Source organism: Lytechinus pictus, chromosome 2, assembly GCF_037042905.1.
Source record: "Lytechinus pictus isolate F3 Inbred chromosome 2, Lp3.0, whole genome shotgun sequence".
NCBI lineage: Eukaryota > Metazoa > Echinodermata > Echinoidea > Temnopleuroida > Toxopneustidae > Lytechinus > Lytechinus pictus.
The window spans coordinates 40156409-40444766 of NC_087246.1; the positions used below are offsets into that span (position 1 = coordinate 40156409).

At 37.1% G+C, this 288358-nt stretch overlaps 3 protein-coding genes and 1 long non-coding RNA gene across 4 annotated transcripts in view; all 4 read right to left on the bottom strand.

Annotated features, from left to right (window-relative positions):
* Window positions 1-12200: 12200 nt before the first annotated feature.
* Window positions 12201-60899, bottom strand: LOC129254230 (phospholipid-transporting ATPase ABCA3-like). Its single transcript, XM_054892680.2, has 10 exons — window positions 60894-60899; window positions 50229-50316; window positions 49292-49395; window positions 47584-47613; window positions 45116-45273; window positions 39914-39980; window positions 39113-39216; window positions 32085-32177; window positions 25900-26014; window positions 12201-16568 (listed from the first exon to the last, which is right to left on the bottom strand). The coding sequence occupies exons 1-10, from the start codon at window positions 60897-60899 to the stop codon at window positions 16386-16388; spliced, it is 948 nt and encodes a 315-aa protein (XP_054748655.2). The 3' UTR covers window positions 12201-16385.
* LOC129279713 (phospholipid-transporting ATPase ABCA3-like) lies at window positions 58464-125529 on the bottom strand. Its single transcript, XM_064095639.1, has 15 exons — window positions 125459-125529; window positions 124417-124601; window positions 122417-122674; window positions 101939-102213; window positions 98042-98215; window positions 88951-89039; window positions 83496-83679; window positions 82804-82926; window positions 80123-80239; window positions 77737-77910; window positions 74738-74848; window positions 66462-66625; window positions 63388-63526; window positions 61618-61677; window positions 58464-61092 (listed from the first exon to the last, which is right to left on the bottom strand). Exons 1-15 carry the CDS (start codon window positions 125527-125529, stop codon window positions 60952-60954), a joined length of 2265 nt encoding a protein of 754 aa, XP_063951709.1. The 3' UTR covers window positions 58464-60951.
* Window positions 125530-138367: 12838 nt separating this feature from the next.
* LOC129254229 (phospholipid-transporting ATPase ABCA3-like) lies at window positions 138368-228538 on the bottom strand. The gene is made up of 16 exons (XM_054892679.2): window positions 228510-228538; window positions 224957-225085; window positions 196430-196549; window positions 195735-195885; window positions 181639-181768; window positions 177335-177445; window positions 172786-172929; window positions 172265-172461; window positions 158730-158930; window positions 152721-152853; window positions 152033-152131; window positions 142395-142676; window positions 141608-141726; window positions 140318-140464; window positions 139453-139542; window positions 138368-138413 (listed from the first exon to the last, which is right to left on the bottom strand). The coding sequence occupies exons 3-16, from the start codon at window positions 196536-196538 to the stop codon at window positions 138368-138370; spliced, it is 1959 nt and encodes a 652-aa protein (XP_054748654.2). The 5' UTR covers window positions 196539-196549; window positions 224957-225085; window positions 228510-228538.
* A 47378-nt stretch (window positions 228539-275916) lies between these two features.
* The window catches only part of LOC129271740 (uncharacterized), an 18331-nt gene continuing 5889 nt past the window's right edge, over window positions 275917-288358 (bottom strand). Inside the window, exons 2-3 of the long non-coding RNA XR_008585710.2 lie at window positions 284341-284604; window positions 275917-280527 (exon numbers count right to left, since the gene is read on the bottom strand). This is a non-coding gene — a long non-coding RNA (uncharacterized LOC129271740). The remainder of the gene's footprint in view (window positions 280528-284340; window positions 284605-288358) is intronic.

Below are 288358 nucleotides of genomic sequence, written 5' to 3' on the forward strand. Positions count from 1 at the left end.
GAGGTGTTCTCTTTATGAGAGGACAAGTACAGAGGTTTCACAACATTATATCATTGATGAATCGTTTGTCATATGATTAGAATGAGCAAAAAGAGATGTTTTGGGGTATATTTTCAGTGTCTAAAAGGGGAGAGTTGTTCATCTGTGACATCATAGATCTTGGTCGCATTGCCAATAGGAGGATCTCCATATCATTAGTGATCTCGACATTCAAATACTCATAACTCTTCTATTGCTAGTCCTATTTTACTCAAAATTTTGTTGATCTTATTCTTTGATTTTTCTGCTTTCACAAAAGCTAACTTGCTCCAAGAGTTTCATTCTCCTTTAAAGGCAGAGGAGGCAAATAAGGCCTCACCCGAATGAATGTCCTGTAAGTAAAGGAAGTGAAGGAATTAGGAGAGCGCCAAAAGGCAGCCCTCAAGATGTCGTCTATGACTACTCCATTGAAAAGAGCCCAAGAAGTAGCGATACTTTTATAATCGTGGGCCCTCGGCCTAGAGTCAGTAAGGAGAACATCATCACCAGCTGACTTGATCGTTTCAACAATCCAGCGTGATATTATGTCCCGAGAAGCTGCCGCAAACGGCTCGCGCGACAATACAAAAGACTGGTCGGAGTTGGGAATTGTCTGAAGATCGGCAAACAAAGACAAGGGTTGAAACAGGAAACCCACATTGTTTGATTGAAAACCGTTTCAAGGACCCGGACACCATATCATATTACCAGAAGTTAAGGACGTTCCACAGTTAAAGTGAAATCCATGTCATTTTCACCAAACTTTGCACATAGATACTTTAGAACCTTAATATTCGAAATATGCAAAAATTAACATAGGTCCATGTGCTTGATTTTTTGCTATAGAACTTCAAAGTTCACCCAAATTGATGTTCTTAAGAATTGCGCATTCAAAAGAATTTGGAATTTTTAGACCGCCCAAGATTACTACAATGAGTTTAAACCTCTATTACTCAGTCAAAATACATGAAAAAGTCATCAAATTTCGCAAGAGAGTTAATAATTGTATCGTTAGAATGGAGAATATATTTATAGTGCTATTTGTTTGCAATTTTAAGTTTAACAGCACTGTCAGTTCTTAAAAATGGCGTAAAAGATAACAAAAATCCCAATCTAAAAAATGTGAAATTTCAGTAAAAAACTACAAAAGTACAATAAATGCTGCACTTTATTCAAAATCCATGTCATTTTCACCAAAATTTGTAGAGTTGTAGAGGAAGGTATACCTAAGAGGGACAAACATTAAAAAATAGGGGTTCATGTGCTTGTTTTTAAACTATCAGTATTTTTATTAGAGCAAATGTGCTTTTTAAAACACCAAAAATGCGCCGAATGCTTTGTATCTATGTGAAGAAAAAATAAAAACCACTCTACCATTTATTCAAACTCGGGGTAATATTCGTGATTCTTGGCAGCACTGCAGAGTAAAGTATTTTGAAATTGTAGAGAATCTTTTATTGAATGGTCCATGGAATAATTCAATGTTTTAGCTTCATGAAATAACGCATCGGATCTGCAGTTAAAGTGCAGAAGATGAAAAAAAATCAGCACATACCCGCAGCTAATTAATCACCTGTTCATCCATTGTGACGTCAGCGCGCAGAGTGTAAACTATGCGCAGATCATAATGCGTACAAACATAACTGTGGAACGTCCTTAAGGGATCTGGAGGGAGTTAAGAAACTCCATTGGACAAGTGCGAGCGACTGGTTTTCGATAACAAGGCGTGGAAGTCACGCGTAATCTACGCCAATCCCGTCAAATGTCTGGGAGCGATGCAAGTATGCAAAGCTACGTACTGTATATGGTTACAGATAAACGGATACAAGGAGGGATCTCGACTGATAAACAGACGAAAGAGGCCATAATTACCGACACAAGAGGGAGATAGTCAAGCGTCAAGAACTACCGACAGGCACCATGACGGACTAAACCATACAAGCTCAACGTTTGAGAAGAAAACTCAAGAGTCTTAAGATTCGGATTGGGGGTATTTATCATCCGGAACCGGTGGGATGATAATCGCCGATGATCAACAAACGATCCGACTTTGTTGAAAAATTTGACAAGAATCGTGATCGGAAGGACTGAACCTTGTACGGTTCAGTAAATGATCCTTAAATCAATCCGAGAAGGCAAAGATTGGGCTAATAAAAGCCCAAGTCGAGTCACCAGCTTAAGAATAAAAAATAAGCCAAGCCGTATCAACGCAAACGTAAGTGATGCAAGATATCTCATATGCCTCCCATGGGGGAAAGTGCCCAGAGGTCGATCTCTGTCTCATATGCGTGAGGACAGACCGTCTGCGGATTCTGATAGAGAGCTGTGACAGGCCGTTTCCAGCGGCCCGATAAGGACATGGAACGACAGAGAGTAAAGGTTGAAGTAAACCACTCGTCAGGCAGTCAATGTGTCGTGAAAAACGACAGAGTGCCATCCTGCTAATATAAGAAAACTGCTACGGACCTGCTGTCTCAACTGGACGTGTCGGAAAATAAACACGGCTTGCATCACGACATAAACATGTGTGATAGAGCGAGCGGTCGAGAGAGGACCCCGGATCCTATCTCTCCCGTACTAAGATAGCACCCGCCCGAGGGTGCAGCGCCCGCGGCGGATTAGGTGGCTTGACCCAAGCCACCATCGGCGTGAGGGCCCATAAGGCTAGGCTGCGATGGATGTCCGCTGGATGGGGGAATCCCTAGCCGCAGCTGATGGCCTGTCGGCGGATAGTTTGGTGTGAACTCGCCGACCCGGCAGGGTGGGTACGCCCAAGCCTGAACGCACGTACACAAGACGACAATCTTATGAGATATGCGGCCGTTACTTTCCTCCGAGGTGATGCTTACCCGACCGGGAAAGACTCGGGGAACAAGCTGTGAATGTCAATGGGAGGGGTATCTAGCATTTAAATAGCCGATTCCCTCCGGGTGTTCGGTGCGGATGCAGACAAGCAGGTTAATCATAACCATAACGCACCGGGCATTGAAGGCATAGCGATTACTCGTATATGAGAACTATTAATCGCCGTGACATTCAGCTCTAATATTTGTGCTAAGCTCGGCAGAGCTACGAGAGAAGGAGCCATACCACTGAGCGGTAATGGTGCTAATATCGGAGTTGCCCTCTCTATAGCGGCGGTCACTGGAGAACGGGTGTCTATAGTAGCCCTGACTCTAACCTTACATGGGAGAGTAGGAATTACAAGTAAAGAGAGGGCACCCTAACTTTCATATAGAAAGTGAGGTTCAAGCCAAAATATGACGGTCCCGTCGCCTGGGCGGACGGTCCGCTGGCGTGATAGCTTGCCCTCTAGTAAACAGCCCAAAATTCTCACGAGAGAAGGATGTCATGCGGTATGTAAGAAATTCTTACCTCCAATCTACCGGCCCGCCCGGGGGTAGATTAGAGAGAGTTACCGCTGAAAGGGCTGTCGCCGTAAACGATGCCTGGTCAAACTCTAAAGCTCGACGTAGAGGGCGTATTCCGAAAATCGGGAGTACCTGCATATTAATGGGGGATACAGGGGATGCAGGTGAAAGGGTAGGAAATTCAGAAAACTTGCCGACGGCTCCCCAGAGTGAGGGCTGGCAGGAGAAATCTTAATCCGCTCAATGTTCAACACCAGCAATTAGAACGACAGAAAGCAGCAAAAGCGGCTGCAGCGTCCAACCAGTGAAATTCGGGGGCTTGCCGACTTGCTGGGGATGAGACCCATATGTCGGCAGCACCTGTACATATCGAGATATCACCCGTGCAGGTGAAAGGGCCAGCAATTTCAAAGAAAAGGCCGGCGGCTGGTGTGAGACTGCTGATACGGCTGGCCGTCATGTAGTGGCGGTCTAAATTAACGGAGAACATGAGGATGAGAACCCGTCATGCTCGGGGACGTATTGATGCATCCTGTAAGGATGCAACGCCCAGCCATTGGTTACCGAGAGCTTGCAGACATGTTGGAGCATGAGAGCTGTATGTTGGAAGCACCTGCATAGAAACGGGCGTCACCGTGTAGGTGAGCGGGCCAGCGATTCAATAAAGGCCCGGCGCGAGATGGCAGATGACCCGCACTGTTCGTGGGCGTGTGAGGCAACATGAGAGTTGCGACGCCTGACCGACAATTATCGGAGGTGTGGCGACATAATGGGGGCGACGCCTGTATGTCGGTAACACCTGCGTATTAGCGGGGATTTCCCTTGCAGGTGCGTGAGCCGGCGAATCATAAAATTGCCGGCGACTCTCCGAGGTGTGAGATGGCGAGTGTCTGCTTGACCTGCCCGGTGCTTGACACGGCAGTTTTAGCTGACGGGGAGCATGAGGATAGAAATCTGTGATGCTCGAGGGTGTTCTGGTGTTAACATGTAAGTTACGACGCCTGGCCATCGGCACAAGAAACAGAAAGAAAGGTCTGCCCACGAAGCGGGGTTAGCGACCTAGAACTTCTTCTTTTTCCTCTTCTATGCGGGCCACGCCGGAGGGCAGAAGAGGGCACAAGGGGGGACGTGATATCTCGCATGAAAAAAGTAACCCGAATCTGATCAAGCCGTTCCGGCACATGGACGCAATTCCAAGGTTCCACCTTCTTGGGCACGTGGACGCGATTCCACGGTTCCACCCTGATCAGATAATTGTGAGTTTGACAGGGTCGAGCTCACGTGTCTCTAGCGACTGGGGCTGGTAGCCCTTTGCTGATGCTCCCTGACGGAGACTGACAAGGCATCGAGCCTAGTCTGTGCCGGGAAAAGAGTCCCACGCTCTTAACCCAGACTTGTTGGACCCGATAGCCGGTGGGTCAAGCAGGCCTGGAGGAGTTGAGGTTTTCTCTACTAGTACAACACTCCCCAAAATAAGTTCAGGTCCTGACGAAGGAGCCTTGGCTATCACCTTTCAGGCACATCGCCGCAGCGCCACGGTTCCACCTTAAAACGCTCGGGCATGTGGGCGCGGTTCCACCCTCTTGGGCACGTGGACGCGACTCCACGGTTCCACTCTTCTTTTTCCAGGGCACGTGGACGCAAACCACGGTTCCACCCTTTACAGAGCCCTACGCAAAGGGTCTCACTCTCCGCATACATTCGTAATTCCGAAGGTTCGGATGTTCCAAAGGTTCATTATTCCGATGGTTCGTATTTCTGAAGGTTCATTAGTCCGAGAACGAAATAAGGTTTGTAATTCCGAAGACGAAATGAGGTTCGTTAATCCGAAAACAAAAATGAGGTTCGTAATTCCGAAGGTTCATTAGTCGTACACAAAATGAGGTTCGTAATTCCGAAGGTTCGTTCATCCAAAAACGAAATGAGGTTCGTAATTCCGAAGGTTCGTTAGTCCGAAAACTAAATGATTAACTAACCTTATTTCGTTTTCGGACTAACGAACCTTCGGAATAACGCCACAAATGTTCGGATTAACTAACCCTTTTACGTTTTCGGATTAACGAACCTTCGGAATTAAGAACCTTCGGAATTACGAAGTGTAACCATAATAATAGCAGAGCCCACTGCGAGAACAGTTTTCGGAACTGAAGTGGCTTCCCTTGGTAAATAATACCAATATTATTATTCTTATTATTATTATGTCTTATTAAGGCCTACATGAAATTTCCAAAAGTTTGAGCTCGTGATTCGCTTGCAACATCTCACAAGGATGCCCTTTTAAAAGTAATTAGGTCCATAATTGACCAAAAAGCGAGTTTTACAACTTCAGATTTGATTTTTTTTCCAAACCGCTTGCTCGCGAAAAATAAAACCTAAATATATATCTTATCAATCAGAAATAAATTCAAATAACTTTGCTCAACTTAATTACTACAAAACACACAACTTCTTTACACAGATGATAATCTCATGGTGAAAATATCTGTTTGCATGACGAAAACCTTTCATTTGAGAACACTATACCCGAGTTTCCCTCAATCAATTCTCTTCTCCAAGTACGACAAACCATAACTGCCCCAAGCAAGCAATTTAAGTATCAAAACACCTGGGCCCGTATTCCATAAACAAGATAAGCATGCTTAAGTAAAAAATCTAAGCATTTTGTCTTATTTTCTGTCTAACACTAAATTCTTAGCCAAAACGCGTATTCCATAAAGAATTGGCTGAGAATTGTGTCTTAGAATTTGGCTAAGGTGAGGTGAGGTTAAGAGGAGGTTTAGTTAAACCAGGGTTAACGTTATAGTGTTAAATCAAGCCTGCTATCAGAATACGGGCCATAGTTTATACTTTTTACCGCGGAGCAGTTGCGTGACGTCACATTTTCTCATGACGTCATAGAAATTGAGATTTTGGCTTTTTTTAGCCATATCGTCTGACTTGAGACAAATGTCTTAAAGTTTATAGAATATTGTTAGGGAAGATTTCTTAGACAAGCAAAATGCTAAGACAAATTGCTAAGACTAACGCAAAAAGCTTATCTCGTTTATGGAATACGGGCCCTGTTTCTTGACCTCGGTCCGAAGATAACACAACAGCCCGAGCAAAGCATGCCGTCATTTAAATTCACTTACTTTCCTTATTTCGAGGTCGATTTTCTTCATTCGAAATTGAAAATGGACTAACATTGGATTTCTGAATACAATATGCCTTTGAAAACGTGATTAAATATCGAATACAATAATTTCATTCCGAAGGTCCTACTACAGGCAGAGAAGTCTTACGTAATAGCACAGCTGTTGTTTATAATTTCGTCCTTGGCTCAACGCTCATAATCTGGCCTGTGGAGGTAAAATTGAGACAGCAGGGATTACCTGGCCTAGCGGGGTTGATCAGGCGGGTGTTTCATAAAGCTGTTCGTAAATAAAGAGAGACTGGTGATCCTGTCTTGTGGTAAATAGTACACACCATTGGCGATGATTTAGTGCGCGAGAAAGGATCACCAGTCGTTCTTAAAGTCGCTCTTAACTTACGAGCAGCTTTATGAAACGGCCCCTGGGCTTGGAAATGATTTTGGGATTTACAAACGCAAAATGGGGTATAGAACCACAGTTTGCAATCTGAACTGCGGTCTTTCTGCGGTGTTTGACGTAATGTGCACCAAAATGCGCGTTTTGGCATATAAGTGCACCTTTTTTGGCTTTGCCCCCCCCCCAAAAGGAAAATACGTTCCACCGCCCCTGGTTGAAACATGTATCGTCTTCATGGCGAACTGCAAAAATTCTTTAACATGTCCCTTTTAGATCAGGTCAGAGCTTATATTTAAAATTTCTGCTCGCGCTTCTTGCTTGCATGTTCTCTAGTTACATAGGCATCTTGTTTTGAAGATCACAAACATATTGCCCATCATATTTCAAAAAAGAAAATTATAGCTCGCGCTTCGCGCTCGCATTATTTAAAAAGGGCTTATGATATTATTACATATTTACTTTATTTTATAAGAATAAAGCTAATTATTGACTGTTAAGACTACCCTTTCAAAGAAACAAAAATCAACTTTGAGCTGCTGATCGGGGAAATTATGGGTGAAAATTTTCGCCTACCCCCCTATATTGGCGAAAGTTGGATCCGCCGGGGGGGGGGGGGGGGCAGGGGGCACTTCCCCCCCCCCAAATAAATAACAGGGAAATTCCCTTTTTTAAAAATAAATACTCTTTTTGAAGTATACATTGGCAGGCTGGAATAATGCACTCGTCATTATTCGATTGGTGAAATATAATTTCTTAAAGAGGTCACTAAATGCAGTCCGTAACAGGTTCCTTTTCTGGTCAGTTAAGCATGCGCTTTGCGCTCGTGTTAATTCTTTAGTTAGATCATGGACCCTAGGGTCCATGGTTAGATGCACATCTTTTTAATGAAAGCAGAATGCTCTGAATTTTTTATTTTCATTTCTTATTGAAATGCCCTAGAGTTTGAGCTTGTGATTCGCGCTCGCAACACCTCGCAATAATGCCATTTTAACAGTAATTGACCGCAAAAACGAGTTTTACAACTTCAGCTTTGAATTTTTTCCAAACCACTTGCTCATTATACTCTCTCGCGAAACATAAAGCCTAAATATACATCTTTCCATAATCAGAAGTCACTCCAAAGAGGCTTTTCTCTACTTAATTACTATAAAACACACAATGACTTCACGAAGATGATAATCTCATGGTGAAATTATCACCAAACTGCCCATTTTGACGTACGAGTGTCATTTTCGGCTTTGCCCCCCAAACAAAAATTCGTTCAGCCGCCCTTGCATTCCCATGGTCATAACAATTGAACATCAATGGTGTCCCCCCCCCCCCCCACCACACTTGCCCTTCCTCTGCTTTCGCGGTTTTCATTTTTCGGACTAACAAACCTTCGGAATAACGAATCTTATTTCGTTTTCGGATTAACAAACCTTCGGAACAACAAACCTTATTTCGTTTTCAGATTAACGAACCTTCGGAACAACGAACCTTATTTCGTTTTCGGATTATCGAATCTTCGGAACGAACGTTATTTCGTTTTCGGATTAACGAACCTTATTTCGTTATCGGAACAACAAACCTTAATTTGTTTTCGGATTAACAAACCTTAGTTCGTTTTCGGATTAACAAACATGGAGGTATGGGCAATTTACGTGTTTTGGAATTACGAAGTGTAAACCTCACTCTCTTAACCTCATACTCACCGCCGCTGATCGCAGGAACAAAAATACCATGTCTGGTTCTTTCCCAGCGGCAGGCTTGGAGTCATCAAGAGATGAGTCGAAAGAGCTCATCTACCTGGTAAGTTCTTAACCTCAAAGAACAAAAGGAGGGGCGAAAACAGAGAGGGGGCGGAGGGGTGGGTGGGCAAGAAAGGTGACAAAACAAGGTCCCTTTCAGAAATTATTAATAATAATATTAATAACTCAGGTAATTAACAAACAGGACCAACTTCTTAAACATGAGTCCGAAGACAAAATTAAGAAGCTCCAGTGAGAAAAAAATCCCAAATTTTTTTTTTTTTACTTTTAAAAAATTAATTACACGAGACAGGACGTTAAATAAAAAAACAGAAAACGTCGAAGTCCAAGAAGAAAAGCAGGATCAGCTAAGAAAAAAAAAAAAAAAAACAATTTTTTTTTTCGACAAGAAGTCGAAAAAGAAACAATAGGCGCTGATCTGAAAGGAAGAAGTAAAAACCTTACTTTCCTTAAACTGGAAAGCCGAATAATAATTAGCGAAAACAAAGAACGCTAATTAAAAGAACAGGAAAGCTTCCCAAAAAATTTAAGAGAAAAAATGTTTTAAGGACGTTCCACAGTTAAAATGAAGTCCTTGTCATTTTCACCAAATTTTGCAGAGTTACTTTGGTTTCTATGCATTATAAAAATGCCAAAAGTAATATAGGTTCATGTGCTTATTTTTTTTCTACGGGACTTCAAAGTCGCCGTATTTGAATGATCTGAAATGTTGCGCAATCATGAGAATTATGCCTCTCTTAGACCTCACGAATTCACCAAATGAGTTTAAATCATCTTTACTCTCTCGATATTGCGTCAAACTTCATCAAACTTTCAGAATGTGTAACTTAGTAGATACCAAAGTAGTAGAAAGTCTTTTAATTGGTAAAACTATATCTATTTGGAGTCAGCAGCGCCCTCATGTGGCAAGAATGTGCAAAAACTCGGAAAAAAAAACAAATCTTCAAAGACGTGAAACTACTCAAAAATTAAAGAAGTATAGTTTAAGCTGCACTTCATTCAAAATCCATGTCATTTTCATCGAATTCGGCTTAAATGTAGAGAAATGTATATGGAAGATGTAGGGAAGTTAAAAATATAGGGTCCATGTGCTCGTTTTTTAACTGTAAGTGTCCAAAGTGTTGCGAGTTGGCTTGAAAATCGCCTAAAATGCGCCGAAAACATGCAATGTCTAATAACACCGTCTAAAATGGGAATGGTTCCGTAGTTTTGCTCCCAAACATTCAAAATCCATGTCATTTTTATCATACTCTCTAGATTTGTAGAGGAATATATTCTGAAGCCATTAAAATATTAAAAATATGGGGTCCATGTGCTTGTTTTTAAACTATCAGGGTCCAAAGTGTTGCGAGACGGCTTGAAAATATTGAAATCCTCCTAAAGTGCGCAGAAAACGTGCAAAAGTCCAATAATACCGTCTAAAATGCAAATGGTTCCCGTATTTCGCTCCCAAACATTCAAAATCCATGTCATTTTCATCATACTCTCTAGATTTGTAGAGGAATATATTCTGAAGCCGTTCAAATATTAAAATTATGGGGTCTATGTGCTCGTTTTTTAGTTATCAGTGTCCAAATTAAGTGTTGCGAGTTGGCTTGAAAATCGCCTAAATGCGCCGAAATCATGCAAAAGTCTAATAATACCGCCTAATATGCGAATGGTTCCCGCATTTCGCTCCCAAACATTCAAAATCCATGTCATTTTCATCATACTCTCTAGATTTGTAGAGGAATATATTCTGAAGAAGTTAGGACATTTAAACTATGGGGTCCATGTGCTCGTTTTCAAATTATCCGTGTCCAAGTTGTTGCAAGTTGGCTTGAAACAGCCCAAAATGCGCCGAAAACAAGCAAAAGTCTGTTAATACCGTGTAAAATGCGAATGGTTCCGTAGTCTTGTTCCCAAACATTGAAAATCCATGTCATTTTCATCATACTTTGCACATAGACACTTTAGCACCTAAATATTCCAAATATGCACAATTCAACATAGGTCCATGTGCTTGATTTTTTGCTGTAGAGCTTCAAAGTTAACCCAAATAGATGTTCTTAAGAATTACGCATTCAAAAGAATTTGACATTTCTAGACCTCACGAGATCACAACAATGAGTTTAAAGCTCTATTACTCAGTCAAAATCCATGAAAACTTTATCAAATTTTGCAATATGATTAATAATTGTATCCTTAAAATGGATAATCTATTCATATTGCTTTCAATTGTTTGCTCATTTAAGTCTAACAGCACTATCAGTTCTTAGAAATTGCGGGAACAATAACAAAATAATACTCAACCTCAAAAATTTCAAATTTCAATAAAAAACTTGAGAAGTAAAAGAAATGCAGCACTTTATTCAAAACCCATGTCATTTTCACCAAAATTTGCAAAGTTGTAGAGGAAGGTATACATAAGAGGTGTAAACATTAAAAAATGTGGGTTCATGTGCTTGTTTTCAAACTATCATCCCTCTTATTAGAGCAAATGTGCTTCTTAAAACACCCCAAAAACACGCCAAAAGCTTTGTATCTGTGAGGAAAAATTCCGAAGCACTCTACCATTTATTTTATTCAAACTCGGGGTCATATTCATCATACTTTGCAGCACTACAGAGAAAAGTATTTTGAAATTGTAGAGGAATAAAAAGAATGGCACATGGAATAATTCCAGTTTCTTAGCTTCATAAAATAACACATTGGATCTGCAGTTAGTGCAGATAAGGAGAAAAATCAGCTCACATACCTACAGCTGATTAATCACCAGTTCATCCATTGTGACGTCAGCGCGCGGAGTGTAAAATATGCGCAGATCATGATGCGCACAAACATAACTGTGGAACGTCCTTAAGACAATAAGTCTAAAAAAAAATTTCAATACAAAATAATTCATTAAAATTAATTAATCAATTAATTAAAAGAACAAAAGATTGATTGAAAAACAAAGGGAACAATCAACCAACTCAAAACAAGAACAAAGTTGAAAACAAGTTTGAGAACAAACAACGGACGACGCTCCCACCTGTCCAACGTAGCCTAAGCTGTGGAGAGGGGAATAAAATAAATTCAATTCAAGACGAGCCAAAAGGAGCAAGTAAAGAATTATAAAGAATAAAGGAAGCGTCGGACCAATGCCCGCGGCACGCAGGAGAGCGCGGAGCTGCGGGGAGGGGAAGCAGAGGCAACCGTCTTTGAGAAAACAAATCTAAAGTCAATAGGCGGCTTTGCTTTGCCATAATGGACCTTCATGCCACATTTCAAGATGATTGGAGAAGAAATGCAGCTGGTAGAGCACTCACAAGGACATCTCTGCTATTTTCAAGAGAATTATATCTCACAGTTGTCATATGCTATTAGTTGAGATACAACTCACAAAAGAATCTATTGCATCACATAACTGTTTGTAGGAGCTCAACATCTACATTGTAACATCCAGCACAGTAAAAAAAAAAAAGCCTATTGATTGTCACATCACAGGTTCAATGTGAAATAACAGAATCCAGGCATTCAAGCATGTAAACATGACAAACATTTCGCACATCTTGGCTTTACAGGATTTTTGTTGTTATATACAACAATCATGAAGTTTTGTAAAGAAATAATAAACTCATATCATTTTGACAAACACAATCCATTCCTTCACAAAGATTACCATAATTCATTACTTTATTGTAATGAATTATTTTAGCATTAAATGTGATATTAAACTGACACTATCAACTGCCCCTTAAAAAATAACAAACAGTTGCTCTTTCATATGAAACTGTACAATCAAGTCTTCCATTCATTCCTATGCTTTGGTTAACACGCTACTGGTACAAAATGCTTTAATCTTTTAAGAATGATATATTTGACATAAAACAAAGCAGAATTAGAAATTACAAATTATTAAAATATTAAAGAGATAAAAGACCAAAATAAGAGTTAGAGATATAAAAAACAGCACATATCTGTATAGTGTAGATCATATTGTTAACATTAGTGTGGTTATAGCCCTTAATAATTGCTTTTAATCCTTCTCAAAAAAGGATTCTTGTTATAACAAGGCAATGGTGACAATGAGTCACACAAAAATTGTTAATCTCAGTTCTCAACGAATTATTATATGATGCCTTTTTATGATGTAAAATTGTGAAAACTCAGATAAATATTCAACATAATTTGTTGTAGGAATTGTTCCTTAATATGCAAGAGATAGTTCACAGAGATCTTTGGTGACAAAATAAGCTGGATGGAATATTTGAATACAGTATATAAATAGAACTCTTCCTAAAGTGTTTGGTCTGAAATAGTGGAACAGGAAACTTCAACAAATGATGAATATAAATTTATAAATCAAAACTCTTGTAAAATATATTACATCAATTTGCCATATACATATAGAAATGTGAAAAAACGTGAAATATTAAATAGAATAAATATATTTTGATGTCTTAGAAGTATTCAGTATATATGATAGGAAATTGTTAGACTATTTCAAAGTGTAAACTTACATTCGTTCAGCAAATATGTGCAGCAATGAAAAAGAGTACAACGATTATAAATAAACACATGACAGAGTACTGCAAGACATTACACCAATATTCCATGTAATGAGTGACATGTAGAAATGTTCAGCCACAGATATGAATCATTTACACAACATAATACAATCTGAATGAAAAGTAAATAAAGTTGAATGAAGAGTGGAATATTGTGCAATTTTTTGTGCAGCCTTGAGAAAGATTGAAACACACACAAGAGAGAATTAAATGAATGTCTTCTACAAGAAAAACACATTAAGAGTTTAAAATGCACACATACAAATAATTCTTTCCTCTTGAGCCTCTTTTGAAGTTTCAATAAGAATTAACTTTGTAATTCATACATTATCATACATCTAAATAATATTGATAATAAAAACTATTTCCAAGTGGTTCTATAATAAAACAAGTCAATGTATGTGATTATACAACATCATAAATTTAGAAAGACTTTGATATTGCAAATGAAAGTATTGAATTAAATACATGAATACATCAAGGTATATGCAAGATATTCAGGCATGGTATAGCATGCACTTACTTTATTATTATTTATATATTGCTTCTTCCTGTACACTACTTGTATGAATTTATATTGATCCATTATATGATGTTGAAAACTACATGGAATAAGAGGCATTGCACGTGACAAAGGCAGTATGGTGCTTTGAGGTACAAACTTGAATATTCCCAAGCTTTCGCTGTGCACCGCAGACAGATTTTGGAAGAGACTTTTGGGCCCGTCGTAAAACACTGTCCTGCAATGCAAGTTGTGTGACATGAGAATTTTTTTTGTTTCCCATGACTTTTATACCTCACGCATCTAAGTCATACTTTAATCTTTGTGAAACACCCCCTGGATCTCAAAATTAAGAACCTGCCTTTTTATAGATTGCAGGAATATTATATCATGTTCAGTTCATTCCTAACAATCCACTAAATATTCCTATTAAAATTGAAACCAATCAGAGGATCCTAAAACCTACTTCTACTGTTCTGCTCTTTCCACAATAGATCATAACAAACAGTACGGAGACCCATTTACAAATCATGCGTTAGAGGCATTTATTTTAATTCTTGTGAATATGGGTTTTGAACCAAAATCAAGGAATATTAGATATGAAATAAAAATGGTGAGTACAGTATAACAGCACTTGAGGAAGAGTGATTTTTCAAATTTTTATGTCATATAATCTGTTATGAGGACTTGACATTGAAGATTTCATATCAGGACTGAAAGATTTTTATAATCAAAACTGGCAATAATACCTGTACTTCTAGTACTTATTTTGATATATACAGCATAGAAATATAAACAACCGATATGCCTCTAACAAACCAACTCGTGTGACATTGTACTATCTTTTATATCACTTATATACAAATTAAGTCTATAAAATATTCACAAACTATCAAATACTTATATAATTACAAAAGTGCCAAATGGGAGTTTCACAAGGCAGTTCTTAAGTTGCGGACAACTTCTGTACAACCAGTAGTACGTTTTGGGGTGCTAATTCAAATTACAAATCTCGTCTATTCTTGCGAGCTTAAGTTACAATTCAATCTTTGTAGATTAAAATCTTTATTTCTAACAAATGCAAAGTTCATGTTTTGAGTTCAGAGTTTGAATAACAACCCAGTTTCATGTGTGGGGGAAACACCAGTAAAAATTAGAGCAAGAGCAGCACTGGGCAGCAACCATGCATAATAACCTGTGTAGGTAACTGTTTTATGCAACACCACCAAGTAGTGTAATAGACTTACTCATTGAGTGAGAATGTACCTCCACATCACTATTCTAAGACTATTAGTAGTACTGTAATCAAAATTCAATGTCTACTACAACACTTCACAAAGAAATTCAAATAAAAAATAAAACAAGACATTTAAGAGATATATTACAATACCACATCTCTACTAAATTGATTCACATTTGAAAAATGATTAAAAAGCAGACAGAAGAAATAAAATCTTCCATGCTGGGTTCATAAACAACAAATATTATATCACACAATGTCCAAACTTCCCATGCACAATAAATGAATGCTTATATTCTATCACATTGATATATAAATACAAATCAATAAATAAAAACAAACACTGTAAAGGAGGCAATCTGTGAATCAGAGGTTTGAAGATGGAATCACACACCACACCAATTATTTGATAAAAATATTTGCACATCTTAATATATCACACAGTTTTAATCACCAAAAAGTTAAAACTTATAATACAATTTGTTCATTGGAAATTTTTATGTATTCCATAAGTGCATATATTTTTCATAAATCACTTTTTATAAAGTTCATGCATTCTGATAACACATTCTTTACACTTGTCTAAATGCTATATAAGTACATATAAGTCCATCTTAATAGACAATCTTTCATGTATTTGCAAACGTATCACATGTCTTGAAAACAAAAATACAGAAGTGCCTCACTAGGGGCCTTTTCACACATGAATCTGCAATTCGTCTTTAGAATCATCGGACCTTTCACACGCTTACTCAAAACTGGATTTGAATCTGAATTCCCGAGCAAAGGCGGTATGTGTTCTTGGTGACTTGTCAATCAAAGCACTGCATCAATACGATGAGTGCATGACAATTGTATTATATACGGAAGTGCTTGAAAGGACACTTAAGCTCCGCCTCCCCAAAAAATGTTTTGGAGGACAAGCATTTCACACATAAAATTCGTACTGTAATTTGAGTGACACTACTGGAATTCACCTCTGGAGTAGAATTTCAATTCGTGATTGTGATAAGCATTTGTGATTCTAGTTTGGTTTCAAACGTGCTAAAAATTTGTTATTAGCCTTATTTTTCACTGGAATCATCATTCAAATTACAATTTTTTACAGTGTGTAAGGGCGGTAAGTAACAGAGAAAATGTGGCACTATATTTTATTTCCTTTACATTAATACAGACTTCATAAAGTTAAACACTAAACAATTAAAAGTTTTTTAAGGTTAAGTCTTTGTATCTGGTCTATCCTCTCATGAATCTAACTTAATGTGCAGATAATAAGAAATACATGTACATGGTACTGTGTAGTCTTTTTACTCAGACTGTGTTTCCGTTTATACACTAATGAATTGTGAGAACAACAGGAACTCTGTGTAGACTATTTATCAACACTAAATTCATACACTGATGATCTGTCGAACAGGCAACAAACTGTTGAGGTGTAGTCTTCTTATTCAGACTTGACACGTGGATCAATGTGTTGATGCTTTGCAAAGTTGATAAAGACCTGTTCTAATGTGGTCTGACTGACGCTGTAGTCTACGATACCTAGCCTTTCTTTATTCTCTTCCAAGAGACCAAAAATAAAGGCCCAGTTGGTATTTCCATTGTCCACTTGGTAATGCACCATTTGCTGTAGGAAAGATAATGATATTGAAAATTAAGTATACTAGGTAACACTTCCATTGGAATAATTATTTTATGAAAAAATGGTCATAGATGTGCTAAAAAGGGTAAACACTGTGAACTTGATGAACAGAGAAATATTTAAATCAAGACTTATTTGCAATATATCTTTGGTCAATGTGTGAGAACATTGAGTAGACTAGGGAACACATCGGTGAAAGTCAGCCCTTTTCTAAATCTAAATTGATAATAATTTCTCAGATGATAATTCTGCAAATCATATAAGAATGATTATTAAACAGATAAAAAAGACTTTGGAAAATGTTCTTGAAATATTGCAATAAACTACACACAAAGACAAATTAAGTATAAACCTATCTTTAAGACATACAGGACATTGATTTCTGCATACATTGTGTTCATAACTGCCAATTTTGTGATTGATTGCAAAACCTTTATTTTGCAACAACACAACAACAAGAATAAAATCAATAAAATATGCAATATGATCTTTTGACCCCTAGATGACCTTTGACCTTATCATCATCATGAACACACATGTGGTAATACCCAAAGATCATTTGTTCCATGTATGAACATAATTGATGTAGAAATAAAGAAATGAGACCAAATTGAACAAAAACTTGACCTTTTGACACCTAGATGACCTTTAACCCCACCTACCTCCCCCCCAAAAAAAATAATGGGGTACATGTATTACCCAAGGATCATATTACCAAGTGTGAAAAAATTGATGAAGAAATAAAGAAGTGAGAGCAAGTTGAACAAAAACTCGAAAAAAAGCATGGACATGACCTCATATCATTTGACCCCTAGATGACCTTTGACCCCATTATCCTCATGGACACAGATGTGGTATTACCCAAGGACCATGTGTACCAAGTGTGAACATAATTGATGTAGAAATTAAAGAAATTAGATCAAATTGAACAAAAACTTGACCTTTTGACCCCTAGATGACCTTTGACCCCATTATCCTCATGGACACAGATGTGGTATTACCCAAGGACCATGTGTACCAAGTGTGAACATAATTGATGTAGAAATTAAAGAAATTAGATCAAATTGAACAAAAACTTGACCTTTTGACCCCTAGATGACCTTTGACCCCACCTTCCTCTACAAAAATCATGGGGTACTACCAGGCCTGGGTACTACCCAAGGATCATATTACCAAGTGTGAACAAAATTGATGAAGAAATTAAGAAATGAAAGCAAGTTGAACAAAAACTTGAAAAAAAAGCATGGACATGACCTCGTATCATTTGATCTTTTGACCCCTAGATGACCGTTGACCCCATTATTCTCATGGACACAGATGAGGTTTTACCCAAAGATCATTTATTTCATGTATAAACATAATTGATGTAGAAATAAAGAAATGAGACCAAATTGAATAACAAGTGGAATGCCTCTGGCCGTCTCACCTGCATCACGCGATTCAATATAGCAGCAGTGCTGATTTTGAAAACTACTATAACTCGCACAAGATGTTCAGTGATACTTGGTTACTCTTATTTCCACGTTTTATGAACTAGACCAATACACTTATAGAGATATGATGGCAATTCAACAAATACCCCCAACGTGGCCAAAGTTCTTTGACCTTACGTGACCTTTGACCTTGATCATGTGACCTGAAACTCGCACAGGATGTTCAGTGATACTTGATTACTATTATGTCCAAGTTTTATGAACTAGACCAACACACTTTCAAATTTATGGCTGTAATTCAACAAATACCCCAATTTGGCCAAAGTTCATTGACCCTAAATGACCTTTGACCTTGATCATGTGACCTGAAACTTGCACAGGATGTTCAGTAATACTTGATTACTATTATGTCCAAGTTTCATGAATCAGATCCATAAACTTTCAAAGTTATGATGGTAATTCAACAGATACCCCCAATTCGGCCAAAGTTCATTGACCCTAAATGACCTTTGACCTTGGTCATGTGACGTGAAACTCATGCAGGATGTTCAGTGATACTTGATTAACCTTATGTAAAAGTTTCATGAACTAGGTCCATATATTTTCTAAGTTATGATCACATTTCAAAAACTTAACCTTAGGTTAAGATTTTGATGTTGATTCCCCCAACATGGTCTAAGTTCATTGACCCTAAATGACCTTTGACCTTGGTCATGTGACATGAAACTCAGGCAGGATGTTCAGTAATACTTGATTAACCTTATGGCCAAGTTTCATGAACTAGGTCCATATACTTTCTAAGTTATGCTGTCATTTCAAAAACTTAACCTCAGGTTAAGATTTGGTGTTGACGCCGCCGCCGCCGTCGCCGTCGGAAAAGCGGCGCCTATAGTCTCACTCTGCTATGCAGGTGAGACAAAAACTTGACCTTTTGACACCTAGATGACCTTTAACCACACCTACCTCCCCCCAAAAAAATAATGGGGTATTACCCAAGGATCATATTACCAAGTGTGAAAAAAGTGATGAAGAAATAAAGAAGTGAGAGCAAGTTGAACAAAAACTAGAAAAAAAGCATGGACATGACCTCATATCATTTGACCCCTAGATGACCTTTGACCCCATTATCCTCATGGACACAGATGTGGTATTACCCAATGACCATGTGTACCAAGTGTGAACATAATTGATGTAGAAATTAAAGAAATTAGATCAAATTGAACAAAAACTTGACCTTTTGACCCCGAGATGACCTTTGACCCCACCTTCCTCTACAAAAATCATGGGGTACTACCAGGCCTGGGTACTACCCAAGGATCATATTACCAAGTGTGAACAAAATTGATGAAGAAATTAACAAATGAAAGCAAGTTGAACAAAAACTTGAAAAAAAAGCATGGACATGACCTCGTATCATTTGATCTTTTGACCCCTAGATGACCGTTGACCCCATTATTTTCATGGACACAGATGAGGTTTTACCCAAAGATCATTTGTTCCATGTATGAACATAATTGATGTAGAAATAAAGAAATGAGACCAAATTGAACAAAAACTTGACCTTTTGACACCTAGATGACCTTTAACCCCAACTACCTCCCCCCAAAAAAATAATGGGGTATTACCCAAGGATCATATTACCAAGTGTGAAAAAATTGATGAAGAAATAAAGAAGTGAGAGCAAGTTGAACAAAAACTAGAAAAAAAGCATGGACATGACCTCATATCATTTGACCCCTAGATGACCTTTGATCCCATTATCCTCATGGACACAGATGTGGTATTACCCAAGGACCATGTGTACCAAGTGTGAACATACTTGATGTAGAAATTAAAGAAATTAGATCAAATTGAACAAAAACTTGACCTTTTGACCCCTAGATGACCTTTGACCCCACCTTCCTCTACAAAAATCATGGGGTACTACCAGGCCTGGGTACTACCCAAGGATCATATTACCAAGTGTGAACAAAATTGAAGAAATTAAGAAATGAAAGCAAGTTGAACAAAAACTTGAAAAAAAAAGCATGGACATGACCTCGTATCATTTGATCTTTTGACCCCTAGATGACCGTTGACCCCATTATTCTCATGGACACAGATGAGGTTTTACCCAAGGACCATGTGTACCAAGTGTGAACATAATTGATGTAGAAATTAAAGAAATAAGATCAAATTGAACAAAAACTTGACCTTTTTGACCCCTAGATGACCTTTGACCCAACCTTCCTCTACAAAAATCATGGGGTATTACCAAAGGATCATATTACCAAGTGTGAAAAAAAATTGATGAAGAAATAAAGAAATGAGAGCAAGTTGAACAAAAACTTCAAATAAGTGGAGCGCCTCTGACAGTCTTGCCTGCATGACGCGATTCAATATAGCAGCAGTGCTGACTTTGAAAACTACAATGAGACACAAAACACATCATTTATATAATGATACAACTACATTCATTGACGCTAAATGATATTTGCCCTTGATCATGTGACCTAAGACTTGTCAGTGATATTTGATTACCATTATGTCCACATTTCATAAATATTATCCATAAACTTATAAAGTTATGATGGCAATTCAACAATTACCCCCAACATGGCCAGTTCATGGACCTTAAATGACCTTTGACTTTAATCATGTGACCTAAAACTTGCACAGGATGTTCAATGATACTTGATTACTCTTATGACCAAATGTTATGAAATAGATCCATAAACTTGTAAAGTTATGATGGTAATTCAACAAATACCCCCAACTTGGCCAAAGTTCATTGACCTTAAATGACCTTTGACCTTGGTCATGTGACCTGAAACTCAAGCAGGATATTCAGTAATACTTCATTACCCTTATGTCTAAGTTTTATGAATTAGGTTCATATATTTTCCAAGTTATGACATTTCTAAAACTTAACCTTAGGTTAAGATTTTGATGTTGATTCCCCAACATGGTCTAAGTTCATTGACCCTAAATGACCTTTAACCTTGGTCATGTGACCTGGAACTTAAAGAGAATGTTCAGTAATACTTGATTAACCTTATGTTCAAGTTTCATGAACTAGGTCCATATACTTTATATGTTATGTCATTTAAAAAACCGAACCTTCGGTTAAGATTTAAAGGGGAATCCAACCCAAATGAAAACTTGTTTTTATAAGGAAAAGAAAAATCGGACAATTTGATAGGTGAAAGTTTGAACAATATTGGACAAACAACAAGAAAGTTATGAATTTTTAAAAGTTGTAAATATTGGTAATCACTATACCCATGGAGACTTCAAATTGGCCCCATATGGGATGTCATAGTGATGCAAGGACTACTCTTTCATGTACTCCAATACATATTATGGGTAAAATGTCATTTTTCCTAAAAATTTTATTTCAAATTATATTTTTCTTTCATGAGGACATAAAACAATATACTACATGTACCTGGGTTATATTTAGATTACTGCCCCAGGGGAATGGGTACTTAGGAGAAAACCACAAATCCCTGATAATAAAGTACATGGCCTATGGGAAAGTTGTCCTTGCCCCTTGTCATAATTTACTTCCCCAGTTGCCAATTTGAAATCTACATAGTATTAGTGATCTCAATTTTAAAACAGCTATAACTTTCTTATTGCTTGTCTGATTTCTTTCAAACTTTCACCATTCTGTTTAATTCATTTTTCTTCTTCCCAACACAAATTTTATGGCCAAGGCTGGATTCTCCTTTAATGTTGACGTCGCCGTTGGAAAAGCGGCGCCTATAGTCTTGCTCGATCTGCTATGTAGGCAAGACAAAAGATTAACATGACCTTGTATCATTTGACCCTTTGACCCCCTAGATGTCTTTGACCCCATTATTTTTATGGGGTCACATGTGGTATTCAGGGATGCCACTACATGTAGGTGTCCTCCAAAAATACTGAAACTTATCGCGGGCCGGGATAGTGTCCAAGAAATTTTTTTTTTAGGGGGGGGGGGTCCACCTTTAATTTTGGGATGGACACATGTCACAGGTAAAAAATTGGACAAGCAAAAAAAAAAAAAAAAAAAAAAAAAATTAGGAGGGGGGGGGTCCGCCCCCACCTCAAATTTAGGGGAGGGGGGGGGGGGGGAGGACCAATTGGTTTCTTACCTTGTTGTGATCGATGACTATGAAGTCAATTAGGTTTGAAAAACTGACGGTAGTTAGTTAGTTGTGTGTCTCTCATAGAACGCTAGACCAAAAGCTTCAGTCTGTGTATTTTGGTTGTTCAGCTGAACCGCGTTGGCTCCGCTCACCAATACATAGACTGAAGAGTTGTTGGCCCGTACATAAAGACAACGTATCAGCTAACCCTAGCTGATACGTAACCCAAGGAGCTCCGGGCCGGAGCTCCCTGGGTTCCGTATCAGCATGCAGCAGTAACGTTAGATCTAACATTCGGCGGAAACCCGATTTTCGGATCGTTTTTGGTACATAAAATGTCACATTATAAAAAAATAATTACATCCAAACTTACGAGAAAATATATAAAATTCAGAAACATCGTACCTTAGACCGCAGTTACCGCTAATTCCTATCAAATGATGATCAAAACTTAGTCATCCTCGATTCCTTCGTTGGTCATCGTAAGTTGCCATCTTGGATGACGTCATCATCTGTACAGACGTATTTACCAGTCGCTATTATACCGCGATTCGTGCCGCTACTTTGCGCTTGTCTATGTGCGTGCGTTTGGAACTTGTCGCTCGCATTGATTGGCCAGGATATCGATAATTCTAATCAGAAAGCCTTGATAAAAGCATAACTCAATGAACAATTTATATACTGTTATAAAAGCAAATATCTCTCACTCGGTCGATCGACATGCATCGCAATCGGAAGAAATAGGGGGAAAAAAAGGAGGACTTACCGGTTTTTTTAATACACAGAAAACAGGAAAAGTCGGAAATACGGAAATAAGACAGATAGCGGGAAAAAAGCCGGAATTCCGTATAAATACGGAAAAGTGGCATCCCTGGGTATTACCCAAGGATCATTTGTACCAAGTATGAAAACATAATTGATGCAAAGATAAAGAAATGAGTGCAAGTTGAACAAAACTAACATTTTCGAACAGGCTAAACAGACCAACAGGAAGAGTGATTACTACATGTAGGTCTATGCTGAACTTTGTTGAGGCAAGACAAAAAGTATATATTTGTTTTACAATCATTGCTAAGTTTATGTGTAACAGAGTGCATGTCATCATTTTGATGAAGGTACTGCAGGCAGTATGGTCTTCACATCATTTACGAGTGCACATGATTAGCATAAAATAAAGTAAACAAATTTAGAATCCCAAATCTCAGTTATGATTGTAATTGATGGCTTGAAATTTAACAAAATCAACAAACGTAGAGGGCAGCAACCACACGGCAGTGTTGCTATTAGGAAGGTCCACTCGATATGCGCATACAATTAAAGTGCGCAAACAATTTGGTAGCCATGCCAACGAAACCAAGAACCAATACAATACACTCACAGAATAATAGCAAAATAGAGGTAAACTAATAGATTATGCCACTTATAGATTCAAATAATAGAAAAAAAAATATATAAACCATGAAATCTTAATCTACCACATTTTAAGAATACAATTATTTCTCAATTATTGTCTTAACGTTTTTGTAAATCTTCAATAAAACAGGATTAAATTCTGTCATAAATAAACCAGTCTGCTAATTTCACACAGATTTAGGCAAGTTCATTTTGTGACCACCGAAATCCTCTTAGAGCACTTTTTTAGTAGATTGTCGAGTTGATTTATTTTCATTTCCTCTTCACAATTATTTTTGCTTGAAAAGTTTTCACATCAAATATCATGCATAAATATAGAATATTTTTCCTTAAATATTACGTGGTGGTGATACATGTAAGTTTTATGACTTTGCACATCAATATGATAACAAGGAAACGTGAGGTTGATAAATACTTCATTTATATTTATTATTGCGCCTACACAATCCAGCAGCACCTCGATCTTGAGTATACAAGCGCCGTGGCTGGCATAACCGCAGCGGCGCCTTGGCCCGGTCGGTGCTGAGGTAGGGTACGGTTCTGCATGCATATGCTAATTAACACAAAATTTTTGAAAAATTATGGAATGAAAAGAGTAAATGTGACATAGACCTTCGCCCCTTGATAGTTCTTAAGTCAAGACCTGTCGGAATATACATAGCTCGATACTTAATCAGATAATTTCGGTGGAATATTAGGTCTACGTTAGGTCTAGGACTTGGCTTTGCAGCTAGCGTAGTGGCCGTATTCAATCTTGCCTGATGTATTGCAAAAAGCTGGGTTGGATTTGTGGATAATTATTTCAGATTTTCAGACTACAATCTACGCTGTAAGTGGAAATTAAAATCCTAACCTTGAATATTTATCATTGCTCATCCGCCTTAATGCCACGTCAATGACAGACCAAGTCTATATCTTTCAAGTCCATATCTAGCCAAGCCGAGTCGCGTTGAGGTTATCCTGCCAGTGCAGTGCGGCCATCATATCATTCGCGCAGCACGTGCACCGGAGGTGACCGGGGAAGTTTCGGCGCGGCAAGGCGAGAACATCACGTTCTTGGCTCTGGCGTTAGCTTGTGTAGATTTGGTAGGGGCAGCGAAATGAAGCAGAAGAACGGTAACACAAATGTCATCAGTCTATGTATTTTTATTGCTATGCAAACTACAAGAATCATGATTAGCTTTTGTCTTATATTTTTTTAATAAAAGTAATTAATATTATTCAACATATTTCCTTGGAAGTTTTATTATCTATAAAAAATAGTAAAATTGAACAAACGAAAAAAAATCAACTCTACAATCTTCCAAAAAAGTACTCTGGGAGAAAATGGTCACAAAATTTGAGCGAAGTGGACCTTCCTAAAAGCAACACTGCCGTGTGTTGCTGCCCTCTACATTTGTTGAACAAAATGAAGAAAGTAAGAAATTTTTAAACCGTACACTAGTCCAATTTTGTACAAATCAGCTTAAAAATTTGAATATTTAGGGAGGACATTATGTCTGAAAATAAAGAATCAGAGTAACAAAATTCAAATAAAATTCACTTTTTTCCTTTACCAGCTACAAAATGAATGCTATGAATATATACAAAAAAATATCATTTGTATATCCATGTAAATTTTATGCAATATGATTGTGCGCAATGTCAATGTTCAAAATAATCATGACGCATCCAAACTATTGCATCCTAGTCCCACATGTTCGTATTTGAGTGTGTTGCGCTGTGTGGAATTGCGACTCCACACAGCGCAAAATTTGAAATGAACATTACATCTCGCATGGCAAGGGATAGTTTTTGCCGATCAGTTTGTTCATCACAACAACCTTGCACAACACATGAACAGCTGAGCTAGCGAAATCAGCTTCCTGCTGTCATGTCATATGATGTAATTTCTCAAGGTTTTGATGAGTGTAATTTTCTTTGTTAAGGCTTGTACAAAATCATGATTTTCTATCTTCATATAAGACCGGCCCAGAGAAAAATCATACCATATAAGGAATGAAGCCTCATAAACATTTACCTATACTTTTCACACGTGTAGCATTTGTGCAAGGTTGTTTCCCCAAATAGGCAGCCTGTTTTTTCGGCAAGTCTCGTTTGAAAACATGATAAAATCTTAGTTTTATACCATAGAATCAAATATTTTTTTCATATACATCAAGTTCATGAAAATGTTAGTTAATGTGGAAAATTTTAGCACATGAAATGCCGTCAAAAAGACACAATAAGAGACACAAGATTTTGACTTTCATTGGCCACGTTTTTGATCACCCATAAAGTCTGTTGCAAATTCGAAATAGAAGGGTTATTAATCAGATGCAAATTGGGGTCTCCCGCTGCGCCCGACTGAATACTAACCTGATGTTGTTCAAGTAAGACTGCACCCTGGAAACCTTGGGCTATAAATGCTTTGGTGGTTTCAATTAATGCTGGGGTACTTGTTTTTATGATCAGGGTATAACCAGTACCAAATCTGTTTGAGAGAAAAGGATAGTACATAATGATAATAGCAATTACCACAGTCAACTTTCTACTGTTTTAAGGATGCGGTTGTATCAAAGATCACAATATACCACTCCTTGATTGATCACACCACTGCTATTTTCAATTTGTGGTTTCAATAAGGAGGGTGTAATAAGAACATAGTGTGCTGATGAAAAGTGTTTATTCCATGGGTAAGATATTATTTCTTAAATGTTAATAACACTATTAATCACTCCATTCAAGCTTAAATGAAATGCAAACAATTACAAGTGACAATCTAGCATTAGTCTAAAGTTCATTTTGATAATAATGGATTGATTTACTTTTACTATCAATGCCTCCATTTATCCATTCATCTATCCATCTGTACATTTTTTTCACATTTTTATCCATCTATCCACCACTCATCTAACCATTAATCTTTTTATCAATTTATATATATCATCTATCCACACATTTACCTGATCATCTTACTCATTTAACATCCATCAATGTATCAATCCATACATCACTCCATCAATCCTTTCCATAATCCATCTATCTACCCACCCATCCATCACTCCATCAATGTTTTCATCAGTCCATCAATCCTTTCACCCATCCATCCATTTGCATTGACTTTGTACACAAAATCACTTTTTAAAAACAATTTTTTGTCTGACATGCACTTACAAAATGTTGCGAAATTTTTAACCGCGTACCTGGGCATCGCAAAATTGGTTTCAAAAGATGCACAAGACTTAAGAGTAAAAAGTCCGTGAGCGGCGCGGTAAAAAAAATTCGCGCAGCAAATATATTGCAAGAATTGAAGTGGGGGGCAAGGCCCCCCCCCCGGCCTAGAAAGGGTTACCGTAAACTGGTTTATAAGTGTTCTTTTAAAGTTCAATTAATAATAGGCCTTAAGTTTTCTTTGATTTTGACAAGGCTCTTTCTTGATCCTTGCATGGTCCTTTCGACGCTAAGTAACTTGGAGGTTGGACTTCTTATCGCAGACTTCTGATTCTGTCAGTGCTCTGACATGAATTGCTTAAATGTGTGCGCAGTTCTTGCTGTCTTCTACTCAGCCTTGATGTAACCACCTGTGGCTTCGTACTGGAACGACCAAAGTTGTCGACCCCATACTGGTATATTGCCTCCATCATAGAAGAGAGTTTCTCTTCAGCATTTCCCTTCATATATTTGACCAGTATCTTGTCAAGCTGTTCATCCATGGCTTCCCAAATGTCTTTACTCTTTGAATTAGGCCACTTCACTATGTTTGCTCATGCTACTTGGGTTGTGGGATGTAGCGTCGGAATTTATGGCACTGTGGTTGTCATCCTGGCCACTATTTCCATGCGCCTCACATGATTTATCACTCCTTTGCTCAGCCCACTGCTCACTCCTAGGCTGCTTAGATGTCGCTCTCCTAGTGCAGCCTACCTTCGCCTGGTTGATTCTTAGACCCTTGGTGGTGTTGAAATGTCTATTGCATGGTACACAGGGTACCTGGTTGGGCGCAATCGTAGTCCTGGGGTGAAATCTAGTCCTTATATCAGTATCATCTGACCGTGTGAGTGATTCTTCCGCTCCCCCTCTCGGATCACTCTGGGAGTATTCTTGTCTATCAGAAATTGTAACAATATAGTGGGTGCCACAAACGGCTGAGTTAGGGGCAGTCAACCCCCTCCTCCCCGCTGGGGCTGCCGGCTAAGTCATGCAAGTCTCTGCTTGCTGTCACCAGCCTGTTCCGGGTTTGTCACCAAGGCCTATTCCCATGTGGTCACTGGGAGTCCAGTACCGCAAGATAATCAAAACACACCTTGTGCAAAGAAATGTCCTCCAGAATAGCTGGATCCTCAGTCGAGGATCCTCGATATTGCTATGAGGCAGGAGGCGGGCAAGCAGCATTAAGACGAGATGCCACCTCCAGCTGCTCGTTTGGTAAGTTGGCTTTATATCTGTTCCAAATCCAGGCTGAGGACCATGTAGCAATCTCCATTAAGTCCAAAGCCAGCTTCCTTCTGTTGGTTATTCCCATCCTTGAGAGGAAGAAATGGAGAGACTTTGTCGCATATCCTCTGCAGTCGATCTCCACTGGGAAGTAGTCTACCTTCCATCCCCTCTGCTGATATTCTGAGATAATTCTGGCATATTTTGAAGTCTTCTACTCATGGGCTGTCTCAATGTTCTCCTCCTATGGCACAGTCGGTTCATACAGGATGACCGACTTGGACTGCTTCGATCAGACTACCATACATGCATCTGGTCACATGTTGGTAGTCGCGATCTCACTTGGAAAGGTCATCTGCTCATCCAAGTCTGAGACCAACGGCCAGTGTCTTGCTAGTCAAAGGAGCCTACTTGCGTGTAGTCTAGCTTTCCTGTTGGCTCTAATACTTGTTCCAGCCTTCACATTTTTGTCTGGTTTGCTTTGTCTGGTTTTGTCTGGTTTGCTTTCTCAATTGTGATTTTTAGGGCATTGCTCAGTACTTTCAAGATCTCATTGTGCCTCCATGTATACAAGCCTTCTATCAGACACATAGAAGCTTATATTTGTTGTGCATGGAGTGATGCCAAGCCACTTCCGGATGTGCACGGAGATTTTTTGCTCCATCCTCTCAACATGCGTCATTGCAATCTCTTACATCATCAATGACCACATGATCATTGGGAAGAGACCAAACTTTAGGCACCACAACTTGAGTTTATTTAGGAGGGTACATCTATCGATACGATTTAGTCTATCCTCGACCATCGTTCGGACCTCCTTTATCTGGTTCTTGTCAGATAGCTCCTTCGTGAACCAGCGCCCTAAGCTCTAAACAGAGTCATCTGATATTGATGGAATGACCTCACCACCGTTACAGTGTGTCCTGTCATCTACCTTTCCTTTCTTCATGGTCAAACTCCTTGACTTCCTAGGTTTGAACTTCATCCTGCACCAATTTATCAATTGATCTAGCCGCTTCACAGCCTTTTGTGCATCAGCTGTGCATGGATTGAGTAAGGTAAGGTCGTCCATGAAAGCTCGTATTGGTGGCAGCTTGAGTCCAGGTTCGATCTTAACACCTCAACAACTGGAACATGCAGCTCTAGTTATGACTTCCATTGCCATGACAAATAGAATTGGCAAAATGGCACACCCCATCGAGATGCCTAACTCGAGGGGCTGGTAAGCTGTTGTATATTCTTTGTAGAAAATCTCATCTTAAAATCCTGGAATTAACACTTTAGGAAATCACCAAGTTTCTCTGGAATGTAGAAGAAATCCAAGGTAAATCATATCATTGGGTGTGGTAATGAACCGTATGAATTGGCCAAGTCCAGCCATAGAACTGATAGATCCATCTTCCTTCTCTTTGCCTCTTGAATTGTGTGCCATATCATTGCAGAGTGTTCAACACAGCCAGAAAACACTGGAACTCCTGCCTTCTGAACTGTGTCAACAAATCCATTAACAAGTAGGTACTTGAAAACATGCCCAGCAAGGATTCCCATCATGATCTTCCTGTCAATATTAAGGAGAGATATTGGACAGAATGATTCTATCCTCTAAGCATTCTCTTCTCTAGGTATGTACACACACCTTCACACCTTCATTCCATTCCTTTGGCACCACGTTATTTCTCCACAATAGCCTCCTAATCATGGTACAGTAACTAAATACTTTAAATGGCACACGATTAGGTCCTGGAGATGAGACAGCCATTGCCTTCTTGACAAACCTTTTTTACCTCATCAGATAGGTGTCAAGAGTCTATGTCAATGTTTTCACCTGGAGAAGTTGGTTGTACCAAGTTTTTCATTCGAGGCAGGGGTAGGTCCCTCATATTGTCAGAGAAGGTGTTTCTCAGGGGGTCTTGTAACTCCTCTCTTGCAGCAATACACAACATTCCCGCTGGTGGAGAGGATGTTCAAATGCAAACTGTCCCAGTGGCGTAGCAACTTTGGAGGCTTTGATGAACTGGATAAGCAGGCGTGGTCCGTTAAATCATTAATGTTTGATCCTTGTGCAGTTTATCACATCAAATAATCTATTTTAACAATCCAAAGAAGTGACAAAAATTCTAATCCACGGTACATGAAAAGTTAAAACAAGTGGAGCACCTGTGGCAGTCATGCATGCATCACGTGATTCAATATAGGAGCAATGCTGACTTTGAAAACGACTATAGATTAATAATTCACAAAAACACTATCCATATGATAATAATATACTATTTGACCTAGATCGTGTGACCGAAGACTTGTGCAAGACAATCAGTGATACTTGATTACCCTTATGTCCACATTTCATGAACTAGATCCATAAAGTTTTAAAGTTATGATGGCAATTCAACAAATACCCCATACACAGCCAAAGTTCATTGCCCTTGGTCATGTGACCTGAAACTCATGCAGGATGTTCACTGATGCTTAATTACTCTTATGACCAAGTTTCATGGACAAGATCCATATACTTTCCGAGTTATGATGGAAATCAACAAATACCCCAACATGGCCAAAGTTCATTGACCACAAATAACCTTTGACCTTGGTCATGTGACCGGAAACTCAGGCAGGATGTTTAGGAATTATGCACGCAGTGGCAGTATTTGCCGCCTTCAGATGAGTTTGCCACTGCACAATGTATAATCTGCGTATTAAAACTTTGTATATAGCTATTGGCACTGAAAAAGGTCAGCATAGTGGTGTAATTTGATGTGAAATGCATAGAACTTATGCTTTTTTCCTAATGGTTGGCAGCTCTGCATCCATCCATCCATTCATGCATCCACCCACCCATTCATCCACTACTCCATCCATCCCTTCATCCATCCATCCATCACTCCATCCATCACTCCATCCATCACTCCATCCAATGGATATTCAATAATCCTTTCATCCATTCTTCTATCACTTACCCCCCCCCCCCCCGGGGGGGAGGGGGGCATGTCTATTGATGAGTGGATACCACACGCGACCAAAGAAACACGTAAAAAGGATCTCTTTTTCAAATTTGGACACGTTAGTAGACCTGCCAACCTCTGGGAATTAAAAATTGTATTCAGTCATAAAAATTTTTATTTTCCCCCAAAAAACTGTATTTCATAATAAAATGCGTGGCGCGCGCGCTCATCACTGCACTCAAGCTGTATGCCAGCTAAAATGTGCACTGCTCTTGCAGATGAAAAAACAAACAAACATTGAAACATGTGCATATCTCACCCTGGTTTTAACAAAATGATTGGAAAAAAAAACAAGTTACCTGAAATTGCATTGATCCAATAACCATATTTGTGAAAGTTTTATGAAATAGAGACATATAGGGATGATATTTCTCAATAAATTATGATTTTGTTTAAAAAAAAAGTTTTTAAACATCGAAACATGTGTATATCTCACCCTGGTTTTAACAAAATGATTGAAAAAAAAAGTTACCTGAAATTACATTGATCCAAAATATATGTGAAAGTTTTATAAAATAGAGACATACTGTATAGGGATGATTTTTCTCAATAAATTACAATTTTGTTAAATTTTTTTTTTTTTTTACAAAATCATATTTTTTAAAGAAAAAATGTACTGTCGTATTTTGGATGGAAAAACGTACTGGTTGGTAGCTCTGCGTTACGTACATAACATAATAAAGGTGCCAAAAATACTGAAAAAGAGGTATATATTTTGCTAAGAATACTATGTGTTTACGGTCCAATTTGCAAGGGTATAAACAAGACTAAAATGCTTTATAAGGGATGTTCTTTTTGCCCCAACACTATGTGTTTAGAGTATGATTTGAGTGAGGTGTGGGAGGTGGGGCGGTACTAAACCCAATGTAACAGTAAAGCCGATGTCCGTTATCACGTCCGTGACATAACAATTAAAATATCGCTGCACTTGTTTAGGGGGTCAATTCATGGAATACTTGGCCGTTTTGTTTTCAATACTTATTAAGGGTAGGGTTTCACACGCCAATACTTGTAAAGAGGTGCATTTTCAGAACACGAAAAATACTTATTTAGGGTGCTTTTCAAAACCCCATGTTCACGCGTGCTATCCACTCGTCAATGGAAGTGCCCCCCCCCCCCGGCACTTACCTGGACTTAAGATGCTGTGTACTTCCAAGGCATTTGAACTGTCCATTGACCATTATAGCCAGTCTAGTACAAAGAGCTTCACACTCTTCCATACTGTATTACAGACAAAATGATTTGAGGAAATGTTATTCTGCATTGAATCCAAAGCTTATATTGAATATCCTTGTGTTCATGAAATACAACATTTATTCACACTACTGTGTGAGTCAAATAAAACTTGACACCTATAAATCCCCAATTTAAGAAAAATATGTCATGAACGCATAATCATTATAAATGGCTGGAAAAAGTACCATGTCCCAAATAATTTGATACCATATTTATATGTTAACGCTTGGGTGATCAGGAGGTATTCTTTGCAGTGATGTAAATTTTGATTTGTGCCAAACTAAGGCATGACTGCAATGAATCCAGATGCTAATAATGTCATAATCCTACATAAGTTAGTAAGCATATTTGCAAATCCCTTTTCAATGAAGAATTGATAGTAAAAATTGGTACTATTGATAACATTTTTACAATTATAATGTAAATTACTAGAAACATGAAACTACCTACCTGATTTTCTTATTTAAGAAATAACCGGATACATCTACTTAATTTACCCTAGTTAATGCTAATTAACTTGCACACCGAAACAATAGACACAAAACTTCTTGCATAATAGCACCATCTCCCTGTGCGTCTTACTAGAGAGATCGCCAGGTTGCGATTTATGTAAGCTGCAACAGACCTGTTGGCGACCTGTTGTGCGGATTAACAGACCTGTTGTGCAGATTAACACAGTCCAGCCAACAAGCTTGTGCTTGGAGTGTCGGGGGGAGAGCTCATATCTCCAGTACATTCATATGCGGCAGGGTGTGCAGTTGGGATCAGACCCCCGACCCCATCTCCCCCGCATAGTGACCGCCCCAGCCCAAGAGCGAGGCGTCTGTGGCCATCGAGGCAGACAGGAGAGAAGTGGGAAGTGGCTAGCCCTGAGCCACAAGCGACGTGCGGGTCCATGGGGCTAGGCTGCGTCAGATATACGCCGGGAGTGGGGATCCTTAAATACAGCGAGTCTACACCAGGCTTGTAATGGCAAAGAAGATGCCTCTGGGATGAGCTCATGTCTAGGCGACAATCTGATAAAATGTTGACTAGACTGGCCAAGTAACCCAACAGTCGTAGCCAGACACGGGCCCTCAAGTGGCGAGCAAGGGATGTGATCGACCATACCCTGTCGGAACTAGGTCGAGCGATCTGGCTCAGAATGTCTATCTCTAAGTAAAAGTGAGAGGGAAGTAAGCGGGGAGTAAGCTCTGATTTCTCCCAGTTGACGACAAACCGTCACACCTGAGTTACCAGAAGGAGTTGGGCGAGATGAGAGGGAAGCTTCACGTCAGAGTCTGCGACAAGTAGCCAGTCGTTTAGATAAACAAACAGCCGCAGGGCTCGGCTTTTTGAGGTTGCCACAGCGGTGATCACTTTGGTGAACACCCTGGGCAATGGTCGCAGACCGAACAGGAAGGCCCGCTATCAATACCTCGTATCCCATGACTGAAAATCCCAGTAGATCACGCGAGGCAGATGAATGGGGATGTGAAAGTATACATCCCGTAATTCGAGCAGGATGTGACGCCTCAAGCGACGGGAGGATGGAGGCCAATGAATCCCATGTGTCGGTAGCACCTGTGTATTAGCAGGGGTTTCCCGTGCAGGAGAGTGGGCCGGCGATTTAGACGAATCGCTGGAGGCTCCCCAGGATGTGAGATGGCGGGCATCTGTTTGATCCGCTCGGTGCTCGGGGACACCAGCGGCTGAAGATGACGTGGAGCATGGGGGTATAAACCCGCACTGCTCAAAGGCGTTCTGGAGCAACCTAAAGTGTTGCGACACCTGGCCATCGGCACAAGAATTATAAAGAGAGGTCTGCCTGGCTATGCGGGGCTTACGACCTTGTTGTCTGGCATCCCAGGAGATTTATTCAACCGAAAGCCAGACAGGCAAATGACCCCATAGCTAGATGGCATGGACCCTGAATATCACAAAAATGCATTGCTGCGGGGTATTATCCATGGTCTTCCCGCCAAAATGACGAAATATATGATGTCACTACATTATGGCCTTATTTCACAATTTTTTAGACATTCTACACATAGCATGAAGTCAAGGGAGAATATCTCAACCAAACCATGATTCTTTTAATGAAACTTTCAAAACATACTGTTCAAGTAGTGTTCAATAGACATGCAAAATTTCAGGAACAATTGAAATAAAAAATATAGTATTGTTTACATATGCTAATTAGGTCATGAAATTTGCATATCATTAGTTTGGGTGATTTCTGGTTAAAAAATTGTTGAAAATCGATTAAGAAATTTATTTTCTTTTTAGTGTACTTTCTTTGATATATTTCCTGTCAAGCATAATATTGTTCCCTTCATCTATATCTATACTTTGTGAAAAAATATGTCTGTAATTTGAAATGACATTACAGACTGTGGTTTCAGGCCCCTTTTCAATATGGTGCATACATAGAAATCATGTGTTTTTGGCCTGTTTTTCACCATTTAACTGAGGTGTGTGAATGATACGTTTTCTTTATTGATGTTCCCTGCATTTTGCATGATACTAAATCTTCCAAACAATTTATTTTCATCTTCATTATGTCTCTGCTAATAATTTCGGCTAAGATTAATTGCTCACTGGGCAATTAGGCTACTTTTTCAGCCTAGTTTTCAACAACAAACTAATACCATGTATGACTGCATTAGTCAAGTAAAAAGAGGGGGTTCCATTGCACCATCATAATATATTTTTTAATTAACTTTTTTGTATTGCTTGAAGTGTATAGTTCATGAATCTTGATGTTCCCTTTGCCAAATTGTGTTCAAAATTGACAATTTTGGCGGCTCCCTTAGATTTTTCATGAAAATCAATTATTTTCATATTTTTTGCAGAGTCTGACAATAGGACAATTTTAAATGTATATGCATAATGTTTTGAAATTAATTTTAATGAAACTCTTGCAGGATTGTGACATCATTGACATCTGAATTAATTCATTGCAGTCATGCCTTACTTTGCAGAGAATACCTCCTGATCATCCAAACATATTAAACCGCATATTCAAATTATTTGGGAGCCCATACTTTTTCAAGCCATATATAGTACTTGTGTGTTAATGACATATTCTTCCTTAAAGGACAAGTCCACCCCAACAGAAAGTTGATTTGAATTAAAAGATAAAAATCCAACAAGCATGACACTGAAAATTTCATCATAATCGGATGTAAAATAAGAAAGTTATGACATTTTACAGTTTCGCTTAATTTCACAAAACAGTTATATGCACATCCTGGTCGGTATGCAAATGAGGAGACTGATGACGTCATCCTCTCACCATTTCTTTTGTTTTTTATTTCATGAAATATTCTAATTTTCTCCTCATTGTCATGTGAAACAATGGTTATTTCCTCCATGAACGTGTGGAATTAGCATTGTTTAATACTATATGGTTCAGTCAAGTTGGTCCTTATTGTCCAATTTGTAAAAAATGAAATATTGTATAATTCAAACAATAGAAAACAAAAGAAATAGTGAGTGATGGACATCATTGACCGACTCATCTGCATGTCACTGAGTTGTGCATATCACTGTTTTGTGAAAAATGAGGGAAACTTTAAAATGCCATAACTTTCTTATTCTACATCCGATTTTGATGAAATTTTCAGCGTTCTGATAGTTTGATTTTCCTCTATTTATTCAATCAACATTTTTCTGGGGTGGACTTGACCTTTAACTTGGGGATTTATGAGGTGTCAAGTTTTTGTTTACTCACACGGTATGTTCTCCTGAAATAAAATAGATAACACTGCCATGAAATACACACATTCAAAAGAAAGCACCTAACATTGAAAAAACATGAGTGTCGCTGGGGCGAGCACATAATACGCCCGTCTGTAACAAAGAAAAAGGAGTTATTGGTCAAGCAAGAAAACTGTAAGGTGGTAACTTGACCTTTGACCGCCCGACCTCAAAATCTATAGGATTCGTGGGATCCATGCTAGTATCATACACACCAAATTACATATGAACCTAGGTTAAGTTAAACTGAAGTTATCGCGTTTACAATGACTATAGCCTCTTTTACCAGATTCTCAACTTCTGAAATTGCAGAGGTTGCAAAATGCAGCTGCACGTTATAGTATTGTAACTCTATCTAGCAAGCGCAGCCACATCACCCCTATACTGACAACTCTTCACTAGTTGCCCCTGAAGGAACGCATAGTCTTTTCTTTTGATTTTTCATATAGTCAATGGAACTTCCCCAGTTACAATAGGTCTTTGATGCATAATTACTGACCCTTAAAAACCTTACGATCCTCATCATCTAATCTCTTAAGAATCATGAAAATACTTACTGATGTTCTTACTTACGAAATAACTGGATACAGCCTTTTAATCTACAGTATTGCTATTCATCCACATGAATGGCTACACCGAAGACAATAACACACAAAATTCCTTGCGCGGTATTCATCTCCAACCGAGCGTCATGACCAGTCACTCATGCACAGAGCCTCCATCTTCCTCTTACGAGCATGAACACTGAGACATGTTGCCATGCAAGGTGAGGGGCAGGTGGGAGGGTTCAAATGATTATATCCAGTTATTTCGTAAATAAGAAAATCATGGTAAGTATTTTCATAATTTACTGTCAATAACTGGGATATATTCATTTGATTTGCTAGACCAACACGGATTCAACGTGAAGGGAGGCATGTCTAGAAAAATAAGTGCGCAAAAATTTAGGGAGATTAAGACACTTTCTTATTATTTGTCCCATTTTTCTCAAACTTTCTTTGATCTTATTCTTTGATTTTTCTCTTTCAACACAAGCCCACTTGTTCCAAGGGTTTCATTCTTCTTTAAGATGCACACAATGGTGCATGCAATGGCAGTATTTGCCGCCCTCGGATGAGTTCGCCACTGCGCAATGTACTATCTCTACATAAAAATTTTGTACATAGCTATTGGCGCTGAAAAGCGTGGTAACAGATGTCAAAAGCGTACTGGCGTAATTTGGTGTGAAAATAATTTGGCTTTTTACCTAATGGTCGGCAGCTCTGAGCAATGTATAGAGTTGCGACGCCTGGCCATTGGCACAAAAATTAGAAAGAAAAGTCTGCCCGGATTAACGGGGCTAATGACCTAGGTTTTCTTCCTCTTCTTTAATGGGCTCTACCAAGGGAGCAGAAGAAGGCACAAGAGGCTGGAGGGGGACGTGATATCTCACATGAGAAACGTCTCCCGAATCTGATCATGTCGCTCAGGCAAGCGGGCACGGTTCAACCCTCTTGGGCACGTGGACGCGACTCCACGGTTCCACCCTTCCTTTTTACAGGCACGTGGACGCGATTCCACAGTTCCACTCTTTTCTTAGCCCTAGGCAAATGATCTCACTCTGTTTTTAATTAAGAAGAGATAATATTGCTAATTAATCAATTGATTAATTAATTTCTTAGAAAAAATTTCTAGGACGGGAGTAAACAATTAATCAATCACACAAATTATTTAAGTAAAGTAATTAATTTGATAACAAAGGGCAGTTAATAAACAATACAACAAGATTGAATAACACCCTACCAAAGAAACAAGATAGTAACTCTTTATAAGAGACCGGCCGTTTCAAAACAAAATAAAATTTCAATTAATGGCGATGCCAAAACAACTCCACCTGCATAAGGGGGAGAAGGCAGAACGAGAATTAATTCAAGAAAAGGCGAGAATAAAAAATTCAATACACAGCAAGAAAAATTGTAGACCAGCGTCACACACAACACTACCAACACAAGATAAAAGGAGCGTGAGGGATACTACGGAGGAGCTATTGAGCTCTCCGCCCATGCGAGTGATGTGTAAAGGAAAACAAAAGCTCAAAACGAGACGTCCAAAAGAATCTTAATTTTAACGAAATACTCGCGCGAGTGTAATAAAGGTAAACTCAGTTTGATATAAAACCAAAAAGTGTCAAATAGGAATAAAAAACGTCTGCTGTAAGAGCAACCAAACATTAAATTTTAAAGTTGATTAGAAGCACTTATCTGAAGACGTCCAAACTCGTTGAGCACGAAGTGAAAAGAGGAAGATGGAGGCTCTTTGCATGAGTAACTGGAAGTGAAGCCAGGGGGAAGATGAATTCCGCACAAGAAATTTTGTGTGCTATTGTCTTTGGTGTAGCCATTCATGTGGATGAATAGCAATAGATTATACAAGGATGTATCCCAGTTATTGATGGTAAATTTCAGTTGCTAAGAAATCATGCGGGGAACGGGCCTTTGCTCATGCAGGGCCCAACCTGTGGAATTCTCTTCCACAGAGTTTGAAAACCCAGACTTCAGTGACCACCTTCAAGGGCAACCTGAAAACATACCCGTTTCAGAGTGCTTTTTGATAGACATTGAATTATTGTTCAGACATGAATTATATGTAAATAGCATTTGTTATTGTTCTGCTCTAAAGCGCCTTGAGCTTCTAATCAAGATGCAAAGTGCCCTATACAAATCTCATGTATCATTATTATTATTACAGAAGGGCAAGATGAAAACATGTCACTGTGACCTTTGACCTTCTGACCTCAAAATTGATATGCTTCCTGGAACCCATGCTAGTGTCATACACACCAAATTATCGTATATGAGCCTAGGTTAAGTTAAACTAAAGTTATCATGTTTGCAAATAAAAGTTAACGGACAAATGGACAGATGGACGGACACCGAGCATGATACCTTAATACATCCCATAGGCCGGGTGTATAAAAAACATAAGGCTTCAATATACAAACAGAACTAAAATACCAGAGAAGAATGTAAGTACAAGTATTCTATTAAAATATTATGCTATTATTGACCTTTAAATGAGCTTTGATCTTGGCCATGTTCCTGAAATGCAACAGGGTATTCAGGGATACACTGCTGCTCTTAATTTAGACTTAAAATGAAATAATAAACCCTAACAGGATGGTAAAATAGAAAGTTTGTTACCTATGTGATGTGAGGATGATAGAGCGTCCTCCTTCCATGATGGATGTCAGTGAATCCCAGAGATAACGACGAGCTTTAGGATCCATACCAGATGTTGGCTCATCCTATACATACCAAGGGGAAAAATATCAGAAATGTTTGTCTCTGGCTTTTCTACTCAATTATATTCAGTCAAGTCAAATCACACTTTGCACTGGACCCAAGGACAATTTACAGGGCTGTTTTGCAAACTAACAATGGCCTTTTATAACTGGGGAGGCAAATTGCCAATGGTCAACGTTTTGTAATACACAAGACATACATGTACAACAAATTTACCAATGAAGTAAGAAGAGACAAAGTTAATACTAATTTGTTTAAACTAAAATGTAAATAGTTCGCACAGTGTATGCTTACCATTGAAGGCAAATGAAGGCAAACTTACTATGAAACCCACTTCAAAGAGCTCTTATAATCATACTATTCTTGACATATAATTTTGTTATGGTTCGAACTCTGGAACAACTAGATCCTCTGAATAAATACATGAATCTTTTCACGGCTGAGGTCCTACTAGAACTGAATTCCACTGAACAGCTTTTGAAAATGCATAGAAGGGACAATTCTGGTTCAAACAATCTTTCTCCCTTCACTTTGTCGAATATTCAACACTGAAGTCTCCATGTTATATTAAATGTTAAGAAATGATTTATGACACATACACTGTGCATGTACATGTAGATTACAGAGATTAAAACAAACCAAATGCTGCTACATCATATATAATAAAATATAAAAATGAAAGAGAAATGATGTGCTTACAAGAAGAACAATGGGCGGGTTGCCAACCAGAGCTACTGCGGTGCTCAATTTTCTCTTATTTCCACCACTAAGAGAAAAAAGTGAAATAAAATAATTAGCAAAATAAATAACACTGCATTATCAGCTAAGCTCACATACAATATTTAAAAGGAACCATGACAAGGATATGCTATTTCAATGAATAAAACAAAAATGTAATAAATTGTTTGTACATTCAAGGAATAATATAGCACATGAATATACCAGTTCAATATACAATAGGTTTTCAGAGTTGATCTCCCAATCAGGCTGATCAAGAATATTCCAAAAGAAAAACATTGAAATAACTCTCTAAATTTACAGTTTCAATTCTTTTTATTTCATTTCCATTCAAAACATAATGCAAAGTAATATAAAGTAATACAAATCAAGTACAATTTTACAGAAGGGCATTCTTACTTCGTAAAAAAAACACAGAAAAAACCAGTATAATATAGAGCATAAATGGAAATGAGGGGGATCCACTAAAAAGCAAAGCTTGTAAAGCTTGTAAAGTGTGGATCCCCCTTGGAAATGAAAAAAGTATAGTAGACTTATTCTGATATGCGTACATATATGTATTACAGGAAAGAAAAAGAGAACAAAAGAAATCATACGGATGCAATTATAATTACTGAACTAATGCAAAGCTTTTCACACAAAGAGGTCTTCGTAGTAAAGGATGTGCTGCGCAAGACAGAAGAAAGGAAAGAAAAAAAAAAGAAAAAAAAAACAGAAAGAGAGAGAGGGGATGACAAGACATAGAAGACAAGACAAAACAAAAGACAGGACAGTACAAGACAAGATAACTACTTTATAAAAGGAGGAAAACTAAGAATGGTAAAGGGCTGACCACGAACCAGCTTGATCTGGTGAAATGACAAAAGATGATATAACTGGACAATATCAGATGAAAAAAGATAAAACAATAAGAGTGAAAAATGTAATGATTAAAATCAAGATAATGAAGTGTTAGTTCTGTTGCGAAGAATTATAGGAATTAAGCAGGATAAGTTTGAGTTTATGTTTGAATGAATTTAAGGAGACACTCTCTTTAATATTATTAGCTAGTGAGTTCCAGAATTTAGGACCGTTGAAAAGGAATGTATTTTTGGCCAGTAAAGTTCTGTAAAGTGGAATGTGAAGTTCGTCAGAGTGTCTCGTGGGGTAGTTACATGTATGATAAAATTGATTTTTAGGGAACATGGCATCAAAAATATGGGGAAGTGCATTATTATTTGACATCATAACGGTCTGATAAATTTTGAAGTCTCAGAAAGTAAATGATAAATAGAATAATAATAGATGGGATGTGTAATGCTGTAAATTCACTCTGCAGAGTAGTGTCCAAAGCACAGTGAAAGAATGAAGAGATAATGCACTATACAATGATAAATAAAAAGAAATGACAACTAAGAGTAGGAAGCATTCAATATAGTTTTCTAGACGCATCTTTAGGTAATGTTTAAATGTGTCAATGGAAGTGCATTCACCAGGGGAAGATCATTTCAAAGAACAGGGTTAGATCACCATGAGCAAAAGCTAGTACCCCCATGCCTTGTAGATTTGGGAACAACTCGGCCGTCAGATGGTTTTCAGATTCAGATTCAGATTCAGATTTATTTCCAACAGAAATAACATAAATATTGATACAAATCATTTTCATACATTGTAACAAATATTTGCGATACAAATCATTGTCTTTATAATCATAGTAAAAAACATTCATGATAATTAACATATAAAGATATATACAAAATGTGGTGCATTTCGTAGACAAATTATTAAATATAATTCAAATAGAAAAAAAAGGTATCTGTGGAAATAGGAGATTCACTCAAAAGCAAAGCTTGTATAATGTGAACCTCCCTCAAAGAAGAGAAAAGAGGAGAGAGAGAAAGAAAGAGGGGGGGGGGAGAGACGCAATGGTTGCTATTTGCCTACGGAGACTTACTGAATAGATTAAAAAGAACAAGATAACACACAAAACAAGACAAAACTAATAAAGAGTAAAATACCACGAAGAAAAAAAAAAAACAAGAACAAGAACAGGACGACAAAAGGAGAAGTAAACTTAAATAGAAACAGGACGAATTGCGACCGAAATTAGAGAATAAAACAAGATGATAAAGACTAATAAAAATAACTAGATGTCTGAGAGGGGGTGGTAACGAGCGGGAATTAGTAATGAAGACCTCGGTAGGATTTAAGTAAGAAGTTTTTCAGTTTTCTTTTAAAAGAATGTATGGAAGGGCTGTTTTTTATGTTATTGTCGAGGGAGTTCCAAAAACTAGGGCCATCGAACATAAATGTACTCTTTGCCAATAAAGTTCTAAAACGGGGTAAATGAAATTCGTTAGATTGCCTCGTAGGGTAATTATGAAAAGACCGATTAAGAGGAAACATAGAATCAAATACACGTTGAAGGATATTTTTGTTAAATTTAAACATAAATTGCCCTAAATGAAATAAGTATAGGTCGCTTATCTTCAGCAATTTGCTGTCAAAAAATAGTGGGTCAGTGTGTGAACGAAAAGCTGAATTATGAATAATACGAAGGGACTTCTTTTGCAGTAACAACAGTCTATCTAAAATGGTTTGGTGTGTGCTGCCCCAGGCAAGTATCCCATAATTCAAGTAAGGTAGGATCAAAGAAGAATATAGCATTAAAAGTGACGACGATGAAAAATGATATTTCAATTTATTGATAATGCCAATATTTCGCGAAATAATCTTACAAGTACAATCTATGTGGTATTTCCAGGAAAGCTTATTATCAACGGTAACACCGAGAAATTTTATGAATGTGACACTTTCTAAATTAGTGTCATCTAAAACAATGTCCATCGGAAGTGTATCAATGGAATTGCTAAATAGCATATATTTAGTTTTAAGTAGATTAAGAGACAATTTGTTGGATCTTATCCATTCTGTGACTTTTAAAAGTTCATTATTAATAGTATTTACTAAGGTATATGGATTTTTATGGGAATAAAATATATTGGAATCGTCTGCAAAGAGTATAAACGAAAGGACATCAGATGATTTACAAAAGTCATTAATATAGATGATAAATAATAACGGGCCTAACAAACTGCCTTGCGGGACTCCACAATTAATAGATTGCATGTTGGATGCATGACCATTCAAAGATACAAATTGGCGTCTATCAGACAAGTAGCTTCTGAACCACTCCAAGGCCTTCCCGCGCACCCCATAATGAGAAAGTTTATGTAATAAAATATCATGGTTAATGGTGTCGAAGGCCTTGGAGAAGTCCAGAAAAATACCGACTAGATGTGAGCAATTATCAAAAGCGTGGGCCACTTTATATGGTAAAATGGTCTAACTCGAAAATTTGACTTTTTGAGGTAAATTCACATTCCTTGTAATGTGAGGGCGCTCTTTCCAATGGTGCTATCGAGAAAATCCCATCATGTCTTGATTTAAAGATAATTTCCGCTATCTTGGTACTTTTTTGTATTTCTCATTCAGATTTGATGGTAAAATGGTCTATCTTTGAGTTATCCCATTGTCGGTAATATCGTTTGAAGGTAAAACAAGCTATCTCTTATATAAACCATTTATCCTTCTTAATTGAGATTTTTGAATTATCGCTGTCAGATGGTAAAATGATCTATCTTCAAGTAAGACCAGTTTACCGCCACGTCACACGGCCGTCAGATGGTAAATTGGTCTATCTCGAAAATCGCTGAAGAATGTTGTGCATTGGGGTAAGATGGTAAAATGGTCTATCAAGAAGATTGATCATTTTACCATCTTATGATGTGTAGTATGAGTGTATACATGTGCTGTGGTTAAACAGTCTATCTACACAAAAATCTCATTTATTTCATAATTAAAACCCCATATAAGCTAAATATTCTTCAGTTATTAGTGTTTATTGTGCTTCTCCTTTTCCCCTTGCTAAAAATGCATTATTTCCATCTCATAAAAAAGCTCAAACCTCTAAACTTTAAAATAATTTTTCTCAGAACAGCGATTTTCGAGATAGACCATCTGACGGCTGAACTAGGGAACCAGAGTGGAATAAACACAGGGACCTGACAAGAGTTTTTATTTACTTATTTGTCTTCTTTATCCCTTGCTTAAGCTTAAAATTCAATTGGTATGGTAGTAGAACGTATTACCAAACATTTTTCATAAATTCAATCATATCATACTCAATATTTTCTTAAAATGCATCAAACTTCCACCAAAAATACACAAATACCAACAAATAATAAAGATGTAAATTTTTTTGACAAGATCAGTTGCCCTTTTTTTATGTCAGCTTCCAATCGCACCCCTCTTTCCATGTGGAATACTCTAGTCACCTGAAAATGGTATTGTATTACCGAACGTGTGTTTTCTATGGGAAAAGTTGGAAAATTTATAGAATAACTGACACAGGACTGATCAGCTATTTTGACCATATTTTGTTGTTTTGAGAAAATAAAGACTTTGAAAATGTGTTTTGATCATTCTTCATAATTTTTCTATTCAACTTCCCGACAACTTTCGTTTAGAAGGATGTTGCAAAATTTTAAGCTTCTGGAAATTATTTTCTAATGCATAAATGCGTGCATTCCGTAATACAAGAACGGTCCCTAATACAATCACTCACCACACTTGTATATCTAAGAAGCCTTTTCACTGATTAAACTTTGGGTATAAATCTTGATTATCTGATTTTCTTATTATTTGTTGCATACGTACTCTTGTTTTTTTTGTTATACTTGCACATGAACATGATCAACGTCATAACCAATTGACCTACCGCTTTTTTCTGATTTGAAAAACTGGTTTGATCTTACTAGCATTCTTTATTGTTTTGATACAATCACTAAGTTTTTATTTTGTTTCTCTTCATATTACAATGAAGGTTAATTTATTCAGAAGTTTGATTATAATTACATGTTATTTCTATTTTATGTTATTCTATGTAGGCACCAGCCAATGTGGAGGACCTCTCAACAGAATTTTTAAATTCTTTTAGGTGATCCCAAGGCACTGGCTGGTGCTCAATCTTATATTTCTCTTGTAATGTTTAATTTGAATCTGGAAATAAAATAAACAAATAAATATATGAGAGAAAATTCAATAATGAAAAAAAAAAACCCAAGGAGATGTTTCCTGAGACACTTGATGAATGACAAAAATATACTGTGTATCATGAATTACCTGTAAGTGCCACATAGTTTATCCTGCCACTTGTTTAGGTTCAGATGATCAATAGTATGATCTACAATAGACATCAGTTGACTACTGGGGATTCCCCTCAGACGAGCAAACAACATGAGGACTTCACGACCGGTCAGTAGTTCTACTAGAGCATCAAACTAATGAGGCAAACACGGGTAAAAGGAAAAATAATGACATTTCTATCAAAGTAATATAATTTCAGAATCATATCTCCTGACATATTTCTTGAATTTTTTTTATTATGGAATCATTAATAAAATTCTTCAACTTCTCAGAAGGCAACGAATCCTTTATGCATAATATTTTTATTCAAGTACCGTAAGTATCGGACTATAAACTGCACTTGTAAATTAACAGCATCCCCATATTCGGAAGAATCACACAAAAAAATGTCATCAAACTGACTTTCTATCCCTTATATGCATATTTAAGAAATTAAGGAAAAAAGAACCAAAAATGATGGGAAATCAGCGCTTCATCAATTCATCTGCAACTGATCATGAAAGACAGTTTCCGACATTATTGGCTACTTATACACTCACCTCACACACACACAACACTACCGCTGTACGTTGCAAGTAAGGTACATATCAATACATCATGATACCGATACCAGCATCAACATTGGTAGGCGTGACAGAGAACATCAAAATAATAATACAGGTAATCATGAAATGTATGAAATTGAAATTATGACATGAAGTTCATGAAACTTAAACTTTATTTTGTGTACCTTACTACTCGATGGCACAAAATTTTCAAATAAGACCCATTGTCAAACGGAATAACTGCGACGGTAAGCTGAATAGTGCCAGCTTACATGTACGTTGACGTTGCAATAAACATGCAGGTCTTATTCAGCTGCCCTGTGCTGTTGATTGGCATCTGTCTGAACTTTGCCGCTTTGAATCAATGACAACAAAGTCACACTATTCATAAAGTCAATTTAAGTTTCATGAAGGTAGGTGCGTTTGTTACCGTAATCAAACTTTGATTGATATTTATCGATTAAGATACCCGTAGTCATAGTTCCCTTCCATTTTTACCCCAAGCTCATACCCCTCTAAAAGACATTGCCCCCTAGGGGTTACGCTGGGCCACCCAACGAGTTGTAAACTGGTAGTGGTCTTGGTTTATTTTCAGGCTGAGTTTGGTTTGGCTCAGACCTACATGTAGCTCTGTGGATTAACCACACCCAGACTTTTGGCTCTTGCTCACCGAGGAAAAGGTACGGTTTATAGTCCAATACTTATGGTATGCGTAGGTCAGAGTCATTGTATGAAATGAACAACAAAATTTAGTTCAGTTCATCTTTATACAATTCCAATATCAAAAACATTTTATAACACATTGGATAAAAAACATGCAATTCAAGATAAAATAAAGTAATTAAATAGTATGTACATGCATATTGTTATAGAAAAAGTATTGAAATTAGGTATACTGTAGCTGTAAAAAAAAACATAAAGGTCTTGTCAAGACAGCTCCCTTAATAACATAAGATTTGATCAATTAATAAAAGCAGAGAACAAATTTAGTAAATATTCAGTAAATAAAAATGAATTGCATCTTGCACCAAGACAAACCCAGAACAAACATACATGTAAAGGGTAGGAGAGAATGAAAAGCAGAGGGGGGGATTGAGAGTAGAAAGAAGACAAAAATCATTTAAAATTCAACGAGAGTCACATTTGATCAAATTTAGCTTTACATTGTGCTTAAATCTGTTATAAAATAAAATTGAGGTTATACATGTAGGGAGTGAATTTCAGATTGTAGGAGCATGATGCCTACATGAATAAAAAGCAAATTCTGTATTCACATTCCATCTGTGGTATTGATTCCTGTTTCTAATATTATAAGTATGAGTTAAACTGTTCTTTACAAACATATCAGATATGTACATGTATTTAGGAAGTTCAGAGTTTACATGTTTAAATATGAGAATTGCACACATACAGTCATTTAACTGGTATACATCTAATATATTGAGTTGTTTAAATAGTGGGCTAGAATGGGCTTGATAATGAGAATGTGTAATTATTCGACAACCCTCTTTTGCAGGAGATAAACATTTGAGTTTGGTTGGATGAGTATTTGCCCATTACAATGGCTTTCATTGTACTCAAGATACATATAAATTATCTACATCAAATAACAATTTCAATTAATCGCACCCCGACTTTTGGCTCTTGCTCGCCGAGGAAAAGGTGCGGTTTATAGTCAGATACTTATGGTATGCGTAGGTCAGAGTCATTGTATGTAATGAACAACAAAATTACAATGGCTTTCATTTTATTCAAGATACATATAAATTATCTACATCAAATAATAATTTCAACTATTTCCAACACGTCTGAATAAGTTTTGATATAGTAAAATGGCAATGGAATGGTAATGAAATGAAGCCATAAAAAAAAAAACAGAAAAGTGATATTTATTTTTACCTGGGGACAATATCCTATTCGCTGTTGCACCTAAGGAAAAATGAAAACAAGTATTTAATAAAAACAAAACAAATATATATTTACTGAATGGATACAGGATTACTTGTAAAATATATGCATTGAGCATTCGATAAGTTACTAGGTCATATTGTCTTATATGAAAGTACTTACCTGATTCACTTATTTTACGAGATAACAGGATGCATCTCTTTGATTTGCTACTTATTGTCTAACAAGTGGACCGCCTCTGGCAGTCTCGCCTACATTACGCAATTCGATATAGCAGCAGTGCTGACTTTGAAAACAGCTATTGAATAATTATTCACAAAAGAAAACATTAATAAGATAATAAAATACTATGTCCATTGACCAAAAATGACCTTTGACCATGATCATGTGACCTAAGATGTGTGCAAAACAATCATTTGTAATTGATTAACCTTATGTCTATGTTTCATGAACTAGATCCATAAACTTTCTAACTTATGATGCCAATTCAACAAATACCCCCAACACGGCAAGAGTTTAAATGACCTTTGATCTTGGTCATGTTCCAGAAACTCACAGGATATTCAGGGATACATGGTTGCTCTTATGTCCAAGTTTCATGAAATAGATCAATAAACTTTTAAAGTTATGACAATCCCACAAATACCCGCAACATTACCGAAGTTCGTTGACCCTAAATGACCTTTGACCTTGGTCATGTGACCTGAAACTCGCATAGGATATTCAGGGATACATGGTTGCTCTTATGTCCAAGTTTCATGAACTAGATCCATAAACTTTTAAGTTATGATGACAATTTCACAAATACCCCCAACATGGTTAAAGTTTGTTGACCCTACATGTAAGTGACATTTGACCTTGGTCATGTGACCTGAAACTCGGGCATGATTTTCAATGATACATGGTTGCTCTTATGTCCAAGTTTCATGAACTAGATCCATAAAATTTTTAAGTTATGACAATTTCACTAATAACACCAACATGGTCAAAGTTTGTTGACCCTAAGTGACCTTTGACCTTGGTCATGTGACCTGAAACTCAGGCAGGATCTACAATGATACACCATTACCCTTATGTCCAAGTTTCACGAACTAGGTCCATATACTTTCTAGGTTATGATGACATTTCAAAAACTGAAACTTGGTTAAGATTTCAATGTTGACGACGCCGACGCCGTCGGAATAGCAGCGCCTACAGTCTCGCTCTGCTATGCAGGCGAGACAATAAATCGCTCCCGAATAATTAGTATACAAATTTGATGAGCAATAGAGCCATCTCCTGGTGAGCCATGGACATGGACTTCTGCCTGTTAACCCCATGAGAACAAAGGTCATGCTATATGCTTCCTCTTTTCACCCTCGGGCTGATAAGATGCGTCTGCTGAAAGCAGCTAAGTACACTTTTCTAAATTTGCGTTTTGCACATTTTCACTCATTCTTCTTGCTACCAAAATTATTGCTGAAATTTATTACTGCGTCTCTGATGGTTTGGTTACTTCCAAATACCCAGAGTGCAGAAAATTAAGTGACTTTTATTTGCTTCATTTCTTGTTTGAGTTATTGAAGTAAATTAGCATTTACAGCATATAAGTTAACATGCTCATCATTATTTAATATACTCTACTGCACTTAAAATTGAGATTATCCATTTAATGTAAGTCAACATAAAAAAAGGCTTTCATATGAAGTGCAACTTGTACTTTTCTCCTTTGTGTCTGTATATCACATCCTCCCATGTAAGCTGTACCGGCTGACATCCTTACATCACCAGTTAACATGCCAAAGGTAGTTGTCTTTCCAGCACCTGATAACAGAATAACAACAACAAAAACATATATAAAATTCAGAGAAATAGAATTAGCAAAATACTCTTCACTATACAATTACACAGTAATGAATTTGACATGAAACAAAGCCACATGACTATGGGCAATTGTAACAAAGTGTGCATGAAATGATGGGTGAGTTCTAATTTGTCCTCAACCCTATAAAACATTGTCCATGTTACAGAGCTACCAACCTAATTGGGCAAAAAAAATCCTACTACTTTCTCTGAAAAATCCTATTTTCAACACAAAAATCCCATATTTCCCAAACGTACATCACTAGCAAAATTTCAGCACAGAATCTAGCACACCAGCGATAAAAATAACAAGTAACTTTACAGTTTAATTACATGTGCATTACCTGTATTAGCTTCTTGTCTAGTGTCCTTGCTATTATGTACCATTGACTTTTGATGCAATTCCTTTTGCTATTTTATTATATCATATTAACAATCTCAATTAGATGGTCTGCTAACAAAAATGACAGTTTGTGTTTTACTAAAAAGCACACATGCAAGCAATCAAACCAACAGTGTTTTACACATGTATAATATAGCACACAACACACATAGTCAGAATTCAGAAAAATCCTATTTTACTGAGATAAATTCTACTGTCCTATTCTCTTGCAAAAATCCTACAAAATATGTTAAATCCTACTGGTTGGCAGCTCTGCATGTTATCATGACAAATCAATATGAGCAATGTTTCTAAACAAGAGAAGTTCAAATGAAATATTCAAATCTATAAATCTGGCTTATTTCGACTTGACAATTTTTGTTATGAGGGAGCTAAGAAGAAATGAACTTACCATTAACTCCAAGCAATCCAAAACACTCTCCTTTAGGAATGGCAAGAGAGAGCGTGTCTACAGCTGGTGTGCGTTTTCCACGGTAAACCTAAGAAAGAAGAAAGAGACTTTTATGTGCATCACCTACTGAATATGCAACTTCAATGGGAAAACATGAACTGAAGTAGACATTCTTGTGGACATTCAAGAGTTCATGGCCGTGATCATCTAACATTTTGTCAAGTAATACACTTTTAGGTTCTCAGAAAATTTCAATTTTTTTAAAGCACAGTCAAACTTTTATTAGGAGCAAAAACACAGATATCAAAAATAATCAAGAGGTGAAAACAGCTGATACAACCCCTAAATTCCCCTTTATAATAATTTGATTTCTAGCATGTTTCCATCAAGGGAAGGTTGCAGAAATGGTTGCATTCAAACACATCCAGAAAATCAAGTCCTGATTGGTTGAAAAATCGAGTTGCATTCGAGTCCCAGAGTTGGGTTTGATTGCAACTCTTTCTGCAATAGGCCCCCTGGTGATGCTTGTGCATCTCTCTCCTCATCCTTGAATTATGCCAAATGATAATAAAAATAAATGCAATTTATTAGGCGCCATATCTCATTAGGGATGCTCAAGGCGCACAAGTGAAGGCGGGGGGGGGGACGACAAAATAACAAAGGAACACAGAAATCATTGATAAAAAGGAGTTATAGCTCTTGCTGAGCATATTTAACGATGGCTGACTTGTCCCAGTCGCTGCGTCTGTGGTGGGTCTTGTGTTCCTCAGGTCGGGTGTCTAAATCGCACCTGGTTTCACCTATCTAGACTTTGCCGCAGTCGCAGGGGATCTTGTAGACTCCTGGTTGTTTGTTGGGTTGGTGTTTGTCCTTGTGAGAGTGGAGAATGGAGTGAAGCTTGTGGGTGGATGTTAGCTAAGCAGAGGACGCATTGTAGTCGCCAAGTAGGGGAGTACGATGGTCGCCGTAGGTTTGGTATTGGATTGGGTTCCGGTTGTGTCGATGTTGGTCTGGCAGTGGGAAGCCTAAGTGTTGTTGTTCCATCTGGGGTACTGGATGATGAAAGTGAGTGAGTGGGTGACGCATTTGAGTTCCTGTTGGAGATGTGCCTTATCACTAAGTTAGTAAGCTCGTCTGATGAGTTGGAGACTGATTGGTGGTGGTGAGAGCGATAGTTGAGGTAGCAGTTGGTGTGGGTTGGTTTTCGGTATACATGTACTTGGCAAGATGGAATCCAGATGGTGTCTTGGTAATGAGTTCGTCTAGGAAAGGGATTGAGTTGTCGCGTTTGGTTTCCATGGTGAATTTGATGCTGGAGTGCTGGTTGAGGAAATGGTGGAGGTCGGGTGTGCTGTGTGGCCAGATGACAAAGGTCTCATTAACGTATCGGAGGGTGATTTGTCGGCGGTCTTGAGTGCTTGGTGCTCGAGATGTTCCATAAAGTTATAAGCGATGATTGGTGACAGTGGAGATCCCATGTCCACTCCTTGGAGTTGCTTGTAGAATTGTGAAATTCTCTTAGCATTGAATAGAAAGAGAATTGCTATCTCATTTGAGGGGGAATGCTGATTTGCATGTGATTACGCAACATGTTATTGTTGCTACATGTATGTTAGGTGGAAGGGAGAATTCGGGTTAGCTTTCAGTCGCGGTCATCACATCATACAGGACAGTAGCATTTTTTCCCCCCCAAGACTTCTTTAATTACGGAGATTTATAAAAAAATATATTTAGCAGGTCAAAAAATTTATTTCCGTTCAAATGACGGAAATGGTTAATAAAAATGTACATGTAGGTTGACCTTGGAGCTAATTTCTTTGTCTGCTTGATAGCCTTAATGGGGTCGGATAGGAATTTCAGAGAATTTTTCCTTATTAGGTTTAGCTCTGTTTTCGCCTATCTCAAGGTCCATGATTTTGCTTGTTTAGGCAAGCAAAATCTTTGTACAGTTATCAAGTTGAATGATAACTCAATTTCTAAAATTTGATAATTCAATATTCTGATTATCGTTTCATAATTCTAACTATAAAGGAAATTCACACGTAATCGGTCAATGTAATTGGCATGCAACCAAGATCTCAAATATTGATGTTTCATGAATTTGCAAGCATTATATATACATGTTTTACATGAGAGAAACTTCAGAATATGTAATTTGACGATTACTAGTATAGTCTTAGTAATTCTAATCGGCATGCAAGCTGTGTTAGACGCCAGTTGTTGCATTATGTTTTTGAAGTGTCATTATTTTGAGAAATGATCGTGTTATTTGTTTTTGAGGTGTCGATGACCGCACTCTCCCAAGTGTAAAACAATCATTAAACAAATTGATTACAAGTATAACAAACAATTTTGTTTGTATGGAGAAAGGAGACTGAAATGAGATTGGTTGAGCCATTGTGAGAATTAGAGTGAAGGCAGGAGAGAGGGAGGTCATGGATCTGGTTGGGTATGAGTTTGGTTCTGGAATCAAGGTCTGGGTTAGAGATGGATTCATATACTTCTTTGGTCGGAGATTGGTCCATATACTTCCTTGGTTAGGATTTCAATGTTGACCACGTGACATCGTCAGAATAACGGAGCCTATAGTCTTTGCTCTGCTATCCAGGCAAAACAAAATTAGATCGCGATGCAATGATTTCCGATCGTTCAAAATATAAGGGCTTTTGAATCCGCATTGAGAATCAGATCATAATCATTAAGGAAACAGTCATATTCAACTTAAAATTTTAAGTTACAAATGATATCAGTAAATATTTTTCTTCATTTATTTGTTTGCTTTAATTTTCTTATGCATGTTCATATTTTGAGTGTTCATGTAAGTTATGACATTTTTAGTCTTATTATTTCCATGTATTATTGTCTTTAGTTGTTTGTAACTTCTAAAGACTTTCAAGGTAGAAAATTTTCGTAATTATATTCTTGGCCAATATCTTCCAAAAAAATGAGTATCTCTTGTATTTTTATCTGATCCACCATAAAATGAAAGTGTAAAATCAGGGAATATTACTTTAATAATAATATTGTGTAATCAACAACAGGTGTGATATGGGTAAATTTGTTATGAAGAGTCACTATACGAGCAGCAGAATTCTGTACTTTTTGTTAATAAGTAATTTGGGACTGGGGTAAATAAAACAAGAGTGTATTGACGATATCAAGACGAGATGAGATCAATGATTGAACAATTTTCTCTGTTGCAATGTGAGTCAAATATTTGACACAGTACAGATTTACAGATGTATTGGATATGAGTACCCATCCTCATGTTCGAGTCGAGAAACACACCAGGAATACGGCATGTGTCAGACTCCAATGATGTGGTTGGCAATAGTAATTGATGTAATTTGTACTTTAGACAGATTGGAGTATCAGCCATACAACACAACTTCACATTTAGAAAAATTCAATTTTAGAGAATGTGAGCACAACCATTGGTGAGCATCTTTTATGCAATCCTCAAGATTTCGGATAGCAGCAGCGGCGGTGTCTGAATCCAGTTTGAAGAGGTGCCGAAAAATGATTTTCAGTACGATCAGATACATGTACAAGAACAGGATAGGCCCACCCACAGAGCCTTGTTGAAACCCGCAGGTAAGCGGTAGGAAATCGGAAGAACAGACATTTATCAAAACAGCTTGTGGGTGACATGACAGGAATAATGTGAACCAATCTAGAGCTTTACCCATAATACAAAGAGACATTAGAATGTATCACCATGGACCAATGAAGAGATGGACATTCATCGCTTAGATAATGAATTCACGAGTTGGTGACTGTTATTGTCATCTGAATAACATTCTCTTCATACTTGTCAACTTTGGTCCTATGATCGTTACCATGAGAAGGGCCTGAAGCAGTTCGTGATTGGGACTTAATAGTTCACAGATTGTATGCGCAGTTGATAACAAATCACTTAAATCATGGAAAATCGATGTGCAGTTCTTGTTTACCAGTTCCATGTGTTGTATTTGGGAAAATGTCTGCATATTATAATATAGAGGCAAATTTGTCACTGATTGTCCACCACAGGAAAGTGTTGATTTGAATAAATAGAGAAAAATCAAACCACCATAATGCTGAAAATTTAATCAAAATCGGATGTAAAATAAGAAAGTTATGACATTTTATAGCTTATTTTTAACAAAACAGTGATATGCACAACTGAGTGACACGCAAATGAGACGGTTGATGTCTCTCACTCTCTATTTCTCTTGTTTTCTATTGTTTGAATTACATGTATATAATATTTCATTTTTTCACAGATTTGACAATAAAGACCAACTTGACTGAACCATCTAATATCAAACAATGCTAATTCCACATGTTCATGGAGGAATTCATTGACAATGAGGAGAAAATATTTCATATTTCATGTAACAAAATACAAAAGAAATAGTGAGTGAATGACATCATCAGTCTCCTCATTTGAATACCGACCAGGCTGTGCATATAACTGTTTTGTGAAATTAAGTGAAACTTTAAAATGTCATAACTTCCTTATTTCACACCCGATTTTGATGAAATTTTCAGTCATATACATGTACTTGTTGGATTTTTCTCTTTTTATTCAATTCAACTCTGAAATTAGAAGGAATATGGGCCTGACTTAATTTGATGATTTGGGGAAATGATAGGAGCAACTGACGAAGAGCAATCCTTGATGATTAGCCCTAATCAGACTGGGCTATTTCGATGCCTAAGAACACTGGGGCAGGGGGGAGGGCCTGATTCAGCCTCCCGCTCTTATAATCTCAGCCGTCGATTGCGCCAAAAATTGGCACGCGCGTTACCCATGGCATAATCTACAAAACTATATGATACATTTATGACAATTATGGAACACAAGCATGTACAATGCAGTAGACTATTCTGGAAGCGACAGAAGTATTTACCCAATCATCTGTTCTTAGCTCCCTGGTTCTAGTTCACTTTTATTCATGTGACTAGAACCAGGGAGCTACCCCTGCAATTCTAATTCCATACATGTACCTTAATATGCTGTCATTGCACCATAAGCACCAAGCTTCACCGGGATCGTATGGTAGTGGATCGTATTACCAAACACTTTTCATGAATTCAATCATATCAAAAACATTATTCTCATAAAATTCACCAAACTTTAACCATAAATACACAATTACCTACAAAATATATATATGAAAAAATTTGACGAAATCGTTTTTCCTTTTGACGATATTAGCTTCCAATCGGACCCCTCTCCGCATGTGAAATATTTTGGTCACTTGAAAAAGGTATCGTATTACCGAACGTGTGTTTTCTATAGGAAAAGTTGAGAAAACAACAAAATCACTGATGAGCTATTTTGACCATATTTTATTATTTTTGGAATATTAAGACTTTGAAAATGTGTTTTTGACCATTTTTCATCATCTTTCTATTCAAGTTCCCTTTGGAAGGATGTTGCAAAGAATTGAGCGTATGAAATTATTTTCTGACGCGTACGATGCACACGTTCGGTAATACAAGGCCGGTCGGTAATACAATCACTCACTATACAGCTTACGAAAACAATCCCCGGCCAAATGTTGATCAGAAGTGCCTTCCAAAATTATATGGTCACACCACGCCCAGTTCCATCTATTTTTGACGGATTTATCTATCTCTTTCGGGTCCGCTTCTCCCCCATTGCGATCACGAACTTCGGTGTGGATGCCGCCATTTTGATACTAGAGACTGAATTAAAGCCACCGCACAATTTTTGCTCGCATACCGTATTCATGTCAGTATAACGTTTTTTTTTATGACTTCGGGGTCTAAATGTAGATGATCAATAAATTTACCTTGCCAAGTGCTAAAGAATATTCTTGCATTGATTTCAATGTTCATTTCATGGCCTGCCGACATCGGAGTCGAGCGTAACAGCGCTCGTTTCGTACCCCTTCCGCCGTTTCAGTATTCGGACAGTACCTTTCAATTTTCGGACAGTTGGCAAAATATGCGCGCGCGTTCATTATCGATACTATTGTTTTATTTTTTTTATGAAGTGCGACGATCGATGGAGGGGTCTTCTTTGTTTTTAATTTAAATAAAGGGGTGGGTGAACTTATTAATTGTTTGCTTTTATTTAAATTATGATCCTATTGATTCAAATTATTAAGGGGGCTTCATTGTTGTTTGTTTTTATTTCTTTTCTTTTTGAATAAATTATTCATAGTGATTGAAATAATAAGGGGGGGGGGCCTCTTTTTTATTTATTATAATTTTTATTCTCAGTGATTAATGTTAAAAGGGGAAACATGGCTTGTTAATTCCGTATTTTTAAAAATTCTTTGTTGCTTTTTATCTTAATTTTCATTTTGTGATTGGAATGATAAAAGGATGAGGCGGGGCATCTTGGTTGCTTGTTTTTTGATTTATTTTTATTTTAGTGATTAAAATGGTAAGGGGGGGGTAGGTTGCCTCAACTTTTTTGGAAAAAAATATGAAAATATACGGAAGTTTAATTATACATTTTATTTTTCCTGCTCAGTGGAAATGAAATAAATTAATTTGAAAATAGTGACAAAGCTAGGCCTATATCCATCCCGCTTTTTGATGATAGCAGCTACATGTAGGATATTTTTTTCGAATATTAACCTAGATCTTTTGTTATTATTTTCTTGTATCATGTAAATTAGCAGTATTATATTCATCGTTCAATTATTGTCAATCATATATAATCCTTTTATTTTTCGGGGGGGGGGGGGGCATGCATGCAATTTTGATTTTTTTTTTACTCCCCAATGACACCCTTCTGATAGGCTTACACCCGGAAAAAATCACTCACTTGGCATTTTCTCGTTTTGTTTTGTGCTTGTCAGGATATTTCTTCTTCTCATGATGGAATTCCTCTCTTGACAAATGTAAAAGTTCTAACTTTGGCTCTAACTTAGGCTCTTTGCTTTCAGTTAAATGTAGGCCTAATATCACATCATGTAACTATGTAATGATTTTCTAATATGATTTATGATTTTCTTGGTTACAAGATAAAATTGAAGAAAAATTGATATTGATTACAAAGGGGCCGCCTATTCTCTTTTTCTTTTTTAATGTGCTCTTGATCATCATCATCACTGATCGCCGTAATTAACGTCACATCATCATGATTATATAAAATAAGTAGGTTGCGGGGCAAAGTAAAATGTGTTTTTTTAACAATATCTTTTGGGATGGGGTTTTGTGTGTGCCTTAATTTTTTAGTGATATTTTTAAATATACTATTGATGATCTTTGTTCCATTTGTTTTCCCAGGTAAAACAACGGAGAATAGAAGAATTTTCAAGAAGCACAGGGTCTATACAGGATGCTATTAAACCAAGTAGAATAGTGAAAGTAAATTTAGTGACGCTCGCAGGCCGGGTGACGAGTCCCCTTTATCAGAATTTGATGATGAAAAAATGATAAGAAAACCTTGATAGTGATAATTTTCATGTTTTCTCTTCTTGGTATTTAAAAGGGAGTAAAAAATTATACAAATGGAAGAAATGGAAAAGAAACGAGTAGAGTAGGCTTATATACGGAAATGCAATGGAGGCTGAATATTAAAAGAAAAGAGAGAAGGGAGATTAATTGAAAGATGAAAAGGGAATACTGCATGAAGGAGGGAAATGCAAGGAGTGGACATGCATATCAAAATAAAAGAGGGGATGAGGTCGAAGAGAAATTGAGAAGAAAAATAAACTGATAAAAAACGGAAGTGAGATAAAAACTGGAGAAGAGGAAAAGAATAAGAAAGTGAAAAAGAAAGAGAATTAGGTAACGAGTAGGGGAGACAGAATTAAAAAAATAAAAGAGTGGGAAAGGCAGGGGGGGGGGGGTTGGAAGATGAAAATTTCTTATACCAATATTTTTAATGTGCAGAATCCTGATAGGTGAAAATATTTAAAATGGAGATTGATGTAAAAAAAAACATGTTGGACTTGTTGGTAGTAATTTTTATACTTTGAAAACAAACAGAACAACTCTTTCTTAGAACAATATAAATGAAAGACACGCTTATTGTGGATTATAACCTGCGTAACATTATTATGTATTTCCAATTTTTAATGACTTTTGACAAACCCAAGTATCAGCACAATGACATAACAAAACAATATTCTTGACTCAATATACCATGTAGGTGACCCACGATCCCGCATCCTAGATTTTGATATTGTTCTATATTCTCCTGGCTCTTCCACCGCTTCTTCTTCTTTTTTTATCTGTTTCTTCATCTTCTTGTTTTTTAATGGAGGTCCCAGTTTTATTTCCTTTTCTTCTGCTTTTTTGTGCTTCTGACTTCTTCTTTTTTTTTTCTTTTCTTTCTTCTTCGCCTTCTTCTTTTTCTTCTTCAATCCTTTTCTTCTTCTTTATTATTATTATTTTATTTGGCATTTCAACAACAAAAAAGTTCACAATTAATCAGTTTACATGAGAATATAGGGCCTACAATGACAAAATGAACAGGGATGTTTACAGTACATGTCCAAGTTGTCTGGGAAAGAAATTACTATAGCCCCAGCAGGCTTTCCTCCCCGACCTGGACTTACATGTAGTCCTATAAGGTAACATCCACAAGAATAAAACATATAATATAAACTTTTTATCAAACAATCATTTTAAACAATATTCTTCTTAGAGAGGGATCTGTTGCTACAAAATATATGAATAATAAATCAAAGTGTGTCCAATGACATTTTTTAAAACGAGATTAAATATGATATAAACGAGATTAAATATGATAGAAACAACTGATCAACTGAAAAAAGCAGATGCACATGTATTAAATACAGTTTTAGTGGGGATGGGCATAATCCAAACCCTGAATGCCCCCACCCCCACAAAAAACACAAGATATAAATTTATCAGCCTGATGGACATTTTTGTTCCATAACAGTATTGTAAATAATTAATTCACTATATCATACATTAAAAATAGTGGTAGTATATTAATATTTTGGCTTCATAACTTTAATATAAAGAATTAGTTTAATAAATTTATTTTTACTCACTAAGAATTAACATTAAAATAAATAAAACAGTAAAAATGAACACATGTCTACCATCCCTTATACAAATCATTTTAATCACTAAAATAAAAACATTATTAACCATTTTGATCACTAAAAATAAAAATATAAAAAAACAAAAATCTTTATATTACATTTCTTATGAAAGTTTGAATTCCCCCCAACATTATCATTTCAAAATTCAGGCCCATGTTGATAAAAATGGCCTCATTCTAGAATACTGTACTCATTGATTGCACAAATTCAAATAAAATATCTAGCTCTTCTCAATTTAAAAACAATTGATAAAACTGAAAATAAATTGCCTAGATTTGAGACTTCTTATTATTATTCTTTAGTAAATCTGGCGACAAAAATATTTTAGAATCAGGCAGACTGGTATAATAAACATGCCATTTTCCCATGAAAAGTTCGTGTCAACATATCCCTACAGCTACATGTAGGTCCAATAATCGTAGTTGATTTTACTATTATATAGTTATAACTGAGAATGAAAAAAATAATAAATAATTCTAGAATCTAGATTAACGCATGCTACGCGCATGAGCTTAGTTATCGATTCCAGCTGTCCGAAAACTTAAACGAAAATCCGAAATCGATCAGCTGGCGGAAAAGGTGACGTAATTTACGTCAGGAATGTCATTGCAATGGCAGCGGCGAAACGAAGGTACAGTAGGCCGTCATCTCGTCTTTCCAATAATACTTCAAAAATGCAGTTATGATCAGCAAGAAGTGTGAAAATGTGAATTTTCGACGACGGTTAATTTTAGCCATCAGCGCTAATCCAGGAGCAAAGGGAAAAAAGGTCAGTGAATTGAACATTTTAGTGTAAAATTTCGAATTTTGCCGGGGAGTTCCAAACAGGACGAGCTGGCATACTGTGCGCAAAATACTACGTTCCAGCTTAGCGCGCATTTGTGTATGTGTAATTGACTAACGCGCTCATTCTCTATCGATTAGAAGCGAGATGTCAAAATCAGCCCGCTGTCCGAATACCAGCATGAATACGGTATATCGTTCATGTCAGTGGTGCGACCGAAGAAGTGCGCGGTGCAGTCTCGCGCTCCGTGCGTGTTGCTGCTTGAGCTAGTGTAGCTACATGTAGCAACGGATCGATCAGTGCGTTCCCCGCCGGCGCGGCCCGGTAAGGATTCAGCCTCGTGGTGACTCGCTACCCCCCAGACCCTACCCCCCCCCAAATATTATATCAAATTCACATCGAACTCGGCGACCACAGATTTTGATGAAATAAAATCGGAATTCCGATAAAAATCGGACAATTCTCATGCCTGTTGGTGGATTTCTCTCTTTTTATTCAAATCAACTCTTTGTTGGGGTGGACTTGTCCTTTAAAGTATGTATCGGATCATGTCGACAAGACTTTGCAAGTTTACAAAGTTCACAAAGTGTGTAAACTTCGTCACCAGTGGTAGGCCAAATAAACTACATCGACAGAGCTGTAATTAAATCAGCCACTGACTCATCAGGAGTTAAAGATTCACAAAAAGAGTGAACCTTAGAGTTCTTCCGGTTGAGAAATTGATTTGCCATAAACAGTTTCCTAGTCTCGTTTCTACAGTAACTGATAAGGCCAGTGTAGTAAGAATGGATAGTGAGTGTCCCAATGACTGGATGAAGCTGAAATACTACTCACATGCATTCTTACCTTTGTTAGATTGGTGATAATGACAGCAAACTTGCTATCATGTGGATTACATGTACGATTGGATGAAACTAAAACTATTATGCCCATGCATACCTACCTTTGCTAGATTCTTAATAATGACAGCATACTTGCTATCATGTGGATCAGTATTCTCAACCAGAGTCCTCTCCTCTAATACATCTTGATCCTAATCATACATGACAATAGGAAAAACCATAAATACATATAAAACTCATCGCACAGTTGGCTTCGAATAGTTACATGTATATAATATTGAATGGCCTTGAGAGGAACATCAAATATGTTGCCCAACAGAATCATATTGGCCTGAGACTTTAGATGAGGGAAATATTTTTCTTTTATAGGACAAATATAATGATTATGAATGTAGTCTTATGATATATCAATGGAAAGGTATTGATGTGGGGATTATCATTATGTCATTTGAAAAAAATGAAAAAGAATAAAAAACACAAGGTGGAAATCACCAATTAATAAGTTAGCAAGACCACTGCTTTACCAGATGTGATATCATTCCCCTTCAGGTATATATAAATCATTGAGCATTGTAACAATATATTCAATCATTCAATATAAAGATGCTTATTTGTGAACAGTTTACTCATAAAATCTTTCTAGTGCATCTTAAATTTTCAAACAAATATCAACTATAATAATAATGTAAAATCTGGTTTAAAGTGTTTGTATTTACCTCAGGTTTTCTAGAATCTTTAAAGTAGCTTGATACACAGCAGGAATATCCAAATCCAAGCTAAAAAAATATCAAGGTGAATTATAATTGTTTAATTTCCAAAAGCTAAGCTGACTGGATGAAAAAAAAGCGCTACCGGTACCATGTTTGCTAGTAATATATATATTTTTTTAGAACAAATGCAATCTTGATTTTTAAGTGTATTATGCCTTTCAAGGTAAACACACTCTCTGAAGTAAAAGTGTCTTGTGGCATCTGTAAACCAAATTTTTTTAAAACAAATACAAAAAACAAATTTGCACAGCTTCATGATTAAGAACAAGTGTATGACAAGTGAAGCGCCTCTGGCAGTCTCACCTGCATTGCGCGATTCAATATAGGAGCAGTGCTGACTTTAAAAACTACTATGAAATAATTATTCACAAAAAAACACCATTCATATAATGATACAATACTACGTTCATTGACAATAAATGATATTTGACCTTGGATCATGCGACCTAAGACTTGTCAGTGAGACTCGATTACCCCTATATCCACATTTTATAAATTATATCTATAAACTTTAAAAGTTATGACAGCAATCTAATAATTACCCCCAACTTGGCCAAAGTTTGTTGACCTTAAATGACCTTGGACTTTGGTCATGTGAACTTAAACTTGAATGAGATGTTCAGTGATACTTGATTACTCTTATGTCCAAGTTTCATGAATCAGATCCATAAACATTCAAAGTTATGATGGTAATTCAACATATACCCCCAACATGGCCAAAGTTCATTGACCTTTAACCTTGGTCATGTGACCTGAAATTGGCACAGGATGTGCAGTGATACTCGATTACTCTTATGTCCAAGTTTAATGAACTAGACCAATAAACTTTCAAAGTTATGATGGTAATTTAACAAATACCCCCAACTTGGCCAAAGTTCATTGACCTTAAATGACCTTTGATCATGGTCATGTGACCCGAAACTCGCGAAGGATGTTCAGTAATACTTGATTACTCTTATGTCCAAGTTTCATGAATCAGATCCATAAACTTTTAATGTTATGATGGTAATTCAACAGATACCCCCAACTTGGCCAAAGTTCATTGACCCTAAATGACCTTTGACCTTGGTCATGTGACCTGAAACTCAGGCAGGATGTTTAGTAATGGCCAACTGTCATGAACTAGGTCCATATACATGTACTTTCCGAGTTATGCTGTCATTTCAAAAACTTAACCTTCGGTTAAGATTTGGTGTTGATGCCGCTGCCTATAGTTTTACTCTGCTTCGCAGGTGAGACAAAAATAGAGAATGTACATCATTAGACAAGAAATTATATTTTATTTTTTATTAAAATAATATTCATATCATTTAATAACAACTTCAAAAAACCCACATGACTGAAGAACTAAATGCATATATTGATTACCAAACTTCATTTATTTTACTTTCTTAGCAACTGGGAAAGTTTAGATTTCCCATTCATGATGCAGTCTTCTGATTTGGTAAATTAGCCTTACTGTGCATGATTTACATGCAAAAGGAGAGTGTAGAGACAATTCTGCATGATGTGCTACCAGTAGTTTGTGAAATCTAGAGCTCCTCATTTCAAGCAAATTCAGAAAATCCCTTAACCTACATCTGGAATTCAGTGACGAGTTGGACATCATTTATTCAGATTCATTACATTCTGAGATCCTATTTTCATTGACATTTATATCAAAGTTCTCATGCATAAGGATTAAGATGGTTTAGTAACCCTCTAACATACATGTACCTCTAGTATAATAGTGAGCAGTAGATAGATAACAGCTTCACAGGCCAAGTAAGTGCAGTTGATTCCGATGCCAGGCTGTTCCCAGTCCAAGTTATTTAATGCATAGGATACATTACTCTTAGCACACTGATCTCGAGCCCTGAAACAGCAAAAATAGGTCCACAATAATATGCAAAGTTTAAGTTGATATGATATGGATGAGATTTATAATAATAACAATAATAATTGTAACATTTGTAAGGTGTTTATTGATGTTTCTAAGTGCCAAATTACATGTACATGAATAAGATTAACTACCCGAATAAAAAAAATAAAGGTGTAGTCAATAATGAATATATTTCTCATTATCAGAATCAGAAAAACAAAACTTAGAAGAAAAAAATGTGCACTGCCATATAGACCAACCAACAACTGATATACATAGTGGGGAAAATCTAAGCATTAAAACTAAGTTGCTCTCATAATTTTCTAGGACCGAATAAGTGCAACAAACCTGGCAGTCTCACCTGCATTACTAGATTCAATATAGCAGCAGTGCTGACTTTGAAAACAACAATAGAATAATCATTTACAAAAACACCATTTATATGATGAAAAAATATTATGTTCATTGACCATAAATGACATTTGACCTTGATCATGAAACTGAAGACTTAAATTGCAAGACGATCAGTGATACAGTGTACTTGATTACATTTTATGAACTAGATCCTTAAACTTTCAAAGTTATGGCAATTCAACAAATATCCCCAACACAGCCAAAGTTCATTGACCTTGGTCATGTGACCTGAAACTCATGCAGATGTTCACTGATGGTTGATTACTCTTATGTCCAAGTTTCATGAGCTAGATCCATATACTTTCAGAGTTATGACATCTAAATACTTCATCTTAGTTAAAGATTTTGTTTTGATTCACCTAATAAATATATTCATGACGATGTGCAAGTTCATTGACCTTAAATGGCCTTTGACCTTGGTCATGTTATCTGAAACTCGCACAGGATGTTCAGTGATACTTGATTAGTCTTATGTCCAAGTTTCATGAATCAGATCCATAAACTTTCAAAGTTATGATGGTAATTCAACAGATACCCCAAACACAGCCAAAGTTCATTGACTTTTGACCGTGGTCATGTGACCTGAAATTCGCACAGGATGTGCAGTGATACTCGATTACTTTTATGTCCAAGTTTAATGAACTAGACCAATAAACTTTCAAAGTTATGATGGTAATCAACAAATACCCCGAACTTGGCCAAAGTTTATTGACCCTAAATGACCTTTGACTTGAAACTCAGGCAGGATGTTAAGTAATACTTGATTAATCTTATGTCTAATTTTCATGAACTAGGTCCATATATTTTTTAAGTTATGATGACATTTCAAAAACTTAACCTTAGGTTAAGATTTTGATGTTGATTCCCCAACATGGTCTAAGCTAATTGACCCTAAATGACCTTTGACCTTGGTCATGTGACCTGAAACTCAGGCAGGATGTTAAGTAATACTTGGTTAATCTTATGTATGTCTAAGTTTTATGAACTAGGTCTATATATTTTTTAAGTTATGACATTTCAAAAACTTAACCTCAGGTTAAGATTTTGATATTGATTCCCCCAACATGGTCAAAGTTCATTGACACTAAATGACCTTTGACCTTGGTCGTGTGACCTGAAACTCAGACAGGATGTTTAGTAATACTTGATGATTAATCTTATGTCTAAGTTTCATGAACTAGGTCCATATATCTTTTAAGATATGATGACATTTCAAAAACTTAACCTTAGGTTAAGATTTAGATGTTGATTCCCCCAACATGGTCTAAGTTCATTGACCCTAAATGACCTTTGACCTTGGTCATGTGACCTGAAACACGGGCAAGATGTCCAGTAATACTTTATTAACCTTATAACCCAGTTTCATGAACTAGGTCCATATACTTTCTAAGTTTTGCTGTAATTTTAAAAACTTAACCTTCGGTTAAGATTTCGTGTTGACGATGTCGCCGCTGCCGCCACTGCCACCGGAAAAGCGGCGCCAATAGTCTCACTCTGCGATGCAGGTGAGACAATAAACTTTAAAATTCAATAACTTTGTTATTTGTTATTCGATTTTGATGAAATTATCAGCATTTTGCTTTGTGAATTTTACTCTTTATTTATGCTAAATATTGTTAGCCCGGACCATCCCTTTAAGTTGTGTGCTTGACAGGACAATGTTACTTCTAACAGAAGGATTCATGTCTTTGAAAGGCACCATAGCCTTTGCAGCACATAATAAAGAATATTTAATTAAAAAACAAGCTCTCCTATTAATAATGTGAATCCCCTTACTAAAGTCGATTTTTTTTTTAGCTTTTACTAATGAAAAAAAAATTCAATGCTGAAAGATACCATATTAAAAAAATTTACAACAGAACAATTCAAGTAAATGAATAGATTTCAAAATGAATGGAATTACAAAATTTGGGCAAAGATAACGAAAATATTAAAAGGAGGTTTGCTGATTAGATTCAGATTTATTTCCAACAAAACATAAAGAATAATGAATTAGTAAGAAGTCTGATGAACAATATTTTATGCCATTTGGCGCAAGCCTTTTTTGAACAACTGACAAAAAAGTTTTGTGTTCACTCAAGCATGAACGAAACTCTTTTTTTAAAATGGCATTTGAAAGATAAGACATTGGAGCATCTTTTAACATAAAAATATAGACATCATAACTTGAAACAAAATTTTGATAGACTTTTCAAAACTGTCCCGTTTGTTTTTAACGCACTGTATATAGTCTTGCTCTGCTATGCAGGCGAGACAAAAATGGAGTTGTCTGGACAGGTTTTATCTAGATGAGTAGGCCGATTGTTCCTCTCAACATGAAAGCAGGCAGACCCATGATATTTTACCTGATATATGCACTATACATATACCCATAGCTGTAACTGTTTACAATGTATGTTATCAACCTAAAGACTGTCGCTATTATTATCACAATAACCATTATTATCACAATAACCATTATTATCATTACCAGTCAATCTGAACACATGTACTAATCAATCATGTAATCACTCACAGGTTGGAGCTTTCACAGCTGGTTCTGATGGCATCATTAGTAGCAATAAACATGATAGATCTGGCTAGTGCATGGGTTGGCAGTAGGTTAAAGATGTAATCTGTGTAGTCTGCTGCTTTATCTTCATCAAGGATTTCCAGAATGAAAACTGCTATCAGAGAGCCCTATATTGAGAAAACAAGGCATGAAAATACTCACCTGATTTTCTTAATTACGAGATAATCTAATGTATCTATCTACTTTTGCTACTTTTGTTTCATCAACTGCCCTCGAACATAGTACACAAATTAAAAAGTGCAACATTACCATCGAAATAGTTTACTAGATAGATGGCGCAAAATAAATGTTGTGTTTATCATCTCCCGCTGAACTGTAGCCATGCTTTTCGAAATGTATCAACCCTATATAGCAGTAGTGACATGTTGCCATGCAAGGTGAAGTGACTGCGGGACGGATAGTAGATTGATACATCTCATAAATAAGAAAATCAGGTATTTTCATGATTTACTTCAATAATCGTAATGTATCTTCTTTGCTAGATTAGCATGGATAAAACCGTGGGAGGCATGTCACAAACAAGGAAGTAATCAAGTTCAAGGGAGATGCAGAAGCAGAGGCCACTGCATTCAAGGTTGAGGGTGCAAACTCTATACCAGGAGTGGTCCTCAAAAAAGTTGTCAATTACACCTTGAAAAAGAGTGCCCAAGACGAACTGATACTTCTAGTATCATGAGCATCCAGCCTCGCATCAAATAGCAACGCACCGAGCCCACTGCTGGATCGCCCCGTACGCGAAGAATACCAAAGTGTGACGTCAGTTGCCATAGTGTCATGGCGAGCTGGTTCTAAACAGAGTCGCACCTGACGATCGTCTGTACACATTTTGGCTTGTCTGAAAAATAGGTTGCAAGCGATCATTCCGTTAACAGCCATTTCCTCCTATGAGAAACACTTTTATTCTGGGTTCGTTAACCAGGCCGCCATGACACCATGGCAACTGACGTCATCGTTTCGGTACTCTATAGCGGAAAGTAGCATAAAAAATTTGCACAAGACAAAGAATTATTCCAATTTGTGAACATTCTTTGTCTTGTCAAGATACCACTTGAGGGCCAGGACAGAAACAGAGCCGGAAGAAATTGTGTGATTCTTGGCTAAGAAAGGAGGCGTTGGAATCAGGTGGATTTTAAACCTCTCCCTTCTGAATATCCTGGCATAAAAAATAAGCATGTAACAAGCTTCGTTTCAGGCCAGAAGCGATGCGATTAAGAAGACTGTCTTGATAGAAAGAATCGTGAAGGGACGAGCTTAACACAGGCTCAAACAGAGTAAGCTAAGGCGTCAAGGACCTTAGACTCCAACAGGCGCAAGCTTCCTACTTGGAGAATGCTTGGCACAAACAACCTCAACAATGACGAATAGATGGGAGTTCAAAATAGAGGAGCCAACAGGAAAGCAGCAGAAAGCGCCGATAGCCGAACAGTACCCTGTAGATTGGCAAGGACCTTCCTCCCGCCGAGAGGGAGGCGTCTATGCTCGCGGGCGCAGAAAGCAGCGGCAAGCAGAGAGCATTGCCTCGAACCACAAAGCTCTACGAGCCCACGGGAAAGGCAGAGTCTGGTTGTCACTGGCAGCGGAAACCAAGCCTGAAGTGAGCTCATACAGCCGCGCCTGAAAAGACACGTGTCTCTGCAAGGGCCTCATGTGGAGACGGCAGTCGGGTAAAAACAAATCCAGACTGGCCATGTACTGCCAACAGAAGCCAGACCCTGGCCCTCAAACTCAGACCCAAACGGAGAGAGTAAGGGATTTGAACTGCAGGAAAACTTTATTACTGCGTCAAAGTATGTAGATAAGCAGGAAGGCATGAGCTCAGACCCAGCAAACTCCCCCTAAAAGGAGGGGAGGCTTGGCCTCTGATAGGTGGAGAACTAGAAGGATACAAGGTATCCTAGCATTATGTCCCCACCCTAGAGCAGAGGACCGAGCTTGAGTCTGAGGCAACCGCGTCATCCAACAACAAGCCACAGGTACCCTTCCCCTGGCAAAGCACTAAGTGCCTATGGGAATGTATAACACTGTGGTGTGAAAACACCTGAAAGTGTAACTCAACAAGAGGCTTGCAGCCCAGGGATACTCAGGTCCAGTTATTATTAAAAGCCCAGAGACCTGAACACAAGCCTCCCAGATAACACACCCCAACGAAGCAAGACTCTGGTGTGCTCCGACCTGGTGGGTCTGGTGGGTAAAAAACAACTGACAGACTCCTGAAAGAGACAAAAACTACAAAGAGTTAAATCCACTTGGGAGGTGATAATAAGACAACTGCTGGGCCACAGTTTTTCAGACCTGCCAGGTGGGAAGGCACTACCCCTAAGGTTAGGGGAGGTATGCCTTGTTCCTCTCTTCCATCGCACCCTAGCAAGGGTGGCGAAAATAGGAGAGATTTCAGGCTCCTTGCCCCTAAGAGGGGACTTGATTAGGAGTGTTACATAGCCCGTCAAATCTGTCCAGGGACCAAGGCCACCGGGAAACAGGGTACAGAGGGGATGTGGACGAACTCATGACCATCCCATGGAGGAGTCGCCTGAATTTACAAAGAGCTTTACCTCGGATTTCTCATACTTTGATTTGCACCCAAAGGGTGGCAAAGTTAGAGTAAGGACGCCCTGAAACTCCAACTAGCTGGATGTAGTTAGGGAGCTAAAGGCAGCACCCCCGAATGGGCGCCCACAGAAAGTGCGACAGAAAGGGGTTATGCACCCCAGCAGGTAGCGGTAGTAGTGGAATAGTAATTCCATTCTAACCGCGTAAGGTGATGACCATTCGCCTTCTATCCATCCGCGATTCAAGGGGATAAGAGAGGCATGGAACTGGTGGGTAAAAGAACACAGAGCTTGAGAGCATGTATCAACTTAAATAAAACTTATGAGATTGCTCCGTCAGTACAGAAACATTTACAATTACTCTGTCGGTACAGAGTGCCCGTAAACACCCGGCTTACGTCGTGATGTTTCTCGCTCCTCATCCACTCCATCAGGAATCTAGCAGACCCTGAAAGGGGGGGGGGGGGGGGGTATGATGACAGAACTACCGTTGAAGGAGCGCTCTTGGTCGCAACTACACAGGTTTGGTTGGGGAGCCAATAAGGCAGCTGAATCAGTACCAAAAAACGTGGTACATCTCCAAGCAGAGTACCAAGAGCTGACAGGGTGTGGAGCTAATGCTCTGCGGCCTGGGTGTGAGTGCCTTCTCGCAGAGAAAAGGCTAGGGCTATTTTCAACAGCCTCCCCATGGAAGGTATTGTCGGGCGGGAGGCTTAGAGGTCTATCATGACCTCGTCTGCCTGCTTGCGGTCTTCAATCTCCTCCCGAGCAGATAATGGTTCCACCGGATCTAAGATCAGCTGAGGTTCCCCAGTGTACGGAATGGCGGTTGTACAGTCGATTGACTCAGTAAGCATACTAGACAGGCATAGAGCTGGTCAGGATAAACCTGCACTGCTCAAGAAATTATTAAGTAGCACAAGAGGCTATGAACATCAGGCTGTCCACAAAAAGGAGTTAAGACTGCCCTTATTACAAGGCATAAGCAAGTTTGTGTCTCACCCACTTATGATAAAACCAAAAATATCGTGATTTGCGAGGGCACGCAACAGAATCATATCAAAACTTAATTGTGAAATAACTGGGATGGAATAACATTTGTCATAAGAGTCTTGCGTGTAAACTTAGATGACCTTTGACCTTGCCATGTGATCTCCAACTGCAGCATAACATGCAGGTCCCCTAAGTACATCTACCATCCAAGTTTGATTGAAAAGTGACTTACGGATGCAGATTTATGTGCCATAAGAGAGTCTTGCATGTAAACTTTAACATTGACCTGAAAATGACTGGACTTCGTCTGCGGGGGCATAAAAATAATAAAGCCTCCAAAAGAGAAGCAAAACCAAGCTAAAACCTATAAAAGGGAGCTAAATATAAGAATCCTGTAAGGAGAGCAGAGGTAAGAATGTACGTTTTGAACCTAAGAGAACAAAAGCGACACACGAAAATCCGGCTGTGAAGCTGAGGAGAAAATAATCATGTTACAAAAGACAAGAATAAATCAAGTCAGGGCATCGAAAAGTGCTATCAAGCAAGAGAGAGTACGAGGAAGCTATGCAAGGAAGCTATGGGAGGATAAAGACTTCACATGGGCACCGTGTCCAAGGGTTGGCAATTAATTTGGTGCAAAGGAAGCATGAAAATAAGGCCTAATAAACATATTTTGGAAGTGTACTTAGCTCTTTCAAGAAGAGACTTCTTGGTGATGTCTTCACTCCGTGGGGGCGAAAAAACAAAGAGGAAGTTCAGCACACTTACTAGCATGGGGAAGGTATGAACCGAAGTGCATGCTTATAGTTCATCTGGACATGGCACTATTGCGAGGAAATTTGTGTACTATATTCAAGGGCAGTTGATGAAGCATAAACCAGCAAAAGTAAATGGATACATGATGATTATTGAAGCAAATCTTAATATTTATCAGCTCCTAAATTTTCCTTGTAATAAATCATACCATCCTCATAATTTCCATTACTATTCTTGTTATTTTTGGTTCTCCTTATTTCCATTCTTCTTATTACTGTCATCATTATGACCATTACACATATGTCAATGCAATAAGCAAACCGAATATCTATACCATGGAGGTGGGACCACTACACCAGGGATTCCCCTATTATAGAAAGTGTACGATAGATCCATGACTAACATGCAGAGGTGGTAACTATTTAGCATCCTATCACAAGAACAGTGCAGTAATTCTGTAATGTACCCCATAGATGTCAGCTTTCAGCCTGGGAGGGACACAAACCCATAATATTATGTAAGACAGGAAGGTACATATACATCGCAAAAAAAAAAAAATATTCCATACAGTGAGGATTGTTCCATCATTTGTGGAGCATTGTGGCCAAGTAGATTAGTCTTCTGAATTTGAAACAGAGGGTCGTGGGTTCCAATGCCAGCCATGGCGTAATTTCCTTTAGCAAGAAATTTATCCACATTGTGTTGCACTCAAAAAATGAATAGGTACCTGGCAGGAATTTATTCCTTGGAATGCCTCCACGATGTAGAAGGCTGTGGGGCTAAAGCCAGGGTAACACTGTAGAAATGAAAATTTTCGCAAATTTCGCTAGCGCAAATTTAAAAAGACGCAAATTTATGAGCAGCTATTTTAATTCAAGTTCTGAACCGCGGTTCAATTGCATGTATCGTTTTGGCAAAGAGACTGCATAATTTGACCTAATGAGGGCGAAATTTAAGCAAGCCAGATTGAGGTCCAAAATGATTTGCATTGCAAGAATTTGTTCCAATGCGATCATTTATTTAAGTTGCAGATCGGTATTTGAATTATGATTTTGCTTGAAATATAAGTTGTTTTTGCTGTTTGATTGGTGTTTAGATCTGTTTAGTTTTCAAGAAGAAGTCTCGTCGATTGCCCATGTTTGTTGATTGATCCCATACACTTTGAATAGCGGTAATCCCCCCAGTCCTTACCTGGTGCTCGGCCGTCTATACCAGGCCAGCAAAGCCTCCGTTTTACCTTCCCTGATGTCCGCCCCACAAAGAAAAGTTGCGCTTAATGCATACCTGCCAACCTTTGAAGACTAAAAATAGTAATCTTTTTTTACGTGGACTATGAGGGAGCGTAGCGACCGAACTGAGGTAGCGAAGCGACCGAGCGAGGTAGGGAGCTCTTGGTACTTTCAACATGGAAGAATGCCCTTTTCCTTCACTTTAAACTCATTTCAACACTTATGCACCCCCTCCCCCACTAAAAATAAACCAAAACAAAGACTTAAAAGCTAATTTTGTGTCTCGCCCACTTATGAAAATAGCCAGAAATATCGTGAATTGTATCAAAACTTCATTGTGAAATGACTGGGATGGAATAACACTTGTCATAAGAGCCTTGCACGTAAACTTTAATGTTGACCTGAAAATGACCTTTGACCTTACCATGTGACCTCTGACTGCAGCATAACATGCAGGTCGCCTAAGTAAATCTAGCATCCAAGTTTTGTTGAAAAGTGACTTACAGCTGCAGAGTTAGATGTCATAAGAGAGTCTTGCATGTAAACTTTAACGTTGACCTGAAAATGACCTTTGACCTTACCATGTGACCTCCGACTGCAGCATTAAAATCAGGTCCCCCAAGTCCATCTACCATCCAAGTTTGGTTGAAAAGTGACTTACGGTTGCGGAGTTAGGTCTCAGAAGAGAGTCTTAATTGCATGTAAACTTTAACGTTGACCTGAAAATGACCTTTGACCTTACCATGTCATCTCCGACTGCAGCCTTACATGCAGGTCCCCAAGTCCATCTACCATCCAAGTTTGGTTGAAAAGCGACCTACCGTTGCGGAGTTAGGTGTCATAAGAGAGTTTTGCATGTAAACTTTAACGTTGACCTGAAAATGACCTTTGACCTTACCATGTGATCTCCGACTGCAGCCTAACATGCAGGTCCCCCAAGTCCATCTACCATCCAAGTTTGGTTGAAAAGCGACTTACGGTTGAGGAGTTGGGTGTCATAAGAGAGTCTTGCATGTAAACTTTAACGTTGACTTGAAAATGACCTTTGACCTTATCATGTGACCTCCGACTGCAGCATAACATGCAGGTCCCCCAAGTCCATCTACCATCCAAGTTTAGTTGAAAAGCGACTTACAGTTGTGGAGTTATGTGTCATTAGGTTTGTGACGGACGGACGAAGGACGACAGACGGACGGACGACATTTGGATCCCTAAGTCTCGCCTTCACCTCTGGTGGGCGAGACAAAAATGAATTCATATATAATTACACTTAATGCTCTCAGATTTTCCACCTCACCTTTACTGATCGCACAAAGTCTACCCAGCAGGCCTTCAAGCCCTAAGGCATGAGGACGTTGCCTGTTTCGCTTTTTTGAGTAGCTCCTTGGAGTGCACAGTAGAATGGCATGGCTTGATTATTACAGTGGTCAGCAACACTGAGTGGCAAACTATGTTCAACAATGAATTCGGTCATCAAAATCTCTGCATTAATTACACACTCATGTCCGAATCTACCATAAGGTAACTATTTAATGACCTTCCACTGGTTGGCTCACTAGTGGCTTGATGCTTTTTTGTCTTGATAATTTTTTCTCGATGTCATAGAGTCCACTGTGACTGATGCAGAAATCGCTGGAAAAGCATTAGCAAAATGCAAAGTGAACTCCCAGTTTGGAGCTTGTCAATACAGGAAATATTGAAAGCATCACAGCCTGACAGCTAACGTCACCATGTCAACCATTTCTCAAGCTAGGCTACGCTAGCGCAGCTCAGCCACTGAACATAGCACAGCTCACAGTCAATCATCACCGCAACTCAGGCGGGTATGAAACTGCATTAGCGCCAATACATGTATACACTCGGGCACTGACCGTTACTCACCAAAAATCCACACAGAAAATCCTTATTTCGGTCTGAAAATTGCGGGATCTGTGCCAAATTTCCAGAGCACCAAGTGGCTTAGTTCAGATTTGAGAAGTGGAGTCTCCGAAAACTACTCTAAAATGAAAAATCTGTGATTTTCTTCAGAGCTCACGATCTTATTTTCTTGCAAATTTAGGATGGTATCTTATAGAATTATCCAATAGAAAAGGAAATTTTTTGCCATGAAAGTTACGGCGAGACCTAGTGCCACGCAGCTCTTTAAAAAATAGTACAAGGGATATCTAGAGTTTGAAACTCGATACGCATTTTTCTGAAGCGCCGTGCCCGTGATTCTGAAAATCTACTCAGTTACACATCAGAATGCGACGATGTGCTAAAAAAACGTTGGAATTACGATTCGGCTGCGCTGTTAGACTTGAAGTCCAGTCGTCGTAGACATTTTATTTTTAATAGTCAGAATATCAGAAAATCGTAATTTTGTGACATACGATTCGTAAGGCGTAATCTAAAACAAAAAATCGTAATAATTACGCCAAAATCGTAGTAGTTGGCAGGTATGTTCATGTCACAAAAGCTCATGATTGGATCAAAATTGAATTACGCTGCTTTAGAAGTAGAATTATGATCAGAAAATACAATTTCTTTGCTGAAATGTTAATTAAAACCATTCACAGATGGGGAAGAAGTGACTTTGTGATTATGGAGTGTGCAGCGCGAATTTAAGAACCCTCGAATAAGTCCATAGGGACGTTTTGACATAATGTTATTATCCATAACTTTGAATTTGCCCAAAACTACTCACACTTACCATACCAATGAGTGACAGAGCAAATGCAGTCAAGGCATAGGCAATCACAGAGGAGTTGAAGAGAAGGGAGAAGAGATAGACAAATGATATTGCTGCTAATCCAAACAGGAGCTGCAAAGAGAAAGAAAATAGCAACAGTAGAAATAAAATGAAAATGTCATAATGTAACAAATATGACTTTCCATTGCTAAACAAAGTTGGAAAGAACAAATTTCTGTATAATACTGTAGCATGAATGTATTTCCATTACTGAGAGTGGTCTAGAATCGTAACTTCCTCTTCATTTAGAGTTTCAATATTATTCCTCACATACAATTTTCTTTCAAATTATGGCTAACTGAAAAAAAAATCAACTGGTTATCTTTTAATTCATACACAAGAAGACTATTGAAAAACAAGGTGGTTCACACACCACAAGTCTTGCCTGATATCGCGATCGCTAAAATATGCAATATGAACACATGTATGGTATTACCCAACGGTTATTACAGTAGGCCTACACCTGTATCGTGGAAAATGGAGTTACTGGTCAAGCAAGAAAAGTGAAAGGTGGCTTCTTGACCTTTGAACTTTTGACCTACATTTTACAATCGATAGGCTTCCTGGGAACCATGCTAGTATCATACACACCAAATTATATGAGCCTAGGTTAAGTTAAACTGAAGTTATCACGTTTACAAGGATTACAGAAAGGCAAGATGAAAACATGTCACTGGGACCTTGACCGTTTGACCTAAAAACCAAAAGGCTTCCTGGGATCCATGCTAGTATCATACACATCAAATTATATGAGTGTAGGTTAACTCAAACTGAAGTTATCACGTTAACAAGGACAAGTTAACTGACAGACAGACAGACACAGAGCATAATACCATAATACGTCCTGTCTAGGATGGGTGTATAACAAACATTTGACCTTTAAAACCATATATTTGACCTTTGACCTCATCACCCTCATGGACACACATGAGGTAACACCCAAGGATCATATGAACTAAGTGTCAATATAATTGATGCAGAAATAAAGAAATGAGAGCAAGTAGAACAAATACTTGACCTTTTAACCCCGTGGTGACTTTTAACCTTATCACCCTCAAGGGCATACATGTATTACCCAAGGATCATATGAACCAAGTGTCATTATAATTGATGCAGAAATAAAGAAATAAGAGCAAGTTGAACAAAAACTTTAGCATTATCAATTGACCCTTGACCCCTATATGACCTTTGATCCCATCACCGTCATAGACACACATGTGGTTTTACCCTAGGATCACACATACCAAGTGTCAACATAATTGATGCAGAAAAGAAAGAAATGAAAGCAAGTTGAACAACAAGTGGAATGCCTCTGGCCGTCTCACCTGCATCACGCGATTCAATATAGCAGCAGTGCTGATTTTGAAAACTACTATAACTCGCACAAGATGTTCAGTGATACTTGGTTACTCTTATTTCCACGTTTTATGAACTAGACCAATACACTTATAGAGATATGATGGCAATTCAACAAATACCCCCAACGTGGCCAAAGTTCTTTGACCTTACATGACCTTTGACCTTGATCATGTGACCTGAAACTCGCACAGGATGTTCAGTGATACTTGATTACTATTATGTCCAAGTTTTATGAACTAGACCAACACACTTTCAAATTTATGGCTGTAATTCAACAAATACCCCAATTTGGCCAAAGTTCATTGACCCTAAATGACCTTTGACCTTGATCATGTGACCTGAAACTTGCACAGGATGTTCAGTAATACTTGATTACTATTATGTCCAAGTTTCATGAATCAGATCCATAAACTTTCAAAGTTATGATGGTAATTCAACAGATACCCCCAATTCGGCCAAAGTTCATTGACCCTAAATGACCTTTGACCTTGGTCATGTGATGTGAAACTCATGCAGGATGTTCAGTGATACTTGATTAACCTTATGTATAAGTTTCATGAACTAGGTCCATATATTTTCTAAGTTATGATGACATTTCAAAAACTTAACCTTAGGTTAAGATTTTGATGTTGATTCCCCCAACATGGTCTAAGTTCATTGACCCTAAATGACCTTTGACCTTGGTCATGTGACATGAAACTCAGGCAGGATGTTCAGTAATACTTGATTAACCTTATGGCCAAGTTTCATGAACTAGGTCCATATACTTTCTAAGTTATGCTGTCATTTCAAAAACTTAACCTCAGGTTAAGATTTGGTGTTGACGCCGCCGCCGTCGCCGTCGGAAAAGCGGCGCCTATAGTCTCACTCTGCTATGCAGGTGAGACAAAAACTAACATTTTTGGAAAAGATATGACCTCATATCATTTGACCTTTGTCCTATCACCCTCATGAACACCCATGTGGTATTACCCAAGGATCAAATGTACCACGTAGACACTTAACTGATTATGAAACAAAACTTAAAATTTTCAAACAGACTAATGGACTAACAGGACAAGTGATTACTAAGTCTCTACCACGGGTCGTGTGGTCCAGTGGTTTGAACATTGGACTCATAATCGCAAGGTTGTGTGTTCGAATCCCCAGTCTGCCATTATCTCCACTTTGATAAAAAGTAATATCTGTCGTCTCTAAAGTCAGTCACTGTGACTGATTAACCTAGACATAAAATGTTTCCTTGGTAATTGATTATAAACCAGCTTGGCGTTTATCAGCAAAAAGCTGTCCTGCCGAGTTCCTACGGGAATTACCACAAAGAGAAACAAAAACGTTGTTCAGGTGAGACAATGATGACCTAAGGTCCTTTCAAAACAGGGTCATCGTGAAATGACCATTGCACAAAAGTTACTATTATAGTTACTTTGCAATCCAATAGTAACTACCATGGTAACAATGCTAATCAGCCAATCAGAATCACGGATTTCAGAGAAGATACCACTGGATGGCAAAGTTACCATACTGGTAACTTTTATGCAACAGGGCCTAGAAGTATGAAAAGATAAAAATGGATTGCACACCAGAGGCCTGGGGACACTTACCAGGACAACTACAAAGCTATCAAGATTTTCTCCTGTAAAGGCTTCTACCTGACAAGCTGCAACCAAGACGATAATGATGATCCAGATGACCAAATAGTTGATGACGTCCCAACAGTAGTTAGACAGCCAATAGGTAATGGTGTCTAAGCCACTTACAAACTGCAGGTGCTTAGACTGATAAGGTTAGGAGAAAATGCATATATCACAAATAATAGATGTGAGATTTATAAGTACTATCAAACTAGATACTTTTTTTGAGCAATACTGAGAGCTAAAACAGAATACACCAATTCATAGATATAGAACAAATTTATTAGGTGGGAGGTCTAATAATATTCTCCATTAATAAGTTAAATTTCTTGCAGATTCTATGAATTGGATGTGTTAATCCCCAGCATGTAATTTTTCAAAGAGAGAGAGACATATTAAATCTAAGTTAATACACCAATACCAGACTGAGCTAAGCACCAACTTCACTCAATATTGGATATGATCTTCGGTAAGCTGTCAAATAAAATCAAACAATGAATACAACAGACAAGAGAAAATCAAAGTGATCTTACAAAAGGAAATATCTCTCCTTTCTTTTTCTTCTTCTATTATTAAACAAACTGAGATTGCTAACTGAATAATTCCCTTTGCTTTGTTATGCTTCTCTTCTTTTTTTTATTTTGTTGTTGTTTTATGTAATTTTCATCAAAAAGGTATATCCATACTGTAAATTCTATATTGTACATGTAGAAATGATTATGAATGAATGTATTTCTGTATGTATGAGATGATTATACCAAATAAAAACTAATTCAACAAAAATTTATAATAATTCCCTAAATCACCTAAATCACTCGATAAATTCACTGATAATCAACATATGGATCATTCTCAAACGTAACATTCTCAATGTGAAGTGCAATGATTCAAATGTAAATAGTGTTTCTTAAATACTATTATAGTCCGCATAATAAGAATCTTGCTATAGAATTGGTCAGCCGGTCATGTGATAAAGGGTAGTTTCCCCATCAATCATCACTCGCAATGATGAACCTTTTTTGTTTCGCCGATCTTTTTCAGCCCATAGAGTCATAACGTGTTATGACTTCAGTTTGAGAAATGAAGAAGTCATCCACTCGATTTTTTTTACTACCTTTCTCCAATGCTATTCATACACACAAATGCCTAACCAAAGACAACACACACAAAAATTCCTTACAACGGTCTTACAGGAAAATGGTCTTTCAGCAGTCTTTCAGGGGTCTTTCGATGAAATTTCAAAGGTCTTCATGGTCTTTCAATGATCTTTCGGCAGTCTCTCAAGATTTTTGCGGAGATCACTTTAAGACTTACGAGAGATCATTGAAAGACCATTGAAAGACCAGGCAAAGTCCATGGAAAGAATTCTGAAAGATCGCTTTTTGCATAACATAAAAGATCTCTGAAAGACCATTGAAAGATCTCTATGGGACTAGTCTAAGACCTGGAGACAAGAAATATCCATCAGTCTTTCAGAATTCTTTGAGGGGTCTTTCTGAGCCATTCCACAGAGATGACAAATTTCAATGATCTTGAAGACCGCTGTAAGACCTCACCAATTTTAAGGGCAGTTAAAACAATATGATAGTATTAACACCCTAGCAAGAAACCAGTCACTTTTAAGAAGAGAGACTGAAAGTTTCTAACAACAATAATAAAAATGGTGACGCAAGACAACTGTATGCGGAGGAGAAGTCAGAATGACAATTAATGCAAGAAAAAAGTCCAGCGCCGCTCAAAGCATTATCAACGCAAGGTAATAGGCATGCCAGAGGTACAGGGGAGAAGCTCTATCGAGCTCTCCATCCATATGAGCTACGTGTGAAGGCAAAACTAGCTCAAATGTAAAAGACCAAAAGGGTCTAAAATTACATGAAAACTCGCGCTAGTGTGCTAAACCTAGACTCAGATTGATATAACAACAAAATGAGCCATATAAAAAACAAGAATGCCAATAAAGAAAGTCTCCAAGCATTAAAATTCTGATGTTGGAGAATTAGCTTTGAACGTCTTTACTCGGTTAAGACACGAAGTGAAAAGAGGACGTGATGAGGCCGTGATTGATTAAGTGTGCATAGTGCTAGGGTCAGGGAGATGGGTCACCGCGCAAGAATTTGTGTGTTATTGTCTTTGGTTAGGCATTCATGTGGATGAATAGCAATAGTTAAAGGGACGTATCCCAGTTATTGAAATAAATCAAGCTTTAAAATGATCTAATGCACTTCTATTCACAAGTTAACTTTAAATATTTCTCCATACAGTAAAGAGAAGCTAACAAATAAACAGGGTAAACTAGAATAAAGACACCATATTCTATGCAAAATTTAACTCCTACATTTGTACCGAATTCCCTTACCTTGGTTTGTTTTTCATTGACAATAAATAGAATGAAACTAGCAGTGAGAAAGGCCAGACCAAACAGAACAAGAAGAGCAAAATAAAACACCTCTGTAGATGCAACTGCTGCATCCTCCTGCAGACAAACAAGGTAATTAAGGGGGGGGGGGATATTGACAAACATAATATTAAGTGTCTGATAAATTTGTTACAGTACATGTTGTCTGAAAAAGTTACACACAAAAAATGTCCAATTAAAACAATATATTCATCCATATCGAATCAGACATTAACCAACTGACCTAATATAGACTTTTCTTTACACCTTAGAATGTCAGACATATCAGCAGTGTCTCTTCTAGTGTGAGTGCTGCATCAATGTGATTTTCAGGTGCTGAAGATAAATGCACTGATAGTGTGAGTCTATTACACAATATTTGTACAAGTCTTCAGATGTTTAGCAATATTACCTGGTTCTAGATATTGAGTCCACACAAAAGAAATTCAAAGTAATTTAAAATTCAAATGACGTATGGGACCCTATAAATAGGTTCACATCAGTGTGGTCTATTAGTACAGTGAAATGATTAGCATAGCAGCGCTTTTTTTCTTAAAAACGTCAAGTCCACCCCAAAAATATGTTGATTTAAATAAATAAAGAAGAATCAAACAATCATTATGCTGAAAATTTCATCAAAATCGGATGTAAAATAAGAAAGTTAAGCACAACTCAGTGACGTGCAAATGAGGCAGTCGATGATGTCTATCACTCACTATTTCTTTTGTTTTTTATTGTTTGATTTATATAATATTTCATTTTTTACAGATTTGGCAATAAGGACCAACTTGATTGAACCATATAGTATCAAACAATGCTAATTGCATATGTTCAGGGAGGAATTAATCGTTGTTTCACACGACAACAGGGAGAAAATTTAAATATTTCATATTTCATATAATAAAATACAAAAGAAATACATGTAGTGAGTGAGTGATGTCATCAGTCTCCTCATTTGCATACCGACAAGGATGTGAATAAAACTGTTTTCTGAAATTAAGCGAAACTTTAAAATGTCATAACTTTCTTATTTTACATCCGATTTTGATGAAATTTTCAGTGTTATGCTTGGTGGATTTTTCTGTTTTTATTATTTCAAATATACAAAGAAAATCCTTAAAAGATTGCAACTGTACGAGGGAGCATAGCATCCGAGTGAGGGCATCATATCATTTGACCTTTTGAGCCCTACATGACCTTTGACCTCATCATCCACATCAACGCACATGTGGCATTAACTAAGGATCATTTGTACCAAGTGTGAACACAATTGATGCAGAAATAAAGAAATGAGAGCAAGTTAAACAAAAAATTTAACATTTTTGTAACAGACTAAAAGACACAAACAGACAGGTCAATATACAACCAAAAATACCCTTACCTGGAACAAATTACAACAAATGATTTTCAACAGTTTTTGGTACTATTTGACCTCTGGAATAACATACTAAAAATCTACCAAAATCCGCATCCGGGAAAGTAGTTATTTTCAAGATGGCGTCATTGGACGCCATTTACTGAAAACGGATACAACTCACTCATTATCCACCCTAGAATCCTATTTGGGTTCATATTCCATGGTCTAGGGGAAAAACAAATTATTGATACTGGCAAATCCAAGATAGTGCCAAAAATGGCTGCCGTTGGTTAAAAATTTACAATTTATTTATCACTTATTTAAGTTGCTTTAATTCGGAAAAGCGACGCCTATAGTCTCGGTCTGCTATGTAGGCAAGACAATAACAATTATAATAATTATGTTAAATAGATTTTTTTTTAATCATCTGATTCTCGCTGCTAAATACAGCTGTGCTCAAAAGTTACTGAACCCCACCACAAAATGCACTCATTCGTGCTGAGTATTTAATGTAGACAACAACACTACAATGTTTGGCGAGCTCAGAAAAACAAACTTCATTGAATGTTGTATTTTATCACTTCGCAATTAAATATCGAAAACATGGCAGAACTTGAACATTTTGAACATGTTCATTTTCTGGCAGGGTTCACTAACTTTTTTCGAGCACCACTGAATATCCATAATCAAGTTGGTCATGTTTAGGGAACTTTTTCCTTTTGATATGTTCTTTCTTAACAGATCTGTGATTTTTTTTAAAATTACTATTGATGATGATCCCTATAATCACAGAGCAACTTACAGTTACAGGTATCAATATGTGGCTTTTCCATGTCTGGTTGATAGTCATGTTGACATGTGGATCAATGCACCTGGATAAACAGTTTCTTGAACATAATTTCATCAATTTTTGTTTGAAACTAGATTTTCAAACACACTGGGGTTTCCTCTTTTGGCTGGCCAATTTACCATTTGGAAAAATGACTGGTACTGCAGTCTATTTATAAGGTACCATACCTAATTTGAATGTAACATTACATTGATTTTTTTGTGTGTGGTCTCACTGCCTAGCACCAGGAAATATGCTAACCTTCTTCAACTTGTACTTCGTTGTTATTAAAATTCTAATTATACTTCATGTTATTTGTATAATTTAAGAAGTATACTGTGGAGACTTTCACATGTACTAATCCTGCTGACATATGTATTAAGATTACAGCACACACTTTAATGGATTGTAATTGGGTTTTATTTAGGATCATTTAATGAAAGCATTACATCTCACCTGACTTTGTGCATTCCTAGGAAGAGGATAATTGATGGTTTCTATGGTATAACTCTCATTGGTAAAGTATTGAAGCAGGATGTTAGCAGCACCATTCAGTGCTTCAGCTGGTATATGTAATCCCTAATTGCAAGAGAAAGAAATCATGCCATCAATTAAGTTTTGTCAATCAGTCATTAGATCGGTCACGTCCACAATACCATCATTTCATGCACTACTGTAACAGAGTTTTCATCCATGGCCCCATTGCACAAAACCTTCAATGATAGTTATGTGCCTTTCAAGGTATCTTCAAATAAAACCTTGGTTGTGATTGGCTGTTGTATTCAGTTACCATGATATTTACCATTGATTGAAAATTAGACAATGGATCCCAGCCGATACCCTATTTTTCCTCAGTGCTTCCACTTTTCATATCCTGAAAGGAACACTAAAATGTCCTGAAATATGCGAAGATTTCTTTTCCTGTCTCTTTTTAATGAAAAAATGAGATTAATTATTCATTCTAATTTTCAACGCTAACCGTTTTTAATATCGCAAGTGAGCGAGCAAACAAATAAAGGCATGAAGAATCTTGATCAGTTTTACTAAAATTTATCTTAAGTTTTCTTTATTTTTGGACTTTTTTTGACGTAAACCTGGCAAAACTACTGGAAATTCCTGAGAAGTAAAGCACTGAACACACTTCATACCTGATTGCTGTATCCAATGGTGAGCTTGGTCTTTCCTGCTGGGGTTGTAGATAGTACATAGGAGGCTACATTGTCATAGAAGAAGTTCTGAGTATCAGCGATTCCAAGGATGTAGTTGGAGAGATAGACAGTATCCACGGCAACAGAAGAAGAATTAGCTCCAACTGAACAGTCTATGTCCTCACTGAAAATTATTAAGAACAAAGATTTACAGACAATAAGGAGAGCATGATAAAGGTGCTTGGAGTAAAAAACAAGAGTGTCGCTAAGGCAAGCACATAATATGCCCGCCTGTAAAGCAGAAAATTGAGATATTGGTCAAGCAAGAAAAGTGGAAGGTGGCGACTTCACCTTTGACCTTATGGCCTCAAAATCAAAAGAATTGCTAGGATCTATGCTAGTATCATACACACCAAAATATATGAGCCTAGGTTAATTCAAACTGAAGTTATCACATTTACAAGGACTGCAGAAGGGTAAGATGAAAACATGTCACTGTGATCTTCTGACCTCAAAATCAATAGGCTTCCAGGAATCCATGCTAGTATCATACACACCAAATTATATGATCCTTGGTAAAATTAAACTGACGTTATCGCGTTTACAAGGACTACAGCAGGGTAAGGTGAAAACATGTCAATGTGACCTTGACCTTTAACCTTTTGACCTCAAAATTCATAGGCTTCCTGGGATCTATGCTAGTATCAAACACACCAAATTATTTGAGCCTAGGTTAAGTTAAACTGAATTTCTCGTGTTTACAAGGAAAAGTTAACGGACGGACAGACAGACGGACTAACACCGAGCGTGATACCATAATACGTCCCGTCGAGATGGGCGTATAAAAAAGAAAAGACAAAGTTTGCAGGAAAGACATAGAAGAGTCATCAATAGACTTTAATTTAATTAAAATATGATTTGGCAGACTTCATCCATGCCAAAACAGAGATGCCAACTCTACAGGATGGTTGTCAGGAACATTTACCACACTTGTCAGTAACAAATGAAGTATTTTCAGGAACACAGTCATAGTGACGCAACATATTACTTGCTGCAGATATGGCCCAAACTACACACAAACACTTAATCAGAACGCCATTACAAGTGGAACACCTCTGATAGTCTTGTCTTCATTATGCAATTTAAAATAGCAGCAGTCATGACTTTGAAAATAATTTCTAAAAATTATAAAAATACTATTAAATAACCTTTGACCTTAATCAGGTGACCTGAAAATTGTGCAAAATCATCAGTGATACTTGATTACTCTTATATCCGAGTTTCAAGAAATAGATCCATGTATTTTTAAATTTATGATATTTCAAAGACACAACATTTGTTATTAAACATTTCAAGGTTGATACCCCCAACAATGTCAAAGTTCACTGATCCTTTAATAACCTTTGACCTTTTCATGTGACCTAAAATTCACACAAGATGATCAGTGATACTTGATACAGGGTTGGCTGATTCAAATCATGTTGATTTCAAACGTGATTTAAATCATTATGACCTTTTTTTTTTAAATCATTGATTTATTCACTTCCATTGAAACATGTACAAATGATTGACAATTTTTTTGTTGAGGGACTCTTATTTATTTGACTCAAAAGATTTTATGAACTTTATATCATCAATACATGAATAAATCCTTCATATTTAATCAGAGCAACTGAAATCAAGTTAATAAAATCAGGTTAATCTTGCAAAACCAAAGATGTACATGCAGCCTTCAAATTGATTGATATGTACATGTATGTTCCATCTGAAACTAAATCAAAGCCTGTGAAACCCATTTCCATGGTTCAATGAGTCTATTTTCGTAGCTTGGAATGCAAGTCTGATCGGAAACTTTACATCAAAGCAAATAATCATGTAACAGATGTTGTTCAGTCTGCCAAAGGATACTATAAAGAAAATTTAAGCACTAGTTCAGTTAAATATGTTTTTACATTTATCCAGTTTCTTTTAAATAGGAAGGTGCCTCATCTTCCTGTTCATGACTCAGCACAATTACTTAGCTCCCAATTTTCCTCTTTCTTTTGTGGAAAAAAATAAAAATGATTAGAGCAGAAATTGACTCCTTAAATTCTATTCCTGATCCAAAATTTGATATAAAAGTTGAGGGAATTAGTATGTTTACTTCATTTACTTTAGTCACACCATCAGAATTGCTCAAAGTAATTAAGTCATGTTCAAGTGCTACTTGCCGTTGATCCTATTCCAAATTGGCTCTTGAAAGATAACACTGATAATCTGATTCCCTTACTTACAGATGTCGTCAATAGTTCACTTACAGGTGTTTTTCCTTTAGGGGCTCACACTATTATCATCAAACCATCTTTGAAAATGTCTACTTTAGATAACAAGAGTGTCGTTAAGGCAAGCACATAATACGCCCGCCTGTAACATCGAAAATGGAGTTATTGGTCAAGCAAAAAAAGTGGAAGGTGGCAAATTCGCCTTTGACCTTCTGACCTCAAAATCAATAGAATTTGCCGAGATCTATGCTAGCATCATACAAACCAAATTACCGTAAGTAACAGACTATAAAGCGCACCCACAACTTTGGACTTATCACCAAAAAAAATCATCACATTCTCTCTCTAAATCCTTCTCACATTTACATGCATATTTGAGGTACAAGAAACGAAAATTAACATTCAAGATTTCAAAGTATCAAAAGAGATTACCGGTATACGGAAATCTGCTGTTCTTGATCAATTCATCTACAAATAGCAAGAAAGAAAGGTTCCGACATTATTGGCCACTTACACACTCACCTCACAGTGTTACACACACACACACAGAGCACTGCCGTTCTTGTACATTACAAAGTACGATATGGTACTGGCACATCACATCACGATATCATCAAATTATGCTTCCGTGTCTTTCCCGGCGTAGGAGAGGAAGAAACATTCACATTTCCCGCATCACAACCTCACTACCACTTTCAGAATTTGTCTAGCATTTGATGTCCGAGCATGAATTCGGGACGCGGGATTACAAGAAGGTTCAAGAAACAGAGAAAGTTGGCAGTTGGCAATTTTTTTTCGTGCATGCCGTCTCTCGTGTTTGGTGGTATCTTATGAAAAGCAAATATGAAAAAAAAATAAGCTGGCGTGCGGGCAGTAATTTCACAACTGGACTTAAGGGGAGCTGGGGGGGGGGGGGATAAAATGAATAGCGCCAGCTTAAGTTGCAATATAACCACAACGCAAGCTCTCACTCTTCGCTCGGCTGTGACAAAATATTACCGAGTATGCTTGGCGTCTGTTTGAACTTTGCCAGGGAACTTCGCTGCTTTGAATCAATGACTTAAGAATAAAGTCGCAATTAGTTTCATGAAGGTAGGTGCATTTGATAATCAAACTTTTATGGACAATTCTTGATTAAGATCGTAATAATCGCTTCCCATTACCCGCGGCTCATACCCCTCTAAACGACATAGCCCTAGGCGGCTACACCCGGCCACCCGATGTTGTGAAATGGCAGACGTCTACGGTACATGTTCAGAACGGGTTACGACGGGCTGCTGATTATCATTTTCTTCAGTCTTTCTCTAGGCTTATCATCATAACAGACATCAAATATCATGTTAGCTATGGTTTTAAACCAAAACCGATTTCCCTGTGAATAACCTTTGTTCAGGGGGAAATGGACTTTTTTTTTTTTTCAGGCCGAATCTGCTCAGACCCATCATCGTGGATAAACCGCACCCCCGACTTTTGCTTCTATTAATAGACCGTTACTTACGGTACTGTATATGAGCCTAGGTTAAGTTCAACTAAATTTATCGCGTTAACAAGGACTTCAGAAGGGTAAGAAGATGAAAACACGTCACTGTGATCTTAACCTTTTGACTTCAAAATCAATAGCCTTCATGGGATCCATGCTAGTATCATAAACACCAAATTATATGAGCCTAGGTTCAGTTAAACTAAAGTTATCAAGTTTACAAGGACTTCAGAAGGGTAAGATGAAAGCATGTCAGTGTGACCTTGACCTATTGACCTCAAAATCAATAGGCTTCCTGGGATCCATGCTAATATCATACACACCAGACAGAATTAAGAAGCCCGCCTGTAAGAATTTTTTTTACATTAATTAAGGCGAATTAATTATCGCTAATTGAAAAAATAGAAGGCTTCCTAAAAACAAAGTCCAAAGACAAGGAAATTTAAGAAGTCCATCCGAAATAATTTTTTTTTCAAAGGCAGAAGAAGTCCATCTGTAATTTTTTTTTTTCCAAAGACACTAATTAATCTGTTAATCAATCACACGCATTAATTAAATAAATTAATCAATTAAGAGAACAAGGGCAGTGATTAAACAATACAACAATGTTGGATAATCAACCTTCAAAAAGGAAACAAGATGCTAACTCTGTTAGAGAAGCTGAAAAAGTTTCAATTCAAATAATTAATCGGCAATGCCAAACCAATTCGGCCTGGGGGAAGTAGGAAGGACGAGAATTAATTCAAGAAAAGACGAGAATAAAATTCAAGACGAGACAAGAAAAATCAAGTCAGGTGTCGCACAAAAACACTATCAATGCAAGGTGAAGAGCGTGGAACCTAAGGGCGGAGAAGTCATAGGCGCTCCGCCTGTACAGGTGACGTGAAGCAAAGCAACACAATCAGAAAACGAGAAGCCGTAAAATTACTAAAATTCTTGTAAGATTCGCGCTTAAGTAGAATTAAATGAGAACACAATGTGATATATTATCAGACAGTAAGATTGAAATTCTGAAAAATGCAATAAGAGCTACCAAAACGTGAGAAAACGCAAAAGTTTTGGGAGAACACTTATCTGACAACCGTTCACAGTGCATCGCAAAAGCGAAAGAGGAAGATGGACGTCAGAGTATAATGATCTCTGCAGCAAGACGCAGGGAGATGACGCTATCATGCAAGAAATTTTGTGTCTATTGTTTCGGTGTGCGAGTTGATTAGCATAAACTAGCATAAATCAAGTAGATTTATCCTAGTTATTGAAGTAAAGCATGCTTCCAATCATCAGAGTGCTCCATCCTTCTTTTGCCTATTTGTGGTTTCAGTGATTGGCATGTGAGTTTGGGCAAGTGCCAATCTATGCAAGGGAGTATTAACGCTATTAGCATTACAACATATAGGAATTTACATTGACCAGAACTATTTATTTGGACACAATATTCACGCAACCATACATGTCAATCCGTATGAAGTTCTGCTAGAAAGGAACGGTTGGCATCCTTGCCAAAAGATTTCTATCAAACTTGAATAATACATGGACATAAGATTTCCATGTAATTCTACAATTATGACAGATCACAAAGTATTTTTATATACACTTTTTGTCTTTGTAGTTTAACTTTGGCCTCAGTTAACATGATGGGTTCATGTTCATATTGAGATGTTTTGTTGGAAATACAATATATTTTGGTACAAAAATTGATCATGGGAATACTCACTCAGTATCAGCAACACAGGTTGGACAGTTGTAGTAGCCAAAGGTTGTAACGTCATCACATATTGTTCTTCCAGCACCATCATTGTACAACTAGGGATACAGGTAACATACAGGTCAAACAAACTTTATCATATTGTTACAACACAATTATAATGTACATGTATCACATGACCAGAAACACAAGCCAAACTAGAAATAACACTGAAGGTGATTAATACCTCCACCATATGTTGTTACCATGGCAACCCATTTTCCAACACACTTGGAAAGTGAATCTTGCATGCCCTCATCCAAGATGAATGTTTGTGTTAAATTTTAGGAGCAATGGTTAAAAAACAAGTGGAGCGCCTCTAGCAGTCTCATCTGCATTACACCATTCAATATAGCAGCGGTGCTGACTAAGAAAACTACTATAAAATGATATTATTCACAAAATATACCATTTATATAATAATACAATACTACGTTCATTGACCCTAAATGACATTTGACCTTGATCATGAGACCTAAGACTTGTCAGTGATACTTGACTACTCTTATGTCCAAGTTTTATGAACTAGACCAATACACTTTCAGAGTTATGATGGTCATTCAACAAATACCCCCAACATGGCCAAAGTTCATTGACCTTAAATGACCTTTGACCTTGGTCATGTGACCTAAAACTTGCACAAGATAGTGATACTCCATTACTCTTATGTCCAAGTTTTATGAATCAGATCCATACATTATCAAAATTATGATGGTAATTCAACAAATATCCCCAACTTGGCCAAAGTTCATTGACCCTAAATGACCTTTGATCTTGGTCATGTGACCTGAAACGCACACAGGATATTCAGGGATAAATGGTTACTCTTATGTCCAGTTTAATGAACTAGATCCACAAACTTTTAAAGTTATGACAACATTTCAAAAACTTAGCCTAGGTTAAGATTTCGATATTGATCCCCCCAACATGGTCTAAGTCTTTGACCCTAAATGACCTTTGACCAAGGCAGGATGTTCAGTAATACTTGATAACCCTTATGTCCAAGTTTCATGAATTAGGTCCATTTACTTTATAAGTTATGATGACATTTCAAAAACTTAACCTTGGTTAAGATTTCAATGTTGACGATGCTGCCGCCATCGCCACTGTCAGAAAAGTGGTGCCTTAAGTCTCGCTCTGCTATGCAGGCGAGACAAAAACTGGGGAAATAGTTTTCTAGGGTTTTGGGCAATAACATGCTGTTACCATGGCAACACAATTTGAAACACATTCAGAAAAGGGAATTGCACGTTTACCCTAAGACCAATGTCAGTGCCAACTTTCATGAGCACTAGCTGGCCAAACACGGGGGTAGTATTTTGATCCGCAAGGATCCTGGGGTTTTGACCATAAAATATGGTTCCCATGGCAACACAAAACAAAACACAATACAAAATTGAGAATTGTGTCTTGCACTCCTTATTAAACTCAAGATCCTATGTGTGTGTTAAATCTAATGAGAATTGGTTAAAACTGATGAAGTAATTTAAACCACACGGTTTTTGGCTAATTTTTGCCATATAGAGTAATATGTTGTTACCAAGGCAACACGATTTCTGACACACGCAAAAAATATGTTTTGCACATCTTTACCTCAAGACCAATAAGTGAGCCAAATTTCATGAGAATTGGTTGCAAACTGATGAAGTAGTTTGAACCACAAGATTTTTACCTAATTTTTGCCATATTATATGTTGTTACCATGGCGACACAATTTCTGATATATACACAAAATGTGTCTCCCACATCTTTACCTCAAAACGAATGTGTGAGCCAAATTTCATGAGAATTGATTGAAAACTAATGAAGTAGTTTGAACAGCAAGATTTGATCCAAAAATTTCTGACACATGCAATAAATATGTCATGTACATCTTTACCTCAAGACCAATGTGTGTGCCAAATGTCATAATTGGTTAAAAACTGAGTAAGTAGTTTGAAACGCAATATTTTTTACCAACTTTTGCCATAATATACCATTACCGTGGCAACACAATTTCCAAAACATGTAAAAAATGTGCCTTCTTGCACATCTCTACCCAAAGACCAACGTGTGTTCCAAATTTTATGAGCATTGGTTAAAAATTGAGGAACATTTGCAACTGACCGACTGCCCGACCGACACTGATTCCTATATAACCCCATCAAACTTTGTTTAGGCGGGGGTATTGGGAGAGCATTAGTCATGCATTATGTGATTCATTACATCATGTCTATTTCTATCCCCTTTAAGATTTTTCTGTTCAGGTAAAGTTTTTTCCTCCATTCCATAAACTCATGTTTTCTTCTTTTTTTTTTTACCTCTCTCCACCTCTTCTATGCTAACATAATTTAAACTAGAAATTTGACATGTCCAACGGACACAGATGCCCCCGCTTAACGCGATCAGAAATTCATTCAATATGATTGAACTTAATATCGTGGAGAAACCAATATGCATATAAATAATGAACAAAATTTAGACCTTTGAACCAACTCACATATATAATGAGCTGTGACCTTTGACCTGCGGACTCCGAATTCGAACTAAGAGACGTATTTTGTTATCATCTACCTACACATCCAAATTTTTAAAATCCATTAAATATTTTTCGAGTTATTGCGCGGAAACCAACTCGCATATTTAATTAGCTGTGAACTTTGACCTGCAGACTCTGAATTCGAACTTAGGCTGTATTTTGGTGTCATCTACCTACACACTAAAAATGTTAAAATCCAAAAAACATTTTTTGTGTTTTTGCGCGGAAGCCAACTCGCATATTTAACTCTTTGTGCGCTGGGCCATGAACCCCCTCTGTGCTGAATTGTTATCAAGGAGGCATCAGGAGAAGTAAACAAAATACACTTGCTTACTTCAACTTGCTATAACTTTTTACTCCAACATTTTGAGGGGAAATGCTTCACAGCAAAGTTGTAGAAAATTTGGGGGGGAAATAATGAAAAAATTGGTATATAATCCATAATTTCATAGAAAGATGATTCTATTATGGTAAAGGATGTTCAAAGCCTAGTGTATAAGAATCTACATAATCATGTGTTCAAATAAAACACTGTCCTTATAGAGTGGATCATAAGCTTTCCATTGATACCAAACATATACCATGTTTCTAAAGAAAGATAGTAATCAAGGAGAAAAGAAAAAGAGATGATTATAGGGTTGAGAAGTGTGTCTTATTGTACTCATATCCTGCCCCCTATTCAGAGTACATGACCATGCGACCCAATGAACTATTGTATCTATATCCTCTCTCTTTTCTCTGAGAGGGGCCTTGAGTGCATTTATTGATTTTTGGGAGATACTTTGGAATATTATATAATACCCTTTAGACAACAAGTTTGGTATTTGCAGGTAAAAAATGACATTCTGTACTGTATATATCTCTATATTTTGCATCAAAGGTTTATAAATGTTTGACACAAAACCCAATAAACACAAACAAGTAACATTATTTGCCACTTGCTAAATTTGTAATTTGCTCTATTTCATCTGCAGAATTATGTTTATATATCTTCTGAGCATCACATTCTATCTTGTTACTACCTACCTATCTATCTAATTATCCATCCATCCATCTATCGATCTATAAATCTATCTACCTACCTATCTATCTATATATATATCTATTTATCCATCCATTCATCTATCTCTATCTATCTATCTATCTATCTATCTATCTATCTATCTATCTATCTATCTATCTATCTATCTATCTATATTTCTATCTATCTTTCTATCGATCTATCTATCTACCTACGTATATTTCTATCTATCTTTTTTATAGCAACCATTTACATTTGTAAATGTTTGCCTATTTTATCTGTCCATTACAAAACTGTTTGCATATACCTTTTCTATCTGTATGTCTGCCTGTAAACTTATTACTATTTTCATTTATCCATCCGTCTTTATTTTTTTAATTTTATAAATGTTTGAATCGTTATACATATGTATTCTATGTATTTATCTATATATTTATCTCTCTTTATCAACATATTATGTATTTTCAGCTTCCTGTTGTCTATGTAGTTTATCATTTTTTAAAATAGTTACATGTATATGTGTATGTTTTATTCAACTGTAACATGTATAAGAATCTACATAACCATTTGTTCAAATAAAACACTGTCCGTACAGAGTGGATCATAAGCTTTCCATTGATACCAAACATATACCATGTTTCTAAAGAAAAGAAGTAATCAAGGAGAAAAGAAAAAGAGATGATTACGGTTGAGAAGTGTGTCTTATTGTACTCATATCCTGCCCCCTATTCAGAGTACATGACCATGCGACCCAATGAACTATTATATCTATATCCTCTCTCTTTTCTCTGAGAGGGGCCTTGAGTGCATTAATTGATTTTGTTTATTCTTTGGCATCTTAGATAATACCAAATACTTATCAATCAGGTCAAGATCGTGAATCATCATTCATGTTATGGGAGCCAGTTGCAGGGCTCCACGCTAACCCTTTTTTTTCTAACGGTCCAACCTGTTCATGTCGGACCAGTAGATACCCGGTTTTCCAATTTTTTACTGGTCCAAACCTAAAATTTATTGGTCCCCAAAATAAAGAAAAACATTTTAAAAAGAGAAGAGTTTATTTTGATGTCTTTTCTTGTTACCCCCCAAGAAAAAAAAGAAAGAAAGAATGAAAAAAGGAATAAAAAAATAAAATGTAAAGATCGAGAGGGGAAGGGAAAAAAGAAAGAAAGGCGGAAAGGATGGGAGGAAAGAATGAACGAAAAAAGAATGATAGAAACAGGAAAAATAATAAAGGACAAAAAAGAAAAAAAGGAATGAAGGAAAGAAAGAAAGAAGGAACAAATGAAGCAAGCAATAGAGAAAGAATGAACGAAAGACATAAAGACAGTACTGAAGGATAAAAAGAAAGAACAAAAACAGAAAGAAAGGAAAGAAGAAATATAAAAGAAAGAAAGAGCAACGGAAATGGATAAAGGAAAGAAAGAAGGAAGCAAACAAAAAAGGTAAAAGGATAGATGAAAGAAAAGGGTGATTGTAAGAAGGGAAATAAGGAAAAAAATAAAGAAAAAATAAAAAAAAAGGTAAAATGATAGATAGAAGGAAGGCAAATAATGAAGGAAAGACACAAAGAAGGAAGGAAGGAAAGAAAGGAAGCAAGCAATAAAAACGAATGAAAGAAAAGGTAAAGTAAAATGATAGATGAGAGGAAAAAAAAAGAAAGAATGAAAGTCAGAAAGAAAGGAAGAAATGTTCTTGTTCATCATCATCCTCAATCTCACTGTCCGAATCTTGAGTAAACTGTTCACCTTCATCGATATCCAACTCACCACCTGTATTGCTATGGGTGGGACTGCGTTGAGATGACATGGGCTCATCATGCTCCGACTCCGAATCTGAATCCATGACAAAAGCAGGTGACTCCGAAGAGCCCGCCAGTATAAGTTCACGAGCTTCATCTACGGAAAATAACCTCCTCGGAGCCATGATGGCAATACTAAAAGAGCTGTAAAAAAACGTGTTTTTCTCCAAAATTTGCAATGTAAATCTATTGTAAAAACGACCGCATACGAAAGCCTTGTGAGTGTGGATAATAACAAAAGCTGAACGAAAACCGCCACCTCCGGGGAAATAAACATAATTCGCACAAATACAATGGACTGAATGTTTGAGCGTGAAATGCGAAGTTCGCGCGGCACCGATCGTGCATTGGTGCGAAGTACGCGTTGAAAGAGTTAATGAGCTGTGACCTTTGACCTGTGGACTCCAAATTCGAATTTAGCCTGTATTTTGGTCTTATATACCTACACACTAATTTTAAAAAAAAATCATTACATATTTTTTGATATATTGCGCAGAAACAAACTTGCATATTTAATAAGCTGTGACTTTTGACCTGCGGACTCTGAATTCGAACCTAGCCTGTATTTTGGTGTCATCTACCTACACAATCCATTAAATATTTTAATAGTTATTGCGCGGAAACCAAGTGGGGGACGGACGGACGGAAGGAAGGACAGGGGCAACGCTTTTAGCCGGAGGGGGCCTTGGAGAACCCCCCCTCAAAGATCTGCACAATATTTTTGCCGCGCGAAATTTTTGGACCATGCCGCTCATTGACATTTTACTTTCAAGTCTTGCGCAACTTTTGAGACCAATTTTGCGTCACCCGGGTACGTAGTTCCGAAATTACGCAACATTATGTAAGTGCATGTCAGACCACAAATTGCTCAAAAACTTGATTTTGTGTACAAAGTCAATGCAAATTGTGTTTTCAACCAAAAATCATAAATGTATGATTATTTTTAGTTTTGCTGGTCTAAATGTATTTATTTTATGCTTTTTATGATCTCAGAAGAGTTCCCAACAAATTTCAATGAAAAAACATTGAAAAACAAAAGGTAAAAAAACAAGGAAATACATAAGAAATTGCAAAAAACAATTAAATACATAAAAAGAATTTGATATCGCAATTTTGTTCATGTACACTTGCTAAGAACACCGCCAAGAGTTTCTATACCAAAAATTAGAACATTTGGAGCTTTATTTAGGGAGTTAGAGGAAAAAGTATGATTTTGCATACTACATGTAATTACGCATAATCACTTAATAGCAATTCGCATGATATAAACTAGAGATGCTCGGCGGGTCGCGCGGCCGAGCACATGTATCCCCCGAACCCACCGCGTCATCTGTCATTGCGATATATAGAGCTTACACAGATATTTGACAAATAAATACAATTATCATGGCGACAATGACCCTGCCCACATTTTGCCTGTAGGTACCAAATTTGATGACAATAATATGACGTAGCAGCATGACTCTGCAGAACCTAAAATATTGTCCAATATCACCTGTTGGGAAATACAATTATAGAGTAATCTGGATATATTCTATAAACCTAACCCTAAGACCCCCCGACAAAAATGATAGGCATCTTCGCTTCACCTTCTAATATTGCTTCTGTGTGCCAACTGCCAACAAACTGGAAAAAAAGCAGAAGTTACAGCGTGGAAGCGTCGTGGTGTAGCGGTTCTGACTCTCGCCTTGTAATCAGAGGGTCGTGTGTTCGAATCCCACCATGGCCTAGCGTCCTTTGGCAAGGCGTTAATCCACACTTTGCCACTCTCCACCCAGGTGTTAAATGGATATTGGGTAGGATGTGAAAGCCTATATGTAGTATGTCTAGCAATTGAGTCTTGGAACTCTTGTTGGAATGCTCCCCAGGGAGTGGAGAAGGTGCATACATTGTATGCGGGCATGCAAGGATCCGATGACCGGGGTAATAATATGTCTGTAAAGTGTTTAGAGACGTTGTTCCGATGTATTAAGCGCTATATAAATGCGAAATATTATTATTATTATTACAGGTTTTACCAAATTTTCCACAAAAATATGATTACCATGGCAACTATGTCTCCACCCACTCCAAAATCATTAGGCGGCTTTGCTTTACCATAATGGACCTTCACGACAAAGCGGAAGACAATTGGAGAAGAAATGCAGCCAGTTGAGCACTCACAATGAAATATCTGCTATTTCCACAGAAACTCTTGTTACCATGGCAACGATGTCTCCGCCCACACCAAAATCAATAGGCGGCTTTGCTTTAACATAATGGACCTTCATGCCACATTTGAAGATGATCGGAGAAGAAATGCAGCTGGTAGAGCGCTCACAAGGACATCTCTGCCATTTCCACCAAAACTCGTTTCCATGGCAACGATGTCTCCGCCCACACCAAAATCGATAGACGGCTTCGCTATACCACACTCAACCTTCATGCCACATTTGAAGATGATCGGAGAAGAAATGCAGCTGGTAGATCGCTCACAAGGACATCTCTGCTATTTCCACAAAAACTCTTGTTACCATGGCAACGATGTCTCCGCCCACACCAAAATCGATAGGCTTCTTTGCTTTACCATAATGGACCTTCATGCCACATTTGAAGATGATCGGAGAAGAATGGCAGCTGGTAGAGCGCTCACAAGGAAATCTCTGCGGCGGACGCGACGGCAGCGCGACGAGGCCAAATCCATAGCATCCTCCGAACTCTGTTCGGGGGATACAAATACATGTACTATACAATTTTGTAGATTATGTCCCAGACAACCCTCATGCCAATTTTCGGCTCGATCGCGCGGTCGACGGCCGAGATCTTAAGGGGGGGCCTGGGAGGCCCCCCCCGGCAATATGAACTCCCAAAATACCCCGGCCTAGATAGGGTTAATGCCCCCTCCGGACTTTGTCTGCGGGGGCATAAAAATGATGTGACTGACAATCGTGTACAAGAGTCAACATGAATTCTTTGACAAAATATTGAGCTTAAATTGGGAATAGAATGAATATGAAACCAATACAAATTGACAAGGCATTAGCAATATTGTGTCTTGCCTACTTGTGAAATTAACTAGAAATATCACGATCTCTTTTGCCACGCAAAAGAATTGCATTGAAAACTCATTATAAAATATCTCTGTATAGAGTGTAAAACCAAGTAAAATTTGAGAAGGGCTATTTCATGAAATGATACTCCATTTCAACCTTCCCCTGTACCTACTCCACCCCTTTGATATGACATTATTGCACTGATATTTTACATGTGGGAAGTTTAAATGTGTTTGAGGGTGCAGTATAGCAGGGGGCTTTTGAAAAAGTAGTGTCATATTTAGCATTTTATTTGGAGAAAAAAAATGAGAACAGAGCTTTTTAAGTTTGGTTGAAAAGTAAGACAAAGTTGCAGAGTAATGTGTTATAAAAGAGAGTGTTTGCACGTTTAACATGAACGTTGACCTCAAAATGACCTTTGACCCTACCATGTGACCTCTGACTGCACCATAACATGCACATACCTTAAGTACATCTACATCCCAAGTTTGATTGAAAAGTGACTTACGGTTGCAGAGTTATGTGTTATAATGTTCTTGATGGACGGAAGACGGATGGACATTTGGATCCTTTAGTCTGGCCTTCATCTCCGGTGGGCGAGGCAAAAAGCATTATCAAAAATTACTAGCAAATATTAAATCCTCCTACTTATGAAATAATGAAACCTGACAGGATAAAATCCAACTCACAAATTCTTGACAGTATTCATTGAGGACCATTTCGGTGTACCCACAGCAATCTGAATTGGATGTTCTAGTAGCACCATTGATCAGATCCCCTGAATTATCTGCTATTGTATCCAGTAAGATTGACGTGATGTTAATTGGAGTCACTGTTAACGACATCATCAAAGGCTCCAGATACTGTCAGAAAAAAAAAGAAACACGTGAACAATCAGTCACATATCATCATCAATTATGCAACTGGAGCTGACATCAGAGAAATATATTCTTAGTATAAGATACAAAAGCGCTCTCAAGAATCAGTGATCGGACTAATGGTGGAAACAAGTAAATCAATGTTAAAACAATGGACACTTAAGAGAAACAGAAAAGTAGTCACTCTAGAGGATTAAAGTTTTATTGTTCTTGAACCAATCAACGGCACTCTCACTAAAAAAAAAGAATATATGCACCAAATGGAGACAAAATATATAGCTACAATTGACAATTTGGTTACTAAAGCACTCTTCAAAATACGCAATTGTCTGCAATCTGATTTTTCAAAAGAATTGGAATAGGATGTTTTCTACAATATTTACAAGGGGGTGTTTCACAAAGATTTGAGTATGACTTAGAGTTGCACTTAACCCTAAATAGAATGGGCTATTTCGACGCCTAAGAAGACGGGGGGGGGGGGAGGGGTTAATTCTGCCCCCCCTTATGATCTCGGCTGTAGATGGCGCTATCACGACAAAAATTTGCACGCATGTTACCCATTGCATAATCTACAAAACTTTAAGATCGAATTTTGAGAAAAATCTTGCTGATATTAATTATGCTTTTTCATGCATAAAATCAAGTTTGCTCTTAGTTGATTGATTGATTGATTTTATTTTCTTTCTGCATTCAAGATAAATATGCAACATAACATCTACAAAGGTGATACATTTAAGATTTACAAAACAATATAATAGTCATAATAAAGCAAAGAAAAATAAATATCAACAAGAAGCATTATTTAATTGAAAGAAATATCATTTTTTTAAATGAATGCAGGAGACTGCCATTAACCAAATTAACCAAATAATGCCACAAAAATTCTCTTTTTTGGTTCACAGACTCTTTATAGGAATCTGATCGAATGTACTTCAGAAAAAAAATATCAACATCTATTTTCTTATTTATATTAATGTTTTCTAAAACTCTTATGTATTTCCTTAACTTTTTTTTACTTGTTTTTTTCAATGGAAATTGTCGGGGACTTTATTTTGACCATAAACAAGATGAAATTAATTCATTTTAATCAGTAAAAGGAAAAACAACGATACATTTATGAATTTTGGCTAAAAATACTATTTAAATTGGATTTGTACACAAATTCACGTTTTTGAGCAATTTGGCGTCTGCATGCATTTACGAAATGTTGCATAATTTTGGATCTGCGTACCCAGGGGTCGCAATTTTGGACTCAAAAGTTGCGCGAGACTTGAAAGTAAAAAGTCAGCAAGAGGTCAAAAAATTGTGCGTGGTAGATTTATTGCGCAAAATATCACAGGGGATGAATCAGCCCCCCCCCCCCCTGGTCTTAAGGTTAAATGCCTAAGCTTACATGATATGCAACACACAATCTTATTGATCAATGCGCAGTAGTGCACATCCTCTTGGCATGATATGACCAATACGGCGGTCATCCTTTTATATCGCAGGCAACTAGGCATTTAAGTACATGTACAACTCCAAGTCATACTTAAATCTTTGTGAAACACCCACAAGAACTATAGAATAGATGTCCCATGGCCTGTTGCATAAAACTTTTGCCATAAACTAAAAATCTGACGTGTCCAAAGGACACAGATGCCCCCGCTTAATGCGATAGAAATTCATTCAATATAATCGAACTTAATATCGTGCAGATACCAATATGCATATATATATATATAATGAACAAATTAAGGCTGCGTTTATGCGACCTCAAGCCAGAATCATGATTTGAATCATGATTCAAAACACAAACATGAATCACAATATCACAGAATCAGCGTTTAGACGATCTTCATTCCAATGCTGCTTCTTCTCAGATTCGGGCCAATCCAGTGCGCAGTTTGACTGAGGAAGTTTTTCGCATGTGTTTCGGCTCTCAAAAAATCTTTTTCTTCCAGAATTCAGTCTATTATACGTCATTTTGTTTACTTCTATCATATGGTCCATGCTTCTATTCATCTTGTCCGTTTATCGAAAATGGTGTTCGAAAGTGAATTTCAGCTTAGATCCAATTTAATATTGACACTGTTAACTCGACAACTGAGATCATTGTCTGTCCAGATAATTCATTTACTAGAACTTGAAGTTGAAGACATGACCAAAAAATGAAAAGTAATGGACGATGCGATGACCAACACAGAACTTGAACATGACAAGAAATGCATATTACATAATTATGTACATACACTGAGTATATCGAGCGCCTTGAGCTTGGAAACAGTCAAACCGAAAGTAGCCCGACACAGTGACGTCATAGAATCATGATTCAAATCACGATTACGTTTATACGACCTTTTTTGTTCGTGATTCTAAAGAAACGTCTATCCAAACGCCCCTTTTTCCGTGTTTCATGTTTGTGATTTCAAAGACGTTTATTTTCACTTTTGACTAAACGCAATCGTGATTCTGCAGAATCATGATTCAGATCATGATTCTAGGGTAAAAAAGTGGCGCATAAACGCACCCTTAGACCTTTGAACCAACTTGCATATATAATGAGCTGTGACCCTTGACCTGTGGACTCCACATTCAAACTTAGCCGGTATTTTGGTGTCATCTACCTACACACCCAATTTTTTTTTAGATCTGTTGAATATTTCACAAGTTATCATGCAGAAACCAACTCGCATATTTAATGAGCTGCTACCTTTGACCTGCAGACTATGAATTTGAACTTTGCCTGTATAGGTGTCATCTACCTACACACCACAAATTTTTAAATCCATTCAATATTTTTCGAGTTATTGCGAGGAAACCAACTCACATATTTAATGAGCTTTGACCTTTGACCTGTGGACTCCGAATTCAAACTTAGCCTGTATTTTGGTGTCATCTACCTACCGGTACACACGAACATTTTTTTTAATCCATCAAATATTTTTCGAGTTATTACGCGGAAACCAACTCGCATATTTAATGAGCTGTGATCTTTGACCTGCGAACTCCGACTTCGAACTTAGCCTTTTTTTTGGTCTCATTTAACTACACAACAAAAAATTTTCAAATCCATTAAATATTTTTCGAGTTATCGCAAGGAAACCAACTCCCATATTTAGTGACCTTTGACCTGCGGACTCTAAATTCGAACTTAGCCTGTATTTTGGTGTCATCTACCTGCACACCAAAATATTTCAGAATCCATTACATATTTTTGAGTTGTTGCGCAAAAACCAAGTGGGGGGACGGAAGGACAGGGGCAGCGCTTAATGCCCCCTCCGGACTTCGTCTGCGGGGGCATAAAAACTCTGGCAAATAAACAAAAACTCTGGAAAGAAAATTATGTCAGCGACACTTAACACATTAAAAATGCCAGAGTTTTTGTTTTATGCACCAGGCCCCTGAACAGGAGTATGGATAGGAATATGTAGATTGCAGAGCACTACATGTATGTCCCGTCTAATTCTACGAAATGGTCAAAAGATGAGAACTGCAGTGATGTCGCACTGATCATGGCCACTGTGACTGGTAATCGATTTGGCCTTCTCTCGGACTTGAATTGCAAAAAATGAAAAAAAATCCCATATTTATGTTCTGATGCCTATTTTGGACCTGGGTCAGATAAAATTTACAGAGTGAAACTCCATATAAATCTTATTGCAATTTCTATAAAATCAGTTAATCGCAGTTAAAGGTGAGCTTAAAAGCGATTTGGGCATTTCCTACCTGAAAGTGATCATCATCTCCTGTGAGATCGGCATAGAAGATCTTAGCTGATCCTGACGGAGCGTACTCGGACATGTTCTTAAGGTTGAGAAGACGAGCCCTATCGTCAGTGGGATCACTGGATGTCTTAAGGAGGACAATACCAAGGATTACAAAGATGATTGGGAGGATGAACTGGGTGATGACAGACTTCTTGTCACGGAGGGCACACAGGAAACGTTTGATGAAGATAGCTTTGAACTGAAGGAACTTCAACAATATGCCGGTCACCAGATCTAAGAATGAAAGATAATGATTTTTATAAGTACTCAATTGAAAGTAGTATCTTGGGGAGAATCACATACTTTATGCACAACAAACAAGCTGGTTCGCGAAACCACGAGTCTCATCTGATTACGCGATCAATAAGATATGCAATATGATCTTTTTACCCCTAGATGGCCTTTGACCCCATCACTCTCATGAACACACATATGATATTACACAAGGATCCTTTAACTCTTATTAAACCCTCAACAAATTTTGTCACTACGCCGTTGCATGAATTTTTTTACTGCGCCGCTCACTGACTTTTAACTTTTAAGTCTTGCGCATCTTTTGAGACCAAATTTGCGACGCCCAGGTATGCGGTTCCAAAATTATGCAATGTTTTGTAAGTGCATGTCAGACCAGAAATTGCTCAAAAACGTGATTCCGTGTAAAAAGTCAAAGCAAATTGTGTTTTTCAACCAAAAATCATAAATGTATGATTATTTTTAGTTTTGTTGGTTTAAATGGATTTATTTCATGCTATTTATGATTGCAAAAGGGTCCTTGACAAAGTTCATCGGGAAAAACAAAGGTTTGAAAAAACAAAGAAATACATAAGAATTAAAAAAACAATAAAATACATAATTAATTATATTTTTGCTATTTTTTTGTAGATATTTGTTAGAAATTAGCCAAAAATTAGCATTCTACTAGCTATATAAATTGAGTTCATAAGCATATGAAAAATTTTATATACTTATTTGCATAATTAATTAATAAAAATTATTTTCAAATTTTTTTTTGAAAATTTTACTATACACTCTTGTAGTTTAAATCCTGCTCTACGTGCTTGCAAATTTTCGCGGCGATTGCGCAATCAGCGGCCGAGATCTGAGGGGGGGTCAAATTGACCCCCCCCCCAGTATATATTGGTCCGAAATAGCCCAGTTAAGATAGGGTTAAACCAAGTGTGATCAAAATTGATGCAGAAATAAAGAAATGAGAGCAAGTTGAACAATAACTTGAACTTTTGACCCCTAGATGACCTTTTACCCCATCATCCTCATGGACACACATGTGGTATTACCCAAGGATAATATGTATTAAGTCTAAACACAATTGATGTAAAAATAGTCCAGGATAGGTCCCATAGAAAATGGACTAAACCTTGTTTTTCATATATAAAATATTCTTCAATGGTTTCTTGTCAATTCAAAGGTGCTGATTCTGAATCTGAATGATGCCACTCTTGTAACCTTGAGCATTTTCAGCAAATTGGCAAAATCCAATATGGCCACCAATTTATGCAAATTACGCATGATAATCATAAAATTGCCCACACATTGACTATAAAATGCATGTAGTTGTGTTGCAGGAGTGAAATACTCCTTGAAAAAAAAAGATTTTTGACAAAATATTCATTTTCTTGATATTCAAATGGCTGCCATAGGCCCCTGTATACTCTATTATGTATGAATGGGGAAAAATAATTTTAAAACAAGAGCACTATTATTGCATGTGTTTGTGATCTATGAGTGGAATACTGTCTGAAAACATGATTATCAACAAAACATGTCATTTTTGTCTCGCTTGCATAGCAGAGCGAGACTGTAGGCGCCGCTTTTCCGATGGCGGCGGATTCGTAAACATTGAATCTTAACCGAAGGTTAAGTTTTTGAAATGTCATCATAACTTACATGTAGTAAGTATATGGGCCTAGTTCATGACACTTGGACATAATGGTTATCAAGTATTACTGAAAATACTGCCATAGTCTGATGTCACATGACAAAGGTAATTTAGGGTCAGTGAACTGAGACCATGTTGGGAGAATCAACATCAAAATATTAAGCGAAGGTTAAGTTTTTGAAATGTCATCATAACTTAGAAAGTTTATGGATCTGGTTAATGAAACTTGGACATAAGAGTAATCAAGTATCACTGAGCATGCTTTGTGAGTTTCAGGTCACATGACCAAGGTCAACGGTCATTTAGGGTCAATGAACTTAGATTATGTTGGGGGAATTAGTCGAATTGCCATCATAACTTTGAGAGTTTATAGATCTAGTTAATGAAACTTGGATATACATGTAAGGGTGATTCCATATGTGTTGTACAGGACATTTCGAGAACATTTGACAGTTTTCGACAAGAAAAAAAAAAAAAATCCAGTAACTAAAGATGATCATCAAGTACATGTACTACCAGAGTGTTAGGAAAACCAAGACTTAACATGACTTGAATTCACATCCTGTATAATACAGATTTAAAATAGTAATGTGTCATACGGGATGCAGTGACATTTTTTTTAGAAACCTCAAGTTTGTACTCTAAAGTCTGTGATTTCAGTGGAAAAAATAATTTTCATAGAAACTGAACTCAAATCGATATTCAATTACCCAAGAACAAACACATTTATGAAAGAAAGCAAAATAAACATACATGAATAAATAAAGCAAATTAAAACTTTCAAGAACATTGTGGCGTACGGGACACTCAAAATGTGTCATACGGGACATCTCTAAATTGAAGCTAAACTTTCTTACTTTATGTCTCTTTGACTTCTTCAATCACTTATTTTGGCTGATGATAATGATAATCCTATCAAACTAAAGACATTCATTATGTTAGAAACCGCTATTGGCTGAATATTTCTGTCAATATATCATAAAGAAAATAATGTGTCGTACGTGACACAGGCACTTGCGTGTTGTACTGGACAGCCTGTATAAAACAATGAACTTTTTATCAATCAGAAGGGGAGCATTGCGCCTAAATTCTTCCTTTTCAATGACAAGCCTTTAGTAGTCATTCAGGACAATATAATTAAGTAACCTCAATCTATCCTTTATATACAATCTGGAGCAATATATCATCATTTTTTTCATGATGGGAAATGTACGATGGTTCACAGCATTTTTAAGAGCTAAAAATTGTGAGGTTTTGTGTGGAGGTATATTTTAGTGAATTAAGTGATGATTTCCAATACACTATTTAAACAATGAATGAATGAAACCGTGTTTGTGTAAATTATTGAGGCTAAAATGTTATGATTTTTCATATAAATGTATATATACATGATATATGTCACAACTGTCAATATTTTTTTCTAAAGAAATGCGATTCTACTTTTTCAAACTTTTTTGCATTCCCCTTTTTTTTAACAACATGGTTTGCCTTATTTTCCACATTAAAAAAAAAAACTTGAGAAAAGTAAGGAGTTTCAATACTGTACAGATATATATAAAAAATTTAGTGATCATCAAGGGAGGTCCAAATAGATAATTGATTTGTAATTTTTTGTTTGTTTACATCTTATAATAATACCCCAACTTGGCCAAAGTTAATTGACCTTAAATGACCTTTAACCTTGATCATGTGACTTGAAACTCAGGCAGGATGTTCAGTAATACTTGATTAACCTTACATGTCCAAGTTTCATGAACTAGGTCCATATATTTTTCAAGTTATGATGACATTTAAAAAACTTAACCTTAGGTTAAGATTTTGATGGTGATTTCCCCAGCATGGTCTACATTGTAAGTTCATTGACCCTAAATGACCTTTGACCTTGGTCATGTGACCTGAAACTCAGGCAGGATATTCAGTAATACTTGATTAACCTTATGGCCAAGTTTCATGAACTAGGTCCATATACTAATGTTATGCTGTCATTTCAAAAACTTAACCTTAGGTTAAGATTTGGTGTTGACGCCGCCGTCGGAAAAGCTGCGCCTATAGTCTCACTCTGCTTCCCAGGTGAGACAAAATGAAGGGCAGTAATTAGATCCTTATAGGATAAATAGATCACCCATGGGTCAAAGATAGAGAAACTGATATTGTGAGATTACATCATCAAAAAAAAAATTGTAGGAAAAACTTTTGCATTTTCATGTGTCGTACGGGACATTGCCAAAACTAGGTTCGGAAAAATCAGGGCTGCCCCTTTTATGGATCATGAAAATATTGTAGATATTATTTGGAACCATCAATGATAAATTATTCCATTGACCTGCAATATTTCCAATCTTCTCATGCTTTGCCAAGAATGGTTTCAGGTAGTTTGTACAGTACTTGACTATTTAATCAGCAAAATTATTGAAAATTCCATTGTTTCCCCCAAAAAAAACTATATCTGACTTCACTTTTGGTTAAAACTCGTAATTATCATAAAATTTAGGTATCATAATAAAATATTACACTACTTAAGACTTATTGAAAGCATGTTGAAATTTTATGATATTTTTGAAGTTCTAGTGTGGAATCGCCCATAAGAGCAATCAAGTATAAGCAAACATCCTGTGCAAGTTTCAGGTCACATGACCAAGGTCAAAGATCAATAGAGTCAATGAACTTTGGCCATGTTGGAGGTATTTGCTGAATTTCCATCATAACTTTTAAAGTTGAAGATCTAGTTCATGAAACTTAGACATTCGAGAAATCAAGTATCATTGAACATCCTGCTCGAGATTCAGGTCACATGAACATAGTATTTCATTATCATATGAATTGTGGGGTTTTTTGTATATAACTATTTAATAGTTGTTTTTCAAAGTCAGCACTGCTGCTATATTGAATAGCATAATACAGGCAAGACTGCCGAGGCGTTCCACATGTTATGATATACAGTGTGTACGAGAAAATGAGCAAGACGAGTTTGAAATTTTTATGTCAAAATTACTAAGTAGATTGCGCAGAAAACTTGGACAAGATTGGTTCGTGATATGACGACCATGCTTACTCGACGACTGGCTCATTAGCATTTCTTTTGTATTCTTTTTTAAGATTCTCTCACTGATCCCTGAAATGAGAGTGAATTCAGACGTGAATTTCTGCGCAAATTGTTTCTATGTTTAAATATTTATTGTTTGTAATCTGCCATGTGTGAACGATTTGCTAAGCTGTTGGTTCCAAATTAGATGAGATTCCACTCTTGCCATGAGTACCAAATCTATAGTAAAAACATAATTTATAATTGTGAAATTTATCTCTGAAAATGGGTTTCCTTTTTTGTGGGATGCACGGTATAATGTGATAAATACTGTATTATGATATTCAAAGTGGCTGTCATAGACCCCTTATATTGGGTATAATTATATAAAATGCCAATAATTGCCAAATATTGGTGTAACAATGTCTGACAACATGATTTCTCATGAGACATATCATTTCCTTTGCCATTTCGGTAATTAATGCTGTAGTTTGAAATTCAAAATGGCCACCATAGGCCCTATCTATATTTACAATGCGAATGAAGAAACTAATTTTCACAAGAGTAAGAACCATAAAAGGCATGTAATTGTGATCTACAAGTAAAATATTGTCTGAAAACATGTTTTCTAGCCAAACATATCATTTCTTTGTTCATGCATGAGATAAATGCTGTATTGTGAACTTCAAAATTGCCCCTATAGGCCCTAACAGTATTATCTACAATATAAATGGGACAGGCAATTTTGTAAGAATTTTGATTTGCTTGATATGAAATCCATATAATTCTGTTGTATGAGAAAAATATTGTTTGAAAACATGATTTTCATGATATACTGTATAGCATTCCTTCTGCAAAGTAGGTGATAAAAACAGTATTTTGATTTTCAAAATGGCCCCTACAAGCCCTAATTAAATTATGTAACATGCATATAGGGAAACTAATATTCATAAAAATGAGAATCATAAAATGCATGTAACTGTGATGAGTAAAATATTGTCTTGAACATCATTTCTAACTAAATACATTACATATTGGTCAAGAAGGTGATAAATGCTGTACACTGTACTTTGAAATTAAAAATGGCTGCCATAGGCCCTAAAAGTATCATGTACATTGTACATGTAACTGGGGACAGATAATTTTGACAGAATTTGGCTTTGTTGACTATAAATATCGCATACTTTGTAATTGTGATGTAAGAGTGAAATACTGTCTAAATAAACCATGGTTTCTAACGAAATATATCATACCTTGTGAAAATGGTCACCACAGGCCCTTATCGTACAGTATTATGTAGGCCTACAATTTGAATGGGGACAGATAATTTCCACAAAAGGGCATATTGCAGCCATTTCGAACTTCAAAATATAGTATTTATCACCAAAATAACACAATAAATTTTATATTTTGTTAGAAATCATGTTTTCACACAATATTTCACTCATAAAAGACTATTTAGTCAAGCAAATACAACTTCTGTTAAAATAATTTGGCCCCATTCACATTGTACATAATACCATTATTACCTTTAGCGGCCATTTTGACTTTCATAATACAGTATTCATCCTACCTGGCAGAAAAAATGATATATCTTGTTAGAAATCATGTTTTCAGACAATATTTTACTCATAGATCACAATTATATTGTGATAACTCCTGTGAAAATTGGTTTCCCAGTTTGATATATAATACAGTCAATGTCTATGGCGGCCATGTTAAAAGTCAAATTACAGTATTTAAACACAAATATAAAACCTGAATGATATATTTCATTAAAAATTGCATTTTAGGCAGTTTCTACTAATTTACCACAAATAAATGAATTTTAGTGCTCACTTTTATTATTGTTTTTGTCCTCTCTCACATTGTACACTTTTAGGGCCTTTGGCGGCCATTTTAAATATCAAAATACAGAATTTATCACATACATGGCATATCAAAATATGTTTTTAGTCAGTATTCCACTCGTTTATCTCAATAAAATGCAATTTAGTCCTCATTCAAATTGAACAAAATAGTGTAAGGGCATTTGGAGGCCATTTTGAATACTGTATACATGTAAGCTGTTACTTTTGCGGGAGTTTAATTTTCGCAAATTTCGCGAATTGCCGATTGGCCTTGATTTTAACAATGCACAAAAATAGTGACACATTTAGTAATCAGTGCCGATGTCCCAAACAGCAAAGCTTTCCTATTGCAAACATCCTGTGTGATGAAAAAATTGAGATATGCACCTATATATGTAACAAGATTGTCGCTAAGGCGAGCACATAATACGCCCGTCTGTAACACGGAGAATGGAGTTATTGGTCAATCAAGAAAAGTGGAAGGTGGCGACTTCACCTTTGACCTTATGGTCTCAAAATCAATAGAATTGCTAGGATCTATGCTAGTATCCTACACACCAAATTATATGAGCCTAGGTTAAGTTAAACTGAATTTATCATATTTACGAGAACTGCAGAAGGGTAAGATGAAAACATGTCACTGTGACCTTGACTTTTGAAATTTTGACCTTAAAATCAATAGACTTCAAAGGATCCAAAGTTAAACTGTAGTTATTGCGTTTACAAGGACTTTAGAAGGGTAAAATGAAAGCATGTCACTGTGACCTTGACCTTTGACCTCAAATCAATAGGCTTCCTGGGATCAGGCCTGAGAGTGGCCCTTTTAAAAAATATCTGTTTTTTGTGAACGTAGGGAGCGAAGTGACCAGTCTCGCACCTAACGGCCGAGGGTCCAGGGGCAACGCCTCGGAGGGGGTTGAGGGGGCGAAGCCCCCCAAAGGTCATGGATTTGGGGGTTTTCAGAGGATCTAGAAGGCATCTCCTCAACACCATGAAGTACCTGGAATTTGCTGTACAAAAAGGGAAAGAATTGTGTTTCTGAGGCACAAAGTGCTTAAATTCACCAGGAAATATACTTTCATTGGTAGTGCATGCAACAATACCTCTCAATTATACATGTTAGAGGTTTATGAGATTTTGAGTTCAATATTTCTGAATCAAATGCACAATACGTACATTAAATAATTCTATAGTAAAACTTGTGAGCATCATACATTTGCTGCTTGATCATGCTCCAGCCGCCATTCGCGTACTTGACTTCCTTATTACACCACGTAGTAAGCTTTACCGGGTTCCTCAATTTTCCGTATGCACTCACTTGCCACCCTTCCATCCACTGATTTTTCGGTTACACTTCGTAGTTCCGAAGGTTCTTTATTCCGAAGGTTCGTAATTCCGAAACACGTAAATTGCCTATACCTCGATGTTCGTTAATCCGAACATTTGTGGCGTTATTCCGAAGGTTCGATAATCCGAAAACGAAATAAGGTTCGATGTTCCGAAGGGTCGTTAATCCGAAAACGAAATAAGGTTCGTTGTTCCGAAGGTTCGTTAATCATTTCGTTTTCGGACTAACGAACCTTCAGAATTACGAACCTCACTTCGTTTTCGGACTAACGAACCTTCGGAACAACGAACCTCATTTCGTTTTCGGATTAACGAACCTTCGGAATTACGAACCTCACTTCGTTTTCGGACTAACGAACCTTCAGAATTACGAACCTCATTTCGTGTTCGGACTAACGAACCTTCGGAATTACGAACCTTCGGAAATACGAACCTTCGGAATAACGAACCTTTGGAATATCCGAACCTTTGGAATAACGAAGCTTCGGAATTACGAATGTATGCAGATTTTTCAACCCACTTCCAAGTCAATTTCTCACGAACTGAAGCGTCGATCCCTTTCACCCTCGCCTCTTCACCTCGATCAAGAAATTTCTGTTGAAAAGCCATAATTTTTCACAAACTTTTCTTGTTTTTTCGCTCGCACGAAAGAACTCCCGTATTGACAAATCACCGTAATCACACCTAGCGCTAACCCAGGGAGCTCCCGCCCGCTTCGCGGGCCGGAGTTCCCTGGGTTATCCTAGTGCCTGCATGCATGCATGAATTGAATGCAGCCATCGCGCGCGCACCGAGTGCACGCTGTTTCCTCCACTGCAACGCGCGAACGGTCTGGTGGGTAATACAAAATGGCAGCGCCCATGATCAATACCGACCGTGTGCGATAAACTTCAAATAGCCGTCGAAGAATCAAGTTTTCGAATGAATGACGGCAATTTTCATGAAAAGTAACGACAGCAAGTTGCCAGAACTTATAACTTTGTGTGAATTTGGGCGCAATGTGTCCTTCGTTTTCTAGCAATTTTTGCGAATAAGGCATTGAAAATAGACACCCTAACCCCCCTTAATTTTATACCGGATTTACATCGATCTCAGAGACCACCTATGTTGGTGAAAAAATATCGGGAACCCGATAAATATCGGGAGAATCTCAGGCCTGCCTGGGATCCAAGCTATAGTATCATACATATTAAATTACATGAGCCTAGGTAAAGTTAAACTGAAGTTTACAAGGAAAAGTTAATGGACGGATAGACGAACGGACACCGAGCGTGATACCACAATACTTCCCGTCTAGAACAGGCATATAAAAAAATGTTTAAAAAAAATTCTCACTACTTCACTTGAAAATCATTCAAAGCTTTAGCTAAATGACAATTCTTTGTATGGTAAGGTACCCCACGTCTGTGCAGTGCCCCTTGTCTGAACATACATGTACACATATCTGCACGATTCTAATAAAAAAACATATCAAATTACTAACAACTGACCAGTCAATAATAATCATTAAAGGACAAGTCCACCCCAACAAAAAGCTGATTTGAATAGAAAGAGAAAAATCAAACAAGCATAACACTGACAATTTCATCAAAATCGGATGTTTACAAGGACTGCAGAAGGGTAAGATGAAACATGTCACTGTGACCTTGACCGTTGACCTTTTTAACCTCAAAATCAATAGGCCTCCTGGGATCCATGCTAGTATCATACGCACTAAATAATATGAGCCTAGGTTACGTTAAACTGAAGTTATCTTGTTTACAAGGACTGCAAAAGGGTAAGATGAAAACATGTCACTGTGACCTTGACCTTTGAACCTCAATATCGATAGGCTTCCTGGCATTCATGCTAGTATCATACACACCAAATTATATGAGCCTAGGTTTTAAAAGTTAAACTGAAGTTATCGTGTTTACAAGGATTGCAGAAGGGTAAGATGAAAACATGTCACTGTGACCTTGACCTTTGAACCTCAAAATCCATAGGCTTCCTGGCATTCATGCTAGTATCATATACACCAAATTATATGAGCCTATGTGAAGTTAGACTAAAGTTATCGCATTTACAAGGACTGCAGAAAAGTAAGATGAAAACATGTCACTGTGACCTTGACCTTTGGACTTCAAAATTGATAGTCTTCCTGGGATCCATGCTAGTATCATACACACCAAATTATATGAGCCTACGTGAAGTTAAACTATAGTTATCGCGTTTACAAGGACTGCAGAAGGGTAAGATGAAAACATGTCACTGTGACCTTGACCTTTGACCTCAAAATCATTTTTTCCTTGACTGGGCTTGAGCTTGTAAACAACAAACTAATCTTCGCTAATTGATTCCCCATTGTCATGATTCTTTTATCCTTTGTCGTTTCCTTGGGCAGTCCCCCCCCCCAAAGCTCACAAGGAAAATACAAGGCATAAGCGATTTTGTGTCTCGCCCACTTATGAAAATAACCAGAGATATTGTGATTTGCGAGGGCATGCAACAGAATTTATAAAAACTTCATTGTGAAATGACTGTGGTGGAAGAACATTTGACACAGTCTTGCACGTATACTTTAATGTTATCAAAATGACCTTTGACCTTACCATGTGACCTCTTAACACAATAATATGCAGGTCTCCAAAGTACAGGGTAAGATGAAAACATGTCACTGTGATCTTGACCTTTCACCTTCTGACCTCAAATTTAATAGAATTCCTGAGATCAATGCTAGTATCATAGACACAAAATAATATGAGCCTAGATCAAGTTAAACTAAAGTTATCGCGTTAACAAGGACTTCAGAAGGTTAAGATGAAAACATGTCACTGTGACCTTGACCTTTTGACCTAAAAATCAATAGGCTTCCTGTGATCCATGCTAGTATCATACACACCAAATTATGAGCTTAGGTTAATTTAAAGTGAAGTTATCGCATTTACTACAGAAGGGTAAGATGAAAGCATGTCACTGTGACCTTGACCTTTGAACCTCAATATCGATAGGCTTCCTGGCATTCATGCTAGTATCATACACACCAAATTATATGAGCCTAGGTTTTAAAAGTTAAACTGAAGTTATCGTGTTTACAAGGATTGCAGAAGGGTAAGATGAAAACATGTCACTGTGACCTTGACCTTTGAACCTCAAAATCCATAGGCTTCCTGGCATTCATGCTAGTATCATATACACCAAATTATATGAGCCTATGTGAAGTTAGACTAAAGTTATCGCATTTACAAGGACTGCAGAAAAGTAAAATGAAAACATGTCACTGTGACCTTGACCTTTGGACTTCAAAATTGATAGTCTTCCTGGGATCCATGCTAGTATCATACACACCAAATTATATGAGCCTACGTGAAGTTAAACTATAGTTATCGCGTTTACAAGGACTGCAGAAGGGTAAGATGAAAACATGTCACTGTGACCTTGACCTTTGACCTCAAAATCATTTTTTCCTTGACTGGGCTTGAGCTTGTAAACAACAAACTAATCTTCGCTAATTGATTCCCCATTGTCATGATTCTTTTATCCTTTGTCGTTTCCTTGGGCAGTCCCCCCCCCCAAAGCTCACAAGGAAAATACAAGGCATAAGCGATTTTGTGTCTCGCCCACTTATGAAAATAACCAGAGATATTGTGATTTGCGAGGGCATGCAACAGAATTTATAAAAACTTCATTGTGAAATGACTGTGGTGGAAGAACATTTGACACAGTCTTGCACGTATACTTTAATGTTATCAAAATGACCTTTGACCTTACCATGTGACCTCTTAACACAATAATATGCAGGTCTCCAAAGTACAGGGTAAGATGAAAACATGTCACTGTGATCTTGACCTTTCACCTTCTGACCTCAAATTTAATAGAATTCCTGAGATCAATGCTAGTATCATAGACACGAAATAATATGAGCCTAGATCAAGTTAAACTAAAGTTATCGCGTTAACAAGGACTTCAGAAGGTTAAGATGAAAACATGTCACTGTGACCTTGACCTTTTGACCTAAAAATCAATAGGCTTCCTGTGATCCATGCTAGTATCATACACACCAAATTATGAGCTTAGGTTAATTTAAAGTGAAGTTATCGCATTTACTACAGAAGGGTAAGATGAAAGCATGTCACTGTGACCTTGACCTTTTAACCTCAAAATCAATAGGCTTCCTGGGATCCATGCTAGTATCATACACACCAAATTATATGAGCCTAGGTTAAGTTAAACTGAAGTTATCGTGTTTACGAGGACTGCAGAAGGGTAAGATGAAAACATGTCACTGTGATCTTGACCTTTGACCTCAAAATCAATAGGCTTCCTGGGATCCAAGCTAGTATCATACATATTAAATTACATGAGCCTAGGTAAAGTTAAACTGAAGTTATCGCGTTTACAAGGACTGCAGAAGGGTAAGATGAGAACATGTCACTGTGACCTAGACCTTTGGACCTCAAAATCGATAGGCTTCCTGGGATCCATGCTAGTATCATACACGCCAAATTATATGAGCCTAGGTGAAGTTAAACTAAAGTTATCACGTTTACAAGGACTGCAGAAGGGTAAGATGAAAACATGTCACTGTGACCTTGACCTTTGACCTTTTGACCTCAAAATCAATAGGCTTCCTGGGATCCAAGCTACATGTAGCATCATACATATTAAATTACATGAGCCTAGGTAAAGTTAAACTGACGTTATCGCGTTTACAAGGACTTCAGAAGGGTACGATGAAAACATGTCACTGTGACCTCGACCATTGACCTTTTAACCTCAAAATCATTAGGCTACCTGGGACCCATGCTAGTATCATACATATCAAATTACATGAGCCTATGTTAATTTAAAGTAAAGTTATCGTGTTTACAAGGAAAACTTAGGCCTAATGGACAGACAGACGAACGGACACAGAGCGTGATACCATAATACGTCCCATAGGACGGGCGTATAAAAAGAAAAATATCAAAATGAACTTTGAAAGCAGATTTCCGTTTGATGAAAAATATTGTACATGTAATTATGTCATAAAGTGGATACATCTCTGATATCATCAAGTGAACTTAGTAATTGGAAGAATAAGCCAGTTTGTAGTTCCACTCTGCGCATGATCAGAAGATTGTGCGCATAATCAGGTCATTGTTACTAAAGTTACATGGTGGTTTAAAATTTAATGAGATAAGCACCAACTTCGATGTCTTGATTAGTCATATATTCTTTTGAATTCTCGCTACCCCAAATAGCGATTTCGCCAAGATCCGGGAAAATCCCTGTAACGCGCATTGCATTATGGGATAGCTTTTCGGTATTACAACTTCCTGTTCGGAAGTCCAATGCACTGTTTTGCCATTCAGATCAACAGTGCCGTCACAACAACACAACGTCGCTTTCTTTCGGAAAGTTCGTGATCACAACCCTCTCTTTCACGATACAGTTTAACGGCCTTTTCTGCTAAAGTCACTAATTCTGCCCGACGCTTTCCATTGCACGGTATTCCTCTTTTTTTAAGTTCCGAAAATGATTTTTTATCCATTTTGTGGTTGACGAAAAATTGAACGGAACGAATGCTGTAGTGTATATATTTAGCGTCTAATCGAATACGATCGTGATGTCAGGCTGGTCGCTAAATGCAAAATTTTAAGATATTCATTTTTTGTTTAATTTTTTTATAACCAAATAAAATTCATTTTCACGTGAAATATATATGTATTTTTCATTTATAATTAAAATGGAATCAAAACTGACCAAATTAAATAGAAAATATTATATTAATCTGTACATATTACGCTGATTGGCATCGATTTCAGCGTGGTGGAAAACTCAGTATTGCGAACCTCGCGCGAGCATGACTCTGAACCGGAAGTGGTGATGACGACCCGACGGAGTGAAAATTATCTCGTCTCGCGCATTATGAGATTTTTGTTCCTATTTGGGGTAGCGAGAATTATGTTTTCATTTACACCTACAAAAAATAACAATACGTCCACAAACGACTGGTACATGTATTTCAGTTTGCCAAGTACATTGTACAAAATGCTCTAATTTGCATTCAAAGTAGAAATGCAACAAATACCTTCAGAGTGTTCATTGGTGTGCTATTCTAGTCACCTGGTCTATTCAATTTCTTAATCCTGCTATGTAAGGCATGCTTACATAATATCTTGCTTTGAAATCTGCCTATCACAATAAAAGAAATGAAAGGTCATTTGACCAAAATTGTCCATGAAGTAACTACGAACTGGTCTATTATTGTGAGATCTTATTTGTTTTGCCAACATAACACTAACCCCCTTTTAAAGTAGGCAAGTTGTACATAACAAAGCATGATAATAAACGTGATAAAACCAGAGATACTTATTTGAACAATATACAAAACAAATATTTATTGTAACATTAATTATCAACATATCAAAAAAAGAAAATGCAATTTAGGAGAAAGATTGTCCACAATCCCGAATCGCTTGAGAGAACCATCAAAATGAGCATTCAAATGAAACTCATAAAGTCAATTAATGCATGAAAAACTCCCATTCTTAAAAAAGCGAAATAAAAATCAGATAACAGTATAAAAACGATAATGGTGATGATGATAATGATGATGGTGATGATGATTGTGATGATAGTAACAGTAATGAACAGTAGGTACCAATTTCTCACAATGGAGATAAGATTAAAGGCTGTAATGACAAGAATGATTTTTAGAAGCCTTCTGCCTTTTTATTGCATCCATGATTTCCTTTCATTTATCAATTTGTATAATTATGTGCCAACAATTATCACTTTTGTTCTAATTTATTAACGTTTTAATGATATATATTAATTGTTATTTTCTTGATCTTTGTCTCATGATTATGTTATCACCCAGTGCTTTTAATAAATTGAAATAAATGCTGAATTGAAATCGACAACTCATTGAAGCATGAATAATTGGTATTAAGCAATAAAGAAAATATGTTTAATTGATGAGGGCAGAAATGCTATCAAGAGATGCATGAAACATACGAGACACAATTTTTTTAATCAAAAAATAAAGAGACACTTGTGAGACTTTTTTCCTTTTATTTTCTTCTCCATAATTTCATTCAAGGATTTCATCACAGAATTCTAAAATATGATAACACAACAACAATCAATCAAAACATTCACAACATAATAATAATAATAGTTACTTCTTATAAAGCACTTTTTCAAAAGTTACGAAGCACTACATCATTATGTACTGGTAATAATAATAACAATAATGCACAGTTCTTGTGTAGCGCATATCACATTATGAATAATGTCTCTATGTGCTTCCAAAGGACCTGGATATTATTACCCCAGCTGTAGCTTGGCAGCCGTAATTACTAAGATTACAGCGCGCACGCATTTCAAGGAATAAATTCCTGCCAGGTACCCATTCACCTCACCTCGGTTGAGTGCAGCACAATGGGGATGAATTACTTGCTGAAGGAAACTATGCCATGGCTGGGATTTGAACCCACGACCCTCTGTTTCAAAGTCTGGAGACTTATCCACTAGGCCACAACGCTCCACATTATTTGATCAAATATCGAATTGTTTGTCATAGAAAAGCTTTTTCAAGTCACATTTTGGAATTATGCAGTTGATTTCATTGTCGATTACAGTAACATCCCAACAGACCAGCGCATCGAAGATTGTGCTTGTGACTTAGCTTGGCAGCGCAAACTATTGCTTCGATCACCTCTGAGTTTCTTCTTTGTTCGATTTTATGCACAAAAACAATGCAAATTTTCCTTATTTTTCAATTTTTATACATGTCCACTCAGGAGGAGTAACGTTTCAACATTTTTAGAAAATCGGTTGATATTGTGAGATTGACACAGAGCTGCCAACCACACTTGACCAAAAATCATATCTTTAGACAAAAAATCATATTCATACCCATCGTGTACTTTCCTACTTTGTTGTGCTCACTGTGATGTTTATATGTATATAATGTATATGACAGGCAAGGCTCTACATTAACTTTTTTTGGTGGTGGCCTGTTCGGGCCACCAAAACCTTCAAATAATTTTTTGTGGTGGCCCGAAAAATATAAAGAAAAACATTAATTAAAAATGAATATAACAAACTGCTGAAATATTAATTCTGCAGCCACTACCACTAAGTCACTTTCACTTTGTAAATCTTGTATGTAAATCTTATTTGCTGTTATTTTACTTTGCTAATTGATTTGTGGTAAATATAAATTGTTCTATCATTGTAAATATGAAATGATCGAAAGATAATAAAATGTATTGTTCCCAGGTTGTGTGGACTTTTTTTTTAAATCTCCGTATAGACTCACACTCATAGTGGTAAAGTAAATAAATAGTGCATAGCTAACTCAGATAAATGTACAAAACAATGATTTTTCCTTTCTTCCTCTTTGAATCCTAAAACCTAGATTATGCAGGCTCCAAATCCCGTTTATTTTTGTTTTCTCTTTTGCAGCATATTATAGCAGGAGAAAATCACAGAAAAATATGCTGCAAAATTAGAACAATGCAGAAAAGGGGGAAACAAGCAAAACAATTTTTTGAAAAGTATGTTACAAAAAGAAAACAAAAATAATAAAATAAATAAAACAAAAGAAAGAAAATGAAGAAAGAAAAAACAGAACAGGAAAAAATTTAGAGAAAAAAAAGAAAAGAAAATGAAAAACAAAATTAATAACAAGTGGAATGCCTCTGGCCGTCTCACCTGCATCACGCGATTCAATATAGCAGCAGTGCTGATTTTGAAAACTACTATAACTCGCACAAGATGTTCAGTGATACTTGGTTACTCTTATTTCCACGTTTTATGAACTAGACCAATACACTTATAGAGATATGATGGCAATTCAACAAATACCCCCAACATGGCCAAAGTTCTTTGACCTTACATGACCTTTGACCTTGATCATGTGACCTGAAACTCGCACAGGATGTTCAGTGATACTTGATTACTATTATGTCCAAGTTTTATGAACTAGACCAACACACTTTCAAATTTATGGCTGTAATTCAACAAATACCCCAATTTGGCCAAAGTTCATTGACCCTAAATGACCTTTGACCTTGATCATGTGACCTGAAACTTGCACAGCATGTTCAGTAATACTTGATTACTATTATGTCCAAGTTTCATGAATCAGATCCATAAACTTTCAAAGTTATGATGGTAATTCGACAGATACCCCCAATTCGGCCAAAGTTCATTGACCCTAAATGACCTTTGACCTTGGTCATGTGACGTGAAACTCATGCAGGATGTTCAGTGATACTTGATTAACCTTATGTATAAGTTTCATGAACTAGGTCCATATATTTTCTAAGTTATGATGACATTTCAAAAACTTAACCTTAGGTTAAGATTTTGATGTTGATTCCCCCAACATGGTCTAAGTTCATTGACCCTAAATGACCTTTGACCTTGGTCATGTGACATGAAACTCAGGCAGGATGTTCAGTAATACTTGATTAACCTTATGGCCAAGTTTCATGAACTAGGTCCATATACTTTCTAAGTTATGCTGTCATTTCAAAAACTTAACCTCAGGTTAAGATTTGGTGTTGACGCCGCCGCCGCCGCCGTCGGAAAAGCGGCGCCTATAGTCTCACTCTGCTATGCAGGTGAGACAAAAAATGGGGAAAAGAGGGAAAAATAAGAAGCCATTACAAATATTTTTTAACAGCTGTACGTGGCAACAGTCTATTAAGCCAGTTAAGCAAATAATTTTCACTCACCTTTTGGGGATGGCACATTTCTATTTTTATATCCTTTAGTTTGTATTATTTTTTTCAGTAGAAACATATTCTTTAATCAGGCATATTCAACGGGAAGGGGTATATGGTTTAACCACTGTCAAAAAAAATTTGAATAAAAAAAATAAGAAAACGGCAAAAGTTATATCTGAAAAAAAAGTGTGAGAAAAGTCCTTCCCTTTATTAGCCAAAATTTTTGAAAAATTCACATTTCATATCAATGAAATGCCTTCCCAAAGTATCTACTTTCTCAAGAGTGGTTTAAGAAGTCATTTATAAACAAGAAAGAAACTGTCTGCTTATTTTTGGCTAGACCAAAAGCTTCAGTCTCTGTATTTTGGTTGTTCGGCTGAACTGCGTTGGCTCCACTCACCAATACATAGACTGAAGAGTTGTTGGCCCGTACGTACAGCCAATGTATTAGCAGTAACGTTAGATCTAACATTCGGCGGAAACCAGATTTTCAGATCGTTTTTTGTACATAAAATGTCACATTATAAAAAAGAAAGTACATCCAAACTTACAAAAAAATATAAAAATTTCACAAATATGATACCTCAGACCGCAGTTACCGCTAATTCCTTTCAAATGATGATCGAAACATAGTCATCTTCGATCCATTCGTTGGTCAACGTAAGTTGCCATCTTGGATGACGTCATCATCCTTACAAATGTATTTACCAGTCACTAAATATCGCGATTTGTGCCGCTGCTTTGCGTTTGTAGATATGCGTGCGTTCGGAACTTGTCGCTCGCATTGATTGGCCAGGATATCGAAAATTTTATCGGAAAGCCTTGATAAAAGCACAACTCGTTGAACGTAGAGGGCAGCAACACACGGCTGCCATTTTTTCCTCTCCGGCAGAAAATTAAAATATATGGAATAACTCATTGATAACGTATATTTTCGATATTTTCTTAGAACTTGTATAGTATCAAAAGAAAGATTAGAGTCTAACGAAAATAGTGGGCCTTCGTTCAAGATAATATAATGTCATTTAGAATTTAAAAAAAATTAAAATCTAGACAAAACCCGGTCGCCCAAATTGGTGATCCGATTACACATGCAGGCTCGCACTAACACACTACCGTCGGTGAATGGGGATTATAGTAAAATGTCAGAAATTGTTAAATAAATCCACACAAACGACCGTTATTCCTGTCTAATTTTTGGCTAGAAAAGAAACAGCTTCGAAAGAAACCAAGTATCAACATACATACAAATGCACACGTGGGACTGTGATGTACTCACCTATGTGTTTTTATGTGTATTAATTAATTTGGAAATCGGTCTTTTTGAGTCAAAAGAGAGGTCATAATTCCTCTTTTTAATGCTTGCAAATAATCAGTTTACACCAGATTTTAGTAATATGGACTGTAGGGCATTTCATTGGAGTAAAATGTGACTTTGACTTAGATTTTCAAAGTTCTATGGAAGATTTCTTAGCAGCAACATTTCGTATTGTAGCTCCCCGAGTCTAAATAGGCTGCTAGCGCACAGATAGCTACATGTAGCTGCAGTGGTTTCATGCAAAGCTCATGCCAGCCGGCCCGCGCGGCCGGCTGGATAATAGCTACTGTATGCTATAGCGGTAAGCCTTTGTACTGTCATGTGTGTGTGTATTTGTGTGTAGATCAACAAAAAGGGTGCATGACGAATTGGCTTGCAATTTGAACTGTAGAAAACTGATAAATGCGTGCAAAATCGGTAGAAAAATTGCGCTACTTTGAAAATTATTGGTTGCCCAATTCTGGCCAAAACTTAACATTTTTCAATAATGGTTGCCCGAGGTGAATTTCTGGTGGCCCCGCTAATGTCAAGCCTTGCCAAAGCTATATTTTCGTAAAATCGTATTTTATTTAGAAAAATTCTAGTGCAGACCTGCCAACCTCTAGGAATGAAAAACTGTATTCTGTGATAAAAAAACTGTATTTTTCCCCCAAAAAGTGTATTTCATAATAAAATGCTTGGCGCACTCGTTCATCGCGGCACCCAAGCTGCATGCAAGCTAAAATGCGCACTGCTCTTGCAGATGAAAAAAACAAACATTAAAACATGTGTATATCTTCACACTGGTTTTAACAAAATGATTGAAAAAAAGTTACCTGAAATTACATTGGTCTATTAACCATATTTGTGTACGTTTTATGAAATAGAGACATATAGAGATTATATTTCTAAAAATTACGATTTAGTAAAAAAAAAAAAAACGTACTGCTGTATTTTGGTTGCAAAAACGTACTAAATACGGCTAAAACGTACTGGTTGGCAGCTCTGCTAGTGTCGTATTTTAAGTGAAAAATCGTACGGAATACGACAAAATCGTACTATTTGGCAGCTCTGTTGACATGCCAGCTTATCTTTTCCTTATCTGAACCAGTTAACCGATATGTTTGCCCATCTAAAACACATGAAAAATCAAGCCTAGCGACTACTTTTATTTTTCAACTCCTTTGTCCAAGTCTTAACCAGTATGGCTCATAACAATGATTATTTTTACATAATCGATGAGGTGTAAATCGTCAACCAAAATAAATTTCAAAATTTACATACAAATGACACAGAATCAAGAACTTGGTGATTACTCACTGCTTTGTCCAGTGTTGATACCAAATACACTGATCTTAACATGAGGATCCTTCACTCCTGGTTCACCACTGGTATAAATGACTGGGTCTACATTTCCATTGGTAGGTCTCGGTGGTGGTATAATGCTTGATCGACGTCTCATCATCCCTCCTCCATTTTCTTCTTCTTCATCTACCATCTCACCAACCTTCATGAAGACTTCTTCCATCGTGGTGACTGAGACTCCAAAGCTGTCGATACCTAGAGGACCTCTCTCATCTCAAGGAGAGGAAGAAACATGAAGATGAATGTATCTAAGGAAGCTATTAAGCAAATGAGACATAAATTGGATTTGCTCGCGACCTACATGTAGCTTGGCAGCGCAAACTATTGCTTCGATCACCTCTGAGTTTCTTCTCTGTTCGATTTTATGCACAAAAACAATGCAAATTTTCCTTATTTATCAATTTTTATACAATTTATACATGTCCGCTCTTGATCAACTGCTCTGTTGAATACAAAAGGCACAAAGACTGTATGCTATATGATGTTGTGGGTCATATGCTACATGTAGATAATCAAACATTATGGCCTGTATTCACAAAGGTGGTTTTGAAAACCATCAGTTGAACCCACAGTTTACGCAAATTTTTTGTATAAATTATGCTTTATTTACAGCATATATTAAAAAATGTTCAATGCTGATGTGATGGTTGAGTATGCTATTCAATTCATGAGTCCCTGTTTTGAAGAGTGGACTCATGAAGAGTGCACTCGTGAATAAAATAGCATACTCAACCATGGCGAAAGGTGTCAATTTGCCGCACTGTGACAAAAGCATGCATCAGCATTGGTCATTCTTCATATACACAGCAAATAAGAGTTATTTAGACAATAAATCTGCATGAACCATGGATTCATTTTTTTTTTCAAACTATTTCAATTCAATTCAATTATTTTTTTGAAATAAAAATACATCCAGTGGACTAGTTTCAATTTAAATGATTGCTTCACATTTTTTTTCAATTTATTGGGTGCTATTTTACATACAATATTAGAATTTAAGGGGCATTTTGCCAGGCAAATTCGATGTCCAAGCTTTCAGATGAGTAAAGATAATGATAAGGCAGTTAAGGACAATATTAAACTTACAGATGATTATTCTTTGAAACCTCTGATAAAATTATCAATAATTATTATTTAGATGTAGGGTTTAGAGGCGCAGATATTTTTTGACGTCTTGCGAGGTTGTTTCAAAGAGACAACATATTAAAACTGATTTTTAACGTGCATGCCTATGAAAACCATCCAATATTGAAAATATTGGACGAAATGAATATTTTGCCCCTCCCACAAGCTTATCATTGGTTAATGATTGTGCGCATGAAGCAATTGTTACGTCACAATGAAATTGCATTGCATATTCGTTGCCAGGAGGTGTGGTAAAGGAGCGTCAATTTATTGAATTCAAATGCACTTGCACTATAATACGCTAGCACATCTTTAATTTATGGCAGAGATTTATTTTTTTTTTAAATGACCATAATCAGGCGCCATGCTTATCATTTACAGGATTGCCATAATTGATGGTTACTAAAAACATTTTTTTTGCTTCATTACTTTATGTTTAGCTCTGTGGGGGTATCTAAATAATAATAATATTAGATGACCAATTTTTTGTGGGATGCGTTGAAATATTGTTACTCGCTGAAGAACAATATTGGATTCGTCTCCGACTCATCCAATATTGTTCTTCAGCTCGTACAATATTTCTTCGCATCGCACTCAAGGCCACCCAATATTCCCTAAATAGCAATAAAGAAATTTGTCATATTTTCTTTTTCCTTGTGTGCAATTAAAAGTTGGAAAAGACTGTGTTTAATGAAGTTATTTATAATATGGACCAAGTATAAAATTCATGTAGGGTACACGAATCAAAGCACACATACACTGTACCTGGTGATTTACAAATTATAAGATTGACATTATATATGAATGGAGATTGATATAAGGAAACTCACCTTCTAGCTGGGTAAACAGATCTTTAAAGGTTGAAGAACTCTCTCTTGGTAGAATATAACCAATCTCTGACCCGACCCTGCTTTCTAATGAAGCATTTGGGATCTTGCTCTTGATCAAATGCTGGATGCCATTCATATCAACCTTCTCATTCTGAACTAAGGTCAGATGATACCCAATGCCAAATCTACAGTCAAGATATAAACCAAGAAGATATAATCACAGCAGTGTAATGATTTAAACCATTATCAAATCTGTAAATTATCTGTTTAAACTTCATACATGTATATCCTTAAAACTAAATACACATTTGAGACACAATATGGTCTCCAATCCTGCCTTCAGGAAGAGTGCTGTTGAATCCCACTCCGACTATTCCACAACCTACAGTTCAATACCAAAACTGACAAAACATGGTTTTTTGGCTGGTACATTCATCTATGTTCAGTGAGAAGGATGACTCTTGCAGCTCCTTGATACACGCAGCTGTGAAATATTCCCCAAGACCATGGGTCATTATGTATGATGCGCTTGTTCTGTCCATGGAGTGCCTATCCAAAGCTGGTCTTTTGCTAGTAATTTGCTGAGGTCAATCAAATAAAAAATTTCACTGGCAGACTGTGTGTCAACAGCTGAAGCAACCCTCCTAGCTTTTGCTGCAGAGAAGTACTTGCCATATTCAATTGTGCCTGATTTGATTGACCTCAGCAAATTACTAGCAAAAGACCAGCTTTGGATAGGCACTCCATGGACAGAACAAGCGCATCATACAAAATGAACCATGGTCTTGGGGAATATTTCACAGATGCATGTATCAAGGAGCTGCAAGAGTCGTCCTTCTCACTGAACATAGATGAATGTACCAGCCAAAAAAACATGTTTTGCCAGTTTTGGTATTGTTCTACAGTAAATCCCAGCAGGCAGTGGTAGTTAAGCATTTGACCTCATTTGAAGTTATTGAAGTGAACAGCCAAACTTTTTATGATGAACTTGTAAAAGTGTTTGATCAAATGAAGCTTCCTTGGGAGAACTTAGTGTCTATACTCATGGACAGCTGCAAATATAACGCGCGATTCTAAGACTGGACACGTATCAGGAAATACAAAGCTCCTCATCTCTTAGATATCGATGGAAATACATGCCACCATGCACATAACGCTGCCAAGGCATTTTGCGAACGATTTGATCATCATGTTGAATAACTCTTGCTAAACCTCTATGATTTCAAATGGTCAGCTGACAAAAGAGAAGTCTTAGTTCTGATTTGTGATGCTTAGGCATACCTGCCAACCTTTGATAATAAAAAAATCAGTATCAAAGCTACGAGGGCGCCGAGCGGGTGTCCGGCCCGCTCCAACGGTAGGGACTCTTTGTATTTTCTGCATGTAAAAGTAGCTTTTCCCTACACTTTTTAAAGCAAATTTACCCTCATTACTACACCAGAGGATGACCTACATGTAGAGTTGACCTTAATTTATCAATTAAAAATGTAAAAAAGGTCTTTAAAATATCACTTTTGTGACAAAAACCCACCCAGTTTCATTCAGGTGTGATTTGTTTTCATTTAAATTTGTAAGGAATAATTTTTCTTGTTCACCAGAGCTCAAAAACTTTGATTTTGAGCATATTTTTGTGAGGCCCTCTATTGATGGAAAGTGAGATTGATGCAGATACAGATTCTCTTTTTAATTAGAAAAAATAATTTCAAGAATTCAATTGAATTTTGGGCCAGGGTATATTTTTTATGATGAATTTAGATTTAAGTTAGCCCTACTTTATTAAAAACTGAGTGATGTGCCAAAAAATCAAACATCTATTTATCCAGCCTACATGATACATCATCAATGCAATCATGCATCAAGAGGAAATAAGCCAAACATTGACAATCTTATTCATGTTATTTCACCACACATGGGTTACTGAGGACAAGGTTATGTCATAACCTACAATGGATAAGTGTTTGTTGGTATAAGAAAGCAGATTTTCAACCATGACAAAAACGGAGCCGAAACTAACGGCTGCATGCGCCCGACCCGCACCCACCACACCACTTGCAGTGCGCCGGCGAGACGGGGAGGCTGAGGCGCAGCAACTCGGCGGGCGCCGGGAGTTTAGGCAAGCGAAGCAAGTAGATTTGGTGTTCGACTCCGAAGGCGGAATTGAGATCAAAAGTGGAAAATCTCCTTTCTTCCTCAAAAATTTGACAATTATTCGAAAAAATAAAGTACAGATCAATGTTAAAATTGCGTAGGGATAGATCTAAAAGTTAGAGTAACTGCGTCGGTGTGCAGCCGTTAATTCAGCGTAGCCCAGCAGACTCGGCAATATACCACTGAAATCACCAACACACTCTAGACATGTACACTACACATTCTCTAACTCACTCCTACACTACAAAATCATCCGGCGACATGGGCAATACTTCAAATAAAAAGTGATTTTTTTCTTACCTAAATCACCATATTTCGCATAAGAAATATCACCATCAGTGATTCCTAACATCGTAGTTAGGAAACAAGGGGTCTAAAAAAAGTGAAATTTTCACGGTTTTTCCGATGTTCGTGGATTGTGAAAACATGTCCGCACTAAAAACTGGCACTTTCGCTAGCCGATGTCAGCCGCCATTTTTTTCCCGAAAGTCAACGCTAACATCGAAAAAAATAATAAAAAAACATGAAGAATACGACAACAGCACCTCAAAATGTTGGGCTCTAGCTCTAAGTGCGGCCGTTGCGTGTACGCTCGTTATTTTCACATGCATTTGCAATAGAAATGTTTGCGCGCCGTTTGTATTTGCGTAGCCGTGCGCTCCAGTCGTTTATGCGTTAGTCGCATCTTACTGCATGCGTTAGTCGCATCATACAGCCGTTTCAATAATTTCAACACTACATTGATTAACCCAAAAATCTGAATTTTGGTTTTAAAATTCGGAATTCGGAATGGAGGTCGAAAAATCGGTATAATTCCGCCAAAATCGGAATGGTTGGCAGGTATGCTTAGGGCATCAAAGAAACCATGCCCGAAAGATATGTTAGTCATAGATGGCTGTCTGTGTAAGACGTCAGTGTAAACACTGAGCGCATGTCGGATGCGTATGTTGTTTTCTACTTCTCATTCCTAGATGATGATGAGCGTAGAACATATTCATGTGTGACCATGGGCGGACAGGTCCCCCCGACCAAAAATAGTAGGGGGGGACACAATTTCAAATGTCCCCCTACTATTTTTGGTCTTTTATGATGGAGAAAAATGCATCATTCACATTCGAAATAATACATGTATTTTGGACTAAATGACCTTATATTTTGGGTGAAAACCTTCTTTTTTTTTGGGGGGGGAGGGGCTTGTCAAATTTTCCAGAGTGACTAAAATAAGATGAGGGGAAGACTTGGAAAATAAAAAGAATCTTTCAGGTCACTATATGAAATTTTCGCTCGCGCTTCGCGCTTGCATTGCCTGTCAGGTGATTTTTCAATATGGAGCTTAAATATCAAGTTTCGAAGTCAATATACATTACACATTTCACCTTGGAAATCGAACTTTCATTATTTTGTGTGATTTACAAACTGATTTTTAAAAAGTGCTCTGTAAAAGTGACAGCTTCATGGTCTGAATATTGACATTTTCTGCTCGCACTGAGCGCTCGCAAATTTCGATTTATTAAGTACCTATTATTTTTGTGTATTCCATTTAGTTTGAAAAAAATCAAGTCTGATTGTCAAAACGTATCAGATAGCGCTGGCTACTCGCTCGCATTTTAATTGGCGATTTATGTATGTCTCAATATTGATTTTCATGACAGTTTATCAAAGATTTTGGCTCGCGATTTGCGCTCGCATTAATGGTTAAAAAATATTTTGACTGATGCATTCTATTCATTATTACAAAATTGCTTGAAATGTCCAGTTTTCAGGCCATAATATCATCAGATTTCTCGCCCTCATTAGGCATTAATAAATAAGATATTAATAATTCAACGATTAAATTGTCCCTTTTGTTTCATCTTGCGCTTAGCAAGAGGAATAGGAAGATAGTCATCATTTTCATATGACATGTCCCAAGGATGTCCTGGTCCTATGTCAAAACTCAAATAACAATGAAAAATATCAGCTCTTTATTAAGTGCGATCCATATCCACCTCACAATTTTCCTACAAAGTGCTTGAAATATATAGCTGAAATGGACTCTTTTTCAGATTTTTCATGATAAAAGAGGTGTAGAATGCCCAGATTCTAGGTCTAAATCTGAAACACGCGCATGTTTATTCAGGTATTTAACTTGTTCTCTATTTAAATCATTATCCAGTTTCAGATCACAATATCAAAAAATTTCTGCTCGTGCTTTGTGCTCGCATTATTAATGTAGAAAGATCCCCTTTTACTCATCCTTTTCATGATTTACAAAACATGAATAGTGTCCCGTTTTTAGGTCTAAATCTTAAATTTTTCTGCTCGCGCTTTGCTTGCATCAATTGGTTAGTTATATAGCTACCCTGTTCACGATTACGAAAATTGATTAAAATTTTCGATTCTTTTTGTAGCAATGTCAACAATTTTCAGCTCGCGATTCGCGCTAGCATTATTTGATCGTTCAAATATGTAACGTCTTCATGGCTAAGTGCAAGCAGTCCTTAACAAGTACCTTTTCGATCAGTTCAAATTAAAAAAACATTTTATGGCTGCACTTTGCACTCGCATTATTAATGAAAATTAAAAATGAAAATCCATATTTTATTGTTCGAAATAGACATGAAAAAACTCAAAATGTAAGGACCGGGTGTAAGGAAGGCCCCAAATTACTCATCCTTTTCATGATTTACAAAACATGAATAGAGTGTCTCGTTCTTAGGTCTAAATCTCAAAATTTTCCGCTCGCGCTTCGCATCAATTGTTTAGTTATATACCTTTTATATGTTTAAGTTACAAAAAGTGCTTAGAATTTCCATTCTTTAGGCAAAAAATTCAAAAAAATTTAAGCTCGCGCTTCGCGATCGCATTATTTGATTGTTGAAATATGTAACGTATTCATGGCTAACCTTTTCCATCAGTTAACATCTGCTCGCACTTCGCGTTTGAAGTAATTATTTAGTTGCATATACATCTTTTTCAGGATAACAATCATTGCCCAGAATGTTCAAATTTTTGGAAAAAATACATAAAATTCCCCCCCCCCAAAAAAAAAAAATTTGCTCACACTTCGCGCTCGCAGTATATAGATAGGGATTATGATATTATATATTTATGTTGAATTATAAGAATAAAGCTAAAAAGTGGCCATGAGGACTACTCCTTTAATGAAACAAACAAAAATCATCTTCGAGCAGCCGATCGGGGATTAACATATAGCTGGAAAAAAAATCGCCCCCCCCCATTGGCGAAGGCTGGATCCACCCCTGTTGTCCCCCCTACCTTTCGGGACAGATTTCCGCCCATGTGTGTGACTGACATTTTCAAGAAGCATCAAGTGGATGACAACACACAAACTGCACTGAAAAAGATGCAAAACTTAATGAAGAAAAAGCAAATGACCAAAGAAGGTAAAGAAAGAACAAAAAGGATCCTTCATGAAGTGTTCTTCATGGGGTCTAAGACAAACACATTGCTTCACATCGTTACATCAGTGTTGCCAATGTTGAAGGACTATGTTATGCTTTTTCAACATGATTCAACTATGGCTCATCTTTCGAATGACAAGCAGAGAGACAGAGAGAGAAAATCCAGGACATTAATTCTAAGAGGCTTGCAAAAGGCAGAATCTGTGCTCTTTACTTAGTTTATTAAACATAAACCTTTATCTTGTCAGTTTCTCTGTAACTTAGAATTATGTTGAAATAGGAGGAGCTATTAAATACATACAGATATTCAGAATACTAATTGATTGTAATTGTAATTGACAAAATTGGTAATTGTAATTGAAGAAAGTAATTGAGCCCAACCATGGTTTGAAGCATAATGAAGTGTGGGACCCGTCTCCAGAAGAAGATGCCCTTGAACAATGATCTTCTGAAAACTGTCTCTGCAATTGATCCTTTGGACAGGGGTCATACAGCCCCACTAAAGTGTCTGTTGAAGCTACCTGACCGAGTAACAAATGTTCTCCACAAGGATAAGGATCAATATGATGTTGAAGCTCGCAGGTATCAGCTAAATGCAGCCAGAAATGGGGAGTCTGATGGCATTGTACGGTACTGAACAAGGCAGTCCGAGATGTTCCCTCGCCTTAGAAAGATGATCTTTGCCATCTTGAGCTGCTTCCACAACCCAGCTGTAGAGTCAGCTTTCAGCATAATGCAAGAAACTGTAAACACCAACAGACCATCTATTCACATAGACAGCTTTTCAGCCATACAAGCAGTGAAGTTTGAACTAAAATCAGCCAAGAAGACTGCTTTGCAAGATTTCTCTCACCACCTTCGGACAAACCAGTTGACAGTACTCTTTGTAATGATATGCGTAGTGCCCATCAGAGATACACAGAAGCAAAAGAAGACTACAATAAGTGGAATATGCCTCTGGCTGTCTCACCTGCATTACGCGATTCAATATAGCAGCAGTGCTGACTTTGAAAACTACTACAAAATAATTATTCACAAAATACACCATTCATAAAATGATAAAATACTACATGTACGTTCATTGACATTTGACCTTGATCATGTGACCTAAAACTTGTCGGTGATACTTGATTACCCCTATATCCACATTTTATACACTATATCTACAAACTTTGAAAGTTATGACAGCAATCTAATAATTACCTCTAAAATGGCCAAAGTTCAATGACCTTAAATGACCTTTGACTTTGGTCATGTGACCTGAAACTCGCATGAGCTGTTCAGTGATACTTGATGACTCTCATGTCCAAGTTTTATGAACTAGACCAATATACTTACAGAGTTATGATGGTAATTCAACAAATACCCCCAACATGGCCAGAGTCCATTGACCTTTGACCGTGGTCATGTGACCTGAAACTCGCACAAGATGTTCAGTGATACTTGGTTACTCTTATGTAAACGTTTTATGAACTAGACCAATACACTTACAGAGATATGATGGCAATTCAACAGATACCCCCAACATGGCAAAAGTTTATTGACCTTGGTCATGTGACCTGAAACTCGGATGGGATGTTCAAAGATACTTGATTACTCTTATTTCCAAGTTTCATGAATTAGATCCATAAACTTTCAAAGTTATGATGTTAATTCAACAGATACCCCATTATGGCCAAAGTTCATTGACCTTTGACCTCGGTCATGTGATCTGCAATGCGCACAGGATGTTCAGTGATTCTTGATTACTCTTATGTCCAAGTTTTATGAGCTAGACCAATAAGCTTTCAAAGTTATGATGGTAATTCTACAAATATCCCCAATTTGGCCAAAGTTCATTGACCTTTTACCTTCATCATGTGACCTGAAACTTACACAGGATGTTCAGTGATACTTGATTACTATTATGTCCATGTTTCATGAATCAGATCCATAAACTTTCAAAGTTATGATGGTAATTCAATAGATACCCCCAACATGGCAAAAGTTTATTGACCTTAAATGACCTTTGACCTTGGTCATGTGACCTGAAACTCGAACGGGATGTTCATGGATACTTGATTACTCTTATGTCCAAGTTTCATGAATCAGATCCATAAACTTTCAAAGTTATGATGTTAATTCAACAGATACCCCATTATGGCCAAATTTCATTGACCTTTGACCTCGGTCATGTGACCTGAAATGCGCACAGGATGTTCAGCGATACTTGATTACTCTTATGTCCAAGTTTTATGAGCTAGACCAATAAACTTTCAAAGTTATGATGGTAATTCTACACATATCCCCAATTTGGCCAAAGTTCATTGACCCTAAATGACCTTTGACCTTGGTCATGTGACGTGAAACTCTAGCAGAATGTTCAGTAATACTTGATTAACTTTATGTCCAAGTTTCATGAACTAGGTCCATATATTTCCTAAGTTATGATGACATTTCAAAAACTTAACCTTAGGTTAAGAAGGTTAAGATTTTGATGTTGATTCCCCAACATGGTCTAAGTTCATTGACCCTAAATGACCTTTGACCTTGGTCATGTGACATGAAACTCAGGCAGAATGTTCAGTAATACTTGATTAACCTTATGGCCAAGTTTCATGAACTAGGTCTATTTACTTTCTAAGTTATGCTGTCATTTAAAAAATTTAACCTTCAGTCAAGATTTGGTGTTGACGCTGCTGCCGCCGTCGGAAAAGCGGCGCCTACATGTATAGTCTCACTCTGCTATGCAGGTGAGACAAAAATGTATGTTCGGTATCAAATATTTTATCTATGAATATGCTTTACCTTAATTTTGACAGTTGACAATTTGCTCCTGGCAGAAAAATAGGTTTTTGGCCCCTGGTTGCCTAGCAACCGCCAGCGTGGACTCTACTCCCGCCCTGTATATCAAGGCCCTGTGCGCCAGAACACGTCCTCTTTCAAAGCTGGTGTTCAGGAGAACTTCGCAGAGCGGGGAAGGAGGGAGGGTCCGATAGGTAAGTACAGCTCATTCATAGATAAAATGTTCAATATCGAACATACATATCTATTTCATATCGCTTTACCTACCTAAGTAATTTTAAAAGTTGCCATATTCCAACAGATAATAATGGATGGCGGGACTTCGGTAAGTTCTTTACTTCTCAAAATTCATTTTGACTGAGCCCATGGTTTGGTTCTTTGCTACAAACCTTGCATGGGGTATAAGTCGAACTCCGTTAGTTTCCCACCGATATCACTAGGGCTTACTGTCAAGGCATGTATAAAGCTGGGTCTTCTTCCAGACACTACTGCTAATAAGAAATTAGTCTTAACTGTTACATTCATATGAGAACTACTATGCATTGGTTCAAAAGGAGCCTTTGTCAATGCACAACTGGGCGTTGTGGCGTGCGCCTGTAATCCAAGCTGTGTGGGGAAGTTACAAATTGATGCAGAGGTTCGAGGTTCAAGCCCCGGTCACGTCTTTCGGATGGTGACATTAAAGGTGGGTCCCAGACGTAAATAATCATACCTGATTGATACACGTCTGACAAAACTCAAATACATACACACACGCAAGACCCTCAATAAGCTCCAGGAAGGACCTAATTTTTTTTTTTTTTTTTTTTTTTTTGGGGGGGGGGGGGTCTAGACAGAAAAAACAATTTCATAAGTCTGGTGAGATGTTTGGAGGAACTTTCTCCATCTGGGAGATTCCCTTTGTGGATGGCCGAGATCGCAGATCTGTACCCTCGAATGGTTGATATAGCAAGCCCTTTGTCAAACAAGTGGATTAGAAAATCTGCAATCTTTCCTATAGGAGCTGTGGTAGGACCCACTTGGTCCCCGCACCACTTGATGAAGAGCTGTAATCTAGAGTCATAAGTATTCCTTGTTGATGGTCTGAGGAAATTGGCAGACAGTTCAGCAGCCCTGCTAGAAAGGCCTGCCTGCGATGCGATTGACCTGAAATGATCCATATGGTCAATCTGAGGTTGGACAATTTTGGATGTTAGATCCTCCTCCCTGGTTGACGTAGGAGATCCACCTCGTTCAAGGGGATCACTGAAGGCTGTATGAGCAGACTCACCAGTATTGAAAACCAAGGGCGTCTGGGCCAGTCCACGATATTGGGAGAGAATCCATTGCTACTGCTGCTGGGTCTTTGTGTTTGGTGCAGTAAACTGGAAGTTGCTTATTCAAGGCTGATGCAAACTGGTCGATATGTGGGTAACCGTACCTGTTGAATATTAGTTTGACAATTGTTGAATTTATTTGCCATTCTGATGGGAGATAACTTCCTCTGGAAAGGAAATCTGCAATGTAGTTGTTCTTCCCTGGGATGTGTGAGGCAGTAACTGTGGTCTTGACAGAATCGCACCATTTTAGTATTTCTAGTGTCAGCTTGCACAAGTCTCTTGACCTTGTGCCTCCTTCCTTGTTTAAGTAAGAGACTACTGTCAGGTTGTCTGATTTTATCAATGTCTGTCCCTGAACCGTGTGCTTGAACTTGAGGAGGGCATATTGAACTGCAAGCATTTCTAAAACATTGATATGTTGATTTCTTTCCACCTCCCTTGGGCTTGCTCTGTACCTAAAACTGCACCCCGACCCTGATTTGATGCATCCGTGAACATTGTAAGGGTTGGTGTTGGATTCACAAATGGTCTTCCCTCTCGAAAGGTTCGAGGGTTGATCCACATGTGTACCGCTTCTGCCATTGGTCTTGTGATAGCAGGTCCCTTTGAGGGCGATATTGATGTAGGAATCCTAACTGGATAGTCCTCATTTTCTGTCTGCAATCTGGTACAATATCTATGAGGCTTGCCAAAATGCCCAGAAAACGTAACAATTGTCTGGCCGTCCTTTTTTAATTGGTGAGAATGGAGGATCCCATCTGCTTCTCCTGTGTTTTTAATATGCTGATGCCACAACTACCTGCTACCAAGCTCATCAATTGAATGCTAATCCTCAAATTGTTAGATGGATACAAACTTTCTTGCTAGATAGACCTCAGGTAGCTAAAATAGGGCAAATTGAATCTGGTACCAGGGGGATCAGTACAGGTGTGCCACAGGGATGTGTTCTATCTCCTGCTCTTCTTTCCCTATTTACTAGTGAATGTGTCAGTTATAATAAAAACTGTACCATAATGAAATATGCAGGTGATATGGTTATTTCAGGATATCTCACTAATAGAAATGCAAATGACTACGTAACAACTGTAAACTATTTCAGAGTGGAATGATTCCAACCACCTTCAGTTGAATGTATCTAAAATCATGGAAATCGTGTTTGATCTCAGAAAGAATGCTCAAAATCATGATGCGTTAGTTCTCCATAACAAGGAGGTTGAACAGGTGAAAGAGTATAAATACTTGGGAAGTATAGTGACCGATACCCTAGATTGGACAAAGAACACCCGAGTCTTATGCAAAAAAGGAAACCAACAAATCTACATGTATTTTCTGAGAATGATGAAAAATTTCCATATTGATAAAACTATTCTTGTCTTGTTTTATCAGGCTCTCACACAGAGCAAATTAACTTACAACCTGCTTTTTACTTCGGAAACGGTACAAAGAAAGATAGGTCTCGATTAGATCGGGTGAGAAGAGTGGCACAGAGAGTGATTGGGCATGATTTGTCTGATTTAGACTGTCTCTTTGAACAAAGGGTGTTGTCAAAAACAAACAAAATCATGAAAGATCGAAGCCATCGAAGTTCAATCGATCCGGAATCTGTTAAAATGTCCCATGAACTAGTAGGTCACGCTTCCACCAATCTTTTGTCCCAAACTCTATTCACTTGTACAATCAACTTGATAGGAGATAATTTCTCATAATAGTCCCAACTACTCCACTACATAGCATCCAATGGATAACAATACAAATAATAACAATTATGGTACTACTACTTCTATTAACAATAATAATAACAAAACAATATAACAATGATAATGATAATGAATATTGTAAGGATCATGTAATACATATTTCTTGTTATATAAATACGAATAATAATCACATGCAAGTTAAATTATTATGAGAATCACCTTTCAACATGAATGCCATGACTTCTGATGAAGAATCATAATTTTGTTTGTTTATTTTACATGTATTGTTCACCATTTTTCTATGTTCTCACATGTGTTTCATGTACATGTATGCTTGTAATGATGGTGGAAAGCAAATTTCCATGAACTTGGACTACAATAAATATGAACTTATGAAATCGTTTAAGTTTATTTTCGGATGAGTCATGGTCATCTGCATTGATATATTTTTAGACATGCAATGAAATTTTGTGAAATTTTTGGTGCAAGGAGGTTGGGGACAGTTTCTCAGATAGGCTGATCAAAATAGGGCCTACAAATTTAGAAATTCGAAGGGGGAGAGTTGGATTCTTCCTGGATGCTTATTCTTCTGGACATTTCATTTCAGGATTTCACCCACAAACTGTATTGTCTTATTTTCAAAGTCCCACATGTTTGCATACCCATGGAACATGTTTTCCAATGTGCTTTTGGTGGTGTAAATGCAGAAGTCAAGTTCTCTTTCATTGAAGATTTACCTACAAGTAGTACATGATGAACCCAGTTATCTATACAAGCATTCAGTCCTTCTTAAGGATCTATTGGCATGTTTAACAGGAGCCAAGGAATAATTCACAGAACCAAAAAATGACAGGATGAAAGTCTGCATATTGATGGCACTAGGCCAATTATTCAGGGTAGAGGTTCAAACGGCAAGCCCCGTAGGCCCCGAGTATTACAAGTTGAACATCCAGCATCTAGCTCTGATGGTATATTGTTCCCAGGGTATTGTTCTGTATCCAAAAAGCTTCCTCCATTATATTCCCCTTCTCCAGAGATATTGCAAGAGATAAAAGGAAACAATTAAAAAAATGAAGGCCAAAGACTGTGAGACCGAGATGTTTCACAATAGAAACTTCTTTGATAGAAATGCGTTTCTAGTTCGGGGAAAAATGGATTGAACACTAGCGTACCACGTAATTACTAGAGTAAGTTTTCAAGTGGCGCGTGCAGGGTGGTCTATGCATATCATACCACTCAGAGACGGCGAGCCGAGGACTTGTGATTAAGCAACGACATCTAATGAATACATGAATATGCATTAGACAACTAGTTCGCTGACCAATCACAAGGCGTGGAGCTGACAAAGTGTAAAACGTCAAAAGGTTATCGAGAGCTTGCCGACATGTTGGGGCTGAGAGCCGTATGTCGGCAGCACCTGCGTACAAACGGGGGTCACCCGTGGAGGTGAGCGGGCCGGCGATTTAATGAAAGGCCGACGACTCTCGAGGGGAGTGATGGCGGGTGTCTGCTTGAACAGCCCGGTGCTTTACACGGCGGCTGAAGCTGACAGAGAATGTGGGGGAACTGACCCGCACTGCTCGTGGGCGTGTGAAGCAACATTAGAGTTGCGACGACTACCCATCAGTTATCGGGAGTCTGGCGATATAATGGGGGCGATGCCTGTATGTCGGTAACATCTGCATATTAGCGGGGTTTTCCTTGCAGGTGAGTGGGCCGTCGATTCAACGAAATGCCGGGAACTCTTGAGGTGCGAGATGACAAGTGTCTGCTTGATCCGCTCAGTGCTTGACATGGCGGTTATAGCTGACAGGGAGCGTGGGGATAGAAATCTGTGATGCTCGGAGGCGTTCTGGAGCAACGTATAGAGTTGCGACGCCTGGCCAAGAATCAGAAAGAAAGGTCTGCCCGAGTAACGGGGCTAACGACCTAGGTTTTCTTCTTCTTCCTCTTCTTTGCAGACTATGCCGGGGGAGCAGAAGAGGGCACAAGAGACAGGGGAAGACGTAATATCTCGCATGAGAAACGTCACTCGAATCTGATCAAGCCGTTCAGGCACATGGATGCGGTTCCACCCTCTTGGGCACAGGCACGCAGCTCCACGGTTCCACCCTGATCAGATTGTCGTGAATTCGACGGGGTCGAGCTCTCGTGTCTCTACCGACTAGGGGCTGGTAGCCCTTTGCTGATGCTCCCTGATGGAGATTGACAAAGCATCGAGACTAGTCTGTACAGGGAAAAGAGTCCCATGGTCAGACAGCCCTGGAGGAGTTGAGGTTTTCTCTAATAGTACAGCACTCCCCAAAATAGGTTCAGGTCCCGACGAGGGATCACCTTTCGGGCACGTGGCCGCAGCGCCACAGTTCCACCCTATACACTTGAGCACGTGGGTGCCGTTCCACGGTTCCACCCTCTTGGGCATGTGGACACGACTCCACGGTTCCACCATTCTTTTTCAGGGCAGGTGGACGCAATTCCACGGTTCCCCCTCTATTGAGCCCTACGCAAAGGGTCTCACTCTGTTGCCCTCATACTCACCGCCGCTGATCGCGGGAACAAATATACCATGTCTGGTTCTTCCCTAGCGGCAGTCATGGGGTCAAGAGATGATTCGAAGGAGCTCATCTACCTGGTAAGTTCTTAACCTGAAAGAACAAAGAGAGGGGCGAAAACAGAGGAAGGACAGGGAGGGAGTGGACAAGAAAGGTAGACAAACCAAGGTCCCTTTCAGAAGAAAAAGATTTTTTTAATTATGACGAGATAATTATCGCTAATTAATTAAACAATAGATGGCTTTGAGGACCAAAAGTCCAAGGACAAGCCAAGAAACCAACTGAAGAACAAGGATTCATTCAGGGTAGGAGTCCGTCTGAAGAAAAAAAATTCTAAGACGGGAAAACAATCAATCATACGAATTAATTAAGTAATTAAAATGAGTTAATTGTAAACAAAGGGTAGTTAAAAACAATACAATATTATATAACTATATATAACTGGGCGTAGTGCTCAGGTCAGGGAGACTGGTCACCGCGCAAGGAATTTTGTGTGTTGTCTTTGGTATAGCCATTCAAGTGGATGAATAGCATAGATTAAAGGGATGTATCCCAGTTATTGAAGTAAATATTTTTACTTTATCTGGGCAGGGGTATCTGGGACATAATCTATAAAGTTGTATAGTAATTTATTTCATGAAAATTTCTTTTAAGTGCTTATGCTTTTTTATGCGTAATTACCCGGGCTTCGCAAATTTGGTCTCAAAACATACGCAAGACTTGAAAGTAAAAAATCAGCGAAATTTCATGTGGCAAAATATTGAGCAGAATGTTGAGGGCATTCCCCCCCCCCCCCTTAGATTGGTTTAAGGTACTTAGACTTGACATTTTGGTTCCAAAATTTGGGAAGGTGATAGAGGAATAACCAAAGCTTCCAAATATGTCTCAAAATACTTTTGTGTAAAAAATGACTCTTTTGAAGAAAACCCTTGTTTCAAGACAATAAAGATTTGCGACATGTGCCTGATTCCAAAGCGATAAGTCACATATGTCATGAACAATTTAACAATTACAGTTTTATCACAGCTATGATTACATAACAACAATCATACATTGAGAATTCATCTTGAGTTTTACCACCCAATGTGCAAATATTATTTATAGATTAGATTATATGAAACCTAATTCTCACCTATTTTTCAGGAAGAGGGAGCTCCCACTTGCTCTGAGTTGACCATCGGCCATGATGGCTATCCTGTCACCAAGAAGATCAGCTTCATCCCTTCAAAGATGATGACAGACAATTAGCATAAAATAATATATGTCATCAAACAAACAAATTTCAATTATTGAAATATAAATGCAATGACTAATGTTGTACCAAATAGTTATCAACTTTCAAATAACGCTTTCATAGCCAATACAATTCAATTTGCAGGTTTTGAAACTCATATAGATGACAGATTCCACTACTTAGTATTACTTAGGCTAAAGCTGGATAAAGCGATGTGTGAAGGCAAAAACAAGCTCAAACGTAGAAGACCAAAAAGGGTCTTAAAATATACGAAAACTTGCGCTAGTGTGCTAAACCTAGACTCAGATTGATATAACAGCAAAAAGAGTCACAAAAAACAAGAACGCCAAGAAGAGAGTCTCCAAACATTAAAATTCTAATGTTGGAGACTTAGCTTTAAACGTCTTGACTCGGTTAAGACACAAAGTGGAAAGAGGACATGACGTGGCCGTGATTGAGTAACTGGGCATAGTGCTCAGGTCAGGGAGATGGGTCACTGCGCAAGAATTTTGTGTGCTATTGTCTTCGGTACAGCCATTAAAGAGGACGAATAGCAGAGATAAAGGGATGTATCCCAGTTATTGAAGTAAATAAGGGAGCGCATTAAATTCACAGAACCCTGAGGAATCACAAATCCAAATGGAAACACTAAAGGAACATCAATAAACAGAACTTTATTTCTAATTTTCAGATTATAAAATGTGAGAAGTTTTAAAAAAAATCTAAACAAATGTTAGAGGGTCAAAAGAAGATGATGCAATACATGAAATGTGTGGTGAGGACCATTGTACGACCAGCCTTGTATTTGAGTAGTAGATCCCATGTAGCTCTTCTAGCGTATGGATCCATCCCTGACGTAGGCTCATCAAGGATGACAACCTCTGAACCACCAATCAGAGCTATAGCACAGCTGGAAATGGGTAGACAGGGTAAAGGGTTACACTAGTATTGAATGTAAACAAATACATCATGGACACTTAGAGTAGGGAGAGGAAAGGAAATAGAAACAACGATGGACGGAGGGATACATAAATCTCAAGTATTATTAGTGGTGTTCCCCGAAAAATATGTGATAATCTACATGATATCACATTGTCAAATATGTGCTTCTCGTTAGGCATTAAGATCATAAAAACAATCCATGATGAATACATGAAATTTCATTTTTATATAATGGAATAAGTATGGATCATTCAGATCAATCATCTATTCCAATTCTCTTACATCATGGAATAAGTAATAAACAAATAGCTGTCATAGTATACAAAGCGTGATTTTGCATAAGGTGAAAGAGAGATTCTCTATTCAACGACGCGTATCCGAGTTGAATAGAATGTCTAATTCTTTCCCCAAATATGAAATGTAGCACCACTGCACTGATAAGAGTATTCGCTATTCGCGTTGTACAACGCCTCGCAAGTTAGTGCAAAAACGGAACAATAATAAATTCTTTCCTATGTTAATCTATGGATAAGAAAGAACTATTGTAAGCGATAAGCAAAATTCATCAAACATGCATCTGGGGCCCGTCTCACAAAGAATTGCAATTGATTCATTCAACTATATCTATGGAAAGCCAGCAACATCAACATCTAAAATGAAATATTGTTCAAAATATTTTCTACATATGATGTCTATTCATACATTCACTGTTTTCTTGACAATTCAGTGTGATTCTCTATGTTTAATAAGGAGATTGTGCAAATTTCCTGTAGAAAAAAATATGGTATGGATGAATTTCCATACAATTGAGATTGATCGATCGCAACTCTTGCAAGACAGGGCCCTGATCTGCAGCAGCCATGCGCATTTAGTCAGCAAGCCCTACACCTATTGCACCTGCATTTACTATTAAGCGCAATGCATTGAATCCTAGTTTTCACAGTGATGTCACCTTGTTCCTGACCGTGCAATGGTACGTGTGTAATAATATGAATATTTGACATTCAGCCTCACACTTTTTTGCGCACAAGCTAAGTCGGCATAGTACAACTACTGCTTGTCATAAAGTCATGAAATATGAGATGACCAAATTAGGGTGTATGGTAGTTACCTAAGCTTTCTTTTCATTCCACCTGATAGCTTAGTAGAAGATGTGTTCGTTTTATCAACAAGCTGGAGATCTTGTATCATCTGATTAATCTCAGCCTCAGCTTCACTACCTGACTTACCCTGTAGAAGGGGAGGTTGTAAAAATATATACACAGGATTGAACAGTTGTGTTCATGCTGAATACTAACATGGTAAAAATTTCAATTTTAAGATTTACACATCATCAACCACAAGAACAAAATAAAGATAGATCTAAATCTGCCAAGGAGAGAATGAAAAATATTTCGACAGAAATAGATGATTATGATCATGTCTGTCTTCATGTGAATACCAAACTTAAAAACACCTATGGGGCGTTGTATGAAATATAAGTTCAATTCTAAATCAAGCGCAAAACCCAAACCAAGGGTACATCCTTTGATGAAATGGAAATTTGTAGTTATATTACATTCAATTGCCACTCAAATTTCTTGCAACATCCCTTTAGACATGCTTTGGGGACTAGCGTTTGATATTAAATTGAACGCCTATATGTAGTTTCTTGCAATGCCCTGTTAGTTTTTGAGTCAATTGTGTTTCAATGTTTATCCTTTCATGAAATATTGCTCTTTTTTTAACATTAGAAGTTATCATTTATCTGTTTGGTGTTGTCAAAGCAGCAATGTTAGGAGGTGATCTAAAAATTTAGGGGTTTAAAAAATATAACTTATTAATAATCCCCATAAATACACAAAACTAAATTATGAAAATGTTGCAAAGAAAATAAGTTTAATCCAGGAGAATATTACCTTTAATCGAATAAAGAATTTGAGATGCTCTTTTACAGTCAACCGATCAAAGAGAACATTATGCTGTGGACAGAGTCCAAGGCTTTGCCTTACACCGTCCATGTCATCCAGTATAGAGTGACCATTGACTATGGCCTTACCAGATGTAGGAGTGTAGAGACCGGTCAAGATTGACATTGTAGTAGTCTTACCAGCCCCGTTATGACCAAGGAGGGCAGTGATTTGACCCTTGAACATGGACACAGAGAGGTTGTCCACTGCTAGTTTATTGCCAACAGAACTCTGTGTAAAAATAGGAGCAAAAAAGATGTAGGAGAGTGATGATGGCAGTACGGTTACCTCAAAAACTAAATCTATCATTTTTACTCAAATGTACATTGTACACTGAACAAACGTAAACATGATCTAGCAAACCTTCACATTCAACCAAGTGTAGGCCAAAAACTTTCTGTTAAAGATAACAGATAAAATTATGCAAGAGCCGTATCATTTCCTCTCACAAAATGAATTCCCAATGTCCAAGCTATTCAACTCAGGTAGTTATATGTACTTGTACAGAGCTGCTAACTTTTGAAAGTAAAAAGTAGTAATTCAGAAGCTCTGAAGAATTAATGTTGAGATAAAAAGAGTTAATTTAATACGCGCCATGCGGTATCATGAATTTCTTTGAGATAAAAAAAGTCATTTCATACCGCCGTGCAGCATTATAAATTTCTTTGAAGTGGTATAGAACAGATGCACAATGGGGCATGTTTGCAAATATTGTAAATACAAATGGTGCACAAAGGGATGTAAATGAACAGATATCTAACTTTAAAAGAAGTTTTAGGCCTACTTTTACTAAATGTGTAGATCTAAGACAAGGGTGTAACTTTAGATCAGAATTGGGCTTTGACAAATTTAAAGGTATTCTCATTGTTTCTTACCTCCCTTTCACTCAACAAGAGTGTCACTAGGAAGAGAACATAATACGCCCGACTGTAACGTGGAAAATTTAGTTATTGGTCAAGAAAAGTGAAAGGTGGGGACTTGACCTTTGACCTCAAAATTAATAGGCTTCCTGAGATCCATGCTAGTATCATACACACAAAATTATATGAGCCTAGGTTAAGTTAAACTGAAGTAATCGCGTTTACAAGGACTTCAGAAGGGTAAGATGAAAGCATGTCACTGTGACCTTGACCTTTGACCTCAAAATCAAAAGGCTTCCTTAAATCCATGCTAGTATCATACTCACCAAATTATATGAGCCTAGGATAAGTTAAACTAAAGTTATCACATTTACCAGAACTGCAGAAGGGTAAGATGAAAACATGTCATTGTGACCTTGACTTTTGAAATTTTGACCTTAAAATCAATAGGCTTCAAAGGATCCATGCTAGTATCAAATACACCGAATCATTTGAGCCTAGTTTAAGTTAAACTGCAGTTATAGTGTTTACAAGGACTTCAGAAGGGTAAAATGAAAGCATGTCACTGTGACCTTGACCTCAAATCAATAGGCTTCCTTAAATCCATGCTAGTATCATACTCACCAAATTATATGAGCCTAGGATAAGTTAAACTAAAGTTATCACATTTACCAGAACTGCAGAAGGGTAAGATGAAAACATGTCATTGTGACCTTGACTTTTGAAATTTTGACCTTAAAATCAATAGGCTTCAAAGGATCCATGCTAGTATCAAATACACCAAATTATTTGAGCCTAGTTTAAGTTAAACTGCAGTTATAGTGTTTACAAGGACTTCAGAAGGGTAAAATGAAAGCATGTCACTGTGACCTTGACCTCAAATCAATAGGCTTCCTGGGATCCATGCTAGTATCATACACACCAAATTATATGAGCCTAGGTTACGTCAAACTGAAGTTTACAAGGAAAAGGTAATGGACGGACAGACGAACAAACAGCGAGCGTGATACCATAATATGTCCTGTCTAGAACAGGCGTATAAAAAAAAAAAAAAAAAATCTCACTATTTCACTTGAAAATCATTCAAAGCTTTAGCTAAATGAATGACAATTCTTTGTATGGTAAGGTACCCCACGTCAGTGCAGTGCCCCTTGTCTGAACATACATGTACACATATCTGCACGATTCTAATAAAAAAACATATCAAATTACTAACAACTGACCAGTCAATAATAATCATTAAAGGACAAGTCCACCCCAACAAAAAAGCTGATTTGAATAGAAAGAGAAAAATTAAACAAGCATAACACTGACAATTTCAGCAAAATCGGATGTAAAATAAGAAAGTTATAACATTTTAAAATTTTGCTTCATTTTTCAAAACAGTTATATGCACATCCTGATCGGCATGCAAATGAGGGGACCGATGACATCATCCACTCACTATTTCTTTTGTATTTTGAAATATTCTAATTTTCTCCTCAATGTCAAGTGAAACAAAGTTTCATTCCTCCCTGAACACATGTAATTCCATTATTTTAACATTTTGTGGTTCAAGCAAGGGGGTCCTAATTGTCGAATTCGTACAACTTGAAATATTGTATTATTCAAACAATAAAAAACAAAAGAAATAGTGAGTGACATCATCAACTCTCTCATTTGCATATCACTGAGTTGAGCATAGAACTGTTTTGTAAAAAATAAGCGAAACTTTACAATGATATAACTTTCTTATTTTACATATGATTTTGATGAAGTTTTCAGCGTTATTCATGTTTGATTTTTCTCTATTTATTCAAATCAACTTTTTCTGGGGTGGACTTGACCTTTAAACAAGAGCAGCCCCTCTGGCAGTCTTGCCTCTATTACGCGATCAAATATAGCAGCAGTGCTGACTTTGCAAATGACTATAAAATAATTATTCACAAAAAACACCATATAATATGCTACTATGTTCACTGACCCAAAATGACATTGACCTTGATCAAGTGATCTAAGAATTTTGCAAAATGAGCAATGATTCTGGATTACCCCTATGTCCACGTTTCAATACAAGATCCATACACTTTTAACAAGTGGAATGCCTCTGGCGGTCTCACCTGCATCACACGATTCAATATAGCAGCAGTGCTGACTTTGAAAACTACTATAAAATAATTATTCACAAGAAACACCATTCATATAATGATACAATACTACGTTCATTGATATTCGACCTTGATCACGTGACCTAAGACTAGTCAGTGATACTTGATTACCCCTACATGTATATCCACATTTTATACACTATATCTATAAACTTTGACAGTTATGACAGCAATCTAATAATTACCTCTAAAATGGCTAAAGTTCAATGACCTTAAATGACCTTTGACTTTCGTCATGTGACCTGAAACTCGCATTAGATGTTCAGTGATACTTGACAACTCTTATGTCCAAGTTTTATAAACTAGACCAATATACTCACAGAGTTACATGTACATGTATGACGGTAATTCAACAAATACCCCCGACATGGCCAATATCCATTGACCTTTGACCTTAATCATGTGACCTGAAACTTGCACAGGATGTTCAGTGATACTTGATTACTATTATGCCCAAATTTCATGAATTAGATCTATAAACTTTCAAAGTTATGATGGTAATTCTACAAATATCCCTAATTTGGCCAAAGTTCATTGACCCTAAATGACCTTAATCATGTGACCTGAAACTTGCACAGGATGTTCAGTGATACTTGATTACTATTATGTCCAAGTTACATGAATCAGATCCATAAACTTTCAAAGTTATGATGGTAATTCAACAGATACCCCCAATTTGGCCAAAGTTCATTGACCCTAAATGACATTTGACCTTGGTCATTTGATGTGAAACTCATGCAGGATGTTCAGTAATACTTGATTAATCTTATGTCCAAGTTTCATGAACTAGGTCCATATATTTTCTAAGTTATGATGACATTTCAAAAACTGAAACCTTAGGTTCAGATTTTGATGTTGATTTCCCCAACATGGTCTAAGTTCATTGACCCATTCACCTTTGTCATATGACATGAAACTCAGGCAGAATGTTTAGTAATACTTGATTAACCTTATGGCCAAGTTTCATGAACTAGGTCTATATACTTTCTAAGTTATGCTGTCATTTCAAAAATTTAACCTTCGGTCAAGATTTGGTGTTGACGCCGCTGCCGCTGTCACCACCATTGGAAAAGCGGCGCCTATAGTCTCACTCTGCTATGCAGGTGAGACAAAAATGTATGTTCGGTATCAAAATTTTTATCTATGATTGAGTTGCCAATTTGCTCCTGGCAGAAAAATAAGTTTTTGGCCCCTGGTTGCCTAGCGACCGCCAGCGTGGACTCTACTCCCGCCCTGTATATCAAGGCCCTGTGCGCCAAAACACGTCCTCTTTCAAAGCCGGTGTTCAGGAGAACTTCGCAGAGCAGGGAAGGAGGGAGGGTCCGATAGGTACGTACAGCTCATTCATAGATAAAATGTTCAATATCGAACATACATATCTATTTCATATCGCTTTACCTACCTAAGTAATTTTAAAAGTTGCCATATTCCAACAGATAATAATGGATGGCGGGACTGTGGTAAGTTCTTTAGTTTCATGAACTAGGTCCATATACATTTACTTGCTAAGTTATGCTGTCATTTCAAAAACTTAACCTTCGGTTAAGATTTGGTGTTGACGCCGCCGCCGCCGCCGTCGGAAAAGCGGCGCCTATAGTCTCACTCTGCTATGCAGGCGAGACAAAAACCTGACTCGGATTGGTGGAAAAATATCAAATTTCAGGCATTTCATGTGATGGCCTTAAAATGCAGCCTTTCTCATAACAAGGCATAAGCGATTTTGTGTCTCGCCCCCTTATGAAAATAACCAGAAATATCGTGATTTGCGAGGGCATGAAACAGAATTGTACGGAAACTTCATTGTGAAATGACTGGGATGGAATAACACTTGTCATAAGAGTCTTCCACGTAAACTTTAATGTTGACCTCAAAATGAACTTTGACAATACCATGTGACCTCCCAACACAATAACATGCTGGTCCCCTAAGTACATCTACCATCCAAGTTTGGTTGAAAAGCGACTTACGGTTGTGGAGTTAGGTGTCATAATAGAGTCTTGCATGTAAACTTTAATGTTGACCTGAAAATGACCCTGGACCTTACCATGTGACCTCCGACTGCAGCATAACATGCAGGTCCCCAAAGTACATCTACCATCCAAGTTTGGTTGAAAAGTGACTTACGGTTGCAGAGTTAGTTGTAACTGGAAATTTGATGTGTCCAAAGGACACAGATGCCCCCGCTTTACACGATCAGAAATTTATTCAATATGATTGAACTGAATTTCATACAGAAACCAATATGCATATATAAAATGAACAAATTTAGACCTTTGAACCAACTTGCATATATAATGAGCTGTGACCTTTGACCTACAGACTCCGAATTCAAACTTAGCCTGTATTTTGGTGTTATCTACCTACACACCCAATTGTTTAAATCTGTTGAATATTTCATGAGTTATTATGCAGAAACCAACGCGCATATTTAATGAGCTGTGACCTTTGACCTGCGGACTCCGAATTCGAACTTAGCCTGTATCTTGGTGTATCTACATACACATAAAACAAAAATTAAATCCATTACATATTTTTTGAGCTTTTGCGCGGAAACTCGCATATTCATTGAGCTGTGACCTTTGACCTGTGGACTACGAATTCGAACTTAGCCTGTATTTTGGTGTCATCGACCTACACATCAAAAATGTTTAAAATCCATTAAATATTTTTTGAGTTATTGCAAAAAACCAACTCGCACATTTAGTGAGCTGTGACCTTTGACCTGCGGACTCCGAATTCAGACTTAACCTGTATTTTGGTGTCATCTACCTACACACCACAAATTTTTAAAATTCATTCAATATTTTTCGAGTTATTGCACGGAAACCCACTCGCGTATTTAATGAGCTGTGACCTCTGACCTGCAGACTCCAAATTCGAGCTTAGCTTGTATTTTGGTGTCATCTACCTACACACCAAAAATGTCTAAAATCCATTAAATATTTTTTTGAGTAATTGCGCAAAAAACCAACTCGCATATTTAATGAGCTGTGACATTTGACCTATGACCTGCGGACTCCAAATTCCAACTTAGCCTGTATTTTGGTGTCATCTACCTACACATCAAAACTTTTTAAAATCCATTAAATATTTTTTGAGAAATTGGGCAAAAACCAACTCGCATATTTAATGAGCTGTGACCTTTGACCTGCGGACTCCGAATTCCAACTTAGCCTGTATTTTGGTGTCATCTACCTACACACCAAAATCGTAAAAATCCATTACATATTTTTCGAGTTATTGCGCAGAAACCAACTGGCATATTTAATGAGCTGTGACCTACACACCAACAATTTTTTTAATTCATTAAATATTTTCCGAGTTATTGCGCGGAAACCCACTCGCATATTTAATGAGCTGTGACCTTTGATCTGCGGATTCCAAATTCGAACTTAGCCTGTATTTTGGCGTCATCTACCTATACATGAGTCTTGCGTGTAAACTTTAATGTTGACCTGAAAATGACCTTTGACCTTACCATGTGACCTCAAACTGCAGCATAACATGCAGGTCCCCCAAGTCCATCTACCATCCAAGTTTGGTTGAAAAGTGACTTACGGTTGCAGAGTTACGTGTCATAAGGTTTGTGATGGACGGACATTTGGATCCCTAAGTCTCGCCTCGTGTGTAAAGCGAATTGGTGTGCAGACATGGGGCACCATTTTTTATTAAATTGGAAAATTTGTATTTTCCAGGAAAATAATATATTTCTCTCAAATTAATGTGAGATTTTTGGCACACTTACTCATACGAATATAAGGATCAGGAACAACAAAACTTTTGTAACATAAACGAAATTCATGTTTAATCTTATAAGTTGTTAGGTGTGCAGATATGAAGACCCCCTTCATATTTATATTCCTTCTTAACCCGTTCCACCCGAAGAACAAGATAACTTGTTTTCATTTTTCTCCCACTCACACCCTAAGAACGAGATCGGGTGCGTAATTTCAAGGACATTTTCTAACAAATTTTTAATGCAGTTTTACTATGAAAACGGTCATTATATCTTACCTGCCAACATTTAGAAATTGAAAATCCCACTCTGATCGCGCCATTCCCAACTTTTTTCCGGGATGCTCAACACCGTGCCGAAAAAAAGGAAAAATTCATAAACAATAGCAAGCGAGCAAAAATGTTATCCTTAACAAGACAAAAGCCTAGTTTTGTATAGATCTAGACATCATAAAACAAATTCTTATTTACCCTTTTACTTTCATTTTCTACTAGTTATCACTAGAAAGCAGTATAAAAGCACAGTGCAATCATAATTTTTCATTTTCACAATTATCCATTGATGATGTAAAAATAATTTAGAAAATATAAATAAAATATTGACAAAAATAATGACAACACTTAAAAACATTGTGAAACTGATTTTGGCTCAAAGTACATTGAGCAGCACATTCAGTGTATTACTATTGATTGATATCATACTAGTACACTGATTTATATTTTACCTGCACACTTAAAAAAAAGGTTTTTGGGGGCATAGGCTAACTCTTGTGAGGCCCTCTATTGGTGATCTAGATTTGGATTCAATATTTTTATTTTAAAAAATATATTTTTACATAAATTCTTTTGGCATAAGAAATATAATTGTGCTTATACCTCTAACTTTTGTTAGATCTAAATCTACATGTAAAAAAGTGTCACACCTTTTTAGTTTACATCAGATCTAGGTTAGCCATAGTAACAAAGTTGTGACTTTTGAATTAATAATGCAAAGAACATTCAGAATCAGCATCTATATTTGCTGAAATGGAACAAAAACATTAAAAAATATATTATACAGTGCGTCCCACAAAAATGAAACCAAGATTTAGCAATGATTCATCATAACTTAATCATAAATACAATAGACAAATGACCTACCATTGTAAAGCTTAGAATCTCTTTCATCTGAAATTTAGATTATTTCTCATTTCACGCATGAGTGAGCAAAAACAATTTGAAGAGGGGATACCAAAAAGTCACTTGGCGGGCTGTATTTGGGTTTCAAAAAGAAAACCAAATTTTTAAAAAGTTCAATATCTGCTCTTTTATTTGATACCTTAATCACAGAAAATGGTCAAGAAGTAAAAAAGTTCTGTTCCCTCGAAACAATGCTTGTATTTCCATAATTTCATTCATATCTGCTCTTTAATATGATACCTCAATTACAGAAAATGATCAAATAATAACAAAGTACTGGTTATTTGATATAAGGCTTGAATTTCAATAATTTCATAAAATGAAGAGGTTTTACAGGCTAGCGTTCAGCCTCACTTGACACTCCGTTTTGTTGACGATCACCCATGCATTACGTCTTTTGTTAACCATGCAATAGCTTCTGCGGGAAACTGATGAAAACACGTTTATTAAATGAAATTATGGAAATACAAGCATTGTTTCGAGGGAACAGATCTTTTTTACTTCTTGACCATTTTCTGTGATTAAGGTATCAAATAAAAGAGCAGATATTGAACTTTTTAGCCATGTGGTTTTCTTTTTGAAATTCAGATACCCCCCGCCAAATGAGTTTTTGATATCCTTTCTTCAAATTGTTTTTGCTCACTCATGCGTGAATGAGGAATAATCTAAATAATTTCAGATGAAAGAGTAGATTCTAAGCTTTGCATTGGTAGGTCATTTGTCTGTTTTATTTATGATTAAGTTATGATGAATCATCACTAAATCTCGGTTTCGTTTTTTGTGGGATGCACTGTATAATGATTGCATGTTGAGTTCGATGCGATTTTTATATCATCATCATCATCACCCTGTGTCTTTGAAATTATCATAAGTTTTTTGTATGGATTTTCAGAAAATTGAAAACATTGTAATACGAGATTCTTCTAATTTGAGAGTCACTACTGTAACATCCAAACTGCAAGCCATCCCGGCTATAAGTTCAACTCCGATCGGCTATTTAGATTTCTGGATAATACCAGTTCACGAATACCAAACTGTGTACGCCTGTATCATACTTCTTGTATAAACTTTTCTAACAACGTAGACATACAAAAACATAATCTATTATGTTTTTTACCATTAGAAAAATGATATGCTTGAACTTATGCACATACTTTTGCTTGATACAACGCTATGCCCCCCCATGAGAGCGAGAACAACTCCACTCTCTCATGAATATTGACTTCGATGTGGAGATCGGGAAACGCACGCCATTGGTCATTTAACAAGAATAGATGATATTCATCGATGACAGTCGTTTACATGAATATTCATTGCATAATGGTGTCATGGCCATGCAGAATCTGGAAATCCAGAGAGCGCTTTCATTCTATTGGCGGAATGCACGCTAAGCCCCGCCTACTGATGACAAGCGCACGGTCTTCTGTTTCCCGCGAAATGAAATCGTACGGGGCGGTTCACGCATAGTAATTCAAATCGGGCGGAACGGGTTAAAGATTCATACAGTGAAAGATTACATTCATTTGGGGGGGATGTTTTCCAAATAATCAGTGTAGATGTACCAATAATTTAATTTCTGTAATAACTTAAACGAATAATGCTCTGAACTCAATGAATTCTAAATTTACACCTGGTCCCAGCAAACATAGGGTAAAAAGAAATATACCTTGTATACTTTAGAAAGGTTTGATATCACAATACCAGCTTCTATATTGGTAGGCTCATTCTCATGGGTGGCATGGGCTGGTTGGGCTTGACCGGGTCCCTGGTGATACACATAAATCATTAAAAAACAAGTATAATACAAAACAACACTTAAAAAAAGAATAAAAATGAAAGCAAAAAAGTACAAATGAAAGGTTTCAGCTAATGAATTGTGGCAATCGCTGGGGACTGCCAGAAGTACAGGTACTACTTCATCACTTTTCCCCTCTTGTAAATTGTGCTTCGATATAACAGTAACATCATATTTGTATTCAGACAAGACAAGACCATGCATGCATTTGGAAGATTGATTCAATAAAATGTTTAAAATGTGACGTATGTCTTATCTTTGTACTTTGGTCAGATTTAGAGTACTTGTAACACTCCAGTCTAAGGAAATGGGAATGAGTCTGGAAGTTCTTATATTATCTTTGTATTTCAAGGTACAGAAAATTACAATTCCAATTCAGAAACTAAATTGAAACTTGCCCAGGCATTTTCATCAAAACATCTCATCCACTAACCGGTTTGATTGCATGGAAAATTACATAGGCTGAAAAAAAAATCAATTTCAAAATAGATTTACACACCAATTTTTTTCAGTACAGATCCACTTGACAGAGTGATTCCTTTAAATGCAGTTAACCTACCTGATTATCTTCATGACTATCTGGGTTTACATCAACTTTGGCAGTCTTATAACCACACCAATAAGAAGGCAGGAAAGGAAAGTAAAATGGTTTAGGGATACCATATGTCCCTGGATAGATTCCCTCTATGTACCTGCATGAAGTAAACATAGTCATATAATGTAATATACATGTACCTTGGTAATTTACATAAAATAATACAAAAACTTTGTACATCAGACTCCTATTTTAATCCATACTAACTCCAATTCATGAACCACTCAAGCCATGATAATTTGAGAGCTTTACACCTTTTCATACACATGTAAAGGGCAAAGCGAAGACAAATCATTTCAGGAATGCCCCACAAATAGGGTGTTGGATATACATACCTTGCCTTATCATGAAAAAATAATTAGACTTTCATATTTTGTAAAATAATAGTAGTATATTACTGCTGTGTTCATGACCATCTATATCTAATTGTGTCATACTACTGAAATTATTTTAAAAGAGGTCAAACAGATTTTGATATTTACTCGTAAGTATACCGGTAGTCATAATTGCATTGAAAGATATATCATTGACTTCCGGCAAGAAGGGTCTTAGCTCGCAGGTGCGCAAAACGTACATTTTCGAGAAAATGCAAATTTTGGTTTGACCTTATTTTTGTACTTTTTAAGCTAGTGTATTATTTTCTGTCCTAAATCTCAAACTTTCTGACAAAGAAAGATGTTTTCTTCATTGATATTTTGTGATTTCATTTAAAACACTCTAAACACTTTCAAATCTTAAGAATGAATACCGTACGCCCTTATTCCCGGAACAAAAATATGCAATCCACTGATCAAGTTCCCTGAAAAACGAGAACGCGAATGCGCCATCAAGTTACCAGGAAAAAGGCTGTTAGCGCGAATCGGTCTATGCGCGTAAGCACGTTGAACGAACAAGTGTCTTTTTTCCGCGAACAAAATGCCAGATCCATTTCCCCAAAAAAGGATGCATGTAAGTGCGTAAAGCACATTGGAATGTTTTTGCTCATTACATCATGATGTCACATTTAGGTTTGAGAAAGTTCATGACATGCTTTTTCCATTTCAGTAATAAAAAAAAAGATTTTTTAAAAGAAAATATCCATAAGTCCTTTCTTGCAGGTAGCAGACGATACATTTTGAAATACTAATTCCTAACATACCAGCTACGACAAAATTTCAAAGAAAATGTTAACTACACGACTGAGCAGTTCCTCTATGATGAAGTATATTGTAATAATAAAGTGCACAATTTCGGCATTAACCAAGAATTAAATAATGGCAATATATCTTTTTATACCGCAAAAGTTAATCATTTAATAGCAACAATTTTGAGGGTGATTTATTGTCTCCATTCAACTAACAGTGAAATGCCTCTGGCAGTCTCGCCTGCGTTACGCAATCCAATATGGCAGCAGTGCTGACTTTGAAAACTAGGTGGTTCACAAACCATTAGATTCAGCAATAAAGCAATATTGACTGGCCTCGGGGCGATACGACATATATCGCTCAAACTAGATTTATATCCTTTATATCCTTATATCCTATATTTATGTCCTTTTGCCCCCAGGCCAGTCGATATTGCTATTATTAACCAAATCAGACAGCTAGAGCAAAAATCGTTAAAATTTAAATATTTTAGAGTTTAAGAATGGGAATCTATTTTGTCATGTTGAGCAGACTGGGCCTCTGAACTTTACCATTGTGACGTAATTGACATGACGCGTCCCTGGCCTAGGGACGCAGGATCCAGCGTTGTCTCAACTTTATTAGCATTGTGACGTACAGCACATTGCGCGGTCCAAGGCCGCGTACAAAAGCGCGTAGAATACCCGGATGTTAGCTCTGCCTTATTGCCCGCTACATTTCCACGCATTTTCTCATTGACTTTTGTCCGTGGTTAAACAAATGGAAATTTATTGACAGACAACTTGATCCCAGTTTTGGACTATTCAAGAAAGAAGGAGAATGTTTTTTTTTTAAAGATAATACTAGAAGCTTCCAGAATAGTGGAAATATATATATATAAGCTGGCAGTTTCTTCAAGGATATATCAGATTAGAACTCAGAGTTTCAGGCTAGACTTCATGTCAGAGTAAAGTTTATTTCTACCTGGTGTACAACATTAACTTCTGTAGAAATATTTGCACACCATCAATGAACTGTTTGCAGTTAATTTGAGAAAGGAATTCTCAGTTCTCATCGAGATCATTAACCTGTTCTAAAGAACATTTGTCAACCCATGGATTACTGAAATCAACTGTTTATCATCATCCACTTCATCTTCACGGACATTTCAACTCTCAACAGTGACTGTAATTATCCATCACATTTCAGCATCACTTTCGTCATCACCAGCATTGTGGACTTTAATCTAAGGAATCATTGCCAGCCAAGTTGAATATTATTCGGACTTAATACAGGATTTCTTTGTGGATTATCCAGAACTGACTCTTCAAGATATGTAAGATAAATTTTTATTTTGTTTAGTCTATGATCTATTTCCTGTAAATAAAGAAAGGAATCAAATTTAGAATTAATCTAACTTGTCATTTCTTGCAGTATCGTAACAGTACCAAGTGTACGCAATTGATACATAAATGGGCATTTTCACGGTAACTGACGTTACACGGCACAATTTTACACACCTTTCATTGTGTGAATCTCTAAAACAACAAATGATGGGAGTTTACTTTTGATAGAGTTAATAAAGTGAACCTTGCTGTATAATCTGATACTAAGTTTTTCAATGTAACCACATTTGTTACGCATGAGCAAGCAAACATGTGTCGGTAACTGATGTTACGCAAAAAGGACATGCAATTTCAGGGTGTTCAGTCAAATTGAAATATCTCATGTCCCTGAGTAGATAGAGTAATAATTTGAATATGTAAATAAACCTTCGTTACTAGGTTAAGATGTGTCAAAATATTAAATGATTTGTTTTTGTCTTTTGGGGGCTATGATCATTTTTCCACGACCATGCTGGTAACTGACGTTACACTTAATGTGCCATAGAGATAACATATGGAAGTCAAATGTGTGGAATCATTGCATTGTATCTTCTGTGCAGGGCTTCACATGAAAGTGAGCTTGATGTGGAAGTATACCTGAGGTTCTAGGAACATTTCAATGAAAAAACTTTTTCTTTTTCATAATTCCTTTTCTTTGATTTGAACATTCTATTATTACTTGTCGGTAACTGACATTACACATTGACATTTACCAGTGCTATATGATTTTCAAAGGCATAATTTTCTTAGTATTTATATGTAAGGCTTTTTAATACTTCACATTTTGAATTATCAAAAGATAAGAAATTTATGTTTTACTTACTCAGGGGGGGGGGGGGGGTCAAGGCAGCTACATGTATTCCTATAGTAATTTAATATTGCATTGACTGTACACAAGGATTTTTCTGACTATGCACCCATTTACATATATTCATCAGTTTTGACTTTTTAACCCTTTTCAACTTTCATGAAAAAGATCCATTTACCTTCAAAGTTATGATACTATTTCAAAACTTAACAGTGGTTAAGATTTCAATGTTAATACCACAACATATTCAAAGCTCATTTTATCTATTTTCATTTATTCGGCACTTCAAACATATTCAAGATTACAAAGCAATATCAATCATTACATAAAATGACATAAAAATTATACAGGTACGTGCAATATTTGATAGCAGTTTGCCAAGTGCATCAGTTGGTGGCCAGGGAAGAGGAGAGCAAACTTAATCACTGTGACCTGATGGTAGCTCCGCCCAACCAACCGATGCACTGGGAATACTGGTAAAATATAGCATAAAGAAAAATACAATGACAATTGCGTGGATTATGATACATAATAAAGGAAAAAATCAATATTACGCCTTTATAACAAAGAAAAAAAAGATATATTCAAGATAGAAAATCATAAATTAGAAATAAAATGTTATAAAACAAAATGTGAAATCGTGCGAGGTATGTACTGAACTTAGATAAGCAGTGTTAAGAGGATTCCCGATATGAGCAGCCGGATTTATACAGAATTGGAAACATTGAATTAGGAGTTGCTTGAAAAAAATCGAATCAGAAAAAAACAAAATGTGAAATCGTGCGAGGTATGTACTGAACTTAGATAAGCAGTGTTAAGAGGATTCCCGATATGAGCAGCCGGATTTATACAGAATTGGAAACATTGAATTAGGAGTTGCTTGAAAAAAAATCGAATCAGAAAATAAATAGGGATTATCAAATTGAAAATTATTGCAATAAATGTAGATGTCCGATTTCAACTAAATGTTATATTCAAAGGGGTCTAAGGATAAGGTAATCAGTATACAGGTAAGTAAATGTAGAACTGAAATTTAGGAATATATCATAATAACAAGTGGAATGCCTCTGGCCGTCTCACCTGCATCACGCGATTCAATATAGCAGCAGTGCTGATTTTGAAAACTACTATAACTCGCACAAGATGTTCAGTGATACTTGGTTACTCTTATTTCCACGTTTTATGAACTAGACCAATACACTTATAGAGATATGATGGCAATTCAACAAATACCCCCAACGTGGCCAAAGTTCTTTGACCTTACATGACCTTTGACCTTGATCATGTGACCTGAAACTCGCACAGGATGTTCAGTGATACTTGATTACTATTATGTCCAAGTTTTATGAACTAGACCAACACACTTTCAAATTTATGGCTGTAATTCAACAAATACCCCAATTTGGCCAAAGTTCATTGACCCTAAATGACCTTTGACCTTGATCATGTGACCTGAAACTTGCACAGGATGTTCAGTAATACTTGATTACTATTATGTCCAAATTTCATGAATCAGATCCATAAACTTTCAAAGTTATGATGGTAATTCAACAGATACCCCCAATTCGGCCAAAGTTCATTGACCCTAAATGACCTTTGACCTTGGTCATGTGACGTGAAACTCATGCAGGATGTTCAGTGATACTTGATTAACCTTATGTATAAGTTTCATGAACTAGGTCCATATATTTTCTAAGTTATGATGACATTTCAAAAACTTAACCTTAGGTTAAGATTTTGATGTTGATTCCCCCAACATGGTCTAAGTTCATTGACCCTAAATGACCTTTGACCTTGGTCATGTGACATGAAACTCAGGCAGGATGTTTAGTAATACTTGATTAACCTTATGGCCAAGTTTCATGAACTAGGTCCATATACTTTCTAAGTTATGCTGTCATTTCAAAAACTTAACCTCAGGTTAAGATTTGGTGTTGACGCCGCCGTCGCCGCCGCCGCCGCCGTCGCCGTCGCCGCCGCCGTCGGAAAAGCGGCGCCTATAGTCTCACTCTGCTATGCAGGTGAGACAAAAAAATGAAGGTAATTATTAATGCACAAACATGTATAACATCTTTATATTTGAACTGAAAGTTGATAATCATGGCACTAAAAATACTGAAAATTAAAGGATGAATATACAGGGTGTAATAATGTAATGACCATGACTCTTCAAATAGAGTATAGATGACGATGGCAAGAAAGCTTAACAGTGATTACAGAATATTATAATTATTATACAGATACATGTATATGAAATCTCCCTAAATGACCTTTGACATTGATCATATGACCTAAGACTCATGCAAAACGATCAATGATACTTGATTGTCCTATGTCCAAGTTTCATGAAATAGATCCAAAAACTTGTAAGTTATAATGACATTTCTAAAACTTAACTTTGGTTAAGATTTCATAGTTGATACCCAAAACATGGTCAATGTTAATTGACCCTAAATGACCTTTGACCTTGGTCATGTGACCTGAAACTCGTGCAAGATAATCCATGATACTTGATTACCCTTATGTCCAAGTTTCATGAACTAGGTCCATATACTTTCTAAGTTATGACATTTCAAAAACTTTGAAGATATCATCTTGCTCTGTTATGCTGGCGAGACAAAAATACAACAAATTTTTGAAAGATAAATATAAAAGTAAAATAAAAAAATAATATTACCATGTCAACAGAAGATAGAGGATGGTATCCAGGATGAGCATTCCAAAAACGGTTGCCATAGTAAAGTTACTACCCTCAGAAGGGCTCACACCGATGTTGGAGAACTGGACCCCTTCACCCTTCAGCTCAAAGCGGGCTAACACCAGGACACCTTGACCCATACAGGTATTGGACAGGAGACATACTGCTGTCTTAGTGGTACTGTAATCATAAATATCAAATAATGACAAAAATAGAAGTCAACACTGCACAGGTTGGCCTTCCAGATAAACTAAGGTAGCTAAAGTTGTGCCAGTGTATAAAACATCTGAACGCAAAAATGTCATAAATTACGGGCCAATAGAATTGATACCAATTGTTTAAAAGATTCTTGAGAAGATAATTCATAAACGTTTAAATGAGTTTTTTTTATCTAAGAAGAATATCTTGATTTCTCAACAGTGTAGATTTCGTAGAAACTTCTCCACATAAATGGGTGTTTTTAATTATCGAGTAATGTCATAAAAGCTATTGATGGAAACAAATATTGTCTGGGGATATTTTTAGATCTGTCGAAAATATTTGATACCACTGACAATGATATCCTTCTCAAGAAACTTGAACATTAAGGAATTTGTGGTGTAGCATTGTCATGGTCCCGAAGCTTTGTGTGACAGGACACAATGTAATGTGACAGATATAGATCCAAACATGCTACGATTAAGTATGGTGTACCACAAGGTATCTTGGTCCCCTGTTGTTTCTGATCCATATAAATGATATAATACACTCATAAACATTATTTTCATACTGCCTGTTTTCTGATGATACCAATCTGATGCTACATTTAGCTGATAAATCTATAGAAAATTTACTAGTTGCAAATCAAGAAAAATTAGGAAGCTGTATGTATGGTTTGATGGCAATAAGCTATATAAGCTTTGTCTGAAAATGTACCACTCAGTGAACTTTGTCATTCAATTGTGTATTGTGTATGTTCAAACTACAATCAATGCTTCAAGAGTATACATTAAAAAATAGTTCTTCAAAACTCACAAATACACAATTATTATACACATAAAAATTATCTTGTTAATCAGCCTTTTGTGAGAACACATGTCACCTCCTTTCATTTTAGTCAGGTCAATATATGCTGTGACCCCAAATAATTTGCAACAAGAAATTTTTCAACTGTTTCTGATACTATTCAACTTCAAGAATAACATTCTAAAAATCTACCAAAATCCGCATCTGAGAAAGTGGTTATTTTCAAGATAACGTCCAAGATGGCCACCATTCACTGAAAATGGACATAAAGTTCTACTCAGTCTCCAACCTAGAACCCTATTTCGGTGCATATTCCATGGGTGACCCGACAATTGCTCCGCCGACATCTGCTCCGCCGACGATTGCTACGCAAAATAAGACAATTGCTCCGCCGACAATTGCTCCGGACAATTGCTCCGCCGACAGTTGCTCCGTCGACACTTGCTCCGCCGATATGTGCTCCGTCGACACTTGCTCCGCCGATATTTGCTCCGCCGATATTTGCTCCGCCGACATGTGCTCCGCCGACATCTGCTCCGCCGACAATTGCTCCGCCGACAATTGCTCCGCCGATAATTGCTCCGCCGACATCTGCTCCGATTATACGACAATTGCTCCGCCGATATTTGCTCCGCCAAAAATTGCTCCGATTATACGACAATTGCTCCGCGACAATTGCTCCGCCGATATTTGCTCCGCCGAAAATTGCTCCGATTATACGACAATTGCTCCGCGACAATTGCTCCGCCGATATTTGCTCCGCCGACATCTGCTCCGATTATACGACAATTGCATGAACATCTTATTTCTCCAAGTTGGTCTAGGTTAAATGATAAGAAATTCATCCTGATACAAATTGTTTTGTCGTTGTTTTGTTCTTGTTATTCGTTAATGTTTTATTTATTTTATTCTCTCCCTATCATCGCAGCTTTCTGCTTAAAAAACAAAACAAATTGTTCTCCCTGCCGCTGCCACTTGACAAATTGTAACGGAGAAGGGGAATGACACACTCCCCATTGAAATTGTGAATCTGGATTTTTGTTTTAATATATTATATTATTATCATTGGTTTCACTCCGGTCTTGAGCGGGGAGAGAATTTGGGGGGGGGGGGGTGTTGGACACAATATCTCTTCTGCTTTCCAGCAAATTATACACCATACATTCGCGCGGGCTCTTTCTCGTTTTGTTCTTTCACGTTGTTTATTTTTATTGGTGACCGCTTGATTTATTGTATATATATCAGTATTATAATCATTAATATTTTTATCAATAATTTTTATTTACGTCTTCGGCCTTATCTACCCTTGCACTTTTTTCCTTCAATTTGTTTCAAACGAAAGTATGATCATCACTGGCGTACAGATGGGGGAGGGGTGTGCTAGGGGTCACGGATCCCCCCATTCTCCCTACCAATGAAAAAAAAAGAATAAAGGAAAGGAAAATAAATGTCATCCTTGTCTCGCCCCCTCCATTTTTTGTTGCTGGCTCATTACGCTACTGGTGAGTTACTATTAAACTAGACTTCGGTTGTATTTTTGTTCTATTCTGTGCAATAGCGACAATATAAATATATTATAATAAATGCATATACATGTATGTATGTATCTCTCTCATTACGTCTAAACAAATAATGTTATTTTTAAAAGACAATAATATATATACCAGCAATAATATAGTTACAAATTCATGAAACCCAATACGCATCTCACTGAATTTATAATGCGAGCACAAAGCACGAGCTGTTATTGACATGGAAAGGGGACATTTATACGCCTTTTTTAAAATTGTAAACATGAAGCATATCTCGGGGGGGGGGGGGGAGATATCTCGTAAAAGAAATGAGAGCACGATGCGTTAATTGAATAGTTTTGATATATTTACCAGAGTTACAATTCTATATATTTCTTTTTCTTTGTGTTATTTCTTTCGACAAACTGTAATTGAAGTATTGAAGAGTATATAGGCTGTTATGCCTGCTGATCATGATAGAATGTGGATTATTTAGCTGATTTATTAGATCTTAACATGTGTTCTTTAAATTTGGTAATTTGGGTACATGTTAAAAACACAGGCATTGTGCATTCAGATGCACATCGTGGAAATGAGATTCAGTATTCCTTGCAGCTAAGAAAGGTTTTGAAAATGACACTACTCTCAATTACATGTATACTGTGTCCATAGTTGCGAGTGTGTGAAAATGAAGGTGTTTGCAGTCATTAAAGTGTAGTTTTGGTTGGAAAACGTTAATAAAACTGTCGAGAACGTACAGTCTTCATGATTTCATTTATCTCATGTTCTGATCAGTAAATCAAATAAAAAAATGATAATGACAAGAACTTGTTAAGTTTATCCTTTTATTTCAATCCCATGAATAAACAGAAATCGCGATATTCAGAAATAATAAGTCATACACCTCCTTTTTTCCTCAAGCTCTCACTCACTCCCCCTCTTTCTCTCTCTCTCTTTCCCTCCATAACCCTTTTCACAATCATTTTTGTTTGATTTCCGCATAAGCAAAACGACGACGACAATGATAATGATGATGAAGATGCTGATGATAATAATGGTGGTACAATGATAATGATAATAAGTACATGAACACACGTTTTCTTCTCATATAGTTCATTTTTGGAAAATACATAGGCTGCCATATACACATGAAGGTATATCATTTATAGAAGAAAATCTTGTTTGATTGATTTTTTTTATTTTTTGAAACTACGTGTAAAATTATATCCCCCATCAACAACAAATTGTTACTTACATTATAACATCATAATGAATATAATTCGACTATTGGCGGACCATATTTAGATTTAGATTAAGATTTATTCATTTTCCGTTCACAAAGCACAACATAATCAAAGTAACAATACATAGTCAACTTTAAAGTACAATATCAATCGGAATAATGCATAGGAATTAGAACGTATAAACAATGAGAACTAATGCGAACTAAAGTAACCTTGACTAATAACTATATAAAACAGAACATATGGATTTTATTTTTGGATTATTTAAAAAAAATTAATTATCCTTTTTCTATCAGTGAAGAAAACAATCATGATCAACATAAAACAAAAAAGCAACTCACTATTATATACAATATTATCATAATCTAAAACCTACGGTGTGTATGACATGATGTGGATGTGGAGACCAGACTGAGAGCACTGTGTGTACGAGAGGATATGGAAACCAGAGTGGAGGGGTGTGCCGAGAAGGTGACACGACATGTAGCCTTTCACAAGTTGGTATTTTCTTGAATATTAATTTTTACTTACTGAATGTCTTGGTCATGTTTGTGTGGCACAAAATTTGCCGACAGTAAACATTTTGCGTGACTACAGTACAGGTTTTCGACAAAATAAGGTGGGGTAGACCGTTGAATTTCACCTGGAGCAAATGTCTCCACTTCGGAGCATATTTCGCCAGTCTGAGCGACTTTGACGCTAAGAATGGGGTATGTCTAATTTGTTTCTACTGTTATAACATGGAGCTATATGGTTATAATAATTACATGAAAACACGTTTTTTTTTCTTCATTTTAATCGCCAGGCACGTAATAAAACTTACACAAAAGCTCCCCCCCCCCACCATGAATAAGCATTAAGAATATCTCTCCCTCCTTTGTGCTTACCCCTTTTTTTCTATTTCTTTCTATATGCATGTATCAGGGGCCGCGGAGCCGGGGGGCTTTAGCCCCCCAATTTTCCAAAGCCGTGTACCAAAAAACGTAAGAATGACCATATGATTGTGATTTTTAGCATGGACAGCCCCCCCCCCCCCCACTTTTGACTCAGCCCTCACTTTGAAAACCGTCCCGCGGCCCCTGTGTATGACATGTAATATATCATGCAAGCATAGTTTAAGTTTACTTTGTAAATTCATTGTCGCATTATCGGAGCAATTTACGGCGGAGCAGATGTCGGCGGAGCAATTATCGGCGGAGCTATTGTCGTATAATCGGAGCAGATGTCGGCGGAGCAAATATCGGCGGAGCAATTGTCGCGGAGCAATTGTCGTATAATCGGAGCAATTTTCGGCGGAGCAAATATCGGCGGAGCAATTGTCGTATAATCGGAGCAGATGTCGGCGGAGCAATTATCGGCGGAGCAATTGTCGGCGGAGCAATTTTCGGCGGAGCAGATGTCGGCGGAGCAGATGTCGGCGGAGCAAATATCGGCGGAGCAATTTTCGGCGGAGCAGATGTCGGCGGAGCAGATGTCGGCGGAGCAAATATCGGCGGAGCACATATCGGCGGAGCAAGTGTCGACGGAGCAACTGTCGGCGGAGCAACTGTCCGGAGCAATTGTCGGCGGAGCAGTTGTCGTATTTTGCGTAGCAATTGTCGGCGGAGCAGATGTCGGCGGAGCAATTGTCATGGAACCATTCCATGGTCTAGGAGGTAAAAGGATTTGTTGATACAGGTTAGAGTGAATATAAGCACTAAAGGGTACCTGGAAAATCCAAGATGGAATCCAATATGGATGCTGTAGGCTAAAAATCCACAATTCATCTATTACTTACTTAAGTGGCTTTAACCCTTCCGGTGCGGCAGGCCCAAATATGGCCCATTCGCATGCTACTCGCTCAGACGGCAGGCCCATACATGTATATGGACCACAAAAGGAAAATTTATTCAGTGTAGTATTTCCCCATTATTTCGAATTGATTCGAGTTAAGTACTGGAATTCTTCCACAGATGACCAAATAATACTATTGTGCAAAAATATCACATGTTTAGGGACAGTGATTTTCCGTTTAAAAAAATTGCCATTTCCGTTTCAGAAAATCTCAAATTCCGTTTCAGCATGTCAGAAAACGGAAATTCCGTTTCCCCATAGACTTTGTACACACGGAAAAGTGACAATTCCGTTTACACATTGAATAGCAAAATCACAATACGTACACTCGCACTGGTCAAAATTTGTATCTGCTACTGTACCAACAACACAATAGAATCCGTTCTAATCGGATCTATGCGGGTGCATAAAATATTTTTACAAACCCATTTAGCATGCATTCATCCTCACCTTTCACATTATTAGCATTATTCCACGGTGAGATGATATTTCATCGATAATTTTGGGGGTTTTTGGACATCGTTATCATCAGTCAACGGCTTTTGCCAATCCGCCATCTTGGATTTTAAGACCACGATATCGTGCTGTTACATCTTCAAACGTAGAGGGCAGCAACACACGACCGTGTAGTTGAACGATATGTGTGCATGTGAAGCCCAACCCGGCCGGCCGGCCGCGCGGGTACGGGTACTGCGGGGTACAATCGAGTGTGCTGATGTCGAGTGCAGTCACGATGTGTGAATTGTCATGCTAGTAGCGAAGTGATATCGTGTTTTCTGGGGTTTTGTGGCCATTTAATATTCTCTATTTGTTGTGATTTTGGAGTAATTTCTGTTGCTATTCTGTGTATTTTGAGGGAAAATACATTTTCCGTGATTTTCCGTTTGAAATGCCACTTTCCGTTTCAAAAGGCCCTTTCCGTGAATTCCGTCCGTTTTCCGCGATCGCGGAAAATCACTGTCCCTACATGTTTCCCATTTGAAAATTCGGAGTAAAACCTCTTTCAAAAATCGGTGACTAAATTCTGTGTGTATTTTTTTCGTCGAAACTCGTGCACAGATATGCACATGTATGGGTGAAAAGCGGACACACATACCAGTGCGTGCGCCTGCACAAGCTAGTATCCCATAATTCTTTGCGTGTATCACGATAACACAACGCCAATATTTTGCGCGTCGCCAATCAAAGATATGGAGGCACAAGGTCACAAATTAGAACGAGAATAGAAGGGTGAGAAAGAACAACATAAGGATTTGGCAAAAAATAGGAAAATAAATAAAGGAGAAAGAAAAGGTAGGAAGAAGTGAAGGGATAAGGGATGACAGAATGGGGAAATAAAAAAAGAGAGGGAAAAGAAGTTGTAACAGATGAAAACAATAACAAGGCATAAGCGATTTTGTGTCTCGCCCACTTATGAAAATAACCAGAAATATCGTGATTTGCGAGGGCATGAAACAGAATTGTATAGAAACTTCATTGTGAAATGACTGGGATGGAATAACACTTGTCATAAGAGCCTTGCACGTAATCTTTAATGTTGACCTGAAAATTACTTTTGACCTTACCATGTGACCTCCAACTGCAGCATAACATGCAGGTCCCCCAAGTCCATCTACCATCCACGTTTGGTTGAAAGTGACTTACGGTTGCGGAGTTCGGTGTCATAAGAGAGTCTTGCATGTAAACTTTAACGTTGACCTGAAAATGACCTTTGACCTTATCATGTGACCTCCAACTGTATCGTAACATGCAGGTCCCCCAAGTCCATCTACCATCCAAGTTTGGTTGAAAAGCGACTTACTGTTGCGGAGTTAGGTGTCACTAGAGTATTGCATTTAACTTTAATGTTGACCTGAAAATGACCTTAAACCTTACCTTGTGACCTCTGACTGCAGCATAACATGCAGGTCCCCCAAGTCCATCCCCCATCCAAGTTTGGTTGAAAAGCGACTTACGGTTGCGGAATTAGGTGTCATAAGAGAGTCTTGCATGTAAACTTTAACGTTGACCTGAAAATGACCTTTGACCTTACCATGTGACCTCTGACTGCAGCATAACATGCAGGTCTCCCAAGTCCATCTACCATCCAAGTTTGGTTGAAAAGTGACTTACGGTTGTGGAGTTATGTGTCATTAGGTTTGTGACGGACGGACGACATTTGGATCCCTAAGTCTCGCCTTCACCTCTGGTGGGGAGACAAAAAGGGTGGTCAAGTAGGAGATCAACAAGAGGAAAAAGATAATGAAAAAAATAGAGGTAACGAAATGGAGAAAGAAACATAAGGAGTAGACAGCAAGATATTGGAAAGGGGGACAATATGCGAACAGAAATAAAAAAAAACAAGAAATAAAAGGTCAAAGAGTTAGGTGAAGGAAGAAAACGAGAGAGGAGATAGAAAAAGGCTTTTTCATAGGATACAACAATAATAATGGTGACGCATAACACTCCCCCTATATATGGAGGAGAAGTCAGAACGAGAATTAATTCAAGACAAGACGTAGAATAAGAATTCAAGACGAAGCAAGAAACTAGAAATTTGACGGACACAGATGCCCCCGCTTAACGCGATCAGAAATTAATTCAATATGATTAAACTTAATATCGTGCAGAAATCAATATAATTTAAACCTTTGAACCGACTCGCTTATTTAATGAGCTGTGAACTTTGATCTTTGACCTGCGGACTCCGAATTCGAACTTAGCCTGTATTTTGGTGTCATCTACCTACACATCAAAATTTTTTAAAATCCGTTAAATATTTTTTGAGTTATTGCACGGAAACCAACTCGCATATTTAATGAGCTGTAACCTTTGACCTGCGGACTCCGAATTCAAACTTAGCCTGTATTTTGGTTTCATCTACCTACACACCCAAAATTGTTAAAATCCATTAAATAATTTTCGAGTTATTGCGCCAAAACCAAGTGGGGGGACGGACGGACAGGGGCAACGCTTAATGCCCCCTCCGGGCGAATCCACACTAGAACTTCAAAAATATCATAAATTTCAACATGCTTTCAATAAGTCATAAGTAGTGTAATATTTTACTATGATACCTAAATTTTATGAAAATTATGAGTTTTAACCAAAAAGGAAGTCAGATATAGTTTTTTTGGGGGGAAACAATTGAATTTTCAATTTTCAATAATTTTGCTAAATAAATAATAGTCAAGTACAAACACTGCCTGAAACAATTATTGGCAAAGCACGAGAAGATTGAAAATATTGCGGGTCAATGGAATAATGTATCATTGATGGTTCCAAATAATATCTACAACATTTTCATGTTCCATAATTTGGCAATGTCCCGTACGACACATGAAAATGCAAAAGTTTTTCCTATAATTTTATTTTTGATGATGCAATTTCACAACATCAGTTTCTCTATCTTTGACCCATGGGTGATTGATTTATCCCGTAAGGATCTAATTACTGCCCTTCATTTTTCAATAATTGTCCTATTAATAGTTGTCCCGTACGACACACAATATATACTGCATTTAATTGCAGGATTTGGATTCAGAAACTATAAATAGTAGGCCTATTTTAATTTGAGTAATTGATTTGACATAAAGTGAACTGAAAAAGTACTTTTTTTATCTCCATAGAACATGAAATAGGTGATTCTAACCATTTTAATTGACTTCATGTAGGCGTATTCTTTTGTGAATCCCTTCAGCTAAACTGGTGATTTTCACTGGTCAGAGCAGGTTAATTTCTTTGTCATTGAGCATGAAAATAAAATCTTTATGATTGATTCACCCTATCTTGGAAGATGACTTCCTCTTGCATGCTAATGTAAAATTATTATAAGATGTAAAAAAAAATATTTACCTATCAATCATCTATTTGGACTTCCCTTAATGATCACTATTTTTTTTATATACAGTATTGAAACTCCTTACTTTTTTCAAGTTGTAAAAAAAATCTGGAAAATAAGACAAACCATATGGTTTCATGAAATGCAGAAAGGTTTGAAAAAGCAGAATTGCATTTTTTTTAGAAAGCAAATATTTAGTGGAATTTCAAGTGACAGTAGTGGCATATATCATGTATGTATAAATTTTATATGAAAAATCATAAAATTTTAGCCCCACAATTTACAAAAACAGCATTCATTCATTGTTTAAAAAGTGTATTGGAAATCATCAGTTAATTCACTAATATATAACTTCACACAAAACCTCAAGTTTTTCAGCTCGTAAAAATGTTGTGAACCATAGTACATTTCTCATCATGAAAAAAAAAGATAATATATTGCTCCCGATTGTATATATTGAGGTTACTTAATTATATTGTCCTGAATGACTACTTATTAAAAGGCTTTTCATTAAAAGGAAGAATTTAGGGGCAATGCTCCCCTTCCGATTGATAAAAAAGTTTATTGTTTTATTCAGGCTGTCCAGTACAACACGCAAGTGTCTGTTCAATACACAAGTGTCCCGTACGACACCCATGTGTCCCGTACGACACACAAGTGTCCCGTACGACACATTATTTTGTTTATGATATATTGACAGAAATATTCAGCCAAAAGCGGTTTCTAACATAATGAATGTCTTTAGTTTGATAGGATTATCATTATCATCAGCCAAATAAAGTGATCGAAGAAGTCAAAGAGACATAAAGTAAGAAAGTTTGGCTTCAATTTAGAGATGTCCCGTATGACACATTTTGAGTGTCCCGTACGCCACATTGTTCTCGAATATTGTAATTTGCTTTATTTATTCATGAATGTTTATTTTGCTCTCTTTCATAGATGTGTTTGTTCTTGGGTAATTGAATATCACTTTGAGTTTAGTTTCTATGAAAATTATCTGTCCAACTCACAGACTTTAGAGTACAAACTTGTGGTTTCTAAAAAAGCCACTTTTTCTGCGTCCGTACGACACATTACTATTTTAAATCTGTATTATACAGGATGTGAATTCAAGTCATGTTAAGTTTTGGTTTTCCTAACACTCTGGTAGTACTTGATGATCACCTTTAGTTACTGGAATATTTTTTGTTTTTCTTGTAAAAAAACTGTCAAATGTTCTCTAAATGTCCCGTACGACACGTATGGAATCGCCCCTCCGGACTTCGTCTGCGTCGGCATAAAAATTACAAGTCCAGCGCCGCACACAACATTACCAACGCAAGGTAATTTAGAAGAAAGAGAGGTACGGGGAGAGGCTCTATCGGACTCTCCAACCATACGAGCGACGTGTGAAGGCAAAACAAGCTCAAACGTAGAAGACCAAAAAGGGTCTTAAAAAACACGAAAACTCGGGGCTAGACTCAGATTGATGTAACAGCAAAAAGAGTCACATAAAACAAAAACACCAAGAAAAGAGTCTCCAAACATTAAAATTCTTATGTTGGAGAGAGACATAGCTTTGGACGTCTTGACTCGGTTAAGACACAAAGTGAAAGGACGTGACATGGCCATGATTGAGTAACTGGGCGTAGTGCTTGGGTGAGGGAGATGGGTCACCGCGCAAGGAATTTTTTTGTCTTATTGTCTTCGGTATAGCCATTCGAGTGGATGAATAGCATAGATAAAGGGATGTATCCCAGTTGTTTAAGTATAATAATTTTTGATCACCCACAAGCCTTGCTTTTAGTGGATCCCCTCATTTCCATTTACATGTATGCTCAATCTTATACTGTTTATTTTTACGAGATAAGAATGTTCATCTGTAAAATTGCAGTAAGTTTTTTACTTCTCAAAATTCATCCCAACTGAACCCAAGGAATCTAAAATTATATGTATAAAGTAAGTGTCCAGTTCACTTAATTCTTTCTATTGGGGCAAGAGAAAATTGCAGAAGCAAAGACAGCCTCCTTCATGATAACATCTGAGAGGTAACATGATGTGAAGGTTATTAGGGGTTTTCCAATAGGCTGCTTTCAAAATATCTTCAAGGGCAACCCCCTGGAACAGGGCCCAGGAGGAAGCTATGCCCCTAGTATCTTGTGCACGCACACTAGATGAAAGCAAGGTAGTCCCCTCATCAAGAAATTCTACTAGCTATATAAAATTAGTTAAAGACAAAAACATACACAAAAAAAAATTTAGGGCAAATTTCATATTCATATGCTTATTTGCATAATTGATTAATTAAACTAGCACATCAATGGATGTGGAGCTCATCCGGCATCTTGCAACGAAATATAACATAATTTATAATTTCAGCCCAGTTGACATTGTAGTGAATTATATTGTTGACATAAATTGAGGAAACAGAATTTGAAATTGATGAAGAAATGACAGAGAAGCATTTTTTGTGATTTATGAATAAATTTTGTATAAATTAGCATAATTTCTAAACTCTGTCTAGAACCTTGGTCAACCTCAGGTAGCTCTCAGATGGAACAAAAAAAATCAAAATCAGTCAACAAATAAATAAGCATTTTTTGGGTGAGTGTTGTACATGTAGAATATGCATAAAATAGCATGATTAATGAGTTTCAAAATTCTGTGTAGAAATTTTGTATCCCTACCTAGAGTTATATAAAGCAAACAAAATTGAAATTGATCAACAAATGAAGGGAAAAAAACATTTTTTGAGATTTATGAATAAATTTTGCATAAATTAGCATGAAACATTTTCTAGTCAAAATTTCAAAATTATGTGTGGATATTTGGTGACCCTCATATAGCTGTACCAGATGGATGAAAAAAAATCAAAATTTGTCAAAAATAAAGAAGATTCTTTTTTGTGATTTATTAATAAATTTTGCATAATTAGCAAAAATAATTTTGTCAAAATTTCAAAATTCTGTGTAATTTTCGTGAACCTCATGCAGCTCTAGCAGATGGAAGTAAAAAAAATCAAAATCGGTCAACAAATGAAGAAGCATTTTTTGTGATTTATTAATAAATTTTGCATAATTAGCAAAAATAATTTTCTTGTCAAAATTTCAAAATTCTGTGTAATTTTTGTGAACCTCATGCAGCTCTAGCAGATGGAAGTAAAAAAAATCAAAATCGGTCAACAAATAAAGAAGAAGAGGCATTTTCTGTCATTTATGAATTTCGCATAAATTAGCATAAATAATTTTCTACTTAAAATTTAAAAATTCTGTGTACAAGTTTGGTGAACATCATGAAGCTCTACCAGATGGAAGCAAAAAAAACAAAAAAATCTTACAACAAATGAAAAAGCATTTTTGAACTTTGAAAAATGTGCATAAATTAGCATAATTAATGAGTTTCAAAATTCTGTGTAGAAGTTTTGAATCGCCCACCTAATTAAAATCAGACTTGAAATGACGACATAGAAGCATTTTGAAATGTGGACAGACGACAGACGATGGACACCACGCCACGGCATAAGCTTATCCAGCCCTTTGGGCCGGATGAGCTAAAAATATAAACAATTTTTTAAAAAGTTTTACTATACAGTCTTGTAGTTTACATCCAACTCTAGGCGCGTGCAAATTTTCACGGTGATCACGAAATCAGCGGCGGAGATCTGAGGGGGGGGGGGTCAGATTGACCCCCCCCCCCCCCAGATATCCTGGTCTGAAATAGCCCAGTAAAGATAGGGTTAGGTTTCAGCAGCCATTTTAGAATCAATTTTTGGAAGCCATCTTGGATTTTTGTACATTCCAGACCACTGACTTTCCTTGTAACTTGGACCTAATGTAAGGGTACTTTTGGTCATATCATATATTAACCGGACTATATATCTTGCATAAAGAATGGAATAGTTTGCCTGTTGATATAAAAATTGGTACAACTCAACCCATGTTCAAAAAGTTATCTAACTTCCTTGAATGTTTATGATTATTTTCCTTCAAGATGTGTTTTAGTTCTTTCTTACATTTAAAAGTTGATGACCTACTCATCAATGGGAAGTATATGCATGTGTGTTACCCACATAGGAATAAAGATGGTGTGCCATGAAGCCTCCAAACTGAAGGACAAACTTACTCAGAAGATGATTTGTAGTCGAGGAAGAACATTGGGAGGTAGTTGAGGAACCAAAGGACCATCCCAAAGATAAGACCCAGTCGAGCACGAGAGAAGAAACATGAGATGAGAAAACTCCAAGCAATGGTTGCTATCATCCATAATACAAAGTAGATCAGGAGAATACCAATACCAGAGTTTGGGAAAATGTTGCCCACCTACAAAAGAATGCATTTAAGAGTCAAATGATATGTTATACTTATTGGGATAACTAAATATTATCAATGCTTGATGGTAATTATCTGTCCCGTACTATGATAATAAGCTTTCTTGTACCATTCTCATAATCCTCATCATTGTCATTTACATGTTAAGATCACATGGTACTATTTGTATAAGAGTAAGAAGACGCCCTGGTGTAGCGGTCCACTTGCATACCCCAATTAATTATATCAGGAGGAGAGCCCTGTGGTCACGGTGATTCAATTCGCTTTTCACCAAACAATTTCTTTTTTTAAGTAAAAGTTGCTCAGTATACTCACCACAACTATGGTAAGAATGAGGAGGGTTGGTATGAGAAGATAGACAAAATACTTGACAAACCAAGCAAGCCAATGCATCCAATTAGCTAAACCCATCATCTTCATACTCTCCTTTAGACGGCATTCTTTCTCAAACGTCAGCTCCTAAGATCAGAGAGAGGAACAGATGCAACAGTATTTCAGATATGCACTCTCCACCAACAATGTAAAATGATGACAGTGATGTTTGGATTTTTTAGTCAAAGATAGTGCAATTAATGTTAACAAATGATTTCTCATTTCAAATTTACATCAATGTAGATAAGACTGTAACATACAGTGTCTCCAAGAATTATTTGTACACTACATACTACGCCCGAGTCGAATTGATTTTAAAATTAGTGTTTGGTCGATGTCATCGAGCGCCAGTGCAGATTTTGCAAAATCGGTGCATCAAAAAAAAAAAGACAGTGTGAAGGAAAGAAATAAGGAGTTTTTGTTTGGTACACACAATCATCAAAATGAAAAATAATGTCTAAGTTAACTACTACATACTTAAATTATTTTCCCCAAAAAATTATAAAAATAAATAATAATAGCAATGTCTTGAGTGCACACACTGTCCAGAGACGCTAATGGCGCTAGTGCAACAGTTCCTTTATATATTAATGTCTTATACATTTTATAGTATAAACAACTACAAAATATATGTAAATGAAGTTGACAATGACATCTTTATACACTACAAGTACAGCCTTGCATCATCACCCACTAGAATTCCCAACTACATCCTGGTGGGGCCTGGTGTCCTCGTGCTTGCTGCTCCGTTCATGAAACCTATTTTATAATTATGATGCATAATCGCCATTAATTTGAAGTTTATTTTGATCTCAGTTCAAGTCTTGCTCATCTGTTCATGCTGAGATAATTTATGCACAATGGATTCATGAATGGAATTCATTGTCTTCGAGCGCGCATGCGCACTGTGCTTTAATCAAACCAGATCGAAATGGAAAATTATACCACGATCAATGTAAAATAAACCTTGATCTCATTAACAATATTTCTTACTATGACTATAGAACATTATTTAATCACAATATTCTAACAATAATTTGCACATAGAGCTTGATATGAAGCATTAATTTTATTCAGTTTCCATTTTAAATGATGGGCATCACAAATTTGTGAAAGAGTGATGACCTGCACTTGTCTCAAACAATTATACGTCAGGATTGATTCTAGAACATCGTCATTGTTGAAACAATTCTCATGATCGTAATATCACCATAGAATATCATGTTACATGACCAAGCAGAAAAATTACATTTGATATTTATTTCCATCAATTTGAAGCTCATTTGTGCCCAAGATCCATCCTTTAATCAATCTGTTAGCTAAAGGCTGGAAAATGCATACATGATTGAAGTCTCCAAAACACTGTGAACCCTAGTAAAGCCACTAAAACACAAGCTTCCGCATTTCATCACTTTGTTTATGCATCATGAATGTTCTTTCTTTATTATTCCTAATGATATATCCCTTATAAACAGGGTGCTTCATAACTTTTTTGAAGCACTTGCCCAGTCAGGCAAGTGAATTTCTAAATAGTTGGAAAATATTTGCCCCAAAATATATTTCACTTGCAATGTTTTATTGCTTCAAAAGAAAGTATTGCGGTTTTATATAGTACTGACTTTTTTCCTCTCTTTTTATCATGAACTGATGTACCTTGTAATATTGTATTTTTTTTAAAGGTGATTTATCTTGACTGCCATGACCGAAATTAGTGTCAATATGTCATTTGATTAATTTCCTCTCATATATTTTCTTGTACTTTTGTATGGCACAAAATAATCAAAGAAGGAAAAAAGAAAGAAAGAAAATGAAAAACAGAAAGAAAAGGAAAGGGAGGGTGAACAAAAATTGTTAGAAAACTAAAAAGGTTTTAGAAATGAGTAAAATTTCAAAGTGAAACATTGTCAAATTAGATGAATCATTGCGGCATACAGTACACGCACGCACCTTTAGCTAGCTTTCTTCCCACTACAACTTCACACCGATCATAAGACTCAAAACAAATTGAAACAATTAGATGTGAAAACTCAATAACTTGCTTCTACGATCACATCACCAAATTAGTAATCTGAGAATCCATATAATTACAAAAATTCATGCTGATTTTGTGGTAATTTTGGTGGAAAAATATTTTTCATTTGAGATTGTTACTCTGATTCGGAGTAGGCCTGTTTCGGGTACTCGTGTACATGGTAGCAAGTGTATAAAACTTGTGTGGGAGTTGTAAGCAAGTGAACAATTATTTAATTGAATGCAATTCTATTTCAATCCTCACAGCTTCACATTAATTCTAAGTTCTCAGACGCTGCACAAGTTTTAAGCACTAAAATTCCACTTTTATACCCACCCTTGAAGTTCTGTATTTGCGCAAGAAGCCACAGTGCTCACTCACGAATGAAATCTGTCTTGGGCCAGCATGGGGTGCGGGCAGCGTGCACGAAGTTTACATACGATGCAGTGACGTAATGCTTGATAAAAAAAGCCATGAGCTTTATGCCCTGCCTTCATAGTACTTAACTACTACATACTTGATTTCCATTTCCCCAAAATAAAACCCATTGTGTAATTATGATGCCTACCGTTAGATTAAAAGAGGGACCGAAATGCAAAATAAGAGTACCAAATTACATGTTATATCGCAAATTTTGAGAGTGCACTTATCTGACGTCATATCACGGTAGCAGGCGAAAGTAAGACGGAATGGATACCAATTTGCGTGATAATCTTGGGATAGTGCGTACGTAGGGAGATGCAGCGCGCGCAGGAAAAATTATGTACTTTTAATCAGTGTGCAAGTTAATCGTAACGTGCAAATCAAATGAATATATCCCAGTTATTGGCAGTAAATTGACCCGTTTTCAGTAGAAATGTTTATGAAAATCCATTCTGAAATTTTGACCTTGAATTTGAAAATACCCTTTACCGTGAATAAGACCACATATTATTATACAAAATATACGTATATGTAGATATTTCTACGTTCCACACTTATGTTTGTGCGCATCATGATCTGTCCATATTTTATGCGTATGCGCATTGACGTCATAATGGATAAACAGGTGATTAATCCGCCATAGGTATCAGATGATTTTGCACATGATCTGCATTCTAACTGCAGATAAGATGTCTTATCTCATAAAGCTAATTAGCTGAAAATAATTCATGGACCAATGGGGTCTAAAAATGCCAAATTCTCTTACAGGTACAATTCTTGAGAACTTCCATTTGGGTGAACTTCAAAGCTCAATAGCAAAAAATCTAGCACATGAACCCATATCACTTTTGGCATTTTTGAAAGATTCAGGTGCTAAAGTAACTCAGTGCAAAATTTTGTGAAAATGACATGGATTTCATTTTAACACTGGAACATCCTGAAATGAACAAGTGGAACGCCTCTGGCAGACTCATCTGCATTACGCAATTCAATATAGCAGCAGCGATGACTCAGAAAACTGAATGATGAATGGTTATTCGTTAAAACACCATTCATATGATAATGAAATAATAAGTTCATTGACCCTAAAAATGACCCTTGACTCAGATCATGTGACCTAAAACTCATACAAAATGATAAGTGATACTTGATTACCAATTAGTGTAAGTTATATGCAATGGATCCATTTACTCTCAAAGTTATAACATTTCAAGAATTTAACCTTGGTTAAGATTTTAATATTTCAATGTTGACAAGTTCACTGACCCTACATGACCTTTGACCTAAATCATGTGATCTGCAACTCGTGCAAGACAGAGATACTCAAATACCCTTTTACTTTTATCTAACTTTCATGATGTAGATCCATAAACTATCAGTTATGACATTTAAAAAAATACCCCAACATGGTCAAAGTCCGTTCACCGTCAATGACCTTTGACCGTGGTCATGTGACCCATATACTTTTTGAAGTTTATGATGAAACTTCAAAATCCTTGCCTTGGTTAAAATTCCCCCGCCGCCACTGCCATCGGAAAATCAGCGCCTATAGTATTGCTCTGCTATGCAGGTGAGCTGTGATTCATCCCAAATGATTATCTTGACTCAGCCAAGCTGTTCCATTTGACTTTAAAAGTCAAGAGGGTGGTTAATACCTCTTCTTAAAATAATTTTTTTCCTAATATTCACTCATATACATACATGATCTGTACTTTACCTTCCTTTTTCACGGAGTCATGGCAAGAAATGAAAGCCATTAACTATACAATGCGGTGTATAATTCTCCATTCTTCTCATGATATAAAATTATATTGATTTAATTATATTGATTATATTAATTTAAATTTGACATGCATGTTAATTTATATTTGAATTACTTATTGAATATGTATATCATTTATTCAATGTTGAATTTTGTTCATGCTTTTATTTAAATTGAATTAATTTATCTTGTACTTATTTGTATTATGTTAAAGAATGAAAAAATAAAATAAATTGAATTGAATTGAAGTGATATGCACAAAACAAGCAACGATCTTAACAACACTACAGACCTACCCTTGTTATAGACCCAGCACCATAGATAAAACTCAAAAACAGAAGAAGGGGCATCATGTTCTCAATTGTTACAATGAATGGATCATCAGTATATGATGGATAAGGAAATTGCTGCAGAGAAAGAGAAAATTGGAAGAAAAGTTAGTTGCACGAAAAAATGCGATTCCTCTAAATATCAAACCCAAATAAAAATTATAATATAATTATAATGATAATTGTATATAATATTGTGCAATTTCTAAATGGATATACTCAATTGTGCAGCAGGCCAACATGAAACCATATTAAGCAAAATAATGTATGATCAAGTCATAAATGAAGGAAAATAAGAGAAGCCTACTATGTCTACAAATTTCATTACAAAACAGCAACTTATTTTAAATTCTCCTGAAAAAGGGAGGTTTTCAGTTAAGTATTGAATAAGTTAACACATGATCCGAAGAAAGATTATTCCAGAGTTTTATAAATGAAATAAATACCAAAAGCAGTAATGTCAATGATAATAACACTAAAACTAACAGAAGACAACACTGATATAAAAAAAGCAAATTAAAGGAGATTTCGATTTCACCAAGTTCTCACCCAGAAAATTTCTGTTTTACCCTCACCAGAGTTTATTTCCATACTAATTCTAAAACTCAACAATTATGAACTATTAAAAAAAACAAGGTGATTCACGAACGAGTCTCGCCTGATTTCGCGATCAATAAAAGATACAATATGATCTTATGACCTTTGAGCTTATCATCCTCAAGAACACATGTGGTATTGTCCAAAGATCATTTGTACCAAGTATGAACACAATTGATGAAGATATAAAGAAAAAAGAGCAAGTTGAACAAAAACTTGAAAAAAGAATGAACATGACCTAATATCGTTTGACCTTTTAACCCCTAGACAACCTTTGACCCCATCATCCTCATGACTACACATGCATGTAGCATTCCCAAGGATCCATTGTACAAAGCGTACGTGAACATAACTAATGCAGATATAAAGAAATGAGAGCAATTTGAACAAAAACTTGACCATTAAACAACTAGATGACCTTTGACCCCTTCATCCTCAACAATACACATGTGGTATTACCCAATGATCATTTGTATAAAATGTGAACATAACTGATGCAGAAATAAAGAATTGAGAGCATTTTGAAAAAAAAAATACTTTTTGACACCTAGATGACATTTGACTCCATTATCGTTAAGAAGGCACATGTGGTATTACCTAAAGATCATTTGTATCGAGTATGAACACAATTAATGCAGATTTAACGAAATGAGAACAAGTTGCACAAAAACTTGAAACTAGCCCATCAATGATGTAGAGCTCATCGTCATCTCGCAACGCAATTTGATTCCATTTTTTTTATTTCAGCCCAGTTGACACTGTAGTGAATTATATTGTGATATAAATTGAGGAAACAGAATTGAAATTGATGAAGAAATGACAAAGAAGCATTTTTTGTGATTTATGAATAAATTTTGTATAAATTAGCATAAATTATTTTCTAGTCAAAATGTCTTAACTCTGTGTAGAACCTTGGTGAACCTCATGTTGCTCTCAAATGGAACAAAAAATAAATAAAAATCAGTCAACAAAATTAGTATTTTTTGTGAATTTTGAAAAATACGCATAAATTAGCATATTTAATGAGTTTCAAAATTCTGTGTTGAAATTTGTATCCCCACCTAGAGCTATCATATAGAGCAAAACAAAATTGGAATTGGTCAACAAATGAAGGAGAAAAGGCATTTTTCATGATTTATGAATAAATTTTGCATAAATTAGCATGAATGATTTTCTAGTCAAAATTTCAAAATTCTGGGTGGAAATTTAGTGACAATCATGCAGCCCTACCAGATGGAAGAAAAAAAGAATCAAAATGAAAGAAAAATAATTTTTGTGATTATGAATAAATTTTGCATAAATTAGCATAATTTTCTAGTAAAAATTTCGAAATTCTGTGAACGAGTTTGGTGAACCTCACGCAGCTCCACCAGATGGAAGAAAAAAATCAAAATCGGTCAACAAATAAAGAAGAGGCATTTTCTGTGATTTATAAATAAATTTTGCATAAATTAGCATAAGTAATTTTCTACTCAGAATTTCAAAATTCTGTGTACAAGTGTGGTGAACCTCATAAGGTTCTACCAGATGGAAGGAAAAAAATCAAAATAGGTCAACAAATAAAGAAGCATTCTATGTGAATTTTTAAAAATACGCATCAATTAATTCCACATAAATTAGCATAAATTTTTTTCTAGTCAAAGTTTCAAAATTCTGTGTAGAAGTTTGGTGAACCTCATGAAGCTGTACCAGTTGGAAGCAAAAAATCAAAATCAGTCAACAAATAAAGAAGCATTTATTGTGAATTTTGAAAAATGCGCATAAATGAGCATATTTAATGAGTTTCAAAATTCCGTTTTGAATCCCCACATAAAATTTTTTCTAGTCAAAGTTTCAAAATTCTGTGTAGAAGTTTGGTGAACCTCATGAAGCTGTACCAGTTGGAAGCAAAAAATCAAAATCAGTCAACAAATAAAGAAGCATTTATTGTGAATTTTGAAAAATGCGCATAAATGAGCATATTTAATGAGTTTCAAAATTCCGTTTTGAATCCCCACATAAAATTTTTTCTAGTCAAAGTTTCAAAATTCTGTGTAGAAGTTTGGTGAACCTCATGAAGCTGTACCAGTTGGAAGCAAAAAATCAAAATCAGTCAACAAATAAATAATAATAATAATAATATGATTAACATTTATATAGAAGAAGCATTTATTGTGAATTTTGAAAAATGCGCATAAATGAACATATTTAATGAGTTTCAAAATTCCGTTTTGAATCCCCACCTAGTGCTATCATATAAAGCAAACAGAATTGAAATCGGACTTGAAATGACGAAGAAGAAGCATTTTGAGATTGTGGACGGATGACAGACAATGGACGACAGCATAAGCTCATCTAAAAAGGATAGACATGATTTCATATATTTTGACCTTTTGAACATAATTAATGCAAAAAAAAAAAATGAGAGCAAGTTGAACAAATACTTGAACAAAAAACATTTTTGAACAGACCAACAGGAAAAGTGATTACTCGGTCTCTGCCGAACTTTATTCAGGCGAGACAAAAATGGAAATTAACGTTCTTCAGCTTATGATATTCAGAAGTGTATCTTCAACTAGAAATTTGACGTGTCCAAAGGACACAGATGCCCACGTTTAACGCGATCAGAAATTCATTCTATATGATTGAAATTAATATCATGCAGATTAACCAATATGCATATATATAATGAACAAATTAAGACCTTTGAACCAACTCGCATATATGAGCTGTGACCTTTGACCTGTGGACTCCAAATTCGAACTTAGCCTGTATTTTGGTGTCATCTACCTACACACCCAAATTTTTTAAAATCTGTTGAATATTTCATAAGTTATCATGCGGAAACCAACTCACATATTTAATGAGCTGTGACCTTTGACCTGCGGACTCCAAATTCGAACTTAGCCTGTATTTTGGTGTCATCTACCTACATACCAAAAATATTTAAAATCCATTAAATATTTTTTGAGTTATTGCGCAAAAACCAACTCGCATATTTAATGAGCTGTGTCCTTTAACCTGCAGACTTCGAATTCAAACTTAGCCTGTATTTTGGTGTCATCTACCTACACAACAATTTTTTTTTTAATCCATTAAATATTTTTCGAGTTATTGCGCGGAAACCAACTCGCATAGTTAATGAGCTATGACCTTTGACCTGCGGACTCCGAATTCGAACTTCGCTTGTATTTTAGTGTCATCTATATGAAATATTTAAAATCCATTATATATTTTTCGAGTTATTGCGTGGAAACCAAGTGGGGGGACGGACGGACTGACAGGGGCAACGCTTAAAGCCCCCTCCAGACTTCGTCTGCGGGGGCATTAAAAAAAAAACACTCAAATGTCAGTTAAAATAATATACATGAAGTAGATTAAAAGACAGGAACAAAACACAAAATTTAAATATCAAATAAGCATTACATAAATAACAGCATATGGGCCATCGCAAGAAACATTAATCAAAAATCTAATTTAAGCCCAAAATTAAAAGTAATGAGGCATTGCAAGAAAAGTTTAAAGCAAATCAAGGACAAATTTCCATTTAATCAACGAATCTAAAAAGTTACCCTTCTTTTAGAGACTTACGCTTGATTTTGAACTAACAAAAAGTTTCTTGCAACACCCGATTGATTACAAAAGTTATACTATTTGACTTACAATAATGATTACATATTATAGGAAAAACATACTTGCATGCCAAACTCCAAGTCAAGGGCAGCACCAAATACTGCAAGACTTGAAGTATAGTCATATGCTTGGACAGCAATCACTACCCGGTCAATGATACTCTGAATCAACATGAATCGGTTCTTGTAGTTGCTGTAAGAAAAATATATGAAGAGAATACTTACTAGTCGATGTATTACATGTTTTCTGCATAATAATGTTATTCATGAATTATTGCATTCAAAATAATGAGTGGTATTCCAGGGCTCCACACTAATCCTTTTTTTCTACTGGCCCAACCTGATCATGTCAAACCAGTAGATAGTCAGTTCTACCATATTTTACTGGTCCGAACCTAAAATTTACTGGTCTCCAAAAATAAAGAAAAACATAAAAAGGCTTGAGATTACCTTGCCGTCTTATATTGCTTATTGTTATCCCCCCCCCAAAAAAAACAAAAACAATCAAACAGTACACACACACAACATAATTCATGAGAGCCATTTGCATTTCTCAATTTTGTAGAGCATTTTTAGTGAGACACCAAAGCCATGATTTACAAAAGAGAAAAAAATATTTGTATCAGTAAGATATAATTTTTACTGGTAATTTCGGACCAGTAAATCTGAAAAGTTACTGGCCCAACGGCAATTTTTACCGGTCTGGGACCGTCGGACCAGTGCTAGTGTCGTGCGCTGGGTATTCTGATAATTAAAAATAGGTTTAAAGGTAAAAGACAGTAGTTGCAGCAAACAATTATTTCTTCAGAGAGTCTTTTAAATCAAGGCTAATTGTCAAAATATTATCATACATCTAGATCTGGTACATTAATGTAAACTTATCTTTGTAAAATCATGAAATCTTAGCTCAAAATTGATAATTCTGATGATAACTAACACAGAAAAGCATATGTGGGACAGTGTATTAAAGGTATAGTGTATGATTGGTTAATCTCAGACAAGGTCAGTGAATCAATTGTAAAGATATTATTTTCATTAAATATCTATATCAATGCTCTACTTTATCACTCAAAAGAAATTGGTATAACTCTTCTGTTTTCATGATATTGAGGGGTGAAATATATATTATAAGATCTCGGTTAACCTATTAATTTTGTTTCCGCCCTCTCGAGTTAACAAATAAATTGATATTAGAACACCATTCGAATCATGCATATTCATTACGACCTCATGCATATTGATGAAGTACGTCATGGCGCATGCGCGGTATCAAGAAATCCCTGTATCAACAAAGTGCAGCGCTGTGTGCAGAAGTAGCTGAGTAGAAGCAAACACCGAACGGTGCGTACAAGCTCAATGAGCCGATGCTAGCCGGCTGGCGCTTAGTCCACGTCCTGGACGATTTTTATTGATTGGGCAAACCAGGGGCAAACCCTATCGGACCGTAACGGTACCCCCGCGTGCACACATAACCAACACACACACGCCCTCCACTGATTCACTTACCCCCAGTGATTCACCTAACCCACTGATTCACTTTCCCCGAAAAAAAAATGTTGTTTCGTGTGACTATTCAGGGGGTGTGTGTATGCGTGTTATGGGGATGTAGTGTGTTGTGTTTGGTAGTCGTATCGTACAAAATACCAACAGTCCAGGAGGTGGACTAGCTAGCTATATGCTTGCGCTCTGCATGCACGTTTACTTTAGACATAATCCACTATTAGCGATAGCAAACACAGGACAAGCATGTATTATATGGAGCTATAGCTCCATGATTGTATAGTACGTGAATAAGGATTCAGACACGTGGATTATCGGACGTGAATGACGAAGCAAAGGATTGCCCAATATGGCTTACTTTCGGAATCTTATGTCATGAATCTGAAAGGAGTCCAAGACTAAAAGAGATACGAGAATCCCAGAGAAGGGCAAGGGCCGAGTTTGATTAGACGGCCACCTCGCTCTTTGCGCTCGCATCAATATTGTTAGGTAGATGACAATCAGAGAATGATATCTATGATGACAATCCTGTTCATGATTACCAAAAGTGCTTAGAATGTCAAAATTTTAGGTCAGAATATCAATCACTTTTTAAGCTCAAGTGATTGATATTCTGACCTAAAATTTTGACATTCTAAGCACATTTGGTAATCATGAACAGGATTGTCATCTAATTTTAACTAAACAATATTGAAGCGAGCGCAAAGAGCGAGATGAAAAAATTTCATATGTATTTATATAGACGGCCACCCCCATTCTGTCTAGGGCCGAGTATGAAGAAAGGGAAGGGCGAAGAGAAAAACGATTATTTTCAGGGCGGGATACAAAATAGTAAAACATAAAAGGAAGATAAAAGTTGATAGGACCATGGAGGACACACAGTATTGACATGAAAGTAGGATTATTCTTCGTTGTTTAGACTGAACTTGCGAGGTCAAAAGGTGAGCTGAGAAACCTGTTGATGCGAAGTATGTAGCGTAGTCTACATCGTGTAGACCGTGATAGTGTGTGTATGCGACCAATGCATCAAGTTGCAAATTTAGAATAAAGTGTTATTTGGTCAATCTTTACAAGCAGAGCAGAGGCGTCATGAGCAAAAGCAAAAAAAAAATGGGGGGGGGGTAGACGTAAGGGGCAAGATTTCTCGGAAAACTCTTATTCTTGCAGCCACAAAAGAAAGCTTGTAGCTAGAAGTTGAGTATATTCAATATTGCGCGGCGCTATGGTCTATGGTAGAACCGCTCTATGTATGCAGAGGGGTGAATTTCGGGGCCGACCCCGGGGGCCGACCAGCATGTTTTACAACAGAACTTTACAAGTCATGCCGTGTGAAATAGAGCAACGAAGTACGTGAAAGAAGACTAAGCAAACTTGGAGAAGCAACGTCCGAGGGGATTGCACATACTGGTAATTTACGTCTGCTTTGAAACGTGTATCAATAAGGATTTCCAGAGAATGGGTCGCAGAGTATTTCTCCAGTATGGGGAGGGTGGGGGTAGCCTTTAGGCCTAATCAATCCATCAGTGGATGGATGACTGAAAGAATGAATAGATGGATGAATAGGCATATATATGAATGGATCATCCGATGAATGTATAACCCCAAGAATGGATGGACAAAGACAGATGGATACCAATGACGAATAATAGATAGGGGCGCCCCATGGGAGCTGTTGTTGAATGGGCTACCCCTTATTAAATAAACAATAAACGAATAAAAATAGATGGAAAGATGAACTTTTATTGCAACAAATGAGAGGAAGATAGGCCTACGGGATATAGGCCTACGCATACAGTGTGTGCACGAGCAGTTCAACTTTTGAAAAAAATTTGAATGACTGTGGTGCGTCTAACCATGAACAGGATCGTCACCTTACTAAACAATTAATGCGAGCGCGTAGAGTAGGATGATTTTTTTTGGTATTCTGATCTAAAATTATAGGCACTTTTGGTTATCATGAACAGGATGAGTATTTGATGCAAGCAAACATGAATTTGGCGCCCACCCCCCTCCCTTGGTTAATTGAACCTGAATTTGGCGCACCGGGACAAACATGAAATAGGCACCCGCGTGTGGTGAACATCCATTAGGCACCCCCTAGGTTGAACATCAATTCGGCGCCCCCCTATGTCAAACATCGATTCGGCAACCCTATGAAAAATATCGATTCGGCGCCCCAGCCCCTAGGTTGAACATCAATTCGGCGCTCCCTCGGTGCCCCTATGTCGAACTTCAATGCGGCCCCCTTTTATGTCAAACATCTATACGGTGCCCTGAGGTAAAGCATTAATTCGCCCCCCCCCCCCTCCACCTAAAACATCAATTTGGCACCCCCTAGGTTGAACATCAATTCGGCGCCCCCCTATGCAGTCAGACCGCATGTCCCTATGCTAATGAGCAAAAAGGCCAGATTCATCCAAATCATCTCGTGGCTGAATCCTCCTCCTTGCAAAATCTCGTGATTCGTGAGATTTTCTTTCTCTAATAATTTACCTGTTTTAACCTCTAGTTAAATGAAATATCATTGCACCATCAGATAGAGTAAATGTTATTCTTTCACATTGGTCATTTATTTTGTATACAATAGTTTGAGAAATAAGTGAATTTCTGGCCTGAAAATGTGCCTCAAAACTGAATTTTCTTCCTCCGTTTTCTTTTGCAAATTGTGCAAAACTTTTTATTTTGAGCCTCAATGATATATATATCACCATAAAGCTGAACTTCTGTGCTTTCTCATAATGCCACTCTTGATATGCGGCACCTTTTAATCGGGTCAAGATCACACTTTTCCCACCAAGGTACAAGACGAGATTTCTGAAATTTTGTACTTGCATGAAATCCAGAGTTCTGATTGGCTGGATAAGGTTCACAGAACAACAGGCGCGGGTAGTTTGAGGAGATTACCACATGGGAAGTGTGACCTTCCCATGAGCCCAGGCAGTGGAACCGTTGGAATTTGCCAGTGTGTGGTCCCTTTGACCAATCAGAGTGCAGTATTCTTGTTTTCAAGCTGCTTTATGTACTTGGACAATGAAAAGTGTGATCTTGACCCGATTAAACTAATTCTTATTTTGAAACCTATACCATTTTAAAGCATACATATTCAGCTTTATAATGATATAAAAATCATTTGGGCTCAAACAAAAATAAAGTGTGAAAATAGCAGCTTTTGTCAGGTGAAAATAATTATTTTGTAGCATATTTTAGATCACAATTTTAACCTATATTACAAAATCTTTGAATAAATTCAAACACATGACCTGAAAGAATGATTCTTCTTCTTTACAATGATACCAGAATCATGAAATTCGATGCACAATTAGAGCAGCAATGACAGAATCAAAAGAGGTGTTTTGGTCCGCATCAAGCTCATTAAATATGCAAAACTTCTTAAGTCATGAATATCACTTGGATGAAAGAAGCCACTTTTTTGGGACCTGCCTACTGACTGTATGTCAAACATCAATTCGGCAACACTATGGAAAATATCGATTCGACGCCCCAGCCCCTAGTTTGAACATCAATTTGGCGCCCCCTCGGTGCCCCTATGTCGAACTTCAATGCGGCCCCTCCTATGTGGAACATCTATACGGAGCCCCGAGGTAAAACATTAATTCGTGCCCCCCCCCCCACCTAGGCTGAACATCAATTGGCACCCCCTAGGTCGAACATCAATTCGGCGCCCCCCTATGTCAAACATCGATTCGGCAACCCTATGAAAAATATCGATTCGGCGCCCCAGCCCCTAGGTTGAACATCAATTCGGCACTCCCTCGGTGCCCCTATGTCGAACATCTATACGGCGCCCTGAGGTAAAGCATTAATTCGCCCCCCCCCCCCTCCACCTAGGTTGAACATCAATTTGGCACCCCCTAGGTTGAACATCAATTCGGCGCCCCCCTATGTCAAACATCAATTCGGCAACACTATGGAAAATATCGATTCGACGCCCCAGCCCCTAGTTTGAACATCAATTCGGCGCCCCCTCGGTGCCCCTATGTCGAACTTCAATGCGGCCCCTCCTATGTGGAACATCTATACGGTGCCCCGAGGTAAAACATTAATTCGTCCCCCCCCCCCCACCTAGGCTGAACATCAATTGGCACCCCCTAGGTCGAACATCAATTCGGCGCCTCCCTAATTCGGACATCAAGTTGATGCCCCCTATGTCGAACATCGGTTCGGCTCCCCTAACTATGTTGGACTTAAATTCGGCGCCCCTATAGGTCGATTATCAATTGGGCGCCCCCTCCCTAGGGCGAACATCAATTCGGCGCTCCCCTTTCCCTCTTGTTTTCCTCCTCTCTTTCTTTCCCCCTTTTCTCTTTCTCTTCTTCTTTCCCTCATTTTTTCTCCCCTTTTTCTTTCCCTCCCTTTTCTCCCTATTTTTGGCGCCCCTTTTTCGCCTACCGGGGGGGGGGGCGTGCCCCGAGGGCCCTCGAATACGCGCATGGTGGAGCTGCGGATATAGAGAAATAAGGACAAAGATGTAATGAAAATATAAGAACTCTTGAAATATTTTATATTTTCTAGGCAAACTAGAATCCAAAGCGTATAAATAATGACCGGCTGAATAGACCTCCATTTGCATCCTGTTTGATATGCTTGCATTTAAATAAAATTTCCTGCAAAAGTTCCATTGCAGGCTAAATAAAGGGCAAAAGTATAAGTTTTTTCTTTGAGAGGGGGGAATGACGGTAAACAACAAGTGGAACGCCTCTGGCAGTCTTGCCTGCATTACACAATTTAATATAGCAGCAGTGCTAACTTTGAAAACTACTATAAAATAATCATTCACAAAAACACCATTCATATAATGACATAATACCACGTTCATTGACCATAAATGACATTTGAACGGTGACTTAAGACTTGTCAACTACACCCATGTCCACATTTCATTCACTCTATCTATAAACTTTCAAAGTTATGATGGCAATTCAACAATTACCCCAACATTGCCTAAGTTTATTGACCTTAACTGACCTTTGACCTTGGTTTTGTGACCTGAAACTCACAGGGGATGTTCAGTGATACTTGATTACTCTTATATCCCAAGTTTTATGAACTAGATCCATAAACTTTCAGAGTTACGATGGTAATTCAACAAATACCCCCAACACGGCCAAAGTTCATTGACCTTTAATGACCTTTGACCATGGTCATGTGACCTGAAACTCGTACAGGATGTTCAGTGATACTTGATTACTCTTTTGTCCAAGTTTTACGAACTAGATCCGTAAACTTTCAGAGTTAGGATGGTAATTTAACAAATACCCCCAACACGGCCAAAGATCATTGACCTTAAATGACCATTGACCATAGTCATGTGACCTTAAACTCGCACAGGATATTCAGTGGTACTTAATCAACCTAATGTCCAAGTTTCATGAACTAGATCCATACATTTTCAAAGTTATGATGGTAATTCAACAAATACCCCCAACTTGACCAAAGTTCATTGACCCTAAATGACCTTCGACCTTGGTCACGTGACCTGAAACTCAAGCAGGATGTTCATTTTTACTTGATTAACCTTATGTCCAAGTTTCATGAACTAGGTCCATATACTTTCTAAGTTATGATGTCATTTCAAAAACTTAACCTTCGGTTAAGATTTTGAAAATAATTCTCCCAACATGGTCAAAGTTCATTGACCCTAAATGACCTTCGACCTTGGTCACGTGACCTGAAACTCAGGCAGGATGTTTAGTAATACTTGATTAACCTTATGTCCAAGTTTCATGAACTAGGTCCATAGACTTTCTAAGTTATGATGTCATTTCAAAAACTTAACCTTAGGTTAAGATTTGATGTTGACGCCGCCGCCGCCGTCGCCGTCGGAAAAGCGGCGCCTATAGTCTCGCTCTGCTATGCAGGCGAGACAAAAATACCAGCAAGTGCGATGGGTGCTAATCAGGGGCGGCGGAACATATTTTCATTTGGGGGGCAAAAGAGGGCACTTATATGTATTTTTTTATGCAATTGAAATTTTCACCATGAGATTATCATCTGCGTTAAGTAGTTGTGCGTTTTATAGTAATTAAGTTGAGCAAAGCCTTTTTGAAGTTTTTTCTGATTGATTAAATATGTAATCAGGCTTTATTTTTCCGGGAGCGAGCGTAGCAAGCAAGCGGTTTGGAAACATTTTCAAATCTGAAGTTGTGAAACTCGCTTTTTGGTCAATTATTACCGCGCAAATGATTGTTAAAAGAGCATCCTTGAGAGATGTTGTGAGCGCGAATCGCGGGCTCAAAATTTTGGACATTGCATGTACTAATAAGAAATTCGAGCATTCCGAGCAATTGTTTTTGTTATCATGAAAAAGATGTGTATCTAACTGAATAATGGACATGAGTGCAATATTCCAACCTGAAAACTGGACAAGCTAAGCACTTTTTGAAACCAATAAATAATAATTGATGCGAGCGCGAAGCGTGAGCCGAAAATTTGTGATATTTCAACCTGAGAACTGGACATTCTAAGTTTTGAAACCAAGAATAAACAATAATTGATGCAAGCGGAAAGCACGAGCTGAAAATTTGTGATATTCAAACTTGAAAATTGAACATTGTAAGCAAAAGTTGTAACCAAAACACTTGCACCCCTCCCCAAAAAAAAATCCCAGTAGGGGAAAAAATGGAAAGTGCCCTTTTTTCAAAATGATGTGAGTGCGAAGCGCGAGCCAAAAATTTTGTGATTTTCTAACCTAAAATGTATTGTTTGACTTCAAAAAAGGTATTTTATTTTTGAAAAGGGGCACACATCATTTTGGATGAAGGGCACTTTCCATTTTGAAAAAAAATATTTTTTTTCCTACTGGGATTTTTTTTGGGGGGTGCAAGTGCTCTCTGCCCCCCCCCCCCCCCCCCCGGTGCTAATATGGCCTCGGGTTATAATTTTTGATGTAAGTTGAAACTGGTATTAACAAAAAATGTTGGTTTGACTGCATCAAATTTTGATAACGATGGTTTTCTTTAAAAAAAATTTTTTTTACCATTTCGATCCATGACATGTTTGCATTTATTTTGTTATTGTCCGTTGACATGCCCAGCGCTTAGAAGTCGTGCCAAAACGTGATTTTGCATAGAGCACATTCGCTGAACCATCATCGGAACTTCAGAATAACAAAGAAATGGAAGACCCCTTCCCCAAATAATTCCGCCTAGCTGTATGTCCTCGAATATATATATATATATATCTCCATGATACGTACGTAATTTTATTCGCCAAGCCCAGAGGACCAAGGAGGAGTGGGGTGAAGGGGGAGGCCCCCAGGAGACGTCATCATCAATTTCACTGAGAAAACCGTACTAAAGTTTTGGTCACAAAGTTGGACAAAGTCAAACGTGATACTTGTTTAGTATATACTACCATAACAAGTTGAAAAGAAAAATACAAAGAGAAACTTTCGGGGGGGGGGGGGGTAATCGATGTTACATAAACATCAATTGCTTATAATATACAGGCCTGACGTACCGGTATCATAGGCGGGTCCAGGAGGCCAACGGGGCGCCCCCACCCTATTGGCGGCGCATAATAGGGGGAAAGAAAGGGAAACAAGTAATAGAATGGAAAGCAGAGGGTGGGGGGAGAAGAAAAAATATAAAGAGGAAGAATGAATAAAATAAGGTGAGGGTAATTCAGACTTGTCACTATATAAAACAATTTAGCCCGCGCTTCGTGTTCGCATTGCCTGTTCGATGGAATATCTATTTATCAATACCTATTCATTTATTTATTCATTCAGTCATATTTAAACAGGTTCACAAGATCAGAGTTGTAATTACTGTTTTTTTCATCTTGGTCCTTGTATAATAAAACATAGTAAAATAGCAATTACAATAACAAGGTATTATTCATATCAAATTAAAGAAATATCAGCTGATCAATGTAAACAAAAACAGGCCTTAGTAAAACAAACAAGGGAACTACCATTTACTAATTCAAATGCTTGAGCGCCTAGGTAGCCAAGCTAAAGCCGGGGTATTAGCATGGCCCGCTGGGAGAACAGTTTACGGAACTGAAGTGGCTACCCGGTGCACCATAGGCCCTACGTACCGTTATGATTATTTTGTTTTATTATGATTAATCTTCAGAGGCAGATCTAAGATTTTCCAAAGGGGGGGGGCACATTTTCCCGAGGAAAATTTGACAAGCAAAAAAAAAAAATGGTTATAACGATAGATTTTTACATAAGAAATATTGATTGTGCCTCTGAAGGGGGGGGGGGGGGCACAGCCGGCCGGTGCTGCATGGATCCGTCAATTTACAGGACACAATACACGATTTCCGAAAATTTTACCTCGCGCTCTCATTTCTATAGGGCTTATGAGTAACTGTTACGACTATACAGTGCGTATCAAAAAAAACGGGACAGATTTGAAAAGTCTATAAAATTTTAGTTTCAAATAATGATGTCTATATTTTGGTGTTAATAGATGCTCTAAGGTCTTATCTTTGAAATGCAATTTAAAAAAATAAATTTTATTCATGCTTGACCGAACACGGGACGTTTTTGTTGGGGGTTCAAAAAGAGGCTTGCGCCAGAATTGCAGAATATGTGTAATACAATGATCAGACTTCTTGCTAATCAGGAGACTTCCTCTTGACCTTTTCATTATCTGTGCCACAATTTTCGAATTATGTTGTCAAATTTCATTTACAAAGTTATTTATTTAATTGAATTATTTTGTTTTTTCATTTAAACTTCTCTTACCTTTTAATTTTCCTTCATAAGTAACTGAGAAAAGAAGATTTTTTTGGTTAACCCAAGCAAGAAGATTTGAATTATTAATTGGGAAAACTTGTGATTATTCAAATCGTTTTATTATGTGAAACAAATTATGTTATGTACCTTTTAAAAGACATGAATCTATTTTTCAATGGGTCATTAATTCGTTGACCAAGTTTAATTGCTTGACAGGAAACACAGGAAGGGATTCATGTCTTTCAATGACAATGGTGTATTGAGTCAATTTTGAAGGAGCTAGATATGGCAGATCGGGTAAAATGTATTAAAAAGTTGTGAGCGAGCGAAGTGAGCACGCAAATATTCCCACTTTTTTTTTTATTACAATATCAAATTTTGTGATAGATTTTGACATAATATTCAGCAAATAATATCATATTTTACTTTCTATCTTTCCTTTTATTTCCTGTCCACTTTTTTCCTTGGTCATGATTTTTTTTAATTGAGGGGGGGGGGGGAGCAACCCCCGAGCGCCCGCCCATCTGTGTGGCTTTGTTCAAAAGGCACCATAACCTTTGTAGCACATAATGAAAGGATTTGAATAAAAAATCCATGCTCTCCCATAATTCGGTTGAAAAAAATAATTTTAGCTTGAAGAAGGAATATTCAAAGCTAACAGAGAGCATATTAAAAAGAAATAACAGAATAATTCAATCAAATAAATAGATCTGAAAATGAATTTTGACCGCATGATTTGAAAATTATGGCAAAGATAATGAAAAGGTTAAGAGGAAGTCTGCTAATTAGCAAGAAGTCCGATCATCATATTACTCATATTCTGCAATTCTGGCGCAAGCCTCTTTTTGAACCCCCAACAAAAACGTCCCGTGTTCGCTCAAGCATGAACAAAACTAAATTTTTTTAATAGCATTTGAAAGACAAGACCTTAGAGCACCGATTAACACCAAAATATAGACATAATAATTTGAAACTAAAATTTTATAGACTTTTCAAATCTGTCCCGTTTTTTTTTATACGCACTGTATAGATACAAAACAAGTGGAACGCCTCTTGCAGTCTCGCCTGCATTACGCGATTTAATATAGCAGCAGTGCTAACTTTGAAAACTACTATAAAATAATCATTCACAAAAACACCATTCATATAATGACATAATACCACGTTCATTGACCATAGATGACATTTGAACGGTAACTTAAGACTTGTCAACTACACCCATGTCCACATTTCATTCACTCTATCCATAAACTTTCAAAGTTATGATGGCAATTCAACAATTACCCCAACATGGCCTACATGTACGTTTATTGACCTTAAGTGACCTTTGACCTTGGTTTTGTGACCTGAAACTCACAGGGGATGTTCAGTGATACTTGATTACTCTTATATCCCAAGTTTTATGAAATAGATCCATAAACTTCAGAGTTAGGATGGTAATTCAACAAAGACCCCCCACACGGCCAAAGTTCATTGACCTTAAATGACCATTGACCATGGTCATGTGACCTGAAACTCGCACAGAATATTCAGAGGTACTTGATTAACCTAATGTCCAAGTTTCATGAACTAGATCCATAAATTTTTAAAGTTATGATAGTAATTTAAAAAATACCCCAAACTTGACCAAAGTTCATTGACCCTAAATGACCTTTGACCTTGGTCATGTGACCTGAAACTGGTGCAGGATGTTCACTAAAACTTGATTAACCTTATGCCCAAGTTTCATGAACTAGGTCCATATACTTTTTAAGTTATGATGTCATTTCAAAAACTTAACCTCCAGTTAAGATTTTGAAAATAATTCTCCCAACATGGTCTAAGTTCATTGACCCTAAATGACCTTTGACCTTAGTCATGTGACCTGAAACTCAGGCAGGATGTTCAGTAATACTTGATTAAGCTGATGTCCAAGTTTCATGAACTAGGTCCATAGACTTTCTAAGTTATGATGTCATTTCAAAAACTTAACCTTAGGTTAAGATTTGATGTTGACGCCGCCGCCACCGTCAGAAAAGCGGCGCCTATAGTCTCGCTCTGCTATGCAGGCGAGACAAAAATTACCTTTGAGCTGCCGATCGATCGGGGAAAATATTTTTCAACCCCCCTCCCTCTTTATTAGTGAAAGCTGGATCCGCCCCTGGATATTGTAAAAAAAACACTAGGCCACGCGGTATTTGTCCAATTTAATTGATAAATACGTTGAGGCAGTATATTGACGAATTCAGTGGTGGAGAGAGAGATCTTATAGGCCTATAGTACACACAAAGCAAATAACGAAATTGGTGGCCAAGCTAGTTCAATACAAAATGATTTCTAATTTTTCCTTTAAAAAAATGTAGCATAGGCCTTTTATTTAAACAATTAAGAAATTACAACGTATATTACTACTACACGTGATAATAATGAACAAATCAAAATACAGAACCTGAAGAAAATGATAACAATTCAGTGAATCGGAAACAAAACAAAAATACATATGTATATATAATAAAAAATAGAAAGAAAAAACTTGAAAAAATATAATAAATAAGAATATAGCCCTTTCTCTCCCTTTCACAAGCACCCTTCTCCCTCCCTCCCTCCATACCCTGGAGAAATAGATCAACAATACAGATCAACGAAGCAAAGATGAAAGCAAGGTAAAAGCCGTCAGACTTTGTTATCAATGTACACGCTTTCTACGAAATGCAATAGAAACCCGTGCATTCACTGTGTACAGATTCCGTACCCGCCCATGCCTCCGTACCTTGCATCGGCACTTGAGACTCGCGCAGAGGCGAGAGCTAGATATATGAATACTCATGAGCAGGTATTGATGTCATTTTGTCTCAAGGTGGCGCTCTTCATTTTTTATGTTAGTTCTAAAAATAAATCCAAGAAAGCTCACTCGGCAAATCTTCTCATCTCTATATATTTTTTTGAGAATAAAAACAATTCTTTCTGGCCAATGCAATACATTGTATGGACTCAGAACTTGTTTATGAATATTGTGGAAAGCAAAGGGTGAAATTTAAAAGAAAGTTTTGAAATAAACCAATGACACAATTTACCTTTAATATAGCTTCGAAAAATACATTTGATGGAATTCCGTGCTTATTTTGCTAATTTCTCAGCAATTACAGCATTTTCTTCCAGAGTTATTCGGCACATATTTTTTATTTATACATACAAACACTTTGGTGTAATTTCATCGGATTCTGTTCGAACTCATTTTGGTATTTATCTTTAACTGTAGTCTAAATTATAATGTTAGACCAAACTTCTATAGAATGCTGGGTTTCAGAACCTCCATAACCATGGCAAAGATGATGTACCAATTAATCTTTTAAAAATCATTATATTTTCATATTTATAATTCTTCTCATTTCACGACACACTTAATATTGGATAGTGTTTTGCTGCAGAAATAAAATTATTGTACAAGGTGAAAGATTTGACAACTGGCACTCCATGAAAGTGTGGTCTAGGTTAACCCAGGGTTAACTAAACCATGGCTATCAGAGTACCATCCATTATGTTTTCATAAGTTCAAGGGAGAGAGAAAAAAATAAGTCTCCTGCTTATAAAATCAAAAGTAATTAACAATCCACAAAAGTAAATGAAAACAATATCTTCTTTTTCTTCAGGGTTGATCTGCCTCCTTCAAGATTCTTGCAGATATGGTTAACTCAGTGGGTCAGATGCATAAATAGTAATCGTTTGCTAGCAATATTTCAATAGTTGAATTAGAATCAGCAGTTTAACTCATTCACAGGTGAATTAATAGGAGGCACAAATTGTGTATATGTACATAAATCTGCCTATTATTGATTTCTCTTGTATTATAATGAATTGGTACATTGATGAATAAGAAAACTAATAAGATTTGTCAGATTCAATTATATGACTGTGATTACAGCTGACTGCAGTTGGCTTTTGATTTTCATAGATAAAAAAAAGCATTTACTTAATTTCAGATGGGCCGACTCCTAGCCATGGAAAGACATTCAGCTCAGTATACCAAGAACCAAATGCTGCAATATCATGAGGTAAACGAATAGTGTATCTCATATCCATAGGTATCTCAGTCGCATCTGGGTCCACATCAAACTCCACAGCTATAGTGAATGGAATACAAGAAAGACATGTTACAATGCTACATATATGCTAGTACAGTCACACCATCAAAACCAACTCCAAAGTGACCAATGAAATACAATTCAAACAAACATAACATCTTTGATCAATCTGGAGTTGGTTTCTTTGGTTTGACTTTAACATTAAAAATACCATACATCTTCAAATGTGAATAAATAAGAGGCACAATTGTCTTGCCCCCTTTCACGACTTGAACACTGTAATTTATTTCATGCTGATGTGATAAATGTTCAAACTAGTGTGCTGTTAGTGTTAAAACCATATCCCCTAAATGATGACTTTTACTATCAGTAAAATGGCAATGGTATTACATAAATTTTGTGCATTATCATCAGCATCATGTTCATTATGATTCGATTCCTTGTATTTTGTTTCCATGTACAGAAGATTGAAATACAAATACATGTAATGTTCTATGATTTTAAAAAAAAAACCATTTAAAAGAGAAGTTCCCATTTTTTCTGATATTTTTATTTGATCTTGATTTAAAAGTAGCCTACTCACCTGCATAATATTCAAGATCTCCTTCTGTTACTATGTCAGCCATTTCTGAGGCAGATGAGAATTCCCTTGTGGAGAGAGGAAAGCGAGCTATCCCAGATACTTGATTCATGATCAAATAGGCTGTGAAATTAAACAAATAAATTCTTTAATGATCTTGTTGTACAGACCAAATTTTAGGGCAAGAGAAACAAAACTCTACATTAAAAATTCAAAAATCATTTTAAAGTAGAAATATATTGCAAATTCAAAAAATGGAGAATTATACATCAAATTAAAGGGGAAATTAAGAAGAACACGATGGCATACTTTATTTATCATGGAGACCGATGAAAGTCATTAATTGATAGTTTTAGAGTTCTCTCTCTGAAGGCTTTGAACACGTAGAACTACGTCCGCGAAATTGGGGGTTTTTTATGACGTGTATGTGTGTACAAGAGACGCGATTGGCTCTCCCACGTTAAGCTCCACTTGCGTGCAAAACCTGTTGCGATGGTACTTTTCTCCACACTGTCACTGAATACTTTGATCACAAAATGGAAGAAAACCCAAAAGTTTATCTAGATTTGGATTTTGAAATTGATGATTTTTAAGAAATTGATGATAGAGATTCTAGCTCTAGTGAACACCAAAGTTATGTGAATGACGGTGAATTAGGGGAATTACATCGGTGATGGTGAGTTGGACCGAGCCGGACAAATTCACTCTCCAATTCGCTACTAACTCATGCAGCTGCTAGCTGCACCGAGCATACGACCCACAACAAATCCATGAAAATGAATTTCAGCATGACCACATCCAGAGTATCTTCCCTGAACGAAACTTATTCTTAATGAAAAGGAAAATGATATAACTGTACTTACAAATAAGTGAAAATATCCAAACCATATAATTTTTTAAGTCAAATCAGAGAGGCATTTAGCGCTTCATAACTGGTGATTTTTGTCCTTTGTATTTGTTTTCAATTATTTTCAGATGACATGATGATAATCCCCACATCACTACCTTTCCATTGACATACCGTATGTAATATTTCTCGCACATGGTGTTCAGTGATACTTGATTACTCTAATGGCCAAGTTTTATGAATTAGCTCCATAAAAATTACGATGTGTAAGGTCCATATACTTTCTAAGTTATGATGACAGTTCATAAACTTAACCTTAGATTAAGATTTCGATATTGATTCCCCCAATACTACATGGACCTTGCTGGACAAGTTTGAGAGATTTGTACTGCACAGGAGTTGTGTTTTCTTGACTTTACGAAAGTGATTTGGTGCTTATGTGAAATGTGCACAGTTGGTATCCATTGCGATGAACTTGAGTAACGTTTGTGTGCTATGATCCCAGGGTAGTGCTTCTTTTGTTACCATATACCTTTACTTTTGTTGAGATTCACTCAACTTAGTAAACTTTTGTTTGTGGACAAAGCAGAGTGAGTGAGTAAATGCTTGTGAGCTTAGGTCATCATGTTGGTGGTAGCCGTATTACTTTATACACTGGTCGTGGGTTGTATACATCAGATAACTGCTCCGTCATGTTTAAGCCCTAACCGATCATGTTGCCGTTTATTTCACAACAAATACTTGAAACTACCTATTACGTATTATGCAAATTCTTCAGCGACCTTCAATTTTGAACTATTATTGTCATGTGGTGATATACACCCAAATCCTGGTCCCGAAATTCAACAAAAAGACAAAGTAAGGAGATATTCAATTTCTCAACTTTATGCTTTAAAAACTGAACCAAATCTACAAAAGTTGCCTTTTGAAACATGGAATATGATCAAGAAATCCAATATATCCTCTCGCCCTATAATTCGTCGTGGTAAGCGTGCAGGATCAAGGAAAAATAAAATGTTGTCGTGCAAGACATATGAAATTCAGGTTGTCGTAACACAACGAAAGTGTCTGAGAATGGCTCCTACAAGAAAACGCAATGCTATAAATTTGAAACAGCTTAAACCAATTGCCAGTCGTAAAAAATTGTGTTATGATATTCCAACTTGTCTGTTATCCAATGTTCGATCTATCACCAATAAATTTGATGAAGTGTCAATTCTTGCAAATCAATATGATGTGGATGTCCTTGCAATCACAGAGACATGGTGGGATGAAAATACTCCAAACGAATTATTTTCAATCCCGGGATATGCAATGTTCTCTAAAAGCCGATCAGGAAAGCAAGGCGGCGGCGTAGCGACTTTCATCAAACATAGATATAAGCCCCGTATTTTACCGATTGATGTACCTCCTGAAATTGAAGCCCTGTGGTTAATAATGAGACCACCAAGATTACCTCGAGATATTCCGTGTTTTATTATATGTATTTTATACTATCCACCAAGACATCCTATGGCTGATCAATACATCGAACATCTGACTGCTACAGTTGACAGGTTGTTGGTTCGGGATCCAGATGCAGCTATTTCTATATTAGGAGATTTTAATGATTTGGATGAAAGCCTGATTCTACATAATGACTGCTTTAAACAAGTTGTAACAGAACCAACTCGTGGAAACAATATTTTAGACAAAATCATTTCTAACTGTTACAATCACTTTAAAAATCCACAGATTCTTGCGCCTGTAGGTATGAGTGACCATAATTGTGTTTTGTGGTGCCCTTCTTCAGAAAATGTGTCATTGCAAAATAAGATCAAAAAGAGATCTGTGCGTCCTTTACCTGATAGCGGAATTCGTGACTTTGGGTCTTGGTTAATTGATCATTCTTGGGAGGAAGTATACACCACAGAAGATCCTTCTTTAAAATGTGATTTATTTCTTCATACTCTTCACACCAATCTTGATCGATACTTACCAGTAAAATCCGTATCTATGCATGTAAATGACAAACCATGGATGAACTGTAATATTAAGTCATTAATTTTGCAAAGGCAAACATCTTGGCATGCTCGTAACCAAGTCCTTTGGCGGTATTCAAGAAATAAAGTAATAAAATCGATTAGGGTTGCTAAAAAAGAGTTTTACAATAAAAGAGTACGCAACCTTAAAACTCAGAATCCTGCTAACTGGTATCGACAAATTAAGTATCTGACAAATGGTCCTCAAAATCTAGCACCAATTAGCATTCCGGGTCTGTTAACGGATGCTCCAAATAATTATAAAGAAACTGCCAATCGTATAAATGACCATTTTCTACAAATTGCTTCAAACTTACCTAGGTTGAATAAACAACTATTACCGTGTTTCTTACCGGCGCCCTCTATGTGCCCTATTGTTCAGCCGTATGAAATATTTAAACTACTTTGTAAACTAAAATTACAAAAATCAAGTATCTCAAATGATTTACCAGTCCGCATTATTCGAGAGTTTGCAGTTGAATTGAGTACTCCGTTAGCTGATATATTAAACTCATCTTTCCATCTAGGTGTCTTTCCTCAAATGTGGAAGTATGCTGAGATCATTCCTGTTCCTAAGTCTTCCCCACCAACAATCAACGAGTTAAGACCAATTGCATTAACATCATTTTTTGCGAAGATTGCGGAAACATTTATTGCAAAATGGCTTTGGGAAGATATTTCGAACAGAATTGATCAAAATCAGTACGGAAACAGAAAAGGAATTTCTACATGTCACTATTTGATTGGGTTGTTACATGAATTAATTAGGAATGCGGATAAACCTAAGTCAATATCAACAGTCATACTGACGGATTTTTCGAAAGCTTTCGATCGGATAAATCACAATATTCTTATTACTAAATTATGTGAAATGCATGTTCGACCTTGTATTATATCTTTGGTAGTAGATTTCTTAAGTAATCGTCAACAAACTGTGAAGTATAGGGGCCAGTTATCGAAATCAAAAAGCAGTGTCACGGGTGTACCCCAGGGTACCAAACTTGGTCCCATTTTATGTATGCCCTGCTTGTTCTGTTACTCAGATATGTCCTGGGCGTTCCTTTCTTCTATGTTTGTATATATTTTATTCCTTTGTTTGAACGATTTGAATGTTAATAAAGTGATGAATTACTACTTGATAATGATAAATGATGCATGTAGTGATAGCAATTTGTCATATTTTAAGTATGTAGATGATTTAACCATGGTAGAGTGTAGAATGACTAATCAAACTTCACAAATGCAAACTGAAATTGAATTACTCGAATCATGGACTTCTCGAAATGGTATGGAACTCAATGCATCAAAATGCTCAACAATGTCAATTTCATTTTCAAAACAACCTCTTCAACCGCAAGTGATTTATATAAATAATACCCAACTGCAATGTGTAACCACGGTGAAAATCCTAGGAATTACAATTCAGAATGATTTAAAGTGGAATGCTCGTGTAACCGAAATAATGAAAAAGAGCAATAAAAAGTTATACATGCTAAGAAGATTGAAAGCTTACAATCTACCTGAATGTGATTTGTTAACAGTGTATATAGGGTATGTAAGACCAGTCCTAGAGTATTGTGTACCTCTATTCGCCGCATCTCTTACTTTGAAACAGATAAAAGTTATTGAAACTGTCCAGAAAAGAGCATGCAAGATAATATTAGGAACCAAGTATCTATCTTATGACATGGCTCTAAATACCTTAAATTTGACATCGCTTGAAAGTCGAAGAGTAAAACTTACCACAGATTTCGCTTTAAAATTAGAAATGAATCAATTGTACAAAAACTGGTTACCTCCACTGAAAACAAACACATTCAATTTACGACATATGAATAAATATAAGGAAATTCCATGTAAAACAAAAAGATTTCAGAACAGTGCTCTTCCAAGTCTGACAAGATTATTAAATAAGTACCATGGTAAATAAGTTTGAAATTTATGTAACGAATGTGCAATATTGTAATATCTATCATCTCAATTTTTATCAATTTTAACTCCATTTTTAACTGCATATGTAATTTTAATTTGTATATTCATTGTATATCTTAGTAATTTTGATTATTGTTTTATAATGGCATTGTGTAAACATGTACAATTCAGTCTGTGACTGCCAATCATGTTTTTTTTGCAATAAACCTGAATTGAAACATGGTCTAAGTTCATTGACCCTAAATGACCTTTGACATTGGTCATGTGACGTGAAACCAGGGCAGGATGTTCAGTAATTAATACTTGATTATTCTTATGTCCAAGTTTCATGAACTAGGTCCATATTCTTTCTAATTTATGTCATTTCAAAAACTTAACCTTAGATTAAGATTTGATGTTGACGCCGCCGCCGTTGGAAAAGCGGCGCCTTGAGTCTTGCTCTGCTATGCAGGCGAGACAAAAATTGTGGTTTACTGACTACATCTGTGGAAAAAACGTGAAATTTTGAAGGAAAAAAAAGTCAAATACTGCGTTTTTCCGTGGGGGGGGGGGTAGCATACCAAGCTTAAGTTTTCACTTGTTTCTCAGCGCCCACCCTGTTCTAAAGCAAAAATTCCCCAAACCTTTAATATGTGTAATTTATGTAATCTGAGAAAACATTTTGCCAGATATGGTGAACTAAAGATATTCTATTAAATAAACGTGAAATTCAGGTACACATATATGAAATATATCAGAGATTTAGGTTTCAAAGATATTGTAACATGAGTTACTATAATCAGTAACTGAGTACCAAAATATCTTCAAAGAAACTAATAATACATTTAGAGACTTGATACATGTACATTTAAAAATGTTAAACGGTATTGCCATCCTTTAACAAGTGGAATGCTCCTGGCAGTATTGCCTGCATTATGCAATTCGATATAGCAGCAGTGCTGCCTTTGAAAACAGCTAATGAATATTTATTCACAGAAGAAAACACTGTGATCAACCAAAAAATTACACGGGGGCGGCGGGCGAATTCGCCCCGGAAAGTCCAAAAAGAGCCCCGGAAAAGGGCTAAAAACATTCACACGAGGGCGACTGCAAAACTCATAATCGCCCCCGTCAACACTGTATATTTATGTAGCATTTCATGCATACGTACGTGATTGCATTTAAATTATACATTATACATTATATTGCATTTAAATGTGTACTTGTTTGCATTTGCGTGTGACCGCTTATATTACAATCTTGAGCTGTTTCCTACGCGCACACCAATTGTGCTACAAAATCCCAAACTCATTGCCCGACTGCAGTTGCGAACATCACGTATATATGTACGTAAATCACCGCGGAGCTGCCCGCAGAGTCACACAAGCAAATACAAGATACAGTGGCACAATAACATTGCTCATTTCAGCGCACGCGAGTCCATCATAGGATCGTGTCAGCTAAGAGAACTTACCTGTGAATCTCTGTTTACGGGCATGAATAGTGCATGTGGTACATGTGCTGACCAGCATCCCTTCAATGTGGCACACACACACACACACACACACACACACACACACCCTCACATACACACACACAGACATACCCTCACACACACACACAAACGCAAAAAAGCCGCGAAATAGCTCCAGAAATTGTAGCCCTGGAAAGTGGAAAAAGAGCCCTGGAAAATGAAAAAGTAGCCCTGGAAAATTTTTAAGTTTCTCCAAAAAGAGCCCTGGAAAGAAAAAACGTAATTTTTTGGTTGACTGTGATAATAAAATATTATGTCCATTGACCAGGATCATGTGACCTAAGACATGAGCAAAACAATCATTCATACTTGATTACCCTTACATGTATGTCAATGTTTCATGGGCTAGATCCATAAACTTTCTAAGCTATGATGCCAATTCAACACATACTCCCAAAACGGCCAGAGTTCATTGACCTTTAAATGACCCGACCTTGGCCATGTTCCTGAAATGTGTACAGGGTACCGTAAGTAACGGACAGTAAACCGCACCCGTGGATTAAACGCACCCCCAACTTTGGACTAAAAAAAAAAAAAAAAAAAAAAAAAAAAAATCCTCACATTATATTTGAGGTACGAAGAAACAACAAGTGGAATGCCTCTGGCCGTCTCACCTGCATCACGCGATTCAATATAGCAGCAGTGCTGATTTTGAAAACTACTATAACTCGCACAAGATGTTCAGTGATACTTGGTTACTCTTATTTCCACATTTTATGAACTAGACCAATACACTTATAGAGATATGATGGCAATTCAACAAATACCCCCAACGTGGCCAAAGTTCTTTGACCTTACATGACCTTTGACCTTGATCATGTGACCTGAAACTCGCACAGGATGTTCAGTGATACTTGATTACTATTATGTCCAAGTTTTATGAACTAGACCAACACACTTTCAAATTTATGGCTGTAATTCAACAAATACCCCAATTTGGCCAAAGTTCATTGACCCTAAATGACCTTTGACCTTGATCATGTGACCTGAAACTTGCACAGGATGTTCAGTAATACTTGATTACTATTATGTCCAAGTTTCATGAATCAGATCCATAAACTTTCAAAGTTATGATGGTAATTCAACAGATACCCCCAATTCGGCCAAAGTTCATTGACCCTAAATGACCTTTGACCTTGGTCATGTGACGTGAAACTCATGCAGGATGTTCAGTGATACTTGATTAACCTTATGTATAAGTTTCATGAACTAGGTCGATATATTTTCTAAGTTATGATGACATTTCAAAAACTTAACCTTAGGTTAAGATTTTGATGTTGATTCCCCCAACATGGTCTAAGTTCATTGACCCTAAATGACCTTTGACCTTGGTCATGTGACATGAAACTCAAGCAGGATGTTCAGTAATACTTGATTAACCTTATAGCCAAGTTTCATGAACTAGGTCCATATACTTTCTAAGTTATGCTGTCATTTCAAAAACTTAACCTCAGGTTAAGATTTGGTGTTGACGCCGCCGCCGCCGTCGCCATCGCCGTCGGAAAAGCGGCGCCTATAGTCTCACTCTGCTATGCAGGTGAGACAAAAACTAAGTTAAAGATTTCAAAGTATCCAAAGAGATTACCGGTATGCGGAAATCTGCTGTTCTTGATCAATTCATCTACAAATGTTTGCAAGAAAGAAAGGTCCCGACAATATTGGCCACTTACACACTCACTCACCTCACAGTCACAGTGTACACACACAGCACTGCCGTTCTTGTACATTGCAAACTACGATACGGTACCAGTACATCTTATCAAATAATGATCTGTGTCTTTCCCGCCGTAGGAGGAAGAAACATTCACATTTCTTGCATCACAAACTCACAATCACTTTCAGAATTTGTCTAGCATTCGATGTCTTAGCATGAATTTTGGATACGGGATTACAGGAAGGTTCAAGAAACAAAGAAATTGGCATTTTTTACAGTTGTTTTGACGGCTTCGTGCCGTCTCTCTCGTTGCGTGGTGTACATGGTATCTTATGAAAAGTAAACGGGAAAGAAAAAATAAGCTGGCGCGAAACGGGACTTTGGAGGGGATCGAGGGTTAAAATGAATAGCACTAGCTTAAGTTGCACTGTAACCACAATACAACGCAAGCAAGCTCAGCTAACTCAACTCTCGCACTCGCTCAGCTCAGCTGTGACAACATATTACCGAGTATGCTTGGCTTCTCTTTGAACTTAGCCAGGGAACTTCGCTGCTTTGAACCGAGAATAAAGTCGAAATTAGTGTCATGAAGGTGGATGCGTTTGTTATAATCGCTTCTCATTACCCGCGGCTCATACCCCTCTAAACGACATTGCCCTGGGCGGCTACGCCCGGCCACTCGATGTGTTGTGAACTGGCAGACATGTTCGGGAGGGGTTACGACGGGCTGGCTCAGACTCGTCACCGTGGATAAACCGCACCCCCGACTTTTGCTTCTATCCCGCCGAGAAAAAGGTGCGGGTTAATAGACCGTTACTTACGGTATTCAGGGATACATTGCTGCTCTTATGTCCAAGCTTCATGAACTAGATCCATAATCTTTAAAAATTATGACAATTCCACAAATAACCCAACATTACAAAAGTGCATTGACTCTAAATGACCTTTGACCTTGGTCATGTGACCTGAAACTCGCACAGGATGTTCAAGGATACCTGATGCTCTTATGTCTAAGTTTCATGGACTAGACCCATAAAATTTCAAAGTTATGACGACAATTCCTCGAATACCCCCAACATGGCCAAAGTTCATTGAACCTACAGCAAGTGACCTTTGACCTTGGTCATGTGACCTGAAACTTGCACATGATATTCAAGGATACGTGGTTGCTCTTATGTCCAAGTTTCATAAACTAGATCCATAAACTTTTAAGCTATGATGACAATTCCTCAAATAACCACAATATGGCCAAAGTTTGTTGACCCTAAGTGACCTTTGACCTTAATCATGTGACAGTGACAGTGATACACTATTACCCTTATGTATAAGTTTTATGAACTAGATCCATATACTTTCTAAGTTATGATGACATTTCAAAAACTACTTTCGAAGTTATGAAAACATTTCAAAAACTTAACCTTGGTAAAGATTTTGATATTGATCCCCCCAACATAGTCTAAGTTCATTGACCGAAAATGACCTTTGACCTTGGTCATGCGACCTGAAACTCAGGGAGGATGTTCAGTAATACTTGATTACTCTTATGTCCAAGTTTCATGAAGTAGGTCCATATACTTTCTAAGTTATGACATTTCAAAAACTTAACCTTGGTTAAGATTTCAATGTTGATGACGCCGCCACCAGAAAAGCGGCACCTGTAGTCCCGACGCTCTTCTATGCAGGCGAGACAAAAATGCTTAATAACTTTGATATTCATCAGAAATAGTATATCAAAAGCAGTGAGAATGACATCGCATGATCTTGAAAAAGCTTTGATTCAACTGTATATATCATGAAAAATCATGTGAATAAACCATGTGAATAAATCATGTGAATAAAATAGGGAGGCAGTGTAGCTCAGTCGGTTAGAGCGCCTGTTCCGGAAAAGATCGTAGATCTCAACGTGCGTGGGTTCGAGTCCCGCAGCATGCCGGAAGAAGTCTAACAAAAACACTGATGCTAGCGTTGTGTGTTAACGTGCCTCACCGCTGTGTTCAGTGCGGGTGTGAATGCAGTTGGAAAACACTCCGTCCATCGGAAAGGACGCAAATGTTGGTCCCGTGTATAGGAGAGTCACAACCTATGCATGTTAAAACCAATACACTATTCGTCAAAGAGTAGGGTGTTCACCCGGTGTATTGCACCTGCCGGTCCTCGGTACTACAATACTGCAAGAATCTTCAGGATTGAAGGAGGCAGTGTAGCTTGAAGAAGAAGAAACCATCATTTGTGTATAATGATTCACTAGACCAGTGAATAATTTGCATAGAATGTAATTCGAAGAATTTACTAGCAGGGCTCTTATCATAAAAACCTGATGAAAACTTGTGTCTTGGACTCGCTCTGTAAAAGTGCGTGTCAGGGACATTGTGTGTTAAACCAGAGCCATGCAGCCATATTAAGCCAGATTTTTGCAGTCAAGAGAAAATCTAATGTAATAGTAATGTACTAGATAATGTCCTTCTGGACAGAAAGATATTTCCCCTGAATATTCCCTTATATACATGTAGGCAAGAGGCTTTATTCAAATGATATAGTCTACATGTAGGCCTCTTTATGTTCTGATTCATCATTGGTTTGTGTTAGTGTAGAAAGACTAAGCCTGAGTCATATCGATTATTTTGAAAACCGGTGTTCGACAGCTTTAATTTGATCAAACATCGATGCATCGAAATTTGAAGGCGGGGAAAAACGAGTCATTTTTTTTGCTCCGGCCGGCCGTCGATGCATGCGCTATGCATGCACTACATGCATTGACGGTCTGCGCTGGCTGCGCCGAGTGAGCATTGCAAAAGCAGATGACAGAGCAAAGTTCGTTTGTATTTTCCATGATCACAAAACACAAAAAATATCTTCAACAATGATATTTGCAGATGATAACATATAAGTTTAAAATGAAACAATATTAAAGACATGAATCATGCAGAGTCGATCCGAATGATTTTCGGTCAACTAGCATTCGCAGTCCAGCCTCGCACACACCAGCCCCGTCCGCAGCCCCGTTCACTCACTCTCCCGAAACGACAGGCGTGCTTGCCAGCGCCATCTAACAAGTGCAAACAGCGGGGAGAGCACTGTAACTTGCCTGAGATTGTGTAGTTGGCGGGGTAGTTGGATCCAAAATTAGCTCCAAATAAATTGATGGGAATAAATACGTAATTTTCTCTGGATGGTCATTTGAATTAGTATTCAATGCTGGTATAACGATTGTGAGGAAAGATTGTGGAATATGAGTTCTGACGATGTTCGAGACTTAATCCTGATAATGATAATCCATTTATTTTAGACACAAGAGCTTGTGATCGAAATAAATACGAATGTCTCGGATCGAGCTCTAAATTCATATAATTATTTGATGTTAAATAATTACGATTTAATAAGATTTTATGGCCATACTAAAAATATTGACGATGTCAGCAAAGTATGTTATGTTCATATGGAAGAATTAATAGTATTATAGTGGCATTATTTTTATTTTTTATTCCATCTCTGGACGTCTCCGAGCTCCGAGAAAAGAAGCACAATGCGCATGCGCGTTTGATGACGTCTGACATATTTTCCATTCATGAAATTAGAGCCCAAAGTTGGGCACAAACAAGCTTCAAATTGATGGGAAAAAATATCAAATGTAATTTTCTCTGTTTTGTCATGTAAAATATTATTATATGGTGATATTACGATCTTCAAAAGAGTTTCTACATGTTGACAATGTTCGATAATCAATCCTGACGTGTAATTATTTTTTTAGACAAGTGCGATTCCACTCACTCAAGTCGATCGTCATGTGATGTCCGCCATTGAAAATTGAAACGAAATACAAACGTTTCACATCAAGCTCTAAATTCATATTAATGATTATCATATGCAAATTATTGTTAAATATTACGATTAAATCATGTTCTATGGTCATGATATCAATATTGTTCATGAAAGCAAGATTTACTTTTATACGTTGATCGCGTCAATTTTCTGATTTGATTAAAGCACAGTACTGCGCATGCCAATCAATGGCGACTTCCATTCGTAAATTCATCGAGCATAAATTATCTCGGCACGAGCAGACGAGCCGTGCAGACGAGTAAGACTCGAACTATGATCGAAATAAACTTTAAATTAATGGTGAATAGGCATCATAATTACACAATCGGTTTCATTTTGGGGGCAATATAAATGAAGTAAGTAGTAGTCGAGTTGGATATTACTGTTTATTTTGATGTTTGATTTATTTTGATGTTTGATTGTGTGAACCAAATGAATGCACCGATTTTGCAAAATGTGCATCGGCGTTCGATGACATCGATCGAACACCGATTTTAAAATCGATTCGACTCAGGCTTAAGAAAGACCTTTACAAATTGCTCGTGTTAAAATTGTTCTTTGGAAAGGGGTAGAGAGGAGATAGAGCTCTGAGAACTTTAGTGAAGAGAAGAGTGGTACCTCCAAGAAGGTTGATTTAGAAAAAGGCACAGAGTAAGGAAGGTATCTAATAGTGCTCAACTAAGGAGGGGGGGTGGCTGTGTGCTCCCATCTTATTCTACCCCCCCCCCCCCCCATTCCTCTTTATAAGCCAGGCCATCTGTAAAATTCTCTCCCTATCTATCTATCAATTTTCATTTCATTTATTTATTTCCACAAAATTAAAATATATACAAAGCAATATACAAGTACATTTTAAAATAGTGGTGGACCAAATGAAAGCTCATCAGGCTTGTTTGGATGGCCCAAAATAACATTCATAAGCGCACATAGTACGTAATACATAAAACATAATACATAAAACATAATAAATACATAATCATAAAAATACATCCATATGGCATCAGACAGGACAGGAAAGAAGGAGGAAAGAAACAGAGAGGCTATGATTATTTGTCAAGAGAAAGGGGTTGCTGAGTGTAAAGTAAATGTCGTTTGTAATTAAAGTTGAAAAGTTTACATGTCTTTGCTGTCTGAAGTTTAACAGAGAGATTGTTCCACAGTATAGGGCCCTGATAAAAAATTGTTGATTTGGCTAGCTCTGTGCGACACAGAGGAGGATGAAATTTACACCTATTTCGTGTATTATGGGAATGAATGGATTGATTCAATATAAAATAATACAAAAGTGACAGTGGTATATTACCATGATAACAGTTATTCATGAATGAACCAGTTTGTATAAAAGAAATAATACTATGTATTGAAAGAATATTCATTTTGGAAAATAGAGGGGAAGAAGGATGTAAATGATGAGAATGAGTTATAATTCTAAGTGCCCTTTTCTGTAGACGAAATAAACGATTAACATTATATTTTGATGAAAAGCCCCACACTGTGGAACAATAACTTAAATGAGAAGATATTAAAGAATGATACAATAATTTAAGAACATTTCTGGGCAAAAATGATAATTTCCTAAGAATTCCAATATTTCTAGATATGGTACAACATAGATGACTTATATGATTGTTCCAAGACAACTTATCATCAATAATAACACCTAAGAACTTAGTACTTGACACTCTATTAATAATACGATGATTATAATATATATCTGGGATGTTTAATTTTACGTGCACCAAATATTACATAGTTAGTTTTATCTACATTTAAAATCAACTTATTGGCACACATCCATTGATGTAATTTCATTAAAGGAGAATGAAACTCTTGGAGCAAGTTAGCTTTTGTGAAAGCAGAAAAATCAAAGAATAAGATCAACAAAACTTTGAGTAAAATAGGACTAGCAATAAAAGAGTTATGAGCATTTGAATGTCGAGATCACTAATGCTATGGAGATCCTCCCATTGGCAATGCGACCAAGATCTGTGATGTCACACACGTACAACTCTCCCATTTGGACACCGAAAATATACCCCAAAACATCTCTTTTTGCTCATTCTAATCATATGACAAACGATTCATCAATGATATAATGTTGTGAAACCTCTGTACTTGTCATCTCATAAAGAGAACACCTCACCTTGTGATAGAGACTATATAAAAGTGAGAATATAAGTAAAATAAGTACTAAAGTAATGAGGGAGTTGTACGTGTGTGATATCACAGATCTTGGTCGCATTGCCGTTGGGAGGATCTACATGGCACTAGTGATCTCAATATTCGAATGCTCATAACTTTCTTATTATTCATTCAATCTTCCTCAAACTTTCAACAATATGTTTCTTTGATTTTTCTCTTTGATATGGATTCAGCTGGTTTCAAGGGTTTCATTCTCCTTTAATTGGGTGTTCATGGTATTGATAAGCTGAGTTGGATCAGGATTGGAAAGGAAAATACTGGTGTCGTCTGTAATTTAATAAGGTCGAACATTTTGGCAAGTCATTTATATAAATCAAAAACAGAAAGGGACCGAGTATAGAGCCCTGGGGCACTCCACATCTTACTGTATTGTATTTTGATTCCATACCATCTATAACTGTATACTGTTGTCGTTCATTCAAATATCTTCGAAACCAGTTTAAAACAATACCTCTGATCCCATAGTAATGCAATTTATGAAATAAAATTGAGTGATCTATAAGGTCAAAAGCTTTTGACAAATCAATAAAAACTGTTAATGTATATTCTTTCCTTTCTATTGTTTGCGTAATTGTATGAATCAATTCCAATATTGCAGAAGATGTGGAGTGCCCACATCTAAAGCCAAACTGAGTACAGAAAAGAACTTGGAGTTTATCAAAAAAAGAAACAACTCTATTTATATACATACATCTTTCGAGTATTTTAGCAAATATTGAGAGTATAGAGATTGGTCTATAATTATTAAGTTCACTCGTATCACCTTTTTTATAAATTGGGGTTACTCTGGCTTAAGCCTGAGTCGAATCGATTTTAAAATCGGTGTTCGATCGATGTCATCGAACACCGGTGTAGATTTTGCAAAATCGGTGCATCGAAAAAGAAAAAAAAATACGTCGGCCGGCCGATTCGTTTGGTTCACACAATCAATCATCAAAATATCAGTAATGTCCAACTTGACTACTACTTACTTGATTTCTATTGCCCCCGAATGAAACCGATAGTGTAATTATGATGCCTATTCACCATTAATTTGAAGTTTATTTCGATCATAGTTCGAGTCTTACTCGTCTGCTCGTGCCGAGATAATTTATGCATGATGAATGCATGAATGGAATTCCGGAAGTCATGGCCATCGATCGTGCATGCGCAGTACTGTTCTTTAATCAAACCAGAAAATGGCCGGAAATTGACGCGATCAACGTAAAATAAATCTTGCTTTCATGAAATATATTAATATCATGACCACAGAACATTAATTAATCGTAATACTTAACAATAATTTGCATATGATAATCATTAATATGAATTTAGAGCTTGATGTGAAACGTTTGTATTTCGTTTCAATTTTCAATGGCGGACATCTCATGACGATCGACTTAAGTGAGTGCACTTGTCTAAAAAAAATAATTATCACGTCATGATTGATTCTCGAACATTGTCTACATGCAAAAACTCTTTTCAAGATCGTAATTTTACATGACAAAACAGAGAAAATTGCGTTTGATATTTTTTCCCATCAATTCGAAGCTAGTTTGTGCCCAACTTAGGGCTCTGATTTCATGAATGGAAAATATGTCATACGTCATCGAACACGCATGCGCATTGTGCTTCTTTTCTCGGAGCTCGGAGGAGACGTCCAGAGATGGAATATCAATAGAAATAATGCCAGTGTTAATTCTTCCATAATAACATACTTCGTCAATATTCTTAGTATGACCATAAAATCTTGTTAAATCGTAATAATTCATATGAATTTAGGCTCGATTCGAAACATTCGTATTTATCTCGATCGCATGCTCTTGTGTCTAAAAAAATGGATTGTCATTATCAGGATTAATTCTCGAACATCGTCATAACTCAAATTCCACAATATTTCCTCACAATCGTTATATCAGCATTGAATAGAAATTCAAATGACCACCCAGAGAAAATTACGTATTTATTCCCATAAATTTATTTGGAGCTCATTTTGGATCCAACTACACAATCTCAGGCAAGTTACAGCGCTCTCCATTTGTGCACTTGTTTGCTGGTGCTGACAAGCACGCCTGTCCTTTCGGGAGAGTGAGTGTACGGGGCTGGTGAATGCGAGTCTGGACTGCGAATGCTAGTTGACCGAAAATCATTCGGATCGACTCTGCGTGATTCATGTCTTTATCATTGTTTCATTTTAAATGTATATGTTGTCATCTGCAAATATCATTGTTGAAGATATTTTGGGAAGAATTCTGCATTGGTCCCCGGCCTTTTTTGTGTTTTGTGATCATGGGAAATACAAACGAACAACCGTAGTTGCTCTGTCATCTGCTTGTGCAACGCTCACGCAGCCAACGCCAGCGCATTGTACCGTTAGCTCAGCGCATTGTACCGTCAGCTCAGTGCATGCATGCAGTGCATAGCGCATCGACGCGACGGACGGACGGAGCAAAAAAAAAGACGAAATTTTCCCTGCCTTCAATATTTGATGTTCGATCGAATTAAAGCTGTCGAACACCGGTTTTCAAAATAATCGATATGACTCAGGCTTACTCTGGCTATTTTCATTAAGTCGGGATATTTGCCAGTAGATATACTACAGTTAAAAATATGACTAAGATTTTCGCAAATGACTGGTAAACGAATTATTTTCTTGACAACTTTGATACCTATAGAATCTTGACCAGAACTTGTATTGCTTTTCATTTTTAAAACTATATCAATTATTTCACTTGGTTTTATTGGTTTGAGATATAACGATTGCAAATTGGGGTCATCTAGATAAGAAGCAAAATTATCGTTAGAATTATTAATGTGTTGAGAAGACAATTTAGTACCAATTGTAGCAAAAAAATCATTAAAGGCATTTGCAATTGTTTCTTTATTAGTTACAATTTCACCATTAAGTTTTATAGAATTAATACTTGAATATGAGCTTTTGTTTTTTCCCAAAATTGTATTAATACATTGCCAAGTCTTTCTTGTATTGTCTTTGAAAGCATTGAATTTCTTGAAATAAAAATTACTCTTAGCTTGCCTAAGCTTTAAGGTAACATAATTTCTGAATCTTTTGTATGCTTTCTCACGATACTGAGTAGGATATTGTAAAAACTTTTTATGAAAAAAATAGATAATCATCCTCATTCACTTCTAGTTGCTACACTTCTGATTTTACCCAAAGGGAAGTTGCATAAAGGCAAGATTACGTAATTTTGTATAAAGTAGACATCACATGTACAGCCTGGTGACTGGTGAGTCATCAGGATCAATAGGTGGTTTCAGACCGCCTCGAAGTTCGCCAGTTCCAGGTATTCTCTGATCGGGAAATTTACCCCGATCAGAAAATACCAGGTATTTTGGCGGTGTGAAAGCAAACTACGCGTAATATCCCCAAAAGAAAATACCTGATAAATAGTAGGTACTTGGCGAAATTACGAGAACTTTCGCGGGGATTTTTCCAAGGTCGTGGGTATTTTGGCGGTCTGAAAGCAAATTACGGGAACTTTTAGCCCAGCGTGTCGTTGGGTGCGGCGCCGTGCATGGGTTGCTGCTGGGCTAGTGATTTTGAATTTCGCGCCTTGCTGCTTATCAGACCATACTGCGCATGTTCGTAACTTCAGGAACTTATCCCGAAGGGTATGTTTCAGGGCGGTGTGAATGCAGGAATAATTAATGGGTATTTTTCAGCCTAAAAAAGTTCTCGTAATTTAACAGGGATTCTTGTGATCGAGGCGGTTTGAAACCACCTAATGATTCCATTATGTCTAGTATATTCAACTCAAAGCATTAGGATTACACTATGCTGTAGAAACCAGGATATTGTCAGTCTGACAGGAATATACTCTAAATACTCCTCCATTACTCAGATTGCACCTTTGAATCAACAAAGTATATTTTGAAGAATTACAAATTATTATACAGGCTATTCCAAGATAAAGGTGCAAAAATACTGTGATCAAAACACACTTAACACGTTTGAATTTTCAAATTATACAATTTGTTTCTATTTCATTTCATTTAACCTCGTAACCACAAATATACATGATTTATTCAAACAGAGAAATTAATATTTCAGCAGCCTCCTCTAATCTATTAAAGGTATAGTGTATGATTGGTTGTTCTCAGAAAAGGGCAATGAATCAATTTCAAAATTATTACATTAATTAAATACCTATATTATTGCTCGATTTTATCACGGAAAAAAAACTTGCATAACTTTTCTATTTTCATGATATTGAGGGGTGAAACATGTATTATATATTTATCGGTTAACCGTTTATACTTAGGACCTTTCTATTGACGCCCTCTCGGGTTAAAAAATAAATATATCTTAGAACACTGTTCGAATAATGCATATTCATTACGACGTCATGCATATTGATGAATACGTCATCGCGCATGCGCAGTATCTAGAAATCCCCGTATGTGTGTAGCTGAGAAAGCAAACGTCGAACGGTGCGTGCAAGCTCAAAGCGCCGATGCCAGCCGGCTAGTGACTTGTTTACGCTTTGCACACAAGCTACCGGTTCACATCATAGTCACAGGACATTATCATCGCATGCAAAGTACGTGAGTATAGTCTACACATATAGACCGAATAGTGCGTGTATGCGAGTATCGATGCACGTTTTGGAATTTTAATTCACAAGCAGATGATGAGCAGAGAAAATTGAGGGATGGGGCAGACATGACGTACTCGGCAAGATTTCAACAACAACAAAAAACAGTGACAAAATAGCTATTAATTTTGCAGCCCTGCAAGGAAACTTGCATCTCGATTTTTAATAATGAGAAGTTCAGTATTGCTCAGCAGTAAAAGTGTGATTTTTATCTGGGGATATATATATACAGGACCGAACTCTGTGCTATAGACCCAGAGTTATTAATTCTTCTTTATTTGCTTGTTTAAAAAGCACAGTCACATGCAATCATAAAAATATACACAAAGTACAAATAATAACATGAGTACAGGCAAGATACAATGTGTATTTGGGTCTCATTCCTAAGACGGTATTTACAATGAACGCGTGGGGAATCCGGGAAGCAAGGTACGTGAAGAAGACTACGCAAACTTGGAGAAGCAGAAGAGAACAGACCAACGTAATGTGTAAGCATGGAGCTATTTATAGCCCCATGGTGTATGATTTGTGTATCAATTTCGAGGAGATCAACTCGCTCACACACACTCATGCGAGCCCATGAGCCGGAAAGTTGGGGGCGGCAGAAGAGAGGGTGGTAGCCTTATTACCAATGGACAGATCTAAAGCTATATTCTATGGACGGATGGAGCAATCTCCTTGGATGGAGAAATGACTGAAGATCGAGTGAAGAGAATGAATGATGGATTGATAGCTGGGCCTGGGTATGGGTGTATTGTATCATCCACCCGATCATCCGATGGATAGGCCTACTGATAACCCCCCAGGATGGACGGATTGAATGGATGAACGAATGTATACCAATGATAAAATGATGAAATAAAATGAATTGGTGGCTGGACAGATGAGCTGGTCATGTAGAAAAAATAGCAGAAAATACGCATTCGCTCTTTGTTTATTTGAGAAAAAAATGTAAATGACTGCTTGTACGTGCTTGGCGGTGAAAATGACAATTACACGGCTCACACTTTGTTTGGATTGAATGGATGAACGAATGTATACCAATGATAAAATGATGAAATAAAATGAATTGGTGGCTGGACAGATGAGCTGGTCATGTAGAAAAAATAGCAGAAAATACGCATTCGCTCTATGTTTATTTGAGAAAAAAATGTAAATGACTGCTTGTACGTGCTTGGCGGTGAAAATGACAATTACACGGCTCACACTTTGTTTGGGGGCATGAGAGGAACCACTTGCTACGGTCATCGCAAATAAGATTCTCTGCGTCTTTACAAAATGAAATGGAAGTTACAGCACTGTTAGGTATATATGGGTTTCGGGATGGGTTTACCCCACTTATGCGTACATGATATGATCTTGGTACAGGTAGAGGCAGCTGCATGCATTGGCCTTCAGTTTTTTTCATAGTCTTACGGATTAGACGTAGGCCTATAGCTACCGTTTCGTGTTCTACCAGTGGTATGGGGTAATAGGTACGGCAATATGGGTCGCGGAACAGTTTTCAAAGTGGGGGGGGGGGCTGACCATTCAAAATATCACAATCCTAATGTCATTTTTACGTTTTTTATACACTGTTTTGGAAATAAGTGAGGGGGCCGGGGGGCTGAATTCCCCCAGCCCCCCCCCCCCCCGGACCCGCTTCCGCGGCCCCTGAGGCATGGGTTTTAGGGGAGTTGCACCATGGTCGCACACAAAGTGGTCGATCGCTAGCTACTTCCACATGCTCGTCCCAGCCTCTGCCAAGATTGAAACTTCATAGAGCAAGGAAATTCTGAGATTTGCTATGTAAACAATACCGTAGATTCTGTTTCGGCACGACCAGTGGCGTAACAGGCGGGGGGGGGGGGGCAAGCTGCCCCCTAACGGATTTCACTGGAAAAAAAAAAAAAAAAAAAACGGGGAAAAGGGAGGGATATTTTAACAAACATAAGGGTGAAAGGGGAAGGGGAAAGAAAAGGAAAGGAGGAAAAGGGAAGGGCAAGAGAAAAGTGAAAGAAAACGAAGATTTTTTTTAATGGAAAAGGACGGATATCGGACGGAAAAGGAATGAAAGAAGAACATTTGAGAAAGAAAAAATCATTCCGAAATAGGCCTATATTTAATGCAATAGAAAACATAGCGGTAAATGAAGGTCGGAATGGAAATAGTCAAAAGCTACATTGGAAATCAAAGAAAAAAGACAAGAAAAAAAATTAATGACACAACCGGGCTGCCGAGGAATGAAAATAAAGAGTGGGAAAAAAGAAGGACTGCTTACAACATAGTGCTATAAACTTGCTAAATTGCCCACGCGGTAGGAGCTCTTCATCTATAACCTTCAAATGGCTCTGTAACGCTCCTTGTAGGGACCATTCCTTTAAGTTCAATCACTGGCCTACAAGTGGTTTTACACCCAAGAAGTAATAAAATAAATTATAGGAGACAACGTATGATGAAATGAAAGGAAACAATGAAATGTCAATTTCGATGGGCAATTTTTTCTAGCTCGATTTGCTCGCGTGCTGGCGACTTTTTACAAATTTTCCCACATTGCTATGTTTGGCCACCTCAAAATATTCGGTTCAACTGGGTTGAATAAATGTAATGTGTAAAAGCTATATTCTGTATATACCTGCGATTTGATTAAAAAACCGGCAATCTGCGAGGTTTAAATGGCTTTGATATCAAGAAGGGGAAAGGGGCGTCACATAAATAGAGTACATGCAATGTCACTGCATGGCGTACATGTTGGGGGCGGGGACTTGGGGACCATCCGCCCTCAAGAAAGAAGATCTGTGACCAAGATATAGAAATAGAAAAGATGTAGAAATAGAAATTGAGAAAACAATGACATGAAAGAAGGAATAATTTTCTGGATTCCCTCGCTTAGTTCACTCGCACAAAAAATAATGTTGTTTGCGTCGAGTTGTTGGGTCATTTAACGCTAAGGCAGTGGCAGCATGGAGTTGAAAGTGTGGGGGCTGAGCAGAAAGGGTGAAGGGGGCTGGCCATAAAAAAATCACATGGCATTTTTTTGCGTTTTATCTTGCTATATGTTTAAAAGATGTAGAGTAACCCGAACCCCTCAATTCATAGATTCCAAAATATGATATGCTGCCGTCGTGAAATAGGGGAAAGAGAATGAAAGAAGTATCTGGACTATTGAATACACAACCGAAAGAATATGAGGTCGAGACGGTCCGAAGTGATAGCTGGGTGTAAATAAACAAAATAAAATACCAACGAAAGTTACACAAAAACAACAACAAAAACAATCAATATGGTAGAATACATGAAAAAGTGGGTGTTATCATTAAAGGGCATAATTATCCTGTAACGCATTTTTAGAGTATATATAGAAAGACGAATTAAATGTTGTATTATATCCGACGCCTTAAGCTCCACGGCGTCATCAACATTTTACAACTCAGGCGGAAAATAATGTTGAAATCATTATTGATGATAAAGTAAATATACTCGTCTATATATGGCTTGTAAGAATAGTTTGGGGCGGGAAAAGCCTACCTTTGGAAGTAAAGATGACATTCTTGTTTGAAAATGATGGGCAGGTCCCGAGGTTTAACGAATATGAGATGCACATTTTTCATGTTGCCGATGAAAATATTCTTGCCTATTATGTTTTCATAAACTCCAGGAGAAAAATTATAATTATACTTGTGAATCCTCACTGAGCGGTAATTCGATATGTAGAAGTATATGAATGCACAGCGGCCACGGGGCAATAACTCACAAGTGATATATTTCTTTGAATCTAGGCATATACCAAAATAAAGCTCACACTTCACTTTTGGATTCCTACTTTTTTCCCTTTCTCAAGGGCCGCGAAACGGATTGGAAAGTGTGATGGGGTGGGGGCTGCCCATGCAAATAATCATAATCCGATGGTAACTTTTACGTTTTTTTGCAGTGCGTGGGCTGCAGCCCCTCCCGCCGTTTCCATGGCCCCTGTAATACTTTGATTATTTGTGACATTAAATTTTTCTTACGGACCAATTTAATTCATAAGTTTCCGTGTAGCCCTTCTCCCCCTTTTTGGCTGATACGTTTCAAGCATTTCTTTGCTTTTGGAGTTTTACTCTGCATTTTCTGCATTGTTCATGATAGTTATATGCTTTTACATTCTTTATGTCTAAGTCCTAGTTTCATACAGTTAAAACATTGTCAATTGTATTTCAGGCCGTATTATGATTATGCTACATGCATTGTAAATAGTTTATTTTGTTTATCCAATCAATAAATCGAAAAAAAATTTCCAAAAAAGAGTTGGAGAACAATATTGAAATAAAAGAAAGTCCCTTTGAAAATGTGAACATGAAGACTATAGACACAACCGGATATAGGAATTGTATAGCAACGAAAATACAGAAAGATAAAAACAATACTGAATTAATCAAGAACTCATTAATTCCAAATTGACAATGATAAGTGACCAATAGCGTAAAATGGGCAAAAATTGAGATGGACAGAATGGCGTATCGGGCAAATGTCTTGACATTCCTCATAACAAAACACTGATTGTGATAGATTTTGACCTATTATTGAGATGATAATTTATTTCCTATTGTCTCTCAGTTCTTTCCTATTCTCTTCTGTTTTCTTAACGGTGATTTTTTTTATGGGCCGGGGGAGGTGTCCATGGCCCTCACCCCATCTGTAATCCAGCGATTTCAACAGAATATAATTGAAACAAAATATCTACATGGTAGACAAAATTTTTAGTCATGATAGTTCATATCATTGATAAATGATAAAATAATGACGAAATACCATGTGTGGTGAGCGGAAACAATGATGGAACGTTCTGTTATTTGACTATAACAGATATAGGTTTCGATCCCGGGAGTGGGTGGGGTATATATCCCCCAATATAATAAAAATGATAACGATGGTGTATTAATAATAGTAATAATAATGTACGTAATTATCATGACGTTGGAAGTGATGGATATCGGATTTACGCACTAATGACCATTTATATTGTTTTTCTCATTATTTTTCTCGAAATCAATTTGTCTTCTAATGTATTGCTATTGAATGAAAACATTCCTTTCGGGAAGTGATACTAACTGCGAATTTTTTTTTTTTAATCCAAGATGAAATGAAATAATATCCTCATGTTTATATTTTTATACATGATATTATCATTTTGAGATGTACACATCCACGCAAGTAAGCGCATTGCATGGCCTGCTTTTTGTGTTCCGTTTATTTCACCACCCTTTTAAATTTTCTCGAAGTTTCCTTTATTCAGGTTCATGTTGTAAAAGGGTGGAGAATATATAAAAAAGAAATGAGAAGTGAAATTTAAAAGAGTGCATGAAAGGTTTTTTTTTCATCCATGAAAACCGATGACAGTTCATGCAGGGCTGTCGCGCTCGACGTATCATCCATTACATGTACGTGAAAATTAAATGCTCGGGTTTGTATAAAAACTATTATCTTATGCTTTATCTTATGCGCTGTCATTGATTACTCATCGACATACATAGATTGTGATTAAAATCTACAATTTTCATGTCAGACTGAATATAAAAAAATAAGATAGCGCTTCGCGCTCGCATTATTTGAAGAGTTTAGTTGCAAAAGGGGTTAGGTCCACTTTTTACCATTCCGAGAAAAACCATGTTTTTTATTCTCACTTACTGCAATACTTTTATGAGGAACTAAATTGTCATGATGTACTACCCTATCATGTGAACATAAAATTAGGTATGAAGTAAATCTACCTGTCTTCAATTTTTTTCTATATATTCTTTTAAAAATTATCATTGTGGACCTAACCCCTTTTGCTACTAAACTGGAATGAATCCAATCTATTTTGATTAAAAAGGTGATTTATTTTTGCCACTTTTATTCACGTTTTCATATGATTCGAATTTCAAAATTTCGTTGTTTTCATCAGAACGACTAAAATTTTAGAGGATTCGAGACAGAAAACAAAACAAATAATGAACAATGGACCTAACCCCTTTTGTCAAATGAGCTCTTCAGAATAGTTTGTTTGCAAAAGGGGTTATAGGTCAACTCCAAGAATTTTTTTTTTTTTATTCTCCCCTATTGCAATATTCTTATGCGAAATTTAATGTTTGTGATACCCTACCATGAGAACATAAAATTGGATATAAAAGAAATCAACCAGTCTTCATATCTTTAAAAAAATTCTGTGTGGACCTAACCCCTTTTGCAACTAAACTGAAATGGACCTAACCCCTTTAAAAAAAGTGATTTTTCTTTGCCATTAGATCACTTTTTAATGGAAATTTCAACTTTTTTTGGAATCACCTTATAGAGCTACTACAAATCTATACATTGAAACAAAAAAAAAATCATATTTGATGAAAAATGGACCTAACCCCTTTTGCAAGTGGGCTCTTCATTTATTGAGCATGATACTCTTCCTAATCATATTATGGTTATAAATAGTGGCTAGAATGTCCCTGTTTTATGTCTAAATCTTTAACAAAAGTCAGTTTGCGCTCCGAACAATATTCGAGATATTTTGTTCTTGGTCTGCCCGTATATTGACGAAAGAAGTAAAGATGAGGAACACTAAAGCCTAATGACTCATATCTGTCGGCAACCAATTACCTCACCCCCCCCCCTCCGCCACAACCTGCCCCTTCCCGGAGACGGCGCGAATAAGCATGCACCTACTAAACATTAGCACTATTGTCAGTCAGTTTTTTTTTTTTTATTGCAGCTCACGCGCTCGTAGGACTAAATTTAGTTTACTCAAGTATATACTCGACCCCCTATACATGGGCGTACAGAAAGGGCTCAGGACTCACGGTCCCCTCTAAAAGCTTGTACCTCCAAGAAAGAAGGATGGGGGGGGGCACTCAGTATATAATGCATAGTGGGTATGTGCCGCGAAGGGGACCCCCATTTTTTGACACTCAAATTTCCGTTCCAAGGCATAGCATTTTTGTGTTATTGAGAAAAGAACAAAGAAAGCTGCTCCAAAGCATAGCATTTTTCTTCTTATCGAGAAAAAAAGAAGAAAGAAATCCGCTCGAAAACTTCGCATATTTTTCGTTACGCCGTTCCGGTCGCATTGATCTGCTACAATAAGCTGCAATTTTGGTAAAAAGCGGCCGCAGAGCGCTGTCCGACCACCTCTACGCGAGCGCACTCGGCGCCCGCCGGACTCGCTGCATCATGCACGCATGCCCGTTCCATAGGGATACATACGCACCATAAAAGCGGGGGGGGGGGAGGACAGGGGGGACTTGAGGTGGGGGGGGGGACGGTTCCCCTAAAATTTTTTGTTGATAACCTTTTTTTTTTTTGCTTGTCAATTTTGTTTCGTGCGTCCCCCCCCCCTTAAATTCACGTGGACCCCCCTGAAATGTTTGTGGTCCCCCCCTAAAATGTAGGCTGATGACCTTTTTTTCATTTTCCTTGTCAAACAATTTGGGTGATCCACTTTCCTAAAATTTAGGTTGATAACCTTTTTTTTTGGTGTCCATCCCAAAATTTCAGGTGGACCTACCCTAATTTTTTTTGCTTCCGCCGCCAATGATACGCACTCACACGCTGGCGATCCGTTCCAAGGACCCCCATTTTCACAAACATTTGTAGTTCCAAAAGCCCGTTCCGAGGGCCCTCCTCGATAAGCCCGCTCCAAGACCCCGTTTTTAGTCTCGCCAGCGGCACACCCCTACCACTTTTTTTGGTCGAGTGCCCCCCCCCCCCCGGGGGAGAAAATAAAGACAGAAAAAAGAAAAAGGGTGAGGTATAATAATAATCGTGAATATACTATCAAAAAATTACATTTATGCTCGCCCGCGAGCAGATTTTTTAAATCGTAAAGCCATACACCCCATTGGAACGAAAGATGAAATGAAATCCCCAAAATATAACAATATTCGTGATGTTCTTCGACCCAAGCACGTAGGCAGCTTGACATGTCATTGATTGACTCGTAACCTTTATTATAGCTGGCCTCAAAATAAAAGAAACGGAATAGTAGGCTATATATATTACAAAAAACAGAGCACGCGGTATTGTAGGTGGAGGCTGTAATTTACTGATAGAGGTAGTCTATATAGGACGCACAGTTATTATTTTTCCTTCTTTTTTTCAAGAGTATCATAAATAAAGACATCATACAACACGTGATATGAATCATAATGAGCAAATAAAAAAACGTGATAACAGTTTAGTGAACGGAATTAGAAAAGGAAAAGTTGTGTATAATAAAATGTAACTAAACAGGAAGAAAGAAAGAAAGAAAATAAGAAAGAAAGAAAAAAAAGAAAGGAAGGAAGGAAGAAAGAAATACGAATAGCCATTTTCTTTCCCTTTCACAAGCATCCTTACACGCCTCCCGTCCTGCTTGCCTAGCCTTCCATACACTGAGGAAGTAATAAAGAGAGAAACGAAATATATGAGAGAAAGGAAAAAATCTCTCATATACACACACACACACAAACCCAAATCACCGCAATTTGAAAGAAGTGGGGGTAGCCGGGCTGAACATGCATAACGTCATTGTCGTGATGGTCACTGCACGAAGCACGTTTGACCAAGGATTTTACATGTCCGCGGTATCTGATTCTTTGAAATGTGCATTACAGGGGCCTGCACGTCCAAGGCATCTTCCGTATTTACACACGCTTTCTACGAAATCGAAGGAAATATAGGAACAGAACAACCCTGATTTCTGTCTGCGCGGTCAATGTGCAGCAAAGCGGGACTTTCCCCGTATTGTTGACAATGTGATCAAGGTCGATCGTACGTTTCAAAGTAAATGTTGTGCACACGGCACGAATCTGGGCGGTGTTGTCTTGCACTGATCGGAAGTTATCGAATCATTTGGTCTCAAGGTGGCGCTCTTCATATTTCCTTCCTTCGATTAACCATACTTCCAAATAAAGCAGACAATTCGGGACTTCTCATCTATTTTATTTTTTTGGAAAAACAAAACAGTACATTCTGGCCAATCCAGGCATTGTTAGGAATCAGAACTTGTATATCAATATTGCGGAAAGCAAAGCGCGAAATATATTAAAAAAAATGGAATTAAACCAATGTCACAATTTACCTTTAAGTATTTTATTTTTAATACATATCCAGTGACTAATTGAATACTCTACAGTGGTTTCAATATAGTCATGTTTGTAGTATATGGTGTAACTCTAAAATTCAATGTTTTTGTCTATAGCATTAGCAATCTCATAAAGCCACATAATTTAAAGACACTTTGGCATGTGAGTGATCTCATTGGACGTTACCTCGGGTATCATGACCATCTTCACCCCCCCCCCCACAAAAAAATGATGGAAGCAAAAAAAAAATCCAGGCGCATATATCACGAGGCAAAAAAGGTGAAGCTTTCTTTTAAATGTGAGTCTAACAATTCATATGCACATGTTTTTCACGAATGTTTCAGAAATGGATTTTGAATTTTCATTTCTTTTTTGCCATACCATGAGCACTGAGAATGAGTGTGACTTTACTTTCATTTTTGAGAGCTATGCTCCCTTTTCTTTTAAAATGGATTATTTCATTTCTACAGCATTCTACTGTTAGCAATTGTGATGATTGTATTCCTTGGATGCCGAAGCTGAAAATCTCTATTCTCTACATTTTACATTTGGACCAAGTTTAAATTTGATCTCTCAAACAATTCTTTAGTTAAAACAAGACAAATGGACAGATGACCTGAAAACAAAATGGCTTCAGCAACCTTTCATGGGCACAGACCAGAGGCATAATAATATAAATATACTGTCTATATATATAAAGAGAGATAGATAAAAGAAGATGACAAAATAAAAACATGTACATCAAAGGAATTCAATAGAAGGGTTTGCACCATTGTATTTTTGCTTAATGATAGAGCCATATACATGTACACAAATATCCACTTTATTTTATTAATAAAAAATATGATAACATTAACTTTCATAAAAAATATCAGGATTGAATATACTCACTAACGGTACTGTTTGGATAGTAGGCAAAGGCAGGACATGACGTTCCATTTTCTAAGCATCCGTCTATTGTACTTAAATCATCCAAGCTAAAGCCATGACCAGGATCCACAAACCCTTCTTCAAAAGTAGCTGGAAGGTTTAAAAACAGAGATATAACTGTCAACATATTCTTCCCTTCATAGGACAAATGACTACTGCACCACAGTTGTAAATTATATCAGATTATTATCAGCAAAATCTAACTACAACTATCACTGAAGGTGATTAATACCCCGCCCTATGTTGTTACCATGGCAACAGATTGCAACACAGGGAAAAAAATATGTCTTTCCCATCTTTATCCAAAGACCTGTGTGTGAGCAAAATATCATAAGAATTGGTTAACAAGTGGAATGCCTCTGGCTGTCTCACCTGCATCACGCGATTCAATATAGCATCAGTGCTGACTTTGAAAACTACCGCCGCCGTCGCCGTAGTGGCGCCTATAGTCTCACTCTGCTATGCAGGTGAGACAAAAACTGATGTAGTTTGAACTACAAGATTTTTGCCTAATTTTTTACATATAAGATATTGTTACCATGGCAACACAATTTCCAACACATCCAAAAATATCTCCTGAACATCTTTACCTCAAGACCAATGTGTGAGCCAAAGTTCATGAGAATTGGTTGAAAACTGATCAAGTAGTTTGAACCAAAAGATTTTTACACAATTTGGGGCATATATTATGCTGCTACCATGGCAACACGATTTCCGACACACACAAAATGTGTCTTGCACATCTTTACCTCAAGACCAATGTGTGAGCCAAATTTCATGAGAATTGGTTGAAAACTGAGGAAGTAATTAAAACTGCAAATTTTTAACCCAATTTTTGGCATATCTGTTGTTACCATGGCAACATATTTTCTGACACACACACAAAAATATGTCTTGCACATCTTTACAACAATACCAATGTGTGTTCAAAATTTCATGAGAATTGGTTGAAATCTGAGGAATAAGTTTGAACTGCAATATTTTTACTTTATTTTGGCCAAAATATACCGTTACCATGGCAACACAATTTCCGACACATGCCAATATGTGTTCCAAGTTTCATGACAATTGGTAAAAAAATAAGTAGGAATACGTGCAATGCGCAAGATCTGCAACAGACCGCCTGACCGTACCCTATATACCCCCTTCAAACTTCATTTGGCGGGGGTTTAAAAACAATTGGTTAAGTGCCTCATAATATCAGGAAAATTACATGTAATGAGTACAATATCCTCAAGTATGATGTATCTTTAAAATATAATGCTATTATTATAGATTTAATGTAAATCAATTTCAATTATAAATGTAATCGAATTACATCTACTCCGTACCTCAGACCGCAGTTACCGCTAATTCTGTTCAAATGATGATCGAAACATAGTCATCTTCGATCCTTTCGTTGGTCAACGTAAGTTGCCATCTTGGATGACGTCATCATCCTTACATACGTATGTACCAGCCGCTATATATCGCGATTTGTGCCGCTGCTTTGCGCTTGTCTATGTGCGTGCGTTCGGAACTTGTCGCTTGCATTGATTGGCCAGGATATCGAAAATTCTAATCGGAAAGCCTTGATAAAAGCATTACTCAATGAAAGTAGTGGGTAGTGCGCACGTTTATAAATTATGTACTGTATAAGAACAAATATCTCTCACTCGGTCGATCGACATGCATCGCAATCGAGAGAGAGAGGGCGGAAAAAAGGAGGACTTTCTGATTCTTTTATTACACAGGAAAAAGGAAAAGTCTGAAATATGGAAAAAAGACAGATAGCAGGGAAAAAGCCAGAATTCCGTATAAAGACGGAAAAGTGGCATCCCTGACGTTGACCTGAAAATGACCTTTGACCTTACCATGTGACCTCCGACTGCAAAATGAAATGCAGGTCCCCTAACTACATCTACCATCCAAGTTTGGTTGAAAAGTGACATACGGTTGCATAGTTACGTGTCATAAGAAAGTCTTGCACATAAACTTTAACGTTGACCTGAAAATGTCCTTTGACCTTACCATGTGACCTCTGACTACAGCATAACATGCAGGTCCCCTAAGTTCATCTAACATTCAAGTTTGATTGAAAAATAATTTATGGTTGCAGTGTTATTTGTCATAAGAGTCTTGCATGTAAACTTTAACGTTAACCTGAAAATGACCTTTGATGATGACCTGGGATCCATGCTGGTATCGTACACACCAAATTATATGAACCTAGGTAAAGTTGAACTAAAGTAACCACTTTTACAAGGACTTCAGAAGGGTAAGATGCAACCTTTAAATGACCTTTGATCTTGGCCATGTTCCTGAAATGCACACAGGGTATTAAGGGATACATTGCTGCTCTTACGTCCAAGTTTCATGAACTAGCTCCATAGACTTTTAAAGTTATGATGGCAATTCCACGAATACCCCCAACATTACCAAAGTTTGTGGACCATAAATGACCTTTGCCCTTGGTCATGTGACCTGAAACTAGCACAGGATGGTCAAGAAAACTTGATTGCTCTTATGTCCAAGTTTCATGAAGTAGATCCATAAACTTTTAAAGTTATGATGACAATTCCCCAAATAACCCCAACATGGCCAAAGTTCGTTGACCCTAAGTGACCTTTGACCTTCATCATGTGACCTGAAACTCACACATAATATTCAAGGATACATGGTTGCTCCTTTGTTCAAGTTTCATGAATTAGATCCATAAACTTTTAAAGTTATGATGACAATTCCCCAAATAACCCAAACATGGCTAAAGTTTGTTGACCCTAAGTGACCTTTGACCTTAATCATGTGACCTGAAACTCAGGCAAGATCTTCAGTGATACACTATTACCCTTATATCTAAGTTTTATGAACAAGGTCTATATACTTTCGAAGTTATGACAACATTTCAAAAACTTAACCTTGGTTAAGATATTAATATAGATTCCCCAAACATGGTCTAAGTTCATTGACCCTAAATGACCTTTGACCTTGGTCATGTGACCTGAAACTCAGGCAGTGTGTCCAGTAATACTTGATTACTTTTATGTCCAAGTTTCATGAGCTAGGTCCATATACTTACTAAGTTATGACATTTCAAAAACTTAACCTTGGTTAAGATTTCAATGTTGACGACGCCGCCGTCGCCGCCGTCGGAAAAGTGGCGCCTGTAGTCTCGCTCTGCTATGCAGGCGAGACACTTCGTGGATTTTCTTCAAACCCTCACCAATATCTTTTAATATTATTTTCTACTATTTTTCAATAAACTTTTTCTCAGGGTGAACTTCCCCTTTGAAGATTTCACAATTTTATTCAAACTTAAAACAAAAATTTATTATTGGGCTCACATTTAAAGTGTGAGGTATGAGGTAAAAGAGATGAAAATACTGGATTTTAACATGTAGAGGGAAAAGACAGTCGGATAGAAAGAGAGAGGCATTTTCTTTTTACATTTAACTTAACTTCACAGTTATATTTGTAATCTTTATGAAAGGTGTGTTGTGTCCCTTTACTATAGAACACAAAAATCAATACTTACTGAAACATTTCTCATCAATTTCGATCAAGTATCTGTGAAAGCAATTGAAACAATGAAGTTAACAATATGATATGGAATTGAAATTACAAGAATCAGAGTATTACATGTACATGAAGAACAATAAAGTGTTAGAATAAAGTGCACAAATCGACATTGAACTAACATCGCGCCAATGTTGGCATTATCGGCATTTATGCAATGTTGGCAACGAGTCAAATTATGTTGGGCCAATGTAAATATTTTAACCTGATTACAATATCGCAAAATTGATATCCAACCAACATCATGCCAACGTCACAATGTTGACAATAAGGAAAGGTTGGAAAAGTGTCAACGTATAATATTGGGCTAACGTTGTAATTCGACTTCTTTATGATGTCACAAAAGTTGTGTTGGAACAACATCAATACAACGTCAACAATATCGTCAGTCGTGAAACGTTGGCAAACAGTCTAAAAAATAATGTTGGGCCTTTGTAATTACTTAGACCTGAATAGGATATCGCGAAATTGATATCCGATCACGCCAACATCATCTGGGAAAGGTCAGAAAATATAAATGCTAAGCCAATATTAGAATCTCGACTTTATTATGATGTCGCAAAAGTAGTGTTGGGCAAACATCAATACAACGTCAAGAATATCGTCAATCTCGAAGTGTTGGCATTTGGTAAAAATCATAACGTTAGGCCAATGTAAATATCTAACCTCATTATGATATCGCAAAAATTGATATCTGTCCAACATCATGCCAACAACACAATGTTGACAATAGGGAAAGGTTGGCAAAGAGTCAACATATAAATACTGGACCGAAGTTGTAACTTCTACTTCTTTTGGATGTCGCAGAAGTAGTGTTGGGCCAACATCAATACAACATCAACAATATCGTCAGTCTTGAAATTTACACGAGTGTGGTGACATCATAAAACAACAAGTGGAACGCCTCTGGCAGTCTCGCCTGCATTACGCGATTTAATATAGCAGCAGTGCTAACTTTGAAAACTACTATAAAATAATCATTCACAAAAACTCCATCCATATAATGACATAATACCACGTTCATTGACCATAGATGACATTTGAACGGTGACTTAAGACTTGTCAACTACACCAATGTCCACACTTCATTCACTCTATCCATAAACTTTCAAAGTTATGATGGCAATTCAACAATTACCCCAACGTGGCCAAATTTCATTGACCTTAAATGACCATTGACCATGGTCATGTGACCTGAAACTCGCACAGGATATTCAGTGGTACTTGATTAACCTAATGTCCAAGTTTCATGAACTAGATCCATAAATTTTCAAAGTTATGAAGGTAATTCAACAAATACCCCCAACTTGGCCAAAGTTCATTGACCCTAAATGACCTTTGACCTTGGTCATGTGACCTGAAACTCAGGAAGGATGTTCACTAATACTTGATTAACCTTATGTCCAAGTTTCATGGACTAGGTCTATATACTTTCTAAGTTATGATGTCATTTCAAAAACTTAACCTTTGGTTAAGATTTTGAAAATAATTCTCCCAACATGGTCTAAGTTCATTGACCCTAAATGACCTTTGACCTTGGTCATGTGACCTGAAACTCAGGCAGGATGTTCAGTAATACTTGATTAACCTTATGTCCAAGTTTCATGAACTAGGTCCATATACTTTCTTAGTTATGATGTCATTTCAAAAACTTAACCTTAGGTTAAGATTTTATGTTGACGCCGCCGCCACCGCCGCCGTCGGAAAAGCGGCGCCTATAGTCTCGCTCTGCTATGCAGGCGAGACAAAAAAAACTATAGCAAAAGAGTGCACGTGAAGGATGAGGGGGTAGGAAGTAGAGAGAGAGAGAGAAAGAGAGAAAAAATTACCATAACCAGTTCCTATACACGCTTGGAGAAGGGGGGGGGGGTGGTTATGCATTACATCCCTAGGGACAGTGATTTTCCGTTTCAGAAAATCGTAAATTCCGTTTCAGCATGTCAGAAAACGGAAATTCTGTTTCCCCATAGACTTTGTGTACGCGGAAAATTGGCAATTCCGTTTACCATTCAGGAGCAATATATCACTCGCGTTGCGCTGGTCAAAATTTGTATCTGCCACTGTACCAACAACGCAGTAGAATCCGCTCTAATCGGATCTATGCGGGTACACAAAATCATTTTACAAACACATCTGACATAAATACATCCTTACCTTTCACATTATTAGCATTATTTTTTTGTTAAATTAAATTTTAAACGATAATTTTGGGGGTTTTTGGACATTGTTTCGACCAGTCAACGACTTTAGCCTATCCGCCATTTTGGATTTCAAGACCGGAATATCATGCTGTTACATCTTCAAACGTAGAGGGCAGCAACACACGACCGTGTTGTTTGCATGTGAATGTTTTCGATACGGCCGACCCCGCCGCCGGCCAAGATCGACCCGGGACGGACGCGGGCAAGGCCCGCGGGGTACGATCAGGAGTGATGGAGTCAAGAGCAGTCACGATGTGTGGATTGTCATACTTTGTAGTGAAGTGAGATCGTGTTTTGTGAGGTTTTGTGGCCAGTTAATATTCTTATTTTGTTGAGATTTTGGAGTAATTACTGTTGCTGTTCTGTGTATTCTGAGGAAAAAAAAGTTTTCTGTGATTTTCCGTTTGAAATGGCACTTTCCGTTTCAAAAGGCAATTTCCGTGAATTCCGTCCGTTTTCCGCGATCGCGGAAAATCACTGTCCCTACATCCCTGACTGAAAATATGAATCGCATACCTATTATACCTATTATAATTATATGTACACATCAAATACTAATTAATGTATTTAAGAACGAATCCTATAAAACACTAAAAGAAACTAAAACAATAAGTATTATGAGGCTGCATGGTTACATAAATAAAGATGGGATGATTTTTTTTCATAGAAATTAAACTTATTTCAAAATTGTCTACAAGTCAGGTCTATTTTCGAATTCTTTCCCTTCTAAACAATCTTTCAAGTAAAGCATGTAGTACACAAATGTGATCATTGTTATACAGGGATTATAAATACATGTAGGTAATGCAGGAATTACATAGAACAAGAGCTACTTGTGAACGTACAAGAGTAATTAGGTGCTGCATATAACACAGAAAATCAATACTTTGTTGTTAGTGGAATTTGATTTGATTTGATTTTATTTTATTTCACATATTTCACAAGTACAAACAAAATTATGAAACAATATCAGAAAACTTATGAGAATACAAATCAGACAAGGCATAACAATTAATTCAAATTAGACAAAATAGCGATTTGGAATTAAAGACAATTTAAAAGAGTGAAATATGAGGGAACCTGCATAAAAAAGCAAGGCTTGTTAAGTCTGCAGGATCCAGAAAAAAATCGGTCTTAATGAGGAGATGACAGGTAAGTAAATTGATTATAACAAAGAGTAATGCCAAAAATGTGACGATTGTGTAAGGAATACAAAAAAATAAAAAAATAAAAAAGAGTCCGCCACTCTATGACAATTATTTATTACTCATTACTCGGCCAGAGCGTATTAACAAAGTGCATGAATATAAAAGTTTACAAAGGGAAATTATAAGAATTGATAAGCATCGCTTTCAATTTACGTTTGAATATATTAAGTGAGGCATTATGTACCATATCATCGGGAAGATCGTTCCAAAACCTGGGCCCTTCAAATGCGATAGTTCTTTGAGCAAGGAGAGTGCGAGTACGCGGAAGGTGATAGGAGTCACTTAGCCGGGTGGGATATGTGTGGATTAGATTGTTCCTTTGAAACATAGAAACAAATGTATCAGGCAATTCACCTCTTGAAAGCTGAAACATAAATATACCAACTTTAAATGCATATATATCAGAAATTTTGAGTACTCTATTTTGGAAAAATAATGGGTTTGTATGGGAATAAAAACCAACTTGATTAACCACCCTAATTGCTCGTTTTTGTATCGTGAATATTTTATTACTTAAGGTTGTATTGCAATTACCCCAGGCCAATATTCCATAATTCATATGGGATAAAACAAGTGTAGAATATAATGTTTTTAAAATGTGATCAGGAAAAAAATATTTAAGTTTATTCAAAATGCCAGTGTTACGAGAAGATAACTTACATATATAATCAATTTGACATTTCCATGATAATTCATGATCAATGTAAAGACCAAGAAATTTGGTGGAATTAACTTGTTGCAAATTAACATTGTTTATAATTACATGGTCCGGCAAAGAATTCACAGAGTTACTGAAAAGCATAAAATTTGTTTTGTTTACATTGAGTGACAACTTATTTGCTTGAATCCATGTCTGAACAGACCGCAATTCCCTATTCAAAATGGTAAGTAGTAAATTAGGGTTACGGTGTGACAAAAAAAGGTTCGAGTCATCCGCGAAAAGAATAAATGATAGGTCATTTGATGAATTATTAAAATCATTAATATACAACAAGAAAAGCAGTGGGCCTAGGAGTGATCCTTGCGGTACACCGCAAGAAATAGTTTTCATTTGAGATTTATGGTCTTCTATTGAAACAAATTGTTTTCTGTTAGTTAGGTAACTCATGAACCATTCCAAGGCCTTTCCACGCACACCATAATGTGATAACTTGAAAAGCAAAATATCATGATTAATCGTGTCAAAGGCCTTGGAAAGGTCCAGGAATACACCCAACTGTGTGCAGAGAATTATCAATAGCATTTGCCACTTTGTGAATAAAAGAAAGTAAGGCTTGTACAGTGGAATGTTTTTTTCTAAAACCGAATTGGGAGTCGCATAAAATATGATTATCAGATAAGGAATTTGTCAAACGAGAATAGATTAATCTTTCAAGAATTTTAGACAGGGAAGTAAGGAGTGAAATTGGACGATAGTTGCTGACAATCCGTCTATCGCCTTTTTTAAACACTGGAACAACCTTGGCTACTTTCATATTTTGAGGAACCAGACCAGTTACCAAAGATTGGTTGAATATAAAAGTCAAGGGAGTTAAAATTTCATTAATGACACGTTTTATGACACAATTCGTAAGTTCGTCGCATCCAGGACTTTTCTTAGGTTTTAAATTATTTACAATATTTTTAATTTCAAATTCAGTGATCGGAGTAAGGAAAATGGTTTTAGAGTTGGGATTTTTTAGAAAGTATTGGAATCTTTTGTCAGGTTCAGGAATATTATGGCAAAGAGTCGCACCAATATCAACAAAATAGTTGTTAAACACGTCAGCCATATCTGCAGGATTAACAACCGTTACATTATTATTTATAATTTCTTTAGTGAACTCCTTCGATTTCTTTGTTTGTAAAACATTATTTATCACCTTCCATGTACTCGATGCATCATTTTTATACTTATTAAATTGATTAGCAAAATACTGTTTTTTAGCTAAACGTAACAGGGATGTAAGAACGTTCCGATAACGAACATATTTACGTTTTAAATGACTATTTTCAGGATTCTTTTTGTATTTACAATATAAATTGTTTTTACGATTTATTGACTTCAGGAGCGATTTAGAAACCCACGGAAGTCTTGGTATTTTTTTATAATTAGATCGGAAAAATTTTCTTAGTGGTATAGTTTCTTGATAAATCGACATAAATATGTCCATAAACTTGTCAAAACAAACATTAACGTCGTGAATATTGTATATTTCACTCCAGTCAACCAATTCCAGTCTCTCTCGAAGTCTAATAATATTGTCATCCGATAAGTCACGAAATGTATGTTTAATATTGTTATCTTTAGAGACTCTATCAAATACAATTTCAACAAATATTGGGAAATGGTCGGATATATCCGATACCAAGATGCCAGATGATATATGGGAAAAATCGTTAACAAAAATATTATCAATTAAGGTTGATAACAATCTGTAATCCGTGTGGGTTTTGTTACTAATGGAATGAAAAAGTTGGATAACATCATATCTATAAATTCTTGATTACAGGGGGTATTACGATCTAACAAGTTCAAATTAAAATCTCCCATTATAAAAACCTTTTTATTATTCAAAACATGCATTGACAAAAGACTTTGAGCACAGTGTAAAAAATCATGGACACTACCTTTAGGGGGTCTGTATATTTCTCCAACAACTATTTGTTTTTTATCAGGTAATTCTATTTGGATAAATATGCATTCAATAACCTCAGACATCACATAAAGCTCGGTAAGTTCATTGACTTTCAAGTTATTTGATACATAAAACCGAACCCCGCCTCCTCTTTTGTGTTCCCGATTGTTTGTATAAAAAGTAAAGCCGTCAATGGTTACGAAGGATCGCTGCTGGTCATTCAACCACGTTTCAGAAAATCCGATAACGTAATATCCATAACAAAGTTGCTCAATGAATGTCTGAAATTGGTCGATCTTTTTATTAATGCTTCTTATATTATGATGGAGGAGAAAGAGTTTATTTTTTGAATTGAGGGAATTTACAACAGTATCGTACTCAGAGAAGTATTTGGTACATATGGAGTGCATAGAACGATCTTCAGGATGGAAATCAAATTGGAGTTCTGGCATTTCCAGGTTTAAGTAACGCTGGAAGTGGCCATTATCATTTAAATCAATATTATGTTCATCCATAAGGAATTACGAGATAACTGTAGAAAATAGAGTGAGGATTCCTGTTATGTATAAAAGTAGAAAAGGATGCATTAGGATGAATTAGGACATATCCACTCATTTTGGGGGTCAATGGAGCAAAACCCAGGAAGTGATAAAAGAGTCAGGGGATTAGAGGAGATTATGGATGAGTGAGATTACTTTCTTTCCTATCAAACATTTATGGTCAGGTATAAACAACAAGAAAAGAAGGGAAAAAAGCTGAGAAAAATCAATAAAACCACCATTTCATCACTACATGCATGTAGTGTACAGTACAGGAATGTATATGCTAGGATTGCACATAGACACAGCACACTACAAACAGTGCACGCAAACAAGCGGGGGACTATACATGAATATTGCATATTTGCAGAAGTAAAGCTTGAAATCCAAAATGGCGGATAGGCGAAAATCGTTGACTGCTGAAAACGATGTCAAAAAAAACCCCAAATTATCGATAAAATTTCATTTTACCGTAAAATAATGTGAAAGGTATTTTGACAAACGCATTTAACATGAATGTATTCATGTTAAATGCGTTTGTCAAAATATTTGTGTACCCACATAGGTCCGATTAGAACAGATTCTACTGCGTTGTTGGTACAGTGGCAGATACAAATTTTGACCAGCGCAAGTGTTGTGATATTGCTATTCAATGGGTAAACAGAACTGTCAATTTTTTTGTACACAAAGTCTATGGGAAACGGAATTTCCGTTTTCTGACATGCTGAAACGGATTTTAGGATTTTCTGAAACGGAAAAGGCAATTTTTTTAAACGGAAAATCACTGTCCCTAGGTTTGCACGCGCAAGTGATGCAAATTTGAAAGGACGCGAATTCCCGTATTATTGATCGTAAGAGGCTGAGGGAGGTATCAAATTAATCAGAAGATAATGTCAATAGACAGAGAAATTATAACTCGAAGATGCATAATAATGTTACAAGCAAAAACACACATGCATACCCGTGCGCATGCAAATTGTTGAAATGTTCAAAATGAAATGCAACGTACCCAACCATGGTCGATTTGGGGCATTTTAAAATTTTGATGCGCGCGTATATGCCTCTAATCATGCCGCTCCACGATTAAAAATGTGTGATTTTACGCATTAGCGGTAAAAAAAAACGCACGAGGAATGCCCTTTTAACAGTATGGCTTAATTAGACCCATAATAGACAAAAAATCGAGTTTTAGAACTTCACAATATACCATAATAATCAGAAATCACTTTAAAAAAGGCTTGCTCAAATTAATTACTACAAAACACCCAATGACATCACATAGATGATAATTCCATTGTGGAAATATTACCAAAAGGCCCATTTTGACATGAGGAGTGCCCCCTTTCTGGCTTTGCCCCCCCCCCAGAAATTACGCTCGGCAGCGCAACTGCCTTCCCACCCTCATAACAGTTGAAAATGAAACAGTGTTTCTAACCCCCCCCCCCCCCTCCACCAAGCTTGCCCTTTCGGTTTTCCCGGCTTCGCCACAGATTATTTCATTTTTCAGATTAACGAACCTTCGAAATAACGAAATTTATTTAATTTTCGGATTAACGAACCTTATTTTGTTTTCGGACTAACGAAGCTTTGAAATAAAGAACCTTATTTGGTTTTCGGACTAACGAACCTTCTGAATTAAGAACCTTATTTTGTTTTCGGAGTAACAAACCTTTGCAATAATTGTAATTGTAGTCCCATATGTAGATTTTCATGGCAACACCATGGAAGTCTACATGTGGGACTACAATATTTACCGAGTGTAAGTTCAAATCAGAGTCGGGAAAGAGGTGAATATTCTTCATTTTTCTGATAGTTTTCAACTAAATCAAAATAATTTCAAGGAATTATGGAAAATAAATGGCCATTTCATGGATTTAAAGATGTAAAATTTTTTTTTATTTTTTTTTAGCAGGAGCGCGATATTTTGTTAACGTATTGACCCAGGCCTAGTTTCACCACAGATTAATTAATAGCTACACAGCTTTTGCATATACGATGTTAAGAAAAATCTACAATTTATCATACATGTATTGTATTTGAATTGATTTGAGCTCCTCAAGGAAAGCGATTCTGAGGAGCTCAATTGAGGAGAGCGATTTATTGAGCTCCACGAAATTATAAACGTGAAGGACTGTAACACTATATGGTGCTCTCTCTATATATATGTACATATATATTTATATTTACATATATATAATAAACACAAGTTCACAAGGATGACTGGAGGTTCATCAAATTTAATTGCAACTCTGAGTTTCACGCAACCTATGTGAGGTGCAATCTTCAGGCAACTGATAAAACTTTTCAATACCATTGAACAATACATGTCGCGATCGCGCAAAGCGCGTTACACCAAACACGCACATAGTGGGCGCAGGAAACTAGGTAACCAGTGCGCGCTGAGGTTTTTATAATTTGAATGTTTTTCAAATAATCGATACTCCGCGATGGCAATTTTAAAGACAATCTTCCGTAATCACCATGCACGCACATCGTATAATGCAGTGACATCACCAATACTAGTGATGCAGCATTTATAGGCATAATTTTCATTTTCACTTTCATTATTATCGAATTCTATGGCATCTCATCTTATTATCGATTAATCGATCAACCGCCCATCGCGGAGTATCGATTATTTGAAAAACATTCAAATTATAAAAACCTCAGCGCGCACTGGTTACCTAGTTTCCTGCGCCCACTATGTGTGTGTTTGGTGTAACGCGCTTGCGTTATCGCGACATGCATTGTTCAATGTTATTGAAAAGTTTTATCAGTTGCCTGAAGATCGCACCTCACGTAGGTTGCGTGAAACTCAGAGTTGCAATTAAATTTGATGAACCTCCAGTCAACCTTGTGAACTTGTGTTTATTATTCAAAGCTCTTCCTGTGAAGGACATCGAGCACTCTATACAAGGGTAGAATTCCCGAAGTACATATATATATATACCGTATATATATATAGAGAGAGAGAGAGAGAGAGAGAGAGAGAGAGAGAGAGAGAGAGAGGGTCACCATATAGTAACAAGTCAACAGCAACACGCTTTTTTAAAGATCCAAGTGGTTTAACTCCCCCTCGAACATGTAGATTTGTCATTATTGTAACCGATGATTATTTGATCAAAAATAGAGAAATACAAAACAGTGATTCAATGTCATCACTGACTCTTGTATGTTGCTCTTACTAAAATCAAGCAAAACTTTACAGATTTCTTAATTTACACCAGATCTTAAATAATCTTTGTTGCTATGCCTGTTTGATTTTGTTTTTCTTTTCATTTACATGATCTTATTTGGGAGGCGGACTTGAGCATTATTCAGAAGGGAAGAAAATTTAATAAATACTTTAACTATTCATTCTAAAAAATCTGTACGGAAAACAAGGTTTTCTTAGGAAGGATTAAAGTGTCCTTTCATACTGAACATTTTCATACAATGACTACTCATAGGCAGGCCAATATATTTTTCAATACATGCAAACACAACAGTCTGCCCACCAAACATGCAGCATTGTAGTTTGTACCCTTGAAGATTAATGGAGATGTCTCTGCCTATCACTACTCAATAACAGTACATACCAGGAGTGGTCTGTCCACATTGGCATATTAATATACAGCGCACTTAGGGAAATTGATTTTACTTGGTTGGAGATCAATGGATACTGGCACACTATGAAAACCAAGAGTTAAATTGGCAAATTACATACAAATAAAACAACCGGCTATTAGTAGTGACATAAAGCTGTGTGAACATGATGAAACAGAAATATGAGGATACAGAGAAGTTTGAATAATAACTAGATTTCAATTCGCCATGTGGACGAATTAGGTGGTCTGTCGTAGATAGGTAAAACATATATAATTATTTAAACAAATGAGTAGATATTAGATTGGAAGATAAATAGACAGACAGATAGACATACATATTTAACGGATACACATAACTTGGATGGAGAGATAAATGAAAGGTTGGATCTAGATTAATAGAAGATAGACAGATATATTATATATTGATAGATAGATATATAGATAGATAGATAGGCCTAGATTAGATAGATAGATATATCTTGTAGGTAGATAGACAGACAGACAGATAGATAGATAGATTTATAACATAGATAACGGATATATAGACAGTTATGATTAGAAGGATGGATATAATATGAAAAAAATTATAATCTGTTCTATTTTGCAATAATTTAACTATTATCCATTGTAATAAAAGATCATGTGGGAGATATTAAAAAGAAAAAAAAAGAAAAAAAAATCATGTTCACCCTCGGACTCGGACCCGCATGACTGAATGAGATGCAAGTCTGATGCCTGACCAATTGAGCTACAATATTTCCCTTACACTTTACACGTATGCAAAATACAAGAATCTCAAATCCAATTTTGCAAGTGAAATACGGGCATGATCCCGGCATCTGATCGAAAATGAAGGGAACACTTACGAAAGCTTAGAATCTCATAGTCGGGTAGATATGATCAAAATTATTGCATGACTGTCAAATTGGGTATATATGCATTTTTTTTGCTGAAAGTTGTAGTGTAGGGTGTCTACTTCAAGAATCTGACGGGTGCCACTTGGGCACCCTTGGGCATTTTTTTTTAATGACGTCATAGGCCACTCCCACTTTTTACATACCTCTTAAATATGACTTTCATATTTTACAAATAAGTACGTCATGTTTGGTATCAAATTAAAGCTAATGAAAAATCAAATGCAAATATATGAATCACTGGGCATTTAAATCACGCACATGTCAGTTAAAGGTGATTTAAGGACATGAAAGGTCAAATTGCTTTACAAATATAAGGCGAAAAATATTGTGCTTGAATACAAATAAGTTAGGTATTATGTGCATTTTTTGCTGAAAGATAAGTTGAGGGTGTGCATATTAAGAATCCGATGGGCGCGACCTTCGCATCTTGAGGAATTTTTATTTTTCTGACGTCATAAACCACACAAACTTTCTTACATTCCTCTGAATTATTACTTTTCGATTAGGCAGAATAAACATATCATGTGTGATATCAAAGTACAATGTAAAATCAAATCCACATATCTGAATCACAAGGCACTTAAAACGCATTCAGGGCAATGAAAGGTCATTTAAGGTCATGAAAGGTAAATTTAGGTCAGAAGTTTAAGCAATGCAACATATAATGCGGACTCATGAATGGAATACAAACAAGTTGGGTATCATATATGTATTTTGGGCTTTATAGTCCAGGATAGGCTCCATAGAAAACTGACCGAACCTTGTTTTTTCATATATACAATATTTTTGATAGTTCCTTGTCAATTCGAGCGTGCTGATTACAAATCTGAATGATGCCACTCTTGTAACCTTGAGCATTTTCCGCAAATTGGCAAAATCCAATATGGCCGCCAAAATATGCAAATTACCACTGAAAATCATAAAAATGCCTGCAGATTGGTTATAAAATGTATGTAATTGTGTTGCAGGAGTGGAATACTCTCTGAAAAACTATTTGAAAAAATGTTTATTTTCTAGATATTTAAAATGGCCACCATAGACCGCTGTATTCAACATTATGTACAATATGAATGGGGAAAAATAATTTTCACAAAAGTGAGCACTAAATGCAAATACTTGTGAATTTTTTGTGTGAACTAATGGATGAAAAATGATTGCTAACGGAATGTATCGTTTTTTATGTCATGTATGTAATAAATGAAGCATTTTAGTATTCAAAGAGCCACCAAACGTCCTGACAGTATTATGTATAATGTTAATGGGGGCAGAAGAAAATCACAAGAGTACTAAAATGCATATTATATAAGCGAGTGGAATACTGACTAAAACACAACTTTAACGAAATATTATATTTAAAATGCAATTTATGTGATAAAAGCTGTATTTTGAAATTCAAAATGGCCGCCATAGGCCCATTATACATTATGTACAATGCGAACGGAGAAACTAATTTTCATGAGAATAAGAACATAAAATGCATGTAATTGTGATATATGAGAAAAAATATTGTCTGAAAACATGTTTTCTAGCGAAACATGTCATTTCTTTTGTCATGCATGAGATAAATGCGGTATTGTTAAATTCAAAAATGGCCCCTTTAGGCCCTAACAGTATTATCTACAATGTAAATGGGGACATGAAATTTTGTAAGAATTTGGATTTGCTTGACTATGAAATCCATATAATCCTTTTGTATGAGTAAAATGTTATTTGAAAGCATGATTATTATGATAGCATTTCTTCTGCCACGTAAGTGATAAATAATGTATTTTGACATTCAAAATAGCCGCTACAAGCCCTAACTAAATTATGTTACATGCGTTTAGGGAAACTTATTTTCAGTGGGAATCATAAAATATGCATGTAACTCTGATGTACGAGTAAAAATATTGTCTCAAATATGATTTCTAAATACATACATCACATGTTGGTCAGGGAGGTAATAAATGCTGTACTTTGAAATTCAAAATGGCTGCCATAGGCCCTAAAAGTATTATGTACATTGTAACTTGGTACATAATATAATTTTGACAGAATTTGGATTTGCTTGTCTATAAGTATTGCATATAATTGTGATGTAAGAGTGAAATATTGTCTAAAACCATATTTTCTAACGAGATATATCATATCTGGTGTAATAAAGGTGATAAATGCTGAATTCTAAAATTGAAAATGGCCGCCATAGGCCCTTACTGTATATGTACAATTTGAATGAGGACAGATAATTTTCACAAAAGGGCATATGACGGCCCTTTTGATATTTGAAATATAACATTAATCACCTGAATTTTATACAATGTGATATATTTTGTGTGTAATCATGTTTTCAGACAATTTTTTACTCATACACCACCATTTAGTTAAGCTAAGCGAAAAATTACAGTTACAATTATTTGTCCCTGTTCACATTGTACACAACAATGTTTTTAGGGCCTGTAGCAGCCATTTTGTATTTCAAAATACAGTATTTATCACCTACCTGGCAGGAGAACTGATATATCTTGTTAGAAATTATGCTTTCAAACAATATTTTACTCATGAGTCATAGATTAGAATTAGGTGCATTTATGGTGCTCACTCCTGTGAAAATTGATTTCCCAGTTTGCATTGTACATGATACACTCAATGTCTATGGCGGCCATTTTGAAAGTCAAAATACAGTATTAAAGACAAACTTTAAACCTGAATGATATATTTCTTTTACAAGAGGAACGCCTCTGGCAGTCTCGCCTGCATTACGCGATTTAATATAGCAGCAGTGCTAACTTTGAAAACTACTATAAAATAATCATTCACAAAAACACCATTCATATAATGACATAATACCACATTCATTGACCATAAATGACATTTGAAAGGTGACTTAAGACTTGTCAACTACACCCATGTCCACATTTCATTCACTCTATCCATAAATTTTGATGGCAATTCAACAATTACGCCAACATCAGAGATGCCAACCTAAAGGGATGGTTGTCAGGAATATTTACCATATTTGTCAGGAACAAATGGGAGTTTCTCAGGAACACCCCGCGAAGTAGCATCGTTTATACGCTCAATCGCCATTGACAATGTGCATGCATGAACCGCGGCTTGCACTCCGCACTTCGCTGTGTATTAAGCAGCAGCGCGCGGAGGCGCTTGCAATAGAAATCTCAGTAGAGAAACTCCCGTTGGTTTACTGTTGGCCACACACACGCTGCATGCACGATACATGTATACACAATACACGCATATACATGCACAATACACAATACACGCATATATACACATGTACAGCAAAGCAATACACAATACACATGTATTGTAGTTGTTTTTTCCGTAACCTTTTTATTGTTGCCGTAACACCGTAATTGGAGGAATAAAATCGGAACAAATACGGCGAATCCGTAACGGTTGGCATCTCTGCAACATGGCCTAAGTTTATTGACCTTAACTGACCTTTGACCTTGGTTTTGTGACCTGAAACTCATAGGGTATGTTCAGTGATACTTGATTACTCTTGTATCCCAAGTTTTATGAACTAGACCCATAAACTTTCATAGTTAGGATGGTAATTCAACAAATACCCCCAACATGGCCAAAGTTTATTGACCTTTAATGACCTTTGACCATGGTCATGTGACCTGAAACTCGTACAGGATGTTCAGTGATACTTGATTACTCTTATGTCCAAGTTTTATGAACTAGATCCATAAACTTTCAGAGTTAGGATGGTAATTTAACAAATACCCCCAACACGGCCAAAGTTCATTGACCTTAAATGACCATTGACCATGGTCATGTGACCTGAAACTCGCACAGGATATTCAGTGGTACTTGATTAACCTAATGTTTAAGTTTCATGAACTAGATCCATAAATTTTCAAAAGTTATGATGGTAATTCAACAAATACCCCCAACTTGGCCAAAGTTAATTGACCCTAAATGACCTTTGACCTTGGTCATGTGACCTGAAACTCAGGAAGGATGTTCACTAATACTTGATTAACCTCATGTCCAAGTTTCATGAACTAGATCCATAAATTTTCAAAGTTATGATAGTAATTCAACAAATACCCCCAACTTGACCAAAGTTCATTGACCCTAAATGACCTTTGACCTTGGTCATGTGACCTAAAACTCAAGCAGGATCTTCACTAATACTTGATTAATCTTATGCCCAAGTTTCATGAACTAGGTCCATATACTTTCTAAGTTATGATGTCATTTCAAAAACTTAATCTTCGGTTAAGATTTTGAAAAAAATTCTCCCAACATGGTCTAAGTTCATTGACCCTAAATGACCTTTGACCTTGGTCATGTGATCTGAAACTCAGGCAGGATGTTCAGTAATACTTGATTAAGCTTATGTCCAAGTTTCATGAACTAGGTCCATATACTTTCTAAGTTATGATGTCATTTCAAAAACTTAACCTTAGGTTAAGATTTGATGTTGACGCCGCCGCCGTCGCCGTCGGAAAAGCGGCGCCTATAGTCTCGCTCTGCTATGCAGGCGAGACAAAAATGATGTTTATAGACAGCATCCCATTTATTTATCGCAAATATCACAAATTTCAGTGCTCACTTTTGCGATTTCTTTGGTCCTCTTTCTCATTGTACATAATACTTTTAGGACCTTTGGCGGCCATTTTGAATATCAAAATACAACATTTATCACATACATGACATATCAAATAATATATTTTTTGAACAATTATGTTTTTAGTCAGTATTCCGCTCGTTTATCTTAATAATATGCATTTTAGTGCTCATTCTTGTGATTTTTTTGTCCCCCTTTGCTATAGTACATGATACCATTTGGGCCAGTGGCGGCTATTTTGGATATAAAATACAACAGTTTTCCCATACATGACATAATAAAATTAAATTATATATCGTGTTAGCATTGATGATTTTCATACATTGCTTTGCCCATAGATCACAATTACTTGCAGTTTAGGGATGATTTTGGTGAAAATTAGTTTTCCCTATTTATATTGTACATAATAGTATATATTGAGGTTTATGGCGGCCATTTTGAATATCATACATACATTTTATAGCCAGACTGCTGGCAATTTTATGATTTTCATGGGTAATTTGCATATTTTGGAGGCCATATTGGATTTTGCCAATTTGCGGAAAATGTTCAAGGTTACACGAGTGGCATCATTCAGATTCGTAATCAGCACCCTCGAATTGACAAGAAACCATAAAAAAATATTGTATATATAAAAAAACAAGGTTATGCGTCTTCTATCCTGGACTATTAGGTTATGTTGAGGATGTGTATATTAAGAATCTGACAGGGGCTACTTTGGTACCCTTGGGGCAACGTCATCTTCTGACGTCAGAAACCACACCATCCTTTTCACATAGGTCAACCTCTTAACCCTATAAGTATCACATGGGGAAATGGGGCATGTCAGGGCTATATGCAGGAACTTGAGGTTTATTTTAATTCTTGATTTATTATATTCGGTTGATAGAAAACATGACAAATTATATACCATTTTGAAGGTTATGATATTTCCTATCTTTTGATATGATTTTCGAATGAAGGGCACCCTCACTGTCAGCAAAGGGCGCTTTCATATACCATTGCACTAATTCATTCATTGTCAGTAATGCATCTGAGCACCATGTTTTCTCTTTCAAACACATATCATATGGGAAAAAAAGTATTTTCATGTTTTAGAACATATATTTGGCTTTCAGAAAAACATTAGTTTTTTACAATTTGACTCTTTATGACCGTTGTGGAATAAAATTTGTGTGACTATGTCATGTAATAAATTTTGTGTAAAAATACATCTCTTTTGTTATTGCTTCATTTTTTTATTGCTTCATTTTACAGTTTGAGTATTCTTGAGAATAAAAATTTGCAAGGTATAATACACAATGAAACAAAAAGCAAATTACATAGCTCTCCCAGGCCCAACTTCCCTGACTGTAAACCTCGGCATGTTTGTTGCATTTCGCATAGGTTCAGGGGGCTGAACGGGAATCCACCGGCTCGCTTGGCCATCAAACGCCGGGCTGGCCGGCCTAACCACTGATTCCATGTCGCTACCACTTGCACTTTGCATGCTCGCGTCGCCATCGCCAAAATCCACATCGGATTCATCAATATCTCAGTCAAAATCTGAACCATCCACGGGATCGTCAACATCACGAATTGCAAACATATCAAATAAATTACGGCGCTCACCAGTTGAAGTCGACGGATTCTCTATATCACCCATTCTATCTTTATTTCCATCCACTCAAACATCGATTTCTGCTATTCATCACACGGCACGTCAGACAATAACAACACAGCTGATCAGCGCCCAACACAGCTGATCAGCGCCGAGCACACTGCACTAGCACTATACACAACAACGCATCATCGGCCGAATTCAACTTTCATGCCTCGGGAGCAAAATCATGAGAAATAAACCACACAATTTCATTGGATAAACTTCGGCACCGGTTCGATACAATACTTCATTAATTCCATATTATTTCAACCAATCATAGCTCGCCTTACAAGCCCATACGATACATCGCTGCTGAGCAGCAGCCAATGGAAATGTGGGCGTCCCAAATCGGCCCATGCATCCTGGCCACGAGCACATGGCCGATCTAAACGGCCCGTGACATGTATAGGGTTAATTATGAAAATACTTACCATGATTTTCTTATTTACGAGATAACTGGATATACTCATTTGATTTGCTAGTTCATTACGATTAACTTGCACGCCGAATAAAAGTACACAATTTTTCCTGCGCGCGCGCAGCATCTCCCTACGCACGCACTATCCCAAGATCATCACGCAAAAAGGCGTCCATTTCCTCTCATGAGCCTGAACGCAAGACATGTTGCCACGCAAGGCGAGGGGTCGGTGGGAGGGTTCAAATGAGTATATCCAGTTATCTCGTAAATAAGAAAATCATGGTAAGTATTTTCATAATTTACATCAATAACTGGGATATACTCAATTGATTTGCTAGACCAACACAGATTCAACGTGAAGGGAGGCATGTCTAGACTAAGAAAGTGCGTACAAAAATAGGGAGATGAAGACACGAAAGGCCGCTGCCTTAAGGACAGAGGAGGTAAATAAGGCCTCATGTGAAGAAAGGTCCTTAAGAACAAGGAATTAGAAGAGCGCCAAAAGGGCGGTCCTCAAGATGTCGTATACGACGATTCCATAGAAAGAGCCCAAGAAGAATGATAGTATAGTATCATGGGCCCTCGGCCTAGTGTCAGAAGGAGAACATCATCACCAACTGACTTGATCGTTTCAACAATCCAGCGTGAAAAGATGTCTCGATAAGCTGCCGCAAACGGCTCGCGCGACAAAACAACCAACTGCACAGAGTTGGGAATTGTCTGAAGAATGGCAAACAAAGACGAGGGTTAGAAGTAACACCTAATCTAAGCCAATCCCGGCAACGGTCCGGGAGCAATGCATAAGTATGCAAAGCTTTGTACTGTAAATGGTTATATATAAACAGATACAGGGGGGATCTCGACTGATAGACAGACAAAAGATACCCTGAAAACCGACCCAAGAGGGAGTTAGTCAAGCGTCAAGAACAACCGACAGGTGCCATGACGGACTGAACCATACAAGCTCAACGTTTGAGAAAAACTTAAGAGGTTGTAAGATTCGGATTGAAGGTATTAATCATCCGTAACCGGAGGGATGATAATTGCCGATGATCAAAAAACGATCCGATTTTGTTGAAAATTTCGACAAGAATCGTGATCGGAAGACTGAAACTTGTACGGTTCAGTAAGTGATCCATCAATCAATCTGAGAAGGCGACAGCGGGGCTAATAAAAGCCACGGTCAAGTCACCGGCTTAATAATTTAAGCCAAGCCGCAACAATGCAAACGTAAGGGATGCGAGATATCTCAGAAGCCCCCGCGTGGGAGAAGGCGCCCAGAATTCGATATCTGTCTCAAATGCGTGAGGGCAGAACATCTGCAGAATTCTGATAGAGAGCTGTGGCAGGACGTTTCCAGCGGTCCAAAAAGGAAATGGAACGACAGAGAGTAAGGTTGAAGTAAACCACTCGTAAGGCAGTCAATGTGTCGAGAAAAGCGACTGAGTGCCATTCTGTTAATAAGAAAATGCCACGGACCTGCTGTCTATGTAGAATAGAACAGTCTGGTCAAAGCAGCTCAAACGGGCGTGTCTGAGAAAAAGGCGGCACGCATCACGAAATAATAAGTGTGATAGACAGCGGATCCCTTTTCTCCCGTACTAAATAAAACACCCGCCCGAGGGTGCAGTGCCCGCGGCGAGAGAGGTGGGCGGTGGTTTGGCTGAAGCCACCATCGCCGAGAGGGTCCGTAAGACTAGGCTATGATGGATGTCCGCTGAGCGGAGTAATCCCTAGTCGCAGCAAGCGTACGCCAGAGATGAGCTGGCGAACAATGTCTCTGTCATGATCTTACGTGTAAACGACGATCAAGAGATGTCGGTCAAGATGTTCTGAACCAACAGACAACGCCAGACATGATACCTCAACAGTTACGTTCCCGACGGAATCGAGTGAGGTAACAACGGCCCTGTCCTATCAAGATTAGGGACGGAAACTGGCTAAGAGTGTCTAAGTCCTCGCTTGACGAAACAAGCGGAGGAGAAAAGCGACTTGAGGAAAATAATCACCAATATTTCCCTCAGTCTGCGATGAGAACCAGTTGTTTACGAAAACAGCCACAAGGCCTGGTTTCTCTGGTGATCGCAAGGGCAAGCACCGCCGGCGCCGGTTGCAACAGCATGGAACAGTCCGATATCGGTAAGATAAGGAGTTCCGAGAAACTGCGGGGGGCGGCAAAAATGACGCCCTAAGCAGCGGGGGATGAGAATCTATGCTTCTAAAAAGAAGAACTCCAGTGAAGTAAATCACTTTCATGGAGGGACTCATCCACAGTCGGCCCGAGAGAAAGCGGGTCGTGGTGATCGTGGTTAGACAGGCATAAGTATGCATACACACACGAATACATTTTATACATAAATGTATATCCACCACGATTACATCATCCTCGGTCACGCAGTGACCATGGTCACATACATAGCATGGAAGGAGGATGAAAGCAGCCTGCGAGGCGACTCAAGTGTGCCGATTGAAAAAGCTTCTAAAAAGAAGACAACTCGACACACGGGCACGGTAAATGCATCGACCGTAGCCCACTCCACACGAGGAAGCGGCGGAGACGCCCGCAAGCTTGACCCACATAGAGGGCAGTCTATCGTTTGAGCTCGACCGATGGCCTGGTGGCGGACAGTTTGGTGTGAACTCGCCGACCCGGCACGGTGGGTGCGTCCAGGAAGTAGGCATAGAAATGCCGACAGAAAAAACAGAAAGTGAGGTTCAGGCCAAAAGCTGACGGTCCCGTCGCCTGGGCGGACGGTCCGCGGGCGTGATAGGTTGCCCTCTCAAAAACAGCCAAACATTCTCATGAGAGAAGGAAGGCATGCGGTATGTTAGAAAATCTTACCTCCAATCTACAGGCCCGCCTAGGGGGTAGAATGGAGAGAGTTACCGCTGAAAGAGCCGTTGCCGAAAGCGATGCCCGGTCAAACTGTGAGGCTTGACGTAGAGGGCGAATTCGGGAGTACCTGCATATTAATGGGGGATACCCATGCAGGTGAACTCGCCGACGGCTCCCCGGAGTGCGGGCTGGCGGGAGAAACTCAATCCGCTCAATGCCCGTCACCGGCAATAAGACCGACAGAAAACAGCCAAGCGGCTGCAGCGACCAACCAGCGACATATGGGGGCTTGCCGACTTGCTGGGTGAGACCCATAACGTCAGCAGCACCTGTGCATATCATGAAAACACCCGTGCGGGTGAAAAGGGCCGGTGGCTGGGGCGAGGCTGTTGATAAGCCCAGCCGTCGCGTAGCGGCGGTCTGTAATGACGGAGAACACGAGGGTAAGAACCCGTAATGCTCGGGACGTGTTGATGCAACCTGTAAGGATGCAACGTCCAGATGTCGGTCATCGAGAGCTTGCCGACATGTTGGCTTGAAAGCCGTATGTTGGAAGCACCTGCATGGAAACGGGGTCACCGTGTAGGTGAACAGCGTTTCAATAAAAGCCCGGCGTGAGAGGGCAGGTGACTGCTTGAACCGCACGGTGCTTAGCACGGCGGCTAAAGCTGACATGAAGCGGGAGTCTGGTGACATAATGGGGGCGATGCCCGTATGTCGATAACACCTGTGTATTAGCGGGAATTTCCCTTGCAGGTGCGTGCGCCGGCGAATCATGAAATTGCCGGTGACTCTCCGAGGTGTGAGATGGCGAATGTCTGCTTGACCTGCCTGGTGTTTGACACGGCGGTTTTAGCTGACAGAGAGCATGAGGATAAAAATCTGTGATGCTCGAGGGCGTTCTGTTGTAACATGAAGTTACGACGCCTGACCATCGGCACAAGAATTAGAAAGAAAGGGTCTGCCCGCGAAGCGGGGTTAGCAACCTAGAATTTCTTCTTCTTCCTCTTCTATGCGGCCCCCGCCGGGGGGCAGAAGAGGGCACAAGAGACAGGGGGGACGTGATATCTCGCATGAGAAAAATCACCCTAATCTGATCAAGCCGTTTAGGCACATGAACGCTAATTCCACGGTTCCACCTTTAAGGGCACGTGGACGCGATTCCACGGTTCCACCCTGATCAGATAATCGTGAGATTGACGGAGTCGAGCTCACGTGTCTCTAGCGACTAGGGGCTGGTTTTTTTTTTAAATCAATTACACGTAAACATGACGTTAATTAATTAAAAACAGAAACGTCTAAGTCCAAGGACGAAGAGCAGGATCAGCTAAGAAAAAAAAACACAAGTTTTTTTTTTTTTTTTTTTTTGACAAGGGTCAAAAGAAATAAGTAAGGGAGCTGATCTGAAAGGAAGAAGTAAAAACTTACTTCCCTTAAACTGGAAAGCCGAAAACTCATTAGCGAAAACTTTTTTAAAGGACGCTAATAGAAAACAGGGGGGGCTTCCCAAAAAAAATTTAAGAGAAATTTTTTTTTAAGACAATAAGTCTAAAAAAAAAAATTTCAATACAAAAATAATTATTAAAATTAATTAATAATTAAACAATTAACCAATTGGTTAATTAACGATTAATTAATTCATTAATTAATCAATCAATCAATTAATCAAACAAAAACAAAAGATTGATTGAGACAATCAACCAACTCACAAAGGAACAAGTTGAAAACAAGTTTGAGAACAAACAAGGACGACGCTCCTATCTGTCCCATAGCCTAAGCTGTGGGGAGGAAATAAAATCAATTCAATTCAAGACGAGGCAAAGGTGCAAGTCAAGAATAATAAAAAATTAAAAAGATTTGGCGTCGTATCAATGCCTGCGGCACGCAGGAATAGTGCGTGGAGCTACGGGTAAGGGAAGCGGAAGCAACCCATCTGTGAGAAAACGAAACTGACGTTCGGAACTCACAAGTTTATTTAAAGAAAAACGTGAATAATAACACGAATGCTCCATGCACTATGATATAAATGAAATCAATCTAAAGCCGAAAGGCAAAGGATTGAAATAGGCTGTAAATACATAGATAAATATGTAAACAACGGACACTTTTTGTAGTAAAGTGGGAGTGTACTTAGCTAACGTCTGATCATGGCGGCAGGCGAAAGTAAAAGAGGAAATGGACGCCTATTTGCGTGATGATCTTGGGATAGTGCGTGCGTAGGGAGATGCTGCTGAGATGCTGTGTACTTTTATTCGGCGTGCAAGTTAATCGTAATGAACTAGCAAATCAAATGAGTATATCCCAGTTATTGATGTAAATCATGACTTATCTCTTATCTAGTGTGTCACAAGCAATTCTTTTCTATTTTTGCACTCAAGCCAAATTCTAAAATTTGTTTTTTCAACATAGAAAATGTTAACAGGAAAAATTGTAAAAGTGTAATTTTGAAAGTTGTGTTTAAATGAAGAAAATAATCTAGATTTAAAAGGTATTGATAAATTACTCATTTTTGGCCTTGTGATGGCAGTATTATTGATTGAGTTGTAAAAAAAAATGTATTTAATTACATTAAATAGGAAGGGCTATAATGTATTCAGCTCTTCCAGGAACTTTTGTTGTAGGTTCCAGGTTCTAGTAACAGGTGGAATAAACACTTAGCATTCCAAGACCCGCCCAAGGTCCATTGATTGTACAGTGCACCTAATTGCTGTGCACAGAGAGTAGGATCACTTTCATTTTGTTACTCTTTGAGAGAGGTTGTGTTCTGAGGAGCAAGGAAGAAATGACCCTCAGTTTTTAATTTGTTTTGGAGTTTTCCTACCCACAATGGTGGGTCCTTTGGTCAGGGTGCTGTTACCCATGGACAGCCATTTTATTCTGGGGCTACATCCTTAGAAGCCTTCAGTTATCGTCAGCCCTGAACCAAGATGTCATATCCTGAGTATTCAACCCTCAGTTCTGCTTAGTTTCTTCTCGACGTCATGCGACAGGTTGAAAGCACCTAGACTTCGGTGATGCCATTCTTCGACAGACGTCGTGGATCTTCGATAACCCTCGACACACGTCATTCTATGTCATCGGTCTTCTAGGTCATCGGATAACCGCTATTTCGGTCAACCTGTCATTTTTTCATTGACATCTTACGGACTGCATCCATGATTAATCAGGGAAGTCCTTTAATTTAATAAACCCTTTATATTGTCCGGACAAATTATTATTTCTCCCATCCATTACCGATATATTTTTTTTAATATTCCAAATCAAATTCGAAATTGATAAAATCGAACTCATTTTTTTAAAGATCTTTTGAAAGTCAATATCATTTATATGTGAACTTATGTTATATTCATTGTTGAAATTTCCATGGAAATGAATCGCATTTGGAGCAAATTGATAGAGTTGTAATAAACAACTTTAAACCGGAATGATTATTGTGCAGTGCAATTACTTATGTGTACTTTGACTACATCATAGCTCTTTTCACTTTAAAAGAGGATGCCTGGGGTATGTGAGGTTGTTTATGTGATTTGGGGTGATTGGTGACCAAATCTTTAGGTAAACAAAAACCCAGGTTTGATCCTGACATAAGGCGCCTGTATCACAAGAATCCCCGTTAAATTACGAGAACATTTTTAGGCTAAAGAATACCCATTAATTATTCCTGCATTCACACCGCCCCGAAACATACCCTTCGGGATAAATTCCTGAAGTTAGGAGCATGCGCAGTATGGTCTAATAAGCAGGCAAGGCGCGAGATTCAAAACCACTAGCCCAGCAGCCACCCACGGCGCCCGCGCCCAACAACAGGCTGGGCTAAAAGTTCCCGTAAATTGCTTTCACATTGCCAAAATACCTGCGACCTTGGAAAAATCCCCGCGAAAGTTCTCGTAATTTCGCCAAATACCTACTATTTAGCGGGTATTTTCTTTCGGGGAAATTACGCGTAGTTTGCTTTCACATTACCAAAATACCTGGTATTTTCTGATCGGGGTAAATTTCCCGATCAGAGAATACCTGGAACTGACGAACTTCGAGGCGGTCTGAAACCACCTATTGTGTATGGAATAAACATATCATGTTTGGTATCAAATTAAAGTTTATGGAAAATGGAATCTACATTTATACAAAAATAAAACACATGCAAAGGTCACCTTTAAAGGTCAAGTCCACCCCAGAAAAGTGTTGATTTGAATCACTAGAGAAAAATCTATGAAGCATAAACGCTGAAAATTTCATCAAAATCGGATGTAAAATAAGAAAGTTGTGACATTTTAAAGTTTCCCTTATTTTTTTTCATAACAGTTATATGCACAACTCAGTGATATGCAAATGAGAGTCGATGATATCTATCACTCACTATTTCTTTTGTTTTTTATTGTTTGAATTATACAATATTTCAATATTTACAAAATTGACGATAATGTAAAACTTGACTGAACCACATAATGTTAAAGTTGAATTAAGAAGACGATTCCAATTATTGAGATATTTACATTAGTAGCAACCTTACAACCCCCCAAAACACTAAGAGGTGATTCGACCCCCCAATTTTTTTTTTAAATAGTGAATTTGAACGATTTATCCCTACCCATTTTCCCTGAGTTTGCTCCTGCAATGCCTACCAAGACGGGTGTTCTCTGACTGTGACGTCACGGACGGGTATTCGGTCCCAGTGTAGTAGTAGTAAACAAGGCAGTGCCGTTTTGTGTACTATGCACGTACGCCTTCATATTTACTTTTGTGTCATAACTTCATTTTATCGCCATTGATTTTATGTGAACGATTTTGAAAGGAAGTAATAATTATTCAAAGCCTTATATAGTCAATGATATGTCCCTACATTGTTAAACTTTTCTTCTTTGTAGCGATTTTAGACATTTTAATGCCTTGTTTTCGTTCGGGACTGTGTCCGTGGCGAAACAAGTCATAATGGAATGAACTGCAGTTGAAGTTGTATCTGCGAGCCAGAGAACTTGCAAAGAGGAAATGATTAAAAGTATATTTATGGTCGTACTATTATCCCAAATATGTAAATTCCCTCAAAATTATACCATAGACCCTAAAGGAATAAATTCAAGGCGAATAATATGAAATTTGCGATATTCTCACCAGTCGATAACGTAGCAGACGTGTTATTATAACATATTTATCCGCGTGTGACGCGGCTCTTGCAAAAAACACAGTTGGTTGCGGAATTGCTCTGTGCCGACCGGCAGCCCGAGCCAGTGCAGCTAGCTGTCGAGCTACCGTACCGTATACCTTATACGTGCTTGCTGTCTTCAACTCACTTGCGTTTGTATATGTGACGGCTCTCGCAGATCTCTAGCGTAAATATAAAAACAACTCGGAAGGCCGAGAGGAATAGTAGGATTGATTCACGATTGTTCTGTGGAATGAGTGGAAATGATCCAGAGGGTAAAATGGAGTCAAAAGGAAAGAAGAAATAGAAGACGTCAGGGGATCGCTGCGTGTAGACCAAAAGCTTCGGTCTCTGTGATATTGGTTGTTACGCTGAACTCCGTTGGCCTCACTCACCAAATACAGAGACCAAAGTTTTAACTCAATCTGTACAGGGACTCAATGGCCATATGTTTATGTATGAAGTTCGGATAAACCAGGTAAGTGGAAGTTGCGCGACAGCCGAAGTAAGTCACTGTTTTTTCCTTTTTAAGTTTATTTTTCCCCTGTTTTGGTGCATTTCAGGCCAAAACAGAATAATATGCAGTTCTTTTTATATATTTTTATGAAATAAAGACAAAAGTCGATGAGCCCCGTCTGGGGAATTTTGCATTGTTAACCCCCTAATGGTGGCTGCACGATAGCAAGCCGTCTGTGTACGAGGAGAATTTAAAAAATAAAAATAAAATGTTAAAAAACTCCTCGAAACAGACGGCTACCAGCTGTCTACGCTGCATGGTGAGAAATATAAATCCATCGCAATTTGAAATACGGTATACGTAAACATGCAAAAGTTACAAATTTGAAAGCCGCGCGCTAGCTGTGTTGTGTTGTGTGTATTGTATAGGCGTGCAGCGCAGAGCTGAGCTAGCCGCCGGATCTACTTTCCAGCTACTCACTTGATCGAACATCGTGATAAAATAAATGAAATAGTGAAAATATCATTCAATAACTCACTGTTTGCAATCTTACTTCATGATTTAAGAGTTCATAATTGTTATTCATACTATTTTTTATACAGGGAAAGTAAAGATTTGTACATATGATTCCTGTTTGATTTGAGTTGCTTTGAAAAAAATATGTAAAATCATCTCTCTCTCTCTGCATAGCATTCTGTATCACATCCGGGCACCTCTTATACTAAATTCCCGGCGCTGACGTCACACTCGAGAGTAATTTTCTATACACTCGTCTCTCGGGCTCTGACAGGTGGCTAATTTCATAGACTTTCAAAGCAAAATATTGAGAAGGCAGAGGGTATTTGTGACATGCTATCTGTTTGAACAAGTGATACTATATATTGTGTGTGGAACCCATATTTATGGAAACTCACCCCCTTCTTAATTCAACTTTAAACAATGTTAATTCCACATTTTCAGGGAGGAATAAAACTCGATTTCACATGACAAGGGGGACAAATTCTGAATATTTCATATTTCATATAATAGAATACAAAAGAAACAGTGAGTGGGTGACATCATCAGTCCCCTCATTTGCATAAGAACCAGGATGTACATATAACTGTTGTGTGAAATTAAGCGAAATTTTAAAATGTCATAACTTTCTTATTTTACATCCGATTTTGATGAAATTTTCAGTGTTGTGCTTGTTGGATGCTTGTTGGATTTTTCTCTTTTTATTCAAAACAACTTTTTGTTGGGGTGGACTTGTCCTTTAAGTCATTTACGCTAATGAATGGTCAAATGAAAGTGGAAGTTTATCAGTACTTAAAAAAGTGTAACATTTCTGTATCAAACCAATCCATGTGATTCCAAATAATCTACAAAAATGTAACATTTTACACCACGTCCTGTTATATTCCTCTCTCAACTTTCCTTTGTCTCATTCCTCTCCGACCAGATGCTCGTCGGATTCCCCTTCCTCAACAATCTCGACTGCATGTCTCTGCCTTAGCCGTATACTTCGTTTCACACTTGCAAAATGAATTATGACTGACATGGAAAAGTAAGTTATTGTAATTCATGGGGAGCAACCACTGTGTCATGATCAAGTACGGGTAGGCCTAATGTCCTGTTCCACATACTATCAGTTATCTTCTGAAGATGTCATGGGAGTCGAGCACATATAATTTTTCTCCGACAACACTGACATTTGTGTTCTACCAGACTGATCTGCTTTTAGGGTTTACAAGTCTTCTGCATACTGATGAAAAGGTAATCGATATTATGTATGGTATAGAAACTAGGAGAAAAAGCTGGCTGTGCACAGACAATTACTTTAATTAGGTTGGGATACCATGTTGTGTTAATTTGGCAAGGGAAATACTTCCACTCTGAACTTACTATGTGCTTACTCTACAGAGCCTGATGCAGAAGAAGTAGACAGGAATCAGGATCAATTAAAGCTGTAGTATTTATACTTTATCTCTTTCTTAACTAATAATAAATGTAAAGATTAAGAGCCTACCCCAACTGAAAAGTCAGCAAAAGAGCGTGTCAAATGTGCTCTTCTCCAGGATCTTTATCCGGACAAAATCTTATCCGAAAGACTCTCCTGCAGCTTACCTTTCATGTATGGATGGGAAGTATAAGTTAGGAGGGCATTCCTGTACCTGTTCATAGCACAGTGGATACTCCCATCATGGAATTATCAGAACTTGTTCCATGTGGATTAATATCAGGGCCACCATATGCATATTCTAGGGCTAGCATTTGCCACTTTGGTGTATCGTATTGTGCCATTCTATACACAAGTATAACTTAACATGCAATTGATATTGAAGAGGGTGAAATCTGTCTGAAAGAGGATTAAGCAAGTTCAGAGTGGAAGTCTTTCCGTTGCAAAATTGACACAATATGGTATCCCAACCGAAATAAAGGAATTGTCTGTGCACAGCCAGCTTTTTTCTCCTAGTGTCAATACCATAACTTTAATAATATCGATCACTTTTTCATCAGTATGCAGAAGACTTGTAAACCCTAAAAGGAGAACAGTCTGGTAGAACACAAATGTCAGTGTTGTCAGAGAAAAATTATACGTGCTCTACTCCCATGACATCTTCAGGAGATAACTGATAGTATGTGGAACAGGACATTAGGCCTACCCGTACTTGATCATGACACAGTGGTTGCTCCCCATGAATTAACTTGCTTGCAGATGCAAGTCAGTGTCACCCTGTTCTATGAGGCTTAATGCAGTTGCTGCCAGCCGTCAAATCATGTATTTCATAATTCATACTGCAAGTGTGAAACGAACATGATGAAGTATACAGCTAAGGCAGAGACATGCAGTCGAGATTGTTGAGGAAAGGGAGTCGAAGAGGAATGGGACAAAGGAAAGTTGACAGACAAATATAACAGGATATGGTGTAAAATGTTACATTTGTGTAGATTATTTTGAATCACATGGACTGATTTGATACAAAAATGTTACACTTTTTTAAGTACTGTTAAAGGGATGGTCCAGGCTGGAAATATTTATATCTCAATAAATAGAGTAAAATTCACCGAGCAAAACGCTGAAAATTTGATCAAAATCGGATAACAAGTAACAAAGTTATTGAATTTTAAAGGTTTGCATTATTCCGGTGAAACAGTTCTAGGCATGTCTCTATGAATATTCATTAGGTGTGCTGATGTCATATCTCTACTTGTTCTTCTGTATCTTATTATATGAAATTAGGTTTATTCAAAAATTTTCTACCAAGAACTAAAACAATTGGATTGACAACTGATAAGTGCATTAGTTATTTATTGTCACAAATTATTTCATCATAATGGAGACACATCATTTACACATGTATGAAAAAAAAAAACATTTATGATTTCATGTAATAACTTAAGAAAAAAAGAAAGTGGGGATGGGACATTATCAGCCCACGTAATGAATATTCATGACAATGTGCATAGAACTGTTTTCACAAAATATTGATAAACTTAAAAATTCAATAACTTTGTTATTTGTTATCCAATTTTGATGAAATTTTCAGCATTTTGCTCTGTGACTTTTACTCTATTTATATAGATATAAATATTTTCAGCCCGGACCATCCCTTTAAACTCCCACCTTCATTAGACCTTTAATGGGCTAAAATGACCTAAAGGTGAACTTGGCATGTGTTTTATTTTTGTGTAAATGTACATTCCATTTTCCATAAGCTTTAATTTGATACCAAATATGTTATGTTCATTCCGTACACTAGAAAAAAGATACTGTAAATCATAATTAAGAGGTTTACCTATGTGAAAAGGATGGTGTGGACATCAGAAAATGACGTTGCCCCAAGGGTACCAAAGTAGCCCCTGTCAGATTCTAAATATACACATCCTCATCATAACTATCAGCCAAAAATACATGGTGTTTCCTATCGTTGGTTACGTGCTTTGCATTCCAAGTATGCAAATCAGCAGGGGAGGCGGGAAAGTTAAACTGTGTGCAGTCATGTAAGAGTCGTTTGAATCATTGACCGTTTTCAGCACGAAGTGGACAAGTCGCATTTCTAAATCCTCCTCGTTGGATCTATGTATTATTGTAAGCTTTTCTAGCTTAGCGACATTGTTTAGCCATATTTTTACACTAGGTAAGAGCTATATTATGGCGGAATCCTCAGACAAAATAATTTTGGGATCATTAACCACCTCTGTGAGAAAGCCTGATAATAGTTTATCACCTAATGCATACTTGGTCCTAGTAATTAACATTTCGGTAAATCCTAACCCACAAGGACAACAGCCAGACCAGTTTCAAATCATCAGCGCCGACAATATCTCGGCTATTATCAAAGAGGCTGTTGGTAGATTCAGGGAATATGTTGATCAAGCCATAGCTTCACAAAAAGAAGCTACATCTAAAGTGATTGAATCAGTTAAAGTAAATTTCAAATTCAAAGGTAATAAGCTTCAATTTGAATTTAACAATTCCCAACTTGAGCGTGCATGTGCAAACCGAGATGAAGGCGATCAAGAAGGGAGATGCTGCTTCCGTGATTTCAGAGCTTCAGTAAGTAGAGGATGATATCCACAAGCGCAACAAGCTCATTGAGATTGCAGACAAGTCTGAAGATGGTTAGAAGGTGGTTGATGAGTACTTATCGGAGGAACTCGCAAGTGATTCCGATGACAACAAGAAATCTAAGCCTATCCCCATCAGAGGGCTGTTGAATTCAACCCACCCCTTTTTCATTATTGCTTATTTATTGGAAAATTGACCATTTTGGAGCCCCCATTTAGGCAAAAAGGCGGTTCTGATATATAGTTCTGCCACTATTACCGCCTTAAAACTACTTGGAGAGGAAAGAGTAGGCTTTCCTCTAACAGCTACATATGAAGAAGTGGCTCTACTATATACCAGAAACACGTTTTTTGCCTCAATGGGGGCTCCAAAATGGCGAGTTTTCCAATGAATTGGCAAAAATCGTAAAAAAAGTGGGGTAACATTTATAGTCCCCTGAAGTGGGTCAGGCTTCGTTATGGCAGCAATTCGTTATATATAGCTGAAAGAGGGGAACCTACTCTTTCCTCTCCAAGTGGTTTCAAAAAGAGAAATTGGGTGTTTTATACAGCAGAAGTGCATATCGCCTCAATGGGGGCTCAAAATTTGTGAATTTTCAAATAATTAGGCAATAATGCAAGAGCGGTGGGGTAATTTGACAGCCGCCCAGATGGGTAAGCTTCAATGTGCCAGCACTTCTTTATAGAGCAAAGCATATTCTTTCCTCCTTAATTGGTTTCGAGGCAGTAAAAGTGGCAGAACTATATATCAGAGATGCCTTTTTACCTCAATGGGGGCTCAAAAACTGTGAATTTCCGATAAATAGGCAATAACGCAAAGGGGTGAGGGGGCTGATTTCGACAGCCCCCAGAAGGGGTAGGCTTTTATTTGCCAGCACAAAATTGTGTAGCTGATAGAGCAAAGCCTATTCTTTCCTCTCTAAGTGGTTTCAAGGCAATAAAAGTGGCAGAACTATAATATCAGAGAGACCTTTTTGCTTCAATGGGGCTCCAAAATGGTGACTTTTCAACAAATAGCCAAATACCGAAAATTAGTGGGGTAACTTCTACAGCCGCATGAAGGAGATAGGTTTCGATTTGCCAACACTTCTTTTATGTAGCTGATAGAGCAAAGCCTACTCTTTCTTCTCCAAGTCATTGCAAGAAAATAAAATTGGCTGTACTATATAGTAGGAACGCGCTTTTGCATCAATGGTGAAATATCCAATAAATCAGCAATATACATGATATAGAGGGGGGTGGGGTGACTTAGCCCCTGAGAGGGCTAGGGTTCGATGTGCCAGTGCTTATTTATATGTAGCTTGTAGAACAAACTCTACTCTTTCCTAAATGGTTTCAAACGCTCTTTGGCCTCAATGTTGGGTCAAAAATTGTGAATTTTCAAATAAATATGCAATATTAAGCAAAAGCCCCCCCCCCCCCCCCCCGAGAGGGGTAGGTTTGATGTGCCACTTCTTTGGATGTAGCTGGTAGAACAAGGCCTACTCTTTCCTCTCCAAGTAGTCCAGGATAGAAGAGGCATAACCTTGTTTTTTCATATATACAATATTTTTTCATGGTTTCTTGTCAATTCGAGGGCGCTGATTGCGAATCTGAATGATGCCACTCGTGTAACCTTGAGCATTTTCCGCAAATTGGCAAAATCCAATATGGCCGCCAAAATATGCAAATTACCCATGAAAATCATAAAATTGCCAGCATACTGGCTACAAAATGTATGGAATCGTGTTGCAGGAGTGAAATACTCTCTGAAATAATGTTTTTCGAAAAAATATTTATTTTCTTGATATTCAAAATGGCCGCCATATACCCTATTATGTACAATATGAAAAGGGAAAACTATTATTTACAAAAATGATCCCTAAACTGCAAGTAACTGTGATCTATGGATGAAGTAATGTATGAAAATCATCAATGCTAACAAGATATGTCATTTATCATGTCATGTATGGGAAAATTGTTGTATTTTATATTCAAAATAGCCGCCACTGGCCCAAATAGTATTATGTACTATAGCAAAGGGGGCAAAAACAAATCACAAGAGTGAGCACTAAAATGCATATTATTAAGATAAACAAGTGGAATATTGACCAAAAACATAATTGTTCACAAAATATATTATTTAATATGCCATGCATGTGATAAATGTTGTATTTTGATACTCAAAATGGCTGCCAAAGGCCCTAAAAGTATTATGTACAATGAGAAATAAGAGGACCAAAGAAATCAGAGTGAGCACTGAAATGCATTTATTTGTGGTAAATAAATCGGATACTGTCTAAGAACATCATTTTTAACGAAATATATCAATCAGGTTTAAAGTTTGTGTTTAATACTGTATTTTGACTTTTAAAATGGCCGCCATAGACATACATTGTATTATGTACAATGCGAAGTTCTGGGAAATCAATTTTCACAGGAGTGAGCACCATAAATGCGCGTAATTCTGATCTATGAGTAAAATATTGTCTGAAAGCATGATTTCTAACAAGATATGTCAGTTCTCCTGCCAGATAGGTGAAAATACTGTATTTTGATAGTCAAAATGGCCGCTACAGGCTCTAAAATTATTATGTACAATGTGAATGGGGACAAATGATTTTTTAAAGATTTTCGCTTTGCTTGACTAAATGGTGGTGTATGAGTAAAATATTGTCTGAAAACATGATTACTAACGAAATATATCATATATAAAATTTAGGTGATTAATGTTATATTTCAAAATTCAAAATGGCCGCCATATGCCCTTTTGTGAAAATTATCTGTCCTCATTCAAATTGTACATATAATACAGTAAAGGGCCTTTGGCGGCCATTTTCAATTTTAGAATGCACCATTTGTCACCTTAATTACACCAGATATGATATATCTCGTTAGAAACCATGGTTTTAGACATTATTTCACTCTTACATCACAATATTTGCAATACTTATAATCAAGCAAAGCCAAATTCTGTCAAAATTATATGTATCAAAGTACAATGTACATAATACTTTTAGGGCCTATGGCAGCCATTTTGAATTTCAAAGTACAGCATTTATTACCTCCATGACCAACATGTGATGTATTTATTTAGTAATCATATTTAAGACAATATTGGTACTCGTACATCACAGCAACATGCATATTTTATGATTCCCCTAAACGCATGTAACACTTAGTTAGGGCTTGTAGCGGCTATTTTGAACGTCAAAATACAGTATTTATCACGTACATGGCAGAAGAAATGCTATATTTTATAAAAATCATGCTTTCAAATAATATTTAACTAATACAAAAGGATTATATGGATAAAAGAAATGATATGTCTAGCTAGAAAACATGTTTTCAGACAATATTTTACTCGTATAATACAATTACATGCATTTTATGTACTTATTCTTGTGAAAATTAGTTTCTCCATTCACATTGTACATAATGTATAATGGGCCTATGGCGGCCATTTTGAATTTATCACATAACTTGCATCTTGAATATTATATTCCGTTAAAACTGAATTTTAGCCAGTATTCCACTCGCTTATCTGCCTGAGTCATATCGATTATTTTGAAAATCGGTGTTCGACAGCTTTAATTCGATCGAACTTGGATGCATCGAATTTTGAAGGCGGGGAAATCGAGTCATTTTTTGTTTGCTCCGGCCATCGCGTCGATGCACTATGCACGCACCGCATGCACTGATGGTATGCGCTGGCCGGGTGAGCGTTGCACAAGCAGATGACGGAGCAAATTTCGTTTGTATTTTCCATCATCACAAAACACAAAAAGGCCGGGTACCAATGCAGAATTCTTCCCAAAATATCTCCAACAAAGATATTTGCAGATGACAACATATAAGTTTAAAATGAAACAATATTAAAGACATGAATCACGCAGAGTCGATCCAAATGATTTTCGGTCAACTAGCACTCGCAGTACAGACTCGCACACACCAGCCCCGGGCCCGTACACTCACCCTCCCGTAACGACAGGCGTGCTTGCCAGCACCAGCAAACAAGTGCGACCAGCGGAGAGCGCTGTAACTTGCCTGAGATTGTGTAGTTGGATCCAAAATGAGCTCCAAATAAATTGATGGGAATAAATACGTAATTTTCTCTGGACGGTCATTTGAATTGGTATTCAATGCTGATATAATGATTGTGAGGAAATATTGTGGAATATGAGTTATGACGATGACGATGTTCGAGAATTAATCCTGATAATCCATTCTTTATTTTAGAGTCAGACACAAGAGCATGTGATCGAAATAAATACGAATGTCTCGGATCGATCTCTAAATTCATATAAATTATTATTGGATGTTAAATAATTACGATTTAATAAGATTTTATGGCCATACTAAAAATAATGACGATGTCAGCAAAGTATGTTATGTTCATATGGAAGAATTATACTGGCATTATCTTTATTTTTATTCCATCTCTGGACGACGTCTCCGAGCTCCGAGAAAAGAAGCACAATGCGCATGCGCGTTCGATGACGTATGACATATTTTCCATTCATGAAATCAGAGCCCAAAGTTGAGCACAAACTAGCTTCAAATTGATGGGAAAAAATATCAAACTCAATTTTCTCTGTTTTGTCATGTAAAATTTATTATATGGTGATATTACGATCTTGAAGTTTCTGCATGTTGACAATGTTCGAGAATCAATCCTGACGTGAAAATTATTTTTTTAGACAAGTGCACTCACTCAAGTCGATCGTCATGTGATGTCCGTCATTGAAAATTGATACGAAATACAAACGTTTCACATCAAGCTCTAAATTCATATTAATGATTATCATATATGCGAATTATTGTTAATTATTACGATTAAATCGTGTTCTATGGTCATGATATTAATATTGTTCATGAAAGCAAGATTTATTTTACGTTGATCGCGCCAATTTTCCGGCCATTTTCTGGTTTGATTAAAGCACAGTACCGGTACTGCGCATGCACGATCGATGGCGATGACTTCCATTCATGAATTCATCGTGCATAAATTATCTCGGCGCGGCACGAGCAGACGAGTAAGACTCGAACTGTGATTGAAATAAACTTCAAATTAATGGTGAATAGGCATCATAATTACACAATCGGTTTCATTTTGGGGGCAATATAAATCAAGTAAGTAGTAGTCAAGTTGGACATTACTGTTATTTTGATTTTTGATGATTGATTGTGTGAACCAAACGAATCGGCTGGCCGACATATTTTTTTTTTTTTTCCGATGCACCGATTATGCAAAATCTGCACCGGCGCTCGATGACATCGATCGAACACCGATTTTAAAATCGATTCGACTCAGGCTTACTTAATAATATGCATTTTAGTACTCTTGTGATTTTCTTTTGTCCCCATTAACATTATACATATACTGTCAGGGCGTTTGGTGGGTTTTTTTAATACTTAAATGCTTCATTTGTTACATACATGATATAACAAATGATACATTTCGTTAGTAATCATGTTTTCATCCATTAGTTCACAAAGAAAATCACAATTACTTGCATTTAGTGCTCACTTTTGTGAAAATTATTTTCCCCATTCATATTGTACATAATGTTGAATACAGCGGTCTATAGCAGCCATTTTCAATATCAAGAAAATAAATATTTTTTTCAAAAATCATTTTTTCACAGAGTATTTCACTCCTGCAACACAATTACATACATTTTATAGCCAATCTGCTGGCAATTTTATGATTTTCATGGGTAATTTGCATATTTTGGCGGCCACATTAGGTTTTGCCAATTTGCGGAAAATGCTCAAGGTTACACGAGTGGCATCATTCATATTCGTAATCAGCATCCTCGAATTGACAAGAAACCATGAAAAAATATTGTATATATGAAAAAACAAGGTTTGGTCAATTTTCTATGGGGCCTATCCTGGACTAAAGTGGTTTCAAAGCAATCAAAGTGGCTGTACTGTATTATAAAAATGCCAGTTTTTGCTTCAATGGGTGCTCCAAAAAACAGTGATTTTTTCCAACAAATAGGCAATATACAACAACATGATATAGCCAGAGGGAGGGGCTTCGACACCCCCACCCCATGAGAGTGTTAGGCCTTGATGTGCCAACATTTTGTTTTATGTAGCTGATAGAGAAAAGCCTACTCTTAACTATCCAAGTGATTAACGAGCAGAGATAATTGCCTTTAATTTGTAACTATACATTATACATATTATACACGTTATACGTATTAGTCTATGGAAATGCATACAAAAAGCGACATTTCTGAAATTGGAGTATTCAAGTTTGATACCTTATAAATTTGCTAAGAAGAATGATACAGAGTTGGAATTTCATTCACATGATAATAGTATATCAATAAAGTTTTCTGGAACATTTCAAGGTAATTGATTCATATTTCTTAGAATTATGTAAAATCATGTATTTGCAAAATTTTCAATTTTTGGAAAAAATGACAAAAAATTAAGTTTTCTACTTAAAATCTCAGCCAAATGACCTACTTATCCCCTATAAATGGTAACAAATTGTAGGAAATTTATTTGTCTTTCATATGACACTAATTTTGTGGCAATGAAATGTTTACGTCAAAATCTATGTACGAAAATTCAAATGTTCTGAAAATTTGGCGGCCATTTTGAAAAAAGCGCCCTTACGGGTTAATTTTCAGGATACAGCCTGGTTACCTCATATATTAATTTTCAGCGTAAAAAACTGGTCTAGAAGCACTATATGAAAATTTCTCCTTTTCCGTGTGGCACCTTGCTCAATTATAACCCGGACTACTAATCCTGATGCTACTTTTCGTAGCTATATGCAACAAGGTCGACCCCAATTTAACCAGGTTCATACTTCAAGACCATTCGACTTATGCTTCGGTTGCGGCAAGTCGTGACATTGGAGGAGGAATTGCCCGAATAGCAAACCCACCAAAGAAGGCACAGGCCTCTAAAGATACCAGATTCGGTAAGCATAATTTTGACAATATTTATAGACATATTTGAAGCATTCGTCTGGATATAATCCTATAGCATTGGTGTGAGTACGTGGTACTAATGGTGTGAAGTTAATTGTTTGAATGTTTTTCAAATTGTTTGAATGTTTTTCAAAAAAAAGTGGGCCGAGTTGGAATCTTACAGATAATTATATGGTTAAAAAAAATTCACTTGAACATGATTTATTGAATAGACTCTAAGAAGTCAAATTCTACTGAGAAATACTGTCACGTTGTATGGGTCTTATAGAAATCCTGAAAATTGTCACTCATTTAAGAATCAAACACATGCATGCAATGAGCACAATATCTTTGCTTTCATTGAATATCAGTATGTTTTCTTGGATTCTTGTTTTCAGCATTACCTGAATTAAGTGAAAGAGTCGAAAGAGATCTGGAATCGGAGAGGGGAGAAATGAATCGGTATGAAATAGAAAATTACAGAATCAGCTATTTTGAATACGAACAAGGTAGAGCTAAACCCATTTTTAGAGGATTAATGAAAGTCAACGTTGACTTCTGGAAATTAATACGAGCCACAGAAAAAGAAGTGAAAATGATTCAATATGGTTATAAGATACCCTTTATTGAGACCCTCCTCCAAAAGTGTTTCATAATAACAAATCAGCCCTTGAGCATACAGACTTCGTTTCTGAAGCTGTTCTTGAACTATTGAATAAAGATTTGATTTCCGAAGTGAGTTCTGTACCAGAATACGTCAATCCTCTTACAGTTTCTGTTCAAATTTCTGACAAGAAGCGCCTTATTTTGGATTTAAGATATATTAATCAATACGTCTGGAAACAAAATGTATCCTTTGAAGATTGGAATATAGCACTGGAATACTTTCAAAAGGGTGACTACATGGTTTCTTTTGACCTAAGTCGGGTTATCACCATATTGATATATTTGAAGAACATTGTAAGTATTTATGTTTCACCTGGAACTTCAACGGAATTATTACATATTTCTCTTTTAAGGTACTTCCTTTTGGATTGTCCTCTGCTCCATATATTTTCACTAAAACAATCAGACCTCTTGTCAAGTACTGGAGGAATAAACATAGAATAGCTCTATGGAATAAACATGTATTTGTAGTTGTATTTCTGATGATGGATGGATTAGAACACCCTCCTTTCAAGAATGTGAAGAAATTGCCACAGCAGTCAGAAATGACTTATTGAATGCGGGTTTAGTGCCTGACGTAGAGAAGTCAGTATGGATACCTACTCAGAAAATTGATTGGCTTGGTTTAACGTGGGATTCCAAAAGTGGCACCTTACATGCATCAGATTGTAACCTGTAACTGGGCAGATCGCACAGTTGAGAACTAGATTTTCATCTATTGCTGTTGCCTCATGCAAACACTGGGACAAAGAAATTAATCTATCCACACGAAATGATATCTTAAAAGATTTGTTCTTCTGGAGAGATAATGTGAAGTCATTAAATGTATGAAATATCTTGCATTATTCTATACCACAGATACTTGTCTTTTCAGACGCCAGCCACATTGGGTGTGGAGCTTGGTCAGCAGAGTGTGGCGGACTCAAATTCCAACACATCTGGTCAGAAGAAGAGCAAGGTAAAAGTTCCACTTGGAGAGAACTTAAAGGTGTTGCACTGGCAGTAAATGCATTTGGAAAGACTATAAGAAACCAAACAGTAAAGATATTCACAGATATTACTGGAGTAGAGAAGATCATAAAGAAGGGCAATATGAAAAATGATCTGCATCAGCATAGTATTGAGTTAAAAGATTACTGTAATCAAATGAATATAGTAATGGAGACTGTACAGTGGATACCGAGAAATCAAAATCAAGAGGCAGATGCATTGAGCAGAGAAATAGATTTTGATGATTGGGGTGTTTCAGAAACATTTTTCTCTTATGGATAGACCATAGAGCTATTACTGTGTTTAATAGCTCCATGGATAGACTTTGAAGACCACACACAGTTGATAGATTTGCAGACGACCACAACGCTAAGATTCCGAATTTCAATTCCAAATTTGTATCCCCAAGACTAATCAAGTAGATGCATTTTCAGTGTCCTGGGAACATCACAATAATTAGGTAGTTTCCCCAATCAAATTGGTACCAAAAGTTATCAGACACACTTAAGCAAGCAGAACAGTAGCTATTCTTGTGGTTCCTAATTGGCCTTCTGCACCCTTTTGGCCTTTACTTTCTCCAGAAATAGCATATTTTCAAGCATTATTCGTCAGATTATCAAGTTTTCTGATCCAAATCACATTTTCTATCAAGGCCGAAATAGAAATACAGTTTTCAGATCCGATAAATTCAAAAGTGGAGTCATTTGTCTACGTTTAGACGGTAGATAGATTGACAGTAGAGCGATAGTATCTCACTGGAGATAATGATAAATTACACTGTCTCACTGGAGAATGTGTAAAGTAAACACTGGTTTTCCTTAATTGTGAAGTGTTGTCTGTTTGCATCTGCACTGGCAGTAGCAAAATGACATATTTTATTAATGATTGCACTGGCAGTTTTTCATGGAGAATTCATCTTCACAGAGGAGGATGTATCCTCTGCTTTCATTTTGTATTTTATACAGGACATTGACTTCAAAGACACGCTCACGAGAGTTGTAGAAGCCTCCCGGGCAGAGAGCACGGTCAAAAAATATAAACGTGCAGTAGAAGCATGGAATGCGTGGTGTAGTAACAGTGACACGTCATGTCAAGACTTATGTACTTTATATTATTGTTCAATGGAGGATCCCCATATAGCAAAATAGAGACAGCTTTTTATGCTTTAAAATGGCAATTGATTGTCCATTCAATACAAGGAACAGAAGTAATCCTTGCGAATCTAAGTTCTTGAAATTGATTTTAGAAGGGATCAAGAGGATCCTGGCAAGACCGATGAATAGGAAAGAATCTGTTACCCCTGACATGCTTTTGAGTATCGTTTCTAAGTTTGACTTGGGATCTGTGAAAGATCTTCGTAATTGTTCTATGTTATGGTTAGCATATGCAGGATTTTTAAGATTTGATGAACTTTCCAACATTAAGCTTAGTGACATTGAATTATTTGATTCTCATATGAAAGTTTTCCTTGAGAAAGTAAAACTGACCAATTTCGAGAGGAGCCTGGGTAATCGTTTCTACCACTGGAAAAGCAACATGTCCAGTAAATATGATGCGCAGATATTTAGAGAGTACACAATCTGCATCTATAGATGCAAATGATTTTGTGTTCAGGCCTCTCACTATTTGTAAATCTCAGAATTGTTACAAACTCAGAAATGGAAAGATGTCCAATTCGAGATGCAGGGAGAATTTCAAAGAAGTTCTGGAAACTATCGGGGTGAACTCGAAACAGTTTGGGTTACATAGCCTGAGGGTGGGCGGTGCTACGGCAGCAGCCCAATTCGGAGTACCAGATCGCCTATTTCAAAGGCAAGGCAGATGGGCATCAGATTCTTCTAAAGACAGATATATCAAAGAATCTCTTGAAAATATGATGTTTTGTCATTGAATTTGGGTATTTCAAATTTATGCAAATCATTGTAATATGGTTTTAAAGTTGATCTCAGCATATCATTCCAGTATTGATCATTGCTTTGATAACTTGATTTTTGTTTTAATGAATATCTAAATTAATTATAAAATGAATAACTAGCAATATTTATCACCTCTATACACCATTACCGTTCTTTAGTCTCGACTTAGAGAGAGCAGAGAAAATGTCTTATCCCTGCAGCTGAAGTACGGTGCCTCTCAAGGTAATATAATTCTAATTTATTAATTATAAAGTATATATGTTTCTTTTGCAAAGAAAGAGGCTCAATAGGAAAATATTTATTTCCGGTTGAGCTAGCGAATTAGGAAATAATGGCGTTTCCTATTGTTGGTTACGTGCTTTGCATTCCAAGTATGCAATCAACTGGGGAGGCGGGAAAGTTAAACTGTGTGCAGTGATGTAAGAGTCGTTTGAATAATGGACCGTTTTCACGCTTCTAAAAACTCATTTATATTTTCCCTTCAGTTTTTACACGAAATTCACAATGTTTAAGTGATCATTGATGAATTGCAATTACGTAGTTTCTTATTGATGCTGAGATCAACTTTAAACGTAATTTTCCACAAAGTAGTGGATAAATGAATGAGTCTAAACACTGTGTAGAATGACTTCGTTTAAGATAATTGGAGGTATAATTTTTATGTCAAGAACATTAATAAACTCATGTCTATCAATTAACCAATTTTGACAATCCAGGTATAAAACTTCCTTTTTTTCTGATTCCTGTTTTATCACGAATGTAAGTCAAAGGAAAGAGAGAGAGAGCAGAGAAAATGTCTTGTCCCTGCAGCTGAAGTACGGTGCCTCTCAAGGTAATATAATTTTAATTTATTAATTATATAGTATATGTTTCTTTTGCAAAGAAAGAGGCTCAATAGGAAAATATTTATTTCCGGTTGAGCTAGCGAACTTGTTTGTATTTCAAACATGATATTCAAAACATAATATGTTGCATTGCTTACATTTGTGACCTAACTTGAACTTTCATGACCTTAAATGACCTTTAATTGGTCTGAACGCAATTTAAATGCCTTTTGATTCATATGTGGATTTGATTTTGCATTTGCTATAATTTGATCTCAAACATGATATGTTTATTCAGCTCAATAGAAAATTAACAATTACGATGAATGTTAAAAAGTTTGTGTGGTTTATGACGTCACATAAATAACATTCCTCAAGATGCCAAGGTTGCACCCATCGGATTCTATATATGCACACCCTCAAATGAACTTTCAACAAAAAAGGCATAAAATACCTAACTTATTTGTATTTTAAACATGTTATTAAATGCCCAGTGATCCATATATTTGCATTTGATTTTTCATTAGCTTTAATTTGATACCAAACATGACATGTTTATTTCGTAAAATATGAAAGTCATTTTTAAGAGGTATGTAAAAAAGTGGGCGTGGCCTATGACGTCAATTTAAAAAAAATGCCCAAGGGTGCCCAAGTGGCACCCGTCAGATTCTTGAAGTAGACACCCTATACTACAACTTTCTTTAAAAAAATTGCATATATACCCAACTTGGCGGTCATGTTGTGGTTCTACTTGACTATCAGCTACAACATACTAAAACAGGGCGCGACACTAGCGCCGGTCCGACGGTCCCGGACCAGTAAAAATCGCTGTCGGGCCAGTAGATTTTCAGAAATAGCAAGATTTACTGGTCCGACATGACCAGTAAAAAAATATCAATGTTGGGCCAGTAATTTTTCCAAAAATAATAAGACTTATGGGTCCGACATGACCAGTAATAAAAACCATTGTTGGGCCAGTAACTTTTCCAGAAATGGTCAAATTCACTGGTCCAACATAAACATAAAAAACATTCCATGACTCAAATTGCAAACCATTTTCCTCCCGTGATTTTCTGTCATTCACACACAGATACACACAGAATGAAACATACAGTACTGCATATGTGGGGCTATCATGTGTTCAGACGATATCACTCGAAACCCGATCTGTTTGAACTAAAACAGAAGTGAAAATTTCTCCTTTTACTGCTTACAAATGACAGAGTTACCCTTATTTTCAGGAAATATGGACATTATAAGAGCTTTTCATGAGTGTGAAATGTGAATTTTGACAGTTCTGTGAGAGATTTCTGCCAGAGGTTAGCTCGGGATGTTAGCCAAGCTTCGTTCGTGCAGCCAGTAGAAAATTTACCATGTGGGCTGTGTGGCTGGCTACGTACGTATATCGTCTGAATACATGATAGCCCCACATATGCATTTGTGTGTGTGTTGATACACTTGGTTTCTTTCGTAGCTATATTTTAATTGAGCCAAAAAGAAACTGTTAATTCATTTATGATGATAGTTTTAGCTTTCTTCCTCTGTTCTCTTTTTTTCCTTCTTTCTTTTCAATCTTTCTTTGTTTCTCCACTCTCTTCTTTCATGTTTTTGTTACTGTCTTTCTTTTTTACTTTTCCTTTTTTCTTTCTATCCTTTAAAAAAATATTTTTCTCTCTCTTTCTTTCTTTCTTAAATTCTTGAGCCCATCCATCCTTTATTTATCTCTTCTTTCTTTCCTTCCTTCCTTCTTTTTACCCTTTCTTTCCTTCATTGTTACTTTCTTTGTTTCTTACTTTCTTCCTTCCATCCATTCTTTCTTTACCCTTTCTTGTTTTTTGTATTTCTTCCTTCTTTCAGCCCTTTCTTTCTGTCATTAATTCCTTCCTTTCTTCTTTCTGTCTTGTTTTTTTTTTCCCTTTGTTACATCTATCATTTTACCTTTTCTTTATTTCTTCCTTAATTCCTTTCTTCCTTCTTTCAATCCTTCCTACCTTTCTTTCTTTCTTCCCCGTCTTTCTTTCTTTTTCCTTCTTTCCATCTCTCCTTTTACCCTTTCTTTCTTTTCTATTGCTTCGTTTCTTCGCTACTTTCTGTCTTTTGTTCTTTCTTTTATTAATTGCTTCATTTCTTTCCTTCTTCCTTTCTTTTCTTCATTCTTTTATTTCTTTGTTCTTTCTTTCTGATTTTTGTTCTTTCCTTCCTTCCTTCCTTTCCTTCTTTCTTTCATTAGTTCTTTCTTTTTTCCTTCCTTCACATCTAGCATTTCTTTACCTTTTCTCTTTCCTTCCTTCCTTTTTGTCTTTCATTCATTCATTCCGTCATTATTTGGGGGGGGGCAACAAGAAAGGACAGCAAAATGAACTTGCACCTTTTTTAAATGTTTTCTTTATTTTTGGGGACCAGTAGATTTTAGGTTCGGACCAGTAAAAAATGGGTATCTACTGCTCCGACATGAATAGGTTGGACCAGTAGAAAAAAAGGGTTAGTGTGGAGCCCTGACTAACAGCTCAGGGAAAACTGACAAGATATGGCTCACGAAATAGAGAAATGTAGAATCCAGTTTTGAGAAAAAGTCATCTCCCATAGAGATTAAACGCAAAATGACATGCCTATATAATTTGCCATTTTTCAGGACGATTCTTTTCTCTAAATGAAAAATAAAAGCAATAATTTAGAAAACATAAGTCCTAAGTTACAACATATCAAAAATTGACCAATATTCACGAAGTTAGAGTCATATTTGCATAATCATTATGACGTCATAACACGCAAAATGGATATTTTGAATTCTGACGCCATTTTGATGACATCATGATATACGTTACGGTCAAATTAGACATGAAATCATATCTATGATTCATACTCTATCGAAATATGAAAAAAAAATTGGGGGTCCCCATTCGTTCTGAAGAGCTGATTGAGGTATCAATTTGATCAGAATTATAAACCCCTCAAAAAAGTTTGGAAATCTGAGTTTGGCCATTAATTTCTCCCAACTCCCAATTTTACACTATACATATTTGACATCATTCAAGAGATCATTTAATTCTCTTTATAATGATGCCGATCATGCCATCACGAAAAGAGCAGGATACAAAAGTGTTGGATGAGGTCTGAATTGAAAAGCTGCAAAATGAGCAAAAAATAGTTTGGAAATCTGAGTTTGGCCATTAATTTCTCCCAACTCCCAATTTTACACAATGCACATTTGATATCATTCAAAAGATCATTTAATTCTCTTTAAATGATACCATGCTTGTTATGATCATGCCATCACGAAAAGTGTTGGATGAGGTCTGAATTGAAAAGCTGCAAAATGAGCAGAAATAGTCATGAAGGGTCGAAAACAGAACATGATTCTTTTGTCTGTGCCAATAGAGATGAAAATCCATTCAAATCAAGCCCCTGCTTCTTCATTTTTTATGTTTTGTTGTGGTTATGTAGTGATGGTTCTGTGAGATAACTTGGTTTGAGTCGTGGTTTGAAATATCCATGCGTTTGCTTGTTTGTTATGTGTTTGCTTGTGCAGAGGTGTGTTTGATTTCATGTTAATGTTGATGTTAAGGTGCATGAAAACAAGTTCAAGTTCAAGTTTATTCAAACCAATCAAAACAAGAGACATATTACACAGTTTAACAAAAATGAGAATATATGATAGGTTTGGGACCCCAAAGAAGCAGAGCTTGTGAGAGGGGCCCCTTGTAATGTAATGAGATGAAAAAAATATCTACATTGATAATCTAGAGTAAATATGAAAAATACATACAAACACACACACACACACACACACATGGTTTATCAAGAATCAATTTAAGATATTTTGTTATCTTTCAAATAAATATTTTTGACATGAATTTATAAATATGGGCAGTGTTGGACTTGATTTAAAGCTTTGTGGTAACTTAGTCCATTCTTTTGTACAAACTATCAAAAAAAAAGTATTCAAAGCAGTATTTGTTGTTGTAAGTGGTTGGTGGATAAGATTTTTCTGCCGTGTATTGTACAAATGTACATTTGAATTAACAACAAATGCATCTTTTAAAAATGAACAGTTTTGAGAGGAAAGTGATTTGTACATAAATATTAAAAAATTGAAGGAGACTAAATCATCAAGAGGCAAAACCTTCAATTGCAGAAATAGAGGAATACTTGGACATCTGTAATTCGAATATGTTATGAGCCTTATAACTTTCTTCTGAAGAACTAGCAGTTTGTTTAAATGGTTCCTATATGTATTTCCCCATGCAACATTACAATAATTTAAGTGTGGCATAATAATAGCATTGTAAAGAGTTACTAAGGTCTGCTGAGGTAAAGAGAGACGTAACTTATAAATGACACCAACACTCCTTGATACCTTAGTACAAACTGAGGTGATTTTTCCAAGATAAGTGATCATCAACTACAACTCCCAGAAACCTTACATCTTGACTTCGATTGATCTGATGGCCTCCTATTGATAATGGATTAGTATCTTCAGGGACTCTTTTACCCCTTGTTCTAAAAACAACATATTGAGTTTTACTAGCATTTAATAAAAGCTAAAACCATTTAAATATATTTTCAATTTCATTGTTAGTTGAGAACATGAGAGTATGCATAAAGTATTTGTGATGGGAAAGTAAGCAATTGTCATCTGCGAATAGTGAATAAGTAAACAATTTTGATTAATTTATGATGTCATTAACATAAATCAAGAAAAATAAGGGACCCAGAACCGAGCCTTGGGGTACACCACATTTAACCTCCTTAGATTGCGATTTAACTCAATTAATCATTACATACTGACATCTATTCGTTAAGTAGTTTTTAAACCAACTTAAGGCTACCCCACGAACACCATAATGCTCAAGCTTGTACAGTAATATATCATGATCGATAGTATCAAATGCCTTCAATAAATCTAGAAACACACCAATACAAAAATTTTTTATTATTATTATTATTTGTTTGGCGTCACCTGTGCCTGGGAGGCGAAAAGCGAACTGAATCACTATGGCCTGCAGGTCTCTCCTCCCGATATAACTGATTGGGGGGAATGCAGGTGGACCACTACACCGGGGTTACCCCCTACTCTTATACGAATAGTGCAGTGGGTTCTTAACGTGCAAAGGTGGTGACTCTCCTCTTCACGGGGCCTCCATTTAACGTCCTATCCGAGGGACGGAGTGTTTTCCATTGTAACATTGCCTGCATCTATGAAACATGGGAGAGACGTTTACACATAACGCACTGGCTTCAGTCATCCGCCCGGGGTGGACTCGAACGCACAATCTTTGGTTCAAATGCTCATAACTTTCTTATTATTCATTCAATCTTCCTCAAACTTTCAACAATATGTTTCTTTGATTTTTCTCTTTGATATGGATTCAGCTGGTTTCAAGGGTTTCATTCTCCTTTAACCTTGGTTAAGATTTTGATATTGATTCCCCCAACATGGTCTAAGTTCATTGACCCTAAATGACCTTTGACCTTGGTCATGTGACCTGAAACTCAGGCAGGATGTTCAGTAATACTTGATTACCTTTATGTCCAAGTTTTATGAACTAGGTCCATATACTTACTAAGTTATGATGACACTTCAAAAACTTAACCTTGGTTAAGATTTCAATGTTGACGACGCCGCAGTCGCCGCTGTTGGAAAAGCGGCGCCTATAGTCTCGCTCTGCTATGCAGGCGAGACAAAATGAAAGGAGAAAGAGAGAGATTACAACAACAAAAAAGAGGAAAGGGAAACGGAGAAAAAGAAAGAGAGCAAGAGGATGATAAGAAGAATTTTATTTTTCACCAAAGTTGACTGGGATCCATGCTAGTATCAATAACACACCAAATAGTATGAACCTAGGTTAGGTTAAACTGAAGTTATAGCATTTACAAGGACTACAGAAGGGTAAGATAAACATGTCACTGTGACCTTGACCTTTGACCTCAAAATCCATAGGCTTCCTGGGATCCATGCTAGTATCATATGCACCAAATTATATGAGCCTAGGTTTAGTTAACCACTTGACTGCTATAGGCTGTAATGCGCACTGACCCCCCTGGTGCTACAGAATGGGACTAACAAGTTACATGTAGATCTACTTTGGACTACAACCGACAGCAACTTGGAGGAGAATTGTAAATAATCACATCACTTTCCTCATCACTATTTCCAATATCCATACAAAAAATCACCCTCCCCTTCTGACACAGATCTTTCACTAAATTTATTACTCCTATCGTCTAAACTTTCCTCAAAATCCTTCCGATTCACTTCTCCACTGCGAGTTGCCATTTTGAACTGAGCGCCGTACACTATCACTATGGAAAAGTGAATACAAACATTTATAAATCACTGCAAAAGTTTTGATAACTTTTGTTGAATAGCGCCATCTGGTGACCATAGTCTGAAATTTGATATACATGCGCTGTTTTCATCGTAGGGGTATTAACAGCATGGTGCCTGAGGCCTCAAACAGAAGATAGGTCAAGCACGTAATATTACGTGCCCCGCACAGATCGTACACTCGCCCAGCACGTAATATTACGTGCTACGCAGTCAAGTGGTTATACTGAAGTTATCACGTTTACAAAGACTTCAGAAGGGTAAGATGAAAACATGTCAATGTGACCTTGACCTTTGGACCTCAAACTCAATAGGCTTCCTGGGATCCATGCTAGTGTCATAACAACAAATTATATGAGCCTACGTTAAGTTAAACTAAAATTATCGCGTTTACAAGGAATTACGAACTTGGGTAAGATGAAAACATGTCACTGTAATCTTGACCTTTGACCTTTTGACCTCAAAATACATAGGCTTCTTTGGATTGGATCTAGTAACATACACACCAAAAAGTATGAGCCTAGGTTAAGTTAAACTAAAGTTATCGCGTTTACAAAGACTGCAGAAGGTAAGATGAAAATATGTCACTGTGACTTTGACCTTTTGACCTCAAAATCAATATGCTTCCTGGGATCCATGCTAGTATCATACACACCAAATTATATGAGCCTAAGAAAGAGAGATGGGTGAAATATGATTATTTTCTGAATATTATGTCAAAATCTATCACAAAGTTGGATTTTCGTTATAAAAATGTCAACATTTTTGCTCTTTCGCTTCACTTGCTCGCAACTTCTTATAAATTTAACGTGATACGACATACATGTATCTAGCTGCCTAAAAATATTTGGCTCATTACGCCGCTTTAAATAAGTAATTTGTTTTCTTAGTATTAAAATAGTGCCTCTTTCGAAAAAAAATGTGCCCTTTTTCCCTGTGCGCCCACTTTCAAATTCGCTCTGCCGCCCACTTTGTTTTCCAATTTATTTGACAGGGCTTCAAGATATTTTTAAACGTCACTCTGTTCACTATCATTTATATGCAGATGATATCCAGATTTTCATATCATTTTTACCAAATCAAACTAGTGCCACACAAGCCCTGTGTAATCTTGAAAGATGCATAATGGACATTGACACTTGGTTGAAGTCAAACTCGCTACTTTTGAACCATAGTATTAAAATGTGAGTTTTTAGTTTTTGGCTCAAAGTTTCAACTTAACAAATTCAACATTGATTCCATTTCTATCTCAGGCAATGACATCACCTTGTCAAAATCATGTCGTAATTTTTGAGTTATTTTTTATTCTCACTTGTCCATGTCCAACCAGATTACAAGCATTTGCAGGTCAGTTTGTTATCAATTGCGCAATATTGGCTTCATAAGAAAATATCTCACTCGCTCAGCAACAGAGAAACTGGTACATTCACTAATTTCTCCACGATTCGATTTTGGTAATAGCCTCCTTTACAACTTACCAGATTCTCAACTTGGGAAATTGCAAAGGTTGCAAAATGCAGCTGCTCGTATTGTAACTCTATCTAGCAAGCGCAGCCACATCACCCCTATATTAAAAACTCTTCACTGATTGCCACTGAAGAAACGCATAGTCTTTAAAATCCTTTTGATTTTTCATATAGTCAATGGAACTTCCCCCAGTTACAATAGGCGGTGCTGCACCATCCCGAGTTTGCTCAATCTCGAGATTTTAGCCCGATAGGCCCTCTTCGCGATTCAAGAAACCCTGTCTCCACCATCGCAAGAAGAGCGATTCCTGCTCGAGCGAGGCATCGCTGCATTATGGTCTGACGCTGTGAATAAATAATCCCGAGTGCGTCTGCACCTACGAATTAGCGCGATAATTCGTAAAATAGCGCAATATTTTGCAAATAATCCCAAGTTGACTTGGGATTGCAATCTCGAGATTAATCCTACGAACTAGCGCGATAATTGCGTCTCCATTGCAAATAATCTCGAGATTGTTCAGATCAGGATAATTGGCCGGATCAGAAATAGAGCGCTAATTTGAAAACTCAGGATGGTGCAGACGGCCCTATTACGTCTTTGATGCATAATTACCAACCCTCAAGAAATTTACAATCCTCATCATCTAATCTCTTACAAATTCCAGTTGCTAAGAAATCATGCGGGGGGGATGGGCCTTTGCTCATGCAGGGCCTCCCACAGAGTTTGAAAACCCAGACTTCAGTGACCACCTTTAAGGGCAACCTGAAAACATACCTGTATAAGAGTGTTTTTTGATAGACATTGACTTATTGTTCAGACATGTATTATATGTATTATATGTAAATAGTGTTTGTTGTTCTGCTCTGAAGCGCCTTGAGCATCTAATAACGATGGAAAGTGCGCTTTACAAATCTCATGTATTATTATTATTATTAATCATCTAAAATTCTAAATATAAATGAATTGGTTAATCTCATAATTCAATAAATCATTTTATAATTGAAATTGAAGCAAATCAAAAAACACATTCGCTTTGAATACAGACAGGTTCGTGAAATTCGTTAGATCACCACCAGTATGCTTTTAAATGGGAAGGTCCACCGTGTAAGCATTTTACTTTGTATGCAGATGCGGGTGTGGGAGTGGGTGCATGTGTGTATGTCCATGGATATATATACAAATTAAAAGTTTAACAAAAAGCTTGATAAAATAATTAAATCTTTGAAGCCAATCATTTTTCTGTCTTTTGGTGTGTTTCTTCAGAGACTCGTTAAACGGTATTACCCGCATAATTATCCAGAATTCCGGAAAACTTCTCTGTTGCAAAATATGGTTTTTCATAACAACCTCTGGGAGGTGGTTATTGCCGTGTCCAGTGACGCACAATGTGAGATAATCGGATTATTCGCTCTGTAGACACAGGTTGGTTTAAGGGCAATACGTTTTTTTCATTCTGAAAAAGATAAACAGTTTTTAACCATTCTCTATAGAAACGCGCCATTTGATAATCAATACTTTGACAGATCGCATAACAAACCACGTACCAAACAAATGATAGAAAATACAAAGAAATACATAATAAAAAACCAATCAAATACATAAACATTGACTGTGATATTATATTTTAAGGGCAATACAATTATTCATAATAATGAAAATATTATTTTTACCAAAAATTAAAAACGTGTGAGGTGAAATGATCAAATTATAGCATAATATTGCAAAATATACATAAATTTGGATAATTAATTAACTGCAAACAGAATCAACAAATTTTCCCGAATGGTACTTGTTATGTACATACATGATATTGCAGTATCCATGTCTGTGAAATTGAATATTATAAGAGAATATTGTAGAAATAAGATTCTGAATGGTCAATTTGGCAGCCATTTTGTTTATGCAAATTAGGTGGTTAAAACATGAGAAATCAGCTTGGGAACCACTCTAATCAGATTCAGCACATTTGAATTGTGGGAAATAGATCAGTCCCAAACTTTGACCCCAAAATTCCTCTAGAAGTTTATATAGGCCTCTTTTTCCAGAATGGCTCTAGTCTATAAGGGGAAAATTACTTTGCCTAGATTGTACATGTACTGTACCTTGCTAATAGGAGTAACGATGCACAGGCTACAGGAACCAGAATCTCAAAGGTTGTTCCAACTGGCCTCCGAAACTTTAGAAAAAAATACAAATTGTTATAGGTTGACAATTTAAGAGATATGTAGATATGTAATTCAACTGTATTTAATGCTTCATCAAACTGACGTTCTAAATCAAGGTGACAAAAATATTCAAAGATTAAACCACTATGCCTGGTTGACACTTGCACGCATTGTGGTGCCCGCATTGATGCGTGCCAGTGTGGGACACTTTATCAGTTCACGTACTGTCCCGACATGCTTTCAGCAAAATATTCTCAAAACCCTATTCTGTCACATATCTAGCGCAAATTTACATATTGCAATGTTCTTCCCTTGATTTGAAACGTAAGAAAAATCTAAACAAAGTTGTTTATAAACCAGTCCATGACATGCTGTCTTCAATCATGTTCAAAATGTGTCAACCATCTTCTCATCATTATTCACTCCGTAATTCTCATAACTTTGCTTTACCAAAACCCAAAACAAAATATTCTTGTTGTACTATCTAATCTAGAGGTGCATCTCATTATAATACTCTTCCCCATCAGATGAAATTATTGGAAAATATTGATTAAAAGTTTTTTTTAAAGGCCTTAAGAACATTTTCCCAGACTTTTTTGTAACATTTACTTCAGATCTCTAATTCTTACATTTTTATCTTGTGTATATATTGTAATTATGGTTCTTCTTTAAAGATTTCACAAGTGTTTACATGTATATCTATGTTAAGAACCGCTCTGTAAAACAGCGTTGATAATTATGTTATCAATGCAATCCCTGTCTTTTTATTGATCATTTCTTTGTTACTGTGAATATACAGTGCATCCGGGGGGGGGGGGGGGGGAACTTACATTGATGAGTGGATACCATGCGCGACCAAAAAAACAAGATAGGGCACGTTACGTACGTAACGTAATAAGGGTGTCAAAAACACTAAAATAATGAAAAAAGGGTATCTATTTTCGATAGGAAAACTACGTGTTTAGGGTCAAATTTTCGAGGGTATAAAAAATTAAGACTAAAATGTTTTACATAGGATGTACTTTTTACCCCAAGTGTCAACACTACGTGTTAAAAGTAGGTTTGCACGAGGTGTGGGGAGTTGGCCAGGCTGTACTAAACATGCTAAACCCAATGATGTATAGGTAAAACCGACGTCGTCCGTGGCATAACAACTTAAATATCGCTATACTTGTTTAGGGGTTCAATTCAGGGAATACTTGCCAAGAGTATCGTTTTGTTTCCAATACTTGTTAAGGGTAGGGTTTCACACGCCAATACTTGTTAAGGGGTGCATTTTCATAATATGGAAAAATCGTGTTTAGGGTGCTTTTCGAGACCCCATGGTCGCACATGGTATCCACTCGTCAATGGAATCTCACCTGAAACTCATTTGAAACCAACAGCTTAGCAAGCAGTTCACACATGGCAGATTACAAACAATAAACATTGAGCCATATCAGAAACAATTTGCGCAGAAACTTATGTGTGAATCTGATTCCACTCTCATTTCAGGGATCAGTGAGAGAAGCTTAACAAAGAATAAAAAATATCACAAACAAATCCTGTCCAATTTTCCTGCGCATTGACATTAAAATTTCAAACTCGTCTTGCTCATTAATGCGTGAAGTGTTCGTCTCATATATTAGGTATCACAATATAGAGAAATAATTGAATTATATGATTATGTAAATGAAATATCATAATTCTTATGCCTTTAAAGGAAAAATACATAGGAATCCCAGTTTCATTTTTTCTGGGACGCACTGTATATATAAATCACTGTTCGTACATTTCAATTGACAAAAAATAAATACAGTACAATACAATACAACGTTCTGGAGATGACGCCCTCTACATTTGTAGATTAGGACTACTTACACTGATCACGTGGTCTGCACTCACAATTTTGCGCATATCATATCGCAAACTATGTGTGAAGTATGCACGACCCTGTCGTGAACTAGTTGTGAACTGCGTGCCTCTACCCCAGGGGTGTGTCTACTATTTTTTGAGCCACCATATTTCTATTTAGACGCCACGCAGTGGCACGACTAGGTTGCGCATAGTTCACGAATGTGTAATGCGTGCCAAAATTTTCAACATGCTGAAAATTTTGGCACGCATTTCACGCACTGCCCCGCACCTATCCACGAACTGGCACGCATAGTTCACGCATTGGTCCGCATGAGTGCACGCCCATGCGCAAACTATGCGGGAACCACAATGCGTGCAAGTGTCAACCAAGTTTAAGTCAATCCAGTTATTTTTAAACACTAAGTACAGCAGACAACACGAAAAATCATTTGGCCAAGTCCACAGGATATATAATTCCCTAGATCAGACAATGCTTTGGCTTAAGATTTATATCTTACTTCCAAAAAGTAATTATCTCTGAAATTCTCAATCTACACCAAGTCCTAGGAATAGATATTTACTAAAGTTGATAGAAAGTACATGTAAATGATTTTGGGTATTTTAAGGGAAATTCAGCACCCTGAAGTCTTAATTTAACTTAATTTTAATAAAAGCAGCTCTAGAGTTGAGAGGTCAGAGAAAAACAATTTTAAAAAAGTCAGTGGTAAGGGATTTGTTAAAGGTCAAGTCAACCCCAGAAGTGTTGATTTCAATAAATACAGAAAAATCAAATTAACATAATGCTGAAAATTTCATCAAAATTGGATGTAATATAAGAAAGTTATGACATTTCAAAGTTTCGCTTTTTTTCACAAAACAGTGATATGCACAGTTCAGTGACATGCAAATGAGACTGTCGATGATGTCCTTCACTCACTATTTCTTTTGTTTTTTTATTGTTTGAATTATACAATATTTCATTTTTTACATGTTGACAATAAGGACCAGCTTGAATGAACCATATAGGCCTACTATTAAACAATGCTAATTCCACACGTCGAGGGAAGAATTAATCGTTGTTTCGCTTGACAATGAGGACAAAATTTGAATATTTCACATTTCATATAATAAAATACAAAAGAAATAGTGAGTGGATGACCTCATCAGTGTCCTCATTTGCATACCTACCAGGATGTGCATATAACTGTTTTGTGAATTTAAGCAAAATTTTAAAATATCATAACTTTCTTATTTTACATCTGAATTTGATGAAATTTTCAGTGTTATGTTATATATCGAGGTTTTTTTACCTGACTGCTAAGAAAGCACGAATGCCTGTGAGCAAGCAACCAGGGGACCGACAGCTTTAGGTCCTCTCCGAGGGACCTGGTAATGAGGATAAATGCCTTACCAAAGGGCACTAGCGCACCACTTGGGAATCGAACCCGGGTCACCGGAATCCGAAACCCCGCTCTACCGACTGAGCTATCGCGCCTCCATATGCTTGTTGGATTTTTCTCTTTTTATTCAAATCAACTTTTTGTTGGGGTGGACTTGTCCTTTAAGTTTTAATTCACTGACCTCACATACTGTACTATCTTCCCCAATACTTCATGCAATAAATGAGAAAAATACATACATGGCCATAATTGCTTTAGTCAGACACATTCATTTCAAACATGCTTCTATGGAGATATTGAAATGTTGCAATTTATGAAATAAATCATGGCATGCAACATCAAAAATTTGACAGTGTGAAATACCAAATACCGGTATTCTTGTTTCCTTTTTTATTAGACAGAAACAATTCAGGAGTAAAAAATTATCTGAAAACCTCAATGAATATTTTTAGTATGAATTTATTTTCAACTAATTGAAACAAATTGTACATTTAATTTGGAGTATTCTTTGAATTGTTTTACAAATATATCGAAGTATAACATATTCTTCATAGAAAAGTTAAATTCTAAATTTCTAAGACAGCTTACCTGAAGAATGAAGTTCTTCCATAACAGGAGACCAAACTGGCTTAACTGCCTTCCCATTGTTGTTATTAGAAGCGCACAACACAGCAAAACCTTGTATGTCTGTTAGAGTGTTCTTATGCTCTCATTTGAAGTCTCCTTAACTTGTTCTTTATTCTCCGGATTTTTTCTCAATTTTCTTTAAAACTTCTTGTTCGGTAACAAACATCTAAAGAATTCAGAAATGCTGATACTCATCTTTGGTTGTCAACAGTCCAATTTCAATACCTACAAGAAAGGGAAAAAATATAGTTTTTATTTGAAAAGATATTATATAGGCCTACTGTAAAGTGAGGAAGTCAAAGAATTTATTGGTGTATCATGTTTGCACAGAGCCTTTCAATGTTTGTATAGTGTAAGGCTATTCAACACACAACCATAAAATCTCCATATGAATTATTTTTTGTCTGAATTAAAAAAGTGAAAATATAATGGGAAAAACAATTTTTATTTCATCAATATGCATTTAAAATATCAATATTCACTGCATTAAGTCCTGTGTGTATAATGAATGAGAGTAAAAATGAGGAAACATTCCTTTTTGCAACATAGCAAGATATACTTTTATCAAATGTTGTAATTTAAAGAACATTATACTTAAAGGACAAGTCCACCCCAACAAAAAGCTGATTTGAATAGATAGAGAAAAATCAAACAAGCATAACACTGAAAATTTCATCAAAATCGGATTAAAAATTAAAAAGTTATAACATTTTAAAGTTTCGCTTAATTTCTCAAAACAGTTATATGCACATCCTGTTCGGTATGCATATGAGGATACTGATGACATCACCCACTCACTATTTCTTTTGTATTTTATTATATGAAATATGAATATTTTGATTTTCCCGTCATTGTCATGTGAAACAAAGTTTAATTCCTCCCTGAACACGTGGAATTCCATTATCTTAACATTTTGTGGTTCAAGCAAGGGTGTCCCAATTGTCATATTTGCAAAAACTGAAATATTGTATAATTCAAACAATAAAAAACAAAAGAAATAGTGAGTGACATAATCGACTCTCTCATTTGCATATCACTGAATTGAGCATGGAAATGTTTTGTGAAAAATAAACAAAATTTTAAAATGTCATAACTTTCTTATTTTACATCCGATTTCAATGAAGTTTTCAGCGTTATTCACGTTTGATTTTTCTCTATTTATTTAAATCAACTTTTTTCTGGAGTGAACTTGACCTTTAAAGTTACTTAAACGTAGTTGAAAGAATTATCAAGTAAAGTGAATTCCTGTTCATCATGATGATATCTTTCTCTAACAGACAAGTAACTATATTGGTTAGGGCTAATCATAAAAGATGGTTGTCAACGTCTGCTAAAACTTAGAGTTTGCAGTTTACATAAAATAGTTATTCTGCATCTTAAAGAATATCTATTCAATCTAATCAGCAGAAAAGAAAAACAGAGGAAAAAGCTTAGTGGATTTGTGCTATCAGATGTATTTTATGTATTTTATACTTAAAGCTGACGTAAATTAAAACATCAATATAGTCAACATATAGGCCTACTATAATTGAATAATAATACCAAATAGCAGATCCACTTACACACATCATTAATCAAATATGCTTCAACAGAGATAGACTCCATTAGAGTCAAAAAGGGAAGAAAAGAAAAGAGAAACAAAAGACCAAAGTAGGCTCTAAATAGTTTATTTGGGTTTAATTAGTTAATAGATGTTGTTTTCTGGGATTAAATTACAAATCTTTATCACATTTATCCCAGCTCCACCTCAGTAATGCTCGGTGACTGCTACCTCGGGCGATGTTCGTGCAGGCTCCACTCCACTTCACTACCGCTACACTCCGCTCCACCTACCCGAACATCGGGACCGTGAACCATTTCGGATATACCGAGTCACAAAGGTGGGATGGAAATCATGATAATCGTAAAAATTTAAAAAAAAAAATATAACGAAAAAGATGATTGACTTAATATCTTACTCTACACCCGTATTTCACTCCGTTTCCATCCTCTGGTTATCCTCAAAATTGGTGATTTTGGGCCAGTATCTTTTTCCTCACACGTATTATTCACGGCTGATTTCAAAACATCGCATGCGATCGCGATCGGTTGCCGATTGCGATCGCATGCGATGTTCACGGTCCCGATGTTCGGGTAGGTGGAGTGGAGTGTAGCGATAGTGAAGTGGAGTGGAGCCTGCACAAACATCGCCCGAGGTAGGTGACTGCTTGCTCAGTTGCTGCACTGTTCGCCCACAGTTTAATACCCCTTTCATAAACCCAATTATGCGGCTAATAGCAGCATTATTTGGTCATAAAATCGGAGGAGGACCAGAGTTATCCGCATTATTTTGATGCTGCAATTATCCGCATAATAGCGGCATCGGGACCAGATTTTGACTTTATGAATGCATTTTCAAATAATGCGGATAATTGCCATGGTGCGGTCACAAGGTCACCCTTTTCCAACACAACCGCATCGGAGGGGGCGTGTGCAGTTGTCATGACGATTATCCGCCTTTTTCAGGACGGGCGCTCGTAAAAATAGTGCGGATTATTTTCGGAGTTTGTGAACGCAATTTTTATTGAATTATCCGCATTACTCTTAGGCGGCTAATTGGAGGATGGGTTTATGAAAGGGGTATGAGGGATGTTATTTTCCCTGTCGGCACACTATTCACAGATGCTAAATATCACCAAGAAGACCAAGGAAAACATCCACGCATGAATATCAAGAAAATAAATATCAGCAAATAAATATGCGAAATACTCAGCACTCCGCACGTTGATGATGCCAGATTTTATGGATATTGGCTAGTTTTTTAGATAATTACCGTCCGCGAAGTATGGAAACACGCGAAGTTTGGACTCACTGCCATTATCATACGACTCGAGCTACGCCTACGGCTCAGCGTGGCCAGTGATAAAATCCAATTATGCCAGAGGAGCAGCGAAATTATGCTAAATCGCGAAAAATTATGCCAAACCGTTTTGGACCCTAGGATTTTCCACAGGGGGGGGGGCAAAACCGTCCGCCAAAAAAATTTGACAAGCAAAAAATATTTAAAAATTTAAAAAAAAGTCTTCAATCGCAAATTAAGGATTTCGTATACCCAGTTGTTGTGTGTCCGGACGGGTTGTGTGTCTGGACGATCAATTTTAGAAAGTCATTTTGAAAAAAATTACAAACGAAGTTTGAGCAATTTTTAGTACAAAATGTTAGGAAATATTATGAAGAACAAAATAGAAGATGACTACAAATATTGAATTCATATTCTTAGTGTAATCCAAAGACAAAAAAGAAGGCTTCAAAAATATAAAGTGTCCGGACACCCGACCCCCCATCCTACCAGAAAAAAAATTGACAAGCAAAAAAAAAAAAAAAAAAAAGGTCTTCAATCTTCAAATACCGTATGACCCCTAGTATACACCCAATTTCGGAAACTTGCTTGAATAATCATGAAAATTGAATTTACCTTTTTTACTTTCCTATCATACTTTGAAGAGGAAATACTGGGCTTCTTGATACCAGAGTTCGCTTGAAAAAAAATTCGCCGATACGCGCCAGAGATCGAATTATGCGCAGGTTATTTTCACCACTAGTTTCCACCCAGACGTCACTAGTATACACCCAAAGACATATAGATGGCGCTATTTGCACGGTCTCAATTAATCACTGCTTGTTTTCAATTCCAAGGAGCTCTATCGTGGACCCAGAATTAGATTTAAGTTAGAGGTTAGCGGATCCAGGAAGGGGGGTTAGAATGTTCCCCCCGCCTAAAGTTGGCATTTACTTGTTTTTTACCTGTTGTGTAATTTGTAATGGGATAAAATATGTCACAAAGGGATGATACATGTACATGTATGTATAGCATGCATATATCATCACTCTCTGACATATTTTATCCCATTTTATACATATTTTTTGCTTGTCCTTATTGGCCAAAGATGACTCTTTTCTCCCTGTTCAAAACTTCAATCCCAAATCCACCCTAGTAAAC

Bases quoted from the DNA above. Each gene is read 5' to 3' on its own strand.
- LOC129279713 (XM_064095639.1), bottom strand. From the start codon at position 125,529: ATGAGGAGCTTTGTATTTCCTGATACGTGTCCAGTCTTAGAATCGCGC. The intron at 77,911-80,122 runs GTAAGGGAATTC...TAACCTTATCAG, and splicing joins TCAATGAAAAACAAACCAAG to TCTAAGCACCTGCAGTTTGT. The intron at 63,527-66,461 runs GTGAGTGATTAC...TTGCTGTTTCAG, and splicing joins AGCTGTGAAAGCTCCAACCT to GGCTCGAGATCAGTGTGCTA.
- LOC129254230 (XM_054892680.2), bottom strand. The intron at 49,396-50,228 runs GTAAGTTCATTT...TTCTGTTATCAG, and splicing joins TGGATTGCTTGGAGTTAATG to GTGCTGGAAAGACAACTACC. The intron at 47,614-49,291 runs GTACAAGTTGCA...ATTTTTCCTTAG, and splicing joins TACAGACACAAAGGAGAAAA to GTGCAACAGCGAATAGGATA.
- LOC129254229 (XM_054892679.2), bottom strand. From the start codon at position 196,538: ATGAATCAAGTATCTGGGATAGCTCGCTTTCCTCTCTCCACAAGGGAA. The intron at 172,462-172,785 runs GTGAGTATACTG...ATTCTTTTGTAG, and splicing joins TCATTCTTACCATAGTTGTG to GTGGGCAACATTTTCCCAAA. The intron at 141,727-142,394 runs GTAATATTCTCC...CCCCTTCTACAG, and splicing joins AATTCTTTATTCGATTAAAG to GGTAAGTCAGGTAGTGAAGC.